The sequence below is a fragment of the Mastacembelus armatus genome, chromosome 12, assembly GCF_900324485.2.
Source record: "Mastacembelus armatus chromosome 12, fMasArm1.2, whole genome shotgun sequence".
Taxonomy (NCBI): Eukaryota; Metazoa; Chordata; class Actinopteri; order Synbranchiformes; family Mastacembelidae; genus Mastacembelus; species Mastacembelus armatus.
In genome coordinates this window covers 8,676,650-8,920,442 of record NC_046644.1, presented here as the reverse complement: position 1 = coordinate 8,920,442, position 243,793 = coordinate 8,676,650, and the positions used below count along the sequence as shown (strand labels likewise).

The following is a 243,793-nucleotide window of genomic DNA, read 5'->3' as shown; positions in this document are numbered from 1 at the left end:
CTGAAAACACAGATTTGTTATAAAGAATATTCATATCCATGTAGATGCAGCTTTGCTGTACACATGTAATATGTAAGTCTGCCTCTGGTTCACAAATAGTTCACTTCTCTCTCTGCTTACCTCCCTTCATCGCAATTATCCCTCCTCTCATGACCCTATTTACTGTCTAATTAAAGCTGTCGACCCATGAAACATAAATATTTGAAAGGAGTCAGTCAAACACATATTCATGTTTGTTTTTAAAGACACAGCGTAGGCACTCTTGCTTTTCTTTGAGCTCCCTATCTGTATGTGCCCACTCTGCTGCCTCCAAATCCTGCAAATAAAGCGTTAAAACCAATAATGCCGTGACGTGGGATGTGAGCTGCCCACACTCTTACTAAAAACAAAAGTAACGATACATCTGGGAGTGAGTGCAGTCTGTGAGTGTTTTGATTTACTTCTGTAATTTCACTGGAGCTGTGGTGGTTTTACTGTAAACCACTCCTACACTGTCTGCAGATGTGGCACTGAATGTGTAGTAGCAGGAGGGAATATGTGTGTTTGTGTGTGTGTGTGTTCAGCTACATGTCCAAACCAGAGTGGATACTTTCTAAGAAATACAGCTGATGAAATGAACCAACTTTATGTTTCACAGTAACTGATCACACTGTTTGCTGTTTACAGAGTAATTAGCAGTGACGTATATACAGATGTTCTAAGGCAATCGATATTTCTATATCAAGAATTGACTCAGGGATGCTCGGGCATGGCAGAACAATAAACACTTTTAAAAATCTTGACTTTTCTTCGCTCATTGAGAAACATGCACTAAGACAACTGGACACTTTTGCCATCTATTTTTTTATAGATGTGTTAATGACAGAGGCTTGAATCTGTGATTTCTGCTGACGTGCTGATTGTCCGAATACAGCTCTGCAATGTCGTCCTCCCTCAGGTTTCTCTCTCCGCTAAAACATTTTAGAATTAAGTTAGTAATTATTTTTTTAAAAAAGTATGATATTTTACCCTCATTAGGCTGGAAAATGACTGGCTCAACTGAATTGTTTATATTTTGAAAATAAACAATGAATGAAAAAAGCATAATTACCACAAATAATAAATATCCAGTACATCACTGGCAGGCTATATAACTATTCTTAAAATACAATTATAATGAAATTTCATATTTTCCTCATTTGTTTGTCTGAAAAGCAAAAGGCAAAAAGTTACTTAGAGCTGCATCTCCACACGGTTGCGTCTGAACTCGGTTGTTTAGTTTGTAAACAAAGCAATTACCAGATGTTTTTGTTTGTCACAGTATGGTGAAACCAAAGACAACTTTGATAAATAACAACACCTTGTTATTTTAGAGAGTAGAGCAGCTGCTCACATTCCTTTCATTCCTCTACATAATAACATCAATATAACATCTATATCCATCTCAGCGGTCATATGTAAACAGTCAACACCAGATGAGAGGAACGCAAAGGAATCTGAGGACATCCTGGACTTTCTATTCATACAGCAAGGATCAGTGAAAAACAGACTTGTTTTCACCCAGGAGTTGCATTGTTTCTCCATGTGTTGTTGTGCAGCTGATGAATACAGCGCCCGGCTGAACAGCGAGCAGCTGACCATGTTTATGCTTGACTATAGGTGCAGGTGCACAATCGAACCCCAGGGAAGGAAATGGAGGGCAGGGGTTTGAGTGTGACACAAACAGGAAGCCAGCTTTGTGTTTCCTCCTGCTTAGTGGTGCACACCAAAGGTTTATTCCAATCTTTGCCCTTGTACAGTTTTTTTTTTTTTTTAGACTTACATAAAACACAATATGCTTTGCCAGGAGCTTACATAACAGACTCTGTTGAAAGATATTAACTTATTTCATCATTTCAAAACCTTTTCTTTCACCGACTACTTTGTTTTAATCTTCATCCAGACATTTATTTGAACACAGACCAGAAATTAATGGGAGCTCGGGGCAAAATGCCAGGAAATGCCTTTGGGATTTTAAAAAAAAAGTGGTGGCAAAACAAGTCCCTTTCAACGTGTTTTCATTTCCTTTCTTGTCAAATTTAAGCCAGATGGAAAACATTAAGGAAGCAAATGCTGAAACAAAGAAATGGAATAAAACATTAATGGAGTCACAAATCTTTCTAGCAAAAAGCAAAAAGTTTATTTTGTACATTCGCTCTTTGGGCCGACACTGTATATAGGTCTTAGTGTACAGGGAGCAGGGTGTGTTTCCACTGGGTGTGTGTGTCTGAGGGATGTCCTACATGTTGTGGGAACAGGTCCTAGCCCTGGACAGGAAAGACATTAGGAACAAGAGTGCTTGGGGAGGGGGGACAGAGACAAACAGAGGGACAGGGCCTTAGGGGTGGGGGTGGGCTTCAGGAAAAGGAGGAAGCAAAAAGAGAACACCCTAAACTTTTCGTTCCTATGACAAAACCCCTCCCTCTTTGCCTTCCCCGCTCTCTTACTCCTCCTCCCCCAACAAGTGCGAAGTGGCCCTCCTCAACAATAAGTGCACTGCAGCGTGACACGGCAATAAATAGTGCGTCACTAACGAGTCATGGCAAACATTGCATGTCTGTGTTTGCACGTTGTCTACGTACTCTCGCCACTTTATCCTGTGAAGTCTGTTTTAGGACAGACATTCTGTTGTGTGCTTTACTCTAATTTATTTCTCAAACAGTTTGGGTGAGTTTACCAATTGAATCAGGCAGAAAATACATAATCTGGCTGTTATAGGAGCCATTGAAAGATTAAGACTGAACGAAATACGTTTCTCTTCATGGTAGAGTCCCAGCAGCTCTCACTAATTTCCACTCATGCAATCAGGCAGCAGCAGCCAGATACACTGCCCATTGAGAACAAGCAAAGTAAATGAATTGCTTAAGAAATCAGCAAACCAAAGCAATAACAGACCACCAATAATTTACTCAGCATTTGGTCACCCAAACAAAACTAACAACTATACAGGTAAAACGTTGTGATAAAGCTTGGTTTTCCTTTTGTAATGGAGGAAAGTCTTGACACAGTTGTTCTATGCAACACCTGTCTTGCAAAATTTTGAATGAATAATGAATGATCACATCACAGCTTGATACACAGTAAGTTTCACTTCAGTGTGGGAGTTTAGATAATGCAATAACTGATTCATATCCAATGCACTGAACAACTAGGCTGCAGTTCGATCTTCTGACCCCAAGACTCTCAATTGCTGCCTCGTAATTAGTTCAACTTCACAACTGGCTCTTTCACACATCACCCTGCCTGTGTTTGGTTTACAAAGTGAAGTGAGGGGTGGGGGGGGGGGGGGGTTAGTGTTAATGCATCTGTTTTAGGGAACACTGGTTGTTCCACAGGCATCAAATGATTATTTAAAATGTTTGAAAACTAACCAGCTGCAAAGTTTTGACTGCTGTTCACACAGTGTCCCGTGCACATCACTGATCACAATAAGAATCAATCAGAAAGCATCGTAAAGTCCAGCTTAGTGAGTGACATAATGAGCCGTATCTGCTTTGTTTTCCATAGTTTGACCTTGTGTTGTTGTGACTAAGACAGAAGCAGTGACTCAGATGATGTTTTGCTTAGAAGTCTGATGATGTTGAATTATCTGATAAGCTGCAGAGTCAAATGGCCTGGCAGTGAGTCAGGCCAGCAGCTGCCTGCGGACATTGTGTTCAGGGCCTGACCTTTGTCACAATGATGGAGAGGAAAAGCTGAAATGAGAGCAAAACAATCCTACTCTGGAAACGTGTAACAGAAGTGTATGTGTGTAGTGGAAACTAAACGTGCGACTTGTATGGACCTTTTGTGACTGTCCACACGAATGCGTTTGCATTTGTAGTGTGTGCAGTACATGTGCTTGCAAACTTGTTTCAGTGTGTTCAAAGTGTGAAATTGAAATATTTTATTTCAATTAAAGTAGATGTGGTTTCCTGTGTACTTTTATAGAAAAGGTTTTGGAACCACCACTGTTCTGTTTGTGTTTTTAGAGCTGAACCTGCAGGACACTGCAGACCTTGACATCCTGATTTGTGATCCAACTTTCTTACCGCTTTAGAAAAAAACAAAACAGTCAGGTTGCTTCCTTTTATCCCTCATAATCCTTCCTTCTTTGCACTTTCACTTCCCGTCAATCCTCATTGTGAGTGCCAGTCTTTGACTTTTCAAGCTGTTCACGTTTTATATAAGATAAGATAAGATACAACAAGCTAAGATTAGATAAGATACGACAATAGAAGATATGACAAGAGAAGATACAAGATAAGATTAGATAAGATACAACAAGATAAGATAAACCTTCTTAATCCCCAGATTCAAGTATATGTTGGTAATGAGCAGAGAAACATAAATGTAACTGTAAGAGGAGAGTTGGGACTTGATCCAGTGCATTGGATAATAAAGTTGTTCACTTTAAAGTCTACCCATTTATGTCAGAACTATTATTCTGCACCAGTGACCTGAGCACAGCCTCACAAACAGCATGGCTGTGGCCTCTACTAGTCTACGAATAATTTAACTCCATCTTTCCTTTCCTCTTGTTTTGCATTTCAGGACTTCTCTTTTAACAGAAGAACTAATTATAAAGTAGTTATGGCTCAAAGTGACTCATACCTCCATTAACCATCACTTTCCTGTCCATGTGGGCCCACACACACACACATGCATGCGTGCGCATGCGCACACACACGCACACACACACACAAAGGTGTCCCCAGGAAAAAGGTAGCAGCTGGTCCCAGCGTCATGTTGCATGTTTTAAGACAGAAATATCAAATATCTGAAAAGTTTCCCTAAACATTTGAGGCAGTGCCTCTGGAGACAGAAGAAAGTGCACTGACCGTGAATAGTCAGGTTTGTCTTACAACATAAGGTGACTTGTAGTTGCCAGAGATGGAAAGACTACACCTAATGACTGATGACTGATTACATGCTGGCCTCCCTCACACACAAACATATTGTTTTCACTCATCATGGGGACTTTACACTGACTTGCATTCATTACCTAAACATACCGGTTACTTGCTTAACACTAACCTTTACCCTAACCATACATCCCTCTAAGAAAATCTGTGATTTATATTTTGGGGACTTGCTCTTTATCACCATCAAGTCCCCAGAATGTGTAAAAAGATTTATGTCCCCACAACATGAGTAATACCTGCCTACAAACACACAAAAGCGCGCACTCACCCACAAGATTGAACGTCTTAAGCTGCTTTTGGTTGAGATTTGTTAAAAATGTCATGATATTTAAAGTAAATGATACAAATGTTCAAAGCGAAGCAGCCAACTAAATAACTGCTTTCTTATTATTCTTCATTTACTCATTTCCCCATCCTTCTTTCTGATTATCTATGGATGTTGATCCTCTAAGACTTTCTCCGACAGCTTCATTCTATAATTTACCCTGCATTGTTTTTCTCTGTCTGAAATTCCTTCCCTGCAGCTCTTTCTCTCTTATGCAACCAGCTCATAAATAGAAAATGGATGTGTCACTCAATTACTGTATTTATTCTGGAAATGGACTAAAGGCTCAGGCCAAGGTTTAAACCAGAGCCCACACAAGGTTTTGAGCCTTCTTCCATTAACTTCCATTTTTACTTTGGTTTCAAAATACAGTGACTCATTTATCTCAGCTGCACAGGTGGATAATGTGGTGGGCTTTCTGCTCTTTTTATAGTTTATTTAGCAACTTAAGAATCCTTAGATCGCATCAGTTCACATGAAAAGTGTGCACGTCTGAACAAATGTACAAACACATGAAGGATCCAAAGGTGATGAAGGAAGGAAGGAAGGGGTGAGGAAATAAAGGCAGATTGTAATCCCTTAATTTTTCCAAGAGAAAAGAAGTTTCGCCTTCTGTCATCTGTTCTTTACATTCAGCTGCATGATGTTTTTTAGCTGCCGCAGGAGTTAAATCTGTCCCAATCCTGCATATTCCTCCCGGTCTACACTGTTTGCCTTATCCTGAACCAGGTGGTTCCTGTTCTCTGCTTTGTTTCATTGCTGTGGAACCGAAAGCCACCGACACATTTCAGAGTCTATGAACTTTTAAATATTTGTGCACCTGTTTTCCTGTAAGCTGTATTTGGATGCAGCTATTCACTCTAATATATTTCTTTACTATGACATCCAGGCCGGTTTTGTAGTTTTGGCAAGCATTTTGTCAATCCTCCCCCTACAAATAGGTCCCTAATGCAGGAAATATATTACTGATCGTGAAACGTACAAACTGGAACTGAATATACAGTGAGCATTGTTTTGGGCTGTTGGGCTAGTTTAGCTTTAAGGTCTTTTCCAGCCTTAGAGACGAGATGGTAATCCTCTCAGCATGGGATCCAAGCTCATTAAAAACACACCACCACTCTTGTTAAGACAGGACCTGCTACCAGCTTAACCATGACCCATTTTTGGGTGTGACCTCTTCATTGGAGAAACCACACTGCAGAGTCTATTATTCAAAATCCTGGGAACTAACCCTAAACACAGTGCTCCCTCTCGTCTATGTGAGTGAGCCAAGCCAAATTTGAATCAGCAGCTGAATAAAAGCCCTCATGTGTTCTTTCATTTTAATGGACCGAATTCTCTCAACGTGTAGCTTTTTTGTGAGTATGAAGGTCATAAGGTGGTGTGGTTTGGGAGGCATCAGGATACAGACCAGGGAGTGTGTCCTGCACTTTGAACAATCACATCCCAACTTCCACTTTACCTCAATCAGCCAACAGCCATTTCCCTCCTTTAAGCATTCATTCCTTTTTAATTCCACTCTCTCCTCTGGTTTATCTGTTTTGAAAACTCACTTTCTCTTCTCATTATTCCTCTCTGCTTTTGTCTTCTTTGTTCTCTTCTATCCATCCATCGTCTACACTGTTTATTCCTGTCAAGGGTCAAGGAGGATGAAGCCAATTCTTCTATCCTGCTCTGCAAATAAATTTACTTGAATTCCCTCCAATTCATCTTAGTGGATTGTTTACTGGCATAGGAAAGAAAGTAACTAATTACAGACATCCTACATAAATCATTAAATGAACTGTACTTTCACTTTAGAAGCTATTTTTCAATGCAGTCACCATTAATATGAAGATGATGATGGCGCCCCCTGGTGGCAGTACACAAAAAGCTCACCTCTAACAGATTGGAAATGAATGGGCCAAAAGCAGGAAGTAGATTGTTTATATATGTTTCTTAGTAACACAAATTACAACAGAGGTGGATGCAATTTGTAGGTGTTTAGACATAAGCCAAAGATATAGGCTGTTAGAAGAACAGTCAGATGATCAGTTATTACAATTCATCATTCATGAAGCATGTTTGTCCATGACCTAAATGTAAGAAGGCTGTAATTACATTAATTAAACATTAAAGTCCTTCATGAAACATCACTTATGCTATGGGTCATAAAGTGAGGCCCAGAAGTGTCACTGTTTGTTCATATAGTAACCATTATAATATTCAGCCCAGCTCAAGAATCTCTTTAGTGATGGTGATGTAGTGACCTCTGGTGGTGACAAAGACACTTGACTAACAGTGACACACACACCCCCAAAAGCTGAGATATGATCTGACAAGACAATTTAAGTACCAGAAAATGTGTTGTATTACCACTAAAGACAGGTGAGCTGATGTTGCTAAGACAGAAATCGCAGAAACCTGGTTCTCATTGTCATTCAGCAGTGTAGAAATACTTCCACACTCAGTCTCATCTGTATCTTCAGCAGCCTTTCCACACAGAACTTTTGTTCTATCTCAATGTCTGTGTATGTGTTGTGACACCTCCCCCTTGTGTTCACATTCAGTACTGAGCACTACAACAGCCAGAGGACAATCAGAGGGTGGAGCCTGACCTCATAGCTCACAGGCACAGGTACATTTTTTCAAAAGCTGTAATCCAAAGCCAGCAAAGCAAGTAGAGGCTGTGAAAGTTGTCAGTCACGAAAACGGCATGCAGAACTTGTGCTGCACATTGAAAGCGATGGATGGCACATTTAAACAGCCACATGTTGCTCTTAACTAAATGCAAGTTATATTTTAAGGGTCTAACTGATGATGGGGAGTTCTGCGGCTGTTCTGTTTCTCCTCCTGCTGATTTCCAAAGGACATGTTTATGGAGGTAAGGTGCTGCAAGAGAGAGAAATAAATTATGTTTTCCCCTAACTAACCGGTAGAGAAGTCACTATTGATTTGATGTATTAAAGCTAGGTAGTACTGGCAACCCTTAAAAAAGTTTCCTCTGTAGAAGCACTCTACATATTGTTTTTAACATTATATATTATCTTTGAACATTAAACACATGCTGTGGTAACTGTCCTGAAGTAAATTCCATCCTCTTTTTCTATTCCCATGAAGGAAATTGACACAGGATATGTACATGTGTTAGCAATATCTTTGTTTGAACAACCTTTAAGTTAAAATGTGTTGTGACCATTGGCAGCTTATTGTTTAATCCAGTCTAAAATTGTCTGCAGGCAAAATAATATGCTGCTAAATACTGGATTATATCTTAAGTGATACTGGCAGATACTGATTTCATGCAGAGCAGACCTGATGTTACACTGCTGACCAAATACCCTTATAGACTGTTCAGACTTTGGCTTACAAGGTTTCCTCTGGTGGCAATCCTTGTTCCAAACAAGCACAACTTAATATATTCATACCATATATGAATTGCACATTGATCTTCCATACAAAACATTTCAGTGCATAGAGCAAAACCTCTGTAAGTTTATCTCCAAATGTAAAATCTGCTGTTCTAAATGCACACATACACCATGGGTTATTTATTACTCAACTTAGTTCTGAACAGCCACCCCAAACTCTGTATCATCTCTTTAAGTGGACAACTTTTCAGTCAGTAATTCTGATCAACTACGAATAATTTTCATTGAAATATTAACACCTCTTGAGGTGATAAATCTCTGCATGTTCAGGAAAAATATTTTGCCACCAGTAATGTCTCAGACAGTTGCAAGTCTATATACATATCAAGATGTACCTCTGTGACTGCGGAGGGATTACTAATAATCCATTGTTTGCTGTTATCTATACAGAGGGAGATTAGAGATAGATCGACACACATGGGTTGTACTGAGTAGTGGCTTATAGGCTTTATGGAGAGTGGCATGCTGGGCCAGCCTGCTGACCCTATACTTCTCTTCTCTTATAACAGATCATAAGAGTCTCAATAAGAAACTTTAGTCTTTGAGGGCAACCATTATACCAAATCATACCAATTGCTGGAATGACACTAAAACAAACAAATGTAGAAATTGATTATTTGTATATAATAAAAGATCTGTGTATTAACCAAGATTACTTATAGTAATGCTAATTACAAAAAAATGTCAAACATCTACAAGAAAAACAACATTGCAAGTCCTATTGCAGTGTTAAGTGGTTTTGGTCTTCCTGCAGGATGCTAACAGACTTTACTGTGATGTAACAAATTATTGGCTTTTATGTTTGTTTTTTTTTAACTAAGTCATTTTATGTCTTCTCTTACTATTGCCATTTGGCTCTTTTTGGTAGAATGGAAACATTTTCCATGTTTTGTTGCATCTGTTTTTTCATTTAAATGAGTTAAATACTTTGTTGGTTACAGTTCTGGTTTCAGTCAGGCTGCCAGTCCTTACTGCTGTACTGTTTGATTTTAGAGAGCTGTCCAATTTTTAGTGCCGCCAATCTCAAACCACATACATGTTACCCTGACCTCTATTCGCCATGCTACAGTTTCCACAAATGGACTGTCATTTAAAGTGCTCCAACATTCTGCTTTGTAGGTCAAATCAATTTAAATAAATACTGCTTTACTTTTTTTAAATTCACAGATGTGAATGGTGGGTACATTGACCTCATATCTAAGTTTACTGTAATCACATATAGATAAAATTATAAAATACTATAATGAAACTGTTTTGATCAATTGTAAATAACTTGTGCATGGCTCTAAAACATTTCAAATGAATAACTATAAATGTAGTAAATTGGTTCATGCATTTCTATCATGCTAGAGAGGCTGCCTTGTTGCAGGGATGGCAATGCGAGATGGGCCATCGATCAGTGCATCACTGGTCCAGAATGAAATATCTCAACCAATTTTAAATGTTCCAAATAACTTTAGTGCCACTAAAACACTGACAATTCAATATGCTAGTTATTTTTGGGCAGTTCTTGCCTTTATTTGATTGGGCAGTGGAGAAAGACAGGAGATTAGGGGAGAGAGCAAGGGAAGACATGCAGGTAATCTATGATGGCCTGCTTGGGGCCGGCGTCCCCTACGCATATGGACGGGCGCACTACCACTACACCACCCCCCATTATGCTTATTTTAAAATAAGATGACTATGGCAAACATTACACCTGGTGAACATCAGTATGTCATTGTGAGCATGTTAGCATGCTGATATTAGCCCAAACAGACATTCCTAAGTACAGTTTTATGAAGTAGCTAGTATGACTGTAGACCACTTTTAACATTTGCTAGAAAGTCTTTGAGGCTTCCACTGATATCTGGCATGAGGGTACAACCTCATGAATGCCTTCTCATTAATGAAACACCTTTTATGTATACTTAGAACATAGGTTCTCCACTTGAGTTGGTTGCATGTGTTGCTAATAATGTTTTAATTAATAAAGCTGTTTGTGTTTGGAGAGCAGCACAACCAATGTTTGTACAACTAAATGCCCAATTTGCGTCACCCTGTCTAATTAGCAGTGGAACATTTCAGGATGACCCAGTCCAGAATGCATTAGTTGTCATTAATTGACTTCAGACAGCTGGTATAAAGTGCAGAGTAGACACCACATTGACATACTAATGGAACATGCTGGAGGAATGGCTTTGGTCACCAAACGTTTGTTTCAATATTGATACTAAATGTAGTAATACCAATATTTTTTGACTCAGACAAGACTGGGAATGAAAATACATTTAAAAACTAATCATTTTTGCATTGCATTGAAAACAATTGCAGTGTGCCCACACAGTTTCATATCACTTTATACCAAAGCAGGAAATGAAATACTGTTACAAACGAAGTTAACACTACAGAACAACTAACAATGTACAACCTGTACAACAACTGCCTCAAATATTACAAAGTGTTGAATCAATACATATTAAGGTGTACAAATCAACACTTTTACTTAACCGTACTTTACTTAATACTTCATTTAAATCGTAAAGCTATTACTACTCATGTATCTCTTTTAATTTTTGCAGTGTCATTTTACGGTGATGGCTACATCCACCTGCGAACAGTGGAAGCATCCGTTCAGACACTGGTCAACATCCGATTTCGAACCTCTAGTGAGGCAGGGCTGCTGTTTTTGGCAACAGGTCGCAGAGATTTCTTGCTGCTGGAACTCATCTCTGGCTGCCTGCAGGTAGGCTATGGCACATGTTACTATAGGTTTGCAGCAAACGTGTCAAAAGTGACTGCCAGGAATTTATATGTGGACAGAATCGAGATGTGTATTTTATGGAACAGTTTATGAGATGAAATGTATCAACTTACATTTTTACCTTTTGGATTTTAGTTACAGTATGTGGCTAAGGACCAGTCACAGTAAAACATGTCTAGAGGTTCTCACATTGAAATGCCTCATACCTTCAAAACAAGGAAATACTGTAATCCTCCATGGGACATTTTAGCTCACATATATTGGTATTTACTATCCTGAGTAGTGCCAGAGAGAAGACTGAACACACACAGCCTGGTGTCAGATTGCTTGCAGAAGGGAAAAAAAATAAACCCTTTGGCACTGGCTTCATTTCAGAACAAGTTCCTTCATGACCAAGGTTAGGAGAGAAGACCACAATAGTTTAATGAAAACACCAAGTACATGGCAAGGAAACTGTTCATGAAAAAGTTTGGTGGTGTTTATCGTTTTGTGATAAATCTTAAACCTACAGTTAACAACTGTATTTTGTTATACAAATATGAAATGTTTTTCTTTTTCTTTTCTATTTATAAATTAAAATTTGTCTTTGGTAACAGAATTAAAACATATTCAAGGTTCTTGGTTAATATTTCTGATCCTTTCGCCATGTATTTCTATCCTTGCCTCTCAGGTACGTCTGGATTTGGGCTCAGGTGAGCGTTCTCTATGCTCAGAAAAGGGCATTAATCTTAATGACCTGGCATGGCACTCCGTTGAGCTGACCCATAATCACCATAATGTCACCATGACGGTGGACCGAAACTCTCACACCATCCTCCACATGCCAGGACCAGATGTTGAACTTAGTATTGAGGACGGGCTTTTTGTTGGTGGGGCAGCCAGGCTAAACCTTTCTCATATTCTAAACATTTCCCCTGGATTTAGAGGTTGTGTAGATGAAGTTGTGTTCAATGAACATAATTTGTTGTCTAGCTTAAGGCCATATTCTGGATACAAGACTGTCCATGAAGTATCTCTGGGCTGTAGTCCACAGTTTTCTGCAACAGCAGAAGATCCTGTCAGTTTTTTCAGCTCTAAAGCTTTTATCGCACTTCCAACCTGGGAAACAGCACAGGAAGGGATGTTTGAGTGTGAACTGCAACCATCTGCAAGAGAAGACGATGGCATGGTCTTATACAGCTCTCGCAACCAAAGTGGGTTTGTTGCAATAACAATCAGAGAAGGGCACTTGGTGGCAACAGTAGGAAGTGGAGAGGGGAGTAAAATTGAGCTGCGGTCTCTAACACATCTGCAGAGCAAGAACACATGGTGCCCCATCCAGCTGCAGTTGCTGCCTCACAGTGTCCAGCTGAAGGTAGACAAGGAATTAATCAAGGCTAACCTGAGTGCAGAGTTGCAGATTATCCAGCTTAAAGGGCCTCTTTATTTGGGAGGGCTCAATGAGCATGCTTGGGGAGAGGCAAGGCGGACTGGGTTGCTTTTGGCCTCATCTATAGGAGGCGGCTCCTTTAAGGGTTGCCTCAGAGAAATAAGGGTGAACACTCAAAGATCTGGCCTAGCTCAGGCCACTGTCACTAAGGACATAACTTTGGGTTGTAAGACTGGACAGGCTCCAGCATCTGTAACAACCATCAGGCAAACAGATCATTCTGAATTTGATGTTGCTACTACACAACCAATTAGCAACAATAAGAGGAACCCTAACTTTTTGCTGCTGAAAAAGCTGGAGGTAGCAGAGGGAGGCCGGGCACCATTGGAGCCCAAACACATCAAGGTAGGACTGATTGTTCCCTGCTTATGTTTCTTTTTTTTTGTTTTCACTATTAATTACAATAGCATTTGTTTCCAATGCATAAACATCAATAAAATAACTTATGTAGTTGACAGCACTGATGCATAAGTATGTTCTTGTTTGCACTTCTTCCCAGGTGAATTTGAATTTCCAAAAACTGGGCATCCATCCATCCCAGTTGATGTTCTGCATTGAGGAGCAGCCAGTCCATGGGCAGCTCAGATTGGATCTCAGTGCACACCTTGATGAGATGCTGGATGAGGGGCAGGAAAGGACTGTACCAATAGGGGCAGAGGAGAAGGACAGAACTTTCAGTATGCTCGATCTATGGCAAGGCCGGGTGATGTATGTTCACAGTGGGTCAGAGGACCAGAATGACTTCTTCATGTTTTCAGTCTTCGCCAGTAATAAGAAGGATCTTCCAGTGTTTCTTAAGGGAAACCGGCTACACCGGTTTGATATCAGCATCAGTCCTGTTAATGATGCCCCTGTGCTAAGCTTGCCTGAGGGAAACCTTTTCACTCTTCTGGAGAATTCCAAACAACGGGTAGGCAAAGTAGAACACCACGTCGACATATATTTGTCTTTCTGAAAATTAAGTATAAGAAATTCTAAATTTATACCTCCAACAACATTCCCAGCTGACAACAAATATGCTGAGAGTGTCAGACCCTGACAGCAGTCCTGCAGAACTGGTGTTCAGCTCACTTGGAAACCTCAACACTGAGGCTGGACACCTTGAGCATCAGGATTACCCTGGCAAGTAGGTGTTATGGTTTGTGAGGTTGTACAGTAATTCACGAATTTTCTTAGAACAAGTCATTAAGATGGCTTGGTCTGGAAAACAAAAGATGGCTGAAAAAGTTTTGACAGATCAAAGACTCATTGAAGCCAAAATTTATCATTTTTTCTTGTAGCTAAATATACTAATGTTATTCATTTCTTTATATAAGAGTAGTACGATTGGAAAACAACCTTTCCTATTACTGCTCAAGAGATTTGGACATCAAGAGTGACCAATGTGTATTATCACTAATGCGTTTTTCCAAAACTGGAACACAAGGTAGCAAACTGTATGATTACTTTGATGTTCTGTAGTCAACCCTGGCCTCTAGTGTCTTTTTACAGTATTAAATCAACCAGAGTAGGAAAGCGACTGTATAAGTAAACTGGGTTGCATATTTCCTCCAGGGCCATTAACTTGTTCTCCTTGCATGATTTGGATGAGGGTAAAATCAGCTTTGTCCACACTGGGGTCTCCACCTCCAGACTGGCTCTCAGGGTTAGCGATGGCCAAAAGGTAAGCTTCTCCATTTAATCTCATCCCCTCATTCTCTCCGTGTCTCCTCTTTCATCCTCTCCAGTTTCCCGTCCTTTTGTCTCCTTTTATCTTGACCACCAGTGATTACTTGTTCCCTCTCTCTTCCACAGTTGAGCAACACAGTAGTTTTGAGGATTATGGCAGTGCCACTCAAACACAAACTAGCAAATAATACCGGACTGGAGGTGAACCAAGGTGAGGCTTCCGTGATCACCACCAGTCACCTTGCAGTACAACTTAATGTAGCTGATCACGCAGTGGAAATCCGCTATGAAGTCATAGAGTTGCCACAATATGGTGAGCTCCAGCGGTTGCACTCAAGTGGTGAGTGGAAACCAACAACTTCCTTCTCACAGAAACATCTACAAAAAGATCGGATTCGATACCTGAGCACTTACTATGGCCTTCAGACTCAGAACGTCACTGATCAGCTCAAATGTAAAATTACCATTGGCTCCTTTGCAACTGAGGAGGTTGTTTTCCTCATCACGGTACACTGGCTCCACTTCAAGATCACACGCAGCAAGATGGAGCTCAATGGTGTTCAAATGGCTGTCATCACTCCCGAGCACCTCCATGTGATTTCTAAGGGTGCTAAACTCAGTGAAAGTAATCTTTACTTCAGGCTCCTAACATTACCAAAGAAGGGTCGGCTATTCTTCAACAACAAAGCTCTACAAAATAATGCATCGTTCAGTCAGAAGAATATCACAGATGCCTTGGTGAAGTACGAGTTGGTCAATGGGATGCATGATGACACGAGAGACACATTTAGCTTTCAGGTGTTTTCGACACATGCCAGCTCAACAAGCTATGACTTCAGAATTAACATCAAAACTGAGTCATCAGTCATCACCATTGTAAACAAAGGCCTTGCAATTCTGGAAGGAGGGAGTAAAGTCATCACTAAAGACATCCTTTTCACTCACACATCAAGTAACCATGAGGTCCAGTACAGCATTACAGTGAGCCCCAGGCATGGGCAGATAAGAAGGATTAATCTCTCCAACTCAACTTTCATTAATGACAACATTGTAACTTTCAGAAACAGGGATATCATGGAGGAGAGAATAATGTATGTTCATGATGACAGTGAGACCAAGCAGGATTCTTTTACATTTCAAATCATGGTGTATAAACCACCTAAACACAACAAAAAGAAGGATAAAAACATATCCGAGCACACCTTTAATATCTCTGTACAACTCGTCAATGATCGGAGACCTGTCAGGGTTGTTGATAAAGTTTTCCATGTGGCTCGCAATGGCCAGAGGTTGGTGACTTTGAATGACCTTTGTTTCCGGGATGATGACTCAGACTTTGAGGACAGTTGGTTAGTGTACACACGGAGAGGGATTCCCATGGGCGAACTGGTGCTGGCTGATGATCCTAATCACAAGCTGTATGAGTTCACACAGCGGGACCTCGAGCAGGTTAGTACAACTTATGTCAAACCGACAGTTATAATGCAGGTCCCCAGTTTCAGTTTTGAAAAGGTATAAAGAGAGAAGATCCGAAGAAATGGCAAGCATTTTGTTTGAAGCATACTTACACCTTAAACAACAAATACTGTGCCTTTGACATCTAGACTGTGGGAGATTTAAAATCCTTATATAGAGGAAAATTAAGTGAAATACAACAGATGTCGTTGAAGGCGTTTTTTTATGTTTGCATTTACTATATCTCAACTAAAAAGATTTCTACTTTAATTAAAATGTTCTCCACTTATGACATGAATTTGCCATGAGGCATTAAAATCAAATCACAACACAGAAAACAACGATTTTCTACACATACAACATTGTTTAGACATAAAAAGGGATTACATACAGTAATATGTATTGTATTTCACTGTATTTCCTTATTTGATTTGTTTTAAGGCACTTTGAATCTTCTATATCAGATACTTTTAGATGTGTAATATATGTGTAAACTAATACTAGTATTAGTCATTTTTTAAAGCATGCTGCATTCTGATGTGTTTTCCCCACTTATTTGACTAACCTCTTCCTTCTCTCCGCTCAGAAAAAGGTGTTGTTTGTCCACAAAGGAGTGAGTTTCGGTCGTTTTGTGCTTTTTGTATCTGATGGGAAACATTATGTTTCCACACTGCTGGAGGTGATTATGTACTTTACATACTACATACATATTATGTATATGTTTTTATACCTGATGTATTTTATAGTGTTATTCTTTTATTCACATTTTTCTTGAAAACTAAGCATTGCTGTAAATGCCAGCGTTCTGCAAGGGGCTAATTGTCAATCGTTAATATAAAAATAGTACAGACAGCTTGTTACATTACAGTAAATGGCTGCTGCTGTAATTATATTCTTTCTTTGTGTAACAGGTGATGGCCCATGATCCTTACCTTAACGTGGAAAACAACACAGGCCTCGTGGTACAACGAGGTGGGATCACGACACTGACCTCTGCTAACCTCAGTGTCTCCAGCAACCTCGACATCCGAGACCCAGAGGAAGTGAAGTTTGAGGTCTTCATTACACCTAAGCACGGTGTACTCTGCTTTAATGATGGAGATCGTGCCACTGTAACAGAAACAGATGCAATTTCAATATTCAGCCAGCAGGATTTGGTGGCAGGCCGCTTGGTGTATCACCATGATGGCAGTCATGAATTGTCAGATGGGTTCAATGTGACAGCAAGAGCAAAGGAGAAGAGCACAGAGAGTCAACTGGACAAGGGGAGGAGGGCGGTGCATCTGGACATTGGGGTGTCTATTAAAATCTTCTTAGAGAGTCATCAGAGGCCACCTACGGTCATAAGCAACCATCCAGTGGTTGTGGCTGAGGGACAAAATGTTTCCATAGGGAGGGAACACTTAGAGGTAAGTCAACAATTACAAAACTGTAAACTGTAACTCATTACTTAACAGACTGTGAGATATCTAGACTTTCAAAACTTACATTGCAGTCTTTCTCGCTCATAAAATACTCATATCTGTGACTACCCAGTGTTTTAAAGTTAATTTTTTATCTTTGATCATATTGTAGCTAGTTTGTAGATATTTATATATGTATCAGTTCTCAATTTAACAGATATTGCATTATCTTGAAGGTTAATAATGAGAATTGTATTAATAAACTTGGCACATTACCATTATATTTGCAAATATGTACTTATATTTTCATTAGGTGGTCCATGAGGACAGTCAGCCGACAGACATAGTTTTTACTGTCCAAAGTCCTCCCAGCCTGGGCCTTCTTCAGAGGTTCTTTCCCGTCGACAAGCACCGAAACAATAGTGGAGAAAATCAACTCATATATCAATCACAGCCAACTTTAAAGGTATCTGTGGGTTTACCTGAGTATTTTTGCTAAAACAGTTGCTATACATGCTGATGGTGGAAACTGGCTTAATGAGAGCTGAGGTTATTGACTCTAAACTCAAATAGCCCTGTAGGCTCTGGTTTATTTGCTCTGTTTCTCTCCATAGGGCACCAGAGAACAGCAATTAACCTCCTTTACTCAAAAGGACCTTAACCAGGGAGTAATCATTTATCATCAGCAGATTACAGGAAGCACCAACGACTCTGTTCTGTTGGAGGCAACCAATGGGGTCACAAAGGTCGGCCCTATCAGACTGGAGATTGATATTGTTCCTCTCCTGCTCCCTCTACAGGTACAGTATATATATATATAGATGTTAGATGAACCTCAGAAAAAGAAAGAATTACATGAGAAAGGATGAAAGGATTATGTAGAATAGGCATCGACTTTAGTCGAGTTACCAAGACCAACCAACGAATTACATTCTTCCATTTCTTCATGTAGGTATCTAATTTAACGCTCGATGAGGGGTCATCCATGCCCCTGACCTCTGACATCATTAAGGTCACCAGTCACCATTTCTCAGGCATGAACTTCCTGTACCAAGTCACCATTCCACCACGGCACGGACATTTGGAGCACAGTCGAATCCCAGGAATGCCGATCACTGCTTTCACACATACTGAGGTTTGATGGATCACACACACACATCTAAACCACACATGATGATATATGGCACGGTGGAAAACAATCAACCAATTTTCTATATGGCAAACAATTTGTTTCCAGGTGGAACGTGAGTACATATCCTATATCCACGATGGCAGTGACACACAGAGAGACAACTTCACCATTGTGGCCAATCAGACAGAAATCACAAAGCACAGTCTGCCCTGCACTTTTCACATCAACATCACTCCAGTCAATGATGAGACTCCTGTTGTTACAACCAACCAGGGTTTAAAGGTGGGCACTGGTGATATAGTAGGACACATAGGAAGTAGGAATGATAATTATTTTCAAAAACAAATGAATCAGTCTGACTGCATCACCTTTTCTGGGTGAAGACAGACTTTTGTCTTTATTTTAAAAGTCAGAACGTATCAGATTCAGCATAAATATGCCATATATGACATTTACAGTACATTTCTGTTTGTGTACAGATTAAACAAACAAAATATAATGTGTGAATTATTACACCTTAGAGATGGTGGTAAGCTTGTGGGTTACAGTAGCTTGATCTGCACTTCTAACAGTATTCTTGTCCTTTCTTTCCATCTTCCCTCTTGTTTCCTCAGGTGTGGGTGGGTTCAGTGACAGAAATAACCACAGATGATCTTAGTGCAGAGGACTCTGACACGCCACCTGAAGGACTTGAGTTCATTGTCACTCCACCCAGTAATGGCCACCTGGTTCTGAAGAGCGCCCCCTCCAGACACATCCTGAACTTCACCCAGAGTCACATACAAAGTGGACAACTGGTGTTTGTGCACAGTGGTGAGCAAACCAGAAATAGGTCAGATTAGATGAAGGAGCAAGCCGTGTGTTAGAGAAATTAAAATGTTTACCCTCAAGTGACCTAATCCACCTTACTTTAGTATAACTGACACATCTTCTGAATAGGGCCTATTGTGTATTGTGGAAATATAATTTTTGCTCTCAGTGAGAACAGTTTGCACCAACCTTCACTATTTGATAAGGGCCCAGATGTCTTTCTGTGGGAAATCACCTCTCTTTTTGTGTTACCATGAAAACTGATGTGTTGGGCTGCAAGCAGCCAATGACCCTCATGCTGTACCAAGGTGCTGTGTGACTGTTACTCCTTGCAAGTAAAACTTCTATATAATCTTACCGAAGTTCGTCCTCTGAGTCTATTGGTTAAAAAGAATTTACCTAACATCGTGCTTTTTAGCATTTTTGTCACTTTTTTTTATTTTTCTGAATCTCTGGTGTAAAAGATGCATCTAAAGTAAAAAAGAACAGATGAATGAAAAGAATGACTCACTCTTTGCTGGCCATCCTCATGTGTAGGTGCACTATCTGGTGGATTTCACTTCCAGGTGAACGATGGTATCAACTTTTCCCCTCGTCAGATCTTCAGCACAACCGCCCGCTCCCTGGTCCTCTCCCTGCAGAGAAACCATCCTCTTAAGGTCTACCCAGGTACAACAACTCACTCAGCTACAACAGAACACTGCAGGCATGGAAAATGTCTAGAAACAAGGACACTGTGTATTTTTCTGTCACTTCTTTATCTGGAAGTCTTCCAGGGTCATGAGAATATTTAGTGAACAAAGTGTATAGTTTGTTGCTTAACCAAACGGTTAATTATTTATCAACTGAAACCTAAAGTAGAAAGCTTTCCGAATATAGTGCAATTATATAAGAATGGCACTGGGTGGCATTACTAGTCTGAGCGTTAGGTAACTCCATTGTGTTTCCACTATAAACTGATTACAGCACCTTTGTGCCAAGTCAGAGCCAGACTCATTGTGCTGCTTTATGTAAGAATAAAGCAGCTAACAAACTTATCAGTAGTTTTTCTAGTCAAGGTCAATAAGTGAAGGCAATATTTTGATAACCAGGAGCACAACACATATAGGACTTGTGATAAAGATGTGAAAATAAAATGACTACGGACAAGTCATAATTTTGTATAGGACAATCAAATCAAATTTATTAATGCAGTTAAAGTATGTCAGATATGTTATTTGTTTCTTTCTGATGAAGACTCCTGTAGACCAAGATGTCATGTTTTTGTCTAGTTATGGATCATAAGTCACAGGTGGGATCAATGTCCTCAGAAAAAGTAACATTTGGTGGAACACAGACTTATTTATTATGAGTAAAATTTATAGTAGTATTGCCCTTCTGCCATTTGTGCATACCAGTTTAAACTGAGATATGTGGATTATAAAAATCATACTGCTTTCTCCCAAGAGGACTAGCTACATAGTGTGTAGTCCTGAATTCCATGAATAAAGTAACTATCTATCTATCTGTCTGATGCATAACATGCACAATACCATACGATATTGCTAAGGTTTTGCTATTTGTTTTTACAAAAACACACAACTCAAGAAGTCCAAGTCTTACTTAGATGTTAGCTACTTACCTGACCTCTAATTTAAACAATGAACAAAGATTTAGTGGGATTGTACCTTTATAGAGCTTATATGGGGAAAACTGCTAACTAGCTTAGCTTTAACGTGACTTTTCGTTTTGCAATAGTGTGGGTTAATGCTGAATGATTGATTTAAATTGCTAACGAATCAACACAGCAAATACTCACCGAGTGCAACAGCGTTAAACTACGGTGGGTTACAAAGATAAAAGGTCTAATAGCAGCCAAACATACCTGACATTAGCCACAGCTCAGCGGTGACATTGACGGAATGCTAACGCTAACTTTGCTAACGTTAGCTTAATTGTGGTGCGTTACTTGAAGGTCGTAAAAACCTAAACTTTATACCTGAAGAAATGTTCAGTGCTTTAGTAGTCCATGGAAACTATTCATTTTGTGTCAAAAACATATAGAGTGAAGCCTAGACAATGCGAGTCGAAAGTCTCTTTATGCCAGTGCTCTGTGGTTGAAGCATCTCACACAATTGCCCCAAGTTAAAAACAGTTACAGCTCAAAAGAGTTATTTGTTTCTGACTGGCCAGGTCTGGAAAATCATTCCTGGAGGGCGACATACTTCACCATAAACACACTTATTTGGCTATGCACCCATTAATTTCAGTTATGCTGCATTCATGTTTTGCAGTAGTTTGGAGGTATGTAGATATCTACAGATACCAGGGTCCAGTTCTTGTGAGCTTATCCTCTCTCTGACCATGTCTTTGTTCCCCCTCAAGGCTCTGTGACACCCATCTCTGCACAGGAGCTTCAGGTCATATCCAACCTTAATGACATCAGAAGAAACCACTCAGTGGTGTTTGCAGTGACTGTTCATCCTAAGCTTGGCCGTCTGGTCCAACGAATGCCAGACAACTCTACAGGACACATTTCCATGTTTACACAAAGCATGGTATGAGGCACATGCTGCAGTAGGCCTATATCATGTCCATATGCACAGCATCCGTTACAATATGGACATTTAGAATAATATTTACACCATTGGCAAATTGTTTTTGTTTTCTTCTCCAATAAAATGAGTCACCATCTGATTGTTTTTAATCTCACTTTCTCTCAGGTGAATGATGGAGTTATCCTGTATGATCAGAACAAGCCAGAGTCAGTGGGGTGGTCTGCTACAGACTCTTTCGCTTTCACCGTGTCCTGTCCTCCTGCTTCCCTTCCTCCACACACCTTCACTATCCTAATCTCCTACCAGGCCAATGACCATCACTCTCAACACAAGACCAGACTACTGAACAACGCAGGTGCTGTTGACTCAGAATCTCAGTATTCTTACGTGTGAGAACAGCAGTAGCAGAGGAATGTAGGTTTTATAGGAACAAACACGCTGTGTGTTTATGTCATTCAGGTGCTGTGGTGGCAGAGGGAGGCAGGGTGACGATTGACAAGTCCAAACTTGATGCCTCCAATCTCCTGGAGAAGGTTCCACAGCTCCACCGGAAGGACCACCACATCCTTTACCGTGTGATTTCTCTGCCGTGTCACGGGACTCTGTCTATACAAGAGGACGATCTCACCAGGTGCTAGGCCCCTTTCCTGTTGTCTCAACACTATAATCAAAAGGGTCACAGCAAATCTACACACACAAAAAAAGTTACTTAGCCTATGTATCATCTGCTTTTTTAATTATCATTGTTACAAGCAATAATATTTTGTATTTTCATGTATTTAAATTTACTTCTTGGGTCATGTTTTATTTGTTTTGCTGTTTTATGCTTCAAAGACATCCTTGTAGATATGAAGCAAATATTACATATGGCTTATGATTATCTTTCCTCAGAAAGGAAGCGGATTTCTCCCAGAACACACTGAACAAGTTTGGCGTCACATACGTCCATGATGACTCAGAGACAAAGAGTGACAGCTTCACTTTCCAGGCCTGGGTGGCTCCTTTGGATCCCTCCTCTTCCTCCTCATCTTTCGCACCTATTTTTTCCTCTGATTCCTCCTCCTTCTCTCCTCTCTATTCAGCCTCATCTTACTCTTTTTCATCAGACATGGTTTCTCGTCACCTCATGAAAGACGGCCTGGAGGTGATGGAGGAGTTCAACATCACAGTGACACCAGTCAATGACCAGCCACCACTCATCAGAAGCAGAGCCCCGAGTATGAAGGTTGTAGTTGGAGAGAGAGTCATACTTGGACCAGACAGTCTGCAGGTGAGCCAGTGTTTAGGGATCAGGTGAAGGTCTGCTACTCACTAACTCTGACAATTTCTTGTTCTGCGTTCCATTAAATTAGTAACAGCAAAATTTGAAAATTAATATTAATTTTGGGTGAAAGTATTTTTACAATCCTTTAATCTACATGTTCAGGTTGAGGATCATGACACTCCTCCAGAGGAGCTGCACTACCTTGTGATCAGAAAGCCCAACAATGGCTACCTCACACTGGGGGAGAGACCGGAGCCAGTAACATCCTTCACCCAGTATGATGTCAACCATGGCCGACTGCACTTTATACAACAGGTGAAGACCTTGCTCCATATATTGCATTTTATAGCATCTTCTTACTCTGATGACAATGACTGAATGACAGAAATGTTTAACATAACATTTAACATAACATGGATGGGATTTAAAATCTACTTTTTGTTTCCTCCCTGTATTATTGCCCACATACATCAAAGCTAGACACTAGTTTTGACATTGAGGTTGCCATCGATTTCTGTCCATTTCAGTTTGATGTGGAAATGAACTTTCAGGGATTTAAAACCTGCCTGAGATATGTATATATTCTGATATTCATCACCATGTCCTATTTCTGTCAAATTGACTGTAGTTGTGTGCTGTTTCTTTTATCTTTCTTCTCATGCATCAGGGTGAGGCCACAACAGGAGTTTTGTACTTTAATGTAACTGATGGCCATCACCGTCCACTCTACAAACTGTTTAGTTTGGAGGTGATCAAACCCTCTGTATCCATGGTGAACAATACTGGGCTTTCATTGGTTCAAGGCAGGACTGCTGTGGTCCTGACAACCAGCCAGCTGGCAGCTCAAACCAATGGTCGCAGTCAGGCCAACATCACCTACACAGTCACCACACACCCTCACCATGGACGCATCGCTATTAACGACCAGGAGGTTACATGGTTCTGTCATGAGGACCTGCAGTTCGGCCGGGTTGTCTATCACATGACTGATCTCAGCGAATCAGAGGACAGTTTCCAAATCTCAGCGTCTGCTTCCTCACCAAGTGTTGACTTTGGAAATATAACAGCACAAACAGTGAAGGTGACTGTGCAGCCTCTGATCTACCTGAGGGAGCCAGTCAGAGTACCCAGCGGTATTGCTGTGAAACTGGGGAAAGCCATGATCGATGCTTCTGAGCTGGCAAGAATCAGCCGAGCCAACCCGGTGTTTGAGGTTCTGTCTCCGCCAAAACATGGAAAACTAGTCAAGGTAAACCTGTTGTAATCTTTTGATAAGATTTGAGTATTTATGTTGTTTTTATATGGTTTTACTTATGAGGCCTTGCTGTTTGCCAGGCCTGTCCTACATTACTTTCAGTGCCAGGTATTTCAGTACCTGGCAGAAAATCCAGGTTTCACAACTCTCTCTAGTTGATAGTTTCAACTCTGTTGCAGCTCTAACATGACCAAAAACACTGATGGGTGTGGAGGTATCAGAAGTGTGCTTTGTAACCGACCATAACCACGCCCACTAGTGACGCCATAATGTGCTAACACATTAGTTAGTACACTAACTTCAGTTCACTCTCCTCCACTGTGTGTCAATGCGTGTGTGTGCCTGTATGCAGATGACCTATGACCCCAACCAACCATCAGAGGTCCTGAAGTCATTTACATTCAGAGATGTGGTTCAAGGACGAGTTGCCATCAAAGAAACTCTCAGTGACAGCAACAGCCATGATAACAAATCAACCCTCACAACAGCTCAAGGTCACACCCCTGCAAGACCTCTCAATGATTCTTTCATCTTCCTGCTGAAGGCTGGAAATGTCCAACCAGCAAAGGGTGAGCTTCACTTCACCATCTTACCACACCACCAGATGAATCATGGTCCAGGTGGTTCAAATAAAGCAGACGGTGGCAGCCATCAACACACTACAGCTCGTCTGCCTGCACATAATAGGACTACTGCTGGAGGAGGTAGAGGAGAGGTAAGAGTGGGATCCACAACACAGAGTCAGTTTGGTACGAGTTTACACCCTCATATTTTGTCCCAAAAGAACCACAACAGGACACAACACAAGCTGAGGCATCACAACCACTGGGGGAACCACACACGTAGTGGGAGTCATGCAGGAAGATCCGGGACTGGTGCAGAGGGAGCTGGTGGGGGGGACAGCCACACACCACAACTCCACACTCCATTAGTCCCGATTAAACACGATCTGGTGAGCCCTCCTGACATCCACCCAGTTCATGTTGAGGTCCTCCCTCAGCCTGCCTCCGACCCCCTCCTCATTATCCTACCACTGCTGGCCTGTTTGCTCCTCATCGTTATTCTCGTGGTTTTGATTCTGGTCTTTCGCCATCGCAAGGAGAAACAGGCCCGGCTGCAGCTCATCCAGGAGCTCGCTGCACTACCATTACCCCCTGAGGGCAGCCCTTACCTTGGCCGGCCAGAGCGGAGCCTGGCTATGCCCTCTGTGGTGGTCACCCCACTTGGACCTGCAAGCTGTCCTACCTCACCAAGGGTACCCCTAAGTCCCAGAAGAAGAAGTCTGGCCCCTGGGATAACCTTCTGGGGGCCATTTGAAGCTGAAATGACAGATGGGGATGGAAATACTAGAGGTGATAAGAGCCATGAAATAGGTAACGTAACTTGTGGTAATAGACTACCAGCTATCACTACAGGATTTAAGACCCCTGTAGGATCTAGGTCCCCTACTCCAACTCTTAAAAACAACCAGTACTGGGTTTAATGAATTTAATCTGTCAAAAAACTGTGCCTTAGAAGTGCAATTTGCTGCGAAGGTTATAAATGTCCACTCCTGGGATTATCTAAGGCACTTCTGACCCGCTATGGAATCTGAAAAAAAAAACAAAAACAGGACAAAATATTAACAATTGTTGAAGAAATTGTTCTATTTTTTGTATCATGGGCATCATATTGAAGTCACTTTACTGAGCAGACTTGAACACTTCTTTGTTGTAGTAACAATATACGGACAAGACTATTGTGCGAGCTCCCTTTCAAAGTAAGGAATTCATTATTACTGCTTACATAGTTTGTCATGGTCTTTTCATGGTCCTATTTATGCACAAATGGACTGCAGTGGTGTGACATTAGTGTGACTACTAATGGTTCCTTTATGCAAAGATACAAAAAAAATGGTGTGAGTGATTACTCAAAACTGGTTTCAACTCATATAGTTATACTTTCAATACAGTATTATACTTTTTGGAACTCTTGCTGAACAAGCAAGTGAAACAGAGACTAAGGCTTAGTACATTTTCTGTAACCTGTCAGATTTAATGTAGCTGAATACTGGGATAGTTTTAATGTGACACTGTTGTTTGTCACCTTTCACCTACTGTCTTGTATCAGGCTCGGTGTGTCACTTCAGTAAACCTTGTATGTCAGCAGGTAGATGTAGCGTTGGGACATACAGCTTTCAAGTCCATGCATGTAAAATACATTCACTCATCACAGCATTCAATTTCTGCACTTATATGTTTTGTCTCAACACATGTCATGCTACTGTTTCTGATAGTCTATACAGTATTAACATTTCATAGTAAGAAAAAATAATCATCTTAGTCAGTTCTTGATTGGCTTCTTAAATTTTTGTCCCTTTTTGCCCCCTTTTATATTTGCATCTATTTTCCAATGCACTGTGAAAGATGTGTTTTTAATAAAAGAGATTTCTTACAGACTTCTGTGTGTTCATGTGTAAATGCAATACACAGTAAATAGAGCTAAACTAAAATGTTGACAAAGGCAACGGGACTAAAACGTACCTGAACACAATAATAAATCAGTAAAACTTACATATATCTATCATTCTATGTAAAACTAGGCCTCAGCCAGCACAGCCAGGCAGTCTGTTTGCCTACAGGTACATATGTTTTTAGTCAATACTTGAAACATGTCTCCAAATGGGTACTGACCCTTGTATACATCACAATACTTGGAGCATGCTCTACATAAATGACTGTGAGTCAGGTTTTTGTGGTTTAGAGGGTTTTTTTAAGCTTTTGCAGGTCTAGAAAACCTAGAAATAATCAAATCTGGTTTCAATGAAGAATCCATGTGCGTGTGCAATAAATATTTAAAATTATGAAATACCCAGCCTGAACAACCAGCCTGCTCTGAGTTTTAGAACTTAATAGATTTGATGCAGCATTTAGAGAACAGATTAGTAGAAGAGCTTTGTTTTTGCATGAAGTCAAAATAAATTAACTCATCTTTGGAGTTTCCTTTAAGATTAGCTGAATTAAAATAACAACTATTCAATTAAAATAATCACATTAAAGAACCAAATGAACACTGAGAGGACAGACTGAGGCATATCTAAATAATGAAGGGCCTGCAGCTGCAATTTGACCTGCAGTCTGTGAACTCTGGTGTCAGATATCAGGGGACTGGACTGCTGCTGCCTCCGCAGGAAAAACAAGTGATAACACACTTCTCTTTTAGAAAACTTTGCACTGAAAATACACAGAATACATTTTAAACTGTGAGCCACATATTCATCAAAACACTGAAAGAAACAAACAACTTAAGTGAACTATAAGTTATATTTTGAAAAAGCAGTCAACAATACAGATACATAATTGATTTAAACTCTAATTTCACATATCTGCTGCAATGCGTTCCCACTGTGCTACATTAAACGTGTTAAACAATATCACTCCTGTTCAACAAGTGTCTTTCTGTTGAGAACATCAACCAAAGTGATGGTCTGCTCCTATAAGCTGTGTAAAGTAAAATCCTAGAAAAAGAAATGTTAAGTCACACTGGAAATTACAACATTTATCAAAAATATTGAGAGACGGCAACACTGCAACGCATTCAACGTCACTGTCAGAGTTACACAATTGGTGTCATATTTGGTTCATACAGTGGGAAGAAAAGCAGGTGAACCATTTGTAATTATCTACATTTATGTATAAATGCGTCTTAAAATATGGTCAGATCTTCATAGAAATTACAATTATGAACAAACAATCTGTTTTAAGTAATAGCCCACAAACATTGTCAGGTTGGAAAAAGTATGCAAAATTCCTTCTGAATGTTGTGCAAGTCTGCTCTCAAGCTACCAGAAAGACTCTTTTAAAGTTACTGCTGCCAGACGAAGCTCAACCTTATATACAAGAGTTCACTTGTTTTTCCGCCAGCACTGTGAATGTTTAATGGGTTTGTACTATAAACACAGTAAAATTGGTCACTTTTGTATATTATTAGATGAAGCACACTGTGTCATACCAATTGACAACCAGTTAACACAGACAATGGGGCAATACCTAAACATTCACATACTTTTTCTTACCACTGTATTTACCAGATCGCAACTTCAGGTTGTGCGATATGTTCTCATCTTGCAGTCTCCACAGATTCATTTCAGGAACTACTCTAATAGTCACGCTCTTTGCAGAGTAGAGACCTCAATATTGAGAAATGTAGGGTTAGCAACTGTAAGAAAGCCTGAAATCCGTACAGGATTTTGTCCTAGTCTGGCAAAAACTACAATAACTCATTAGGGATTCACAACAACAGTTTACTCGTAGAACAATCGTCCTCAAAACCACCATATGTCAAATTTGAAAATTTCCAACTTTGGTGCCCTCAAGTTGTAGGATAATAATAAAATTACAGCAATTTACATATGATGTTAAAAGCAAAACGTATGCAGATTGTCTAACTTTTACAATAAAAACATACCCTCAGAAGAATATGAAATATGGTACAACACAAAAAAGCCGACACACTGTGGATTTAAATTGTAAGAAGTGTGTTCAACACTTTTGACAGACAACACCTTCATTGTAGTGTAGTGTTTGCTCCCTAAGCCTGACCTCTGAAAGGAAAGTTGTCCACCTTTTAATGAAACAGCTACTAGAGTCAAAAATAATTCAGTTCTTTTCATTATTGTCAGGGACTGCATAAACTACAGAGCTTCAAAATGTATTTAGTGAAGATGTGACAGTGTCTCAGCTGTGCAAAAGATGTTAGAAATCAGAAGTAGGTCAGATTTCACCTATTAAACTGAATCAACAGTGTAGAACATGCTCGCTTTGACTCATTCCACATTCGCAATCACTTGCATACTGCCACGTCCCATTAAAACAATACTGAGCGGGTAATTCAAGTAGAAACAATAACATGTAGACACAACAGATTAACTTCTTTTAAATCAAGTCTTTTTCAGACATTAAAACATCCAGTTTACATTTAGGGAGTTTCATATCTACATGCGTCTGTGTTGGGTTACCGTGTTCCTGAATGCAGGGTTTACATGAAGTGGAGAGATGCAGAGGTCACATGACCATGAAACTTGGACTTGACAGACGGCCCTATTATATCGAGAGCAGCTGTTTTTAAGATCTGTGCAGTCCCACTGAGATGCAACATGTCAGCAATATCCCTGTTACTAGTGCATTCATCAGAGCTGTCCAGGAAGTTCTCGTTCCACAGGCCCGCTGGTCTATATTTTTCTAGAGTGCTATACTTCTTACAGCACTACTATCAGGCCCAAGATCCATCACAATAGAAGGTTCTTTCTTGTAAAGAATGATGAGATGTTCTTCCTGACTGTACGACAAACCCAGCAATCATCCCTGTCTGATTCCCTCTTCATCTTCATCATGGCCCTTTTGGTCCAACTTATCTCTTTTTTGTATCTCTTCCTACTGGTCCTCGTCATATCTCTGAAGCGCATCCTCCAGCTTGGCGGTGATCTTCTGGAAGAAGCCAATCTGCTGACGGAGGTGGTGCTGCATCTGCGAGCGGAAGTCCCGTACACGTGTGCGGTGGAAGTGTTGGATCTCTGCTAGTGTGGCGCAGGAAATGATGTTGCAGCGGTTGTGGAGCTCACCCTCCTGCTTTGGACAGTCTTTCACTTTAGTCAATGCACCTGAAAGAGGACAGGGAGGGAGATGGAGAAGGTTGATTAAGTGTGAAAGGTATACAAAGCCGGTTTACAAGTTATGCCATGAATTTGGAGCGAACTTTAAAAGAAAAGAGGAAATGAAAAGGGCAAAAGGCAGTTTTTTTTTTTTAACCTTCAAACTAAGTAATAAGCTAGTAAACCCTACTGTTAAAAACATGTATGGAGCAATGGTTTTTTTCCTGTAAACTAAATTCTTCAAGCTGACCTCAATCTGATCATGACATTTTTTTTCATACTACAGAAATAAGCTGATTATTCATACTTTTTCCAGATTTCCTTGACGTTACCCAACACTGTGAGCTGTGACTCACACTGTCTAGTTCAGAGTAACTACATTTTCAGAGAGGTAGTACAGTTTGGATACAGACGAAAAACAGATGAAGAGGAACTTCTCTAAAAAGGCACCGTGTGGAGGAAATAACGATCTAGCTGGTAGCCCGGCATGACTCAACCTCCTGACCTCATAACAGTATCTCTTGCAAGATCTGTCTATCTCAAACACCTTGAAAACATGCTCTATACCTTTTCAAATGTACTAACAAACAGAAATCAACCTGAACTTTACTCTCCTCACTGCCAAGGCGATTACGTGGCTGTAATCTGAGCTCTTGTGCTGTTGGCTGGTGGGAAACTTGTACTGAACCCCTCTTACACACACACACGCACACACATACTTGTACTTCCATTTTTGTGAGGACACTCATGGACACAGTACAATGATCCTTACCCTAACCCAAACCATCACAACTAAATGCCAAACTGCAATCCTTACCCTAACCCTTAGGTGAACCTAATTCTGATCGTAACCCTAAAATCAAGTGTTAATGATCAAACAGGAGTCTGATAAAGCAAGGACCGGTTAAAATGTCCTCACTCATAAAATTATGCTCAAGATGGTACTCAGAAAGTCAGAAGTACAAGTACACACGCACCCCTCCCCTCTTCTTCTTCCTTCTTGTCTTCAAGCTCCAGGAGGAAGGAGGAGAAGAGGCATAAGAAAAGAGGAGGAGGGGAAACTAATCCTACTCCATTCTGCATTCCTACAGTCCCAGGGCAACACAGGACAAGAGGCCCAGAAATCTCCACTCATTCAGATCAGATGTAGCTTTTGGACTGAGCAGACAGAGCTATTGCAGTCAGAGATTATTGTACAAGGTCAGTTAGGTCATGAAAACCGTGTTAAGCGTGTTCATGTTAAGTGTTAAACATTGCATTTTTTATGTGCTACACTGTGGCCATGTTTTTGTAATTTGGGTGTTATTGAAGAAACTGTTCTGCACTACATGATATAGACATTTGAGGAATGTAGAGCTGCTAAGGGAGGAGTGAAGGTTGATGTCTTTGAAAATGTAAAATATCTGCAGTTATCTTTGGTATGCTGAGTGCAATCCAGTGATTTATGTGTTTGAGAAAAAAAGGAGAAAAGCTTAAAAAAAAAAAAGTAGGTTTCTCTGAGATTTCTCCCACTGAGGACACCTCACCTAAACAACTGTTAATAAACTGACCAAATTTGGTTGAAGACAGTTATTTCACAATAAAGACAATAGTGCATACTTTGCATTGTTGAGATGTGGTAATGGGTAGTATTCAGACATTCCTATGACAGCAGCGACATTATTACTCAGCCTGTACTTTAATTTCTCTGACAGATTTAATGTGAAATTTTAGGCTAAACAGATAATTGGTTGGAAGCTAAGGTTTTGAGAAATGAAAACAGTGTTGACAGTTAGAACGATGACCACCGAGATCTTTCGAAAGTAGATGTCTGGCCATTATATACTATTCCTATAAATTTAAGTTTGAGGTCTTTTCTGAAGTTTAAGATGTGGTAAAATAATTTCTGTTGTCTGTGATAAGTAAAAATCTGAGTAAATGGTGGTCTCAGTGGCAAAGTTTTTATCACTGCAGTTTTCATAAGTCATTATGATCCATTAGTATAAGCAATTCAAAATATGAAGTAAGGGAAATGTTCATGTTTGTGCCATTTGGGGCACATACAACAATGTGTTATTTGTCACAGCGTGTTATTTAAAGTAGGTGAAGCCCTGTCAGTCACGGAGACCATTGGGATTCAGACTGTGTTTCCATAGTTTGGAGCTGTGATTGTATCTAGAGAACAGATCTCAACGGACTATAGAAACAGTGCCTCTAGGTTTGGCAAACGTCAGGGCTTTGCGTGCCAGGAGCAACTCCCTCCTCCCAACCTGGAGGGAACTAACAAGCTAACTCCTCTGCAAGTCTTTTGTACACGTTTGTTTGAGTGTGTTTTCAAATGAACAAATACAGGATCTCACAGTACCCAGAGTGTTACAATGGACCGGCCATGGGGTTCAGTTTTCAACCCAGAATGACACTACAGTTCAGTAAACGAAAACAGATGTTGCCCTTGTTAGGAAACAGTCAGAATCTCGGTCTTTGTGTACTCTCTGCTTTTATACTGACATAGAGAACTTGTCTGGGAATCTGTGGGGCTAGATGGCTTTTAGAAGCATCATTAATTATTTGTTTTAATGCAAGTTAAAATAAATAAATGTGTGATGTGCTTGTTTCAAATTACATGCATGGAAACTGAGAGCAAGAGGCCATGATTCAAACTCATCACGTCTGACTCTCTCCACCCTGCAGAGGATTGCATGAATTAACAGAACGATGCTTGGTCTTGCATCTGTTTAATTTCTTGCAAGCGTACTTGAGGTTTATTGGATTTTTGTGTCAGTATGTAACTTTTTTTGCTTACTTTTATCGCTGTTGCGGTCTTTCTTTCTTCAGGTTTTAATATGTAAGTGTGTTAAGTTCAGACTCATTAAAAGACAAAGACAAAAGCGTATCTATGACAGTCAATAGGGATCATTTGCCTTGTGCATGTAAACACACTTCACTGGTCACTCTGTCACAAAGTCCTTTACATTTATGCCACATTGAAAATGCAGTGGTTCTGGATTTGGAGCCCTCATGACCACACACACACACACACATTTTCCCACCTTTCTGGACATGGATGATGTCAGGAAAATTGGCCAGGTGTCCTCTGTAAAGGTCCAGCAGATCAGAAATGGGATCAAGGTCATGGCGCGGCTGCTCTGCAAAATGCTCTCCTATTGCCTCGTAGGTCTCTCCAGTGTAGGCAATGGCTTTGTTCAGGCCTCCTGAGTAGGCCTGCTGGTCCATCTCAAATGCCTGCGCCAGGAGTTTGAAGGACTGTCCGACTTTTTGGTACTCTTTCTTGAAACCTGCCATCTGTTTGCGGGCAAACTCATTGATGGTAGTGTTCACCACCACAATGTTCTCATCCATCCTCTTGGTGAAGGTTTTGAAGCCTTCAATCTTGCTCTCGACTTCCTGAAGGTCCAGCGGGACATCAGGTGTGCTAATACAAAAAGTGGAAAAAAGACAAGCATTTTAGATCTTGTCGCTTTATTTTGAATGTCCTTAAAAATTTTACTCACACATTACATCATCTTTATTACACACATATGAGATTAGATTATTGGTTTGCTCTGTTCATCCCAGATACTTCCTAACACAAAAGCCTTCATTTATAGCACACTGAAACAAGGAAAACAGATAACAGTGTCTTGCTAAAGGGAAAATAATGGCACTGTTACTTTGACACTGTTATAAAGTGGGTGGACAAGTGTAATACCTTATACAAAACTATGATGTAATTCACCACAAGCTTGAGTAAAGCTGATTGCTAAACTCCCTAAAGGTAGTTTTAACTAGCAGTTTCAAATTGTACACTGCAAAGTGTACATCTATAATTTTGCAAAGATGTGTTGTAATTTGCTGTTGTGGTGTTCCTTTATTCCCTTCAAAACGCCACGTTTTACTTCTACTTTAGCTAATGATTAACTGCATTTCCCACAATGCATTTTACAATCGCCATCGAACGGGCTAGAACTTGATAGTCAGTGGTTGTATATAAATGCAGAACAAGTGTTTAATAGTGATAATGTGATGAGAATCATCTTTGTTGTAGCAGCAGTTTGTATGACTGGAAAGCTGGAGGAAAATGGAAACTTTGCAAAGACGCCCGTGCTCTGGGACTGCAAGTCCTTTGCATCAAACCTGAATCAATGAAACATTCCTGCAATTGCCCTGAAGCTGCTGGAAACAACAGTAATGTATATCATGCAGCAGTCCTATGCTGACTCTAACACGGGGTATGAACCCCCATTCTCTGCACCACATACCTAATAGTGAGGAAAAAATTGGCCCCGACCAACTCGTCCCTCTCTGCCTTCCTCTTGCCCTGTTTCCATGCCTTCTCATCTGCCCCGCATGTTAGGAAATGCTGGAAAACATCACAGTGTGCCAGCACGGGGTGACTGGTCATATGGTTCATCCACCAGATCAGACCCTTCCTCCGCTTGGAGATGAAATCCTCCTCAAAGCGTCCGGTGGCTTGCTTTTCCGGCAGGTGCGGCACTGAGATGACCGGGAAACGCTCCACGAGCCGAGCGTAGAGCCAGTCGAAGTGTTTATACCTGCACCGACAAAGAAAGAGGAGAACAAGGGGAAGAACAAGAGGAGAGGGTGGGGTATTAGGGGGGGATTTAGGAGATGAGGTAAACAGCAAGGAAATATAGTAAGAGTGAAAAGGAAGATGAGAAAAATCTAAGAACTTTTTTTCACCAGACCAAGTGGAAACTGAAACGTAAGCGAGCTTGTGTTTAAAATGTTGGAATACAATGTGAAACGTGCAGAGGGAATTTAAGAAAGGAAAGGGGAGATTCCGGAGGACTCCAGAGGGCAAAAGGCCAATGTCTGCTATGTTTTTGCCATTTTGTGGGAACAATCGTGGCCACAGGAAGAACCACAGAAACATTTATTTTAAAGTGTACAGAGCCCGAGGCTCTGGTGAAGAAATGAATGAGCCCCTAGAGAAGAAAGAGGAGGAGGAGGAGGAGGAGGAGGAGAGCCTGTACCTGCGGTTGACTTGAACATTGGTGTGTGTCGGGGTGAGGCCATAGGACATGTAGCTCTTCATGCCTTTGAACTTGGTCTGCTTGGTGGGGTCGTCAATGGTGCAGGTGAATGGGTAGGGATCTTCCTGCCACTCAGGCCCATGCTTCCCCATTACCACGCAGATCCTGTCTCCATCCCTCACGCAAGCAGAGGCCTCCCCTAGCAGGAAGGCCTCCCCTCCGGACTTAACAAAAGTGGAGAACCTGTTGAGGTTCCTCCCCACTGTCGCCGAGCTCTTGGCCTGCTGCTGATGCTGCTGTGCGCTCCCACGCCGCCCAGGCAAGGAGGTGGTCACCGGATACAATGGGGGTGCACTGCTAAGACCCTGAGGCACATCGGTCGCAGGAGAGCTGTCATCCCATTCGTCGTCCCAGTCGTCATCACTACCCTGGCTGGTGTGGAAGCTGTCTCCACCACTACCGGCCCCGAGTCCTCTCTGAGAGTGGGTGGGTGGCAGGGCTTTGACTTTAAGTGAGGACAAGCCGTTGTTGGAGCTGGCAGTGATGTGGTCCCTGATTATCTCCACGTAGGAGGCAGGGAAGAGGCCAGCCTCCCCCCTGCTGTTCTCCCCCTCCAGCCAGCCCTCCAGCTCCTCCTCACTGAACAGAGTCACCAGCTCGTTCTCCCTTATGGAGATCTCCCCTGGGTTTTCAGAGTTAAAATCGTACAAGACTCTTGCCTTCAATGCCATAATTTTTTACGTCACTAATATTTCTGTCTTTTCCTGTTTGTGTTGGATTTCCACTGTGGAGTCGCCTCGGGAACTTGCTTTTCTTCCCGGATAAAACCTTTTAAGATCTCTGTGGAACGTGGATGAGATTGAGGTCACGCAGCGGCAGTACAGAAGCAAAAACTCTGGCTTATTTTCTCCAAAACCTTTAGCAAAACCAGGCTGCTTAAAAAAAAAATAAAAAAATCAGAGATCCATGCATAAAAGAATATGAGAAACACAGGCTTGTATCCGACACCCACCTCCTCTCTCTACGCTCCTATCTGCGGGTTCAAATATCATTTGTTTCCATGCCGAACTGGATCCAGGCCGGACAATGTCAAGAAAAACTGTCTTTGTCCCCCAAGACAAGATGCCGATTAAACTTTACATTTGACGAACTTGCTACGGCTGCTTACTCGTCCACATAAGAGCCGGGGAAAGTCCTTTTTTTCCTCGCCTGCTATCCGGGATGCTTGTAACTTAAAGGCAGCAGTAGACTGGCTGACTAACGGAGGGTGGAGCCCGGAGCAAGTTCAGTCAAGTCACTGAACTCATACATGGAAAAAAATGCCACATAAAAGTTCCTTTTAAAGCCACATCGTAGGACTCACATGACACATGTACACGCAACTGACTTGAAAGATGCCTCCAAATCAAGAGAGAAACAGAAACTATTGATTATAAATTTAGCTCATCAATCACCTCAGGGCTACATGGATGGTGCAAGACTCGAGGCTTTCTATGTGCACTCCAAAAATAAGCACACATGTACAAGTTGATTTTGTGATATCACAACTACTTTGAAAGCCAATCAAGGTCTCAAAAGCATCTTTCACACCTGCCTTGTTTAATCCGGATTAACTGAATTCTGTGTCGTTTCCCCCCTTGAAGTGGTTCCTTTGGTCAGACCGGACCCATTAATGGATGCGATCTCAGTCCAGCACCAAATGGACTCTGGGGCGGTTTGTTTGCAATGGGAACAAGATCCAATCTTGATCCGGATCAAGTACAAGGAGTACAGCATGGTACAGGCTCAGTATTCGCCCCGTCGATCACAGGCTGCATGTCTTCTTTCCACAGTGTCCAACTGTATTATATTTGCAAGACATGTTTCTGAAGTGTAATTAACAGAGTACGGATCCTGCTCCTGCGTTTACATTCTTGTTCATCCCAAGTGACCAGGTAATAATCAATCAGCTGAGGAAAGTTCTCACGTGACACTTTATTCACCTGGAATTTTCTCCACGTGAAAATAAACTGGACTAGGGGGAAAACATCAAGTTTACAAACTGCTCCACTAAAAATGAACTGCAGATTTGAGAACAGGACTTGAATTTGCTTTGCCCAAGGCCTGGCAGAAAAGAACCCAGATTTGTTTACACACAATGCACTTTTATTTGTAATATACTATAATATAATATAGTATAACTGTGCGTTTCCCCACTTCGACCACTAGAGGTCAGTGTTACATCACCCAGTGACAGGAGACGACAGTTCCTCCTCCTGTCCAGCTGCTGGCAATGAAGCGACCGAAAGCGAATTTTCACGTTGGATGTCAGGAATTAGATTTCACACGATTGTAATGATTACACAAATGCTGGACCATGATCTAATATTTACGACTTTTTAAAAATCAAACATTATTTGCACCTTTTTAAATAGTTGCTTCCAGACTCTTAGAAAATGAAGACTACATAAACTAACAGGTGAAATATTTAAATTAAAAAAAGGTAAATATGACATATGTTAATTGTATGGGGTCTTTGTTTGACTGATACAGTTTAGGTTTGGCTGTAAACATATGTTTGATTATAGGCAAAATATTTATTTATTCCTTGATAATGTTTCTATTGTACTTTGAAGTAATGACATGCTCACATGCAGGGGTGTGGGTTATACAGTATGTGCATGGATAGTATGTGTGTAAAATCTATAATTTATATGAATTTAATATGACACTGAAGGTCTGTCCATTCTGTTCTGTGTAGGTGTAAGGCTCATCCACACTGGAATTAATACATTATAATGAAAATGTATTTGATGTCAGACTCATGGACGATCCATTTTGAATGATGTGTTTTTATTAACTAATCAGAGTTAATGTCTTCTACACAGTTATTACAAAGTAAATTAAATTGTTAATACTATTGATAAACAGACAAAGTATTGATAACCAACAATTTTCCTATCATGTCCGACCCAGTTCACACCACTAATGACACACTGGCTAAGCTTGTGTGCTGGGCTCACAGCCGCGGGCCCACCGTCACTGTTGCTGTGTGAGGCTGTGGTGCTGGACACACCTACCACTGGCCACTGGCAAAAGCTTAGGAGGTTCAGTGAATACCAGGCAACGAACGGAGGGGGGTTGGATGACGGTCTTCGAATAAGATAAAATTGAGAGGGTGGGTAGAACCATAAAATCAATGGAGCATCTTTTTAATATCCATGGTTAGGCCTTTACTCTGGGCTCTCAGGTTGTAATTTTGTAATTTTTCTTTATTCTTTTGCCTGAGGGAGAGGAGTTCAGCAGCTGGCTGTTTGACTTTGCAGGATGTGAATCGTCGGCCACAGACAAGGACAGCAGCACAATCTCCCGTACAGCAGCCATAGCCGAGCTCAGCCTGGCCACTTCAGACATGTTATATGCACATGGGATGAGAAAGAAGAGACGCTGCCAGCAGGCAATGGATGACACCATTAAAGCCAAGATTAAAACAATGAAGGCAAAAGGAGAACTGCTGCTTATTGTTTCAAAGTGAGAAACACTTTGAAAAAATAAGCAGAAACATGTTCTGTTGACTGACCCTGATGCCTACAATGCACATTTTTGATATTAACATATATATTAAAGAAACTCAAGCACAAGCATCAAAACACCCTGTTGAAGAAACGCATTCTCTGCTTGCACTGTTAGAGACTGTATCATGAGTCTAGGGCTCAGGATATACCAGGAATTAAACAGCCTAATATATTTCTAAACATATCATCTGGCTGCCTTAAATTCTGGCCAAATTTCTTAGATGCTTCAAAACTGTCAAGAGAAAAGGGGGCAGAGGACGGCTGAAGCGCTCTTGTTATCATTTCTTGCCTTTCATATTCACAAATCATATGTCCATCTTTTTGTGTCAGTACTGTCATTTATATTTATTAAATATAAAGGAGGAAAAGACTTGTAAATTCAGCCATGTGTTTAGACCTTGAGCACTGATTTCATATTTGCAAAAATAAAAACTGAATTTGAATATATATCCAACATTTTTATTATGCAAATATCAATACAAATCAATTACAAATGTAAAAACCTTGAAAAAAATAAGGATTTACGGAAAGTGATGTGATTAGTATCATGATCAGCAACAGAGCAGGACATGACCATAGATTTTTATAAGCCCCTGGACAATTTAACAGGATGTTTCATAGCTATGGAATCTGTTTTTTGACTGTTTGGAAAGCTTTCCTAAAACGAGCAGCCAGCAAGTTAGTCTGTGAGATGTACAAATGAGGGATTGACTTTCCCCTGAGATTGTTTACAGAATGACAAAACATGTCCATTAATCACAGGTTTAAAAGAGGAAACTGGGAGACATGTGTCTGATGTGCACATACTGTAAGTTGTTTCAAAGCTTTGTCTCAGGCAGCCTGAAGGGTGACCAGGGTGAAAGGTCATGACTCCGGTTCCAGGCGTGGAAGGACAGGGAGGATGAGGTTCCCAAACGAGGAGTCTTGAGTAATGAAGAAGCCTGAGGAATGCGCGTGTGCATGCTGCAAGAAAAGACATGGATAGGCATGAAAGCTAACTTGTTAAAATATTGATTTTCTGACTGTTACTAACACAGGTGATGGTATTGAGACACTCATACGTGACTCGGGGGTGACTGATTTACAAAAAATTGCATCCTGAAGGCAGCCTCACTATATTTCAATACTAATTTGTTATTTTGTTTGCTGTGTGGAAACAGATATAAAGTTGCACTTGTGTTTCACCTGCAAGGCGGCTTTCTGTTGAGCAGCAATGTGCTGCTGTTCGGCATTGTCCCTGAACTCCTTCGGACTCTGTCTGGACAGCGAGATGCTACAGGATGAGAGGAATCAGAGGGCACAGGGAAAACACAGAAAGGTAAACAACCCAGCTGGAAATTCACTGACTCTTGTCTTTCCATCATAGCAGCCGAATTAACTGTTGGGAACCCAGTGCGACGAAACTAGTCAAACATCCTCTGCTAATGCATGATAAGACTGCTAGTCTTGACTCGTGATTCTGATGAATTCCTGTTACCCTACTTGGTTGTATACTGCCCCTACCTGGCACCAGGAGTGTTCATGGACTGATGCTGCATCAACCGCCTCCTCTCCTTGTCCAGCTCGGCTAGGATCGCCACCCGCGTCTTGTTCGGGAAGGCTGGATGTAAAAATAAGATGCACAAGGGACAGAAAGGCACAGTATTGAGGAAATAATCATTATGTATCTGATATCATCATTGAATTCATCTAATTATAGGCAACATTTTCAGTAGACGCAGATAATTGTGTTAAGCTTATGGACACATCCCAAAGAGTAAACCCAACATTACTATTTTTTTTTTTACAGGAAATATATATTTGTTTATATCCCAAACACTTTAGGAACCAGGTGAGATGAGGAACCTCACAACTCTAAGACAGTTTTGCTTTTTCCTGGGAGTCATAAAGCATCAGCTTTTTAGTTTCTCCAGACGAATGAAGACAAAGAAGTTTGGTAAAGATATCCACTGGCCCAATACAAATAAATTACCTTGTCCTGGAGGATTAGCAGCCATGTCAGTGACGAAGCTAGTGAAGACTTCAAACCACAGAGCGGGTTATTAATGGTTTAAGTGTCGCCTAGCTAACTAATGTCCTGCTAACAGCTAGCGTGAGCAACAATAAAAGTCCTGAAGTATGAATGTGAGTTAAACTTGGACTGGATAAATTACACAACAGTTAGTGCTGTTGAATACCACTGAGACAGCAGCTTAAAGTTTAAAATAAATATAAAACTCTCGATTTTGTGCGCGGAGTCAGTCACATTGTGTCTCCTTCCACCGCCTACCGGTTCTTCAGAGAGGAGCAACACAGAAGAGCTCTCACTCTGCTCCTATTTCCGGAACCAAAAAGTATAGCACAGAGTGAAAACTATACGAACGTGTACTAGCTACAAATCACGTTAAATTCGCATTTTTATATGACATAAATTATACACAATATAAAGCCGTACTGCTCTATTAATATTTTCTTGTAATTTGTTATTTTGTGTTTAAAAAAATAAAAACCTAGCAGTGCTTCCAATATACGATCTTCAGATGGGTGTGCTTGGTTATCACGTGATAATGTTTTCATCCGGGTCCGTGGCGTTTAATGTCCGGAGCTGCGCAGTGCGGGTCAGCTGACACTTGTGGCCAACCAGCGGGTGTAACATCCTCACTGAGGAGACACTGAACGGGGAAAAAAAGTCCCCCCGTCTCCCCTGACGGGATCAGCCGCAGAAAACCGGACAGTCGTTACCCCCCTATACCAGCTCACATCTTCCCGCAGGATGAGTGTCGGAGCTCCGAGAGGCCTGGCCAGCTCGGGGCAGAAGCCCATCGCGGAGATCCTCCACCCGCTGTCCGCCGCCGAGGAGCCTCTCTCCCCGGGGCCAGATGTCACCGTCAACGTCGGAGGGGACAAGGTAGGGACCACTGGGTTGAACCGATACCGTTTGGGCGGATTAAAGACAAGCAAGGCATGAGGGGAGGACGGTTATCCAAACTAAACTCTACTCACTGACCAGTTTCAGGCTGACACCAGTGTGTGTACGCTAAATCCATCAAGTAAGTAGCAAACAGATGAAAGTTTAATGGAGAAAACGGGGTAAACATCACAGAACGTTTTTTTGGCCAATGTTAATTAATCCTGTTTATATTGAAGGATCACTACTGTCTATGACTGGAGGTTAGAGTTGAGCCTGCACCGTTAGAATTGGTCTGTGAATGAAAGGGTGAAAGACAATGACACTGTAGTTACCTAGACTCTCACTTTATCACAATACAGCAAGAAATCAACCAAAACATTAAAAACAACTGAGCAAAGAGAAAATAAAGGGTTATGGAATTATTAATTATATATAATTATATAACACACACACAGGATTACTATGAGTAATGTGTTTGCACAGTTCAAATTTAATTGGTCAATGTATTTTTAGGTGTCACATTACACTGACTTCAGTTTACACACGTCTTGGTTAGAAAACAGATTTCACTTCACTGTCAACATAGGGAGCTGGCATCAGCCCAGATGTGCTGCGATGATGCAGATGGACCCGGCAAACACATCACAAAGCTTTTATTCTCCCTGCTGTTGTCTTACTGAGGAGCAACCAGCTTAGCAACCGCTTGGACATTGCAGTTAATTATTGACAATGGCAGATGCTATAACGCTCCACTGTTCTTACAGTTAAGTTACTTTGCAAGGTATGATCAGGTTATTTACCTAAAGTTCATATACGCTCACCCTAACTAGTATATTATGATGAACTTATACTGTTTAGTTTTAGTCTTATTGGATTACTCTGCTCTATCATAACAAGGTGGCTGTTGTACAGGCTTCATGCAAAAAGTTTAACATGAGAAAGTAGATTTTTAAATATCAAAAGTCAGCAGTTCACGACTGACAATGAATTTTTTTAACAGTCAGTCGCACACTGACACAGTGATATTAGTATTTGTATGTATATGTATGTATTAAAGGCAAATCTGCTTCTACTAACATAAAGTTGTCAGATTGATCCACACTGTATCACACAGTTCGTGGCAGTGTTGTGGTGGCCTGTGATGTCGTGATGCAACGCAATGCAATTATCTGAACTGTGCCTATCAGTGTAGGATTGCACCATAGTGTAAAGAAATACACAAGAACATTTACAACATCAGCAGAGAGGGAGAGAAAGAAAGAGAAAGTGGTGTGCAGACATTGTTTGTGGTCAGTGTGTGTGGTGACAGTGAGACAGTAGAGGCAGAGGTGTAGCACCTTTCTGGGCAATGATCAAAATGGAAAGTTGCAAACGCGCCCTCGTCAGCTGCAGAAAATGTGATTAAGGTTGAACATTAGCTCCCCTGCTTACCCATATGCACCTCTGCCTCTGCCAGAGCAGTTCCGTCCGTATCTGAGGATTTTAGCGACTTGTGAGAAGTGATAGATAAAATCAAATGTGGTCATACAGGTTTTAGCAAGAGATTTACTTAGTAGGTTTATGTTCAAGACAGGTTGTGATGATGCAGCCCTCTCACTTCTGTATCTTGCCTGCCTTACTGCTGCAGTGCTTACATTTACCATTGTGTTGCCTGCTGCCCCTGCAGTTTGTCTAATGAGGCTGTCAGAGATCATGAATGTGCTGTAATGCATTCATTTGTAATAAAATGCTTGTTTATATGCTAACTTTCCATTGTAGAAATGGGTTCTTTGTTGGACCTCACTTGGAAATGAACAACATAATTCCCTCTTTTCTAATAATAACATGTCTAGTCTCAGAAGTTGTCTTGTCCTTTAAGAGAGACTTTTTCCAACTTCCATTCTTCTGCTGCTATTTGTCATTTTCTGAATTTTTTTTTTTAGCACTCTTGCAGTGTTTAGATGGAGCCTGTAGGTGAAATTTGTGGTTTGCTCTCAACTTGTTGTTATAGAAAACAGTGACAAATTTGAAGAACAAGTCGAACAGGAGATATTTTACACCGTTGTACACAGAAGAGAGCGTTAACTTTGAACTGGGTATAAATACTGGTGCATCAAGTTACATGCAAATTCATGATTGTACTTAAACGTGTGTAATAAAGGGAAATAAACTTTGGTTCTTTGTCAAGCTCCAGCTGGTGTAACTAGCAAATTGTTTTCCTATGGTTGGTATTTTATGTACAAAGACATGCAGAAATGCATCCCCATTCCACAAAGGCTTCATACCTCTCCTCTCGTCCATCATTCAATTAGAAAGACGAGAGTAGTGTCAGATGATGCATGGTGTGCAGCAGCCTCAACAAGAGCCCCAGTGACAGCAAGAAATGAGTGCATTACCATCAGCATCAATGTATCAGCTCTTTGTTTGCAGCTTTTCCTCACTGCAGCATCCGAATTCAAGGTCACAGTGGTGTCATACTTGTCCACGCAGGAAGCGGGGTTGACCAATGGCACACCGGTGGAGATGTCGAGTCCCGCCTCCGCGTCCTCGCTGTTCAACAGGCTGCAGTTGGATGATGACCTGGAAGGAGACAATCGGGACCCCTACGCCTTCACAGAAACCCGTGACCTTTTCGTCACAGTCGACGACCCAAAGAAGCACGTCTCCACCATGGAGACCTACATCACCTACAGAGTCTCCACCAAGGTCTGCTATTGGCTGGTGTCGTGGTAACACTATCTACTTGTTTTTTTTTTTTTTTTTTTAGGACAAGAACCTTCTGTCCAATGAGAATTTTAGTTGTTATTTGTCATGTTTTAACCCACGTAGGACGGATACACAAAACTATAATGTTACTGCTAACCATTTTCTAAAGGACACGGTTAATACTCGCACCACTTGGAAACAGGTAATCCATCATAGTGAACATTAATCCTAATATTTTCTTTCTTTCACGGCTGCTCTGTAACTTTTTCCACTGGCAAGAAAGTGCAGAGGCCAATTCCCACACCCACAGTTCCTTGAAAATAGATGAATATGCAATAAAGCAACAGCATAATTTATTTTAAGTGAGGGGCAATTTTATTCTTCGACCACTGTCAATGCATACATCTGAACAACAATCTCGTCAATCATTAAGTCCTGCAAAACAGAAACAACTTTGATCAGGTACTATCTGATAGGTATTTAATGCATCTGCTTAGTTTTCATCTTTGTCAAAGTAACTGTAAGGTCAAGGTGTTAAAATAAATATATTTTTCTCTTTGAAAGTTTGGGGTATTGAGAAAATTGCTTTTTTCCTTAACTGTCCCATAATAAATAGATTTTCCAAAGGGAAGATGTGTTCAGTAACTAATGTTTACCAGATGGATCCTCAGTTTCATCCTTCAGCGCTGCCGCTCTGCCTCACAGAACCTAATCTGTTCTGACTTTCAGCAGAGAATCGTAGCTGTGGCGGCCTTTCCTTTCCATCATGTAATGAAAGAAACAGATTCGGACGTAGATACTGCCAGGACCTGTCAGGTGGCGTCATGACAACAGTTGCTATGTGCGCTATGGTGATTCAGCTCAGAGGCTTTAGACAAATATCACAATGCAATATAACCATAAGTGTTAATTGAGAGGATGTGAGGGGGTGTCTTTTAACACTAGACTGCTAGAGAGAGTGGGTGTGTGTCTGTGTGTTTGTGTGGGTGTGTGCACTGTCAGCTGCATTTCAGGGTTAGCAATCCTATATGAACTGAGATGAATACAGAAAGAGCCTCCAGTGACCCAGAGCAAACACGTTTGGGTCCCTTCTCAGAGTTATGTTAAATTATAGTGGGGCTTTCAGGTTTAACCACTGTATCCTCCCAGCTAAAACAACAAATGTGCATTTGTGTGTTTTTCTTCAGACAACACGGGTAGAGTTTGACCTTCCGGAGTACAGCGTGCGACGGCGCTACCAGGACTTCGACTGGCTGAGGATCAAGCTGGAGGACAGCCAGCCCACCCACCTCATCCCCGTAGGTCAAATGAGTCACGATGCAACCTACTGTCCTGCTTTCTGATGAGAAATGTCTCATTTACCTTCTCTACTCTTCTTCCTCCTCCCTGGTGTCGCTCCATCTCCAGCCACTCCCAGAGAAGTTTGTGATGAAGGGTGTGGTTGATCGGTTTTCAGAGGAGTTCGTGGAGACGAGGATGAAAGCTCTGGACAAGTTCCTGAAGCGAGTCGCAGACCATCCTGTCCTCTCGTTCAACCCGCATCTGAATGCTTTCTTGTCTGCAAAGGTAAGCTAGCACAAAGGTAAGAAAAATGTATGTCAAACATCTTTGCCCCAGGCTGCATATATAGTTTTTGGTTCAACTCATAATAAGCATAACTATTGTCACCCATACTTTGCTATAAACAATCAACTCTGCAGAAAACAAACTAAATTAGCTACATTGGGCCAGAGGGGAAACAAGTCTTACATGTATAAATGTAGGACAAGAATTAAAATGTTATAATACAAATACTAATGTTTGATTAAGACACTGACAAATTTGGTCTCTCTCTTTCTCTCTGAAGGTTATAAACTGCAGAGACTGGCGGTTCATTCATGAACACATGCAATTTTTTATACACAGCACACTGTAATATTGCATGTTTTTATGCAAATCTAAACAATTAATCTCAGCTGTGATGTTCCACTGAACTACCCAACCCCCAAACACAGAGCCTCTGTTTTCCTATTTGTCCATGTCTACCATCAGTCACAAATTTTTTCTCTAAGTAGCTGAGACACAAGACAAGAGTTTATTGATCCCTGCGGGGAATGAGACTGTCGTAGCAGTAAAATAATTAGACTGAGAAAAAGAAAGTGGATCATAAGCAAAAATGAACAGTATAAAAATCTACTAAAGGTAATGAAACAATATAAGCAGCTTTGGGGTTTCCTGCATTCATGCAGATGACAGTTTTAACTCAGCGTTAAAGTTGCATGGACGCTAAAACAGAATGCCAACTCATAAAATGAACAAATGTTTCTTACTTGTTTCTAGTCATCCCTCATACTCCGCCTGGCTCTGGTCTCTACCCTTGATGCTTGTGTAGTGACGACATGTGGTCTGTTGTCACTTTGTGTCTGCAGGACCTCAACAAGCGCCAGGGTCTGGCCCTGTTGTCCAAAGTGGGGGAGTCGGTGAAGCAAGTGACTGGAGGCTACAAGCTGCGGGCGAGGCCAGCTGAATTCTGCGCCATGGGAGATTACCTGGACACTTTTAGCCAGAAACTGGGAACCATAGACCGCATTGCTCAGAGGATCCTCAAAGAGCAGTCCGGTAACACGCACTGTGTGTGAAGATATAAAATAATGTGTGTCTCCTGGTGGTGGTTGAGGACTCTGAGCTTTCAGTGTGAGATTTTTAGTAATGGTTTTCCATATGTTGGAAGGCTTTAATCCGTGTTCCTAATTGTTTTGCCACAGACAGTAAAGGAGGCATGCACAAGAGATTTTACAAATAAAAGTAGGTTAAACTAGGCCATGAAAGCAAGCAACATAATGCCATCATTACACAGATGAATATAAAATAAATAAGCTAATAACACAATTAATTTGGAGATTTGTTAACGTCAGGGTGTCAGAAGCCCTTTCACTGACTGGAAAAGTAATCACATGTTGATTGTGTAATTCTTGCCAAACATATACTTTAACTGCCAGGAAGCAACATTTAGAAACAGCGCTGTGTGCTGCTTGTAACATAGCCTCTACCAGTGCTCCTTATCCTGTTACTGCCACCCTGCTATTTACTGCCAGCTACTTCTGCTTGTTTTTTAGCTTATGTCACTAAATGTTTCGGTCTTTAAATATGTAGCTATTGTTGGCCTGTATGAGGTTATCTGCAGTGTTGACTTTTTAACTGATGTGGTGTCTGCTTGAAAACAACAAGAAAAAATCTCATAGACCTTTGGGGCTTGAGGTTATGTTGCTGATAACAGCCAATCTAACTCATGCATGACAAGCGTTTCCACAAATACCTTGTTATCAACAGTGTGAAATACTTGTCACCGTAGGTTTAGGTTTTAGATGTGCTGCAGTACGTGGCCTGAACATCTGCAGCTTAAAATGAAAGGTTCTTGTTCTGTTTCAGAGGTGGTAGGACTAAAAGTCAGGGGAGGTGTAGATAATGAATGTCTGTGAGTTGAAAGAGACTGTTAAAAAAAAAAAAAAAAAAAGAAAAAGAAAAATGCCATGGATGCTTGAGTCAGCCTCTCTCATGTGTTACTTGTAAATACCAATTTCGCATTAAACATGCTAATCCTTCCCTGGAAAAAGTTCTTATTGAGTATTAGCCACTCAAAATTCTAATATAGTCACAGAGTGCACATAGGTCATTAAGAAAAAGAATAAAAGTAAAGCAAAACTCAGCTTCTCTTTATTTCCTGCTCATGTCTGACCTCCTTTGCCCCCCCCCCACAGAGTACCTTACGGAGCTGCGTGAGTACGGGACAGTCTATTCTAGCTGGGCGGGGTCGGAAGAAGAGCTGCAGCGCCCCCTGGAGGGCGTGGCCGGCTGCGTGTCGACGTGCTGCGGCGCGCTGGAGGACATGAGTGAGAACATGAGCCAGGACTTTCTGCCTGTGCTCAAAGAGTACGTGCTCTACACAGAGTCCATGAAGGTGAGAGCGACGAGGGCACGGTGGGACACGTTTTTGTTTGTTTGAAAGTGACACTGGGAAATTAAAGTCATTCAGAATAGAAAGACTTGACTGTTGGTTCTCTTCATTGTCAGCACATTTCTTACTGTACACACTGAAGGGTTTAAATAGAAAAAAGGGGGGAGAAAAAACATGAACTTCCTCCTCAGTTTGATGGTACAAACCGGCCTGTACACATTCTTTTTAAGTATTTACCACGGATTATTGTTTGTTTATTTACAGCAGGGAACACAGGGGAAAGACGTCCTTTGGAAGGGAAATAAGTTCAGAGTTGAGCCTTTACCCTTTCACACACAAAAACAGAGCCTTGCTTCTTTTAGCTGAGTCACCTTTGACCCTGAACAGAGGAAGCGGCATCTGAGATTCTGCATGTGTCACGTCCCATCCTCACCAAAGTCCTGATTCGGCATCTCTCTTTCTGTTATTTCTCTCTCTGAAATCAGCAATATCACACAATGAAAAATAAATTGCTGTATGTCTTCTGTCCTGTTGTAGAATGTTTTGAGGAAGCGTGACCAGAGCCAGGCGGAGTACGAAGGGCGACTAGAAGCAGCCATATTGCGCAAACAGGAGGACAGAACGCCTGTAAGCATCCTTCTCGTTTCTTTTTAGACTCGGAAGCAATAAAAACGCTGCGTTCACAGTAGTCAGTAGTTTCCCATAGGTCATGGTTATACTATAACCACAAAATCCCCCCTCATCATGTGCCATTTACAAGTATTTCAACCATGCAGTTAATCATTTACCACATCATTCAATTTCAAAGCGCAGCCAATGTGCATAAAATCACCACTGTCTTTATCTCATGTATGTTACAGACAACCAGTAACTTCCAGGCAAACTTGTTATGTGAGAAAGTGTGCTTTGTCATTCTGCCAGTTCAGCTCTCTGAATCAAACCTCCCCTCCACAACCCCTGCAGCACTCCCTAGTGGTTCCTGTCCTATAAACTGTAGACTACAGTGATGTCCCTCTGAAGGCCCCTGTAGCTGTAGTTTTCTGTCTCACTGTAGATACCAATGGAGGTAGAGAAATGCCAGGACAAAGTAGAGTGTTTCAACGCCGACCTGAAGGCAGACTGGGAGCGCTGGCAGAGCAACAAGAGACAAGACTTCAAGCAGCTTCTCACAGGCATGGCTGATAAAAACATCATCTACTATGAAAAGGTACGCTGCTCCTAAATACTGGGGGGAAAAAAAGGCATGCACTCTGCATCTCCTGGAGAAGATTTGGTTGTCATGTGTTCGCTCATCAGAACATTTTTTATAGCTAGAACAGAAACAGAAAGCAATATCTGTATTCACACATAGAAGAGTTTAGAGTCCTCACACCCTCCGATTACAAGATGCTGCTCCTCATGCTTCCCACAATAGCACTAAAAATAGAAAAGTGTCTGTGGAGAAGCTGGTAAATGTCAAGGCTGAGTATCATTTGAAAAATACTGAGATACCAAGAAATACTTCACTGATGTTTCTATGTGAAAATCCATTTAGCAAAAGCCTTATCATTATTATTATTCACATTATGGCTGCAACAAACGACTTTAATAATCGATCAATCGGTCGATTATGTTTTCGATTAATCAGACTTTTACAAAAGAATATAGAGAAAAGTTAGTGGTACTAATGAGGGAAGTGCAAGAGATGGTCTTCACTTAATCTCCCAGATTTATATGACCAGCCCGGGGATTGAACCAATGACCTTCAAGCACCCGAACTGGCTTCTTCAGATTTCTGAACACATGCACAGCAAAACAAACACATGAAAGAGCCACAGAATATCACTGCATCTCCCTCTGACTCTCCATCTTTCCCTCTGACCTCCTGCAGAGCCAGGCAGCGTGGGAGTCTCTCGTAACTCTTCTCCAGGACAAACAGACCGAGGACAAAACGAGCGAGACGAACTGAAACATCGCCTCGTGTCTCTGCCTTCTGTCTGTCTCCCTCTTTGAATCACACACTGATGCCAAGAAAAAGGACCAACGGGGTAGCAGATTGTAACTGCTGGACTTTGCCCTTGTTCTCTTGTGAGGTGATTTGTATGGAGGGGGAGTCGTCTCTCTCTCTAAGACCGGACCGGTGGTAGCGAACGGTGCATTCAAGGACAGCAGGGAAAGCGGAGGGACCTATTATGTACAGACCCTTTTTTTTTTTTTTTTTTTTTTTTCCCGCTGTTCTTAATGACTTTTTCTACTTTATAATTAACAGGCAGTTGTCCGTGCCACTTGTGTTTGTTTAACCGTGTTCTCTACGAGGCGTATTTTCTTTCTGTTCTCATCATTTTCCCATTGAGCCAAATGTGAAGGCTGTTGAAATGTTTTGAAGGCATATACTGACATTTTGCAGTACAAAGTATCTTAAATTTCGCTCAGCAGGTATTAAGAGCATTCAAGATTTGTTGGTTTTTTTCTGTTAGTTAAGTTAAATCTATCACCAAAAAGACCCATGCCCATTATTTTTGCATGTGTCAGATCATAAACTCTTGTATTTGCCATTTCCCAAACTCTCATAAACATTATAGTTTTCCTACTTTCCCTGCAACAATGGTTATAAAAATTAACTTGCATACTTGAAATTCTTGTGGCATTAGAGGTTCATGGCATGGCCTGTGTTCAAGCAGAAGGGGCAGAGAAAAGCAAGAGGTGTAGCAACCGTTGAAATGAGAACTCAGTAAAAGCCTCTGTTAGTTCTACTAAGGGAGAGTTTAGGATATTTTGGCTGATTTTGGTTCACACCGTTAGAGATAGGCAGGAGGGAGAGCTGCGTTTAATAATAAGGACACAGGCTTGTGTGTCTGAGCTCAATGCTGAGCTTTCTTGATGGAGTTTGATTTGGTTGTACATTGGTCTTCTGGTAGAGTACAACAGCACCACATTGTGGGCAAACTGTGAATAGTTTCCAGCTTTTGAAACTTGTGGCTAAACAGCAGGCCTCTTCTTTCAGTTGCTTTTGATAGTATGTTTAGATTTTACTATGGCTGTTCAGAAGATTTAACCAGTGAAGATCAGACAAAGGGAACTGTAGCTGAAAACACCATAGTCGGATGACATTTTTCCTCTAATCTGCCTCAGTCACTGAAGGTTTCTGAAACAAACGCTGCAGTGGGAACATGTGGCATTGACTACCCCACTAACAGAATTTGCGTCTAGTTTGAAAAAAAGGTTTTTCATAAATGCCGGTACGAGGTGCATTTGGCTGGCGGAGTACTGAGATCAGAGCTCTCAGCTGAACAACGGTCTGTTTTGGAATTGGCAAATTTCTTACACGGGTTCACGCTGCTGGCGCACAGGGCAAAAGGCAGCGTTTAGGCTTCTGGTCTGGTATTTCAAAAACAATTATTCTGTGGTTTTAGATCACAGTTTTATTTCTTCTAGTATGAGACACAATGACTCAGTATAGTGGAAATCATTAGCACTTTGGTTCTACTGAAGCCTCTCATAGAGCAGTTTCACAGTGTGACCTCATCTGCCCAGCTGTGACTCATGGGAAATATTTGTAAGAAGGTGCAGTAGCTCTGCAGAATGTATGACCAACAGCTTCTCTGCGTCAAATTTATTGTATTTCCCTTTTTGGGGGCTTATGTTGCTGATGTGGCCTTGATTTGAGGGGAAAATCCATTCTGAGATTTTCAGTTCAATGCCAATGTGTAATCTGGTATTTGGGCTGTCTTGTCTCTTGTGGGCTGGCAGGTATCACAGCAGTAATTATACCAAGTGGAAGACAGTAAATGTACCAGTGGTGCCATTTGGGTCACTGACATTAAAGTAGCTGCATCTTGCTGAGAGTTTACAGTTATTCATGTTCATTACATTCAGCACAAAGTAGCGAAAACCTGACCAATGATGACCAGGGCAGACACAGTCATGTGACATCTTCTAAGAACCACATCGTAGCCCCATAAATGAGGAAATGTTTATGTTTCAGACACAATGTAAGCATCATTTTTGTTTTGCTGTGCATTTTTAAGGCTTCGTGTCGTTTCAGAAATGAAGTGCTGATGTGAGTTTCGAGATTATGTGCTCACACAGGTTTGGTTAAAACTGGAAGAAAAAAGAAAAGAAAAAAAAGCATTTAAACTGTAGTTTTTACGCTGACGTCATTTGACTGTGCCTGCCCTCAGTGTAACCAAATGCAAGTGACAGCGATGCGATGAAGTGACTGCGTGAGAGATGTTTTTATTTGTACTTCTCTTTTAAATCCTCCATTCCCCCTTTAGCTTTAAAACTATCAAGCAGCAGCTGCTTCCTCTTACTACTAGAAATCAGAGAAGTGACACATGAAGAATAACGTATTTGAGTTTGAAAACAGTCTGAAAACAGGGACGATTTGGTTTTGGTCCAGTATCGAGGCCGAACTACTTATGCTCTGATGCTAAAAGCCTAAATTATTGTAATCATACCGAAATACTGAAAAGGAAGAGCACGGGTTGGAGGTGTTCAGAAAGGAAAAGAAAGTTGTTTTTTTTTTTGGAGTTTTTATAGTATTCCAGTAAGATTTCCAGCTTTGTCACATTTATAAACATGCACATTAATAATTAAAAAAAAAAAAAAAAATTAACTTAAACTTAAAAAATGTCTTATCCAACCCTCACAGCCCAAGTTGCTATTATTCATTTAGCATGACATGAATCAAAGTTAAAGGTACCCAATAGAGCTTTTGACCACTAGTAGTGCTGTGGAGCATTTTTTGTTTGTCTCAAATAAATAAATGTGTTTTTGCTAAAGGATAAAAAACAAACAAACATTTGTTTACAGGAAGCCTCCACAGTGCACCTTTAAACCAGATGTGGCACGATGTAAAGCTTAACATGTCACAGCGGTGCACTACACTCAGAAACAGTGAGAGAGAGACAGCAGGCGACGTGTGACTTTTCATATTTTCATTGCAAAAATATGAAAACTGGCTTTTGATTTGAAGAACTATTGATATGTAGCAAAACGATAAAAAGTTTAACAAATGATTTGATAGGAAATAAAAAAAAAAACCAAAAACTTTGATCACTCTCTTTTTAGTTCTATTTTGTTTACCAAATTATTTTGGTACTTGAACACTGTGAGTCTTTGCTATTAGGGGAGTGATTTGAAAAACAAGGCATCAGTGCATCTGTAGACTTTCCAGCTGGATGAATTAACGGTACCTGATGACGTGACCTGAGGATGCACAAGTTTTGAGATCATTCAGATTTAATTGTAATGTTTTTCTTTGCTCCAGTAGCAATAGACTGTATAATCAATATAGCCCAATGTACAGCTGAATTATATATACTACAGCTGAGTTTATTTTTGTATAAAGATACCTTTGAGGTTCGAATGGGTACATTTTAACATTGTAGAAGAGACTGGTGATTTGCACTAGGTATGGAAATCTGACATAACCAAAATATGAGGAATGGAAAATGTTTTTTTTTTTTTTGCTAATTTGAACCCTAACAACAGTTTTCAGATTAAATTTCTTCTCTGTAATCATAACCATTGTAAAAGCCCCAAACATACAATGTGCCTGCTAATTTATTTTTGCACTACATAGACTAGTAGCTCCAATTTCTGGTGGAAAGATCAGCTCCATTTCTTTTTTTTTTTTCATTTGCCAAAAATGACAGTCTATTGTTGAGTTGGTTGGGGGATATTTATATTTCAGTCTGTAACGATCTGTAATGTTAAAGGTATTGGGTGCAAAGCTGGTTCAGGTTAAATCCTCAAACAGGGATGGCCATGATATAGGGGGACAAAAATGTCCCCATCTTTACCTCCTGTCTTCCTCACAGACTCACACATGAAGAGAAACTGATTTGCACAAAAGGACAAACCTGATCAATCAAACTTGTAGGACAGGTTAAATTCAGATGACTTAAGAACACACAAATCTAGTTTCAGGTTTTTATTTTTGTTGTTGTTTTTGTTCCTCCCCAGTGTGTACTGTTTACGTTCAGTCCTTATTGTATATTTGAATATGAATAACATCTTGTAATTACAACCGAGCTTGTATATTGATGTTGTTTTTGATGCAATTTATCTTTACCTCAAATGATTTTTTTGGATATATTGGACCAATAATAATAATTAAAAAAAAAAATAAAAAAAAAATAAAAAAACTAATGCATTTGGTGTTTTTCTGCTCTGGTATGATTTGTCTGTGCTAAAAGTTATTGCAGGTGCATGAAAAAAAAACAGGCAGGTTACACTATGGGGTTAAAAGAACAGACGAGTCTATTGAAATAAAATCTGACTAAATAAAGCACTAATTAAAATGTTTTAAATTTTCTTAGCACATTTATTTGCTGAATTAAGTCCCAGTAAAACATATTGTATGCTAAACAATACCTAAAAACATACTGCAGGACAGTTTATTATTTATTAAACAGCCACTGACAGGAGCCTTTTCACATGTGGGTTTTTAAAGGGCAGTAATAAATTCATGCAGAAAATAAAAATAATAATTCAAGCTGCATTTTCTTCCTTTCAGATCAATACCGCTTTCATGGTATGAAGATTAAAAAAAAATAAATAAATTACTGTATCTAACTAAGTATTATAAAAACTACTACTACTGCTACATCCCATAGTTTTTGAGCCCCCAACCCAGTATTAAGATAACTTCATATAAACTGTATAAAACATTCAACTATAAAAAGGTAACAGCAGAAAGAATATGATACAATGCCTACAACACCAGCATCAAAAGTTATTACATGTGTTTCCTTTAACATGTCGCCTGTATCCTGCCATACTAAGATAAAAGTTTCAACATTAGCAAAGTAACCCTTTCTGCTCCAAAATACCACACGGTGCATCGCTTCTGACTGGACTCTGAATCCTTTCTGTTTCCGAGTCAATCATCGAATGATGCTGCATTAAAACAATTTATGGTAAGTGACGTGTATCTGGTGCTTGGATTCTACAAACTAAATATGTACAAATCTTCTGTGTGTTCTCTATTTTAGGTTGTGCTTATAAGGGACTTTACACGTGTGACGCAAATACTGACAAACCTAGATGATGTTGAAATGACTGGTTACATTGAGGTCATGACTAATCCCTTTAGCACAGTTTGAAGACATTTCACTGGCTGACGACATCCAATGTCCGATGACCTCTGCCTGTATCAAACCTTTAAACACCTTTAAACACCTTAAACCTTCGTGGCAAAACTTTTCACGCAGCGTCCCACGTTATTGCACTTTGTCTGTATTCGAAGGCCTTCGCAGCTTAAATGACAGTAAAACAATTTTTTAAAACATGTCATAAAATTCTTGTTTGTTTGTTCCTCCTGCATCAATAGGGAAGGAACTCCTTTCCTGTGTGTGCATTTATGTTTTAGGAAGTGGAAATGTGAGATTAAAGGCACCGTTCTCCTTTTGCTGATTTCACATCTCAGTTTCCATCTGCTTCAATCCAAGGCTAACTCACTGTTGGTGCTGATGTCGGCACTTCAGTCTCCCTGAATCCTCATGTACCTTCTCCGAGGGGATCTGCAGCCAACAATGCTGAAAGGACAAGAGAGATAAGTATATTGACTGTAACAAGTATTTTATATCTAAATTCTTTTTCTTTTTTTCCTGTTTGTTTCACTTATTGAGGAATGTTATCATTTCTAATTAAACTACTATACTGAACTCATATTCTGGAGCAATACCTGATGGGTATCATTCCAAGTACTGTAAAGATGCTGGAGAGTGTGAAGACAAAGCCTGGGAACCAGTGCAGGGTGGCCTGATAGATCTTAGTAAAGGCGGGGATGTAGGCGAGACCGGCAAACTTCAGAGCCAGCTGCAGAGAGGTGAGAATGGTGCCTGATGGGAAGGAAGGAGAGACAGACACGGTTGAGATGAGAAAAATACAATAAAAGTCGGTGAGGCAGAAAAAAAAAAGAAGAGATATCTGACCAAATATTGATTTGGATTTTTTTTCTCTTTCCTACAGTTTGGATGATTGGCTGATTTCCTTATGTGCATGTGTGCACAGGAAAAGATTCTGTGCTGCTGGTTGGTTTGCAATGCCCTGTCGTCACTTTACAGCAAACACGAACAAAAGTACACAGACAATAAATAACCCTTGTCCTCTAATCATCAGTGAACAGTGTGTGTCTGTGTGTGTGACAGAAACAGGAATCCTGCTACTGAGTGAGTAGAACAGGCTGTTTGTTTCAAGCCTGTTTTGTATAAACCAGCCTGACTGGTGTCACATGTAGGGTTTCCATGGCACTCCTTCATGAGCACTATCTCTATTCCTGTTTCACGACACGAGGCCTGAACACTGAAATATGTTCATGTCATCGCTCTTCAACTACTTCCTCCCACACACACTTTTGTGTCTTGTTTTTTTTTTTTTTTTGTTATTTTCATATATTTATACATCTATATTTTTTATTTGTATTTATTCTCACGTTCTTTTTTTGCACGCAGGGCATGGCTGTGTAAATAGTTTTGATTTCATTTTCCCATGTGTTGTGATACAGTATATACAGTGTCTTTCTCCTCCACAGCACAGTGGAAGAGAATGTGATTGTATTTGTGCTGTTCACTTTGGAAAAATGACATTTATTAAATCCTGGTTACTCACTCACTTGGACATCACATTCAATTTTTTTTTTAAAACTACTTTCTTCCAAGACAGCAACAAAAAGTGGCTCTAAGCCTGTCTAACTCTACGAGACTTATTTCAACTGTTGCTTTAATAATCTGCCACTCCATACTTTAGTGGTTAAACCATCAATAGCGTGTCTTTGAATAAAACTGCTGTTTATTTAATAGCTTTAACAACATTACTGTTTTTATTACTCCTCAGCAATGCTATCACACACCTACACAAATTTGTTTTTATTCTCATGGAGACATAACATTGATGTACACTCATTTCCTGGAGACTGACCCTACCCCTTAACCATAGCCACTAACTGCCCATCCCTAACCCTAACACTTACTTTAAACCAAATCGTCTCTTTACAGTTTGGGGATTTACAGGATGGGGACCTGGCTTGGAAGACGTTTTAGTCCCCACAGTGTAGGAAATACATGCACACGCACACACGGGTTACAGACTCACCATATGAGGATGCTGGAACCTGCTGTGACAGTAGAGATCTGATGGTGGGCATCGGGATCAGACCAAACAAGGTGAGTGCACGAGCTGCAGAGAAATACAAATTCATTTTTCTTTCCTCTCAGTTCAACTTCCTTCACAATGTCCTTTTGGACACCCACCACTGTCATGCAGATACTATGTCTAACTCAACAATGTTGTGGTTATAGAAAGTGAAAAGAAAATTGGTAAGAAAAAGCAAATGCTCTGCTTTGACAGTCCTTCCCCTCTGTTGCTTTCATGCTGACTTAGCTTTAGGCTAAATATATCTATTTATATTTGTTTATATATATATATATATATATATATGTTTCTGTAGCGTTAAGCTGAAAATGAAGCTACAACTAGGAAGAGTCACTGGACTGGTTGGTGTTATGTGAGGAGGAAGGCAGTATAAGTGCTCTTTGCTGTATTTCCTTAAGGAGCAGGTCTCCACTTACAGAGGCAGCCATGTTGTGCTGCCATGTTTCTACAGTAGCCCAGAACGGACAAACTACAGGGAATCATGTTTTGTTGTATCTGCCACATAGGGCTGAATTCAAAATGTTTATGGCTTCGACTCTCTCACAGTTCCTTGTTTTGGTCCCTTTATGATCTTAATGCAATCCTGTCAGGCATGTTATGAGAAACAGGACAAGAATCTGCATAGGCAGTCTTTTAACAATTCACCTTCTTTCTCTTAAAACATAAAACTTGAACACTTGTTTTGTTATATTTGTTTCTACTAGTCACCTGCCTTTTATGAAAGTGAAATGAAGATGAGCCAGACAAACATCTGCTCGACAGAACCCAAACATTGTGGCTCTTTGTTTTTACAGAACAAACCACAAGACCAAACACAGTGAAGAAAGATTTTGACTCTGTGAGAAAATGCTGTCTGTCACCAACAATAATATGACTTTCTGCAGCCACACCACACAAGTCGACGTGATAAAATCTTGTTTTATGCACATGTGAGCGCAGTCATTAAAGTTATCAGTAAAAAAATTGGCTCCAGGTTATTTCATTTGAGGAGATGTGTTTTGATATGAATTAGTTTTGGGATTTGGGTATTTTTGAAGATGAAAACAGGAATAAGCTTATCATACCAATATTTAGCCTGATGATAGAATATAATAGGACCAATACTGAGTAATGATGATAGAGTTTGCATTGGTCGTATTTGTTAAAAATAATAGTAGCGTATGTTGGAAATGTGTGGCCTTTGTCAGGAAATAAGGCAGGAAACTGGAAGAAAACCATCATAAATTTGATCCTGTAATTTTTTATCAGTGTCTATTAGTCATGATCCATGAGATGTTCGGTCTTACCAAGGTAGAACAGGTAGGTTTTTGTGACGAATGACATGAAGTAGATGCCTGAGGCGAACGACAGCATGCCGATCAGGATGAGCGTGACGTCGCTGGCGCAGCGACGAAACACAATGACGCCGATGAAACTGGTGAGGAAAATCATGCAGCCTGCTGCATTCCCATAACCCACCTGGAGGAAGACAGAGAATTCAAAAGAGAAAAGAGAAAAAAAGAGACAGACATGAAAAGACAAAGGGAGGCAGAAAGTGAAACAAAGTAAGGGACGGGATAATGTACATAATGTAAAATGTAACAAGACAAGAGGGTGCAAAAAAAGAAAATAGAAAAAGTGAGACAAAATCAAACCTGACACCCAATACATAAATAGGGCTGTCTATAATAACTGATAATAATAACAATACATCTAAATACACACATGCAAAGACAGAAAAGTCTCACCTGAGTGGCGTTCCAGCTGAGCGGCTCTTTCATCACGAAGGCCCCCAGTATTTCGATGGCTCCCCCCACCGCGAAGTCGTACAGCACGGCAGCGACGAACAGCAGAACCACGTTCACCAGGTTTATCCCAGCAGGACCCTCGGCACCTTGAGCGTCATTGGAGCAGTGAGAAAGGAGGTGGCAGGTGTCTTTTGGCTCTTTGTCCGACACTTGTTTCACCTTTAATCAGAGTGGACACAGGCACGCTTCACTTCGCTGCATGACCAATACACAGCTACAGTTACAGTGAAGATACAAAGATACAAAGCTGAAAGCTGGTTCTGACAATATGAGCCTGCTGGAAAGAGTTTCAGAGGAAGCTGTACTTTCAGCGTAAACCGGTATACCATGGCCACTGACACTTCTGCATTGTGACTGGCTGAGGGGTGTGGATTGACCTATAGTAACTGGACAGTCACTATGATGCAGTGTTTGTTAATTAATATATAATATATTGATCTATCTTACATTAATACAGATTAGTTCATCCAAATAATTCGATAGTTGATTGTATGTTTAATACCAGTCCCAGTTATATAGTTTCAAACACTTATAGTCAGTTTCTCTGTGGTGCAGCCTTGGTTTAAAGGAACACAACACACACATCACACACACAGTTATCTCTCACACACACACTGACCTGCAGCAGGACTACGGAGAATATGAGGCTGAGCAGGTGCAGCAGTGTGCTCACAAAGAGCAGAACGATCCCGTTTCCCACGCTGGCGGTGTACAGCATGAACAGATGACCCGACACCAGGCTGCCCACCACACCTGCTGCTCCGTACAGCAGCTCCACCCTCATCATCACCTGCATAGGACATGGACACACATACAGTAACTTCTTTGACCTTATATTAGGATTTTAAGGAGCCAGATTTGAAATGTTGAAGCTTGTTGCTTTTGTATTTAACCAAAGAAGAGTTGAGTTTTGTGGTGTTTTCTGTTGTTTTTAATGAAGCTTAGGGCAACAATGTTCAAGCATCTGTCTGTACATGCAAGTGTTAGATGTTACTTTGTTTCACTGGGGGGAGAAAATGTGGTTTTAAAGTCAAAGTAGCACTACAGAGTGAAAAAACCAGTCCATTACAAGTCATGTCCTGCAATAAAAATACAGGATGCTATGCATATTTCTATTACAGACCATCCAACAGAGGACTAATGATGACTAAGGATTAAAAACAAATCAGTGTTGTGACAGTGATTTACCAGGTTTAGTGCATGTTGGTGACAAATGGAAATGCACATGATCATTTAAAGTAGACGTCAAATTCAGCCAAACAATGACCAAAGAAGACTAAAACTTTGTTGTTGGAATAATCCTGAAAACGATACCTAACCAAGCGAGCCAGTAACAAACCTTGGACCGGTCGGTCGCCGTGGACCCGAGCGACGCCAGCGTCATCACCCCGGGCCAGTAGGCGCAGAAGCCGCCGGACAGTCCGAAGAGAACCGCTGCTCCGAACATCACCTCCAGCGGGAAACGGAAACTGACCACCAGCAGCAGGAGAGCCCTGGACACCAGGTACCCGATCAGGGGCAACACGATGGGGGCTTTCCTCCAACCGCGGTCGCTCAACCTGGCCAGGATCAGCGCAGGTATGATCGGAACGAGGCTGATGATGAGGTTGTAGGTCATGAAGAAATCCGTCATGGCTTTTTGCTGGCTGTCCTCCCTGGAGAGATCGGGGTAGGTGGCGTTGGCACAGCGGTCCTTAACCACCACCTGCAGCGCGGTGTCGAAGAGCGTGCTGCCCAGCTGCTCCAGCACGATGATGGGCTCGATCTGGCGGAGCAGGGCAAAGGCGGTGTTGCACAGGCGGGGCATGACTCTTCACAGCTTACTCCCAAAAACTGAAACCCAAAGTCAGACTGTATCGGTCTCTGCTGTGGTTCCTTTGGACGGAGTGTTGAAGAACACAGTAGAAGGGGAATAAAAACACTTCTCAGCCACTTCCTCCTCCTCCTCCTCCTCACAACACAAGGCGTGACCTGAAAGTCATGAAGTTTGGAGAGCCACCCTCTGGTCTCCTCCTCTGGCACATTTAATCCTGATCGATTTCATGACTCTATGGCTTATTCATTACATATATTTACTCTTCATTTCAAAGAAACCACCTTCATGTTGTGTTTACTGTGGATTTTAGTGTGGAGCACTTTAACAAATAAAAACATATATTCAGACAGATTTTTGTTAAAACTTACCACCTTATGGGGACCCATTGGTTTCAATAAATATAAGAACTCAATGAAAATTCACTTGAAAAGTGTAAAACTGACTGTGATGTATTGGCACCAGCGTGTATAAGTGAAACTATATATAAATGAACCACTCAGAAATCCCCCACATGTCCAAGTTTTGTTTTTAATGAGAAAAATATTCATAATAGTAGGTGTATAACTGTGAGCCTTATATGTGCTATAAAATAACAGAGCGGAGTATGAGCATACAAGTGGTTAACATATAGGAACATTGGTTATATAGTGTATAAGATTGCTTTATCTCACACACACACACACACACACACACACACACAGACAGCGTGGGCCTCCCACACTGAAAGCTACCAGCATTTAAAATGATAAATAAAATCATCTCTGCACCGTGAATTTAAACAACAAAAAAGCATAATAATAATAAATCACACAATTATAACTCATCTGCTGTGCATGATGCCTGTTACCATTTCAAATAGTGGATTAAATTAGAACTCTAAATGGCTTTGGGGGTTTGACCATTGAAGCAGTAATGTGGGAGAGTGTGCTTGTGTGCAATAAACCATAAAAAAAAATGTGCTGCTGCAGCTACAGTAAACTAGGGGAGAAAAACTTTTGCTTTTGTTGCCGTGAATAAATCTTGCAGCAGACTGGCCACTGTACAACTAACATCCATTACATAGGATCAGTTCCTGTTTCTCATTCAGAAAAAAGGTCTGAGGTTCATGTTTCCTCCCAACTCTTAATATTTCTCACAGGGAAATCATACAACCAAGTATAACAAGTGCTTTTAATACAGTCTGACTGTTCAAATCATGTTCTTGATGTCTGAAAAAACAACAACATGGATTTCGTCTTCCTGTCGCTGTGTTTCTAAGCCCTTGTCCATTAGCTTGTGGCAAAATGAATCTCATATCAGCATCAGCGACAGTGTACCTTAGTTTCACTGGTGGATTTCTTTTCCTTTCTCTCAGGCAGCATCACACACGAGCCAAGTCAGAATATTTGCCAAGAGAAATTCATCCTCATCATGCTGCTGTCGCTGCCCCAATAAATACTGTAAAGAGTCAGTAATGTCAAGGGTTAGTGTGTCCTGAATAAAAAATATTCTGCAAGTTTCTCTCAGTGTATATTTCAGGATTTCGTTCGGTGTGAGCAGGTCAGTGCCTCGCTCAAGGCCACTGTAAAAGGACACACCGGTGATCAAAACTGTGACCTTTGGTTTACAAAAAAAAAATCTCAAAGGCTTCAAATAAAGACTGAAAAGCAGAATCATTTTTGCTTCAGTTCAGTTAAAGTGGTTTAAAAAAACTATCTACAGTCACGTTGACACATTTCTACTTTAAATTCTCTTCCACAGACAGTCCTGTAGGCTCCGGGGACCAGTCTGATAATGTTTGTAATGTTTGTAATTTACTGTTTTATTTTACAGAAGCTGAGCCTTGATTTCCATGGTTTCATTACACTCACACAAGCCTGTATTAGGGTCAATTTTTTCTGCTCATTTAACAAAACAGGAAATCACGTCTTTCTCCAAAATAAAGCTCACAATACTTTCAGTAAACAAAAGGACAGCCCCAATATACAGTATGTTAGTATGTTAGATGAACATTACTGTGTTCATCCTGTTCTTACTGACTTTAATATGCCTTCTTTTTGCTGCAACTGTAGTTGTGTGCTTGTGTTACAGGTCAGGAAAAGAGTGTAAATTCCACGCAATCAATACTTCTTAAATACACCTCAGAGCTTAGACTGACTGTTTCTCTCTAAATAACAACATTCTGTAATAAAACGCTTTGTTCCACCAAACTTTATCCTCAGCTACCAAGACAGAGTACATGGATGGCAGCTGCCCCACTGGAATCTCAACATACATATTCAAATATCAAATACACAGTCCTACCTCAGTATAATACATAAAACAACTGCTTACATCAGAAAGCACAGGGCAACAAAGAGACAGCCAGCAAAGACAGAATAATTATTTTTAGAATAGAACCCTCTTCCCTCTTTGTCTCCTTCTGTTTGCACTTCACAGACATAAAGTCACTGAAGAGTAGTGACTGTAGACAGACTTTCTATCTAATACGGCTTCTTATTTTATGCAAGTGTAAAACTACAAGATGGGAGAGAATAAAATACATCATAACAATCGTGCATTCAACAATTACAGGCAAATTTGCACCTTGATGCTAGTTTTGCAGATTTCCTCGCTAGCATTTAACAATACAAGGATGATGACCTGCAAGTCGGCACTTAACGTTGCATACAGGTGCATGAAAGGAATGCAAAAGCTCCCACTGGCATGTCGAACGTGGGTTATGTCTGTACTGTGGTGTATTGTGGCACTGCAGGATGTGGAAAATATAACATTATGAGTTCCGGAAATGATGCTTCAGGTGCCAGTTGCTTAAAATTTTGTAAAACATCACGACCTTCCTGCAGCATCATGAAATCCAGGTAAAAGTACTTTCATTATTACAGAAAATTTGTCTGTGTGTGTGATTTCTTGCCCAACTTTTAGTCATCTTTTTTTTTTGCTGTCAAACCTTACCCACACATTCTGCAGATGACTGAGATTATTAGCAATCACACAAATCTAAAACCATCCTCAAGAAGGCTCAGGCACCCTGTCAAAACAAAATCTTTAGATCTCAGCTCATACATCAACAATAAAATTGCAGATAAGTGAAAAATCCTATGAATATTTAAGTCATTCAGCGTCTACCTCCTAGTTAAAACCTTCTACCCATCAAAGCTTCTTGGACAGGAAATAAAACCCTTTCAGTGTCTTTCTCCAAATGCCCCTAAACAATTAAAAGTCTTTAACATACTGTTCCATCTTGAAACCTCAGGTCCAAAACCACAACTTGATCCGTCCCCTCAATGAACCCCATTATTCTAGCCAGTGGGTCATGTGATCACCAGAATACTATCAGTAAAATAAATAGTTTCCCTTCTCTGTCCTAGTTGCCTTCTCCTCCTGCTTGCATTTTTCCTTCAGTCTCTCCTTTCCACTCAGTCCTCTTAAATGTCTGTTTTGGAGCTGTTTACTCCTCCTCCTCCTCCTCCTCCTCCTCTTCCTCTTCTTCCTCCTCTTCCTTTCCCTCCTCGTTGGCGTAGATACCAGCTTCCCACTTCAGTGCCATGTTGCTTTTCCTCCTGGTGACACGAGTAGCCTCCAGAACCTGTTGGTTACAAATAACCAATTACAAGCAGTATAACAGTTAGCATTAGCCAGATATTGAATTTTCTGGATGAAACCCATGCTTTTCCCCAAGTCAAGGGATATGACGGCAACACAACCACAAGAACACACAACTTTGACATGGCATGCAGTGTATGTCAAACATTGTGGGAGCATTTGATTAAACTATACTGCATTAAACTTCATATTTTATTACTGCACTCGCAGTATTTGATAGTAAAAATCATAAAGTACTTTTATACTATACTATTTCCATGGCTCTACAGTAGAGCTGTTTCAAATATTATTTTCCAGATCACCGCCCCTCTCACACACTCATGCCAAAGACACAAGCAATCACATGCACATTTAGAAACTAATAAACACATCTTGCCACATGGAAAAAACATCTCTGTGAGCAGGAATCCAGGGTAACCAAGGAGAGGGTGAGGGTGAAATGGATTGTGGGTAGAGGTGTGTTGCCTGCAGTTTTCTCCTACCATACCATATATTGTAACATTCTTGTGCTTCTTAAAACTCTTCTTTAAACTCTTAATGCTAATAATAAACATGAAACATGACTAATCTTTAACTCTATATAGCCATTTTATGGACAAAGGTTTGTTGGTTTGTTATGCAATAATTAAAAAAAAGATGTTGACAGTTCAAACTATTATATTGTTACAGTTATATTATCCAGGGAATAATGATTTGACTTTCATTTTGTACATTTATTGTGCGTGTAAGGTCAGGGGTCACACTAAATCCATGGTCAGGGACATGCAGCACCATCACCAGAGAGCAGAATAATTAAGCAGAGCACAAGCAGACCTGGGAACAGATATAAAACTATAGTTTTCTTTACAGAGCCCAACTAGTCTAAGGTTTCTAACAGAGATAATAGATTCCCATGTATATTATTGCAGCACTTTTTTTCCACTCTTGAGAAAGCTCCACATGACTCATGACTCATCTGTGGAACTTTCTTTTCTCTCTTACATGAACTTAAGAGCGAAATTGGACATGACCTATCGTACGTCTTGATCTCTGAAACCACAGTGCCCAAGAACACAAAGGAATGTCTTCATTTAGAAAGACTTTTAGTTGAGTCTGACCCAGGTCTGTCAGGAAAGGCAGTTAACTGAGTGAACAGGTACCTCGGTGGTTACCTCGTTGGCCAGCAATAAACGGGTGTACTGACCGACCAGCAGGAGAGAAGCAACAGTACACAAAGTCAACATGTGACGTCATCATGGACAAACAGTAGCAACAACAGCAACAACATCAACAACCTTGCTCCAAAATGATCTGTTCACGATACATTCAGTGAAATGTCTTGAAAATATATGAATGCAGGGACATACATATACATGTCCCTTTGTGCAGTAAATGATTTGGAATTGAACAGGTTAAACATTAAACAAGACAGAGAAACTGTTGATTATATAAAAATGCTTCTTTCTCTTTCTCTCATTTCTTTCATTTGTGACATATTAAACTTTTATGACCCTATATTTCAAAACAAGTCAGTCAAATTCAATACTTCTTCTCAAGAGCAACATAATTGTCAATGAGATGAACTCAGGACAGAAATCCCCTAGCTTCTGTGACTTGCTTTCCATCTTAAGTGTGTGAAAGGCCTGGAAATTCCCTTTGGTGTTGTCTAGTATTTGCTCATGCCTTACGTGTCACAAGTTCACTACTAACTTTATCTTTAAATAAGCTGATTCTGGTGTTTTTAGTTATTGGTCCATTATTTAAAGTCCATTATTTATTGTATCATCAACTAGTTAACTGGGGGTCATACTAGGTGCAGGTCACTAAAAGTAAAATCCATACAAATCCATAAAAATGTGATTAGTTTCTGCAGTTGTCTGAAGATGACAGTTTTAAATTTTAAACAGTATTCTTTTTGGCTTTGTAAAGATAAGGAGATTTTGTCCAGGTTTTAATACTTACACTGTTGTCCTCCAATTTCTCCCTCCTCTTCACCTTGTGTGCTTCATAGTCTTCCATAAGAGTCTGCATGAAGTTTTTGGGTCGTGAACCTCCAGAGTCCTCGCTGCCAGCGTCAGACAGGGCTCCTTCTGAGGGGGAGGGTGACACGGGCGGTGCAGGTCGAACTTTCTCGATTGTGCCTGTGCACACAAATACACATCGGGTTACAACCTAACTCTTATGTATAACTGTTCTGTACGTAAGCAACAATAAACTGTTCTCATGGTAGATGGTTTTAACATTAATTTGGATGCAGTGGATTTAGGTTCTATGGCTCTGAGAGTTACAGTATTAACTAACCTGGTGCTGTCCTTGCTGTCAGTGTGAGTCTGCTTGGCAGGCTGTTGCTCTTCATCTTATCGGCTGGAGTAATGGTAGTTTGCCGCAACCCCGTCCTCACAGGACCATGAGTGCTGCTGGGGCGGGCAATAACAGCGGGCTGTGCCTCCCTCTGTTTCTTCAACTCATCCTCCCTCTGCTGAGCTGCACGTATCTCCTCCTCGATCATGGACAAAGTTCGCTGTTTCTTGGAACGCAGACGGAATGGGCCGCTAGCTGCCTCTGGTTCAGGGCCGCGCGTTGCCACTGCGGTGCTTCGTAATTCGGCAGCCTCTGAGTATTTGCTGAAGTAGCTGAACTCTGGTTTCTCTGGGCTCGGAGGTGAAGGAGGACGGTAGACTGGCGCTGGCCTGGTAACTGGAGCTGCTGGAGTAGGGGCAGGAGCTGGAGCCGGAGATGAGGAGGCAAGTGCTCTGGCATAAGAGGACTGGATTTTAATCCTGGGGCCTCTGTCTTTGGGTCTCTGCTGTGGCGAGACAGGCTGAGAAGTAGGCGGAGAAGGTGTCTGCAGCTGTGGTGGTTGTGCTGGACTGGAGGACTGAAGCTGAGCTTGCTGTGATTCTGACAGCTTTTCCTGGGAAACAACTTCTACTTCTGGCTGCCTGTCAGGCTGAGGGGACAGGTTGGATGGAGCAGGACTGGAGGATAGAGGTGACTGGAAGCTGGGAGCTCCACCAGCGGACACAGGGGAGGAGGAAACTGGCACTGGGCTACTTGTAGAAGCTGAGGATGGAGACACAGGGGTGCTGAGCTGGGTAGAACTCAAGTCAGATGGTTGCCAGTCCCCCCCGTCCTGAGCTGCCAGGGCATTTTGGATTGCATTTTGGACAAGCACCCCAGCGTGGTACTCCAGCTCATCTTCTGTTGGACTGTTACTGGTCTGCCCGTTGACAGGTGTGGTGGGCTGGGGGGTGGGGGGTGACACTGGGGTAAGTGGCAGCGGGGTTGGGGGTAGCGAAGCCCCGCTGTCAGAAACATTATCCAAGCTAAACACAGTAGTGTCCTGAGAGCGGACTGATAACTCGTCCAGTCCTGAGTCAGATTCCTCTGGGTGAAAAGGTGAGTGGAAATGACCCTTCCCTTCCTCCTCCTCAGGCAGGATTGTCATTACAGCTCGTGCAGAAGTAAACTCTCCTACTATTCCTTCATTGGACCAGGTCACGTGACTCTCTCCGGGTTCAGCAACAATGTCGCTGCTCTTGGTTAACGATTTCGAGAAGGGTTTGGCGGAATATATCTGAGGAGCCACGTCTTTCTTGGCTCCATTCCCTTGCAGAAACTGCTTTCTGGCAGACGAGAAGTCGATCTGCTCCTCCACAATATCCTCCTTCCTGGTCAGTGCTGGGTCAAAGGTCACCACTGTGGGAGGACCTGACAGCTGAGGCTGCAAACAGATGAGAGGACAGAATACAAAAGAGAAAGTTAGGGAAAAAAAGGGAAAAACATAGGAGTGCTGAGAGAAAGACAGTACTATAACAACATAAATCATCCTCAACTTAAACATAAAAGCTCTATAAATATAATACTGGTACATGACCCTAATAACATCTTTATATCCTGTGTTACCTGTGTGTAAGTATATGTATGAGTCTGTCGCTGCTGTTTTCTCTCCTGGTATTTCCTGAGCGACTGAAGTTGCTCTGCTTCCAGCTGCTCTTCCAAAGGAACCTTGAGTGTTTCAGTGATTGATTGAAACAAAGAACCAGTTAATCAGTTTGTCAGGGAGTCAGTGAAGTTCAGGTTGGAAACAAAGATTGAATAGGGGGGTACCTCCTGTGGGGGGTTCCACCATCTCTGAGCAATCCCGGGGTTTTTCTTCACTGCCTGGTCTCTGATCAGCTCCTGACGCTCACGCTCCAGCTCCTGAACCTGACAGGGCAAACAACACAGGAGCTGGTATTTATATACAGAATCCCTAGTAAAACTGCCATTAGCATTAGCTTCATTGCACTTGTACTTTCTGACTTTAAGTGGCAATCACTCAAATCAATGTATTGATTTGTCAGTGTGTGTTTGAATAGCATATCTGTTGTTATTGGATCCATGATCTAACAGTTTACCTCTTCAGAGGGTCGTCTCCTCGTCACCCTGACCTGCTGCTCCTCTCCAGGGGAGAAGAGTTTTGCTGGCCGCTTCTCCTCCTGAAATGCTCTCAGCTCAAACCTCGGTCGGTTGTCGTCCTCCTGAACATGCCCGTTGGTTCTCAGAGCAGAGTCCTCCTTGTGGAGGAACGTGGTCTGTCTCTGTCCCTCCACAGTGATCGACTGGTGACTGACAGGAGAAGAGGCTGGCACTCGGACAGAAGGAGAAGTTCCATCGATGGTGATTGGTTTGGCATGGTCTGAAGGGGAGGAATTTCCATTGGTGGATGTTTCTGAGGCTGCGTCTAACACCTGGTCCAGGTAGCGGATCTCCTTGAAAGAAATGAGAACATTTCCAAATTATTACAGTACATTCAGTACATTTGCCTCAGTGACATGGCAAAATATTCAGATTTTTCACAGCAGAACATATAGGTAACATAGAGGCAGGCATAAACAGAAAGATGCAGAAAGAAAGAAATTAGTTTTTGGTGTTGATGAATGCCCCATTATAGGAAATAAAACAGATTATTCAGAGAAGCTGAATTAGCCTACTTGCACCACCTCGCTGTCAGGAGTCTCTGTTTTCACATCAACTGCATTATGGGCTTGGTTACTGGGGCTGCTGAGGCAACCATGTTGGTTCTGCTGGCTCTCCAATTCCATAGTTGCAAGTCTGTCAGTGATGACGCTGACTGATTCCTGGAAACTGACGCTCTTCAGGGCTCGCTCTCTTGGTATCGTGTCACTGACATCCTCAACAGCCTGGCATGATTTCTGCAGCAAAACACATTCAAAAGATGTGTAGTTAGAGATACTGAGCAGACTGTCTGATGATCGATTTAACAACATTTGCCTAATCAGAAATTACAATGTTTAAAAACCACTTTCAGTTTTTTCAGACAGCAGACAGTTCCTAACCTCTCTAAGACACCACATACATGTCATACAGACACATGTGACACACATACAGTAAATCTGTCTGCCTGCATTGCACCAGTACAATGTGAAAAGTTCAACCTCTGCAGCAGCAGAAGGGTGTTTTGAGTGGTTCTCTCCACTGAGGGGCGCCAAGTCCCACATTGCTTCAAAACAAAACACAAACAGGATGTTCAACAGTACTGAACATTGCTGTATCTTCACTCTTCTCTCTGTCACTTTTTAGTTTGCAGGAAACTTGGCATTACTGACATTTTTTGACACCCAAACACCCAAGACAATAGGGAGGACAGATGATTTTTCATAGCTTATAGAGAAATTGAAATATAGGAAGTATCTTGAGCTTTTACAATTGCGAGGTAAGAATAACCAAAAACATTATTTCATGCTTTATAGTATGTGGCTGTAAAAACGGTTGTTGAATTTTGTGATCTTGCCTCATCACTGGGCACTTTCCCAACTAATGTGTTTTTATATTACAGGCCAGTGGTTGTTATGACAGGAAGTAATATGTTTCATTAACTTCCAAAACATAAAATTCCCCACTGACAGAGCATGTTGCAACTAACTGTATAACTGCCAGACAGAAGAAACAAGGTTTCAAAATGTAATACGTCTTTCTAAATAGCTTCAAATGAACCTGTGAGTGTGTACTGAAAACATTACAACCACCTACTGTGATGTTACATCAATCATGTTTTCTTTTGTACTTAGACATATTTTTTTAATAGCCTACATTTAGAGGTCTCATTTTATTAAAAATGTTGTTTTCTAAAGTAATAAACATAATTGTTTACCCTTTACTGGATTTATGCAGGAAAGAAATTCACAAGTTGGGCTGAGTATCGTGACAAACATACTAGCACACAGGGATCAAACCTGTGACCTTTTTTGTTTGTGAACCATCCATCCGACACATTCCAGACCCACCATTACATCCCTGTCTTTACTGACCTTTCTTTCTGTTTGAACAACTAACAAATACCCTATTGGCTTCCTGTATAACAGCCGTGCACCTTTTACTCCTCTTCTCTGTGTTTACTTCCAGGAGGAGTTATTAACATGTGAGTTTGTGTGTGGGAATTTAATGAGGATCACTTCAGTGAACTGGTTCACTGTTCAGTTAAAACACACACAGCCATAAGGAGGATGTCTTTGCTTTTTAGCCCCCTTCCTCTCCTTGTCTACCTCCATCTATCCTCTCTCCTTTTCAAGTTATTAGTCCTTATCATGTCTTCTGCTGAATCCCCTTTCTTCCTCTCTTCTTCTCTGGGACTGTTTAAGTGAAGGAGTGATGGTCATTCCAATCACATGGTGGATTATAACACTGCTTCTCCTCAAAAAGCCTTTTCTTGTCTCCCTAATACTCAAGCAACACTTCACGTCTTCTTCAGTTCACATGCCTCCTCCCTTCTAGCCTCTTTTTTCTACCATGAAAAATAAGAAAGATATTCTCTGAGGGCATTTTGGTGACCCATCTGGAATCAGACCAGTCAAAGGGAAATTCCCCACTTTATACTGTCACATGAAATAAAATGTGATACATATACACTAGAATAAAGACATTCTCCTAGAACAGGACTTCAGCCTTCCAGTGTAAAATGAGTTAATGCCCTTATACAAGTGTTTTTATTTGGTAAATAAAAATTAAATAAGAAAATTAACTGTTGAAACTGTGTGTCCATAAAATGAAAAATCTTCCACAATTTTTCACAGTCCAAGGCGACACCAGATCAAAGGACGTTTTTACAATTCATCGTAAAAAATGTAGGAATGGACATACCAACTTCCATGGCAATGCATCCAACAGCTGCTGAGATTTTGCACCAAAGTGATGGCCCAGTGACGACTACAGCTATCCTTAAAGCTATTAGCACTACTAGCAAATGGTGAAATAACAACAGCCCAATTTTATTACCAATTTCAGTGGTCATTGAGTTATGTTGTTAGCCACAAGATACTTTTAATTTCTGAATTATTTCTTTAACAACACTATGACTGAGATAAAATATTACAGAAATATCTAAACTGCTGTAGTATTTCCACCATTTTTTCATGTTTTCTTCTCACACTCCCTCACTCTGCCCATCAACAAGTCAAATGATTTTTCACCTGGTTCATGATATTAGCGACGATGTGAGGAATGGTTCTCACTTCTGTTTATACTCGTACAGACAAGATCTTCTGTCTTGTTGTATTTGACCTATTGTCTATACTATATGTGTGTGAATGTGTAGGAATGTATGTGTGTGGGTACGAGTGTGTCCAGCAGGCAGGACAGTACAGAAGGGGAGGATATCCCGTTACCGCCTCAGGAAAACAGTACAGGAATGTCTCAAAAACTATTCTGCTACACATAGACAAAAATTAATGTGTAGTTGTGCAGAGGCGCATGCATGTACAAGTGTGTTTTTTCAAGTGTGTGCATCTGTAAAGTAGGTGTGTATTCATGTGTGTGTTTCTGACATTCCATGCATAGCTGTCGTCAACACTTGGACTTGCGATGAGGGACACTGAACAATCCGCCTGGCCAGCTAAAGAAGCAAACTGTGTATGTGTGCATGTTTGTTGGTATTTGGGCAGTTGTGTGCATGTGCAGAAAAAAAATCATGTAACTGTATGAAAATGCTCGAATTCTGCATGATGTGCCTGAAACATATAAATATTTTAGTATCCTTACCAAAAAAGTTAAAAAAAAAAAAGGACTCAGTCAGATCAGAGTAAATATTGAATATATTCGTTCAGGTCTGTGTAGAGTTGGATTTTTGGAGTAAAGTTAAGATTATAGTGACAATGAAATAATTTTATAGTCAATGTACAGGTTAAAAGTTTAGAGTAGGGTTGGGATTAGATTTCTTAAAATAATCCTTTATGAAATGTAGTAGTTTAAGTTTTCTGTTTCAGAACCATAACTGCAGGAGAAAATCGACTTTCCACATTTATCCAGTGGTTATGTATGCACCGTAACTGGAAGTGTTATTAAAAAGGGTGGGAATCAGCATAGAAAATCATAAGTCCATCTAGGCTACAGTCTTCTGTTCTGCTGTCTCATTCTCTGCCTGTCGCCATTTCAACCACATCTGGAAATGCTTACGCTCTTACTGTGATGCACAAAAATCACACACACACATAAACAATCACACTCAGCTGCATGCCTGAGACACATAGGGTGGGGGTATGTAAGCAACAACACATTTACCAAAATGATAAAACATCCAAAGCCTTCCCTGGCTGGAAGTTAACACACTCTGCTTACATCTCTGTGTTGTGGTTTCTCTCTATATCACAGACAAACACATTTTTCATGTCCTCAATATGACGTCATTGTCTTCTGTTAGAGTACACACTGGAGCCAGGACACACAGCAAAAGTAAAAACGAAAGCCTGATAATGTATAGCCACATGCAAACACACACAGACACACACATTAAGTTCCTGTGCAGTCAATGTTCCCGGCTCCGTTTCCTCACTAAATATGATACTCTACAGTAACTGGAGCCTGCTGCTGGTTTGGCCCAGTGTTCTCATATACTGGACTGTGAGACCAGACCAAATAGTGCTAATCCACTACTTATTCATGATTTCAGCTAGCCCTCTCTTGAGACAGGCTGATGATACTGAATAACAGCAATGGTACATCGCTGGCAAACTGGCTACATTAACAGTGCAGTGAGTAAGCAGCTGGCAGTGTCAACAGGAAGACAGGTGGGCTAATGGAGGGAGCTAACAGCTGCAATAAACATAATGTCAGAACAGAAGAATAATTTATGTCTAAGTCTGCAGAGGCTGAAGTGAGCAGTTTCTGTGGTCACAACATTATGTGATAATGTTTAGCACAACATCAGAATCACATAAACATAATCTATATAATAATTTAAGAATGCCATAAACTAACAAAGCCGAGTAGGGTTAGTACTTACCTGCTACTCTAACAAGCACCTTGTGTCTCAACAGGTGATCAGTCTATTTGAGTGATCCAATGTGTGTTTTTCAAAAGCCTGATTCTTTCAGTTCTGCTATATAATAAGTTCTAGCACCCATGTATGTGTTATTTTTACATACTTCATAAGCTTTCCTAGCTTTCCGCTCACTTCAGTCCAGCCTTGGTCCGTCCTGATAGTAGGAGTGCCGAACTTTTCCCTGGCCAAGCCCTTTCCTCCTCTTCTTCTCCTCCTTTTCCTCCCCTCCCATCTCTTTCCTCTCCTCCACAAAGCCTCTCCTTTCTCAGTAACATTCCTGACGGCTGCTCTGTAAGCTGTGAGGTCATGGGCGAAGTGTGTGAATGTGTATGTGTCACGCACAAAGACCCCTTCTGTGCAGGCTCTTAAACACACACAAACTGAAAACATCCACCCTGTGGCTCCTTTCCTGTGTAAGGCAGAGCCCTCTCTTTCCCCACACCGTACATATGTCGCTCGCCCATTTCCCTTTAACCGAGAGCTCCTGAGGAGATAGCGGCAGGCAGAGGCAATGACGAGGACATGATGACTGAAGAAAAGGGAGGAGGTGACAAGGGAGTATTGGAATTTTCTTCTGTCATCAGTATGTGGACTGTTGACTCGATCTCATATGAAGGTTAGAATGATATACTAGTCGCATTCACTGCCTAATAAAATGGGAGGAAATGACACCTACTGCCTGATCCTGCCTTATTGCAGAGTAACGCATTTTATTATTAGTGTTTTTAGAGTAGACAAATTGGTCTCAAGACTGTTTCAGAAACTTGTCAGTATTGACAAAAGTAACATTTACTGAAAGAAACAAGATCTGTCAATTTTTGGACTGAAAGTATTAAATAAAATGCTCAATGTCTTAGGGTCACTCGAAGGCTACCTGAGTGTGTCTGTGTGGTGTGAGTGTGTATGTACTGGGTCACAGGATCAGACAGGTGGAAACCAGAGCTGACTTGAGTCATGGTTCACTTTCTCTGCTCACAAACACTACAACAAGGTGCAATGGAACTGGAAACACTTTCCTTGAATTTACAAGAGCAATTAGCAATATTGTGTTCGCGGCTGCTAAATGATGGAGGATGGCGCTACGATCAAGGTGTTGATTTCAGACTGCATTTCAGCAGGTAATATTAGAAAGATACATTTTTAAAGCCAAATATGCAAACAATGAAGGAGTTCTACATTTGACACATATTACATCTTGTCTGAGCACGTTTCCATTTGCTCTAGTTAGTGATCTTCCACATCTCTGCTGTGAACGTGACCTTGTTTCGACTGCAAGAAATTGTTATACACATTAATAATAAATGTCTTCTTTTCATTGTCTGGTAACTTCAAGGGATAATGCCCATGTCACCGTGTATCCAACTGAAAACTAACTGAAATCATCGTAGCACTTTGAGATGAAGGGTGATTCAAGTTCAGAAAGCTTTTTCTAAGTATGAATAAGTATGAATAAGTATCTGCTGTGCATTATGTCACACTGTGACAAACAGTAGCTGTCCCTCGTCATCTAACTGTGAATTCACAGCGATGCCAATAAAACACACCACAGAAACTAAATTTGAGCTTTGCCACTGAAAGCAAATGTTTTTACTCCTGTCCCTTTCAATTGTCCCTGATGGAAATGACAAACCACAAGTTCTTAGTGAGTTCCCAGGCTTGAAATATCTGAGCCATAAGACTGTAGAAAATCGGTCACAGAAAATTAGGACAGTAACCTAATTATTGCACATGCACTGGGGAGTTTAATTCCTGGATGGGTTGTAACAGAGACCTGTTATGGTCATTTCGTCTGTGCTGGTGATTTATAAAGGGAACAGGTAATGACCATAGAGTCCGGACAAACTGAGAATACTGGACACATACAGTATGTGCAGGGTTTGTTCATGTTAGCGTGTGAATACACGGAACTGGGACAACACTATCGAGTCAATAAAGACTAGTGCCCCGAGTGATCTTATGTACCGGAAGTTGATCATGATTGATCAGACACACGGAGAATGACACACTTATACACTGCAGCATTCCAGAAGAACACGAATCCCCATAAACACACATAAATAGGACACACATTCCCTATTTTACTAATTAGGTCCAAGGAAGCTTCAGGGCCTGTTTCTTCATCTGCATGTGTGAGTTTATGTCACTAGTCAAACACAACCAAATTTAGAATCACCACACGGGAGAATCATTGGGTTTTTTGTGTTCACAACTTGAACTTTTTTACCTGAACCAGGGACGGATAGTTATTTAATCTTCAATAATTTCCACTAGAATTTTGCATCTAACACTGAATGTCAGAAATGTTACAAAACACTCAAACTTTGCCAAATGACAACAGTGTGATAAATTTGAACACAAGAAGTGCAGCCTTTTTAGAAAATGAAACAAAATGACACTGCAATGTAAAGGAAGCCACTCACTGGATAAAAGCCTATCACAGCTCACAGGTCATCTAAACAGGAAACCAGGAACCTATCCACGGAAATGGCCGCTGAGTACAGGACATACACACTCAAAGCTAGAGGCCACCTGCTAGAAAACACACACAAACAAAAACCGCTAACAGCATGATGTGAAGGCCACAGGGGTCAGCATGAGGCAAAATATATGGGCTGAATTTATGCATTTCAAAGCCAAGTCATACAGAATCACTAAAACAATGTTCATCCTTGTTTCAGAAGGCCTAGTAAAATAAGGCTAAGATGTACCAACTGTGCATCTCCATCCTGCTCCATACAGACACGCAAGCACAGGGACATACTGCAACACTACAAAAGAATAATAATGAAGGCGATTTTCACCTACCCATTGCCAGAGAGCCTGAAACAACAACCAGACTGAAATCATACTAAATATCTTTTAGGTTTGAGCTTTACAGAGAAACACACTGCATGTCTGGACTCATGGCAAGTTATTTGTGTCCCTTTCGAAAGATCTCATGACACCACTCACACACAACCCAGACCCCCTAAAGACCCCTCCATGGAACAGCAACAAAGAACCCAACAGGCGCTTTGGTGAGGCTCTCTAGGCTGAATACTAATGCTAAAATCCCCTCTCTCTCTCTCTCTCTCACACACACACACACACACACACGCAAATGCACGTCTTCAGCAGAAAGACCTGCAGTCAGAGAGTGTGACCAGTTGTGTACACAAGCTCTCCAAGCACAAGAAAGAGAGCCAAATTAACACTCCCAGCACAAGTACAGGACTAACTGGGACAAAACACTGTCTAGTAGTAACACTGAACAGCCACACATTATTACTCTGGACTGAGTAAAAAGAACAACTGTTTTTTTCCCCTAGGCCTAGAGCTGTGTGCACAAGAATATTTCATACTGTGAAAGTAAAACAAACTGTACTTTCCTGGGCTGGTTGACTGGTGAAATGGTGCACTATGGTTGTATTGTGACAGTTAATGTAAAGTGCTTCAAAAGTTAAGACATCTATGCAAAATAGAGGTCATCCTGATCGCCTTGAACAGCTTTATTTAGCAATAATTACAGTCTGTTGCAAATTATACTGCTTGACACATTATTGACTGGAAATAATTTTATTAAAAGTTACTGACCTCTGCCAGAAGGAACCAAGAAGACAGTATAAAGCCATAAGATGTAATTGCCTCATTTGATTAGTGTCCAGGCAACTAAATGGACCAGACATCTTAAATCAGAAGTAATGTGGATATTATAGAAGCCTGCTTTCATTTGCTGTTATATGCAAATCTATGTGTAGGTATATTAGTAAGACTATAATCAGTCAAAACTATTCAATTTCAATGTTCTCACTTTATATAATATAACCTGTGATTTTCCACTTATAGCCACTTACAAAATGCCATGACCACTTGGCCAAACTGGAAATATGGAGGCACAATTCCTTTTTTTTTTTTTTTTTTTTTTTGGAAAACTGTTCCCTTTCCTTCCTTTCCTTAGCCTCCCCTGGTTATGTAACAGTGCAGATCTCTCCTGTAGTTAGTCTAGCACACACTATGACTTTGTTTCCTATCACACTACACACAACAAACCCGACAATTCAGTAACAACAACCATTTTAATACACTACCCAATGGCTACACTGTGTAATGACTCATCAATTGTTAAACTTTATAAACTTTTACTCCCAAACAAATGTGTTACTAACATAGGTAACCACTGAACAAAAAAGTATGAGCATCAGACAGACATTACCATAGAAATACGAGTTAAAATAACTTAAAAAATACGTTGAGGTCAGGCATAAAGTGGGACCCATGGATGGCTGAGTCTGAGGATTTTGAGGATGTGCTGGTGTGTGTGTGCATGTGAGTTGAGTGTGACCCAGTGAGTGTGTGTGAGAGTGAAAAAAAAGCCACAGAGCATATAATTCTAATCCTTTCTCAGCATGAATCAGCCCATTTTGGTATTTTTGTCCCAGACCACACAGTGAGAAAATAGCATAGGCTGTAAACGTTTCTCTGGATTTTATCTAAAGGGAAAGGAGACCATTTGTTTTAAAATTAGATCAGGTTGTATGATACATTCAAAGAGTGTTTTTTTTTCTGCAGTGTCACAAAGCAATTGCTGAATCAGTTGTTGGTTTCTTTTTGTTTTCTATAAACAAAAATCGCAGGCCCATGTTGCCACTTTAAGTTTATAGGTAGCAAACAATTAGGTAAAGTACTCATTTAAAAGTTAGTACGCCCTTAAATACACTGTTTGTGTTAGAGGTAAATACAGAAGATAGGTGACTTAGTACACTACACTGTGACACAAAGAAACATCAAAGACAGCTAGTATTTAAAATCAAACTATGTGTATGCAGGCTGACAACACTGCTAATACGGTGAGCTTATCAGGAGTGGTGTCTGACCTTACTATCCATCACCACTGTTTCTGTTGCACTGTTTCTAGAAATAGCATCCCATCTGCACATCTTGATTCTGCATGGCAAAAGCTGACCCAGCCACAGCAAAATTAAAAAAAAAAAGCTATTTAAGACCTATAGCTTTAGCTTATTCGCAACCATCAGCCATAGCATATTACCACGGTCATCCTAAGAGTGAATCCAGTGTTAGCTTACAGTATTAACTATATCTGCTCTGCCTCACACTGAGAGGAGCAGTGTGGTAATCACCTGTCTATTTCCGGAAAACAGCTCATTAGCCTGCAGTATTTAGACAGAGGAGGGAGGCTTCACACAGGAAGAAAACAGCATGTGGCAGCGCATCATGTCTAAGCCTGACAATTACACTATTTACCATTTATTTACTTTTTTCCATCCTGTGCTATTTTCACTGGTTTCAAAGAAATACCATTGATTCTGTGCAGATTATAAAACGCTGATTCAGAAAACAAATAAACATAAGGTTTGTCCTCACATGCTTCACCTTAAACTCAGAGTCTTGAATTAATCCAAAATCAGTCCTAACCGTTTGCTGACTTTAAAAGACAACAAACCCCAAAACTTCAAACTTCTGTTACAGAGTCGGTCGCATTCAGTAAACTCCATGAATTATTTCAGGATAAGGTGTTGTAATCACAATCTATTTTGGTGTCACCTCTTTCACATCCTCTCATTTATCCACTTCTGACTTGTTACTGATGCTACTGGACAACCATCCAGCAACAGGCAAGTACATCTCTGAACTTATTTCAATCATCTGAGAGAGAAACTGTGAACATGCTAGCAGCAGTTAGTTCCTAGGGGGAGATTTGCAGTTGAAAAAAGTGAGAGTTGCACCCTAGAGGTCTGTACACTGCTGCCTGTAAATCTGTGAGGCCCATCCTGAAGGACATATACGACATATAGACGCTTTAGAGATTTTTCTTGTGGCATTGGGCACTTAAAGTGTCCTAGACTCGTTGATAGCTAAGATTCTTTTCCCATAGGTACAGATACAAACCAGATGGCTGGACCTCAAATATACATCATTTTTAAAACAGACCCTGAAGTAGAAGTAACATCACCTCCTAAAAATGCATCAATTTTGAGGGTCCCACAGCTCAGCCGGTCTCTCACAAAGAACGATAACACCCACTCAGCTGACAGCACCCCCAAGCCCCCCTCACACATTCTGCAACAGCTAAAGCCCAAATGGTGTGCTGACATTCCAGTCTAAAGCTGGAATGTGATAAAGAGACTTCTGCAGCTTTTCACCATCAACACACAGCAGTGAGACGAAACCCTGACATTGGAGGTTAACCTTCCTGCTGACTTCCTGGAATTACACCTAAAGTCTCTGGTGTAGTTTTTAATCTTGTTTATTGTGACCTCTTATGTGGAAAAAAATGAAGGTTATTTAGCTTTCTTTGCTGCTCTAAGAGAATTATAAGCCCATTTACATCATTTTAGTAAGAAATGTTCTGTTCAAATACAGCTTTCTTAATTATGTCCCATTCCACGGCATTTTCTTTGGTTATATGTTTGTTGTAAACAGTATTTGTGCAGGCAGGGGATTTATGCTTTGCTTTGTGTTAAATGAATGACTTTTGTTGCATAGTACAACAATAGTCAGTGGATGTAGTGGACAATAGTAGATGGTGGAGGTTGTGTAATGGTGGCCATCACATGGCTGGGTTGTATTGCTGGATTTCCTGCATCTCTCCAGATCTCTTCCTTTCTGGAATACAAGTGCCAAAACAGAACAAAATACTTTGAAGATGGAATGTGACAAAAAATGACTCTTTGACCTCGTAAAGTGTTTCATTCAAACATTTTTCTTTCATTCCTTCATTCCATTTCTTTCATTCCTTCACATTATTATGAAATAGGCTTATTCTGACCTTAACTATACCAAACCTTTTTTTTGCTGTATTATCAAAGAATAGGTTAGGAGAAACAAATCAGAAACCATCAGACACAGATCCAACTATGTGTCTTTTTGTTGCCATCACGTGGTAAACAAAAATAACCACTAGTGTCATTCACACCCTAAATATATACTTAAAATTCCAGCTACTTCAGACATACACAAACATGAAGAATCTTTGTTTAGATGCTGGGAAAATTATTTTCAAATCTCAGTCTAATAGCTGGCCTGAGGGGCACTCACATGACTTCTAGCGACAAACACTCAAGCCACATTTCTTTCCTATTCATGTCATTCACTCATTGTCAGCTGATACCAAACATATTACATTTGTGACCTGAGGGGCGACAGCATGCTGTATATACTGTATATACTCTATAATTCCTCAATATAAACAATAATGCACACACAAGCGCGCACACACATACACACACAAACCCCCCCAAATAAATAGTTAATTACTTTATTAATTACTTTATGAATTACTATTAATCAATATAATTTAAATAATCTCAAATTTAATAACGGCTGTAACAACTGAATTTCCCCTTGGGGATTAATAAAGTACTTCTTCTTCTTCTTCTTCTATATCACCCACAATGTGGTACAACTCAAAGATATCACAGTGTGTGTGTATCAATGACATTTGTGTCCATCTGAAAACCACTGAGTTGATGTTAGGGACTTCACCCAATAACACAAGGCGGAGTATCACCCTCTTCCTGGAACACAGCCAGTAGAGGCCCATCAACAGATCAGCCATTGAAAGGCCATCAGCCAGTTAATGTCAACAACATTTGGAGCTGTGTGAGGCTAAACAGACTTCCTACTAGGATCCTCCACCTCCCTCTCTCCCTCACATTTTCCTCACTCCAACTACCCCCAAAATGCACACACACACTGAGACACACACCTGCAATGCCCTTTATCTCTCCTTCTACCCATTGTCTCTAGTCATCATGTGGGACTCTCTTATCCCATCTGTCCTTTTGTACCATATTCCCATTTCCTTCTCATGTGTACTCGTGGCTCCACAAGATGCTGCTGTTATGTAACCTGTGATTTTGTGTGTGTGTGTGTATGTGTGTGTATATCTTCTGGGAAGAGGGTGAGGTTTGGAGGAAGAACACATCATTGATAACTTTGTTGTTCCTGTCAGTGCTGTCACACAGTCTATGGGGCTGAGAGAAAGGAGTGAAAATATACTTCCACTACACATACGCATGCACACACACTTCCAGCCTGTACAAACACACAGAAACCTTGAGTTACACTAACAGGCACTGACTGCCTCAATGAGAAATTTAGTATGTGGCATAGACCTTGTGTTATTGACCATCAATTTCATTTGGCATGCTGCTGTATTTTTTCTGTCCCTGGGCCTAGCAGAAGTATTAACAAGCGCTGTGTCTGAATTGGCAGTTTACTGCTTCACTTCGTTATTTCCAGAATCTGCAGCCAGATTCAAATGGTGACCAAATAAAACAGACAGCACAGCTGTTGAGCTTTTCTAAATGCAGAGTGGGGATTAAAACTGACTCAAACATCCACCATGGCCTTGTTAACTCTTCCATTTCAAATCTTACTGATCAAATCTAACCAGCATTTCATTTTATTGCTTTAAGTGAAGTAAGCTCTTCTGCAATTTACCCATGATCTGAAGCTATGGGTTTTTCATACTGTTTAATGTTCTTTGCTTCCTCTTGCCAGAGATATATTAACCTCTGAAGCCTCCATCAGAACATTGGACTGATAAGCTGCACTCAGGCATAATGTCAGTAACTCAACAGAGAAGTAAAATCAATCAGCATAATTAAAAGTGATTGGAAAACAGGGTCAAGGTAAATAGTTTTTTCCGCTTCAAGTTATTCTGACAGCAGCTTTTGTTAAATGCAATAGTAATGGGATATTTAAGTGTAACATTTCTGCATTATGAATGTGCAGCTAGGTACTCTGTCTAAACTAAAAGATCCTCTGATGTGTTTTATCCATGCCCCGAAGACAAAAATACCCAGCAGCCAATCAGCATGGCAAAGTCCATCCCTTACTGACATGAACATGAACATTGTCAAAGTCTGCTATCAAGTGCAAGTTGCTTGGCAACAGCTACAGAAAAAGAAAAATTCAGCATAAGCAAATCTGGAGCAAATAAAAGAAGTCTGGCTTCAGGTGGTTTGCTCTGAACACGTGCCAGCTCTCTCTTTGGTTTGATCAGCTGCTACTCTGTAGCAGCACTTCTGTGATTGACTCCACTTTCCATCTTTTTAAAATATTAGGATTTTTAAATGCAACCCATAAGTTTTTTGGCAGGAGAGAGGCTGAATTTGATAATATGCTGATGTTTTATCAAAGGTTTTTACAACAGCAGTAGTATTTATGTCAGAAATCCCATTGAACAGCATTTGTGGGGAGGAATATGACAAGCGACAGCTACAAGAAGACTGTCTCTGTGGTGGTAACCAGGTTAAGGTCATTGCTGTATGTAGGTTAAAGTGATGCAGAGGAGGAAGAGCAGCAGAATGAGACAGAGACTACTGCAGCACAGTCTGGTCCACTGACCTGCTCTGGATGCTCCTCTCAGGACAGGAGGGTGCTGTATCCTGTGTCCTCCCCTCTTTAAAGCCAATCAGTGTAATTACAGACTCTTGTCTCTAATCACCAGCACACAGGCAAACACATTCATAGCTGACAACTCTGTTAGCATGCAAATAAAGCCCACACACCCTCCACCTATACTCTTCACTTTCACTCAATATCGCTCCCAATGACTTCTCGATAACTTCGGTTAAAATACATGTCCGTAATGTTTGGTTTTAATTCAGTCTACCTGTTTGGAGAAAGATGCGTAGCAGAGCGCTGATTCTCGGGAGCTCCTTAGGACCGACTAATTAACGGCTAATAACCAGGATTAGCTTTAACGGCGGACACGGTAACCGACCTGCTGACCGCTACTTCTTCTTCTCCTGTCCCCTTTGTCTCCTTCTTCAGCGGTCACCACAAGGAAAACGTGGTCGCAGCTGCCGCACCAGCGGCGGGCGGGACGTTAAATGAAACAAACGGACGAGAGGAGCAACGGGACAGACGCTCGTGCGCTCTCAACAGTAGTAACAACGGTAACGGCAGCTTGTGACTGGGGTGACACCGAGCTCGTTTTTTACGCTCCAGCTCTTTTCCACTCGAGAGTTAGCTAGTTATCTCCTCTTCTTCCTCCTCTTCCTCTCTCCCCCTCTCTCCTCCTCTCTCTCTCTCTTTCTCTCTTTTCGAGGCACGCGCGCTGAATAATGCAGGGCTCGCGAGGTCCCGCGAGTGTTTTCTGTCCCGTTCCAGAGACAATCAGAGAGCGAGCCGCCAGCGCGAGCTCCAGCCAAGCACAATGAGGCCGACCCGCGTGGATCAGGTTACCGCCGTACTGCCCCTCATTCATTTATTCAGCTGCTAAACAATCTGGCTGCAGCCCGGCCCGAGCAGCCCTCCCAGCCGCCCTCCCTCACCCTCTTCCCCGTCCTGCCGCCGCGCTCCCCCTCTGCACCTCCGGCTCCAGTCCCCCATCCTCTCAAATGTGCTCAGGTGGCGTTTTCAGAAAAACAAAAACAAACACAGAACACTCCAGAACAGGCAGTGGTGGTGGTAAGTGGGTAAACCCGCATGTACAAGCAGGAATAACTAAAAATAATCACAATATTTGGACAATGGCCTTTGATGGCTGTTTGATTACAGCTGTAGATTTCAAATTTATATTAAAAAGACTGGATTACAAAATATAATAAACCTAATGAAAAAAAACATGTTAATTTGCACCATAACAGTAGAAAAAGTGTAGGATCCAGTGTTTTGTTGTCCTGACTCATACTAGGAAGTAAAAGTCTCGTAGTAAAAGATATCTCGGCCTCTGTTAGTTCAATTTTGACACCTATACCTTCTATGGATATGTCCAGTGAAGTGTACAACAAATGCTTCCAGTAATCATGACTTTTGAGTTTATTGTTCTATGTGCACAGGGCACCCATGCAAAAGAGAATGAAACCGTTCCCATTGGACCACCCTGGATAAATAAAGCTAGAATATGGCCATCCTTCTTCCATCTGTCTCTAATAGGTCCTACAACTTTTTTGGAAGTGTGATACTAAATTACTTGAGTACACCTTTAAGGGGGAAATATTGTACCCCAGAACCTTTATGTTACTGCTATTTTTACAGATTAAGATTTGCGATTTTTTTTTTTTTTACCAGACTTAAAAACTGTTTCTGTAAGAAAAAACAGATATTTAAACAGTTTATATACTGTATATATTTCTGTTTTTTTAGAACATAAATATACAACAATAAGAAAAATACCACAGTACCACTATATACTGTTGTTGTTCATTCCATTATTTGTGCTTCACATTGTCTACCTTTTCCATTGAGGTAAAAGAAAGTAGTCGGAAGCTGTTTTCTGGGGGACAAAATCAGACCAGCCTGACACACACCTAGTACACACAACATTTCAGTGAGTGGCAGTGCAAAAAATGGATAATGGAAATTGCTGCTTGGAAGCCAGTAAAAGGTGAACAAATAGCCCATTCTGTACAGCAGCATTAGCTGTTTTAGATCTTTCCTGGCAGATAGCACTGGTGTAGCTCCTAGCTCATTTTTGGTCAAGCCATGCTTTCTGTGTGAGGAATATCTTTTAGAAACACTAGTTGTATCTAGTATTGAATTCAAGTAATGTTTGCCTTATATTTACATGTAAACACAGTCACACAGACATACACTCTACTTACCATGGCAGTGTGAGGATTTCTGGTCAGAATGGGAGCTTGATACCCATTCGCTGTTGTCACGGCAACACTTGGTGTTTGGCCAAAGCCTATGATGAAACAAAATTTGAGATAATGTTACCTGTGAGTATAGTACATATATGTTTTTATGCTTGCTTTTGATGTATATGTTAATAGACCACATTTATCATAAGACTATATAAAGTTTATCCAAATATTTTGTTTATTTGGACACACAAAAGAATGTTTTATCTTGTTATCTGGTTTTGGAAGGAAAAGGATGAGATTTCATGTGCAAATCTGACACTGAAAAGCTAATTTTGCAAACATGCCTCTGACCTGTGAATATGATAACATATTTGTTGTGTTTGTCATTGTGGTGGGGTCCAAATCTGTAAAGCTGTCTGCCAGATATCGTCATATTGAAAATTTTCAAGTATTTGCATTCACATGACAATACACTTTTAGTCTCCTCTCAGAGAAGAAAAATATGAATAAAACAGGTTATTACTGCAAATATTTACTGCCTTAACTTGCCTACTATGACCACTGACAATAGCACTTCAATTAATACTGCTACTGCAATTCCTTGTATTACTGCTACTGCTGCCACTGTACTACTACTAGTGCCAATACTCATTACAACAATTGCAAAAAAAGTGTAGCATTAAAAACTGCATACTGCATATTGTGCTATGTTACTTCTAGTGTCAGAATTACTAAAGTATATATTTTTGTAACAGAGTATTTTATCTTGTGCCATTACTATTTCTACAACTGTAAAAAAAAAATCATGTTCCACCATTGGCAGTAGTTAAATAACAGTAATAGCAAGAGTATTAGAAATAGTAGTAGTCGTAGTAGTAGCAGTAGCAGTAGTGGCAGTAATGTTAGAAGTATTAGTAGCAGTACTTGTAGTAGTAGTAATGTATTAATCATATGCCTAGTAAACCTAATTTATTTGCTACAACATCACAAGTCCAACAGGTTATGGTACCTAAAACTACACACTCACCAAATAAAATACACACCGTATGCCACGAGGAAAGGGAAATGTTGCTGTTTGATATAATTTGAATCATAAATATTCATTTATCTCAAAAACATATCTGCTATCTACTACTTGATCTGTGCACTGAATCTGATGTCCTGTTATTGTTTAACTGTAAATTTTGATTATAGAATTAATTCACCAAATCATGGATCAACCCACTGGACTGGACCATGGAGTCATGTTATTATAACACACTGATTCTGATTATTGTACCTTCATTGAATTATGTCACTGAAGATGAAATGCCTTACATGTTACCTAGAGCAGACTGCTTATATTGAAGCCTGTTTTCCACACTTGACTCTTATTATCATTCAGTCATGTGTGTGCACATGATTGAGAGTGGTTAATAATTATCTGTAGACCTGGTTTTTGTTAAAGATGTGAGTCTGTCATTGTCTCAAGATAAATCAATTAATGTTATTATTGCGAAAAACACACTCATCCTGTGTGCTGGGAAAGAAAGACAGAGTGTGGCCTAAATAGTAGTCCTGTTTTCAGAAGCTCGTTTTCATGACGTCTCTTATCACTTTGTATTGTGTCTCCAAAGAAATTTGTGTCATGTTTATGTGGCTACCCACTATAGATCATACAGTACATAAGAACGATAACACCCAGTCGATAGCTCAGTAACTGCTGCCACAACTTTACTGTTTAACATACTGTTCTAGTCATACAGTGCAGTTTATTGTATGTACACTATTTATCATATGTGTCCTGTTTCTGAAGTCTCCTGGAACAAGTCTGTGACCACTTCCAGGTCCATGCAGTGTACTGGGAGAGTTGTGTAAGTGTTTAGTGTCCCAGTGATGTAGGTGTAGGGTTTTTCAATGTCTCATCCAGCCCTTTGTGTCCTCTGTATTCCCTACTGTGAACTTATCAGTGCTGTCAGTAAAGTTAGGTCAGTGAACATCCTATGCTGTTACATGATTTCTTGCAGTACTTGCAAATGATACCAGGGGGGCGCCTCATAGCTTCTGCAAAACTAGGGCATGGGAGTATGTAGACTGATCCAGCAATCTATGAATCCACTGTAACTATTTATCTACCCTTCACCCTACTTTATTTCCTTCAGCACCCACTTCTCCTCCCTCCTATCTTTTTCAATACTTACAGTCCTCATATTGCCATGGTCATACCAGTGTAATCATTTTTGCAGTGTGTAAACTCATTAAGCTTCAACAGACACAGTATGAGTCCCTAGAGGAATGTTGCAGTTATATTGAAGCCATTTTTCATGAGCAATGGCAAGTCATACTTTGCAGTCCCTGCTCATCTGTGTACTACCATCCTGTACAGCAGTTATCATTATTATTATTATTATTATTATTTCCAGTAAAAACAGGATGATGCTATAGTGTAATCTACCTACAGTACTTTAAGAGTTAACTTAATTGCATTTAAGTTTAGGGTTTACATTGAGTGTGTGGAACCAGATGCAGTGCAGTGTTTCTCATTACAATACAATTAAAGATTGCATTAAATTAGGTACATTATAAACAGAATATACTCTATTGTTTGCAACTGTAGCTTTCTTTCGTTGATGACTGGATTTGTTTTTAATGCTGCATTTTTTGGATTTGAATGAGTAAATAAGCCTGTGAGAGCAGAGTGCACTGCTTGCATGGGAAAACCTGCGTTAATTAAAAGATATAGGCTCCTACCAAATGTTTCACTTGCTTAATCCTTCACCCTTACACCCTGACAAACATGCATGAAAAACTTGAGCAAACAAATTTTATGTGTCGTGCATGACTGCCGAAAACACGCACAGAAACATTTAATTGCAAAGTGTGTGATTGTGTGTCTGTGCATGTGTTGTGTTTGTTAGTGGCAGTGGATAGTACAACAGGGGTGCAGTAAGGATAGCTTGTGATCTATTTATCAGCAGCCGATGAAAAAGTGAGTGTTAGAGACAGATGGAAAGAACAACAAGCAAGAGACTGCAGGGGGGGCACTGGAGAAACTCAGCTTTATTGACCAAAGATAGAGAGAGGATACAGACATCAGAGAGAGAGAGAGAGGGGAGAGAAGGAGAGAAAATGTGACAGTGAGTTGTCAGAACCATAGAAATGTGTGTGTGAGAGAGAGGGAAAAAGAATGAAGAGAGTGAACAATAGAAAATGGTTCCTTTTTGTTTTAACAGTCCATACAACCATTAGGGCAGGCAAAGAGAGAAAAAGAGACTCCTACAGAGTCAGAGCAGTACTGCAGGCCTGGCAGTGGGGCTGGTGAACTCAACTCAAGTCTGTTGGTCTTGTACAGCTCCTTGATTTACATCAATCACACACACAAACACACACACAATCCAAACAGGCTAACTAGATTGGTCAGACTCCATTAACTTGAACTCAGCTTTGCTCCATTCTTTTTTAAATGTTTTTTGAGATTGCATTCCCTTTATGTTGGCACATACAGTAAGTGCTTCTCTGTTCTGCTGCACATCGTGTGTTCATCACACATTTGGAAAAATAACGCTACACTTTTCAGAATACACTTATCTGCATAGTCTATCAGTCTTGAAAGCCAAACAAGCATGTGATGAATATGTTGTGGCCAATGTCAACAATTATCCCCAGCCTTTATAAGCCTTAAAGCCCCATTGCTGCCAAATACACTTATTAAGGACCGTCTTTGTGTTTGTTTAGTAAAATCAGTCTAAGAGAACAAACAGTGTGGAAACGTGGATACTGTGAAATGGATAGTTAGATTTTTTTGGACTTTTCATCAATAGAATACTTATTTCACACTCCAGTATGGATGCACATAGTAAATGTCAATCTTTAAATTTCTTAACATGCTTAAACACAACACCAAGGTTCCTGTTTGTTTCTACACTAGTCTACTCAAGTCAAGAGCTTCACTAAACTGAATGTAAGCCAAAGGCTGCCTGTGGTGTGCTGTAGGAAGAAAACTAGTAATATGTGTAAAGTGAACATTATTGGTGGTTATTGGCTTCCATGCAAATCCATTGGTAATTAAGTTTCTGCCTCTGCACAATATTTTGAAGTCCTCAGATGCCTTCAAGACCAACCCCAACTGGGGAATGTAAGTAGCCGCCAAGAGTTCGGAGTAGTTGGTGGGAAGAAAGTTGGGTGGAGTTAATTGTGAGATTACACACAGCAAAGCAATGAAGTTAGAGACTGAAAATAAACAAAGCTCTCATTTGTACAACCATACAGTCATCATATGGCATCATAGAACATTAGAACAATGTCTGGTAACCAGGATGATCAGAAATATCACTAGATCTCTATATAGATGTGGACAAAAACTCACTTAATAGAATATAGTGCATATTTACATTGCTTATCTACACAAGCAACCAGACTCATGCAGGCCTGATAGTGGCCAATCACACAGGCAGCTGAACTGACTGACAGCAGCAGTGGCCAGTCACGCTAACACATATATTTGAAGGTCAACCTTCAGTTCTGCACCACAGGACAGTTTGGAGGGAGGGGTTAATTGAGCTGTACACAAAACCATGTAAGGAAATAACTGATTTACCAGACATTTCAGTCGTGGAAGTCTGCTATTTGATGCCATGGATTACTCTTTCTGTCGTTCTTTCTTTTGATGACGTTTACCACAGTTAGTACAGAATGTAGAGATGATGTTAAAAGGTGTTATGTTCTTTAGTTTGAGGGCCAGGTCCAGTAAAACAGTCAAACACATGACTAAAGAGAATAAAATAGAAAACATACCACACTCAGAAAAAACAGATTTAGCTGAGTCCATGAGTCCATCCTCACTGAATTAGGTTAGTTATATGGTCACTGTCACTAATACCAGTTCAGCAGATTTATATTGGCCATCACCATTCTCTCTATTTAAGGTACTATCAAAGAAAATTGAAGTGAATCAAAATCTTCCAGCATTATACATTATCATTCAACAGAATGAGGATGATGACCGCTTTTAAGAGGTTTTCTGAAAACCAGCCTAGAAAATGACCTACTGTGTTTATGGTATTATAATGACTCCCAGGCCACATTATGTGTAGCACCCTTGTAAACGAGGCCCTGGCTGGTGACTATAGTAAAAGCTGGCAGTGTTGTCAATCTCTTTGAATTATAATTTGATTTGTATAAAGAGTACAGTGAATTTCTGGTGACCATCTGCAGTGATTGAATGAATTGAATGGACAAAAAGATGAACATGAATTGCACATAGGCTAATTTTTGTCTAAAAGCACATCTAAGCACAGATGTCATAGTTGGGATTTAGTAATGTGCTAGTGCTTGCTAATATTCATTATTCAAATCTTTGTGCCCAGGCTGTTAGTTGTAACCCATGTTAGTGTTCATAGCTGGAAATGTGTGTTCCTTCGCTGTCAGAGTGTACTCATTAAGCTGCCGTTAACTTCCTGTGCTCTATGGAGTTTAGCCACATTGGAAAGGTTGGCTGTGTCCATTGTATCGGCTGCTAAAGGGTATTCCACAACTTCTTATTGGCTGCTGAGTTAGGAAATACTAGAATAGGAGGAAATTACCTCAGCAGTGGAATTGCTGGTGTTAATGGAGAAAACACCGAAGAGAGAGAGAGCGAGAGAGAGAGGGAAAGAGAATGAGAAAGATGTGGGAAAGAGAGTCCTGTTACTCCTATTTACAGTGTCAAAAACTTTAGTTTCCCAAAGGAAACAGGCATCCCAAACAATTCAATGGCCTTTTACGTTTTAAAACAAAGAAAACTGGAGTAAAAGTCTAATAAAATTATCTCTATCTCTATTTTTATTTGTTAGGACTATCAGTGTGGAAGAATGAAGAGGCACATAAAGAAACCAAGGCAACAAGTACATTCCTCTCCATCCCAGTCAGGGAAAGTGAGTTGTTTGAGTTCATAGGTGGGTGTGTGGTGTGTATATGTGCATGGTTGGAGACATGAGGAATAAATCTGTAGAACAGAAGGCTGAGGGGAAAGGATCTGGAAAGAGTAGAGAGAAGAAAAAAAAAACTGACTGTGTTTGTCTGTTTAAATGTTTTATAAACTGGCTTATTCAAGGTGATCATCTGGTTGATTGTCCTTATTGCCAGGCATACTGTTTGGTTAGACAGCATGGCAATGTGACTGATTGTCCACAAAGTCTTATTGACCACTGAGGAGTTTTATAGAACCTGGTTTAAGCCTCTTGTCAACGAACACCAATTTTCTTCATGTTTCAATCTGATTTCACCATAAAGATAACAGCATGTCAACAGCTTAAGTCCTGCATATTGATGTGGATTTGAATTCATGAAATATACTGTGCTCTTAGAGAACAGAGGTGGGAGGGCAAAGCCTCCATGTTGACAGAGGATAACAAAAGAGCAGAGATGTAGAAGTGATAATGTAGCTGAGTAAAAAGTCAAGAGATGAGCGTGTGTGCGTGCATGGTGTATCAGCTGATCAGAGTCCAGAGGAGAAAAAGGAGGAAGGCAGGGCATCTGTTAGTAACCATCCAGAGACAGAGGAGAACAGAGGGGTGTTGTGGGTAATAATAAAAGGGTGGCACAGGGAGAAGATTCAGTCACATGAGGATGCAGCACTCGCACCGTTTCCTCTTGTCTGTACCTGTGGCAGGGGTGAGGCCAGGTGGGGGGGGTGTGTTGGCATCAGGATTCGCGGGGGGTGAGGAGGTGCTGTCAGGCTCACGGCCGTCAGATGACAGTTCTGTACTGGCGGCCTCAGACGTGGCCGGCCTCCCTGACACGAGGTCAGCTGCTGTACCATCAATGACAGACAGGTCAGTGACTGTCTTCTCCCTCAGAGATTTCTCGTCATCTTCATCAATCAGAACCACCTCTGCTTTCACTGCACCATCAAAGCCTAGCAGCCTCCTGCTCTCACTCATGTCCTCAACGTCCTGGTAGCCAAGGAAAACCATGGTGACTGGGTGCTCTGCACTGGCTTGGGGTGGGGAGCTGAGCTCATTGCCTGAGTGGGCTGAGGAACCAGGCTGGGTTGTGATGGGAGCGGAGGGGGGCATCATGCCTAGCCTAGTCTCCCTTTGGAGGGTGACCTGGGCTGGTGGACTAGAAGGGATGGATGGTGGGGCGCAGGAGGGTGGGGACAGGTCATCAACATCTGCTGGGGAAACATAGGCCTCTGGGGCAGCTGGGCTTACTGTCACCTGACCCTTCCCACCATCCCCTCCTCGTACAACAGGCCGGGCAGCGCTCTGGATCAGCTGGTCAACCTGTGCGGAGCTCCAGCCATTCTCCACAGTGGTGGTGGACACGCCCCCAGCGGAAGTGATTTGGTAGACCACTTTTCTCCCATCGTCATAGACTTTGACACCACGCGACGTCGCATCCAATGGGTTCACACGGTTGGCTGAGAGGACGCGCTGCTCGCCAGTCTGTGGGTCATGTTCTACGTTGATCTCCATGGCAAACATTGCTGTTAAAAAGGGAGGGTAGGGAGGGGTGGAGGAATAAATGGGAGGAGAGACAAGGAGGAGGGAAGGGTTGATGCATCAGGGATTGGGGTTTGAAGGAAAAGTGAAGGGGTGGGGAGGGTCCAGTGGAGGAGGTGGGGTATGATGGAGAACAAGGTGAAGGGAGTGCAGCATGAGGACAGGGACACAGTGTTCTCTGAAAAACTGATATCTGCAGTGTGAGCTTATTCTTTCTTTTCTTAACTGCTATTTGCATAACAAAACCTTGCCTTGACCTTATTCTTTAGAAAGCAGATGCAGGTGTGCAAGCTAAAAAATATCTAATTAAACTAACATAAAATACAAACACATGTTGAAGTTACATAAATTCCAAATAATCAGGATCTTGTCTGTGAAAGTTATGGCATGAAGTTGCTAGTCCAATGGCCTAACTTAATCATACTACCCCAGGTATTTCCCAGTGCAGTCAGCATCTCTACATACAAAAACTGTAATGTATTATATAGTATTACATCAAAACTTTTTTTTTAATATCCTGGAAGACATTGCAAAAATAGAAGTCAAAATAGTACAAATATCTAGAGTAAAACCATTACTATTCCTAAACACACTAACACCAAAACTAAAGTTAATAATTAGAATTAGTTGTGTACCCATATTACTACAATGAAATTAATGCTAAAATACTAATCCTGCTACTGTTACCAATAAGATTACAATTAAACTGAAGGTAATAGTAATACTTATTTATGTTAATTACATTATTGACACAAATTCTAGTAAATCTACTTGTTTTTCTAATAAACGTAATTCTATGTACAACATATGTTTATAATCCATGTGCTTTGTCACATGTGGATGAGCAAATGAATTTGTGAAAATGTGTATGTGTGTCTGTGCACTCTCCATGTGCGCGTGAGTTTGCCCTGGTTATAATCTGACTTGGCTGTGGCCCAAAACTTTCCTGTCCTTCATCCCTCCCTCTCTCCCTCCCTCTCCCTTCTCTCCCCTCCCTCACCCTGCTGTCTTACCAGGTCTTGGTATGGCGTGCTCTCCAGAGGCAGGTGGGTCAGTCCGAGGCTGCGAGGCCAGGAAAGGCTGGTCGGGATCGGGGTCGGTGCAGTCCGAGAGGGGGGTGGACATGCAGCCAGTGGCATCTAGAGAGCAGGAGCACAGGAGGGGAAATGGTACATGGTCAGAGTCTTACACACACACACACACACACACACACACACACACACACACTCTAACATCAGCCACATGCCAACACATACACACACACTCTGGGTATACACACATACACACACCTAAGTGATGTACCACACCCTGAACCTAAAACACACACACATACAGCCCAACCCACCAACAGAGAAAATAACCACACCCCTGAGTGACCCTGCCCACTCCTATTCCACATATGCACACGCATGCACGCACACGCACACGCACACACACACACACACACACGCACACACGCACACATCCACTAACACTGACTTTTTCTGTGTCCGCAGCAACTCTAGTACCCATGAGGTTCTGTGCTTATGCAGCAGAAGCATGTGTGTGTGTATTTGTCACGGTTTGTGTATATGTGTGTGTGTGTGTGTGTGTGTGTGTGTGTGTGTGTGTGTGTGTGTTTGCGTGATGCCAGGAACAAAGCTTAGGGGATTACTGGGCTTGATGGTGAATAGGGTATGATAAAGGCAGCAGCTGCAGGCTGCAGAGTCATGGTCTTGTGAGTGTGTGAGCTTCAATAGTCTCGCTGAGCTGGGTTCTGTGCATATGCGTTAGTGCATTTTGGTGTATGTGTGTGTTTGTGTGCAGGTGCCTGTGTTTATTTGATTCCGTGATCACGGGTATGGGTGAGTGTGTATATTTGGGGGCCAGGCAGGAGTGGGCTCTGGCCTGCATCTCTCCTGCCTCAGCGAGATCTTTGTCCACACACATGCACATACACAGAGAGGCAGAGAGAGACACCACTCCTAAGAACAATACCTCAGAGGAAAACGGCATCCCAAAGAATGTGTTTCTGTAATTAATGTGCTTGAACTAATGTGTTTGTGTGTGTGTGCGTGTGTGTGTGTGTGTGTGTGTGTGTGTGTGTGTGTGTGTGTGTGTGTGTGTGTGTGTGTGTGCGTGTGTGTGTGTAGTCTGTGCCATTGCTCATACCTCCATCCTGGATCATCAGGCTCTGAAAGAGAACAAAGGGAAAATCCGTAAGAGCCACTGAGCCATAGTGGACTGTTTTTAGGGGGTTTGTAAATATGATAATAGCTTAATATAAAAACTATTATTTCTAAACAGACTATAATAGAATATATGTTAAAATGATGAGATTTCAGAGCTTTATTCTTGGTAAGCACCACCATCCTGTTCCTTGTTTACCACTATAATACATTTTTTAGTGGCTAACCCTAATTTTAACAAATCATACTTTAAAAGTAGTAAGATTTAGGACCCTGTTTCTCCTTTTAAAAAAAACTGTGTTTGATAAGTAAAAATTTCTAGTATTTCCTTAGTGATGCCTTCTTTAATAGTTTGCATCTTTGGCAATAAGACTCCATACTGCATGTTTAATCAATGTATTACAATTCTATTAAAGATTAACAGCTCTTAGAGGTTACAAGGTTTTCAGATGCTATTAATTTATCACATTTATAAAAAGCAGACTTGTATTTGTAGATGTCTATATAAGGGTTCATGTTGTTTTTACTTTTTGCTAACATGGTTACTACACAATAGTAATGTCAGTATTAGCTTATTTGCTTAAAAAGCAGCAATTTGTATCTCTAAGGTTCTAAGCAGTTTATGTTCTTATACCTTCTGCAGATCTTCTATCGAGCGCTCGGTCTCTTTCAGACGTTCCCGTAGAACTTGTTCTTTGGCAGAGATCTTAGACTCTTCATTCTCAAGTGCACCAATTTCAGACTCCAGCCTGTAGACACACACACACAACAGGAGAACATCTTCTGTCAGGGCATGGGAAAACTGGGAAACAGGTCAACTATACTAATCAAGTCATAACCCCAAAAAAAAAAGACAGAAAAAAGAAAGGATATTGTGAGGAGGGCAGGGACAGTGACAGCAACATGAGGCCTGGAGCAATATGCAAAATGTCAAATGTTAAAATGCTTGGTTTTGGACATAAAACACCCTTAACACTTAAAATGACTAATAACAGATTTACTGATCTGCAGTTTAATCTAAAACTAAATGGTTAAGTTTAGGAAAAGATTACATACTGTATGTAGTTAAAAAAAGTTTGTTGACTGGAACAATGATCCTAATGTCAAGGTCATATGCTTGATATATTGAACCATTTTCTAATGCTTCTTCTTAAAGAACATTTTGTTAATAATGATAATGATAATGCTGTTTCTGCCATTTCCTGCATGAGCACTTAAAGAACCAATTCTGCCATTCTCCAATTCTTAGGACAGTCTCAGGACATCAGTGCTATTGCCTAAATTGCACCAAAAATAGGCCCATGCAAGCACAAACATGGACACTCACATGAACATTTAAGGGATGGATGTAATAACAATACTAGGAAGCGGTCAGGGAGGAGGGCCAGGGTTGCTTCCTCACAGACTGCCACTACACACAACACTTCAGAATAAACTCCTTTGGGACATAAGGAATTTGTGCATATGTGTGTGTAAAAGAGATATTAAGCTTCATAACTATTACATAAACAGTCGGTCTACCCACATTGATCCAGAATCAACAGAGTGCACTCATCATATCAGTGACTGTGATGAAGTACCGGGACATGCTGTTCTGTTCTAAACGTACTGTTTAAAATTTGTGGGGTATTTTTGTGAAGCACTTTAGAGAATCTTGGTGGAGTGTGATGATTGTGCATAATATTATGGTCTGGTTCAAGACTATGTTGTGGTAATGAAATACCTGCTTTCAAAGTATTGATAATAGTAAATGCGACCAGAAAAATGATCAAAATATATTAATGCAGTAAACAGCAGAACATTCCACATTGATGTGGAAGTTGTGTTGGTTTGGAGCTGCTGGGTTATTCTGCAGCAAGAAGAAAAGCTCTTGTTTGCTGCATCTGTCACTGTCATCTGTCTCTGCTGAATTTAATCACACAGCACTTACATGTGAAATCTTGCTTTTATATCTGAAACCTAAACAAAGCATTAGACTGGATTCTTATCATCAAATTGACCTTATGTAACTGTGGCCTTAAGCCATTGTCTGAATCAAAATTATCACCACAGCTCAGGGTCATTCAGTGATATTTGAAAACGGACGGTTCAAGGGTCTATGCATTTAAAAAGTTGATTGTCTTTGGTGCAACAAATATAGCAACGTTCACAGCAGTTACTGTAAAACCACTGTCCATTGTGAAGACAGCCAGCATCTTGTCAGAGTGTACTGTTCATTTTAATGCAGCACAACAAGCTCATGGTGGCCTGGAATTGAATAGCAACTCAGCTGCTTAATGATTGCTTATACTCACAGTATGCTGTAGGCAGAATTAAACACTTACTATTAAACTTAGCCTTATAATTAACGTTTTTACTTTTAGGAATCTTGTTGTGAAGGTTTATAAGACTCATATTTAACTTTTAAGCTTTTTTCTCCAAGTTTATCCATCCATCCATCCATCTTCTATACCCGCTTTTCCTGTTCAGGGTCACGGGGATCCGCTGGAGCCTATCCCAGCTCTCTCTCGGGTGGAAGGCAGGGGTACACCCTAGACAGGTCACCAGTCTGTCGCAGGGCCACATATAGACACACAAAGACAGACAACCTCACACACTCACACTCACTCCTACGGGCAATTTTAGAGTCACCAATCAACCTGACTGACTTTTTGGACTGTGGGAGGAAACCGGAGTACCCGGAGTAAACCCACGCAAGCACAGGGAGAACATGCAAACTCCACACAGAAAGGCCGGGATGCGAACCCACGACCTTCTTGCTGTGAGGTAACAGTGCTAACCACTCAGCCACCATGCTGCCCTCTCCAAGTTTATATCTAAGTGTATTCTGTTGTCAGTCAATAACAACTGTAGTCAGACAGTGGTTATTTATGAATACAGTACAGGTTGACTATACAGCCCATATTTAACTCTAGCCTCACTTGTATGAGAAACAATGATCAATAACCTTGAACTAAGATACAAGGACTACACCACAATGTGTAATCAGTTTATGTAAGGAGACTGCTTCAAATGAGTACTAATTTAGACAAGGACTTTATTACAGTGATGGTTTAAATTTTTGTCAAGGAAATATGTGATGTTATACACTCAGTCCTTTTATTGGACAGAATGAAAGGGAAACCAGCCATACACTGGATATATTAATACGGTGATAGGGAAATCGAAAGGTAGCTGAATAAATATACGATAATGAAACAAATGCAAATGAAAAATATCCATGGAAGCAAACATGAGGGATAAGAGAGGAGAGACTGGGAACCTTTAGCTACTCTTCCCTGATCCTCCCAATCTCATTTCCTTATTTCCTTTCTGTCGGGAAATGGATTTTATGTCTCCATCCTGTGAGCTGCATGAGGTCTTGCCAAAATGGACGAAATGCAAGATTTACAGCAGGAGGAGGATGCAGGTTTTTCATCTTGCAACATTACTACTACTTCAAATGCTGTTTTAAAAAGGAGCATCCAACAAGACAAATCTTAAAAATATTCTCAGATGTGACCTGTCATCATGATCGTATCTATTGGACATAAATTGCTTATGACATTCAAATAAATTGTCTATAGTAAATTAATTTACTGTCCAAATCTAAATCCTTGTCTGAGTATAACCTGTCACCACTAATGAAAAATCATTGTACTGCTAATGAGTGTATACACTAAGAAATACAGAGGAGAAGACATTAGGTAGAAAATGCAAGTAACAAATGGTTGGAAAGAAGGAATCATTGTGTAACAGTAAACAATTTAACATTCACGTAGTTTAACTTAGTTTTAGGCAGGTTTCACAGAGGCAGCACTTCTGACAGGACGATTTGACAGGATTAGATCAAGTGTGTTTTTGATTGTGTCAATGTGGATATGATCCTGTTCATGGTTGTGTCTGGCACCCTCTAGTGATCAGACCTCAAACATGACCAAACCCAGATGATACTACCACTACTACTACAGTAGCAAGAAAAGAAAGTTTATAGTTCAGTACCTAAATACTGTAGTATATACATATATATATATATATATATATATATATTTCTCAAAAAGCTTACATTTCTCAGTGGCTGGTTATCCTTATTGCAGAATATGGATATATGGATATATGGCTTTTGCGTGCATGTGTATGTGCGCATGCATGTTAGATGGGGTCATGACCTTTCCCTTCCACTTGCCTTCATCCTCTCTTTATAGTTCTTTCTGGCAGCGTTACTATCTCTGCGGCAGTCCTGAAAAACACCAGTGATGTCACTGTCCTGCCCTGTCAACCAACCGCAGGCCAGTTGCTATGGATACGCCTGGGTGGGCAGAAACTGCCTTCCACATCACACAGAAGGAGGAAGAGCAGACATCTGGTTTTATGTGCGGTGTGTGCATGTGTGTGTTTGTGCCTGTGAGCATATGTGTCTGTGTGCAGAGACATACATCAGAGACACAGAGACAGACACAGGCAATGACAGACTGAGGGTATAAAGGAGGAAGATGGTCTAACCACACTGTAGAGAAGAGTATATGCTGTATTTATACATTTTACTTTGTGGGTGCTGTGTGCGATTGTAGGATTGTAGCTTTCTAGGTACAGTTTTTCTTGTAGGTGTGTTTGACAAAAAATCAAAAAATACTACTTGGAGGATTGGAGGCACTGTGCTTCTTTCTGTTACTGTCCTCAGTGGTGATCTGGTCCCCTGAGCACGAACAGGATTTGAAGAGTGACATTTGGTAAACAATTATAGCAGATAAAGAGCACCTGCTGCTTCCATGACAAAGATCAGGTGAGCAGGTGAAGTGAAGCCTGCTAGAAATTTCACAAATCAAATTCACATCAGTCGGAGAAGATGTAAGCTCTGTGTACATCAACCAGTCCTTTTATTCTCTTATATCTGACCTCATGTTATGCTGAGCTTGTAAGGACTTGTGCCAGTGTTTGTCTTTCACATCCACCCAGGAAATCTGTTATGTACAGTATTTGATGCCTTTAGTTGACACTCTCCTTAAAACTGACTAAAACTGAAAGAGCAAGTGTTTGGAGTGTAAAAGTGTGAAAAAGGACAAAAGTCAGATCACAAACACTACACTGAGACATTTGTGTTTTGTTCCTGCAAACTGCTGTGATGGAGAACAGTTCCATTTTTCTGTATATACAACCTGCTTTGCTTGAAAAGATTTACTTTGACATCCAGACAGATACCAAATGTATTATGCTTTTGGTTTTGGAAGAACGGGAGCAAGTGTGTTATGACCCAAAGTGCACCGTAAGCCAAAGGCTTGATTTACAACTTAAAAGAAAGATGGGGCTGTGCTGGACGTCACTGTATGGACAGTAAATGCCAAATATGAATTACGGTTGCTCTTAAATCCTACCATGGTGTCTTGGTCTGAACTGTGTCATATGCATTCAAAGACCAGTTGTGTGTCAAGATGTTTGATTAGGCGAAATTCTGGTGTTTTCACAGCAGTTGGATTCAACCAAATAATTTCAGAAATGCTAATAAGCTAAAAAAAAAAAGGTCAGGGCAACACTGCAATCTGCATCTATACACAGCTGAACTGGAATGACCTGAACTGAGCTGCATATCATTTTTCTGGTGAGTTGATTATGTGCTTTCATACTGCCACAGTGAGGCAAAAGACAAATATTCTTAGGACATAGTGTAACATGATGCAGGATACTTCAGTGGGCTTGTGCAATAAGTATAGTGCTCTAGCCAGACACTGTGCAGGAATCCACTTGTCTTTTCAGCACAGTTTAGGACTAAGAGGTTTTCTGGCCTGGTAATTGATTGATAGTTAGACAAGATATGATGAAACATTATTGACTGCTTTTGGAGAAATAAGGTCACTGCAGTGGGAGGAAAATGAATCACATATATTCTTGCTTTCTTGCTCAGAGTTAGATAAGAAGACGTGTAAGCATATCTGAGCATGCAAACAGGGGGAAACAGCTGTCTGAGGGTAAGTCTAGGGGTAAAAGTCCATTAATTGCATCCATATTTCCCTCACTTGCATCTTTTGCTTGTGTCTGAGTCCCACTCACTTAAAAAACAAGAAGGAAAAGATGCATCGAGGGAGGAGCTGGAAACATATTTTAAGAGATACCAAATTCAGTTTTTGTTTTAACAGAGCCAGAGAGCTGTTTCCAGTCCTTGTGCTAAGCTAAGCTAAGCTACCTATCTCCTGGCCAAGCTTTACTTAATGCACACACACACAAGTGGTACAATTAATGTGAGTCAACATATATTCAACACATCAAACTATAACTTTAACAGTTCTAAATTATAACTGTAGATCTTAACAGTGGAACGTATATGGGTTACTGCTCCACTACAATGATGGCGGCATCTGCATGGAGCTGACTGTGCAACATGAAACAAGCAATGCTCCAAAAGCAGCACAGTGTGGGTATGGGTCGTGTCAGGTCAGTGCCACATTGTGCCGCTCTATCCCTCTGTCTGTATACTTAGCCTGTAATGACAGGGGCATCTGTAAAACTACCACTGTTGCTGCCACACTCTTTCATTCTGTCTCTCTGTGTCTGTCGTTTCTCCAGGCTCTGCAAAGATAGTGTCTTCTGCACACAATAGCTACTATTTCTTCATCGCTCTGTCACTCTGTGTGTTCCTCAAGATACTTTACAGCAGGGAGAACAACTGCACAAACGGTCTCTATTTCTCCTGTGTCTTTTTTCTTTTACTCTGTGCTCTCCAGGCTCAAAGACCTTAGGTACTTGTATGAAAAAGCTTTCATAAAGATTGCACTGTTGCTCTGTTTCCCCCTCACTCTATGTAATTTTCAGTTTGAGGTCAACAGCAGGCAGCACTTACAACACCACACAAAGACACTGCTGTTGTCCTTATGTCTTTGTCTTTTGTGTTTTATAATGTGTCTTCTATTACATTTGCATAATCATATAGCTAATACGAAAGAACACTTGTTCATTCTTGCTTCGTTTCTTTTTTCTTCATACATTTAAAACAGAATAACACCAGAATTGTTCTCTATTGACAGCTACAGCTGTTTCTCTGCTTTCGTATGATCCAGTTTATGTGTTTTCCAGAGCCTGAAATTACAAGCATCCATAAAAGAGCCACTGCTTTGTCTTCGTCACTTGTTGTCATTAAAGTGTCCACTAGTGTATGTGTTATTAGTGTAACAGCTATAAAAGTGGCACAAACACAATGTCTGGGCTTATGTGTTTTTAGTTACACGAACATTGGTGTCTATCTCATAGCTGTTTATAGGTCAGTGTATATTTCATGGAAAACCAGGTTTATATATGATAATAGTTTTATACACTCTCCCTCTGGCACAAGAACACACAGTTAATGTAGTGTCCACATTCGTCCCGGCTATTCACCTCTGTCCCTATCTAGTATTGGAAAGAATCCAGTTGCCCAGGTTACAGGATATTCTGGGATTGTATCCCACAGAGTGTAAATATAGATGCCACACCCTCTGCCTGAAATGCACACACGCAGGCGTGAGCTATCAGTGTCCTGTCCTGTCCAAATCAGCTAAACGGAAATATCTCCCACGTTCACAGCATTACATCACACTAAAATGACAAACTTTTTCATAATGATGATTTTTTTTCCTTTCTCAAGGTGAATATTTTGAGGTAATTTAATAAAATAACTTCATTACTGGGCTTCAAGTGGAGGGTTTGTGTGAGTGAAGGCACTCCTTAGGCTCCCACACATGTGTTGTGACTTTATTTTACGCACTGGTGAAGACTGTTTTCTAAAAACCTTGAAATTTTAATCTTAGACAGATGGGCTCCTCTTACAGCAAGTTGCAAAAAACATCTGATACACTGACTTATAATACTATTATACCAAAAACACTACATCTACTTATATATAAACATAAAAAAGGGATATCTGATTCCTTGCTAAATTCTTGGTCCATGAAGACCCTTAGATAATTCAGGAGAGGATCTACAAAATAGAATGAGCAAGTGTGCTTGGTTTTCAAGAAATAATGATATACACACACTTAAAGTTAACATTGGCCTTAACTCAAAAACGCTACTACTTGAGCTCATACTCAAAATAAAGAAATCATGCCACAAGCCCTTTGTGGCACGACTAACTAGGTAGAAAATATTTATTTAGGGCATTATGCAGGACATATTTAAGCCTGGAATGGTTTAAATGGAAACATCTGAGAGGTTTAGAGGGAAAAATGCTTCTTTGGTGGAACTGTAAACAACTCGTAAACATCTGAATTGTGGCAATGGATCTCACCTGCTGTTTTGAAAGGAGTCACGATCCAAAAAAGTTTGGAGCCACTGGTTTTTATCATTAACAATGCATTGCATTTCATAAGGCTATCCAGAACTTTTGCATGCACAGTACATAGTAAAGACTTTAAAGTCTACACTGTAAAAAAAAAAAAAAAAAAAAAAAAATAAGAGTTGTCTTTGTGGTTTCAATAGCATCATAATTAATTAAACTAGACATTCTTCTCTTTGAATCAGACAACAAGCCTATTCTATAGCAGCTGAATGATGTGATTCAGATGAAGTGGCTCCACAATCACAACGGTACTTTGGTCTACAATGGTCTCTCTTTGACCATTCACTGCTGTTCTGTTTATACCAGACTGAATGTTATCCTGGCTTTCCTGACGACGTATGATGTTGATATTTTGTCAGCGCTGGGCTGATAAGCTGCACCGGCCACTGGCTAACAGTGTGCCTTTCATGCAGAGATTTGATAGATGAGGAGGTGGAGTGTGAGTCTGACTCACAGATGCCAAATTGACCCAGAGGTTCTCCACGAGAACATGCTCTGCTTAATTTCATGAAAAATGAGAGTAATCAAGTAATAAATGAGCACTGTATGTTGGCGGATTTGTTTTAACTGTACCCTCACTGCTTGAAACAGACATATTTCATCTTCCACTACACTACTGAGGTTTTGTTTTTTTTTTCAGTTTACTTTTTCTTTATCCAGTAGTTATATGCAATTGGATTTTCCTCTGCTCTTTCCAATAGCTTCGACTGCTTCAGGCTGTAACACAGTGGGAAAAATTCTTTTCACCCTGTCACTTTTAATTTCCAAGTAATTTTAAGAACTTTCCAGGTCATTTTTGTCCATGCTACTGGGGATGCGTGAGGCAAAGTCAGCATCTTCCAGGCCCTACCAAACATATTCATTGTTGGTAACTTCATACATGCTACAAACAGAAATACTGTTGGTTTAGGACTGTAAGATGAGTGTATAGAAAAATATGCTAGCCTAGTCTGCCAAAGCATATGCAATTTGCACTTTTGCTTTGGTTCCCAAAACACATACAGTGATATACACAGTTCATTAATTAATTTTGTGGAGTAAAAACGTCAATATAGCACTATTATTTTTTATTTTCTACTTAAAGAGCAAGAAGACAAATCTGCTCTACTGTAGAAGTTAAACAAATGTGGTTGTTCTGTCTCAGAGAAGACAAGATGTACCCAAGGTCTATTCCCACACCCAATCAGTGGAAAACACTCGTGGCTGACTGTAGCAAAGCACCATGATGCCAAGCGCTGCCTGGCACTTTATTCATAGCTCCAATGATCTCACCATTACCCCAACTTCATCTGGGAATTAGTGACTATCTTATGCAATGCTTAATGGGAAGGTAGGTCAGGAAGCTCCTCCCAGAGACACAAAAGCAGGAAACACACACAGAATCACATCACTTTCTTTTTTTTTCCTCTCTTTTCAACCGTTTCAAAATCTGACTCTCTTCCTTTTGCAATTACACCTTCCTTTCAACACGCCTCTCCTCTATCTTATAACTTTCTGGTTCTACTTTATGAGTTTTCCTGTTCCTCCCATATCTTTATATTTCCACTCTATCTATGCTTCTCCTTATTCCTTCCTTGTTAGCACTTGCCATATTAACACACACACACTGACACACACACACGCACACCTACACACGCACACCAACACACACACACAATATAGTGCCTGATGTTTGAATATAGATTCTGCTCTAGAGTTACAGAACTGCTACATTCCCGAGGACACCTCCAGTTACAGTGTGTGTGCGTATGTGTGTGTTCACTGTTACCATTATATAGTTGAGTCTTACAAAATTAGAGTTTGATTCCTGGAGTCTGCTTTCATGCCTCAAATATTGTTGATGTAATTGAAGTGTACCACTGTTTGATATACTGATACACTTTAGTTACCTAATAAATATTCACTTTGCAACTAAAAACATCCCAGTTGTTGATTTGTATCTGTACATCTGATGCTCTGATGTTTGCAGTGGAACTAAAAGCTGGTTGGTGTCACATTATCTAGTATTTCTATTTGGGACCATGTGGTGTTTAAAGACATTTCACTTCAGTCAAAACTGAAGAATATACATGAAGAAAGGCAGATGTGTAGTAAAAACAGGTGCAACATGGCACTCTACTACTCTCATCTGTTCACTGTCACTGTGTGATCACACTGATGTATGCAGTAATGTCAAAGCAGCAGGTCCAAATAAGCTTGAAGACTAAACAAAGTCTAAGATGCATTAGTGTAGGAAGAGTACCTCTGTATCATGTCCTCCAGCTTCTTCCCTTGTTCTTCATCCTGTTCCAACTGTTTCCGCCGTGCCTCTTCTTCCTCCACACCCATTCCCTGGAGAAGCCATCGGTCACGCATGGCTTTGGACTGAGGAGGAAAAACACAGTTAATAGAGTTAAAGTAAATGTATAAGAATAGTTCAATATTTCAGAAATATGATTATTTGTTTTCCTGTTGAGATTTAGATGCAGCAATTGATGACAGCTCTTCTGTCTGTGTGGCAGATATGTAGGTTGACTCAGCAGCCAGTTGGCTTAGCTTTGCAAAAAACTGAGATCAGTAGGAAACAGCCGGCCTGGCTCTGTCGAACTATAAAAAATCTGCCTACCAGCATCTCTAAAACACATTATATATTGTTTAACATAAGCCATTTTATTGGAGGCGATGTGCTGAACTGCTTCTTTGCTGGCACATCACTCTCTGTAAAACAGCAAATCATCATTTACATGCTTGTGTTTTGTTGCTGGTAGGCAGATTTCGCTGCCTTTGGACATAGCCCAGCTACCCCAACCTGCATATTTACCACCTCAGGCTGCTGATGTAACTCTTGCAGAGTAGAGAGTAAATAGTAATTTGCAAAACGTCAAACTATTCCTTTTAAGATTCTGGCTGACATATCGAAGGCCCACCTCTTCAGCCTGTCAGTGATTTGAAACAGCTGATTGTGTGTTTAAATGTTGCTAGTATTTAGATATGTCAGAGTCTCATTTTAGTGTGTAGCATGCCATGCAATGAGCTGTCTTGCTAGTCAGCAAGCGAATAGTTAATCTGCCATTTCTGAGTTCATCAGATTGTTTGGGCTGTCCAGTCACACTATAACACTGTCCAAAGAGTTCCTCTTCATAACCTGGCTAAGATACAGTATTTGTAGAGATTATTAACAGCCAGTGGACCTGCCAAACACAGTTACAACAAATAAATGTTTTGGCCCACACATGCATCCATTTTTACATAACACAGCTAAACTCTAAACTTAGCTGTTACTCACAGGAAAATACTATTTGCTAATGGTGACTCCAATCATGCTAGAATCTCCTGTAATTTGTTCTCATGATATAAAAAATGATTTTAAGTGGTTGTTTTTCTGGTATTGTACAATCTCTTATGCAAAGTGAAAGAAACTTGAACTCCTCCTCTCTTAAATTTCAATGATTCTGCTTTGTGCTTTTACACTTTTGTCTTTTTATTACATTGTATTTTAACATTTTTTAACATGGCCGATAAGATATAGTATAACATTCATGTTAACCAGACATACAGATTTTAGAACCATTTATTTGCATTACGGTGCATTATATTCAAAGGCAACAAATATAAAAGTAACAATCATCTCATCAGGGAGGGGTTACTGGTGTTCTTTAATATTTAAATGATGAATGCCAGACCTGTGTGTTTATGTAATTAATGTGTCAGTGCACAAAGAGTGGAGCTCTGTTTTGTTACCACTGAGAGTTGAGCTGGAACACTTAGCTTCACCTTTGGCTGTTTGTTGTCAAACTGTTGCTTGGCTCGAGGTTGTAGATCTTACAATTAACAATATGAATACCAACGCACACACACACACACGCACACACACGGGCACACGCAAGTATACACAACGAGCTCTGCTGAAATTATTCCAAAGCATTTTACCACCTGCTGTCAGAATGTGGCAGCTGGGCTATTTGTTTGTTTGTGTGTGCATATGTGGCTGCTGCTCACACAGTTAGCCAAGTGAATCTCACATATATATAAGTGTATCATATATTTCAAAACAGGAAGTCTAGCTGCATAGGGATTACCATCTATTGCTCCACAAGCCTGGCACCAGCAAGTTTGCCTTTTAAGTAAGTTCAAGACCTTTTGCTGTTTTGCTGTTTTAACCACTGTTACTGCAAGTTTAAATTAAGAGTCATATATCAGAAGCCAGATCAAGATCATAACAATAATCTGTTTATGACAAACCACTATGTAGCCAGAGGAGAGTATTGACCCCTGACCTGCTTGTGGAATTTTGTCAGTAAAATGTTACTGTAAAAACAACATTATAACAGGTTAGTACAGTTTTCTGGGCCATAGTTGTCAACAAATCAGTGATGAATAAAGTTGTAAAGTAACTGACCAGTTCAGGCCAGTTCAGGCTGAGAACCAGCCTGCTCTCTGCTCTCTCTCATGCTGTTTAAAAGGCTTTCCATTTCCTGTTGCATTCTGACACACAACCACTGTGAGTTGTGCTCTTAAAAGGAAGACGTGAGACTGTTCAGTAGGTCTTTGCTACTCATCAGAAACAAGAAACAACCATCGTATCAACTCACCAAAATACAGAACTGCTAATAAGAAAATCAATCATATATTGATGAGACCAAGGTTCAGCAGGGAGGTTGGGGTGAGGTTAAATTTGCTCTGAAATGATCATGTTTAGTCTGTTTATGTGCTCTTAGTCTCAAAACAGCACCTCCCTTCTAAAAATGCTTGAATCATGCAGCACAGAGGTCCTTATCAAATCTTTGGTCTCCAATCTCCATTTCCTCTCCCAGGCCGCTACGTCTCTGGAGGTCAAAATACAAAGCCTGCTTCATGCTGCCTGGCTGTGTGGCACTCAGAGGTAATGGCCATTAAATGGGACTGTGTGATCAGACGCCGATTACATCTGCAGTTCAAGCCTGCTGGTATTGTATACAAGTACACTGTACAGTAGTACACAGACTCTGGGGATCAGCAGGGGCTTAAATCCTCTGCTCAAACAATGCCCTTGAGTTAGGCTGCATTTGGACTTTTTCATTTTTGTCTGAGGAACATGACAAACAAAACAGAATTGGCAGTATATGTATCAATAGCATTAATTTAAAAGTCATTAATAGCTGTACTGAACTGAGCATGATGCCAAACACATACTATGAACATGGCTTTAATCAAGGTTTTTCTTTTGTTGATATTTCCATCAACTGCATGTTAAATGCTGGAAAACACTGGCATGTGGGCATCAAACTTGTTTACTAAAAGCTGAATCCATGCCAAATGTATTGAAGGGCTCTGATGAGAGAATACAATTTTGGTTTATTTTGAAAAAACCAAACAAAACCACCATAGATATTGTTTGTATCATGGAAATTCACAGATATTCCCTTACCCACCATGCATCTGTACAATATTTAGAGCTGCAGGATTTTCCAATTCCTTTTGGATGTTAAGCAATTATAAGGCAGCAGTGAAAAAAAGTGTAGTTCTTGCAAGTGAGTTCAGGAATTATACCACAACTGACTAAGTAGTAAAACCCCATTACATATGGAAATAGATAACTTCAATAGACATTCACCCCCTTTTTTAAATGTATGCATATATTTTAAAAACATGAGGTGAAACGTATCTAAGCGTAAAGAGATTTTTCAATTGGTTGAAAGTTTCACAAACACCACATGAATCCTGTTTAGAGTGTGAACCTGTTTATGCAGCACTTATTTGAACGACAAAACACAATCTTGGCACAGCAGCCAGGCAGTAATCATTAGGGGTTATGTTTATGTGTTTGGATTAGTGTGTTTTTCTGGAAAGAAACAAAGACTTAGGTTTGTCCAAGGGAAAGTCACTCTAACAGGCCTGCACACCAGGAGGATTTGGATGTTTCAGTGTAATTAACTCTTAAGCATCAGCCAGAAACTGACTAACACATTCATCTGTGCACAAAAGTAATTAAACACACACGTAAGAGACTCGTGAGTTACCCATGAGGACACACACCCTGGGTGGCTGGTTACAATCAGTGTCAAGTTTAAACTAAACTAAATTTTTTAACTTGGATATCGTACTTGTTTCACCCACAGAAACTTCTCAACACAAGTGTCCTATGGCGATAACCCTCCCTACACACACACACACACACACACACACACACACACACACATACACATACACACACACACACAAACACACAAACACACAACAAATGCACAACCTTGAGATGTTGTAGCTGTAGCACCAGTTCATCGAGTTGGCTTCTTTTGTCTTCGATCTCGGTTTGTCGTTTCCTCTTCTCCTGAGAGACAGAAAATACAAGATGAAAAATAATTAGCTACTCAGAAAAGGTTATTTGAAATCTGAACTTTCATTGCTGTGGTTTGCTTTATGTTAATGCTCATCATCTCCAAGACATGATCATTTGGGGTAATTCAGGTTTTCATTCCTTTAAATTAAAGACTTAATGCCTTATTGTACATTACTGTATACATGTATTGTAGTGACCTCTTCAGTCTAATGTTTGGGTGACGTTGCCAAACTGCATCTTTCACTACAAGTTTTTGCCACTCATTACATTCAACAATACAGCAGCTAATCAGGTAAGTTAGACAGGCACAAACAGTCTACAGCACTAACCAAATATACTGTGTATATATAGTGTATACAGATTCATAAAGAGAAAAGCACAGCTGCTCTCCTTAATGTTACAGCAGATCATGTACAGTACCATTCAACTTAGAAAAATGATCTCTGGGCGTATGCAGGAAGGAAGTAAAGACTTAGAGGGGTTAGAGGTTAGGGCTTATTCATGGGTCTGGGGCTACGGGCTATCTAAAACGAGGAGGGATTAGGCCTTGAAGTCTCTAAATGGCCCTGATGTTGAACTTGAGTTAGGGAGAACAATTCTTGATTTCATATTGAGATGAATGAGGTTGACGTTTGAAGGTTGGGGTGGGTGGACGGCAAGTGGGAGGTTTGAAACTGAAAAAAAAAGAGAAAGAATACTAAATAGACTGAGGCAATGAGGATTCATTGTCTTTAAATTTACTGTGATGAAAATGCATGGGAATATAAACAAAGCAGATCCAAGTATAACTCAGCTTGGGGCTGAAGGGCATGACATACTGTAGATGTGTACATGGCCTTATCTCTCTTTCTCCCTCTGTGGGGACAGAGTGAGGATTTCTGGGACATTTCCTGTTGCGTAAAAATAACCGTCAGGGAAAACCCCAAAAATGTGAATAAACTTTAGATCACTTCTTAAAGACTCTTAAAAACTCAGCGAAGTTTGACAGAACAGAATAAAGATGAGACCTGAATGAAGAGTAGCAAAACAGAAAAGAATGAAGCCAAATCTCAGTAAAAATCTAAATCTTTTGGTTTACACTGGCGGAGGTGTACAGAATCAGTGTTTGCAATGCAGATTTTGTTTCAGTACACATTTATTTGTGGTAAATCGACAAACCCTGAGTGAAATGCACTACACTCGGTAGCTCTTCACCATTTCCTCCACATGTGTATTTCCTTTTTCTCCAAGACAAAACTATTCTCACAAGAAATGTCTCTAAACCACGGTGTTCAAGAAACAGATTCAGTTTTTGGAGCACAGTACATAAGCTGCCCAGTGGCTGTGAAAACATCTGCACTAAACCTAAGGCCATCTCTCTCTCTCTCTCTTTCTTTGTGCAACACAGACACACACACACACACACACACACACACACACAAACACATCACTGCAGACTACACAGCAGCTGTTCCCATGGCTTGTGAAGCACAGTCAAAGAGCCCAAACAGAGGCATGGTCACCAGATGTCAGGGGGTGTTAAGGACATGTGGTAATGAGGATGGGCAAAACATACACACACACACACACATACAAATACAGTCCTATTCCAGAGAAACACACAAAGGCAAATACACTCAAGGGCACAAATACGCACACATAGTTAACCAGACACTAATGTATTCTCAAAATAAAACAGTACTCAGTCAAGTTGTGTGTATTCTGTGTCAAAAATACTTGACTAAATAGGAATGCATATATGGACAGACACATGGAGACATAAGCTTGACATAACAGACTATTTAGTGTCCACCACATTCCACAAATATAAACTCAATAAACTCAATCCCGTCCACAGCAATTCTCTGCTTATGGCACAGGGTTGTATATAATATTGGTTTATACCAGCTGCTGCTAAACTGTCCTAAAAGCCCTTCGAGAGTGACAATAGCCCTGCAGCAAATACCAGACTCATTTCAGGAGGTAGTACTGTAGGATGAGGGTGGGAGCAATAATCTTCCAAACTACTGTATGTCTGCTAACAATCTAACAGAAGATATGGCACTGCTGTCTCATAAAGTACTACAGCTTCTTTTGTCCTATCATCTCCAAAGTTTTATTTTGGAATTCCCTACAGAACTGTTCTCAATCCAATCATATTTTAAGTGTAGCCAAGTTTAAAAAGTTCCTTCCTAATTGAAATTGAATAAAATAATACATTTTGTATTTATATACTGTATATTGAATGAATAGAAACACTACTTAATGTTGGCTTTCCATTCTACGTGTCTTAAAGTTGACTATTCAGCTCCTTGGGCTCATAGAGTTCCAATAAGAGTTTTGGGAGTCTAACTGTAACTTCTCAATTAAAAAAAGACATTCGTTAGCTGTATGCAGAACAGAAACTGACGAGATGCTAAATCTGATTAATTAGCTTTGTATAGCTGAATTGATAAAATAAAGAACCTGAACCCTGCTCTGTTCACTGTATTTTCCCTCCTAGTGATCCCATCCTCCTCCTCAAGAAAATATGCTGACATTCTTGGTGACACACTCACGACTTCCTACACTCACTGACTATTTGGCCCCACTTGGCTTGCTGCTAAGCTCTTATACAGAAGGAGTCTTTTTTCTCACTCCTGTTGACACCAAAAGAGGAAGAAGTTGTGCACAGTTTCTGAAACGGTTAAGACCCAGGGGAGACTTTTACTTTTCTAGCTTCACAAAGCAACCAAGCATTACACAGAATGGCCAGACTTTAGTAACCTCTCATCTTACAGGGTTAAATATCATGGCAGGGAAGAAGTCAGAATTGTGTCAAAGCTGTGTCTAAATACAGCTCCTATAAAGTTTAGTTAAACACACTGAACTTTTACTTTTCTTCTGTGGTGTTCATACCAGAAAAGAATGACTTTAACATTTCAGTGTCCAACACCCATTGTAACACACCCACAGAACATGAGCTTACACAGGCAGGGTTATAATGCAACAAAGCAGAGATGTGATTTCTAGTTCTGCTGATGCTGAGATTGTGAACAGAGGAGGGCTTCAGATTATCCTGGTCACATTCTGCGCACGCTAACACACCCAGCGGAGACATCTCACAGACGAAGATCATCTTCCATTCAGTGGGCAGCCATACCTGAATGCTTAGAGAACAGACAGAAATGGACGTCTGGTTCAAATGTCATGGGTTTGATTCTGCTGTGGTACAAAGACTCTTGGATGACAGTGTAAACTATGAGCCAACACCCTAAGTTTTGGATTAGAAGTCAGATAACAAGGTATTTTAAGATATTGCTTTTGGCTTAGGGACTTCTTGGGGTCTTTTCTAGACAGGTTAACAAAATCACAGAAAATACCTGCACACTGATCCTCTTTGTCCTATCAAATCATCATTTATTGCATTTATTGATGTTTTCCTCATACAGTGTTATTTTGATCATCCATAGTTGATCCTGTGGTGAACAGAGATACATGATGCTAACCTGATGACTCCTTAGCCAGTGGCAATGTCAGTAAATGAAAACTTAGCACAACATTGCTGAAATGCCTTGGATGCCATTGTCATGCGACAGCAGCAGATGGTGACTATACTCATCAGGCCCATCTTGAGGAGAGACACAAGCACTGTATGCACATCGCTACATTTGCATGAAGAGACATGGTAAACAAAATATGATACATAAATAAAAAAAAAAACAAAGTTTTAGCTCTTCCTGGGTATTGCACTGCTATCAGCAAACCAGAGTGTATCCACCATTAGGCAAGTAGCACTGTAACACAATGAGAGTAACACTGTGTTGCATTCATAGTTGTAGCTGCTAAAATCATCTTTGCTGCATGTCAGACTCTCTGTCCACTGCAGAATTTTTTTCCCCTGTCACTCTAAATTGTTTATTATTCAATTAAGCTCAAATGTCATTACAACAATTTTAAAACCAGCAGTGCCCTCTAGAGCTGTGGTCAAATCAGTCTTGCGTGAAGTCTCTTTGAACCTCAAATCAACTTACATACAAAAGCATGGATGCGCAGACACACACACACACACACACACACACACAAACACACACACACACACACACACACACACAAACATACCAGAATGTCCAGTAGGTCCAAGACAGCTGCTGCTAATTTTGGACGGCATGTAATCCCTGGCATGCCCCAGACTCCGTACTACCTAACAGACCACATACCCCCTGTCCCACTCAAAATGACTTTGCCCCAAGCACGCTCCCCACCCCCACTGACTGCTGAAGCTCATAAACCAAGCCTCCCCAGGCCACCTATGTTCTCCTGCCTCTCTAAGACCCAGGCTGCCAAATATTCAGAACCTAAGGCACTAATTCAGTACATCTATTGAGCAATTTTATGCAGGCAGCCAGACTTTAACATACATTGCATTGTCTTCAGAAATGTATCATAAACCAATGCTTGTTCCTCTGTGCAGACATCTGTTATATAGATGAGAAGGATTTGATTTACCTGCTTATTTGGGCTCAAACGTTTTGCTCAGACACATCTCAGACACAACACATGATTTCCATTACAGAGATGTGCCTGATTTAGTCAGACATGTCTGATCTCAAGCAAATAAATCACACAGGAAAGAATAATTTCCCATACAGACATTTTTAAGATATTCTTGTGGCTCTGCAGCACAAAGTCTATAACAGTCTGAAACAGTTTATTGAATTGCCGTTACTTAGTGCAGCTGAGCTGAAATGCTGCAAATATAATCTGCACTTAAACATGAGTCACATACCAGTAATTTGGATGTGATAGACTAAACACGCTGAAAAAAAACACTTAAAAGAAAATTGGGGTCACATGGTAAGGTTATTATAACATGAGCATATTTTGACAACCTCAATTAGTACTCTCCAAATAGTATTCAAGGGTACACTGCTGCTAATATGACACAATTTAAATAATAAAATGCATATTCCCCCCACTGTATATACTCTTCCTAATTCCCTTGTATGTTACAGTCACAAATCTTAGTGTCTAGCTATGGGATCCCTCTCACTCTCCCCGTGCCCCACTCACTCCCCTCTGTTAGGATTTAACTAAGTGGATCCAGGATACGCTTCCAGAACTTACACAAATTACTCCACAGTGCTCGTCCAAATGGATGAATCTGTGGTTGAATCCAGGAAATGAAATAATTCATAACTGCTTGTAGGATTCTTAATCAGTTTCTTAAAGCAGCAAGAGGGACAACAGGCATAGAGATTTAGATCTTGAGCTGAAGATGATCTGAAATACCTTTCTAACAAACACACACCATTATTTTACTCCTCAGCCTCCACTTCCTAATTCGCCTTAGATGGCAGCCTTGTGTGTGTCTGTGTGTTTGTGTGTACTGGGGGCAGCTAAGAGTCCAAAGGGCTGAGGTCATCTGTGTAAACATATCACAGACACTACAGAAAAGTCAGTGAATGAGTACATGTATTTTGCCACTTGTGGTTCGCATGCTTTGAAAAATGAAGCTCTCACTATTTGCTGGTTTATCTAAAAACCACAGTGTGGCTTTGCTGAACACACATGCATCTACAAAAACACACAGACACAAATGCACATGCACATACATGTGCACACACATACATGTAATCAGGGAGAACCCTGGCCAGGCTGTGCTTTATCCAACTGCAATAATTACATGTTAATAATATGCCAATTACAGGTTTGGATTTAACAACATGACATCACAACTGAACCCTGCTTTAACCAATTACTTACCATGGAAACTTGCACTACTAGCAGCCGGCAGGCCGTAATCACTATTGGACTATGGGAATCAGTGCCTGTTAGTAAATGTGGAGAGCAAATAAGCCAATTTGGCTCCTAGATTAAATACTAGCAAATGTTCCACTCATCATTGCACTGAATGATTAACACTCAGAGTAGTCTTACTATGTAGAAAACAAACTAATCAGTAAGACCTTTTAGTTTGGATTGCACAGACTGTTGTAACCAAAAATAAAAAAAAAAAAAATCTTCTACCATCAACTTAGATCAAATTTAGTTCAGTCTAAGATAGTTTTTGAACCTTGATGATGATCACATTTTATTTTTTGGCTTTATTGCACATAGTCATGACTAAATCTTTAAACCAGTCATATCTAGTCAAAATCTGTAATTTCTCACTTCGCTCCAGTGGCTCCAGGTTTCTCGTCCTTATAATGACGGCTGTCAGTTACGGGTTTAGACGATTAAGATAAAGAAATGACCGGTCTAACGCTTGGCTCCCATTTTACAGGAAGCTTTCAATTTGGCTGGAGATCTGCTAAAGTATTGATGATGTCGGACACAGATAGTGATGACAAAAAAATCTTAGTGCATCAATTATTGATGAAATCATTAGCATGTCTGCTGCAGACTGGAGTTAATGTGTGAAGAAGTGTGTGTGTGTGTGTGTGTGTGTGTGTGTACTGTGCACCTCCTTAAAGGGATTCACTAAGACAGAAACATTTTACCTATCTCCATCTTTGAAGGCAAAACATAATTTAAAGGATTTTTGCTTTGCTATTTTTGGTATCGCAGCAAGTGCCACCATATTTGAGAAATGCTTGCACTTGACAGACAGTCAGAAAAGAATTTTATAAAATGCTTCCCTTTTCCAACAAGATGCTCTGGGAAACGTTGTCCAGCCTCTGTATTTACATTGGACCTGTCCTGCTTAGCTGACTCCGTGGCTTACAAAGTGCTTAGCTGCCTCAGAGAGTTGTTAATACTATTAATGTAATACTAACCCTCCTCTACTTAAGTGTCTGGTAGTGCTTGAAAGCTATTAGTGGTGTTATTGTCTGACATAGAGTATACACATTCAGCTGAGACAAGACAGATGGAGGAGGCAAAACAGGCTCAGATGATTTGCTTATGTATTGATTACCTGACTTTACTTTGTGTCAAATCTCTCCATAGTTTCATTAGAACCTCTAATAGTGCTCCAGGATAGCTCTTTGCACTGTTTAGGCAAAGTTAAAGACCTGCTGCCACCAGAATATTTTTGCAGATATCACTGATTGAAGCCTTAGTTTCTTTAGAATTAAAGCCAAAAGTAATTTGTCACGACAGTGACAGTGTCAGTCATGACAACATGATCAACGATTTTGTAGCGTTTTGCCAAATAAACACGCAGGAATGATGCGAGGAACAAAATTTCTTGCTCCTATCAAACTGTGAGAACTTTCCGCTCTCTTTTCTTGACTTAAGTGCTTGTCTGGTTTAGGTACGTGCAGCCTGGTATTGCTGCCATGTTTCAACGTGGCCAAAATAGTTTCTCCATCTGCTGCTGCAGTTCCCCCCCCTTGTGTGCATATGAATGTGTGTATGTGTGTGTGTGTGTGTTCCTGGCTCTGTGCATCTTGAGTGTGTGTGGTATGCTGTGGTTCCTCGCTGGTGCCAAATTTAGTCCTAGGCAGTGAACCCCCTGTCTAACTGCTGCTCCAAAGCCCAATCAGCAACGAGCCAAACACTTCCACAGATGTCTCCCTGATCAGGAAACATAACGACTAGTATCGAAAAATATACTAGCCCACCTCGCAGTTGAGGTCCTTCTACTTAGGAGAGCAGATACACCTAACAATGGTAGACAACCAAAAAAAAAAAAGTGACATGAACAGCAAGAGAAACACGGCAGCAGTGGAAAGCAGAAGCCCAGTGAGGGAGTGAAACACATTAAGGTTTCTGTTTGCTTTAACTTATGTAGCCTTGGTTAGCATCTAGTCTCCCACCACAGGAAATGTGATGACCTGGTAAACATGCGATGCAGAAAAACACGCTGCACAGTGGATGTCAGCTATAATGGTAAAGGTTTTAGGTTCACGCTATTGACTTAAGAAGTATAAAGAAACACCACATTAAAGCACTGCGTTTTCATATTTAAGTCCCAGGGCTCATTGTGACATGTAGCACCTCTACTGTGTGTTTGTGTGTGTGTGTGTGTTTGTGCAGAAATGTTGCCCAAATTCATTTGTTAAAGTTTAAAACACTTAAACTTTTGTTCACAGCCATAAGATAAAAATGGATGCAGATGCTTTTTGCCGCCCTCTGTGTTTGAAATGATGTGAATGGAACATAAATGAATAGTGTGACTGGGCACAGACAGCAAGACCAAATGAGAGGGAGCGGGAAATAACGACAGCGTTGGAGAGACTGGTGGAGTTGCAGGAACTCTGAGGTGACAGACAGTTAGGAGAGATATTGTACTGTGAATGACACGAAGAGATGAAGTCAAGGTGAGACAGGGTGGCCATGAAAGCCCTCATGATTTAACGCAGTTACAGACAAACAGACAGCAAAACAAACAGAAAGAAGGTCAAAGAAACAGAAAGAGATGAACAGCTCAAAAGCAGTTACAGTTAGAACACACTGACTTACCGCTAAGGCCTGCAGCCTCTCTTTGTGGAGCTGAGCCTCCTCACACGACATCCTGAGGGGGAAGCAGGGGAGAGGGGGGTGAAAGGAGAACGAGAGGTGAGATCTGGGAAGACAGAGAGCTGGAGTCCCTCAGCTAGAGGCACAGGGGGGAGGGAAGTAGAGGAGAGAGGGAAGAGAAGAAGAGAAGGAGAAGGAGAATCCAGACAAGGTTCTTCCTCAGCAGTAATCCAACCAGAGTGGGCAGGCAGTGGGAGAAGGAGCTCGCACTCGGAGGAAGTAAATATCTCTCAGTCACTGGCCATGTGCCTCACACTCAGCCAGCTGCTTGCATTTTTCTCTAACTCTCTCACTCTGTCACCCACTTTTTCTTTTGCCCTCCCTGTCTCTCCTCCCATTTGTCCCCTCCCTCCCTCTCTTTTTTAGGCATGAGCTGTGTGTGATTAAACAGCTGGGAGGAGCAGCTGAGAGAGAGAGAGAGAAGAGAACAGGGAGGAAGAGAGGAGCGATGGCATGGAGGTGGTGGGGGCACAAGGTGAGAGGGAGAGAGAACATGGAATGAGGGAGAGAAAGAGGAAGAACAAAATAAAATCTCAGAAGTGAGGAAACGGGAAGCAGAGGAGTAATTTGTCATATCTGAAAGCTGATATGACAGTCATAAATGGAACATCTACAGAGTGAAGATCAATCAGTCAATTTAATTATCCATGGCCCACAACTACAAAACTGGTTATCACGATCACACAATTGAAACACAAAAACAAACAATAGTGCATTTTTGCAAATAGTGCACCTGTCAGCTGTTCCTGTAACTTTACACTGTGAATTAACATACAGTGCCTGCTTTTGTCACTGTAGGGGTCATTCAGTATATTTCACATTTAAAAGACAATCGTTCACAAAGCATGTTACTAGCATTTGGAGATAGTGTGATCTTTCTTTTTACAAAAATCTATGAGACCACATGCAGAAATGTTGCCCACACACAAACAATCCCACTAGCTGACTCTTGAAGTTCTATTTCTGGTTCCAAGCCTTTTCAAAGTGACATCAATAGAAGCTAAGAGGAACATGAAGGGGAAAAAAAAAGGAGATGATTGTGTCACTTCATGAACTGATGTATGCAGATGAACATTTTTGGAAATAAAAAACTGCAAAAGCATCTCCTAAAATGACACGCCACACCTTCATACACACACTCCCACATACACAAAAGCAGAGTTTGTGTAAATGGGTCATTGTTACCTGTGCCCTATTTTTTTTTCTTGCTATTTTAACTCTCTCGGTTCACCTGTGCTTCATCCAATCTTCTCTCTCTCTCCACACCTTTAACTTCACATTGTTACTTTCCTCTTCTCTTTTTTCCTCACTTTTTGTCCTACATCCCTTTCTTCTGCATTCCTTCTCCTCTTGCCCCTTCTGTTGTTTGCTGCATCTCACACCTGTCTCTCCCATCTATTGATGTTCTTTCTCTTCCTCCTCTCCCTTGATCCCTTATTGTGCGCTTCTTACTCATTTTTCCCCATCCCTCTTTCCACAAGAAGCAGACATCCTTATAAGGAGAAACAGCAGCAGCGGCCCTGGTTGACTCTTTAGGGAATACAGAAGCATGTAACACACACGCGCGCGCGCGCGCACACACACACACACACACACACACACACACACACACACACACACACGCACGCACGCACGCACGCACGCACGCACGCACACACACACACACACACACACACACACACACACACACATGCCACTGCATTACTCAAAGAGAAAAAAGCTATAAATAACTGTGACTGGACATTATCTGATAAAGTTACTGGGCAGCTGCTTGAATACATAATTAAAAAGTTGTATTCCATATTTATGCAGGAACTGTTCTCCAGGATCTTTAAGTTTAGAGCCTTTAGGGAGCTGCTAAAAGTTGCGTCAACCGTATCTGGCAACCTGCATGTGTTAATGTGCTGTTTGCAGGCTAACGCACACAGACAAGTCTGTAGCAGATTCATGGATTCAGAAGTGCTGACATTTTAATTTGCTGCATTTGTCTTTTCTGCATTGCAATGGCAGTAAAAATGTCTTTCTTTTCCATTTAGCTTTATAAAAAAGAAAAGTTATAAAACTGAGATGAAATTGAGACGCTGAGATGAAAATAAAAAAAAAAAATAAATTTTACATCAGTGCCAGTGTTGCTTTGTGTCTGCTGGATGTGTAAATAGGAATAGTTTGCTCACCATATCAACTTTATAAAATGATAATTTGTCGCATTCTGCCGCCTTGAAATGGCCAAAATAAACAGTTCATGCTGGGTTATGTCTGATTGCTTGGAATTTCTTCATTTAACATCTGTATGTGTAATTGTTACTGTTACTATGAGCACACAGTAGCAGGCCTGGCTAACTGTATGTTAGGTGCAGTACCAGTACATATTTTATTTTACACAACTGAGACTTTCCATTCTGTTGGATAAAACCTACAGTGCAGTATAATATAAACACAGGCTACTGCAGTTCTACTTATGGTATAAACTGTACTGTTTTGCTCTCTTGCTCTCATTAAAACATATTGCTACATCTTTAATGTGGGCGCATTGAGGTTACAGACCATAACCTGTTTTGAAGCTTAGTAAAATATAGTTTATGAAACCAGTTTCAGCTCTGCAGCTGTCTGTCTTTACAGCCAGCCGAAGGCTTACAGTAAATCTGGCCTTTCTTCAAGTCTTGGTTTGAGCTGGATTTACACCAATCACATCATTATATTGGCTGCTCACACTGTCACTTCAAAAATCATTCTTCTTTACTTCACTTTATTATATATATATTTTAATTGTCTCCCCCCCCTCATTCTCACCTCCAGCCCCTCTCTACCCATTAATACTGGCGTCAGCTGCGTTGGTTGGTTGTCGTTGGAGACAACAGCATCATTGTTCTTCTGCATCGCCACGACGACGCAATGACCTCACTGCACAGCCAGCCCAGCCCCGCCTCCCCCACATCCCAGCCCAGAGGTAATGGCCTCCAGATGTGGAACCAGAGGCAGGAAAACACACGCACACACACACACACAAACACACAGAGTAATATAACAACATGCAGAGAGTAAGTAGTAGGCAGAGAGAATGAGCAAATATGGACAAAGAAAGTAAGTCAGGAAAACTGCGCATGTGTGTCTTTTGCCTGCCTTTCCTGAGCTTAGTTCTCCCACATTTCATTTTACTGCAAATACCTGAAACACATAGATAAATCTGTTGGACACTGGCCTCTCCTGCAGACACAGAAAGAGCCAGAGATAGTAGAAGGGAAACAGAAAAAGCAACCCAGACAGAAACACTTCTGACTGTGGGACTGCCAGACCCTGATCTGATCTTGTTTCTGTGTCTGTCGACCACACAGTTTTACCTAAATACTTCTAAGTGGAAGTAATTGGCTTTCAGCAGCTAATCAGATATCGGCTCGGCCCTGCCTATCATGCTGAATGTTGGTTGGTTAACTGAAGAGAAAATAGAGTGAGATTCTTTAATAGAGTGCACTGATTAAGTATCTACTTCAGATCAATGCATTTGAAGGTTTTGAGACATTTTATCTTTGTTTATTAGTTCTTTTTAGATTTCTCTCTCTGAGTTCATATTTATTATTATACCACTCAGTTTTTCATTTGTACAAAATTGCACCCAAAAAATAAACTTAAACTTGACCTTGCACCAGTTTTCATAAATATGCATGAAAAAGCTTAGATTTAGTGTTATTATTATTATTAACTAACAATGTTTTATTATTGATCAATTTGTTGAATAGTTTTAAACTAACTTATTCATTATTTAGTCAACAATGACCCCAAACATAATCACTGCAAAATATTAGTTTAGCTCCTGCTAGTTTACAGTTTTGCAAGGCTGGATAAACTTCATTCATCCCATCACTATTAGCATTGCTTCCTTTCAAGACTTTCCTGAGTGTGTAATAAATACAGAGAATGGGCCATCTGCCACTGTGGTGTCTGCACTCTACATGACCACAAACACTACCTTGTCTTTCTGCTGAATCAGTGAACCATGGCACAGAGGAATACAGATAAAGCAAAGATTTGATGTTATAGACTGTCTGAATCAAGCTGTTACATGTTCTCAATTATAATATTAACTACTGATGCTTCAGCTAAGCATGTCTGCTTCACTTGCACCTGCTCTCTCTGCTTCATGGGTGCGGCTCTGGCAGAGGACACAAAAATCACTCCTGCATGTCACTCACTCTGCATGTCAATATCTGATTAAGACTCTGAGCTTGAAGGTAAGCTGCAGTACAAACACGCTGGTTACCAGTCAATCCATATCCATAGACTTTTAATTCACACTAGAACCAAAAGACACACAAGCGTCATCATAGGACTAACATACGTACTCAACACAAGGATATAAGCAAACTGCAGAAACTGTTACACACTGTGTAATAGGTATGCATGCTCCAAATCTGCAAGAAGATGTTCAGGCTGCAGAAGCATCCAACACAGAAAGGTATTAAATTTAGCTGATTGAAATCAAGATGTGTTACTTGTCCTTCAGAACCTGAACACACAATAGCAACCCACAGCACTCTCTTTTGCATTAGTAGTACCGATGAAAAATTCACCATGAACACCTCAGCGCTGTTTATTGTGCAGAAATTAATTCTGAGTTAATTCAGCACAAAGGTAGCCAACTCTGGTCCTTTGGGCCAATGTCCTGCTTGTTTTACAACTATCCCTGCCCTACCTACTGCTGATTACCTGAATCAGGTGGGTTCAGCCAATCAGAAACTAGAAGGGCATGGGACAGATGGAAAACCAGCATGACAGACTTACTTTCATACTGTTAATGTTAAATGTTACGCTTTTATCTCAGTGAGACTCAGAATTAACAAGGGATTCAGCTTTTGATTATTTCCAAAGTTTTAGGCTTCATAACACTCAACATATTTCTAGAAGTAAGCACTTGAATTAACATTAGTGTCTTTGTCTTGCTCTTCATTGCAATTTTACCTGAGACACATTTACTAAATTCATCACTTTAGTCTCCAATCTTGATACTTTCTCTCCTATTAACGTTTGACGCTGTTTGAAAAACAATTAAATAAGCATAAACCTCACCTTCGTCTGCTCTGCCTTCATTAAGTGTTTCAGTCATGTAGTTTAAAGCCTCCACCTCTTGAAACCAGTAAATTCTTGGACCACAGTAAAACATTTTTCAGTCATTAGAGAAGGTGCTGTCTTATAAGGAGGTTGTGCAACTTTCCTGAATGAATGCTGCTATTCCCTGTTCATTTCTGCTGTAAATAAATAGATAAACCAGTTTCCAATCCTCTGTGTAACATGAGGCAGCACAGTTAAACTGGGCTCAATGGAAACTTTTAGAAACCTTTTGGACTGACTACCACTCACAGCAACACCATAGGTGTTCAGGGGAAAGTTTGTTAGCTTAGCAAGGTTAAGGCTACCCATAATGCAATTTTCCCTTAAAGCAGCCATCTCATTCTGGAAGACCAGATCTTTGCATGTCTCTAAATAAACATGTTTCAGATATTCAAATAACATTTTCAGAAAATAAGGAAGTTTTAGGTTTAGGCCAGTATGACCACAACATTTACCACAAAATAAGTCATAGGAATACAAAATAAATAATAACAATAATTTTTTGGTTATTGTTTATCAGTTGCTGCCTTTTAAATATGTAAATTGTTTTCCTGGAGATCCATCTGAAGGTTGAGTCTGCTATATCCTTTGGGGAAAAAAACATCAAAGACTTGTCATCTGATAAGCAAAATTTTGTCAATCTGAAAAGCTCCCAAAGTTACAAAATTGGTTGATTTTCCTGATGAAAATGCACACACACAAATGCACACACACATTTACACACAAATCAGACACAGCCAGAAGGGGTCTGCAGTATGGCAGAATGTGCTAACACATAGAGGCTGGACCAAAGCCTGCAGCTTTCACACTGACTATGCTGAAACATGCCACATTACATGCATACACCCACACACCTTCACACACAGTATATGTATCATGCTGTTAAATCCTAAAAGAGGATAGGAAAATAAAAGAGTGCACGACAGAGAGAGACAGTCATAGAAACATAAAATAGAACAAGAGAGGGCAGACATGAAGGGTTTATGTGCAGTGGGGCGGAGGGATGTACAGAGGGAGTGTGAGGCTGAGTTAAGAAAAGACACAGAGAGAGGAGACGAGAGGGAGGAGTGTACATGGTGTACCGCGTGTCTCCTCTCCAGTCATGACTGAGCAGCAGCCTCACCATGACGGAGCTGCGGTTCCCATGGCAACCCAGCCTGTCAGATGGAGAGGGGAGAGGTGGAGGGATGCAGGCAGGGATAGGAGAGGTGGAGGGAAAGATAGACAGAGATATGAAGATAAAGAACATCTACTTACAGTGCTGTTGCTGTGCCGTTCCTCTGCAAAGGTGTGTCTGCCATGGCTGCAGCACCAGCCGGTCCCCTCTGCTCTCCTTCACTTCTCCTCCTCGTCCTCCTCTCCTCCTCCTGTCCGCTGGTGTCCTTTTGACAGAGTTGTGTCCTCCTCTTGTCTTTCTGTCTCCCTTCCTCCTCCCTCCCCTCCTCCTCCTCCTCCTCCTCCTTCTCCTCTTTCTTTCCTCCTGCTTTTGCGGTGTGTGTTTATCACGGCAGGATGTGTCGGAGCAGCTGCTGCCGCCGCTCCTGCATCGCCCTGCTCTGCAAGCAGGAGGGGATGGGTGTAAGTGTGTGTGTGTGTGTGTGTGTGTGTGTGTGTGTGTGAGAGAGAGAGAGACAGAGAGAGAGACAGAGAGAGAAAGAGTGGTCACTTGTGCATATGTATGTATAAATGTGCAGGCTTGCAGCCAGTGAGGAAGACAAAAATCAGAAATATATATAAAGAATGCCAGTGAAGAGAATCAGGACAAAAGATACAGGCGAGTGATGAAAGAGCAAAAAGATGGTGTGATAGGTGGGAGGAGAGAGCAGGACAGAGAGTAGAGGATGTCAAAGAGACAGCAGAGAGGAAGAGAGCCTTAGGGGAGTTACACTATAATGAAAGGAGCGGCCAACCTTCCTCATTCAGGCTGCTTCCCAGAGAACAACCTTTCCCCTTTGAGACAAAGGATGGATTAATTTAAAGAGGCAGATACAAAACTCACAGACCCCTTCACTGTTAATGACACAAAATGATACCTTCCAGATGTCGTAGAGAGAAGGCCTCCAGTGTCCAGTTGCTGTAATACATGTGCTCTTGTAATTACTGTTTAGTCTTTGGGGACTTGCTTCAGATATGCATTCAAACAAGAAGCATAGTAGTCTTTTTACTGGATCTATAACCTGCTGGTTGAGTTACTTAGCAGCAGTGACTGGAGGGCCAATGGGAAAACAAGCTCTTTTCTCCCATCCATCTTCCCATTCGTCCCTTCCATGCACATTCTTCTAGGTGTTTATATTTTCTGCATTTTTCTTGTCTTCATTCCCTTTCTCTTAGTTTATTTCATTCTTTCCTTCCACTTCTGTCTCTTTTATCACTTTGTTTTTCTTTGTGTAACTCAATTTGCTTCTGTTATTTCTTGATTTAAGCTTCTTCATGCCGTTCATTAAAGTTTGATCTGGCTGAATTTCTCAGTGTTTCTTGTTTTGTACCAGCAGCAGGCAACAGGTCAGTCCTAGGCTCAAAGGACGAAGTGAAGGTCACATCCGTTAAAGTGCCAAGATGTTCCACATTCCTGGCCAACACACATTTGGATGTTTGCACTTCTCGAGACTGTTTCTTCTCAACTTATCTTCCCCCCTCCCTGCTCACTCCTTCTCTCTCTCTTATTCCTTTCCCCAGAGTTTGTGCTTAGCCCAGGGTTATCATATTGTGTGGTATGCCAGATATTCCAAGACTGCTCTTCAGGTTTAGGTAGTGACCTTAAATGGGCATCACACATGCAGTTGTGTGTCAGTGAGCCTTAATTCCCATCATCATCCCAAATTAGTGGGCTAAAATGAATTTAGGCTGTGGTGTAGAGGATCATAAAAACTGATGATTTAAAACAAATCTACATATTTCAATTAAATTATGTTTTGACTTACCAGGCCTTGAGTCATTAAGTCACATTGAGTTATTGGACCACATGCTCAGCATATTGCGTAAGGACATGTGTATGTGTCTGCTGTGTCCTTGTTAACATGAGGAGTATACTGCCCTCCTGAGGATTTATGAAGCCATTTGAAAACTTTAAGTGGGGTCCAGTGATTGTGTCAAAGTAGATACGAGCCAGAAAGCAGCGGGTCTATTGAATGTGTAATGGCCACTGATACTTAATTTAATGGACATATTAAGTGCAACAAATAATAACCAACACATTTTACTACAACTTGACTGTTATTCTATACCCAGAATTTCTTTGCTCCCGCCGCAGTGTCATCAGTACAAAAGCAAGGAGGGAATGATTTACAATTGTGCTGGAAATTCAGGCTGTTCTACAAAGCAGGTCATACGTTATCAGTGCACGCGCTGTCTGCAGTACCAGATGCTGCATAAAAAATAGGTAATAGCGGCTGTGTATGTAGTTGTGCTGTCAGAGAACATCCTGTAGTGGGCACTGCTAGTCAGAGGCAAAGAAATGATGCTCACAACGTTACAGTTGACTCAACATATTTCCACTCTAAAAAACACATTTGTACTTTACATAAATATGCCTATTGATTGATTAATTGATTGACTGTATGTCTGAACACTGTGGTATTTTATTACATATTTTACAAATATAATACAAATACAAATTTTGAAAGAGTTAGTGATGTTTTCAAATTGTTTTTGAAACATATTTGAATAGTGTACCATGTAATAAAAAGGAATAAATTATGTATGTGGGTGTACATTTTCAGGAGATGTTTGATTCTACAATACTGTAGCAAATACTGTCACCAGATTGAGTACATGTATAAACACATGGTCATGCGATACGGAATATGCAATATGTTTATAAGGCTCCAGGTGTGTCATAAGCATGTAGCTAAGCTATGATTAGTCATAGTACATATGATATATATATATATATATATGTGTGTGTGTGTGTGTGTGTGTGTGTGTGTTCTATTTATATACAGTGGGTACGGAAAGTATTCAGACCCCTTTAAATTTTTCACTCTTTGTGTCATTGCAGCCATTTGCCAAAATCAAAAAAGTTCATTTTATTTCTCATTAATGTACACTCAGCACCCCATCTTGACAGAAAAAACCAGAAATGTAGAAATTTTTGCAAATTTATTAAAAAACAAAAACTGAAATATCACATGGTCATAAGTATTCAGACCCTTTGCAGTGACTCTCATATTTAACTCACATGCTGTCCATTTCTTCTGATCCTCCTTGAGATGGTTCTGCTCCTTCATTGGAGTCCAGCTGTGTTTAATTAAACTGATTGGACTTGATTAGGAAAGGCACACACCTGTCTATATAAGACCTTACAGCTCACAATGCATGTCAGAGCAAATGAGAATCATGAGGTCGAAGGAACTGCCCAAGGAGCTCAGAGACAGAATTGTGGCAAGGCACAGATCTGGCCAAGGTTGCAAAAGAATTTCTGCAGCACTCAAGGTTCCTAAGAGCACAGTGGCCTCCATAATCCTCAAATGGAAAAAGTTTGGGATGACCAGAACTCTTCCTAGACCTGGCCGTCCAGCCAAACTGAGCAATTGTGGGAGAAGAGCCTTGGTGAGAGAGGTAAAGAAGAACCCAAAGATCACTGTGGCTGAGCTCCAGAGATGCAGTAGGGAGATGGGAGAAAGTTCCACAAAGTCAACTATCACTGCAGCCCTCCACCAGTCGGGGCTTTATGGCAGAGTGGCCCGACGGAAGCCTCTCCTCAGTGCAAGACACATGAAAGCCCGCATAGAGTTTGCCAAAAAACACATGAAGGACTCCCATACTATGAGAAATAAGATTCTCTGGTCTGATGAGACCAAGATTGAACTTTTTGGCGTTAATTCTAAGCGGTATGTGTGGGGAAAACCAGGCACTGCTCATCACCTGCCCAATACAATCCCTACAGTGAAACATGGTGGTGGGAGCATCATGTTGTGGGCGTGTTTTTCAGCTGCAGGGACAGGACGACTGGTTGCAATTGAAGGAAAGATGAATGCGGCCAAGTACAGAGATATCCTGGAAGAAAACCTCTTCCAGAGTGCTCAGGACCTCAGACTGGGCCGAAGGTTCACCTTTCAACAGGACAATGACCCTAAGCACACAGCTAAAATAACAAAGGAGTGGCTTCGGAACAACTCTGTGACCGTTCTCGACTGGCCCAGCCAGAGCCCTGACCTAAACCCAATTGAGCATCTCTGGAGAGACCTGAAAATGGCTGTCCACCAACGTTCACCATCCAACCTGACAGAACTGGAGAGGATCTGCAAGGAAGAATGGCAGAGGATCCCCAAATCCAGGTGTGAAAAGCTTGTTGCATCATTCCCAAGACGACTCATGGCTGTACTAGCTCAAAAGGGTGCTTCTACTCAATACTGAGCACAGGGTCTGAATACTTATGACCATGTGATATTTCAGTTTTTCTTTTTTAATAAATTTGCAAAAATTTCTACATTTCTGTTTTTTTCTGTCAAGATGGGGTGCTGAGTGTACATTAATGAGAAATAAAATGACCTTTTTTGATTTTGGCAAATGGCTGCAATGACACAAAGAGTGAAAAATTTAAAGGGGTCTGAATACTTTCCGTACCCACTGTATATAGGCAGCACTTATTCCCCAACATGGCAGATGTAGCAGAGGTAAGTAAGGCTAACGAGACATAGCAGTCCCCCGACTTCAGATAAGTTTGGGTTTAAGGTTTAATTTTTACATGGGTGCATGCAGTTAAGAATATCACACGAGACAAGACAGTCAGAGTGGTGGTCATGGGATGCTTGGGTGACCTATGGACTTTTACAATCAGTATCACAGGGGTAATTAAGTCATTAGTCCATATAGTGTGTGTGTGTACTTGTGATGTAGATTGTGAGGACCAGCTTGAGTTTTATACCATAGGCATGAGGACATTATGCAAAAGTGAGGTCATTTTGGCAACTTGCTGACAAATGAAGGTATGGAATTGCTCTGGTTCAAGGAGCTCACAAAGATATAATTACAACAAAACACAGACACACACAGACACACTCACAAACTTGTTCTCCTTTTACGTATCTTGTAGTGTCCCGATAGTGTCTCTTCCACAGCATTATTTTATTACACACACCTTCCACATGTGCCCAGGAGAATTGCTTGCCATTAATTGTGGTATTGATGTTGTAGTTGCGGCGGGGTCGCATGTTTCAACTAAACAATCACATCATTCATTTGATAAACACTACAATAACACTGACACAGAGAAACCCTACAACTGTGTGTTTTCTCTCACCTTTTTATGTGTTACTGTATGCTTGCTTTGTTTTCATGCGAATAATGTGTGTGTGTGTGTGTGTGTGTGTGTGTGTGTGTGTGTGTGTGTGTGTGTGCAGGCATGCAGGAGTGTGCTACTCTCCATTTTAATGGCAATTCCAACAGAGCCTTTCCCATCTCCTCAATCGCTATGGCAACCGAGCGGGTAAGCGGCCACGTTTGTCTCAGGAGGCTTGGCCTTCTTTCACATGTCACAGCTGCACACACAGTCACTCGCACATGCACACACACCAGAGCACGTATACACACCCAAACAGACCGGCAGAATTCACAATTAGAAATACATTCAATGCCTAAAACAAACATTTACTGCGCACACACACAGACACACACACACACATACTGTATGCTGTCACAGCACCACCCCTCCACCCTCCTCCAAACCAGAGACTGGGATTTCCCAGTTAAAAAATAAAAGGGCTTTCCCAGCTGTCCCTCTATTTAGGGGAAGATCTATAATATTGCTCCCTCGAACATATACACACACCATCACCACTAAACTGAGCTATTAGCGCTTTCAATGTGTGTGTGTGTGTCTGCTAAAGACCCAAGAGTGAACTGCAATGAAAAACGAACCCGCCTTTTCTGTGATGTTTTATTCACATCATTTGTAGATAGAAAAATGTAAACGCAGCTGGACACTGAGGACTGATATTACCTTGCAATTTAAATCATCCCACCTCAAGCAGACCAGCCCAGTTTGCAACTGAAAGCATAATCACTGAATTATCGAGGGTGTTTTACATGACGTTTAAACCTCTTGAAACTTTTAAACAATTATTTAAACTAAACACTGCAAATATACATTAAGAAAATTGATCAGGACTTTACTGAGTTTGTCTTTTTACACACAAACAAGCATGTAGTATTTATTTAAACTGCAATGATTTGCAAATGTCATAAACCCATATTTTATTCACAATAGAACATAGAAAACATGTCAAACGTTTAAACTGAGAATATATACCTTTTCAAGAAAAAGAATAAGGTCATTTTGAAATTGATGGCAGCAGCCAATCTGAACCAGCTGAAACCTCCCACTGAGAAACTCCTGTACCCTCACTTTTGCCAAAGGAGGTGCTGATATCTAGCGCACATTAACATAATCTGGTGCTGAAGGATGATTTGTGTTGTAATATGTTGAAAATGTTATGTTACACCCAACTCATATTCTAGCACTGGCAGTTACTTCAGTTTTGACATTTATAATGTCAGCAATATCACCTCAATGTGTGTATGATTTACAGGAAATTATTTACTGCTACAATCAGACATTATGTTCATCAGCTTGCTGTGTTTGTGATGACAAAGTCGCTTTGATGAGACAACACTGACCTTTACAGAGTAAATTAGCATCGAGCCTAATGAATATAAGCTGAAGAGACGTTGTATAGAATAATATTGCATATTACATTGTTTCGTGACACATGACTCTTGCAGCATGGAATATGTTTTTGGACAGACTGATGGCTGTTGGATTTGCATAACATTTATACTTGTGCTGTGTTCACTGACCTGTGAGATTCTGTGAGGGGAGGAGAGGTGGCGAAACATTAAAGGAGAGGAAAGGAAGAAAAGCTTGTATATGATTAAAGAGGAAGGAGAGGAGGAAACAAAAGATTGTATGTTGTATTATTTATCTCCTGCAGATGTAGGTCTAAATTATTTATCCTCATGGGCAGTGCATTTCTGGTCTGGCCAGCAATAAATTACATACTTTTTTGTGGGGCTCACGTCACTTGTGGAAACTTATAATAATGAATTTAATTTTAAAAAACTGCAAAGTGTAGAGTATTTGAGTATTTGAATATATTCACATTTTTATATTTCTTTTTTGGACACTTCAGTGCCCTGAGCAAACTCCATAACTAATGTGTTTGCTTCTTTGTGTCCCCAGTGTGTGTGTGTGTGTGTGTGTGTGTGTGTGTGTGTGTGCATGTGTGTTGAGTCATAGTGCTTCCGCGAGTTTCTAATGGAGATGAATGCCGCCTCCTCCACCTCACAACACTGATTTAATCACACAAATAGGCAGTGCACCTCTGTGTGTCTCTGCCCTGCATGTGTGTGTGTGCATATATATGTGTGTGTGTGTGTAATCCTTTGTCATTGTTTAGGTCAGACCACATGGTACAGAGTTTCTAAGAGAACACCCTAAGGCCTGTGTGAGAAATTGCACTACAGTCTGTAGCTGTGTGTGTAGTTATGTGTGTCAGAATGTGTGTGTTTATTTCTATACTTATTAGTACAATGTCTTTACAAAATTGGGAAACTTGAAAGAAATATATGTTTTGAGGACATCCTGCTGCTCTGCGTAGTTTTAGGGTTTATGGATAAAATTTGAATTATGATTCATTTGCCTGAGGTTACTGTAGGTTAAGCATATTCTGGGAGTTTATTGAGAAGAGAAGGTTACTGCAGACTTAGGATTTGGGTTTAAATGAAGATATAAGCAGGGAGGCGAAGATTAAATGCCAGCCTGAAGGTCCAAACAGTTTAGGGAATGAATTTAGCCTGAGAAAGTCCTCAAAAAGTTTTTGTTTATCAATTGCTGTCTTTATATGTGACTTACATAACCAGTGTTATCATGGCAACTATTCATCGTCATCCACTGGTGACATTATAACCCCGTCCATGCTTCCCAGGCTTCTAAGACAACATCTGCTCCCATTCAGTTCACACTGTTCAACTCAAGAGGTGACATCCGATCGTCTTCACTACTCAGAGGAAGTGGGTTCATGTGTGCTGCAGGAAAAAACAGGGACTTGTGGGTGATACTGGGTATTATTTTACTGTTACTTTGCTTTATCACCCAAGTGATTTGCCTGAGAATGGCACAAAACCAAAAAATAAGCAAGAAAATTTAGATTTTCATGATTTCTGTAATTAAAACACTACTGCCTGATCTCTGCAAAGACTGTGTGGAAATTGAACTGGCATTTTGAAATCACTATCTTATAATTTGCAGCTCAACTCTCCTTTTAAAAAATATGAAAACTGGGCCACTTTATTCCGTCATGCTGTTCACTGTATGAGATACCTGAAACTGAATGAGCTCCCCTTTCTATTTCTTTTCAGTGTAATTTAATTTTTTTTTTATCTGTAACTAAATGTACTGGGATTCCTATTGATGTGCTATTTTGTTTTGTTTGGATTGAACAGCAGACGTCCTGTCCCCTGGTGAGCACAGAGCACCTCAAGGACCGCAATAAAGGAAGCTATAATCTAGATTGCAAGTTCTTCCAAATTTCAAACTCCAGATTTAATAGCAGCCTCGCTTCATACTCCCATGCTGTAGGATATTTTTGAAAAGTTGGATATACAGTAACATGCAACTGAAGCAAAACTTTTAGCTTGTGTGTCTTTTGTGGAAAGAAAAGACCAACACTCTGAAGGTCTTCATATGTGTAGGGATTTCTCTGGGGAACTCCCCCTACTCTGTCATCAAATGGATTTACACAGAGACGTGGAAAGGAAAAATGAGGGAGATAATGGGGAGAGGGAGAGAAATGGAGAGACACTTAAGGAGCTGCAGAAGTAGAAAGGACCAGACAAACTGACAGAGGATTTTCTACTGGCTGTTTTTATGATCAAACAGTTGAACGCTGAATGAAACAGGACAGAAAAAAACACCACAAAATTGGTGTGATGATTTATGGTTGATGTAGATGAAAAGCTCTTTGCAAGACGCTAGGCTTTTGTCTCGCCTTGCTAATCCCAACTGCACCCCCTCTCTTTTCCTTAAGCCCACATCTTCCCTTGAACGTCCTCAGCCTCTGCTTTCCCATCATGCTTCTCACTCTCTGCACATATCTCCCTGCATTGCTTCCCCTTCATACGCACTTCAACTGCCCTATAATCCCACCCTTCCCTCCCCCTTGACCCCTTCGCTCTGATTTTCTATTTTCTGATTCCCACTCATTTAAACATCTCCTTCTGCCCTGTCTCACTCCCCTCTCTGCATATCAATCCTGCCCTCTGCACCCCCCCCCCCCCCCCCCCCACACCTCCCTGTGATCCTGTTAAAGCTTCATGTCAGCATTAGTGTCTGTTCACACAGCAGTATGCCACATATTAAGCCAGACAGCCGTTGTATGGGGCTGGGAGTTGGAGGCTGGCAGAGTCTAGGTCAGCATTAACATCTGTCCAGCACGAGTAGGAGGAGGGTGGGGCCTCTTCAACAAGATAGCATTTTGCATAATCTAAATATTGAACCATTAAATTAAAATCATTCATTAAATGTATTTTATATTAACTTTTATTTTAGCCAAAGGTCTGAAACTAAGAGCATACACCACTTGGCCACAAGAATCTGGACTTTGGCTTCCCCACACTAGCCCCATAGTTGGAAATATCAGCAGTAAGATGTAAGGTACAATAGGAATAGTCTGAAATTTTGGGAAATATACATATTTGCGAGAACACTCCTGTAAAACTGTTGTATTTACAGTAATTCACACAGATTAAACAAAGGAGATGCTGTAGTATGTAAGACATTGCATTATTCCTCCCTCTTCTCCTAAATTATTCATGTGCCAGATTCTCATCTGTCCTCTCTCCATCCCATGTTTGTCCTCTCATTTTTCCATGATTGTTTTCACATTGTCTTCCTCACTCCCTTTTTATCATCATATTATTTGCATCTTTCTTTCTCCAGTTCTCTCATCTTTCCTCTTGTGATATCTCTACAGTGCATTGCTCTTTTCCATGTGCAGCGACTGGTTTATTCTTTTTGACCTCTCGTTTCTCCCCCCTCTCTCCCCTCTCCTTTGCATCTTTCTTTTTTCTCTACTCATCTCTCCTTTGAATGTGCTTTTCTCTTCAAGGAGCTGAGCGTTCCCACCCTGGCATCAGTTTGTTGGTTGCCACGACAACCTCCCGAGCCAAGTTATTTATAGCAGCATGACTCCTACAACAAAATGCAGTCAGTGTGTGGATGCATGTTTGTTGTTGTTATTTTTGAATGTATTTGTACCTCTGTGTGAACTTTCAGAGAAGCTGTTATTGCATTACCATGTCATTCAGAAAAAGGTAGCTGGTACATGGTATGATTTAGGAATAACGGTGCATTAAAGCTGCTACAGTCAATATTTTTACATTAAAAATGGACCAAATTACTTAATGTATGCGAGAACAGTTACTGGGCATTTTGGCTTCAGACAAAGTTTGCAACTGGCAAGTACAAGAGCAAAGTGCTAAAGAGCCAGATATTTCCCTCAGGAGTTAGTGGAGAGCAAAGAAGAGCTAAAAGAAGAGTGAATATTTACAGTACATTAACCCTGTGGACTTGTGATGAGACTTGTGTTTGTATAATTAAGCGACTGCTAACCCATTTACTACAACAACTTGTATCTATTACAAGATGATATTATGTTACTGTTTTTGTGCGGCTTGTTTCTGTTGTTCTTTAACAGCCAAAAATCTTTTAATGGAGGGTTATGATAGTTTGGCTGAGATTGCACTGAATGTTTTGCTTAGATTGCAGAGATGATTTTGACCTGGGTATTTATTTCAATGTAAAAACTTGGCAACTTGGCACAATTACATATATGCAATACATTCATGAAAATAATTCTGAATGATGCCTGATGCCCATTTTATTGCATCCATTCAGTAGATGTTAGTTAACTTCATGGGAAGAGAGAGACATTTATCTGACAAATCTGACTATTGAATTTTGACCTTTTAAGAACCTTCACATCTACATACAGATCATACTTATGCATATAAATTTGCCAAACTGTCTAGAGTCTCTGTGATGAACTGGTGACCTGTCCAGGGTGTACCCCTGCCTTTCACCCAAAGAGAGCTGGGATAGGCTCCAGCAGATCCCCGTGACCGTAAATGGGGCTAAGCAGGTCTAGATAATGGATGGATGGATGAATTCAGGCACATCTTCTGTGGAATTATTGCTCCTTGTTTCATTCATGCAAGCTTCTTTGCCTACATATATAGACTGGATGTTTAAACATGGATGCTTGTGCAATAAAGACCTTGCGATGTCTTGAAAATACCTGCATGCAGCGTCTCTCTTTCCTTCAGTCATATATTGTAGGTGCACATGGTTCGCACTTTATGCTCGGGCTCCCCCTCATTATAACATCATGGTCTACAAACCATCTCAGAATGTGATCAGAGTAAATTCAGCCAGTTTGCACTAGCCACAAAGCATTTGAATGTGCACTACATGCTGTGTGTACATGCCAGTATCAATGGGCTGGAGGCTGACAATAGATGGTGGGGCGCCCCCTGAACAGATCACCAGTCTATGAGTCTGAGGGGTTTTATAGAGTATTTCCTTAAAATCAAGCCACTTGGTATGCAGTATAGTTTTCTTTGTCAAGTAAATAGCCCATATAGTTTAATAAAAGGGAAACCACTGTAATGGGATACTCTGTTGCCTAAATGTACGTTACTTCTGTTAGTAATGAAAGAGAAGATCTTTGGATCGCACTGGAAACATACACTTGTGCATTTAAAACCTCTCCATTGTCTGGTCTTTAAGCTGTGTGTATATCTGTGTGTTTGTGTGCATGTGTGTGTGTGAATGGCCTTTGTGAAGTCCCTTCAGCAACACTGATCACAGCCAAGGCCGGTGTTTCACGGCCAGCCTGTTAACGTTACCATGGAAACGGGCACAGTGCTTAGGAGCAGCCGAGAAACCAAACACCCTCCGATCAATAAGCTTCTTGAAGAATGGGGCCGTAGACACACACACACACACACACACACACACACACACACGCACACACACACACACACACACACACACACACACACACAGCAGTCTCAGTGCTCCATCAATAAGTAGATAGTTGCACAAATTCAGCCACTTATTTAGACTTATTTAGAGTACAGTAAGGAGAAAGAGTGAGGAGTCTTTTGAAACCTACTGAGGCACTTAACTGAGTGCTGCCATGACAGTTAGGCAAACTGCTGAAAACAGATCTGGAGCATGACTATCATCTCACAAAATGTAGTGAAATGAGGACAGACTCAGGAATGTAGACTACACAGTGTGGCATTGACAACACTACTTTCTTCTGCAATAAGAAGGATCATGAGGAAATTGTAAGAAAATGATGCACCATTCACCAAATTTTGGGCTAAACTGAATGCAACGTGGTAAGAAACACACAGAGTGTTCATTGTATACAGCTTGAAACATGCTATGCGGTTCAGAGTCAGCAGCCTTGGTGTGCATATAATTACACCTCTTTCTTAGTAATTATTTCTGCTGACCTGCCTGTCCTACATTTAGCTCTAATATTTCACTCTTTTTCTGTAGGGTCCTTTCTTGGTTGTGAAACCAGTGCATCATTATGGCACTGTAGGTTTGGTTATTACTAAAACACAAACTTGTTATCTTGTTGCCCTTCACCATGCTTCAACAATCCCTAATGTCATAATGGTGAAACACTACACTTTGTTGTTGAAGGGATAGTAATAATACTGGGCATATATTATATGAGATAACAAGCTACACACTCTGCAATGTAGTGAAAGCTGATATTCCTCTTCTGTATGAGTGTGTGTGTGTGTGTGTACTGTCCTCCCAAGATAATGCACACACCAGATAATAAAAGGACTCCTGCAAATATTGTTTAGTTTAGACAGCTTTTATTTTGCATATGTGATGGGACCAGTAAAGAAAACATTTAAAGGAAAGATGAAAATATTAATATTGAGACTGTAAATCTAATTAATCTTTATTTTGCAGGGACAGATAATTATATTTGTGTTTTTTTGTTTAAATTAACATTGTGTGATCATCAAGTAATAATTCCACATGACTTTATCAGTGCAGGAAATAACAGCTGTAGACTTGAAGTGTGTTTTGCAGCTAAAAAAAAAAAAAAAAAAATCCAACCTGTCTTAGTCTTCTGCTGCTCCACCGTTTCTGCTTCAAGGTCTGATAAGTCAGGATGCACTGAAATGGGTTTCAGCATTCCACCACTACACTGAGCTGCCTGTGTATTTATGAGAGCTCGACTGTTTGTTTGAATAACTCTCATCTGACCTCTCTCATGTCAACAAGCCTTTCCAACCTTCCCAGGAGTGCAGCTGACTGGATGAGTTTTTGCCTTGTCTGTTTGCACACAAGGAACTTTGGTGTGGAAAAGCTGGAGGCGCTGGAACATCTGGCTCAAAAGAGAAAAAAAAAATCCTTAATTCACCTCATCTTAAAATCTTTTATAGGCTTCAAATAAGCACTGTTGTCTGGCAGAAGAACCAACCACATATCACACTCGTATTCTATAAATCATCCTACATGAGCAACACATTTATTTCAATGTGTAACCAGTTTCTACTGAGAGTGCCATTAAAATATTAGTAAACACAAATAACTTGATGAATCTCTTTCCCATGGCAGACATTCCAGTGGGAGAACCTTGGGAACCACAGCTTTCCAAAATACTTTTCCCCCAATGAGGCTGAGATATTAATAAACTGATTTTGGCTTTGTGCTCAAAAGATGTTTCAGTAATGCTCCTCCTGTTGAAGCCACAGCACAGACATGGAAAACACCACAGCATAAATGTTCATCACTGTATTGCTCACTAGCCTTGGACCTTCATTTTTACAATGTTCACTCCCAATAACTGAAGCACGGTTCAGCCTCTTTATGTACTGTAAATGTTTGACATCCCTTGCACAATTTAAGAAACGGCTTTGGTTTTGGTTATAAATTCAACAAGTCAAAAGGATGAAATATGTGTATTTATCTTTATTAACATCTATTTGAAATAACAGTCCATCTCAAACCTTAACCTCAGTGCTTCTGTTGCCTAACACAGCTGAGCCTCAGGACCTAAACCATGTTCTCGAGTGTCAAAGCTCTGCACTCTGTATGCAAACCATCCATCACCTCTGTATTACGCACAAATATGTACTTTCTGCACTAGAAACAAATGTATCCAGAGAACATAAGCAGGGCAATGATTAGGTTTCCCTACAGTTTAGGAATATATAGATGTAATTTCAAGACAATGTTGACAGAGCTAATTCCTGAGTGGCTTTGAGCAGACTGTACTTTACATCAGCTCTGATTACATAATTAACACTTAAAAATGAGGCAGATGGAAAGTGTGAACTGTAAACTTGAAGATTTACATATTGAGCCTGTTTTTCTCTGTTCCTCATTAATTTGTGGAGATTTTGGATTGGGTTTAATTATCTTTAGGTCTGGTTGGATCCATTTGGTGCAATAAAAAAAAAATTGTGTTAATTTTTCACAGTTTTTTTTAAGAAGGGGTTAAAAAATAGTAGACTTTCTAAGACCTCTAATGGAGGCCAGTCCAGTCCTTCATATTCACACACCTAGCACTGACGAGTAAATCCACAGTCTACCGCTGTCAGCACATATCCCCTGAACCATAACACATAAAATGCCTTTCTAAAGATTACCTTGGCAGTTATTTAGCTAAGTCTTTGCCTCTCCTGACTATCCCAAGCCAGTTTTCCCCTCAGATAATCTGGGAATTTATACCCAGAAACTCTCTGGTCCCAAGTTTGATTGTCTTCCTTGAGGCTACCATTGGCCCCATTTGCATCCCAGTACAACACCCCAAATTTAGCACAAAACTCAGACCACAGCAGCACTATTGTTAATTATAACTGGTGCTGACTGCACATTTTACAATTTCACAGTAAGATCAGTTTTTCTGCTTAGTTTGGTTAACGTGACTGTTGGCCACAGATGAAAGATGAGGGGAGGAGTGAATGAACTGGGCCGAAAAAGCAGAGGATTGGAAGAGGGGGAGCCTGAGCGCGGAGTGTAATGTAGCGTGCTCTCTGAATCCAGATCACTGAACACACCAGTTTTTCTTCAGTAATTTCTTGCAGCAGAGATGGGCAGCCTGGTTTCACTTCAACGTGTCTGTCCCAGTTTTAGCAGCGGTGCACTCGCTGTGTTAATGTTACAACTAGCCAGGTCAGAGAGGTGGAACTATAGCTTTGGACTTTCCTCTGAGACAAGATATATTATGCAATGAACAGAGCAACAAGAGGGTGAATTAAAGGGGGCAGAAGAGAGAGATCGCAGTAGGTTAATTTCACAGGGAGTAGACCTTAAGACGTGGAGTGGGCCTGCACTGCCAGCATGTAAATGGTCAAACTTAATCTTACTCTGTTTTTGCTGTGAGCATTGTCATTTGAAGTAATAGCTGAAGAACTCACTTTATATAATAGCTGATTATTGCATTGTATTTGTGTTTTTTGGCTTTATTCATTCTTAGTGCCCTTCGGTCATATCCATCCAATTTCTACACCAGATGGCATCAGAAATGTTCAAATCCAACATATTGTGGTGTTAGAAGATAAAAACAGACTGAGGAGGAGGAGACTAACATTGCATCTATCATGTTACAAATTGGTTTATGAACTTAAGAGTTTTAGGCCTGGAGTTTGACAGATTGTGAGGCCAAATCTCAGTTACTGGTACAAATCCTCCAGTTTGCTGCATTTTTAAAAAACATGTTTTTACTTATTAGCTTTTTATTTTTGCTTAATTAGTTTCTTGGTAATTTCATGATTGTATCTGTGGAGTTGGTATTTGTGTCTCTTGATACTGTAAAACACATTCATGTTTTATGGATTTGGATGAATTTGTTTTTCTATGAAGGTCAAACTGCACAATATTAGGATAAAAAAAAAAATTTCTGCAAATAAATAATCACGTTTAAATACAGTAGCACAACATCTCGGCTAATTTACTCTGTGAACAATGAACCTATAAAGAGATTCACCATCAATAACCACAACAGCCACATCTCAGCAAACCGCTCACCCTGTCTAACAAGCCTCTGTGGACTAAAGTTAAAATAAGAAAAAAAAAAGATGTTTTCCTATAAGACCTGGAGGTCTTTAAGAAATAATGACTGGAAATATGGGGGCTGCTCTTAACACAAGGTCCCCACACACAATTAAGTACGCTCCACCGGACCCGAGTACGCGTCTTGTCTCCGCCCCCCGACAAGGCACAGCATCCATCCTCATGCGCTCACACGCTGCGTGATCCCCATCACAAACCGAGAGCGGCGGCTTTGCTGAGCCGATGGAGTAGTAGTACTACTAGTAGTGGGAGTGCTCACGGGTTCTTTTCGCCCTTTTCAACATGTTCTTTCTTTAATGGATTCTCCTTTTCTCTGGATTATTGTTTCAACCCATCGCGGTAAGTGTGTGTGACGGCCGCAGATGCTGTTGGGCAGAAATAAGAGGAAACGGGATTGTGTAGCTATTGTCTGTTGCTGAGGGAAGTTCGGAGCTTAATGAAGTCAAAACGCAGCGCTCTCGTTTCATCCAATGTTTCCAAGCGCGTAATGAAAACGGGTTTGCGGTTGGATCCGATTTAATCGCGGTTTCTGCGAGAACGTGTGGACAATAATGTTTGGATGACTGTAAAGAATCGATATCGGTATTTAGACAGACACCTGTCTCCACCAGCAACAGTCATCGGGCCTCCAGCGCTTATTTACGCGCTTACAAATGGGAATTTTGACCGTACGATCCCGCCACCGTGTTGTGCGTCTTGCACTGAAACCAGAAAACGAAGATTTGGACGAACGGGTCCCTCCGTTGCCGAGCAAATGTGGCAAATGTGTCCTCAGTCCAGGAAAAAAAAAAAAAATTTGGCCCATCTCCCCGCCCCCCAACATCACAGGCTGGCTATTCCTCCTCAACCAGCCCCCTAGGCATGCTCGGCGCACATACCGCCTTTCACATCACTGAGGGACTGAAATCCCAATGCTTATTGATGCCTTGATGAGCGGTATAGGGCAACCTTGACGTTAATTCAGTGAGGCGTGTGTCATCCTCTCCGGATTGCTTCTCTATCATCATATCCACAATGAACGGCACTGTGCATATGTGCTGCCTTGGCCTTGGCTTATAGATATAAAGTACTGAACATTAGAGATAGAAACCGCCTCCTGTATCAGAGAACAGTAACAGTGAGAATAAGTGAGATGCCTGAGGACCATGTGGGGCTTCTTTGTGATTAATGTCTGTCATGATCCTTCATAACCTCACCATGCAGCAGCTTTCTGGTAACACAGTATAGGATTATAGTTTGCTTCTGTTTGTACATAAGGCTGCGAACGGGGACCAGATGTTAGAAGTTTAAAAATCTGGAATGAATAACAATAAAATGCATCAAATTATTTGTTGATATGGAGTTGAGAAGCTTTGCAGATGAGCAGAGGTGGTTTCTGAGCCCTCAGTGTAGCAGAAGTCAGGGTGGTTCTCATCTATATTTCCTTTTCCAATTGCCTTTACTCATATTCTTCCTAACTGCCTTTGTGCATGTTGCCATTTGTATGAAACCCTCCTTGTGACCATTGGTTAAGTCCTGAGAACAGGATTGCATCACCTGCCCAGAAAGACACATACTTCCACCATCTATTTGTAGTTGGGACCTGTGAATTTGTTCGTTTTGCTGTGTGTGTTCATAATGTGACAGGTGTATTCGTGCTTTTCCCTGTGGTACAGCAGAGAAATGTTGTTACTCAGCAGACAGATGGCAGGTGGCTAGGCATCAGGTGAGCCTTTCCTTTGCTGTCAGCAGGGCCCACTGAATGCAAGACATCTCTTGGCACCTACCCACTGTCCTGTTCTGGATGAAGTGTGTATTTATACAATATAGAATGTGTGTTTATGTGAGTCTGGATGTCTGATTTGCAGCATACCGGTGCCAGCTTGCTCACATACGGACACATGACTGTGACTGCATGTGTCACAGGTTCGACTGTATACCAAAAGGCTTTTTTTTCCCAGGGTGCTTGTGTGTCTTGGCCTTTCCCTGAAAAGTAATTTCACTTTGGACCAATCAAATCACAATGACATCATTATGCCTGGCAGTGATATGCTGTAGGGATGGCCAGCTGTGACATCATCAACAGCGTTTGTTATTTTCCTCGTTAACGTCAACACCACTTATTTAACGAAAAATAAATGTAGTAACCATTATTCATTTTCACCACATTCTCTATCAATGATTTCAAGCCTGATTTGAATTTAGCTTTTTTGTGTTAGACAGAAAATTGACAGAATTCTTTGTTTTCTTCACATTTTTAATTATTCATTGTTTTTTTTTTTTTGTCACTTTTAAACACAGTACACTTTGTTTACACAACTAGTCTAATGTTGGTTTTTATCACATGATAGATTCCACTTTTCATTATCATTTTAGTTAATAATTCTACTAAGACTGGGAATAAAATCCTTTTTAAAGTAGTTTTTGTTTTCATAGTTGACTACAAACAATGTTCCGTCTGCAAAGTTTAGTCTCTGGGACACACTGCAGTTCTGCAAGCCCAGATTTAAGAATAAAGCACTAAAGCGCATGTCTTACCATCCCAAATCTCCAAGTGAAGGACGACAGGGCTGTCAGCAGTAGAGTAGAGCACTTCATGAGATTTGTTAAAATGAAATTTAGCTCTAGTGCTTCCTTGGGGAAACTGGATATTCAAACTGTATTTTTTCTTTCTGGCTACGTAGAATACAGTTTTTCACTTACTGTATTTTTTATTTTAGCCCTTTGTATTCCCAAAACACATAGCTGTTTTAGTGTATTTCACACATGAGAAAATAATATTAGCAACAAGGTGCTGCTTTGAAATGTGGTACAAATTGCACTAATTACCAGGGACACCAGCCATTGAGTTACGTTGTTAAAATAACACCAGACGGGCATATTGTAGTGGGGCTGCAGAAAGGAGTGACCTCTGAACTCATGTCTGAAACCCAACGCCTCTTCTCCTCCTACATTAGAGACTGGCTATTGATCATAAGCACACACATACACACACCACAGACTGCCACACAGACACACAAACCCTTTCCACGGTCCATTAATAGCAGGTATTTGATTACCACTGCATGTGGGGGGTGCAGTGATTGGTGCAGTGGGGGTGTCCTGATTGGGCTATAAGTCACTGGGACGTCTCAGGGTGAATGAATGAATGTAAAGATGCTGCAAAGCCTGCCTCTGTAGACTGAGTGCTCGTCCTTTTATTCTTAATAACACTGATGCTGTAAATACAGATGATACGGTGTTGGAGGACAACCAAAGGAAGAAGTGCTTCATGAATAGTTTTGCTTGGGTTACCAGGAGAGTGGCAACCACTGTGGTTAAAAATCTATATTTATAGGATGCTACAAGGATTCATTTAAGGGGAAAGTGATATGTTGCTGGCTCAAATGGGTGTTTTTATAGTATGCCAGAAAGTGTTGTGAGCTCCTGAGCCCAGGATTGTGTATATAATTAGTCTGAACGTTAATAGGAGCTAATGGAGACATACTTCCAAGTTGCAGCCAAATATCCTTGCTGGCTATACGCCCCAGTTGTATTTTATTAGGGATGGCTCATTTTCTAATTTTGGGTGTAAATTGAAAACAAATCAGTTCTGAATTGAAAATAAAACCACTACATTATTGTACACAGTAATATGATATATGAACGGGATTGGAGAGAAGGAGAGAGTAGTGGAAGCTGCAGTGATTTGACTTAACTAAGCAGTGCATTGATACTGAATGTGGATTCTCCTCAACCTCCTCTTACGTTAATTTATGGCACAAAAATGGTTTGTTTGCTTATATATCACTTTTTAGTTGAATACAATAAGATTGTGATCGTCTACTTCATTGATTTGAGGTTAAACAAACTAAAAGTGAGAAATAGTTTTGCAAACAGCATATTCGACTTTTAATCAAGAGGATCGTCACGTGATGGTTCCAATGGTTACTGGACTGAAAACTGCTGAACACTTAGATCAAGAGCTTCTTTGATCTAAAAATAGACCGAAGTTTAAAGATGATACAAGGCTGCAAGAGGAAAAATGGCATAGTCTGGAATCATCATTCAACAAACAACAATCTGAAGCCTTTGCAGTGATTTATTTATGATATTTGCTGGAATACAAAACAACAACCACCTGGGCTGTTTTAATTCACTGCCTGTGAAACAGAACTGTTGTTTTAGAATAAGATTCATATATAAAAGTTTAAATACTAAATAATAATGAATAATATTGTTAGTATTTATTGACTTGAGAATCTTAGTGATAATGAAGTGTATTTGCTGTGTTAGCCGACTGAGATTTGACAAAAGTGATCTAGACTGTGGGGATGTGCCAAAATGAACTTCGGAGACAAAGACCACTTTGGAAAAAAGTATGAGAAAAAAGAAATGGAAAAAAATAGATGGTGAAACTCAGGTTGGCAGATGAGGCAAACTTGATAGTTGAAAATACAGAGATGTGTTTGAAGACTTTTGAAGAATGTATGCATTGCTGGGTTGCAGAATCTGAAGAAATACCATTAATATCTCCTCAGCTCTTCTCTGCTCTTTCTTTACATCTGGATTCTCTTTTTCTCGTACAAAGTCCTTCTCTGGAGGATTTCTTTTAAAATTTCTTATAGAGAGCTTTTTTATGCTGTTCTAAAAGGCTATTTCTGATCTTCCTTTACACTCAGTGTTGGATGTTTTTCATCACTTCTTATTTGTCTCTGTGTTTGACATTCTTCCATTATGTTTTTGCCAGACCTTGTGAAGATTTTCCAGCTAAGCTTTATGTCAGAAAGAGAGAAAAAGTGATTCCCATAGTGAGTGCTCAGAATCCAGTGTTGATGCTAATTCACATGGTATTTTAAGGTGGTACAGAGCTTAGTTTAGGTGTAGAGACAGAATTAAATGTCAGTCTTCATTGTTGTTCAGTGTTGTTTTCATTATTATCTGAAAAAACAACCAAGACTTCATATGTATTAAAGATGAACGGCAAGTTTTCATCATGTTTATTTTCAACAGGAAGAGTCTGTAGAGAGCTTTGAAACCTCCAGTTCACCACTAAGCTCCTAAAACTGTTGGACATTTTTTTTCTAAGCATCAAAATTGATGCAGCAGAGCCGAGATATATTTTTTTATTCCATGCATTTGTAAAAACTTGGCAGCTACATTACCTACAATGTGACTCAACCATCAGCAGTTCAGCCAGAGATTCAGATGTGTTACACTGAGAGCAGAAAACATTGCGTGTTGGTTTCCAGCAGAGGTGAAGAGTGGGCTAGAGAACTTTCTGAAATTTGATTGGATTCCAATAAACTCCTGTATGATGGTTGTGGGTGTGGTTGGTACAGACTAGAGCTGTGCCAAATATCACATTTTATGTTGCATTGCAATAAGATTAAGGTCGATCTCGACGGTAAGAGTTGGCCATTTTTTATTCAATATGAACAGGTCTTCCAGCCAATTAAAGAGCAATTTAAAAAAGATGAACAGAGCAGAAAATGTTGATGACAACTTGATGCAAACAACAGACACAGCCCAGGATGAGAGCAGTGTTGAGAGCAACGGTCTGAGGACCTCAGAAGTGTGGATGTATTTTGGATATTTAAAGTCCAACAAGAACCAGGGTAGGATGCACTGCAAAGCATACATGTATATTTGACAGGTATATACAAATGTTTCACTTAAAACAGCTAATACCACTAACCTTTTTACCACCTAAATCAGTGCCAACCTCTAGAGCCCATAAAATGCAAGACTATACAGTCCCAGACCCAAGCAAGTGTTGGTGGTCCCTTAAAACCAGTGACACTGGGTGACACTGCACAATAACAAACCTAGTTCATTTATTTGGAAATAACCAAAGAATTTAGTTTCTCTTCTACTGTAAACCATGAAAACTTTAATATTTTAGTTGTAGATTCAACATTTACAAATTAAGATTTTGAAATACAGTTGTATAATGTACTATGTTTGCCTTGTTCAATTTTGAAAAGAAAATATATATTTAAATCAAAAGTAACATTTTATCTTTACATGTCAGCTAGGAGTAAAAAGGAACCTTTAACCTTGACTAACATAAAATAAAATAAAATAGTGTTTTTATTTATATTGTGCTATATTGATATGAAAAAATGATCGTGATAAGAATTTTTCCCATATTACGCAGCCCTGGTACAGTCTATAGAAGGGAGTTTTCTTAACTCTTTAGCAGATTATGAAACGCCAAAATTGGTTGAGCAGTGTCATTTCCTGAACAAATTCAGAATTATAAATTCAGATGTTACTCAGAATGCAGATTAACTATCTTCCTACATGTGAAAAGCATCACTTAATGTGATATCTTCGTGCAACTTGTAGTGGGATTTCTTTTCTAAACCCACTAGCAACAAGGACATGTTCCCTCACCCGAACAATGGCAGTGAATTACATTAGGTGGAATGTGTGACCAGTTGAGGGCCTTGAAACTTGATTTGTGGGTGAATCTGTTTGTCAGTGCAGTGAGGTAATGAGACAATATGAGGACATTCAGTTCAAAGTGTAAGAAATAGTATTGATCATAAAATACCATATAGTGTACCTTTGAACACTGAATATAATTTATTATTCTCCACATATGCAAATGGTTGGTGTGAGGAACCGGCGTTCCCAGTAAATAAGAAACCATTTGTACAGACAAGCGGGATCTCCCATAAGAAGTAGAGGTAAAGTTCTTGTCCTCCAAAGGAACCGCCTTCTTAAACATTTCAGTTCTGTTTTGCTTGATCTTTTTTCTTCTTCTGCATTCACTGTTCTTATGTCTGCTCTGTCTCTTTCTATATCTCACTCTCCCATCCCTTTTGCCTTATCTGCTCTGAGTCAGCGTCTTGTCTGAGTTTAGCTCTGAAGGGAAATAGGACAGGAAAAGATGACAATATCATTTTTTTTTTTTTTTGCACACACACAGTTGTATGTGTACAGGTTTTGCAACCAATACTTTGTGATCAAACCTGTTATTATTGTTCTGTGAAGTGTAAAAATAGATTGATTTCCCTCAAATCACCCGCAAGAAAGCCTCAAGGGAAGTATGCAAAGTGACTATTTATAGCAACAAAGATGCTGTGTTTTGCAAAGATGTTAGCCATGAGACAGCTGTGTGTCTGAGAGACAGATAAGAAATTCAGCAGGAGATGTACACCTGCATGGCCATGAACCTTTCTGCATGGTGTCTGTGGAAAAGCATTTATATAAGAGTTGTATAATGAATGTGGAAAAATAGCCAATTGATGACAGCAGGATGATGACTCAGATGGTTTTTTCTGCAGTCAGATAAATAAGGGTAGGTTTGGACACAGTCTGCCATGCTGAGTTGGCATGTTTTCCAACAAACATGTTTCTCTGTTTGGATGCAAGAAAGCTGAAAATAGCCACTGTGGCTTCACTTAATGTGCTACAAAAAAGGCAGTCGTCATAATCACAGGAATGCAGCTCAGATGATCTAACAATTATGTTAAATATTATTCTATACAGTGGTATGTGAGGGGTGTAAGGCTCAGTTGGCCCCAGGCATCATCAAAAGCTGAGTAAAGTAAAAAAAAATAACACAGAAAATCTTTGTTGGAAAAGTGAAGATGACATTAAAGCTGTATCTATAAAGACTTCCTTACTTGTCTGTTTGGTTTCTTCTAGGGCTAAGAGACTATAATCACTTTTGTTTCACCCTCACAGCTCTACAGCTCTTCCAGCATTGTTGTGATGCACAGCATCAGCTGTTTTTAGTGAAAAGCTAAGAAAAACAGAGACAAGCTAAGCAAACAGGAAGTCTTTAAATTTAGACGACGACTATACAGGTTGTTTGTTCCTGCACTTTTATGCGATCCGTAGGGAGCATTTCTTGAATTAGAGCCCCTACAGCGACAGGAGATACACCACAGATAAACAGTTTAAAATCACTGCTGAACAAAAACAGACTGTTATGAACTGTATTATGATGTGATGGTGCTGTGGTAAATGCTAAGGCTGTGCAGACTTTCGTCGGTGTAACCTAGTTACATTAGATTTAGTGAAAGACAGCTGTTAGGTAAGGTTCAAATAAATATACTTAAGGAAACACTTTCATGTGTAATCTTTGGGTCATATTCTTATTATACATTATATATTTTGTTCAGAATAAAATGAGTCAGTAGTCAGGTAGTCAGAACATGAAGGCCAGTCAATGGCATCAGTGTCTTCGTCATCCAGGAACTGCCTGCACACTGTGGCTACATGAGGCTGGGCATTGTCCTGCACCAGGAGGAACCAGTGACAGTCAATGTGAGGGGCTTCATCCTGGTACCTCACAGCAGTCGGGGTGTGTTGGCTATTACATTGAGTCTGTGTGGCGCTCCAAAGATATACCTCAATGATGTCGGGCCCTGCTCTTCTGGTGTACATGTTAATCTCCTGGTATCTCCTCTGTGCTCTTAAAATTGTGCTGGAATAAACAGCAAACCTTGTTGTGATTGTACATATGGATGTGCCATCTTGGAATAACTGGACTGTGCAACCTGATTGGGCTGTAGATATTACCTTATGCTACCAGCAGTGACAAGGACACTAGCAAAACACAAAACCTGGTCAAGAACAAGTGAAGAAGGAGAATGAGAGACCATTTGTCTATGGTCAAGCAAAACCATTCCCTTTTTTGAGGGGTTGTCTTGTTTTTGCTGTCGTTTTCATTTGCACCAAAGCAGGTGAAATTTATTTGTATCACTTCTGCTTCGTAAATGGACCGATTGAAGTCCTTAAAGTTTACCTGAATTGGTAAATATACTGTGATGATTAAGTGTTCCTTTAGTTTTTTTGAGCAGTTTACTTTCTTAAGGTTAGTAGACCTTTGTAATTTTCTTACAATAATAAAGATGATTAACGTTATAGAGTGATTGGGGTTGAATGAAAAATGAAAAATGTTGACTGTTCCCATTGTATCTCTGTAGTTTTTTGCTCCAATCACAAATACTACAGTCAGAAGATGATGTTGAGACTTAAATTTTGTTGCTGCAAACAACAGCTCAAAGATAATTTGGCCCGGCAGCTTGTGAATGATGTGCTAATAAGCAACTGATTAATTAGTTTAGTTATGATGATATCATCAATTAGGTTTGTGTTCACAACTTGTTTTGCTCCTGAAATTTTAATGATTTTTCATCATAACGTAATGAATACATTTGTGATTAGCTTCTTTAAGTGTTTAGAATAGTTAATATTCAAATAGTAACATTTTTCTGCAATTTGAACCATTATGTTTTGAAGCAGGCAATGCTGCTGTCAAGTTTTGGCATTCGTAAAAGTAGGAGAGAAAGGCACAGGGCTGCAACCAACATGTTAGCAGTGATAACAGGAGGTTATATGTCATTTTTCCATGTCCAGCTTTTGACTCCCAGCCCTATCACCAGCTCTCTGACAGTCATCACAGTCAGACAGAGCAGTTCAGCTCGAGACCGCAAGATGGTTAATCAGATAATATTTCTGGGCTCAGTATTTCACCTCTTGCCATCTCTGAGAGGAGAGCAGTGGCGTCTAGACAAAGTAATCACAGGCTGGCTGAGTGGACAGGAGATACTGATGAATTCTGACAAGGCCTCTAGGCTGCCCGTTTGATGAGCTCACCGTTGGGAAGACGACCTGATCACCTTTCAAGTGACTGTAATTAACAGGTCCATGCAACCAGGAGAAAAATTCTCCTTGGTTGCGATCTTTGGAATATCTTTTGAAACTGTGATGTCCTGAGGCTAAAGGAAAGGACTAGGTCTTTTTGTTCAACGCTGTGACTCCTCAGTGTCGTGGGGCTGTTCTGGTGATTTTGGTGTAAAAGGCTCTGACATTGAGTGTAACCAACTTTAATTGTCGGATTTTGAATCATCTGTCACAGAGTCCCAAGTCAAATCATCAAGCTCACAGTCCAGATGTCAGATTGTCATTTTTTCCCCCCGTTCCCTCTCCACCAGTACCCACAGAACAGGACAGAAACAAAAGATCAATAAAATCCAAATCTTTCCCAAAGGTTAACCAGTGCATTTTGTGTAATATCATGAGTGGGGAAAAATCATTTTGCGGTGCTCACATACCAGCAGTTTGTTCAATCACAACTTAAAAGAGATACTTTACTTGAGTCAGACATCACCTTTGTTATGTTTTAGCTTTTGCAACATAAAAATGCAGTTAGTAAAATTGATGTCTGCTTTTGAATATTTTTGTATTTATAGATACCAAATACTATGATACTTTCTACTCCAAGCCTTTCTGTGAGGAGTACAAATGTTTTCCCTGTGTCCTTGTAGGTTTTCTTCAGTCACTCGGAAACACAAATCAAATTTACCACAGAGAATAAAAATTTAAATTATGACTGTTTCTATGTGACTGGCTTGATGTAATCATGGTTTAGTGGAGCGCACTGTAGAAGTGAATAATTGAATTTTCATTCATTCATTTTTTTTTAAGGTTCAGAAGTAAACAAATGTGATTAGCAGCTTATTTAATTTTTGCGGCTTTTATCCACTTCACAAGCATGACTGCTCGAGCTCACCTCTGTAGGTCAGGCTTCCATAATCTGAAGTCACTGGTGCCTGATTACACTGCTAATGTGCACTGAGATGAATAGCATGGATATCTAGTGGTAGTATTTTTATGGATATACTGAAAGCAGTTACATTTCTATGGCATGTAAGACTTTTCAGGTGGGTAATTGCACTTTTATTGAACTGGGAGATCGTCCATCAAATGTAAAACCTCAGCTGAACCTTGCCTTGACAGCTATCCTCCCTGAAGTGTCCTCAGACAGGAGAGGGAGTCTCTACCTGCTCTAACACTGAACTGAAAATTTGCACTGATCCTCCTATAAGAGGAGAGAAAGATAAACTACAGTGGTTTTATTTGGAGATAAAATCGGCATGAATAAGTGTAAGTTTGGCTGTTTGTCACCTGCGCTCACACATGCTGGTGGGAAAAGGTGTTAGTCTCACATAGCTGGTATCTGTGCTAATTTGTGTTTTATATACAGACATCAACAGACTGTTTTGCTGGATGTCGAGAGAAGCACCGTGAGACTGACGGTCAGACTGTTGCTGTCTAATGTTGGCTTGATCAGCCTGAACTGGGTGTTAAATGAGATGGGACAGGCACTTGGGGACTGATCAGACCTGCCAGCATCACTGTCTGCCTGCATCTAATGACTCAGTGAGATTGAAGTGTTTGGTTTCAAATTGGGATGAGACTTGGGATCAGTGGAGCTCCATGTGACGTGTTCAGTAAGCAGACGCTTCTACACTTAAGATGCAGCAACTACATGTAACTGTGCTTTGTTGCTGATGCCGCTGTCACCCCATACTGTAATAATGGTAGCAGAGCTTTAAAATCTCTTGAAACATAACTTTATTGTATGTCTGACTGGTATTACTAAACAAATACAGTGATATACCTACATGTTTTTAAAATGTTATTGTGGACATTATAGTTCTGAATAGTTTTTCCTTGTTTACACTGGTGCCACCCCTGAGCTCTGTGAGATTCTGACCCTGCTGTGTTTGTTTTGAAGGTTTTGTTCTGGGTTTTTTTGAGTTTTTGTGCAGATAGACTCCTCATAAAAAACAGGTTTTAGTTTTTGAAATGCTGTTTTGTACCATGTAGTATAAAATGTAAAAATAGGTGATAATCTTGTAAACATTTGAGCTAAATTACATTGCCTTTATAATCAACTGACTCAATCATCTCTTCCCTTTGGTTAAAACGGCTAAAAAAAAAAAAAAAGAAAGGGCAGGGGAAAAAACATCAGCAAATCAAATAATAAAAAAAATAGAACTGCAGAATTCAGCACACTTAATTTCTTCCTTTTTCTCCAGCAGTTTTGTAATAAACCTCCTCTTCCTCTCGCTGCCTTTCATTGTTCAAAAAGAGAGAGCTCAAATTGGGAACAATGTTCTTTTTTAACTCCACTTATTTATTGGGATTTGGGTGCCGTTACCACCCCATACTACATTTATGACCATTATGTATCAGCAGGGAGCTACGGCTTTTTTGATTAATATCAATAAATCAACAATTGCTATAGCAGACCCTGACATTTCTGGCTTTCTATTTCAAAAACCCACCAAATCTACAATCACTGAAACCACAAGACACCTCCTCTTTGTATTGTCAGTTAAAAAAAAAAAAAATCAAAACAATATTGTCAGTGACTGAAATCATTTCAGCCCTGTCTGGGGCCAGTAACACAGCAGTTTAAATTTTCCTCTTTTTGCCTCATGACAACATTATTTCTGTTTGATTCCCACTTATACTAATGAGCTTACTTTTCTCCATGGGGAAATGACATGTTGTTTGTGACAATTAGAAGCCGTAATGACTTGTGAAAAAATAAGATGATTGAAGGTGAAGGCAAGCAGGGTGCCGAAGATTGGGTCTATAAATGTGGCTGTCTCTGCTGGATGCTTCCATCCGGAGGGAATGGTTTGTGTAAATGTGATGAATACGGTTTGATTGTGAATTTAGCTTTGCTCTCATGTTGACGAACCTGATATGAGAGAATATTGTCCATTCAGGGCAAATTTAGTCTTGGAACAGAGCAAAAATCGGACTAAAGCTTACCACATGTTTTAAGACATCACAGATTCTGTACTTTCAAAAATGACATTAGGTAGGTGGTAGAGGTTTAATCTGAGATCTATCATTTTAGCACTGTTTTTTGGAGCTGTCCTGAGGAGTGTGTAGTGTGAGCAATCAATTGATTATTCAAGTGACAGAAAATTAATTCAAAACACTTCTCATAATAAAATTAACTAATTTATGAAGCAAAAACACTAGACTTTTAGGATTTATTAGTTTATATTATTGCAAACTATTGTCTTATTTTTCAAACAAGCAATTTATAAACACAACCTTGTGCTCTGGGATGTCGGCCATTTTTCACAATTCTTTCATAATTCATAGGGTAACCGATTAATGGGTCAATTAAAAAATAACTGATGGTTATTTGTAGCCATAAGAGGGACACAAATGGAGGTTTTGTGGGCACGGCTGATTTGGAGGAGACTCAAGGACACCTGGGACATGAGAGGGGGATTACGTCTCCTAGCTGAGTTCTTGGGTTCACCCAGAAGGAATTAGCGAGGGGGAAAGGTCATTGGAGCTGTTCTGCTTGTCCTTTTCTCCCACTGGGATGCAGGATAAACAGCTCAGTTCTATATAGATGGCAAATAGATGATTTCCAAGTGGTTTTGACAATTATGATACTTGTTCTGTTTATAATTTGTTGTAGACAAATGGACAGACATTAGAAAGTTCAAATAATTGTCCTTAGTTCTTTGAAATGCAATGATATAATTGCACACTCTAATTCAGGGTGATCTGTCAGTACCAGAAGTGGTTTTCATTGTGGAAATGGCAGTGATGTATTTCTGTCTTTATCAGATAGTGAGCACTGACACTTGATGTTCCTGTCCTTGTAGAGTGAGCTGCCGTGAATCCCGAGAGGAGAGGTCTCCCGACAGGAGACAAGATGGCGTCCAACAACACCCTGCGCAGCTACTCCATCATCCCATGTTTCATCTTTGTAGAGGTGAGAGAGAAGTGTGTGTGTGTTTGTATGTATTAAATGTGTGTGTGCATGTATATAAATAAATTTTACTTATGTATTTAACTGTTAATCTACTTTATTCTGTACAAACTGGAAAATTCAAGCATATTTGCATTTTAATTTTGGTTTGGGAATGCATGATGAGTTTGAGTGTGTGTGTGTGTTGAGTGACAATTTAACCATAAGCAAATGACCTCTTCTAGTAAATTATACTCAGCTAACCAGAGCGTAAAGTGTTGGAATGAGTGGAGAGCTGAGTGAGTGAGTGTGTATGTGTGTGTAAGAGCTATGCTGCTCTTCCATATTTAATTACCATGTCAGCTGAAAGCCCTTAATCAGAGAGATGTCTCAGGACGCCTCGCATTACTCTCGTCTGTCTCTCTTTCACACTCTCCCACTCAAACACACACACACACACACACACACACACACACGCTTCTCTGAGGAAATATCCTGTACAGTCACAGATTACTTCATTTTCATTCTCTTTCTGCCTTCATCTAATGCCTTCTTCTTCTCTGACCTTTGTCTCTTAATCACATTTTCTGACCACCTTCCAACATAAGCCTTGTACTGTGAAGGAATGTAAATTGCGTGCTATGTTGGAGGGAGGAATGGATGTATCGTCCAAGCTGTGTCCTTATTGATTATTCAGATCAATAACTTGATGTTGAGCAAAAAGATACAGCAGAAAGAAATTCACTTACTACTCAGATGTTTGATTTACTGTAGATTCTTTAAAATGTAATATTGCAGTTAAGGTCTGTGATACGTAGAGTAACTACATCAGAACAAGTGGGTGAGCATATGAAATCAGTTCAATAATACGGAATAAGGTAAAGCTGTTCTCAGAATGACCAAGACCCACCTAACCTTCCCGTATATCAACTTTGCACAGGAATAGTACTTTAAATGAGCTAATATACTCAATGATATATGTTGCATGGCCTTTTCCCATTTGTATTAGTCCGTGTAGGTCAGATATACAGTATATGCTTCTTCTTCTTTTCCTTTCGGCTGCTCCCTTCAGGGGTCGCCACAGCGAATCATCTGCCTCCATTTAACCCTATCCTCTGTATCCTCCTCACCCACACCAACTATCCTCATGTCCTCCTTCACTACGTCCAAGAACCTCCTCTTTGGTCTTCCTCTAGGCCTCCTTCCTGGCAGCTCTAACCTCAGCATCCTTTTACCAATGTATTCGCTGTCCCTCCTCTGAACATGTCCAAACCATCTCAATCTGGCTTCCCTGGCCTTTTCTCCAAAACATCTAACATGAGCTGTCCCTCTGATGTCCTCATTCCTGATCCTATCCATCCTCATCACTCCCAGAGAGAACCTCAACATCTTCAGCTCTGCTACCTCCAGCTCTGCCTCCTGTCTTTTTCTCAGTGCCACTGTCTCTAAACCAGACAACATTGCTGGTCTCACCACTGTCTTGTCCACCTTTCCTTTCATTCTTGCTGACACTCTTTTGTCACACATCACACCTGACGCTTTCCTCCACCCGTTCCAACCTGCTTGCACACGTCTCTTCACTTCTTTCCCACACTCTCCGTTGCTCTGGACTGTTGACCCTAGGTACTTAAAATCCTCCACCTTCTTCACCTCTACTCCCTGTAACCTCACCGTTCTACTTGAGTCCCTCTCATTTACACACATGTACTCTGTTTTACTGCGGCTAACCTTCATTCCTCTCCTTTCCAGAGCAAACCTCCACCTCTCTAGATTTTCCTCCACCTGCTCCCTGCTCTCACTACAGATGACAATGTCATCTGCAAACATCATGGTCCAGGGAGATTCCTGTCTAACCTCATCTGTCAGCCTGTCCATCACCACAGCAAACAAGAAGGGGCTCAAAGCCGATCCTTGGTGCCGTCCCACCTCCACCTTGAACTCCTCTGTCACCCCTACAGCACACCTCACCACTGTCTTACAGCTCTCATACATGTCCTGCACCACTCGAACATACTTCTCTGCCACTCCAGACTTCCTCATACAAAACCACAGCTCCTCTCTCGGCACCCTGTCATACGCTTTTTCCCAATCTACAAAGACACAGTGCAGCTCCTTCTGGCCTTCTCTGTACTTCTCCATCAGCATTCTCAAAGCAAATATTGCATCTGTGGTGTCTTTCTTGGCATGAAACCATACTGCTGCTCACAAATGCTCACTTCTGACCTCAGCCTAGCCTCCACTACTCTTTCCCATAACTTCATTGTGTGACTCATCAGCTTTATTCCTCTGTAGTTTCCACAACTCTGCACATCTCCCTTGTTCTTAAAGATGGGCACCAGTACACTTCTCCTCCATTCCTCAGGCATCCTCTCATTCTCCAAGATCTTGTTAAGTAGCCCAGTCAAAAACTCTACTGCCACCTCTCCTAAACACTTCCATACCTCCACAGGTATGTCATCAGGACCAAATGCCTTTCCACTCTTCATCCTCTTCAACACCTTCCTCACTTCATCCTTACTGATCTTTGCTACTTCCTGCTCCACAACAGTCACCTCTTCTACTCTGTGCTCTCTAACATTTTCCTCATTCATCAACTCTTCAAAATATTCCTTCCATCTTTCCATCACACTTGTGGCACCTGTCAACACATTTCCATCCCTGTCCTTGATCACCCTAACCTGCTGCACATCCTTCCCATCTCTGTCTCTCTGCCTCACCAACCTGTACAAATCCACCTCTCCCTCCTTAGAGTCCAACCTATCATACAAACCCTCATACGTCCTTTGTTTGGCCTTTGCCACCTCTACCTTCACTTTACGCTGCATCTCCCTTTCTGTTCTCTTCTGTCCTCTGTGTCCCACTTAACACACTCCTGAACTTCCTCATTCCACCACCAAGTTTCCTTATCTGCTTTCCACCTTTCTTCTCTCCATCATATCAGCCAACTCTCTAGTTTTCCCTGACAAAGTCCCTACATTCAATGTCCCTACTCTAAGTCCTACAGTCCTGCCCTTCCTCTTCTCTCTTTGCCTACAAACACGTCTTCCTCCTCTCTTTCTTCGACCAACAGTAGTCCAATTTCCACTGGCACCCTGTAAGTCAACAGCACCAGTGGTGGTCGTTTTTAACCCAGACCGTGACTGATCCGGTATGGAAGTCATATTTGTGATTCGCATGTTTGATTTGGCTTAAATTTTACGTCAGATGCCCTTCCTGACACAACCCTCTGCATTTACCTGGACTTGGGACCGGCACATGAAGACACTGGAATGTGCCCCCCTGTGGTTGCATTAGATATACTATAAATGCTATAAATGTAAAAATGTTTAAATCCATATTAAAAATCCCATTTGCGTCAATTAAGATGTATACACACACACATTTCTAGCAACATCTTCCCTGTAAAGTGTTATTCTGAATTGTGACATATGATTAATTACCAAGTCCTCCAGCTTCTGCAGAATGTCCTTCTGCTGGATAGTCTGTCATCACTGTGTAGCAATTTGCTCATTTACAGCTTTCAAGCATTTTGCCTGAAACTCAGCATTAAATGCTCAGTTAGACATTGATAATCTGCAGTTGCAATTGCAACACAGCAATTTGTTTCATGGCGATGTGTAACTAGAGAGGGGGGTTAATCAGTAACTATTAATTATGTTGGTAGCAGCATTCACATATCGACATGCAGGTTGTAAACTCTGAACTCTGTGTTGATGCAGCAGTGCTGTGAGATTGGTCCTCAGTAATGATGCTGTCATGTTCTGGAAAAAAAAAGGCTATCCTCTGAAATGAAGGTTGGTTTGAAACGTAGACCTTGCACCAGAAATGTTTCTCATTTGGAATTTGTATATTCATATATTTATAACAGCGTGGCATGAACTGTCAGTCTAAACATACAGTTTGTCAAGTGTCTTTGTGAGAAGTTTCAGTTCTAAAATCTGTTTCATACAACAGTTTTTCCCATCAGATGCAGACATCACTGCTACCATAGGGGATGTTTGCATCTTCAACTAAAGTGAAGCAAATTAACAAGCAGCTGTCATTGGTTATTGATGCTCCACCAGTTTTTGGCTGGTAACTAACTTCTCATTAGTACTGAGAAAATTAAAATCATTAAAATTCCTGGTCATGGCTGTCACATATTTTATTACACTTAAGAGTATCATTCACAATTTTAGGTGATTTTGAAAATTGTTCCATCTTTCAAAACGATGTGCTTTGTATCCTTGCTCCTCTCAATTACCACTGACAAGTGTATTTAAATGGTGCACCACCATCTTACTCAAGTTCAGTTTGGTTCTCAGAAAGCATATTATACAGCCTGTGAGGATTGTTGTACAGTGTGATGTCTTCTGCGTCTCTGTAACAGCCTGAAAAGTAAAAAGAAAATGACATTAGGGTTATCTCAGCATGAGATTAGACAAGATTTTTTTTTCTTTTGGGAAAAAGTCTGTGTTAGAAAGAGAAGCGTTTACCAGGCTGTCAGGGTCTGCCAGCTCTGTGAAAGTGCAAGATTAAATTGCTGGAGTGCACTTTTCAAATATTCGAACGTACCATATATCCCACTATGAACACAGATACTATTGTATTGATGATATTAATAGAAGTGATACTGAGTACACTGAGCTGTTTTCCATTGTGCTTTACATCAGACAAAACTCTTCAAATGTGTCATATAACAACTTCAATTGCACATTTAGCTGTTTCTTCAAAATGGCATGTACATGTAGCAACTTTTTTAAATCATAAGATCTGGCTATATCATCACATTACGATAGCAGTAAAGACTGAGAAGACTGATTATTTAATAATAAATGAAATAACTCAACAGATGAGATAATGTATAATACATTTTACATCACACTATCCAGAAAGTGTATCTTAGAGCATGGGCACAGTGCTCCCATGAGCCTTTGTAATGCCCCACGGAGTCGTGAGCTTTCTTTAATTTCCATTACTGTACTTTCACTCACTCTCCCTCTACTTCACAGACAGTTCTCAGAGGCATGCTATCCATCTCTCTGTATCGCTGTGCCTGTCCCTGTTTTTGCTTTCTCCCTCTTTGATGTCTCTGCCACATCCTCATTTCCCTTTCTCCCCACATCGTTTAATATTTCTCATGGTGTCACCGGAGCCCTTCCTCCCATTGCACTTTATCCTCCTCAGCATCACTTCATCTCTGCATTCCTTTACTTGTTTGCTCCTTCCTCTGGTTTTTCTTTCTCTTACTCACCCCCTTCTGTTACGAACAGAGAAAGACAGAGGGACAGCTCTGTCACATGACCTAACCAAAGCATCTTGATTGGAGCAGCTGGGCCATGTAATTCAGTGCCTGAGGTGGTGTGACAGGCAGGCTGTTTATTTGAGGTGATTTGTTTGCATAATCAAGTAACTTGTTGCTTTTCTTTCAGTTGTTACTTAACCTCGAGAGCATCATTTGCTGTTAACATTTGTCATCACTGTGGGTGTGGCTGTGAAATGCAGAACAGGACTGTGAGATGAAAGGGACTAAAAATAAAATTATGATGAGAGGAGTGGGATGAAGCGCAACAGGAAGATGGAACACATGGGAGAAGAAAAATAGGGGAGGAAGAAGGAGAAAGTATGAAAGCGAGGGGAAGGAACCGAAAGGTTGCAAACAGGGTGAGAAACAATTAGAGATGTAGAGGTGAGCAGAGATGAACAAAGAGAGAGCAGACTTATCCTGTATCTTATGTAATACACAGTGTCCCAGTCTTTCATTATTCTAACTTGGAGGTTCTAGACTTCTCAGGTTTTATATATAATAAAAAGTGGCTGCATTTATGTCACATGCTCTAGATTGCATGAAACAGAACTGATCTACTGTGAAATTTATCTTGCTCAATTCACTCCATCAGTGTGCTGTAATAATGTTCTACACTGTCATTATTTCAAAAGAAAAAAAAAAAAATCCCATCCCTACAGGGACCCTTCCTCTTTGATGTTTTTGATGTCGCTCCCTTGGCTGAACTGATGTAATATGATTTTTGTACTTGGGGGATTCTAAAGTGGGGCTATAATCTGGGGAAACGCATGTTCAACTTATTTTGGGGACAGCACACAGCCTAATTAAACCTGCTGGTCTTGTTTACACAGATCAGACAGGAAACAGGTACATGCGTGTCTGTGGCTCAGAAATGAAACATTCCTCTATTGAAACCATCTATGGCCTGAATCAGAAAATACAGTGTTGAAGCTGTTGGTATGTTATATGTGTACTAATACGCTAAATGTAGCTTACATCTATAGCTATGAATACAGTATGGGGTTTGGTACATAACACTACTGATTGTATTTCAGGTAACATAACAAAAAAGAATTAACAAGCCACCAAACAGATGTATGACATAACTCAAGTTGCTGAAGTTGCATAAGTTGGGATGCTTTAAAAATAAAGCTGGTCATGCTAGACTCAGGTATTTTGTGTAACCTAGTTTTACATAGGCTGCCACCAAATAAAGTCGTAATGTTAGTTTATTTGTACCATTCGTAGCCACAAACATTACTAACAACCAAATGCAGTCCCCCATGCCAGACAGTCACTTCTGGACAGTAGACACCAGTGTTGGTAGATACATAAGTGGGGGAATAAAGCAGGTCATGTAACGTCTCAGAGTCTGTTAAGATGTTAAGCTGTTGTTTTGCTTCTTGCCATCATTTTATTGTTGGATCAATGCTTTTTCTTATATTGCTCCACCATTTGTAATTTTGACCCTCTGCTGATCCTATACTTCTCTTTTTACACAAGATACTGTACAATAATATACTTACAAGCCTGGATTCAGAGATGAACCAGCTTATTTTTGCTATGATTTTTTTAAATTCAGATATTTAACACAGTGGTTTCTTCTCACTGTTTTATGTCTTGCCTTAAGGCCTATCCTCACATATAAGCTGACTATTATAATGTCCTAGTTTTTTGAATGCATGTTAGAAAAAAATAGAAATGTGTACCTGGCCTGTGTGTGACTTAAACACAACAGAAGTTTAATATCACACCCTAAAACCAGGCAAGCCAGTATAAGATCCTCATTTCTGTCAGTACACTAACACAACATGACAGTGGAGTGAAAATCCAGGACTTGACTTTGGATTTATGTAACACCCTTCTGGTGGTTTTTTTTTTATAGTTTGAGGAAGGAGATGGGTGGCAGGACTGGCAGTAAAAAGATTTTGGGAATGAAGGAGGGTTGGAGTGGGATGGATAAAAATGTAATTAGGTTTGGATTTATATTACAATGAAACTGCAGAGAGTAATACAAATATAGAGCAAAGATATATTCCATCAAATGGTTTAAATCCATCAAAAAGCTAACATATCTATTAAAGCTGTCAGTCTTATGATCTGAATAATTGAATTTATACCTGACCATTCACATTTTCTGGGATTTTCTCTAATGCTGCATTATGTTTTTTTTAGTAGCAGAAGTAGAGAAGATCAGTCAGTAATGTGAATTATACAACGATATCTATAGTTTGTACTAAGATCACGTAAGGCAGGCAGCCACAAAACACTGTGGTGGTGATTGTGTTATTTCTTCTTTCACTATTTAGGTGGTCTAGTTTTATACAAACATTCAGATATTATTTTGGTCATTTAAGAGCAGCACAATTTGAAGTTGTTACCTAAAGGTTGGAACAGTATTCATCCTACACACTTAGCAGCACAGGGCAACATCTGCACCGGTGCCGCTTTTTACATTGGACACAGTGGCTTGAGCCAAAAAATGTCCATTACAGAAGTTTTGAGGTTGAGAAAGAGAATTAAAAGGTTTTGCTTTGCTGGACACCTGTTAATATAAAGGTCATAGTAGGAAATTTATGCCCGCTCTTCTGATGCAATATAGTTATGGCAGCGAGAAATGTAGCTTGTTAAAAGTTAACAGAGGTAGATTGCTGTACCAAAATGTCCTGTCAGACTCCTGGGTAAAAGAGGTGAATTGTACACTCCAAGGGAGAAGGATAATGGCATAAAGCAATAACTCTGTATCACCTTTTTACGACAGCAAGTTTCGTCAGTCTGCCCTTCACACAACTGATGCGGTGTGACACAGGCTGGGGAGTAAACATAATAAAGCCACAAGTTATGCCTTACAGAGAAAGGGACACTTGTCCAGGTGTAAAACTGTCACAGAAAAAAGCAGCTCATGAGGAATTCACAGAAACCGATGAGCAGCCTGGGGATTTGACTGCATCACTATTTTCTTTTCAGCAGAGCTTGCACACTGCAACATGTTTATTAAAAAAAAATCACAAGCAGACTACAGGACAGACAAAAGATGTTAAGATGATATCGATATCTTAAATTGCTTCTCTGGTGTGGCATGTTTTGGTCCTTTGGTACAGCCTGATGAATCTCTTCATGTCTAATGGCTCATATATCATTTATGGTGTGGAGAAGTAGAATGAGGTGATCTGAGTACAATATATAAGATTTATAAAAAAACAAGGAGGAGTAATGTAGGGAATAACTGATCCAGAAGTTGCTCAATTGTATCTGAAGTATCTCAGTGTTTAGTACCAGCAGCCATAACGTTTAGGCTACTGCTGATGAATGAACAGAACCTATAGTTGTGATTGAGCTCGGGGCAAGCTATGGTCTTTTATTTTTTTAAAATTGCAAATAAGGTAAAGGTCAAAGTTAATGAAGTCACAGTAATAATAAAAATAAAGTTCAACAGCTGTACCCTGGCAAATGCCCCTCTAGATAATCTGTCCAACTCATTTCCAGGTATTTCCTGGTAAACCTGACATCCTTATGTGATCCCACAAGGTATTACATGGCTTTTCTGCAGGCGAAGGAATTTGCATATTTTCAGAGGAGACCTATGAATAATTTTGTAGCTGATTACTCCACTGGAACTTGTTTGTGTAGCATGAAAACATGAATTTATCCCATATCTGTCTCTAAGTGCAACGTGGATCCTGTGTGAGGACAAGCTGCTTTAAGATAGAGGAGCAAGAGGATTTCTTTTTATATGAGTGGCTTTTTTTTTGCTTGTTGTTGTTGTGCTGTGAGTGTAACCGTGATGTATTATAGTTCCTCATACCAGTAGCCTAATGCAGGTGAACTGTATAAAAAAAAAAAAGCAGCAGGGCATCTTTATAACGGAAGAAAGTAAAAAAATATTGCTAACTAGCTTGGTGGTATTCAAAGAGCTGGCATAGAAACTGATGAAGCTCGGACACATAAATACACACACACACACACACACACACACCTGGACGTCTCCATATGGCTGTCTGTCACAGCACTAGACCTGCCAACGTTTCTCTCCTGCTCACTGTAAACATTGCTTTTCTTTTTCTTCTTCACTCTCTGAGCACCACTGGCCATGTTGTCCAGTCCGGTTCACACACCATCCATATTTTATAGTAGATAACATTAGTTAGGGTCAAATAATTTCATTGGAGAGAATTTGGTGTTGATCGTAAAATACAACTAGTATGTTTTGCTTTTGCTTTAGTGTCTGACTCAGAAAAGCCACGAGCTGTTTATTGTATTCTACTGCAAAATGAATGTACTGGGGTAACCATATACGGGGAGCTGTGTGCTGTAGCCTGTAGAAACATAAAAGCTGCTATACAGTACTAGCTGATGCCCCAGCTTGAGGCTTGAAAAACAAGGCTGTCATATTTTTGTTTTCTTCAGCAAAAACAGAAAAACAAGTGCTGTTGAACTAAAAGCACACTGGCTCAAATGTACACAGTGCACTCATGATTGACAGCTCATCTAACCGACACTTCTTTTTGACATAGAGTACTAAATCCCTAAACCTAGAGGATCTCTTACATCCATCCATCCATTTTCTACACCCACTTATTCCTTAACCAGGGTCACAGGGATCAGCTGGAGCCTATCCTACCTCTTTGGGTGGAAGGCAGGGGTACACCCTGGACAGGTCACCAGTCCATCACAGGATTTCTTACATAAAAGTAGCATTTGAACTGTCACTGAGATAAATTATACTTTTTACTTTATAGTATCTGATTTTCTTCATCCAGGATCATATGGTGTAGTCTATGCTGATTTTGAAAATTAAAGTTCTGTTCTCCATACGCTGGGGTCTCTCTGGTTGGATTTTGGGTGTTTGCCCTGTGTCTGTGGGGGGTGTTTCAGGTACTCCATCCTCCTCCCTCAGTTTAAACACATGCAGTTTGGGAGTAGGTGAATTGGTAACCCTAAATTGCCTGTAGGTGTGAATGTGAGAGCGCTGATCTGTCCAGGGTGTACTCTACCTCTCACCCAACGTTAGCTGGGATCGGTTTGACTTGTCAGTAAATATTGAATTGTTTCCCAAAAGTTAGATTTGATTCATTTGATGAACTGGCAGCTAAATAAAAAAGAAAGTCAGAAGAAGAAAGAAACAACTGAGCAAACGAAATCTGACATGTAGCTGTTGAAGAGTCATCTCAGTGACGTAAACAATGCAACATTAACACATACTTGTCATACTTGTCATTGCTACTGCAGGAATGTGAAATGCTACACTACCTCAGTCCTCTACACAGAATGAGTCAGTATCTGTTTCCAAATTTATATGCACTGAAATTCATATGGATGTCAGATTTTTTTATTTTTTAGGACCCAGTTGCAATTCTGAACAGATTTGTGGATGTGCTAAAATATAGTTCACAACTCAGTGCATCTTGCAAGGTTTCCTGGCTGCAGTTGTAGCTGTCTCAACAAATGTGGAAATGTGTGGTCAAGCCTGTTTCTTTGTTGTGATTAATGATAGTCATCTAGTGTAATGCTTAGTGGTGCTTTATGTGGAATTGTGGCTCGCATATAATCAATGAAATGTTAAAGGTGTAAAAACCCTGTAAACGACAAACGCAGCCCTCACCCACTGATGCAAACAACAGAATTAGAAAAGGATGGATGGCAAGAAAAACAATTTTCCTTTTAGAAATAGTGTCGTATACTCTCTAGTTGACTTTTTCCAATGACAAGAAATGTTTAAAAACATTTAGGACTCAAATTACAGTTATGTCAATATGTATTTTTTCTGAAATGCTAAATAAAAATGCAGCTCTTTCATAGAGCAGAGACCATGTGTGGTATGAATATAACTGATGAGATTTGTGTAGTCTTCCTCTTTAAGCAGCACCCATCTTTCTGTAGGGGCATAGTGACACCTGCTGCTGAAGAGAATTATTACAGATGATTTGCTTGATCATGTTACAAGAATCACACTCAGTGTTAATCAACATGTTTCCTTGGGACATGTTAACCAGTCATACCTAGTTGTAATAGTCTCATATTTTAATGATTCCTATGGGATCACTAATGCATCTGGTCTCTGATTTTACCCTTCCTTTACATTACTGCTGTTAACATCAGTTGGCAGTACTTTTGCCTCACTAAGATATCCTAATTTTTCCAGTTATGGTGATGTTACAGGGCCTTTCTTTTTTAGTCCCTAACATAAAAATTTCAAAATATCTCATTATTTTCCTTTGATATAAAGCCCCAGCAGAGAGCCACAGTGATCTAGATTGGCGGTGACGCTGGCACTTCAGTGGCTGAGTGACACAAACACAGTTGATTTTTCTGAATTAAAAGCCCTGCCATGTGACGTCTTACATTTTCTATTCCAGCTTTGCTTCATCATCGGTGACTAAAGATGCTATATATGAAAAACAAAATTGCCTGCAGTTACTTCTTGAAAGAGAGAGAAAGGAGGCCAGAGACAAAAAGATGAGGGGGTGAGGGAGGAGAGGAGGTGGTAAGTGATGGTGGTGGGTGGGGTGCTTATACACAAGTTATCATGACACAGATAGAAAGCGAGAGAGGAAGAGAAGAGAAGTGTTTTTAGAGGATTTATGTGGCTGTTACATATTAAGACCTGCTAGACACGTCAGAGCTGAGAGAGGAGATGAGCGATGTTCAGGGACCCATCACAAAGCACTGGATGTACAACTAACAACTCTGTCTTCTTCTTCTTTTTCTTCTTCTTCTCCTCCTCATCTCACCTTCTTCAACTTCCTCAACTCGCTTGCTCCATCTCGCTTCAACATGTTTTTCTTCCAGCTCGTCATCATGTCCGGCACAGTGTTGTTAGCCTATTACATGGAGTGCACGGACCTGTTCAGCGTGCACGTGCAGGGTTTCTTCTGTAATGACGCTGAGCTGATGAAGCCGTATCCCGGCACAGAGGAGTCCAGCTTCGTCCCCCCCCTCATCCTGTACTGCGTGGTGGCCGCAGCCCCCACCGCCATAGTGAGTAAAACTTATTTAATGTGTTTCACAGTAGTTATAAAACTGGCAACTTCTCAAACTGTTTTTCTGGAGTGCAAATAGCAATAATCAGGTGTGGCATGAATGTGTTTATTCAGGCTCTCTATCTATCCCTGCTTTTCTCTGAACCAGCAATCATTTGTTCACTGCTTATAGTTTGAAACATATTCTTTCTCGCTTTTTGGTTTTATTATCAAGCACAAATCTAGCTCTGAAATATTATCTGAATATTATCAAGTATTACTTTGCCATACCTCATTTACAGTTAATACATTCTGGTCAGTGCCAAATACATTGTATAAGTCTTTAACCTACTGCAGTTGTCTCTCTGACAAAATATGGAAGAAAATGTCATGTCAAACTGTCTGACTGAAAACCATCTTCATATATTTTTATGGATCAGCACTCACAGATTGAACCTGTATTGTGAACTTTATGCAGTGGCTCTTTGACTGGTTATCAAATGTCCTGGCCTACTGCACTACAGAGCACTGACCTGAATGCGCCAGTGAAGTGTAAAGTCATGAAGTCATGCTGTGACTGTGTATGCGGGCGGCATGTGAGGATATTTGATGAAGTCGACTACTAGACAGGCCCTTGACACAATTGAGTGTATCCTTCATTAATGTTATTAATTACACCTTCATGATTTGTCCAAGTTATTAATTGTAAAGCTGAGGGATACCTGCAGATGCTGTAAATATAGGACAATGGCTGCAGTATATAGAGTATGTATTTCTGATTAAAACATCTCATGCAGAAATAGCAACATGTTGCCACCAGGTGTCAGTTTTGCTCCATGCTTCTTGACTCTACCTCAGGCACCAGGCCATGTTTCTGAGCCCCTGGGTGAGTTACTCCTCCTCCTAAGAGTATTATAAATCACTTTTTCATTTTAAACAGTTCCCAGTATGCAATAGGTTGTTTCAGTTGACTTGTGTTAACAAATACTTTGTGCCAAACAGGCCTTGGTCATTTTTAGTAGGGCATCACAGCAGTTCATGTTGTGCAGACGGTCTTCTCAGCTCTGACTTTGAGTGTCAGCTGGGCAGCCAGGTGATAAAATATCGTGGTATGAAAATGTTCAGCTTTACATACACTGACCAAAATTATAAACGCAACACTTTTGTTTTTGCCCCCATTTTTCATGAGCTGAACTCAAAGATCTAAGACCTTTCTATGTACACAAAAGGCCTATTTCTCTCAAATATTGTTCACAAATCTGTCTACATCTGTGTTAGTGTTAGTGAGCATTTCTCCTTTGCCAAGATAATCCATCCACCTGGCAGGTGTGGCATATCAAGATGCTGATTAGACAGCATGATTATTGCACAGGTGTACCTTAGGCTGGCCACAATAAAAGGCCACTCTAAAATGTGCAGTTTTATCACAGAGCACAATGCCACAGATGTTGTAAGTTTTGAGGGAGCGTGCAATTGGCATGCTGACTGCAGGAATGTCCACCAGAGCTGTTGCCTGTGAATTGAATGTCCATTTCTCTACCCTAAGCCGTCTCCAAGGGGGTTTCAGAGAATTTGGCAGTACATCCAAACGGCCTCAGAACCGCAGACCACGTGTAACCACACCAGCCCAGGACCTCCACATCCAGCATCTTCACCTCCAAGATCGTCTGAGACGTCTGAAATGTTTCATTTCCTGCCAATATCCAGCAACTTCGCACAGCCATTGAAGAGGAGTGGACCAACATTCCACAGGCCACAATCAACAACCTGATCAACTCTATGCAAAGGAGATGTGTTGCACTGCATGAGACAAATGGTGGTCACACCAGATACTGACTGGTTTTCAGACCCCCCGAAACTCCCAATACAGTAAAACTGCACATTTTAGAGTGGCCTTTTATTGTGGCCAGCCTAAGGCACACCTGTGCAATAATCATACTGTCTAATCAGCATCTTGATATGTCACACCTGTGAGGTGGATGGATTATCTCGGCAAAGGAGAAGTGCTCACTAACACAGATGTAGACAGATTTGTGAACAATATTTGAGAGAAATAGACCTTTGTATGTGTACATAGAAAGGTCTTAGATCTTTGAGTTCAGCTCATGAAAAATGGGGGCAAAAACAAAACTGTTGCGTTTATAATTTTGGTCAGTGTAGTAAGGCGGACTTACACTAAGGGTAACTGACTATCACTGAGTGGGCAGATCTATTATTGTCAGATATATAGCCATGCTACAGTACTTTAACAACATGCAATAATTCACAGCTGGAGCTGGTGAAGGTAGACTGTGGTTATTTTACTCCCACTTGCTTGTGCTTTCACAACTACTATAGTTCATCAAAATTTAAAGACTGCCGAGTTAGCAACTTAATATAATCTAAGAGCCAACCTGAACCAACTCTATCCACTCCAATCAGCAGTCTTAATGCTTTTATGTAATCCTAATTTGTTTGAATGTACTGATACATCAGCACACTGCAACTAAACAAACACATGCAACTCGTCCAAACAGAGAAAACATCTTTGCCAGTTTGACAACACTGTGTGCAGCCTGACAAAATGTGCTATAGATGTAGAGACAACTAAATACAGAAATGCTTTAAGTTGCACAGAAAATAGGTGGATCATAGTTACGGGCAGGCTAAAAGCTGATGAACATGACTGGGCACCTGGGCGTGAGTTGATCCCCTGGAATTAGAGCTCTGCACTAGTCTGTACACCGTCTCTGCAATAATATCTCAGTAGAAGAATCATGAAAAAACAGACATAAACATAAATCTAACTTTTCTGTTTTCCAGAAGCACTTAATCAGGGATGTGACTGTGATTTTTTTGTTCTTGGTCTCACACCGCCTCTTTATTTCTTATAAGACATGTATGTGTGTACACAATTTGATTTCTATGTGCAGTTTTACATAAAACTTCAATTCACTTTTATTTGTGTAGTGCCAAATCGCAATAAAAAAACAATCTCAGGGCACTTTACATACAAATCCCTCATAAATCCTAATAATAATGATGCTTTCTTTCTTTATCCTGCTTGCGTCTGATCACACACCTCTCAGAGTGTGCTGTGTCAGCTTTTCAGGTTTTATTTAATGCTGCTGGTCATGTCCCATAGTTTCATCTCTCCTTGGTATAAGTATGGGTTTTATATCTCACTCTCTATCAATCTATATGCTATCCCAAACTTTTTAATTGTGCCCTTTTAGAGTGCTGTGTCAGGTGCTTACTGAAGTTGTGCTTCAGCCTGTATGTATTGCTCCATCTCCACATGCGTCATAAACCAGAGGTGGTCAGTCAAAATTAATGATGACAGGGCTGGGATGTTGGCCAATTAGCAGAGAGGCAGTAATTTATGTAGCGTTCCACATGGCCGGAACAATGGGAGGCTGTGGGGGTTAGATGGGTCGAACACATGCAGTTCGACCATGGACAGTCTTCCTCTCAGAGTATAGACAGTGAAAGTATGAGGCTGTTCTTGTCAGTGTGGGTCTAACACAAACAGGTAGCTGGTTAATGTTAGGAACAATGCAGTAACTACCCTGAAAGACTGTCAAAAGTTTCTGGAGATAAACTTGTTCAAAAAGCTTCGCGAAGTTAGAAAATACTATATTGAAGCAAATGGCAACTCCAATGCATTTTTTAAAAAACAAAGTCCTCCATGGCTCATTCTACTCCTCATGTGTGTCTTGGTACCAGTACTGATAATGATTGTGTCATTAAGAAACAATTAAAAGAGCTTTTATTCTTTTTTTCGATCACTTTGGGGTAGCATAACAATCTGTATACAAGCAAACAGCTTCATATTTACACATCCAGTAAACACAAAGTAGCCTTAGCATCGATATCAGTTCATATATCTGACTACCATCAGTGATTGTAGGTCCAGTAATCAAACATTAACCTCAATGTTTTCGGCCCCACTGACTGATGGAGGGGGTGCATGGTGGATCTACCAGAGCTTTAGCTGGAGTAATGAGAGTCAAGCGAAGATGTTGGCTGCAAAAGCAAAACATTGAGCTGAAAGACACTAAAATGGTTCCTGTGTTAATCACTATAAGCAACATGTTTCACAGTCCATTAAAAATGTATTTGTGGGTGTTCTTGGCTTGATAGACAGGTGGTGGTTGTCTTAATCCAGATCCAAGCAACAAGATGTCTCTTAAGAAACTTTGACAAGATTTGTAGCAGACCTGTTCTAATAGTGAATGGAAAGTAATTTATAATGTACAAAAGGTGTGGGGGGAAAAAGGAAAGAAATAAATTCTATCTAGAAACCAATTTTGTGCTCTGGTTATTGAGTTGTTTTAGTCCTTTGGAGGGCTGCTTTATCAGGCTAAGATGTTTGTAAGTAATATTTCTTAATTAACTACTTAACTTTAAGTACTACAATTAGTTTTTTGTTAAGATTTGAAAATATTATCACATGAACAGCTTGTAAGAATCAAGACATGTTTCTGTGCCTCATGCTGCACACAGGATAATAGATTTCTGAAAAAACAAAAAAAAACTCTACTATTGGCAGTCAGCATGGGGCAACGAACAGCACCATGAATCATTTATAGTTTCCACAGGGGACAGCAGTCACATTTAATGTGTGACTAGAAAAAGGTTGAACTGGATAAAAAATGGTTCTTCTAAATACTGTGGGCAGTGATTCTCATTTTAATGTCATGGGTACAGTATTTTATGGACTTTCAAGGGTATTGCAGACATAAGCTTCTATAAATCTGTTACGCTGGCGGATGGGTCGGTGTAATTTACACAGTACATGAAGTGTTTTTTTTTTTTTTATTTCTTTCAGGGAAATATTCCCAAAGAATTAGACACTCCATGGATGATTTGCATGTTCTTTTTTTTTTGTGTCTGATGTTTAACCTTTTCATTTTGCCAAGTTTTTGTCTCCACTTCCTGTTATGACAAAGTTGGAGATATTTGCCGTCAACAGACAGAGCATCTGTATAAAAGAAAGAGAGGGTTACATGACATGAAATAAAATGGTAATTAACCTTTTCACTGCTGAAGCAGACTAAAGTGAAACAAATTCTATAAGGCAATTGCTATTTTCATGAAAATGTTAAAATCAGCATTAAGCAGCATGAGTTGCAACTTTTGAAGGGCCTATATTAAATTGTATTAGTTGATTTTACACTTACACTTGTCCTCCTTTTTGGCCTTTGTCTTTTGGTTTGTGTCACACTAGTGTATGTGATGTAACAGTCAATTTGAGGATGATGGCCTGTTTTGGTTAGGCTGCACTTGAAGACAGATGTTTCTAGGTCATTAAACACACAAGATAAATTCTCTGATGCATGTGATGATACTTTCATTCAGTATTTGCATGATTTATGTCATCATCAGTGGAAAGAAATACTTCAAGTATTAATTCAGTTTGCTAGTTGTTGATAAATCCTGACGGGAGCTCTAAAACATTCATACTAATTTTATGTGATTGCTGTCAGTCCTTATTTCTTCTTCCTTTTATAGGTTTCCCAGCATCACAACATTAATCGCTCTTACTACTCATAGTCACAAAGAAAGAAATAGATTAGAGTTGCATACACACCAACATGTTGATGGTAAAAATGCATTCACAAGGGATTGAGGAAAACCGTTTTGTTACTTGTCCTGGGGCTCAAAACAAACTCTTAGGAGCACAGATACGCACACAAAAGGCCCAAAACCACATGTGTGCACGCATATGCATCATATGAACACACTCACTCGTATTTTTGTAGAAGCCTGCCTCACCCAAGGCATTTGGCAGTGAGTTTCATTTTTTCTGTCCAGCAGCAGTGTTTTTCCATTAGACCTGATGTAATGTCCGCACTATAATAGACCAGAAGAAAGGCTGCATTAAGACATTGGTTTATGTACACAGGCCAGACAGGGGTGAACTGTTCCTCTCCTCTATAATGGTGTGCCTAACGTGATGTTTTTCTTCTTCTTTGTCTGCGTGTGTTTCTTTTCCACTGTATCTATCTGAATCTTTTCCTTTTCTCCCATTTGCTATTGCATGTGTGTGTAGATTTTTATTGGAGAGGTGTCGATGTACGTGATGAAATCTACAAGGGAAGCTCTCCTGGCCCAGGAGAAAACTATTGTGACAGGAGACTGTTGTTACCTGAACCCCCTTATCCGCCGCATAATACGCTTCATAGGTAAGAAAGTTGCCATGCCAAAATGCCTTCATGTTGATGATCAGGTAGCAACTGCTAACTCAGAATCATACTCCCTCAGGAGTAAACCCACTCGTACACACATCAAAAGGATGGATTTTTTTTTTTTTCTGACGTATTATGTTCACCTGGTTTATCAAATGCATTTGCAGTGGACCGAAAGACCAAAAAATATATGGCTCATTTCACTGATTTGAATAATTTTATTTAGTTCAGTACAAAGTCTAATACTGACTGACTGAATAGCAGCAATTCAAATGCAAATGAGTGTCACCATCACATTAAGGTGCTACTTTTGTCTGCATGAAGTTCACTTTTTCATAATGCTCTTATTTCATTTAGTACAAAACTACCTAAGCATTGTTTGTACGGCTAATAGCTCAGTAAACCACATCGCGGTCGTTTCAGTGGCTCCTACAGTTTTTCAGTAAGGTTTTAGCCAGGAGGCAACACTTCAATATCTCATGTATCTCACGCTGAATGTGGCTGCAGTCAGTCACCTGTGAGGGGAGCTCCAATGCAACAAGCTACGGATTCAAAAAAGTCCCCCAGATGATTCACAGCTAGAGGATTTGGTATTAAAGATTAGTTTGTTCATGTTCTAAATATCTCTATCATAAAGTGAAAAGGGCTTGCCAGAAACTAATTTATCTCACAAAGGACAAAACGATGGTGACCTGTGAATGACGTGACATATAATTGGATCGGCCATTTTTCTGTTGTCAGAGATTGGTCGATGCAGAACAGTGAAGGATGAAATGAGAGCGACTGAGACGATGGGCCCATGATGTGGATGGCAGGCGAACACTTGAAATAAATAGTATGAACTAAGTATACTTTGAATCACAGCCGTATGACAGGTGTGGAACTGTTTGCTTAGAAGATGCTACTTGTGAACAGTAAAATCAAAGTGTTTTAGTAAGTGTGAGTAGCTCTAACCCACATGCCCATTCTTGTTTGATTGATTGGACTCCTGACTTAGCTTTTGTTGAGGTCATTGACCGAGTGGTTCACATCTTCTTTCCAACCGACACTGTGAATATAACAGTACAATGACGTGTGCTGCTGTTATCAAGTTGATTGTCTAAGTTACAGCTTTTAACAAGCACAAAGATCTGACCATATTTTAAGTCACATTTATATACCAGTGCAAGTTAAAGCTGCGCAGAGTCACGAGAAGCAAACATTGTAGAGAAATCGGCAACATGCTTTGAATCAATGGTATAAATGTGGGCGAAAATGATGCAAAAGCTGCTTTTAGTCACATTTTCAAATGTTTTGAATATCAGTTCATTTTTATACTTTAATAGTATCTATCACACTCTCATTTTTATAATAAGGCTGCAATAAGACTGACAGACGCTTCACTATCTGTTTCAGTAAAGAAGGCTGCCTGCTGGACTTTGTAATGCCATAATCAGAACTCTATTGTTCATTTTTAAATAACACCCCTTCATTTTACAAAACACTAATCAGAAATTCATTAGACAAATATTATTAGACGTTTGTAGGATCATTTAGGCGTTTCGTTTCCTGCTTTTTTGCTCCCTCCCAGCCCCTGTCCTCTCACCTTAATTCCCCCGTCTCTGTTTTCCTCCGTGTCCTTCACACAATCGTGTCCCTGTGCCGCTCACAGGCACCCAAACTCTTCACCCCCACCCTGGATGAGAATACAAAGCAGAGTAATTTCATGGCTAAGCAGGCTAGATAATCAGCAGTCATATTTCACAGCAAAAGAAATGCAGACTCAGACACTCACTGGTCAGGGTTGGTGGGCTGAAAGTGCAATCATTCATATTAGATACTGTTATTGTCTGTTTATGTTTCTGTCTCTGCCACTCTCCTTTCCTACTAATTTAACTTCAGGTGAGCCTGACATTTCTCTTCTGCTTTGTTCTCATCCATGCTGCAAAACAGACAAACCTTATTTCATCCTAATTTGAGATTCAGGTAGGGGTTAAATGATGAAAGACATGCAGGTGCGGCTGTAACGCGGTGGGTGACTAATTCAGCTTCATATAACATTTTAAACACCAGAAATAAGTCACAGAATCAATATAGTTTACATTCAAGTCCAGTCCTGTTGTCTGACATTTGAAGAAATACTAAACATAATAGTTTTTTCCACAATAGAAACTCTTCAAAGAGTAAATGTTAACATTAGATAATTTGGGGTCTACCTTTGTCTAATGACAGTTGGGAGCTTATGTGCCAGCACTAGGAGCCAGATAGTCACAACCCATTTTAACCTCAGATTAAAATAAAAAAAGATTGCATCATAATAAAAGGGTAAAACATGTGTGTAGGTTTTTGTGTTTGCCTGTGTGTCTTTGTCACTGTTTTTTTTTTTTTTTGTTTGTTTTTTGTTTTTTCGAGCTTTCAGGCTATACATTCTGATATTGCTGTATCTGTGTCTCCGTGTGCCCCAGGTGTGTTCGCCTTTGGTCTGTTTGCCACAGATATCTTTGTCAACGCAGGCCAGGTGGTGACAGGAGGTCTATCCCCCTACTTTTTGTCTGTGTGCAAGCCCAACTACACCGGTACAGAGTGCCGTTTTAATCACCAGTTTATCGTCAACGGCAACATCTGCACAGGGAACCCTGTCATCGTGGAGAACGCCCGCCGGTCATTCCCATCTAAGGATGCTTCACTGAGTGTTTACTCTGCTGTTTATCTCACGGTGAGAAGAATATTGCCCATAATAAAGTTTAATATAGGCTTTTTCCTTTACATATGTTAACAAGATGTAGGCTATAGATTTTTTTTTTACTTTCTTGTGGAATTTTAACATTCTTTTTGATGGTGTTTTAAGTCATTAAACGTGAGTCCAACAGTCTTATAAATGTACACTGCTAAATAGGTATATCTAAATATTGTCTCTAAAACAATAAAAAAAAACTATACCGTATCTACACAAATGTTTAGATCTGTTTTAAAATTTCCTCTGTAAAAGAAATCATACATTTAAAGCAGTGGTCTCAATAATTGCTGCAATACAGAAATAAAATATACTGATATAGCCACTGCTGTATTTTAGCATTGTATTTAATTTCCAGTCCTATCGTAGCACTGTCTGAAGTTACTGAACCAAAATATGTTTTTCACTTCTTATAGATTCATTTTTCCTTGTTTAAATCAATGACCCCTAAAACATTGTGGACAAAATAAATGTGAACATTCTTCACTAGATTTTCAGATAGATTTTCTCCAAAGCAACCTAAGCCCAGTTAATTAAAAATCAATGTCAAAATGTTGGTCGTGCAGGAGTTACTCATCTGGGACTCAGCGTAATTAGTTTACATCTTGGTGGAAACAAAGTCTAGAATGTTAAGAAAAAAAATTCCCAAACAATCGGAGATGAATAAGTCTTTTTAGACTGGAATGATTAAAATTATACACTACATCTGAAAATGAAAACAGCTCTGAATATGAAGGAATATTTGCTGTAAAGAGGGGCAACATAGAACCTTTGGTTCTTTGATGAAGGATTTGGCAAGGAGAAACTTTGCTCTTTGCTGAAATTATCTTGAGAATTTTTTCCTACCAGTGCAGGGTAGGTTCAGGCATTTTTAGAAAATAGGCTGTGGGCATGAAGAATGGCTTTTTGAAGAGCTGCTATTTGACATCGAAGTGATGGCAGGACTCAGATGCTGAAAAGTTAAAGAGGGAAGAGAAGTGTAGATTTTATCAGCGGAAACAGTAAAGAACACAAAGACAGATTGTTCATGAAAATGATTTAGTACATACAGTTTCTCAGTTGGAAGCCAGTATTTACATACTGAATGTGTTTACTGCAAAATAAGAGGCATTCTTTATTAGATTCTTTTTTTTCACAGGTAAAAAAATATCTTGGAGAGTTATTTCACTTATATGATGTAAGTTTTTGACATCCTTCCTTAACAGTTTTGCCATGGAGGCTTTGTGCTTTCGTGAGGTGCTAAAGTATTTGACATGGTTTCTGTGGGAACAACTCCAGTTGCTCTGGATAAGACTTACTTTTTCTCCCCCAGAAGAGGGAGAGGGCCTCTTGTTAATCCCTTGGGATGCAGAGGAAAAAAAATGTCTTCACATCTTTGGCTTCATTTAATCTGCCTACTCTCCTTCTTTCCAGATGTACATCACCAGCACCATCAAGACCAAGTCCAGCCGCCTGGCAAAACCTGTGCTCTGTCTGGGCACTCTCTGTTCTGCTTTCCTGACGGGCCTCAACCGAGTCTCTGAGTATCGAAACCACTGTTCAGACGTAGTGGCTGGATTCATACTGGGATCGGCCGTTGCTCTGTTTCTGGTGAGAACGACGGAGGAGGGGAATGTTTGTAGAGAGGATTGGAGGAGAAGAGAACTTGATGATGATTATTCTGTGGGGAGTCAGGTCATGACTTAGTTTCAAATTATAATAATAGTTTTGAGTTTCCTGTTGGAACTGATCCAAACCAGTAATTAAATGAAATAATTTGCAATGCGGGCTTTACTAAAGCCTGTAACATGGGTTTGATGCTTTTTTTCCAAGTCAGCCTTGATGGAAAATTTATGTCCTAAAATTCTTCTACAAAGCAGTTTTTTATCATTTATATTGTTTTGACCAATAATAAATGTTGATTGGAGAGAGGCAACATAATGTATGTGAAGTGTCAGGTACAATGAGCTCCTACACGCTAATTTAATACAGGAGCTAAAACAAGTAGTTCATGAAGCGGTGATGGGGGAGAGGATGTGATATTGGATGAAGCAGGGTTTCTACTGCTCCTGGAAGAGGTTCAGATGCAAGTGATTTTGGAGAGATGGATGGAGCTGTGGGAAAGAGGAGATTAGAGGAAAGGAGAGGAAATCCTGTAGTGACTCTTGGATTTCACTGAAGTCAGCATTTTTCTCTGGACAACATGGTGAGCAAGAGAGAGAAGAAACTAGTGGGAAACTAGTTGTTTTTGGTGGTTTGTTTAATCCAGAAATGACAGAGGAAACCAGTGATCGGAATAATTCTAGTTCTATAACTGTAAGGGACCTTGTTATCAGGCTTATTTAAGCAGCAGTCATAACAAGGGATAAATTGTGCAGACTGGACTTTCCAGGCATCCAAGTCTTTAATGCAATAACAACATCAGTCTCCTGTGATGTGCTGTGAAACAGTCCAGCTTCCACTGCAGTGGCTTTATCAACGTAGAAATGTTTAAATGTGTGATTTCAGCCAAAACCTTCAAATCAATTTTCTGTTGAACCTGGAAGCCTGTTTAGGATGGAAGGAAGAAAAAAAAAAACAACTTATTTAACAGACTTAGAGGCTTCAGTACTTGTAATTGCTGCTGGGACCTGAGTGTCAAAGCAGGACGAAATGTAGAGGAACGACATGGCATGCATGGAAGAAATGAAGAAAAGATGAGATTTTTACAACTTGCTGACCCACAAGTTACAGTTTGACCAATGTGTCTACAATGACATTTTACAGTAGAGCATTGGATTGACAGTTGACAGATTGACCATTAAAACTGGCTGTTTCACATTTTTAAAGCAGCTGGAAACCAGCTGTTTATTGGAAAGATACAATTCAGTGGTATTGGCAACATTTGGAAATACAGTATCACAATATACTAAACTGATTGCCCAGTAAAACAAATATGACCAAGTTGCCACCCTCAGTGTTTTAGCACATTGTCAACCCACATAATTGTTGAGATATTCAGGGTGAATCAAGTTAGTGGACTTGACCATGTATGACTTTAACATTCTGTGAGCATGTCATACTAAATATTTGTTTTGTTACATGTGCAGGTATGTGGCATATATAGAGATATTTTTACATTGCGCTGTTTCCCTTTTATCTTGGAGAAATTGAATTGGATAAGCTCACTATGCATCTCTATACTTCAAATTTATTGTATGCCTAGTGTAGCGTTTTGTTGGGTTTTTTTTTTCAGGTATAGAAGTACCACAGGATGAGTCTTTAGACCCTATTTGATGTTTAGAAAGGGCAATAAACAGTGACAACAATGAGATTTACAGACAGCTCTACAGGCTTTATCTATAATGTGGAGGGTTTTAGATACTGAGTGAGGGTGAGCATTAACAGGGTAAATTAGGTCCATGGAAGATGTTAATGCGATGGAAGATTTTGGTTATAATAAATGTTTACAGGTCACCTTTGTGATTAGAGCAGTCATTCCTGCTCTTTACCATTGTGTTGTGTACTTTGAGGAAGGAAACTAAAAACCAGTGGTCTGCGTTGTCGCCTACATGAAGCAGCTTGTCCTTGGAACGTGTGGAGAATGAGCAGCCCTTTTAGTGATTGACCTGGAAAAACTGACACGTGCTGAGTCAGTGAACTCCAGGGACAAATGAACACAAGAAAGTCATTATCACTACAGCAGTTTTGAACCTGGTCATTTGCTATTTATTATCAGCAAACCATTAACTAAGGAGGCCTTTCCTCAACCCTGCGCATGGTCCTAATGGTCCTGATGAGGTTTATGAAGGTCCTGTCATTCGAGAACTGAGGCAGTTTGATGGACTGCTATCAAGGGAAATAAATTGGTAGAAAGAGAGTATAAGGCAGGTGGAACTTAAATCCCAGTGCTACCCAGATTCACAGACAGGAGATCTGAATGGATTCATCAAATACCAACTGTTGTTGGTATTACAAGAAGAAGGTCTTACAGTCCTCTGGCAGTGAATTGAAGGATCAGTGTTACACACTTGGCCAGGGAGCTCAATTCTAGCAAAAGAGACAGAGGTGTCTGATCTTAGACAAAGAGCAGGCACATGGGGACACCTGCCAGATGTGAGAGACGTTCCCTGAAAGGTAAAATGGGTTATAATCAATGGAGGCTTTCAGGTTCCATAGAATTGCATATACAGTAAAAGGCATGCCTGATACACAGTGGGTTCAGAAAGTATTCAGATGCTTTTACTTTATGCACACTGCATATTATTTTTTTCCATCAGTCCTCAGTAACCCACAATGACAAAGTGAAAACATGTTTCTAGAAATATTTGCAAATACATTAAAAATCAAATTTAAATCTCTGACTTTAAAACCATTTCCTTAGATTCTGGCACCGAAACTGTGATTCATTAATTTTCCTGGTCTGGGAGCATCAAAAAACCACAGTCCATGAGCCGCCACAAACCCACAAACAAGGAAACCTTGAGCATTTGGCAGCAGTGAATCAGCTCACTTCGTTTTCTCCTTTGCCACTGCCTGAGGGCATGGTTGGCCTTAGGGGGTGAAGATTCTCCCTCAGGCTGCCTTCTTTGATTAACTGCTCCATGGAGGAGATCAGAAATGCTGCAACCTTGATTCTGTCTCTACCCTTAACTGAACCTGACTGCTGGACAAAAAACAGAATTTACAAGTAACTGTAATTTACTAAATTTTTAACAGATATAAATGAAGATACAAGGTGTCAGTTCAATGTTGCTGCTGGGCATAGTGCCATGACACAAAGGTGAATGGAGTATCTCCACTGACTGCTATTTAATGACGGCTAACTTGTGCATGCAAGGTTTGATTGAGTCTTTACACCGATATAAACTTTATATTATAGCAATAACTGTTCTGAAGCAGAAAATATGGCCGTATCCTGCCAAAACAACTCATAGCTGCCTTTAATTCTCTCTAATTGGAGTTTAATCTCTTTGTGGACTTTTGCAGTTTGTTTTAGGTTTTTAGCTTCCTTTGGAACTGATCTACTGAACTGCATATAAATAAGATGCATATGGAGAATAAAGCTACTTTGTTTGGTGATAGGAAGTTTAAATTTGCCTTCAGGTACCACACACATTCATGTGCTTCCTCTTATTGCCTGGATAGCCAATGGCAACTGTAAATATTATTTGGTGTAGGGACAAGGCACATATTTTAGCCATTCTAGTGGAGGCTGCTGTGTCAGTTAGTCCAAAACTTTAGTCCAGACTAAAATATATTGGCAGTAAATGTTTTACAGACTTTTTATTGTTCCTGGACAATGTATGTGGTGATAACTTTCTATTTGTGCCACGAAGAATCTAACATTTGTTGTTTTGAATAAAATATCCCAGTAACTGTTGGATGGGTTCATGTTCACTAGGATAAATTACAATCACTTTGGTGATCACTTAATGATTGATCTAATGTCATTACCAGGTCAAACATTGCCCAATACATTTTAACCTCATAACTGCACAATTGACACATTCACAGGGCCGTATGTTACATGCTAATACATTGTATTACATAGAAAACCTTATATCTACTAAACATGTTACATGTTAGTATTTTCATTTCAAGCTTCCTGGGAATGAATCCTAAGTGCTTCAGTTCCGTGTCAGCCTGTGTGATAAACTCAGAATATGTATTTTTTAGGTCTACAGCTTTACACAGACTTTAATGTCGGACTGTCTTTATGCTTCACAGGGTATATGTGTTGTGAACAACTTTAAAGGCGTCCACAGTGTGACATCCAAACAGAAGACTGAAGACTACCGCGGTCTGCCTCTAATGACTTTCCCCCGTGTAGAGAGTCCTCTGGAGACCCTCAGCGCACAGGTAGCTAAAAACCTGGAATCTCAACATCGTTAATCTCCATAATGCACATTATCTTTCCCCATTAATTGGCAGCGCTCCCTGAAGGCCTTCAGCTTAAAACAAAACCACCCCTTCAGATACTCTGATTTTTAGTCTATTGGAATTTGGTTTGTACTGTAACTTGCTGTTGCTGGAATTTGTTGTAATTTATTTTTTCATGTCTTATTTGAGTTGCTAATTTCTAACATTTCTCAGAATTCCTATAGAGAAATTGTGAGCTTTTATTCATTTAAGGAGAGTATTTGTGTTCTTGCCAGTTCATGTGTTCTTTCTTTCTTTCTTTCTTTCTTTGTCTGTTTCTTTCTTTTTGCACAAAGCAATAACACGTTAAAAATATTTTATAGGCATGACATTTGCACTACAGCCCTGTCCTTCTTCCCCAACGCACAGAAACACACAGAGAACCTTACACAGCCCACTCCTGACACTGGTTGACATTGATTTCCTCTACCTTTTCATTTCCAAACCTTTTCCCTCTCCTGCCTCCTTCCATTTTCTTTGTATCCTTCATCTCTCTCCACCCTTATACCTCTTCCTCCTTTCCTCCCCATGCATCCATTTTCAGAACCACTCGGCATCGATGACGGAGGTCACATGACTAAGGGGGCAGCACCGGGTCACGTTTGCGTCTCCACAGCACTTCCAGACACAATGACGAGGACGCATGCCACGTGGCTCCGAATGCTTTACAAAAAAAAAAAAATTAAAACCCCCACTCCTGATCTATCTGTTTTAATCACCTGGGGGAAAAAACACGCCATGTTTGTAATGGTTCTCATCTAGCTGGGCCATGCTCAGTTCAACCTGCCAAGGCACACAGATCATATCAGTGGCAGAAATACAGTATCACAAGCAAACTTAAGCACAGATTGTTTTATCGCATTATTTGAAACCATTTGAAACATGGGGCATTTTTTTTCCTCCAAGGTGTGCTGTTTGTAGTTAGAGGATGGTGTTTTGTACATTTTGTATGAGCGGGTGCTGTAGCCTACCCTGACAGTGTTAAACCTGTGCACTCCCTGTCAGCTGACTCACTCTGTTAAACATCACATCCTGTCAGGTGAAACGCCTCGTCCATCACATCTATCTCCCTCAGTCTGAAAAATCTGCTATGGAAAAAATATTGATGTTGTTGTTCTGTGATGTTTGTCATCTGTACAGAAAAATACAGAATCCTTCTTTTTATTATCTCTTTCTGTACATTAATTGACCATATGAGGTCCTATTTTGTAAAGATTTTTGTTAATCTGTATGACTATTATGATCCATTTGGACCTGCTTGCCTGCTGTAAATCTGGATATGTTTTGGTATCAGTTTAGGTGTTTTGGAGAACAACTCCCTCTCCCCTTTGGAGGAAATGACAAGAAGAGTCAGTGACGTCCTTCGAGTCAGAAAATGGGGCTGGGCAACTGTAGTGCCACATTATCAGCCACAATGTATGAAAGTTTGATTGGCTGAAATTCTCGCTATGAGTATGTTTCACCCCAATTTCCTGATTCACTGTGATATTAATAGGAACGTCTCTAAAAAGGTCCAGTGGGGCTAGGTGGTACCAAATACCTTACCTGAAGATTTCACTGGTGTGGCTTCACAGTTAAATTTAAACTGAAATCCCTGAAATGGAAGATATCTTTCTAAAATATACAGGGAAAAAAAAGAGACAGAAATGCTCTTTGGATGGAAAATGATCGACTTACTTAAATCCCAGCTAGCCCTTATAATGGAAACCATGCTAATGACTCCTGCTTCACTTTTCCTCCTTGAAGCACCCCTCCCCAACCCACCGTCGATTGTGATGCAATGTTGTGAATCCATTTTTTATTGGAAGATATGCCGAGCATGAAGAGAGATGTTTAATAGATATGCATTTCAAATATATTCATTATCATTGTGATTACAATTGTCTTTTACTTTTAAGAGCAAAAAAACATTTCATTTAAAATGCTGCATATATATATATATTTTTTTTTTTCTTGCTTTGTCCACAAATTAAATAGTCAGTAGCAACAATGGGTTCTCTTCTGTTTTTCATTTAGAGTTACTTTTAACCAAAAGTGGGAACTTTTGATCTATTATTGTAAATAAATGTGGCCCGTAACAAGTGGCATGTTAAGAATCTTACAAATAATAGTGTCATTCTTCTCCTATTTGAAGTTCAAATATGAAAGAGGAGGAAGCTGAGACAGACAGCAGTCACTCTATCTTGTCAGAAGTCATCATTGTGTTTGTTTGAAAACCCTCAGATTTCTGCTTCTACCTTTGGAAAATTTTGCCCTGAGTTCAGCCTCTAACTTCAAGCCCACTCTTTAAAGCCTAAAGACATGGCCACAGCTGTTTGTTCACCTTGAAAAAATATGCAACACAAAAGTGGACTGATAATCTGGACATTTAGTTAAAGTTCAGAATGAACCTACTGAACTGTGGTAGGGGCTAATAAACACATAATTCTGTTTCCCTGCCTCTCAACCCCCCCCCCAAAAAAGCAATGATTTTAACACTATAGACTACATTTTTGTATCTGCATACTTGCCTCTTCATCTACTAGGTCAGGTGGTAAGTAGGAAAAGTAAAAAATCGAACTTTAACTAGTTCACTCACTATATAGCTAGTCAGTATTTGCAGTATTAGTACAGGGCACAGTGGATAGGGATCCTGGAAGGAGGTGTTTTGTAGGAAGCTCAAATCAGTGAAAAAAACCCTTCTAGCTTTAAGTGTAAACTTCAATTCAAGCATAGTACATACTAGACATAATGCATGATGTCTTCAGAAGAGATCTTGACAGAACAATTTCACAAATTAGATTGCAAGTTTGAAATTATTTCTGTGAGGGAAAAAAACAACAAACAAGCAAAAGAATAGAAAAATACAACTATAATTTATTTTCTGAACTCCTGCCAAATGCTGCTGTTTACAAGTTGGGGGGGGGGAGGCTTATTGTTGTCTCTGACTTGACTCAAGTCAGGAAAAAAACTTGATGCACTAGTAAACCTATGTTTTGACAGGCCCCCAAAATGTCTATGTGAATATGACTTTATTCTTGTCTCTTGTGCCAAGTGTCACATTTTGTGAGGCAGCCCCTTTCCTCCTCACGCCACACCCCTGTCCAAATGTACATGATATCCCGACAAGTGATTAGAATAAGCACAGATGTGCTAAAAGTAGGCCCTTTTTTGTTGATTCATCCTGTTACAACCGCATCAACTTCAGTGATGTCTATGTCACTGCTCAGCAACACACACACACACACACACACACACACAGACACAAAGAAAGCTGACAGCTCAGCCTGTGCACTTTTGCTCTGTCAGGTATTCATTTGAGCTGTGACAGCCTTCGCTTACCCTGCAGACACACTGGCTAAATAGATACTGGCTGTGTGTGTGTGTGTGTGTGTGTGTGGGAGTATTTGACCATGCCATGTGTTTATAAAATGTCATCCCTCTTCTGAGAATGTTTTCTTGCAATATGTGTGAAGAATAGTGTAACAATGAAGTTGGGCAGCAAAGCTCTGAGTAGGTTGGTTATGGCAATACAGTAGCTGCAGGGTGTTTTTAGGCCGTAATGGAATCGGTTTAGATGTGAGAAAATGAGTAACTGCAGGTGAATGTCAATGGCCATACACTCATCTTTGTCTTCTCTTACAAGAGCTTGTTTTCCATCAGTGACAGAAAATCCCTTAAATATGTGAAAATAAATTTACATGGTGGTCTGCTGAAACCATTAAGCTTCTGGTCTGACTAACTCATTTTGTCTTTAAAAATATAAAACATTAAGGTTTTTAGAGAAACCAAGAGGAGTTGCTACACACTGACAGTTTAAAGATTATGGAGCCATAACAATTATAAAACCATGCTTAAGGATTCTTAATGTGTCACACTCGGCTCTGTAATTTGTACAAGAAATTGAGAACAGACGTGTCTAAAGAAGAAAGGTTTCAATTAACTTAAGTGCAAATTCTTTTAATTCTTTAATAAAGGAACACATCCAAACTCAAACAGACAGAAACCAGGTCTCATCACAGACGGACTGTTTCAGTGTGTGGAGAAGGTTCACCATAATTAAATAACATGTCAGAGTTTGACTTGTGATCCAGAATATGTTCATCTAAACATTTTCATACATTTCCTTTATTTCCCGTGATTTATGTAATAACAGCACCAACATGATAACAAGAGGCTGGGCAAAAGAAAGACTTTGTTTTGGCTGAAGACTGTTGAATTGAATACCATTTTCCATGCACTATACCTTATTACTTGTTCATATCCTGTGTTGTTTATAACCCTGAAGCCAAAATGAAAAACATCTAGAGCACAAGTCAAACTCTGACAAGTTATATGATGACCTGTAGTGTAGGTGCAACTTTAAGAAACTAGAAGTGCATCCGTGAAGTGCAGGACAACATTATACAGTGATCCATAAATAAGGTTTTGGATTGTCTTATAATCCACCACATGATACCAACCAGATGTTGTTGATGGGTACAGAGGTATCCTGCCAAACCCTAAATCTCTTCTTGTTTTTTTATTTTGTAACAGCCCTCCCCTAACCCTCAAAAGACTTACAAAAAACCCCAAACACTCAAATTAAACGCACTGTCAAACATCAGGTTGTCAATAGTAAAATAACCCAATGACCAGGAGTTGTGATTCTTTCCTTTCCCTTCCAAAGATACAAGGTTTCAGCAAGACATGAGGACATAAAAGACTTAACCAGTTGGGTTCAACCTCAGGTCATTTTACACTCTTAATGAGTCTCATCATAAGACTCAGGTGAATTGGCCCATTAAGCTTAAATACCATGGAGTAGTCATATCTACTGCATGATCAAATTTATCATCATGGTACTGTAAGTGAGTTCATACCCTTGAACAGACAAGGCTTACAGGGAAGGGATGAGAGGGAGTAGCAAGGAGCAGAAAAAAATAGAAATTCAAAATGAAAAATTTAAAGGGTTTAGAAAAAGAAGGGGAAGAAATTGGCAGAAAGGAAGGTAAGAGAAAGGGTTTGCACAGCTCTTCAATGACAGCAACTAGGTAGTGAGAACTCATCAGGTTCAGGATCCCTGGTTCACCTATGTCCATTGCCTCGCTTATGCTCAAATCTCACATTCCAGAAGTCAGTAAATGTCCCACTGGATTTACAGAACAGGATCTGATCGCTGGAGAACATCTCAGTCCAGTGTTCAGGGGAATTCCTGAGCCTGAAAGGGGATCTTTTTTTCCAGAAAGCTGTGAAGATTCCTACTCCAGACCTCAGGTGAGGATCCTTTTCCAGAACCTGGAGTAGGTCTTGGAAACCCATGTCACATGTCTAACCAGGCCTCTTTGGGCAAAACAGAGGAGGAAAGCTTCAGAAGTCTGGAAGTGTGTTTGTGTGTTGGTTAGTCTGCTGGTGGGACTGGGTATACTGAGAAAACTGGTTAGACTGGAGTGTAGTGGGCTGACTGGGTGCAGTCTGGTTTGCTTGCTGGTTTTCTGATTGGTACTGTTCTAGCTCTCTCTTCCTCCTCATGGCTGACTGCAGCTGCTGCTTGATTACAAGGATTTGACTCTCCAGTTCTGATAGCTCCTGAACCAGTGGATTCCGGCCTGCACCTAGGCCAGGGCCGCAGTCAGCAACACCCAAACCCCGGCACTGTGTTATGCCTTGTCCAGAGCCCCCTTGCCCTTGCCCCAGCCCTTGGCCCAGTGCCCGCCCTAACAGGTCAGACCGACCATTGGATGTGGTCACTATGGGCCGGTGTTTCTCCAACAGGGGAAGAGAATGAGGATGGGGTAGGGGAGAAGGGGGTGGTGGAGGAGGAAGATCCTGGGAGGATGGGCATTCCAGGTCATTCTGCATCTCTTGAGGAAGAACCCTACGCCTGTTGCAATGGGACGAGTCTGCAGGATTCCAGGACGCTGACTGATTGTTTCCTTCATTGCACCTAGAGAAAAGACATGATACAGAAACAAATGGAAGGTGGGAATTCTGTTTTTTTTTTCAGCATGGGAGAGTTTCGTGTCCGACTGTATTTTTACAGGCTGAATACCACATGAAAAAATGTGGTATGTGGAGTGCCTGGGATGGTTTATCACCTTCATTACTTTATCATTATTATGAATCATTATTACCATCTTCTATCAGCTCTGTGCTGTGACTGTATCAGTATATAGCAGGACATATAAAGTATAAATCTATGTATGTTGTGTTTTGTCCTTGGATCCTTTTATTTATTTATTGGAATGGTATGATCTCTTTAGCCATGCTGCCTTATTGAATAAATAATGATGTCTGGTCTTAATTTCATGTTAAGAGATGCATTAGAAAAAAAAAAAAATTGACCGTCTAGTTAATAAAAGTACCTCCTAAAACGCTGTGAAGCTGATGCCACAGGTTGAGCAACTACTCACAATAAATTAGTCTATCAGTGCCTGGATTCATTTATATCAGCTGTGTCATTGTTATATAGTGCAAATAAGCCAAGAATTTTTACTCAAGTTCATGTTATTTTAATGAATAGGCCCCTGAGACAAAAAAAAAAAAACAAACTTAACTGCTAAGGCCTACTTGTAGAAATCAAATTCATGTCCAATTAGTTTTCTTATGGTGTCAGCACTGATCCCACCAGCGTCTCCCACCCAACCCGGAGGCCTACCTTCATCTTTAAGCTAATGAGCAGTAGCAGCAGTAGTGTCGATAGAAGGTGAGGTGTGTCAGCTCAACACAATATCACAGGTGCCATGTCCCATCCAGGCTTCAACACTTATCACTTGACAGTTTGTGCTGCTCCAGGTAGTAATGGAGGAGCCTTGTGATCCACAACCAGCAACCATTTGACAGTGTTTCTCTTGCCTTCTTTTCAACTCATTAACCCTGTATAATCAAGTTTCATGTTGTGCAGAAACCCCTGAACCACACAAGAATAATATAATCTAAAAGCTATTTCAAGAGAGCTTTAAAGCTGCAGAAACAGCCATTCATGGTTCTCCTTGGTGACATATTCGATTGCATTCACCATGCAAATACTGTACATGAAGTACACCCTTGCCCATCTGCAAGATTTAGTCATATCCAAAGAAACAAAAAAGTAAAAGCTGAATTTATATATATATATTCCTATATATGTGCTGTACTCCCTGTCAACTCTAATTTTCTGCAGTAATTTATAGGTTAGAAATGAACATTTGGTTTCTCAATCAGAAACTTTTCCCACATCTATTGGACCATATCTGCAAGCTGAAAAATAACCATTATTTCATGGTTCACAGGAGTAGAGTGATTCTCAACATGTGAATTGCAATTTACCTGAAGATCTCTCTGAAAGAGGTAGTTCTGCAGAAAATAAAAAAGTGACAAGAAGAATCTAATGAGATTCTCCTGACATCAAAGGAGGCCTTAAACTGAAGGATGGCATGTCAGAATATAAGAACATAAAACAAGTTCTCTTAAAATCATATATATGCACCTTTTGACAACAAGGCACCTGTGCTTATATCATGGCTCGGATTGAATAGAGAGGATTCTGCAGTGTGGTTAACATCAGATCTCTTAAGACTTATGTCATAGGATTAACCACCCCTATCATAACAGCTTTCTAAGTATTAGTACAAGAACTGACCCTATAGAATATTTATCCAATTAGCTCAGGTATGTGCTGGGTTGTTCTTACAATGTGTAGACTGCAAACAGTTACTGTATGAGCTTTTGTTCTATCAGCACAAAACGTGGAACTGTCAGAGTTTTAAATGACCACTGTTGATAATTCAGCTTTTGTTTTTTTTAGTTATTCATTTAGAAAGCACTTTGTGCCAGCTCTGAAAAGTGTGAGGCAAATAAATGTGATTCTTATTATTAGTACTTTAAATTATGTAGTCCTTCCAGACAGACTAAAAAAAAACAAACTCTGTTCCTTTATTGTTTTCCACCCTGGCTCTAATTTAATTTCCTTAGCATTAAGGATTCCAAGTGTTTCACCCACATGAAAGAAAAGCTCTTTGAATTTTCATGATATCATCTGGCATGATAAGTTTGATACTGCTCATATATATACACTGGAAGTATTTGTGATTTTTCTTTGCCTAATAGAGATTTCAACAGTGCAGTGTGGGGGAAAATGGGGAAATGTTCACTATGTGGTGTTTAGCAGATGGAAATTATGCTGATATACAAATACTGGCATGCATGGCATTTTTCTGTACCTTCAACATATGCATGTATCCCTAAATATCAGTCATTCTACACTTAAGCAACATTGTTTTGTGAAGGATTATGTGCAAAAGATAGAACTAGACATATAGGTTTTTTAAGTGCAAGAGCTGAAAGGTCATTATTATGTTCTCACTGGCATCAGAGTTTTACATTCTGTATATGAAGAGACCTGGAGATTATACACACAACTCTAGGTGAGTCTGTTTTTTCATCACAAACAGAGATAAGTCATTTTGTATTCAAAGCTGCTGAAGGGGTACCTTTTTTACAGAGAGGCAATCCTTCCTCCACCATACAGATTCCTTCACATCATTTCTAGAGACAGGCTATCTGGTCCCTCCTATCTTCGCTTTGAAGGGACACTATATTTCACCTATTAAGATGTGCTCATTTACATTTTCATACATATTGATTTCCATCCACACTTATTAGACTCATATACCAAATACAGACACCAACACTATTACTATTAGAACGTTCCATAATTACGGATACTTTCATATCTCATGTTAACCACTGCAGCTGATAAAAAGAGGACATGACACTGTTGATCAACATTTCACCTGCAGTAGTTCTCTAAGCTTCCTCCTTAGAATGGAATTGCAGTATTTCACTGTTGACCGGTATTTCCCAGCCCATCTGTCGGTACAGATGTCACTATGAACTGTCAACAAGACACAGGCACGGCTTGTACCACAGTGAATAGGAAGACTGTCATGGAAAAAGGAGACCACATCAGAAAACTGTCCTTGATGTTGGCCAGCTCCGTTTTGCAGTTCTCTACAGATAAAAAATACCTCTGTGTAGAGGGTGAGAACATTAATGTCAAATTTGATTTTCATGTATTGTTATGTAGTAGCTATAGTAGCTCTTATTTGTAGTTTTTACGCTTCTTTAAGATTGAAATGAGTGTGTGCTACACAGGAATCTACCATCAAGACTCAAAAGGAAAAGCACATGCCCTGCTCAGCTGCTCTGGCTGCACAGATCATCTTGTGTGGAAATGTGCGTGCAGTCAGAAGTGAGGGATCAAAACCGAAAGAAAAAACTGTGTCATAAACTGCACAGAGCTACTGAAGCATACCAGATTACAGACCAGCATTAAAAAGGGGTTTAAAATATCCCATGAAACAAATGTTAACAAGAAAACTGAGTATAAATTAGCAAAAAGAAACCCTGCTCTAAAAACATTTTAACAAGTGCACCAATAAAATAAATGCCAGTATAAAAGATAGATACAATATAAGTAAGTAGAGGAAGCAGTGGTCTGATCCATACATCTAACCTCTCCATTAAAACGGGTAAGGCAGATAAATTGTAATTGATATTATTGATCTACCAGAAGTGACAGATAATCATGTTCTTGGGTGGATGTCAGGTGAAGGGCTCTTGTAGAGCTACATGTCTGTAAGACTGTGTTTGATGCTAAATCACATGATCTGTGATAATGTTTCAGGGGTATTACAGACACTTCTCTTATCTTTTTTTTTTCATCCTGAATGGAAACATATAATGGTTCCACCATAAACAGTCCTTTTAAGCCAGTTAATTTTTACCCATAATGCCTTCTTTTTAATATACCGATGAAAAATAATTATATATACAGCACTGATGTACTGTAGTGGAACATTGATATGCAACATATGCAACCAACCTCAGGATGGAATCATTTGCAAAACATACATTTCTGAGGTTTTTAGACACTAACAATATGCCAGTATTCATTTCTGCCTCCAACACAGTTTGCAGGCATGATGTTTGATTGAATGAATATAAACACAATTATGCAGGAGTAGGTAATCTATCCTCATTACCACAGCCATCTCTCACATGGCTGTGGCTCCATAATTATTATGTGTATTTAATCCCCACTTTGAATCCTCTACCTGAGTGTCCCTTCAGTGTGCTGTGTTAAGAAGGGATAGATGTGAAATAGAGTGCAAGTGATTTTTTTTCATACAGACTACGATAAAATGAAACTATTTTTCTCAGCCGAAGGTTGAGGGTTGTTTTGATCTATCTTTAAAAGCTTAAGAAAAAAGCAGGCCCTGTATCAGATACCTGTACCTGGACGCATATTTGACAGCAAAGAGACGTTCCAATATCACATTAACTGTGACAAACCGTGGCGTCAAGATGACTGTGAAGGTTTATGTAACTAATCTGGACAAAGTGCACCCATGCAACGTTTAAAAGGACACTGAAAGCTTTTATGATTTACTAAATCTCCCTCTTTCCCCCACTGTGGCAAACAATACTCTGTGACGCCAGCAAGAGATTATTTTCTCAATATCCTTGACTGATAATTAGCTTCCAACAGACTGACCATGCTATTTAGTCTCTGATTAAAAAGGGGTCCCTTAACTGCCACTTGGGTGTTAATTGATGTCACTTATTCTAAGCCCTATAATATTGCCAATGGGCTGTTTAAGTTTGCAAAATTGGCTTCCTGCTCGAAATGTACATTTTTTTTTTTTGGATAAATGAAGACTGAAACTTATGGGATCATATGTGGTTAATGATTATACTTTACAATTCAGCATGTCACGTGTTTCCAAATGTGTTACAATAATGGGTCCATCACAGCTGGTAACATCCAATCAGATTCAGGCGTTCTATGGAGGCAAAACAGTGACAGTTGAACTTTGGCATTGAAAAATAACACTTGGCACTGAAAACACAATCGGAAATGAGAAATAAAACACTGGCACTGAATCATTTGTGCTAAAAAGGAACATTTGTGTCCTTAATATTCAAATTATATGCAGAACATGTAGGAATCACATCCTTTAGCTCCACCCCTCAGACCCCTCAGCTCAGTGGCATTGAAAAACGCAAGACTGAAAATCCAAAGGCTTCATTGAAAAAAAAAACCTCATATCAACAATACAAACAAAAGATAGTAATCATTTTCAGTGTTAATACTTTTTTCAATGCCAGTGTTTTTCTTCTCAGCACAAATGCTTCAATGCCAATGATTTATTTTTCAGTCCTGATTATGTTAAGAGTTATTTTTTACAGCCAAAGTTCACCTGTCACTGTTGTGGCGCCGCAGTGTCCCACCTGAGGCCTGATTGACGCGTTCAAACGCACGCAGCTTGTTCCCACAGCTGACCTAGCAGCGTCTGTGCTTCTCATTTTGGGTGACTGAGGGAGTAAATAATCACAACGCGCCGCGGCCCGTTTTCTCGTCTTCTCTTCTGTTGTGGTTTACCGGCTGTCAGTCGCTCTTTTCAGGATCCATTTCAACTGCGCTTTCTGCCAGAGGCCCATTCTCCAGACTTCACCTCGCTAAGGTAAGGAGGCCTGTCTATTGCTGGTGAGGTGGCATGTTTGGGCTCACTTTGTGTTTTCTTGGCATTGCCAGTGAAGCTGCGGCTGCATTGTCGGCTTAGTTGTTTCCCCTTCAGACTTACTTTGGGGCAGATGTGAACTATTGGCATTTATGGCTTCTGCATGCTTGTATGTGATGAACCTCTGGCTGCTAAATTGGCTGTTGTGCTGCTGAATCATTTCTGTATTCATTTGCAATGTACGTGACGGTCGTGTATTCCTGTGTGTATCAGTTGTGATAATGCATGTTAAGCAGCAAACAATATTTTTGTTTTTGGGAGGGGGGGAGGGGGGGGGGGGGATTAGCTTTCTCAGCAGAATCCACTTTGCTGCCTGGAATCAGTGAGAGATTTCTCAAACATCGGCGCCTGATGGTGAAAATAAATTGCATTTGGTACGGAGTGTAGTGGTTTTGCTGTGTCAATATTCATTTACTGCTACACTTTGGCAGGCCTCTTTGATGTTGACCTTCCAAAACAGGAGTCCCAAGTCAAAACATCAAACTAAATAAAATAATTAGAAAAAAAACCCAAACTCACTTCATTGTATGAATATGTTACAGCACTTATGTATTGAATTCATTCAAGTGAACTGAGCCCCGACCTTCAGTGACAGGGACCATACCTCTTCTCAGGCTTGGTAACAGTTGGTAGTTTATCCTCAGTGAAGACTGAGTTCAGGGCTCGGTGTAATCTCTGAAAAACAAGAAACACGTTGTCTCATGCATAGAAGAAATAATTCATTTTTTCCACTGATCACTCTGCTCTTTAGGGAAAATCTGTTCATATTCATATTTGCAAGAAAGAAATAAAAAACATCACTAAGTGCATATGGACTTCAGGAGTAAGTAGGTACACTTTGCTGCTAATAGTCTGTTACAATTTGGATATTTCTTTGCAGTGCACTACTTTGTATGTTGTTGTGCTATGATTCTGAAAAGTAGTTGGTATGCTTCTGCAGTGCAGCTGTGGGCCTACTCACAACTGAAGGCATGCTTCACTGTGGCATGATGTGTTTGTGTGTGAGCTCAGTACCTGGCTAGTGTGCAACCAGTATTTGAAGCGTGGCTCCTTGACCCTTGGGATCACCAGCTTGTACACGATGTGTTCTGCTATTGTGGTCAGTAGCGATAAAGCCACGCCCACACAGAGCATCACAAACAGACCGGAGAAGTGCTTTATGCCCATCTGCAGCGTCTGGAGACAAGCAGTTTGAGTGACAAGAGTGTGACAGGGAAAGAAAACGGGTATGAAAAGGAAGGAGGTCCGAAGCGTAAAAGATAAGGGATGTGTGCATATTTATTGCCTCTAATGGAAGAATATGGTTATTTAGAATATTAAAATGTAATTGTGAATGTACAATAATAAAAAGCCCCCAAGGGAGTGGTGAACAGTGGTGAAATCCCCTCATAAGACAAAACAAAAGTACCCTAGCTTGAACCCTTTATGTTACAACATTCCTGGTCATATTACTGTATGAAAACCACACCATGCAATGCATATGCATCTCTTTAAACCAAGTAGAGCAGTTCAAGTTAAGTGGATCCACTATGGCCATGAAACTGAAATTAATACCAATTTACAAAATACCGTAGCTGCATGGATGGGGACCTTATCTTATTGAAACAGATGTTTTCAGTAGTACAGTAGGTGTGGCAGTAGTTTTTAGTTAGTATACATGCAAAGTTGTTTCTTCAGCGCTTTTATGATAACACTAAAATATTTTTATTGTTATTTTTTGCCATTATTACCCATGAAATATGTGTACCCATTGATTTATTCACCATAGCAAGTTTGGCCGTCCATTAGTTTTCAAAATTCCATTAACAGCAGCTTGCATAGACAAAACCCTAGGTTGCAAAAAGTGATGCATGGCCTGTATCTTTTTTTTTTTTTTTTTTTTTAAAACTTCATAACTTGACTTTACAAAACCACAATCAGTGCAGCTGTAATTACTTCCAATTTAAGCAAATGAGGTGACTTGAAACTTGTAAAAAAGTGATGGTAGTCCCCAGAATGAGTAATTAGCTTTATAAAATTACTAAACTACTCTTGAAACCACAATGCATGGGCAATGCAGTGTTGTCTTTGAGAAAGGAATGAAAGACTGTTTCAGAAACATTTAAAATCTGGTTTCATTCAAGGTCTTTTTCTTTTCAAACCTGGCTCCTGAGGAAACCTCTTTGGATCGTCTCGCTCTGGTGTAGCGCACTTCTCGCTGAGGTGATATTGTTTTTTTTTTTTTCCCCTCACATTTTAATTGGCACTTATTCTAAATTTGCCTATATTGAAAAAGTTCTCAGAATTGTATTATGAATCTGTAAAGTGTAGTAATCTCCAAATGTGATCACATTTACTTTCGTAATTGTGCACATGTAGTGGATACTGCAGCTGCACGTTCTCATATGAAATGTTTTTACTTTTACTAGTGTGGAACAGCTTGTGACATTGCAGCAGCTGCAATGATTGCATTATAAAGTCATGTTGTAGAAGAAAACATGATGGATTAAACTCGTCATAGCAGTACTGTGACTGGGTGAGCTGACTGTAATGAAATTTTGGGGGCAGATGATTCTTGGGACGGCAGGTAATACTGTATGTCACAACTGACTTCTGGGGAATACATTTTAAACTGTATTGGGAGAGGAGCATTAAATTACATTGGTGTTATTCTTTAACAAGAAGACAAGCTTACTGAATGTGTGTGTGTGACAGTAATCTAAAATAATACTTCATTGCATAAAAAAACAGTATAAGTTATCATTCTGTTCTAGTATTCCTCATTTCTGTGCATTGGATCAGCACATTTTTGCACATATTTTAGTCTTTTTTCACTTCCAGCCATTCAGAGCAACTGTTTTTTTTTACAGTGATTCACAACTCTGCTTCCCTACTTGTGGTTTACCCTCTTTGGTTCACTACACACTTACTGATTAATTGCAAAAATCCTTAAATAACTTTAATAAAGCACATAACACTCATACTTTATTTGGTCATAACTTATTTCTAGGTAATGTTAGGTTTGTCCCTCTTAATGATAGCTAATTGAATAGCATGCCTTTTATTGCTATTTATTTTATTACTTGAAATGTTATCAAATTCTTTTATGGGAGGGCGGGGCAGGGGGGGGGCAGAGTGTTGGCCAAATGACACAGAGTTTGGCTGCCTCTCTGAAGCCAATCCATCAAATTTGTCATCTTTTCAGGATCCCAGGTTTTGTTGCTGGTGGTGCAGCAGTCATTCATCGGAATAAAAGATTGCTTTAAAAAAACAGCTGAGCAGGACTAAACTCCGGCAGCCTCATCAGTATTTCATATACTGCTTATATCACCTGAATGTCCCGCTGATGTCTTCTAGTGTTCATTGTGACAACCCGATGTAACTGTGCCAAAATACATTTCTGGGGAGTTTCCATGTGATGATGAAGCTGTATCTCCAATGCAAGCTAATCTATATTATGCGAACTATAAGTGTGCACATGATCTCCACACTGTGGTTTCTGCATGGCTCCTGACTAATGCATTTGCATTTAAAATTAAATGAGATGCAGACAAAGCAGATTTCTCTGCTGTCACTATAGGTAGGCAGAGGCATCGGGCTGCTAAGTGAAATGTACCTGGAGCAATTCAGATGTCTGCAGCTGTAGACGGTGTCTCTATCTCATCTTTCTTTTACCTGGTGGAAAGTAGTTCACTTCAATGACACAATCTGTGGTATCGTAATGTACGACTTGTGAGACTCAAAAGATAGTAATTTACATTTGTCTCTGGTACGGGGTGATGCTGTCATTCACAGGCGCACACCATGAGTGTGTCTTAATTAGATATCATTATGAACAACCGACAGAGGTTATATTGCCTGTCACACACTAGCTGAGAAAATATATAATAAAAGGAGGAAAGTACAAATATGGGAGAATGGAGATGTGGCAGAAGAGGGGCAGGATGTGACTTTTTAATTCATACTTGATAATCGGGAGTGTGCACTGTCTGTTTTGGGCTGCATGTGGGAGCCACTTTTGGGCACTCCAGTGTCACAGCTAGGTGGAAGGACGACCAGGCTGCTAAGAGAGCTAAGCGCTCTGGAATAACAGACCAGAATGACCACTGGGTGCAGACTGCTTAAGAATGAAGTTATGGGGACACAGTTTGGTTAGCAGCTGAAGGGTCAGGGGCCAGGCTCTGAGTTAGAATGGAGCAATTATTGTAAATGGAGGGTGTGGAAGGAGTGCCGGGAAAGCATTTTGAGATTAGAGCCAGAAAATTTGTGAAATGAGGAGCCAAGTCATTGGTAAAGACACTTTTGAAAGGCTTTGTTTAAAATCACCTAAGTGATAGGAATGTTACCTCTGTGCAGTTATAATATTTTTAGGTATAGCCAGAAGGAAAGTTTATTTTACTGTGTCCTTTTCCTATGATACTTTATACCAATATTTATTTCTATATTGACACAATTATCTATTTCTAATGTCCTCAATTCACTTTGTACCACTGTACTACAAGGTGCATCACATAATGGGAGGGGTGGGGAGGGGAGGGGAGCTGCAGAACAAGCGTTAAACACTGCAGTGATGTGTTACTGCCTCTAGCAAAGACAGAGCAACATTGGCATTTATTTAGATTTGTGCTTCTGGCCATGCGGTACAGAAGCTGTTGTTCGTTCTCTTTTTGGTTTCATTTTGTTACTATTGACAACCGTTTTCATATGACCGATTAGTCATTTAATCCATTAAATAAAAATGTTGATTAGTACAGCTTTAAATTTTGTTACTTTGATTAGCTTGGCAGGAAAAAAATTGCCATATTGACTAAAGCACAGTTTTATAATTGAACTGTATCCATGTCTGGTGATTTTAAAAAAAAAAAAAAAAAAAAGACATTGCGCAATCAGCTTATCATCTATTAAAATGTCACCATCAATAAAAACAATGCATTTGCTGCTGCTCTATGGAGCAGGTGGTGCTGTTCTTACCTCTGTCACAGCAAAGCTGCGCTTCCCGCAGGGCACAACCTTGTACCATTTGTCATGCAGCATGTCCATGAAGCCGTCTGACTTGTACTGACTAACAAGCTCTGAAATGTTGGAGGTGAGTGGAGAGTTCTGAGGGAGGCCAATGCCGTAGCCTGCCGGTGAATGGACACACACAAGCATGCACACACGTTTGTTTTGAATTCCTCATGGGGACTTTGCATTGACTGACATTGATTTGCTGGAGGCTTACCCTAACCATTACGTGCCTTACCCAACTTTAATCTAATCTTAAACTTACCCTAACCTTAAATCAAGTCATCACTCTAAAATTCTGTGATTTTTACATGGTGACCGGTAAAGCCAAGACCCCACAGTGTGTGTGTGTAAACAGGTTTTGGTCCTCACAGTGAGAGTGATCCCAGGTGTGTGCATACAGTCAATTCAGACAGTTATTCCTCTGTCACAACAGCAGTCATTTTCACTTCACAGCCATGGACTCCCATTATATTCTTCTTTTTTGTTTTTATAGCAGTGCACAAAAATGAGGAAAATTGCTGCTGAGCAGAAAGAAAGGAATTTTGGCAATTTTGCCGAAAGCAGGTCCTCGACAATGTGAGTATATTACTAAATTTCTCAGTATGTCAGTGTGACAAATTCAGCAATGGCCAATTACAGAAGTACCTTTCTGCAGCAGGAAGTACACTGATTTGTATTGTGTCCTGAAGGCTTAAGGGTGCATTAAGTAATTAAAAACACTGGAATCTGGGACTATGGTGGCTTGTAATGGAAGCAAACACCATGGGAACATTTTCACAGTGGGAGGAAGAGGTTCGCTAAATGGACCAGCGATTAATAGTGGACAGTGGAGAATGTAAGCTTTTGAAAGCCAGACGATTAATTGATGTGGAAAGTTGAGTGATTGATAACATCTGTCCTAAAAACGCCTATGGTCATTTGGTCTGCAGGCTGAAAGATGTCTTCAGTCAAGCGATCATTAAAAACCAAAACATATTTGGATACTGTTGTGATGACAGAAATCCTTTATATTGCTGTACTCAGTAATGACTAAACTCATCAAAAATGATCCCAAGCAGCCACCACTCTAACAGATTACTTAACAAACCCACTAAGATTGAAAAGCCCCAGATGTATATTAAGCAGATGCATAGAGTAAAAATTGGCCCAGGACCCATCTGGAGGCACCATCGCATATGGTTGTGTCTCTGTACAAGAATAATGAAACATGCAGAAAACAACACTATAGAACATTACCCTGCTAAATTGCCAAGAAATGGACTAGTTTCCTGATTTGTGATAAGCCCCCGTGTTACCTTCTATTGCGAATGGTTTTCCGACGGTTAGTGTTTTGCAGTCCGCGTCTATGGAGACCTCATAGTCCAGCAGCGCTTTGTCCATGATGAATGCATCCAGTTTCTGAGGGTCAGCCCTGTAAACACACATTACACTGTAAGTGGAGCGCAAGTGTGGGTGTATGCCAGAAGACGCACTGTTTTGCTTCATGCACTGTGGATAACAAACAAACTGTTGCTCCAGAAAATCTGCTGTCTGTGCAGCCGTTTGAAGCTGCTAGGCCAAGTTCTCGGAGAGAATGTGAGGCATGAGTAGACTGTGAGAAATCAGCTTTACCACTCACTGTACAATACACCATTCATCTAACACTGCATGCTGTACTCAATTAGACATTTCAGTGCCTACAATTTTATCAAGGTTTCTCCAGTCAAAACAGAGGCACACATTGTAGTCGCTTCATAATGCATGATACTTCATCTTGTGTGATGTTCAGACAGTTATAATGCTGGTTCAGAGCGTTGACTTGGATGACAAATTGTGTTTAATGAAAATCTGATCAGTGGCATTTGAGATGTTATTGATGGATGATGTAAGTCACACTCCCAAATTTATCGCAGCACAAACTAAAACATAAATCTACTGGGAATCAACCCCTGCACCATGATTTACAAACATCCCTTTGAAATTCACATGAAAAATTGACCTCCAGCACCTTCCTAAGACATAAACCTTACTTTGTCATGTCACTCCTGGTCTGTGACCTGCAGTCTTATTTATGTTCTCCTGACCTTATGGAGTGAGTAGAAGGAATAATAAGAATTTTGTAGTTCTTGGATGCAAACTTCTTATTCTTATTCAACTATAGTTGAGTAAAGTTAGATTGAAACACACATGGAGATTCACATTCTGCTTCACCAAATTAAAAATACCACAGAGATAAACCTACTTAACACAGCAGTAAGAAGTGAAAAATGATACTTAAGTCAATAAAACATGACACACATGTTAAAATAAATGGCTTGTCAGTATAACTGAGGGCTCACCTCACAAAGCTCAGAACAGATTGCCACAATTAAAGGGATGCAAATATTTCAACAATTTTTTTTTTTTTTTTTTTTTTTTCCTCTACCTTTTGCCTTACCGAAAATATATTTCTTATTTCCAGTACTTCCTCTGGGCACATGAAGTGCTTTTGTGTCAGTATGCATTGTACTCAGTACTCATTTCTGAGTCTGTTGTAGAGAGGTGAGATAATAAGTCACAACACTCTCAGAGAAGCTTTTACATGTCAACTCCAAAATGTCTTTACTGACAACTAAAGCTTACTAGGATGCAAATGCTACAAAGCCTTCTTTCAAGGTATATTCTTTTTTTCCCCACTTACTTACAAAGAAAGTGTTTCCTGTGCAATCTTCTACCTACACACTGGGTCTTCATTATTACAAGTGGAATTAGATTACAGCTTATGTCCTTGTTCTGCCCACTGTAGTTTGATATTTGCCATGTATTTTATGATGAGCACACTACCATGACGTCTACCAGTGAACTAAATAACATGCTTGAAATGTGATGCCACTTCTTCTACATCACTTTCCTGCAGCAGAAGGTATTTTGCATCCCCCACAGCATGAAGAGGAAATGCCACTGGTGACGGGTCACTAGCGAGTTTAATCTCCACATGGTGTTGTCCCTGCCAGTGAAGTGTAGATGCACAATATAACATGATTTACATACACACAATGTACTCTGTGATTATGTAACTGATAACTAACGCCTGGTCCCTTAGGGGAATAAACCCTGAGGACAGAGCATTCAAAGTTGCATCATGGTGCAAACTTGTATCCCGTCTTGTTCCAGAGTTGTCATTTACTAAACATGACATTCTTCTTTGAACCCTCATAATCAGCATTTTCCAAGCTTAGTAAAAAAAAACAGGTTTATCCATTCATATTGGGTCCTAGTCGGCATAGACCTGCTTTTCTGCTGCCTTTCCCCCCCCTATATTTAGCTTTGCTCCACGGGGATGCCATTTGAATGTCGAAGCAGCTTAGGATGACAGCAATGGCAGGGTAAGGAGGAGGGTGAGATCTGAATGCGTGCGGGCAGGCTTGCAGTGGGGAAGTGACAGCAGCAGAGATGCAATATTTCTTCCCCCAGACTTTGTCCTTTTTTTTGGACATGCGAATCACATTCCTTTGCGTGTGTGTGTGTGTGTGTGTGTGTTCGGATGTGTGTGTGACACCAGAAAGAAGCTGATTTTCAAGGAAATGACAACAGCAAGAGACAGGTGATTCACAGTCTGATTATAAGACAGATGTCTGTTGGACCTGATTCAGTGAAGAAGGTGCATGTTTTCTTGGGATTGTGTACCTGAATGCCTGTGTGTGTGTGTGTGTCCTATGTGGTCTGTATGTATAACGCTGTCTTACTTGAGATGGTGAATGCCATCTGGTGTTGCTGGGACGTTGTATCGTCTCATGTACTCGTGCATCTCGGGGAAACTCTTCTTGACGTAGTCCTCTGCGCTGCTTTCTCTTACTGTGGCGAATCGGAATCCCTGAGAGGGATGGTGCAGCTGCAGGTGTGAAAAAATAAACTGGTGTTACTCTTTAAAAGCTTTAAAATGTTCCACTGCAATATGTTTCTATTTTTATTGCATTTTAAATGATCACAAGTAGGAGAATTTTCTTGATTATCTTTTTCTTTTAACAAACTGACTGAATTCCTGTATTCAAATAGTTGCTGATTTGGAGAAGAAAATTCATTATCTTAGCTTAACTGCTCTTACAAATGTGGCTAAACTAAAGAAGATATTTGCAGGCATATACTGTAATCTACCCTCTTCTGAAGTTATGAAGAGATATCCCGACTTTCTGGTCTGCAGTTTTATCAAGTGCGTCAGTCTTTTTTAAAGACAAATACAACAGCCCATTTGTCACCATGAACTTGAAACTGAATCACCATGTTTGCAATGGTGCAGCAGAAATACTGATGAATTAACTCTTAGTCCATTTCAAAACCACATTTTACATGAAAATATTCTAAGCTGAAAAGAAGTGATGACCAATAGAAAAAAATATGGAACAAATATTATGTTTTGATTGAATATAAGTCACTGAAAACCTGTTTATCTCTGGTATTAAATATTTATGACTGAGCAAGAAAATGATACTCTCTACTAATCCTATTTATTATAACGTTCAAATTTTTTAATCTATTATACAAGGAGACTCAGACAGTGACTCAGCAGCCCACCAATTATCATAAGATTATAATTCATCTGTTGCTAAGACCTGATTGGTGGAAGGGAGTAGCTGACATCATCTGTCACTTCAAATCAGTGCAAATAGGAGTATAAAGTATTTTATCTGTGGAGGAAAAGGAGTGTGTTAGGACCATGTCATTCATAGTAAGACATTGTCAGGCTCTTCAAACTTTTATACCTTTGGGTCATGTATCCCTGACAGTTGTTCATAGGTTTTCTCCCCCACCATGACGGCAGCCAGGTTAGCAGTGTAGGTGGACAGACAGAACAGGCAGAAAATGGCCCAGAGATTCATCAGCAGACGACCAGTCCAGCACTTTGGCGGCTTGATGGCGACGGTTCTCCCAAAAAGAATAGCGTAGCACACGTTGAGCGCTGAGGAAAAGGAGAACACCCGGTCGCGGTTGCGTCCACGCGGAGTCATGCCGAAGGGGCTGTGCCACTCATACAGGGTGAGGAAAATGGCGGTCACATGGAGGGACACAAAGATGCCGAGCCACATAGACCAGTGGAGTGGCCACATAAAGGCCCCGATGGGTGCGGCCGTGTCGCGAGTACGAACCTGGATAAGGTAGAACACAGGGTTTTGTTATGTTGGACTTCTAGATTTGTTGTTGAGTTTTACAAAAAAATCCTGGATAATAGAAGAGACATCCAGTGTAAACAGAGCAGGGCATCTCCTTCTCCAGTGGTGTTTTAAGAGGAGAAGAGAGTTACCACCGTCATCATGCCTGTCAGCTGCAGACTAATGCTACCAGACTAGCTGTAGTAATTGCAGTAATAGGGTCACACCGCAAAGCTGTACACTGACCAGTCTATCCCTGTATGGGGAAATGCATTAGAATTCAATAATGTAGGACTTGCAGTAATAGAACTGTGCAATATTGGTACTGACCACCCGCATTTCAAGTGGAAATAGTTGCAGTGAGGTCAATGACAAAGCAGAGAAGGATGGGCCAAAGAGCAGCAGGGGAGAGAAATAAGCTGTGAAGGGGAAAAAAATAAATCTCCTTATAATGAGAAAAAGTGTAGCAGCACTGACCAGAATACCCAGGCTGGTGGAGAAGAAGGGTGAGGTGAAGTCAATGACTTGGCTTCTGGCTGAATTAATACTAAAAGAAGTCACTGCCAGGTGGGCAGCGCCGCTGAGCAGATCACCAACCAATCCCGTCCAGCGACCGTTCTTGAAACCTCCATACTTCCCGTCACCAACAATATAGAGGTCAAAAGTAAAGCCCATGTCCTCTGCTAGCTTCTCCAGCAAGTCGATACAGTAACCATAACAACACTTCTTCAGCTCAGTGGGAACAGATCCGTTGTGTCCTGCAAGGTTCTGAAAAAGTTCTTCCAAAACCGAGGATTCATTGGTGAGTGGGTCGAGGCACAGCTGGCCTGCAGGACACAACCCGTCCCCATCCACCTCACGGGTAAATACAAACGGGTGCTCCACCAGTGTCACCACCCTCATGTGCAGCCGTGTGGATCGGCGCCAGTCACCTCCTCCCCCAGAACCCGGATGGCTCTGCCAGGCCCCCCGATCCATCAGAACTCTCCCCCTGCGCCAGCGTCCCAGGCGGGTCCAGGTTGGCTGGCCCAGGGGGTCCAGCTGGAGGGACCAGATGTAGTGATGGGCCTCAGAGATGACATTCTGGCTGTGGCTGTCTCTGGATATAAAACCACTCTGGCCCTCAAATGATGTGTTGGATAGGAATCTGAGGGGAATGAAAGGAAAGAGAGGAAAGAAATGACAGGGAGGTATGGTGGGGTGGAGAGTGGTGGGGGAGACAGAGGGTAACAGAAGAATTAGAAAAGGAAGGGTATTTAATCTTGGATTCACACATTGTATTTCTGGAAGAAACAAAAAAAAAAAACGTGTCCTACAGTTTAACACGGAAAAAAATTGTTCCCTTGCAGACTTTGTGACGAGTTTGTCAGACAGTATGTGTGACTGAAATCTCTAAGGGCCCAGTCTGTAAGTCTGGAGGGTGGGAATATTGACTTAGCAGACTTGGTTTGACTTTTCGGGTACCATGGACAGAGTATAGTCAAGTCTGTTTATCTCTGTTGCTCACTAGTGGGCAAATGTATTCAGTGCCAAACATGGTAGTGTATTAATCCTCTCTCTCTCTTTCTCACACACATACATACATATGAAGAAAATGCATCAATGTTCCACCTCCACTGTTCTGTTGGTAGCTGGACAAACATGTCTGTTTCTAGTAAATGGGCAATGAGTAGCAATCTCCCTTGCCAAACCAAAGCTTTGTTGATTCTGTTCTGTCTGTCTGTGGCACTTTAACAGAATCACACTATATATCACTTTTCTCCATGTCACCATGGGTCATTTTAGACATTTAAAATGATCAGTGCTGCATTTTTCCCTTAAGGCCATCTCATCAGAAATCAACGCGGATCACTTATAGTTAACCACCCCAGCGACATGATGGCTTACGAACATTGCAACCGTATAACCCTCCCACTGTGTACTTAAGATAAAGTTATGTTTCAATAAATTGCTGTATTATTTTGCCTTTACACCATGTAGTGTTTTTCTGTGTGTGACACGCAGAGCGAGAGTGCATGAAGCACAATTCAACCCATACAATGATATTTGATGCACATCAGCTAAAGCCATTTTCTGCTGACTTGCTTTTTTGTTCATTTGACAGAGAGAATATCACCTTTTCAAGAAACCTTAGATTTTTTTTTTTTTGGTAGCTGGGATTTAATGACATAACACCAGCATCAGAGAATTGTGGCGACCTCAGTGAATGTCCAGATTGTGTAGGTGTGTGTGTGTGTGTGTGTGTGTGTGCGTGTGCGTGTGCGTGTGTATATGTATGTGTGTGACAGGATAAGACAGACCACAGTCCAGTGATCACGGCAACTCACTCACTGAGCCATGCTACGGGCTGTCTGAGAGTGTCAGATACCAGAGCAGATGCACACACACACACCCACACACAGAAAAACACATACACTCGCCCACTAAGTGCATATGTTTGGATTTACAAAAGAATGCAGGCATCCATTCTGTGCACACTTCTTGGATACACCTTCAGCTGGTAATAGTATTAATAGTATAATGATGAGACCTTTTTCTGAAATGTCTCTTTTCATGTCACCGTGCTCCCTGAAAAAGTCCCTCTTTCCACCACCTTGTCGATTTTCTTTTATCTTTAACAGGTTTTGAGCCAGTCTGACGGCTCAACTAGTCTGTCTGAAGGTCAATATCTGGTAGATGTTAAGCTACCTGGGGAGTGTGTCCTTCTTCTCATTGTGCACAACAGAAGTGACATGCTCCTGCACACTCCCGGCAGGGTAGAGGATGTTGCGTGTTAACAGAAAAATGTCACATTTTCGTAAAAGGTCACATAACAGCAGCTAATAATTTTTGTTTCGTCGAGACACCAGTCACATTTTAGTGAGTTTTTAATAAGTGAGATCTGAAGTTGCAGGCAGTTTCAGACAAATACTAACAGGCTATGTCAGCAGAGTGGAGTTGTATAACAAGACCAGAGTTTCACGGTTTTGCCTGCAGCAGGAAGTTGGTTTTTAGAAAGTCAGATGCTGTCTTTCACTCAAAGGTCGCTAGCAACGCTCTTCTTTCCCACCGGCACAACAAACACAACATGCTGCAACAAACATGCTCGAACTTTAAGTGTACGTGCTGGTATTTAGCATGTAAGAAATGTGTAAAGCATGATTTTCTCTCATGCATAAACAGGGAGAGTGCAGGGAGCAGCAGGTAGAAAGTGCTCCTACTCACATAATCAGAATTCAAGGATACTCTTTACATGTGGGGATGCTCCTGATTGGCTGCAGTCCTTAATGAACCATCAAATTTTTCTAATCAGACTATTTTGCAGGAGTTGGGCTGACACACCCACAGGACTACTCCATCTATGATGCCCAAGGATGTTTTTGAACTCCAGTACATGTAGAAATTAGGACATTGGTTTGCATTAACCTTCACAATCTAGAAGAGCAGCAGTAGAGCTGGTTGCTGTTTCCTGTTGTGTAATTATTTATTTGCAGTGGTGGAATGTAACTATGTACACTTTTTCAATAAGAAAGTTGAAATAATTTACTTCAGTTTTTCCTTCTAGTTCATACTTTTTCATTACTACAATTAATTTCCTTTTTCCTCCACTACCCCATTCTGACACTCGTGATTGCCAGTACTTTATTAAGATCCTAATGTAAAATTGTTAGTAAATGTGATACATTATTATGGACTGAACAATGCAATGGTAAAATTGCTAAAATAAGATTCACTGACTTCAACTAAACAGTATTTGACTTTCTTCAACATAATAATAATAATAATAACTCAGGCCACAATTTTCTGCATTGATTACTCTAACAATACTAATAGGTATGTGCACCTCCACTACACATCCGAATGTGTTTTGAAATTATTGAATATTATTTTGTGTGCTTGTTCGCCTCTATTATTACTATTCATATTATAGCAGTTATAATGAAAGCATTCCATATGGTAATTCTTGGAATAACTATAGTATGGGTTTTCTTGTGTGCACAAGCAAAACAGCAAACATGAAACCACCATCTTGATGGCATTTTTAGCTGAGGAGTGACATGTGGGTGAATCACATTTATTACACAGTAACACAGGTCAACATCATGTCGACCTCATGTTCTTGCCTCGTGCGTCACCTGAAAAAGGTTTTGAATACAGGGTGTACGCACAAAACTGTGTTTATGTTCACATCACTGGCCGTAAAGGATAGTGAGCAGAAAAAAAAATCAAAATTAAGAGGATGAGAATGCATTTAAAGTTCATTTTGTAGTGGACTTCCAAAATATAGCTACATCAGCATCATTGCATGCTTTAATGTAAGTATTAAAGCATCTTCTTAACACCAAAAGATACAGAAATAAGCAAATGCCACTGCTTTTTTTTTTTGGCAACACAATAACATATGCCAAGAGCATTCCTCCTTGTTAAACCAATCCCTCCCTGAAGCAAGGCAAGTGTTTTACTTACATTGGTTCAGGGAGTAGAAGCCTCAGAGGGAACATTTATTATATAGAAGTTCATATCTTCATAGCTCAGCTGACTGGTGCACTCAGGAGAGTGTACTTGGCTTTGGTGAGCATACATCAATTTAAAATGATTTTTTTTTTTTTTATCGAGGAGGATTGTCTCTAGTGAGGAAGTAAATGTGATAACCAGCTAAAATTTGTCTTGGCTATGTCTTATCTGTTAACCTTTGCCTGCTGTGTATTTCTATGAATGAAATATATTATTTATGTGAAAATCTTTTTTTTTTTTCTTCTTCGTTTTCTTCTTATTCTTCCGCTGCCTTTGTTTTACCCCAGCTTTTTCTACCTACGCCTGCTTCTCAGCAAACTTTAGCAGTCTGTCTCACTTATACTCACCGTTATACACATTAACACGTAATGGTGCCAGCATTACAAGATTACAGTGTAAAATATATCTAGCATTAATATATTTTGAAAGCTTTTGAAGATACTGATTTGTGAAAATAAGTGTCAGCAGAGTAGACGTGATTGGATGTAGGAAAGTTTCTGTCAAGCTTGTTATGTTGAAGTAGCATTATGTTTACCGATCATTACAAGTGCAATATAAAGACCAGCAAACTTGAATGTAACCTCTTTATTGATTGTAGTAGCTTAAGACCATGTGCTCCAGTAAAAGCACAGTCTAGTTAGTTTTCTTTGTCATAGTTAGAAAGCTAGGAGTAGCATTACACTGCAGTGTCACAACAGTGCTGTTTATTTCTATGATTTCTACACTGATCATCAGGTGGAAGGGATGCTGATATGGGACAGCACACAGTCTTTTAGCACAATAGACACATATTTAAGGGCATTCTTACGATGCCATTACCTGGTTCTTGTTTTGAAATTAGTTTTTTTAGCCAAAAACTATTGAAGACTTATGTTTAAACTATTAAACATAAGTCTGGTCAGCTAGTGTTGAGGAAATCAACTTTTCAGCAACAAATTTAGTGGCTAACAGCTAGAGATGAGAATCCTACCTGTGTTGACCGCTGTCTAAAGGTAAGGACCCCCTGTTGGTGATATTTTCTATTAGAACTTATCAGACCATTACAGAGTATAATAATCTTTTGTGAAAATTTTGGCGAACTAGTAGCTCTAGAGGATAAAACACATGGCCGGTAATTGAGTTTATCTGCATAAGTCCGTGGGTATTCACACATGCATTACTTTTTCAAATTCCTTGGCCAAAATAGATTCCGCCAATTCTTATTTCCAATTCTTATAATGATTATTACAAAAGAACCGACTGTAATCATAACTCCTAAGAGTCTTTGCATACAGTACGAGTTCTTGTACAAGTCTTCCATTGCTCTGTACAGTTTAGGATCCTTCAGTTTCCCCAGGCTATTTCCTCAGTATAATTCTAAGTGATATAAATGAAAGCGTTTTCTCACAGGACCAATTGAATGAAGGGCCAAAAAGTGCAGCTCTGAGAGTGCTTAGCAGGAGGAAACTCAGTGGGAAAGAAAAGATCCTAGGATGTGACCATTAAGATGAAGTGTGTACCCAAGGTACAGCCTGACCCCTTCTGATCCTTGTGGGATCAAAGTCTAAGAAAGCAAATGAAGAGAGAGATGAGAATGAAAGTAATAATGAATAAATCAAGCAGGATAACCAAGAGTAACTAACTCTGTTTAAAATAAGGAACACTTGATCATGCGAGCTCTCATGTGACCTTTCATTATTAAATTTTTTTAATTCTTTTTTTTTTTTTAACTTCACATCATATATGTCCATAAATACTCTAAATATTGAGAATCTCAAGACATTAAAAAATGTTCCTCATAGTGAGAGGGTAGATCCCATTTTTACATTTACATACAGTAACATTTTAAATAAGAAATAGAAACTTCCATATAATCAGGCTGCTTTGACCCACCAGCCAATCAGTGAACCGCAGCTGGCTGATTAGTTCTCCATCCCTGGAGCAATTTCAATTGAGACATGAATAAGTACAGACACACACTAGATACATACAAATTGCAAATTGCTTACTGTAAGTCATTACCAAATGTATCAATTATAAAGTTCACAGTTTGTTGGCACAAAAAAGTGGAATGCATTTAGAATTATTTCAAATGAGGTTGCCAACATTTTTGCGAAAGTAGGGGAAGGAAAAAATGAAAAATATAGTGTTGATCAATTTCTGCAGGGAGCTCTGAAATACAGTTTTTTTTTTTTCACTGATAGGATTTATTCAGAAAAAACGGCACTGCTGTAAGTTGGACAAATGAAGCAACTGTGCAATATGTTATTCTGGAGGGATTGTTTCCTTGTAGGGAAGTGTCCTTTGTAATTTAGTCAGGATTTTTTTTTTTAAAATAGCAACATGGCCCAAGTACCTTCATTAATGAGACTCAGTCACTGTGCTTTAGATCACTGTTTTTGTATTTAAATTCCTGAAAAACCCCTACATCTATTGCATGTTAACCTTGTCTGGGGAACTTCCCTCATCAAAACATCTGGGTAAATATCTGGACAAATATTGGGGTGTTCATGGTTTTGTGCTTGTCACCCGTCTCTGCAGTTGTGATGTGGATGTGCTAATTAGCTAGGCCTATCTATCCGTACTGCAATCTATAATCTTGACATAATATCAACACTACGATATCAATAATATAATATCAATAATGCATTTAAGATTTCAATCTGTTAATGTTTTAAAGCCATTTAAATAGTTTTCAGCAACTGCTAATAGCTACAATGTCTGGATTTGTCACATTGCAAACATGAATCCTCTCTTGTTTGGTCGCATGGGAGCTGGTTAACATCAAGCTGGTGTTTTTCTCAGTGCCTCACCTGTCACAAACCTCTACACTGCTACAGCTGTTCAATGACAAACGCCTCCATATGTCACCAGCTTTTTCTCTCTGTGACTGGTTGATTACTTGGCCAGCAACTGTGCTGCAACCACAAGTCCATAATAATAACGCAACAGATCCCCCGGAGGGTTTCGGTGTCCAGCTTGAGAACTGCTACAGCCTCTTTGCTGCTTATCTGTCACATGGTTTCTGGCTTCAACACTATTGTGGTGACAACAGTTTCCCCCAAGGTTGAGCACCTGATGCCACAACTCAAACAAAACCAAAGGTGGTCCCCTCACAGCAACAGAGGTGTCTAAAATAACTAAAAATGTCCAACACTCTCTCACAGAAATTAATTTTATATAATAAGGAGTTGTTTTCTCAATTATTTTGTAATGGTGATGTACTGGTGGGCTGGATTATGTTGTTTGTTTTATATTTCTAATGGATTAATGAAAGAGTCAACACCAGTGAAGGATATGGATGATAGGTGTAAAAATGGTTAAGATCAGGGTTTGCGTCCAGATTCCTATCTGTGCTTTGGTTTGTGTAATAGCACTACTTTGCTCAGGGACACATGATTAAATATAAATGAACACTTCCACATCGATATTGTATTTAAAATTGAATATGTTGGCAGAAAACATTATATGTTATATGTAACATTTTACTGATGTTTTGTATCAGTGAATTTGAAACCTGTCAGATACGGGAATTTACCCCATAGTCTCATTATTTTTGTAGTAGTAGTAGTAGTAGTAGTAACCCCTGGTCTTAGATTCCCGAGATCTGACGGGATCAGGCACTCACAGGCCGGTGTGGCTGCAACCCCATAACCTAATTATGTTAACAGAAAACATAATCTGTTCACTATTATGTTTCCTTCAAAACATATCTGTTTTTGCATATCACCTTAATGTCAAAACAGGGTTAAAATAACAGCAAGTGTAATGGCCAAAAAGAAATGTCAGGGTTCACCAGATTATAAACTTGATGGGTTATAATATTAGCACTTTTTATGGAAACTATTTTAAAAAGATGGCATATTTCACTCTGAAAATTTAAAATAAGCCTTTGATGATGCGTTCAAGTGGTATTAAAATTGCTTCCTGTTTTTCATCTTTCCATTTGCTTAACTAATAATGTGAGACTGGTTTCATTTAATTTCATGCACAATAGCTTTTTAAAAGCCTTTTGAGGAAAGGTTGATTACTGCTGAAGAGGTTAAAGGTGGTTATGTAATGTCATCATTAGTGTTTAAGAAGCGTTAATTCTGTGTCTGTTCTGTGTGTATGCCATTGTCTTCATTCAGCTTAAGCTTGGTAAGGCTGTGCTAACAAGGCCTGCAAGAGGGCATTTCTGTATCCAAAAATAAAACAGGGAGCACAATACAACGCACATAGACACTGAGACCCAGGTTAGTTGATTTATGACTTTCTAATTGTAGTGTCTAATTAGTTCAGTGATTTCCTTTTTTGCAGTTGCGCTGTGCCACAACAGCAATTTGCTGGTAAGTGGAGAATTCAAAGTCTTGTGTGTATTTAGGCTAGATAGAGCACTAATCTCCAAATCTGTGCTGTGCCAAATGTTTTGAGGCGTGCACACTAAAGGAGTTCTGAATGGACCTGCAAGGCACAGGCCCAGGGCCCGTACTTCTGTTCTGAAGTGACTGCATTTTTTTCTTAGAAAGGTAATGAAAGGACTACAACTGCATCTATCTCATCCACGTCCCCGGGTCCTCAGCTGAACTCTGACCTAATGAATATAGCGTTATTATAGAATAATATCCATTTTTAATGTACCTAAGTCTTTCTCTTGGGTCTAAATGTTCAGCTGCCCTGAAGCCAAAAAAGTAGAAATTGCTTTTAAAATATATATTTTTAGTGTGACTCATAAACCTTCGTGTGCATGTAACAGCCTCTTCCTCTGCAGACCTTGAGGATATTCAACTCCAACCTTTCACCTTACCCTGTTCAGAAAGTTCCCTCTACCTCAGGGTGTCTGCAGCCCCTGCCATTCCATTACATTATCATGACTGCATGAATCATTCAGTCATAGTATCAGCACTCTGTCAGTACTGCTTGTTGACAAATGGTATGTACTTAGTAGAGAACAATGAACAGGGAACACAAGCACAAAGGGACGGATAATCGTGGAAGAGTGTATTCTGTTTGTATGTCAGAATGGAAACCATGAGACAACAAACATATTCTTTAGCTTCTTGGGTATCACAAGAAACGTTGTGATATAGATGGGAAATGATAGAGGTGACTGTGTTTCTGACCTTGCCTCCGCAATCGGATTAAAGAACATTTCAATAAGGAAACCAGTAAAATTGTTAGACTGCACATACAATGAAGGGTCCTGATTCAGTCTTTAACCCGGAGAGACATACAGAAATAGGGAAAAGAACAATACTTCAACATCTATTAATCCATGTAACATGAATGTTATCAGACAGTCTAAACACTCTCATGGCTTTAGATAAATTGAATCGCCAGAAACGGGGAGGAACATTTTTGGGAGATAACAGCTTTCAGCTTTTTTATCTCTGCAGGTCACATACAAACATATATTCTTTTCTTTTCCACACAGCTGGTTATAGTATATGATATATTAGTCTGCTTTTTTATTTTCCAGAACATTTCCAGCTTCCTGAAGTTTAAAGCATCTTGGATTAGACCCAACATCCACCAACTAAATGTTTTCAGATAAATCTCCTGAAAAACACTGACAAACTCATCAACAGCTTGAAATGAACTAAAGAAATTAGAACCCGACTGATAAATCGCCGTGCTGATATAATCGGCTGATATGAGCTATTTGCAAAGTCATTATAAGCATTTATAACTGCCAATACATGACCATTAAAAAGGAAATGGAGGGATAGAAAGATGAATTCTTCAATGTCACACTTCAGTGTCATTCGTGTACTGTGCAATACTTTTCTACATCAATAAAACAAGTTTAATTTCCAACTGCATTATGGCATGTCTTGGTGAAAACTACACGACACAAACGTTAGCTGAAATGTTTGTTTATGCTACTGTAGGTGTCTCTGGAAAAAGAAAGATTATCAGCCTATATATTCTCATATAGATTTGTCGAATCATCAAATTTTGGAATTGGGATCATCTTAAAAATCCTGTATCAGTCGGACTCTAAAAGAAATGTAAACACAATCAGAAATACCCTTCATGTCACCACATTCAAATAATTATCTTCCTGGTATTATCATTCTGCTGATTCGGGCGCTTTGAGGAGACTCTTTGTCATAAATATCAAACTCTAATTGAAATGCAGTGGTGGGGATCAGACACTCCTCATCACTCATATCTCAGAACTGTGAAGTAGAGTGGCCCAGCTGCAGATTACAGCGCTGCTGCTAAATGCAATTCATCATGTCATTTTACCACTCTGCTGCAGTTATTGTGTATAATGTATGTTCTGATGCACTGAGGACTTGTGCATGCACGCACATACACAGATGGGTATGAATGATGTGTTTCAGTGTTACATTGCAGCTGGACTGTGATCAAACACCTGTAAGATCTGAGAGAAGTAGATTCTTCCATGACAGATGGATTACACAGGGGACAATGACACCACATGACAATAGTACAGGGAAAATTGGGTGAGTGCTGTTGGGTGAAGATTAACTGGGTTCAACTCCCAACAAGTGTTTGTTTTTTTTTGTTGTTTTTTTTTAAAATTAGCATGATTTAGTTAGGTTGGGCTTAAATGTGCAAAACCAGTTAATTACAGCTGTTTAAACCTCTACTTTAAACTAAGTTAAAGACTAACTCATCGTTGTTCTTTTCTAAAATGTTTTATGTTGTATATGGTTTGTTGTGTGTAGTTATCACATATCCACGTCATTCCCTACCTTGCTAAATATGCCCCAGCGCTTCCGTTGCTCTGTTGTACATCCATACAGTTAGTAGTCCCTGGTATGAGTGCCAAGGCAGGATTCTCCTGTGCGGCACTCCCCACTGCTCGTGCCACCAACTCCAATGAATCGTGTACATAGTGATCCAGAGAAGGAGACCCCATAATTCCATGGGCCACTAGTCCCAAGGGCAAACCCTCTGTTCTCAGCTCAGCCACATTCTGACTGTCCCCCAAGACCCAGTGAAACTCTGGGAGCATCATCCGAGTGGCAACTGTCCACAAACGGCGCACTTCCCGGATATTGCACCCAAATGTCACCACCGCAGTTGTAGATGAAGGTTCTCTCAGGGCCTCCAGTTGCTGCACGAGAGCTTGCTGCTGGTCTGATTTAGAGGAGGAAGTAGCTGAAGAAGCAGGAGATAAGGCAGCTGGGGAGAAAAAGGGTAAAGACGCCTCTGCTCCCGTTGTGAGACCTGGTGCCACTTGTGGGGATGATAATGAAGAAGAGGTCGAGGTGGTAGTTGTCAGGTTGACAAGAGTGCCCAGGTGGAAGCGGGTATTGTTTTTGATGAGAAGGAGGAAGTCGGTAATATCCCATTCCTGGCACAGGAGAACACTGATGTCCCACCAGCCATTCCTCATCAGCAGCGAGTAGACAAGGTGGGACGGTGGGGCCTCCACAGTTCGCATTGCCATTTGGAAATGAAGAGGATTCTGCAAGGATATTGTAAAAGGGGGAAAAAGGGTGTCATGGGAGATGAATGGGCCAGCAAGTGTGAAAGGTTTACACAAGGGGAGAGAAAAAAAGGTGGAAGGTTGAAAGTGAGAGACAGAGATAAAGCGGAAATTGAGATTATTTTGGAAAAGGGAGGTAAAAGAAGCATTTAAAAAGAAAAGAAGGGAAGAGTGAAAAAGATTTAAGAGATGAAAGCGATATGAGCAAAAAGGTTGGGAATGGAATAAGAGAAGATAGGACAGATGTGACAGTTAATGTAAATAAGCAGGGATAAATGGAGGGAATGACATATAAGGGTGATGGAGAGGACACAGGGGTGGGGAGGGTCAGGTGGATTTCATAGGGGGCAGAGAGATAGGAACAAAACATTGAAGAATGAGTTTGGAATTGAGGGCAAATTGCAAGTAATAGAAAGGAAGAAATGAGACCAGGAAGAAGGTGAAAGGTAAAATGAGGATAATGGGAAGATGGTAGAGGATGAAGCCAGGTGCAGTATTAAGGAAGAGGGGAAAAGTTTCGAAGGGAATAAGAATAGGAAGATGGGGCACCAGGAAGGAGAAGCAGATGTAGCAGAGCAAAGGAAAGAAGGAATGAAAGAATGAAAGAACGACAGGTTATAAATCCAACACTAGAATTACTTTCCATCTTAGAATTCAATTTGTTCCTTGAGAACAAACACAGTCTGCTGAATATAATGGGTTTCAGCCCCCACTAACCTACTCCCATGAATATCATTATTCACATCATAAGAAATACTCTACATCTATTTTATATGTACTCTCTTTGTATTTTCGGTATTCCTGAAACCTAAGGAAACAAAACTGAGGCTCCATTTTAAAAGGATTGATCACATATTCATGTGTGGCACTTACTGCGTGATTTCCTCTTGGACCTTGAATGATACAAACGTGGACTAAGCCTGCTAGACATGGTCTAACAAATGAAAAACCTGGTTAATATGTTTTGTATTTCTGAGACTCTTGGTCACTAGGCTTTGTTTGGAAAAATCCAAAATGCATTTGTCAAATATAATTTACATTGTCATCCATTATACTTTGAGGCGCATACAGGTCGTATCCCTATACGTGTTAGTAGTTTGCTGCGACTTCACCCTGCCCATCCAGCACAAGGCAGATAATTAATATTTTTATATTGCTGCTCCAATTTAGCATTGCAAGTAACAAATCTGCTCTGTTCTAGACAGACTCTGCAGTGCGCCTACAGGATTATAGTCGACCAGAATATCACAGCAGATATGTTTCAGCGTTGACACAGTCATCCCTGGGAAATTTCAGATAAAATGAAATAGGCCAGATAAGGCTGCGTGAGCTGCCAGTCCTGCATCATTGTATACCTTGGCATAGTGTACTGCACATACCAGTCACCCAGGCCGCAATCAATCAGTCATGCACTCACACATGCTCTCTCTCTCACACACACACAATTACACACAGCAACTCTGTTTAATTGACTTTACAACTTTTATACAAGCTTTGCACTAAAGGTCCATTAGATTCATCTAATTGTTAATTTCACGTATCCCATTAATCACTATACCCAACAGGCATGCAAATAAGACAATCATTATTCATCTTCTCATTGCATATCATGAGAAGATGTCAATTATTGCTGCAAACATAAGCACCAACGAGAGCAATACATGTTTCATTTCAGATTTAGATCCTGTGTCAGGCAAGGAAATACTAATATTGTCAACAGGGCATTCAGCTCTCTCCTCTTCTAAAAGTTTTCAAGGATTTATGCTTAGCTGTAGCACTTCCCCTGTGATCATCATAAATCTGTAACCCCGTCTTTGTTCTTCATGTAAATAAACAGGAAGAAATCTGCAAGAAACTGCGGCTCTTACATAACCACCGAGATCTGCTGCTTTTCATGCAGCAGGAAATCCCAGCTCTGTTGTCACTGGGCTCTCTTTTATCATGCTTCTCATTTCAAAAAAGCCAAAAAACATGAGTTTTATGTAAAGAAATTGCTACCTTTGCTCTGTGATGAAGCTGCAGCAACTGGCCCGAGTCAGTTTATAAATCATGTGAACTAGTAACGACCAGTTATTGATCTTTTCTTGATCAGTATTCATTGTGAAGAAAGTGTGGGTTTCGGCCATGTTTTTCTAAGTAAATGTTTTGAACATAGGTAATGTTTGTCCCATTCTTGTAATGATTTACAGAGAACTGTTGATTGTGCAAAAATATCCCGCAGTTGTTGCAAAATTTTGAAGTCCTGAGGTGTCTCCCTCTTGTATGTCACCACTAATGTCATTAGTGAAGGGACAAAAAGAGGCACCATAAACTCCACCCCCCCAGTCAGCAAATCCATATAATTCATCTGTTTTCCCTGGACAGAAGCTGAGGACAAAATTGCTCCAATATGCATAATCAGTGATCTAATCTACAAAGTAATTTACCAGCATTTAATGAAATGGCTTTTTCCAGGATTATGTGTGTATTATTTTTTCTTCACAGTACAAATATTTCTGAATGGAACTATTAGTACTATTTATTGTTCATGCCCCAGGAACCCTTAATCATTGTAAGGTGTGAGTGAGAAATATACTTCACCATTCCTATATATCTGGCACATTGTATCGCACCAACATCCCTGACAGGTTGGTCAAGATGCTCATGACAAAGGATGTCATGTTAAGTTCCCAGGTAGGAATACTGTTCTGTATCTGTCCATGCGTTCTGCACGTCCTGTCGTGGCGTATGTCAGTAATAAGATTATTACATTTTAATGCATGATCATTGTTCATGTTCATCAGTCCTGCTGTTGGAAGGATTGATCCTCATTATTTTCGGTTGTCACTGATTTGTAGCTTAAGCATTAAGGTCCTGATTGTGATAGATTACACTGACATTCTGCTTAGTGGCATTCAATATGACCCAGTTGAACAGCAGTGTTTCTAACTGTGATGACATTGTTCCAAAGCCAATGAGGTCTTTACACTTTGACTCTTTTATATACATGCTGTAAAACAAATAGCTTCCTTCTGGCCTGCTGTAAACATATTCAGGATGGAACAGTACATCTTTTTTTTTATGTAGTTTTTAATTACACCTATTCCCAGTCCACCTACTCCCTTTTACTCTGAGATTACTTGATCTTTTGGTCCATAAACTTCTAATTCTCATGCAGCTTTATTATGTTTTCACACATAACAAACTGTGGAATATATTGTCATATGTCGCTTGCTGATTTGTTATATTATAGAAATCCAACTTTGTTGAATCTTGAGCATAAACTTTTGCAAGATAAAATCTTAGACATAGGCATTTCAGTGTTGGGTGAACCACTGCTGGTTCATCACCAAAGAGTAATTGTTTGTTATTGCTGCCTTAATTGAATTTTGTATATGATTTGGAAAAAATGAATAAAAAAAATTATAATTACACCAAATACTAAATAGGGAATGTGTGGCTATGAGAGTGTTCATCTTGGAAGCTAATTGTAATTTAATTTTAGGTTTAATCCCTTAATAAAAATGTGTGTAGGTTTTCTTTTATATTTAGTCATTCTGTCATATAATTACTATCAAAAAAGTTAATTAAAAGTTAATTTTAGCCAACTTTTGTCTTTCCAAGTTTTCCTTTATAAATGCTTTAAGGCTACAGCTGTCAACATTACAGGTGTAGTTCTTTAGTGAACCTCTAGGGGAACATTTAGATAGTTGATGCCGAACTGGAAAAAAATTAATTCCTTTTGATAGCGACACCAAAAATATCCCAGTTAGTGCCATGAAACATTTCTAAACACTTTGTTGCTTAACACAATAACTTCTGCAGTCACACAGCTGATTAATAGCATTTAGAACATGTTACTGATAATGTCTAGAAGATACTAAGCATTTTAATTTAACAGATACTTAGCTTTATTTAGTATCAACAGTCACTTTATGTTATCGTAGAGAATGATTAACTGACTTAATGTAATAAATCAAATTTAACACATGGGTAACATTATCTGTAGGACAAAATGAGCCAGAGGTCAAACAAGGTCACCAAACGAAAACTAATCCGATCATCTCAAGAAATTTGAAAAGTTTTCACATTCTAAAAACTTAGTGTTGGAGAAATTGCTGCCAGCCTGCTGTTGGGATTTGCTAGTGAAACTAGATTGAGTCAGAGGGGAGTTAAGCCATTTCTCCACAAGTCACTGAAACTGCACAATATATTTGTGTGTCTGTCTATATCCTAGTCATTTTTTTTCTGACTGCTCACCCTTCCTTCCATCCGTCAAACCAACAAATCATCTATCAAGCCACACACTGATTCATCCATCCAATTAATCAGTCTGTCAGTAGATTTTGTGCTTGACACCTATTTATTATTAGTTATTTCATTTTTAAGAACCAGCTTGGACTTTAAACACCTGCTGACTGCTTACATTTAAATGCTTCCTTGTGCACAGAGCAGGAAATTGGATATCACCCCAAAACACACACATATATAAACATACACACACACACTACTATAGCTGAGTAGGTGGCAAGTGCCCCAGAACACTTACATTTAACTAATGGTTCAGATCTCTATCCCTCTCCCACCCTCTGTCTCTGTTTCGTGTGTGTGTGTTGAAAAAGAAAAAAAGACAGTGATGCCTGCCTCAGTTATCTGTAAGTCAAAAACACACGAACTATAGTCTGCACTCACTGATCTACAGTAAATGCCCTGTTTCTACCTAATTAAAGAGATTTACAGCATATAGTTGCACTAAATCATTTGGTATATGTGTCTGTATGTGGGTGTGCCTACCTATACTTAACTGACTTAAGAAATTACAGTACATATACACTTAAATATACATTCAATAGGTGTCTTCTGGTTGTTGATGAACCATCCCGGTGATGGATTGCTTACTGTTTTCCTCATTTATTTTCTCTGTCTCTTAAATTCCAGCTGCAGACTCTACTAATAATCTTCAGTTATTGTATATGGAACAGGTTTTTAAGATCATGAAGTTGACTGGGCTCACCTGACTCATAGTCGAGGCAGATTTGCACATGGAAGATGATCTTTCATTAACCATAAATAGTTGCAGCTGCCTAACCTTTATGTTCAATCCATAAAGGAGATAGATCAGAGAATGTCATTTTGAACATTATATGGTTGTTTTGGAAGCCACTGAAAACCTATTTTAACCTTTAGGTGCTCGATGTGCAAAATGTTTATTTTGTGTGGATGAGGAACAGCTGGCTAAGCAACACTTGTTAAAACCAGACCATGGCAAGACAGTAAAGTATACAGCAATGAACTTCCTATAATGTTTCCTGACAAGTGGTTACAGAACAATGCACACACTGTCTACACAAAGCTATGTGGATATGAACATTTCTTTGTTGAAAGGGAAATGAGTCAGAAATCAGCACAACATGGAAGCACAACTTGAGATTTTTAAGAAAGTGTTTGTGTGAAAATTAATTTAAATTGTTGACTGTTGAATTTTCAACTTAGTATTTAGGTCTAGTCTATATATTTATATGATCTAGCCATACACATAAGAATTTATAGTCTGGCTCTGTCTCTGTGGTGCTGAACCTCTGCCTTATGTATGCACAATGGGGTGCTGAATTCCAACAAAGCATTTGTTTGTGCATATATACCTCAGGGCACATACTGCTAGCTGCATAGAGCCTTCAATCAAATTGTTCCTTGTGCTGTGTCTATAAAAGATGAGAAAATGCACACTTGTCCACTGCATCGACACAGACAGTAGATTTCAGCACCATGGACAGAGCCTGTGCTTTTGCCTCAATTTGAAGCCACTGCAGCTTTTCTCTGACTTCACATGTTGATGCTTTGTGGGAAATCAACAACATCAACTTGTGACACAAAGTGTCATGAGTTTTGCCCATTTAGCCAAAATCAATACTGAACAAAGGTAAAGCAAAGAAAACCAATTCTTCTTCCTTCTGAAAGGAATCCAATCAGAGGAGGATAAGAGGAAAAATACAACAGGATGAAGAAATAGCTCTGCCTTCAGAGTCCAGCCTGTGTTTCAAATGTGTGCCACCGATGGCACTTGGTGAATCAGACCTTACACATTCACTTAACTCTTCTCTACATTCTCTTATCTCTTATCTGATATAAAGCTGTTTATGTAAAATTAATTGGCTTGTGTCCACGTGTTCACTTTTCACAAGTAATTCATGTTTTTCTGTACTTTAACATCTGTTGCACCTGTAGCTACAGTCGAGGCCCACTGCTTCTGTATGCTGGAGTGCAGTAATCAACAGAATAACTCAGAATAACTTTTTTTTACCTCACTTTGGCGCGTGAACTCTCTCTGCACAACGCTGACAACAGGCACCTGAAGCGCCAGCGAGACGAACTCCAGCTTGACGAACTCGTCCCAGTTCCGTGGAAAGGCGATCATGCTGGAAACCCCCTGTACGACCACGGTGTGACACACGCTCTCCATGAAGGACAGCGGGTCTTCGCCCTCGGGGCTGCCCGCGGAGGAGAAGGAAAACGCGGGCAGCTCGCCGAGACCGGACCCCACGGCCATTACAATCTCCAGAGATAAATTGTAGGGTAGCAATCCGGCCCGGTTCAGAGCCTCTGCAGCGAGTAGAATTGAATCTCTGGGTACGAACACGCGGTTCTCCCTCGAGGTGTTCTCCTCCCGCTGTCGTGTCTGGCTCTTACTCCTGCTGGCTCCTCGCTGGCTATTAACGGTGCCTCTAGTCCTGAGGTTTGCGTATCCAGGCGCGTTGGCACTTGTTTTAACCTGCTTTTCCATGTCCAACCTCGGCTCTCCGCTCCCAGTCAAGCCTCCTTCGGTGTCCCAGTCCTCAGAACCGCTGCCAGCAGTGGTGGAAAGCAAGCGGGGCTGAACGTGCAGAACCCCGACCCGAACCGTGTGGCCGATCCGTTTCAGAACCTGGCACGGCTGCGGGTGCGAGTGAGCGCACGGCGGCAGAATGACAAGAGCGCACAGTAAACATAAACATAATTGTAGCGATACCCCGGTGCCTGCTCGAGCTGCTGGGTCATTCATCATCATCATCACTGCTGCCTTCATCATCACCTCTCCACCGCTGCACCGGATGCCGCGTCCACCCACACACCGGCCGAACACCGGGGCCGCTCCGTTGGTCCCTCTCCTGGCGCCCTGCGTTTGGCCCTGGTGCGCCGCTCAGACCAGCTGCAGCACCCGCTCCAGTTTTAGCTCGTGGCAAAGTTGCGCGTTTCTCCACGTACACAGACAACAGGCTGTTGAGGCGCGAGATTAGGCAGGAGCCGCGCACAAGCAAAAAATTATCCCTAAAAGTGCTGTTTTTCATCTCAAAAGATTTTCATCATTCAAACCTTTTCATGACTGAACAGGCCATGGTAAAATGTCCACATATTCCAGTGGCAGGAAAAAAAACTGAAGCAGAGTGTAGGCAAGTCCAGAGGAGGAAATATCGGGAATAAAGATTAATGCGCATCAAACACATTCCAAAACAGTGAAATCCAGCACTGGAGACATCTGACGGCTTGGAAGGGCAGTTATCCCATTATTATCCAAAGCGCACTGCTTCATCCCGGTACTCGAGTTGGGAAAAAAAAAAAAAACATGTTTACCCCCCTCCTTGTTAAACACGAGAGTTGAAGCTATCCAGAGCGCGCGCGCCTCTGTACTGACACTTGTACCGGCGAGACCTCCGGCACCAGAGCGCGGTCTTCTGCGCACGTTCCAGTGAAATTTAACCCTCACTTTCCCTCCTCCCCATCCTCTTCCAAACTGTCAGAGAGGTTATGAACACAGAACACACAAGCACACGAACCAAATAAACACACGCACTCTTAGACAAACACACATTAGAAGAGACAAACGAATTAACCATGAAGTCAAACAGTCCTGTGAATTAACACGTGCCTGCTAGAAAAGGTACAGGACAAGGGCAAAATTACAAAGTAGATTCTCAAGCCATTTGTCACTTCTCACACAAGCCTGGTGCAGACTGATAAGATCAAGTGATATTCAGAAGAGCTTTAGCATCAGGCCCATGTGTGGAGCAATATATCTTATGTTGTTCACATTACAGTGTATTAGCCCTATAGCTAACTTGAATGTACTGCTGCTATTTTATGGAAGATTAATATTACCTCTCAATGTGTAGTAAAATTTGACTTTCATGGATCAGCAACATCATAATTTATTTATCCATAACAGCAGCGCTGCCTTAAATCAAATACAAGTTGTGTAGCTTTTTAGAGATGTCAGTGAAGTGTTGGTGTAGATTTGTGGTCATTTGCGTTGCTGTTACATTGGATTTCATAGAGGTGCTACATTATTACAGCATATGTGCATATAAACACCTGGAAGTCTGATGGGCCAGTGTGCAATATAAGATTGCATCAAACTAACAAAGGGTTGAATCAACACTTCTGGACAAGACTGCACAGGTGTTCATTAATATTGTGTCCTGGTTATGCTCCTTGGTGTGGCTTTACTCATCATAGTAGGCCTATAATATGACTTCTGCAGGTGACAAGGGTAAATATCTCAAGTTCAAATAAAAAAATAAAATGTCCTGCTGTGTGTGTGTGTGCGTGTGCGTGTGCGTGTGTGTGTGTGTGTGTGCGTGTGCACATTGTTTCAGTCAGTTTAAACAGCCATTTACTCTTACAAAGCTTGTTTAATTCAGTCATATGTAAGGGCACCTGACTAGATCATTAACAGAAGCTGAGGGAGCCAATGTGTAAGTGTGTGCTGCTGCTGTGGTAACCACACAGATCATAGGTCACCACTGACCCAATCAGCAGCCTCAGTTAAAATAGCAACCCAGATTATTGATTGGTTAATGGTCTGATCTGGATAAATAATTGGTTAATGGTCTGGCTTGAAATAAGAGGCACACCTATCAGGATACTGAAGATCAGTGACCCCGATCGATCTCATATGGCAAATGGTGGCACAAGAAGGGAACACGAGAGACAGAAAAGAGAGACTGACAGGAGAGGAGGAAGCAGAGGAAGAGGTGGTGACCACATGTGATAGGAGCAGAAGGAGGAAAGAGAGGCAGAGATCATGGAGAAAGGGATTAGAAGTACAAGAGGTGGGGATGGAGAGGATGATGGGAGGAGAAGGGAGAGAAGAGAAGTAGATATGGAGGTAGATGAAAACGGAATGTGAGGAAACAGGCAGGACAAGAGGCTGCTTCAGTCTGCAAGCTCTAAAGAATGAACAGTATTACAAACAGGAGAGAAAGATATTTCACTCACAAAATGAAACAACAGAAAAAGAAGAAAATTGCATTGAGAGCAAGATTCAAGATGAGATTCAAGAGTGAATCTTTGAAAGATACATAGTTTTTGCTGCACGAAAAAGCAATCCTGTTTTTATTTTTATTTTGAACTGTGGTGGAGTTCAAAATATCAGGCAGTCATATGTTGCACATGGCTTTCAAAAGGCTTCAGAGTCAGATTTTTATTTTTAATTCCAACTCTTGATGAAAGTATGTTAATACAAATATTAAAGATTAACGCTGCCATTTGAATTAAGTTTAGGGCAGGAAATCCTTACTTTTTTATATTTTATTGTTAGCACTGTCAAATTCAAGCCATTTTCCTTGGGCCTCTCTGGTAGAGATTAATTGCAACTGCAACTATATAGCCCATTTAAAACAACCAGGCTGAGCCAAAGTGCTGTACAATAACACAACATAATACAATACAATGAATGGATAATTAAAATAAAATAAAATAAAAGAACAAATATAAAAATGTAAAACTTGACTGTAAAAAGTCATGCTGATTTGAAGGCCAAGGAGTAGAAATATGTTTTTAACTGAGATTTAAAAACAGGTAGACTAGGAGCTAGTCTGACCTGAAGAGGCGGTTTATTCCACAGTCTGGGGGCTGCAGCAGAGAAGGCTCTGTTCCCTCGGCTCTTGAGCCTGTTTTTTGGTGCTAGAAGTAGCAGCTTGTCATTGGACCTCAATGACCGTGAGGGGACATGGACTTGTAAAAGTTCAGAAATATAAGACAGTGCTAAACAATTAAGAGCTTTAAAAACAAATAAAAGTATTTTAAAATCAATTCTACACTGGACTGGAAGTTAGTGAAGAGAGTCCAGGACTAGAGTGATGTGGTCTCATTTATGGGTTCTAGTAGGCAGTCGAGCAGCAGCATTTTGTACTAGCTGTAAGTGGGACAGTGAGACCTGGCTTACTCCAAAATAAAGTGCATTGTTATTGGCAGGGTGTTGAACTTTCCATTTTAGCTCAAAGAAGGAGAACCTCGAATTTGAGATTTTAGTATTCCATCAACAATTCGTGTGCAGCACAGGTCATGAGGGAGAGTTTGGCCATATGCAGATGACAGGCCTCTCTGTATCAAAGACTCATTTTCTTGTTCAACTAAACTTGTATCTTAGTGGACAATATGTCATTATTTGGAAACACAGTATGTGTGGATATTATTAGTTGTTAGTCATAGAATGTTTTTTTTTTCTTTTTTTTTTTCGGGCATTTCTGCCTTTATTGATAGGACAGTGGAGCGAGAGAGAGAGAGAGAGAGAGAGAGAGAGGGAAGACATGCAGGTCGTTTGTGACAGCCGGCGTCCCCTGCGTTCGTGGACGGGCACGCTACCGCTATGCCACCAGTGGCCCCCAGTGATAGAATGTTATCTCTAGAGAAGAGGTCACCATTTTTTCAAGGCTAAAACTTGCACTTTAGTTGGATTTTGCAAAATAACTGAAAGCAGAACTGCAGTGATAATAGTGACCTTTAGCATCATGCACTGCTGATAATTTGTAATAGTCAGTGATGTGAAACAAAGTATGGCAATGGCTGTTTAGAGTTTGATATAATTTGAACACACACACAGACACACACACACTTTACTATTCATTTGTGACAGTGGTGCTATGTTAACAGTCTTGTACCTGGCCTTGACTTTCTGTTTTTCTTTGCATTTTTCTACCCATCAGCTGTCTTCTTGTCTTCCTGCTTATAGGCCCTCCTGATTTCACATGCCTAGCCACCTGCCATGCTGGTACACCTATAAGTCTGCCATTCTCTTTTGTACCTTCCTGCATACCTGTCTGATTGAATGTTCATTCATGTGAGCATGTGTCCACTTTGGTTGTCTGATTTGCAGACCGCTCCCTTCACCTGTGCACTCTCTTGCGTAATTGTCTGCTTGTCTGTCGCTCTGCCTCTCTGCCTGGCTGCTAGCTTGTCTCTCTCTGTCTTCTTCCTGTACAGTGGCGCTGCAGGCTTCTCTGACCCTTTTCACCTGCCAGCCATATTCCTCCATGGTTCAATTCCCCCACCAGCAGCAGGGCTCATAAACATATATAAACTATAGGCACAAAAAACACCATAAGGTTAGAGCACCTATTAGAAAAACACCTGAGTGTAAAACAAATATTTATATATATATATAGTTTAGGTTGGATTTCTTTTAGTTACACAGTTCATAAAAAAGTTACCTGATATCTGTCTGATAGTATTTTTTATCCTTTTTGAGACAGCTGTGAGAATTTCACATTAAGACTGAGAAATACTGGGACACAAAAGGATCATGGTGAGCAGGGTGACTAACGATAACTATTGTTTTGCTTGGGTTTGCATAGAAGCCTTTGTTCAGTCAAGCCAACATGAGCAAAGGCCTGATGTAGTTTCCCTGATCGGTGTACATCCGACCCCTTGTACTTTGGAGTACAAGGGGTCCTTTTAACAATTTTTTTTAAACACATTTTGTATTACACACACACACTTATTTGCTGTTTTCTTTCTGAGTATCAAACAAAGAGATTTTTTTTTTGTTAAAAAATGCATGATTTAACATACATTGAATGATGTATATTCTGTAGAAATCAGACTTGTGTAGATTATGCAACCCCCAAAAAATCTTTTGAAACATTGTGATTGGGCGTTAATACTTCAATCATAACCAATGTTCCCAGAGAAAGAGTAAAAAACAAAGTGATACACTTGCCATTAATCAATCACCAATAGTGTGAGATTTCTTACACACATCAAGTGACTTGTTGGTAATTTCAACATGTTAGAATTCATGTATTGTACAGTGTAATCTAAAACAACCTAAGCAGCAGTTAATCTCTAAGTGAGCAACAACCTGCATTCAAATATTGTGCATACTATCACTCATGACAAAAGAAGTAAAGAAAAAAGAATATTTACATGCTCTCAACTGTGCTTCTGTACGAAGACAGCACTGTAAGAAGGACTAGCTGTTCATTTTTTGAAAATGACAGACTTTATGATCCAGTCTAGGTCACAGAATACAAAAAAGCAATAAAACCACCATCCTAAATGTGCACATTGGAATATATATGCAGTATGATGCAGGAGAGTGCTCTGCAGAAGTGTTTTCAATGGAATGCAAAGGTGATATGGAACAAGACAAAGACTTTCATATAAAATGGCAGAGTGAGATTCTTTCACAAATACCTTTCAATAACCTTGAGAGTTTGGAGTAAGTCTATTGTGGGTCCTTTACTCATATTTATTTGCCATTTAGGCTATAGACTAAATAAGAATACAACATGACAAGATGGGCAGAACTGCAGCAGAGACAAAGAACTCATATATACTCTGAAAGAGTATGAACTTCAAAAGTTCTTTTTATTACTTTTGCTTTCTAATCAACATTTTAGCTAACCTCTTTTTTTTTATCTCACAGACAGGCTGACTCTCTCAGTTTGGACCATTTGGACCATTGCCCCAGATTACGAAACTCTGATTCAGCAGAGGAGAACAAAAACTTTGTTTTCAGGTGGTCACCCAAAGGACAGCATGGTGCCACACAGACCAGGAGTAGGGAGGGCTGAGTCCTGTTGTGCTATCTCTACTGCCTTATTTTATCTCTACCACTAAATTTATTGTTGCATTTACCTTCCATCTTTCATCCCATTTTCCCCATATTTTGGTCTGAGGTTTTCAGAACCTTCCATTTTGTCATATGAGCAAAAACGAACAAAAGCAAAACAAAACAAACAAACAAAAAAAAACAAGTTTTACCTGAAATTGTTTGGAAATACAGAGGAATTTTTTGGTTTAATGTAGTGTCATATTGTAGGAACTGTCATCCAATTGTAATGATATTTTCAAATAGTTGAAGAAAAAGAGACCACAGCTCTGCCCAATTTTTTAAATAATGTTATACTAAACACACACCAAAAAGTAAGCAGATATATGTTCTGGACATTAGCATCACTTCTCAGTGGGCAGATGTGTGATGAAGTTAAAAGACTGCAGGAGGTGGCTTAAAGCTACTAATGGTGCAATGATGTTGGAGTGTCTGAAAGAAAAATGAAGTCGAGGCAGGGCATTTTTTTTTATTTTTTATTTTTTTTAATTTTTTTTTTTTACTCTCACTAATTGTGAGAATGAGAAAAATTTTACCACTACAACTCGAGCGCCTGTCTTAGGTTTGTCTGTGTGTTTGTGCACTACCACACACTTAAAACTATTGAAGAGAGAGGTGTTTATCCATTGAACATGTATCCCTTTTTACTATTTTATAGATTCAATATCAACACAACATGGAAGAATTCCAGTAACAGGTAACAATATACTATACAGTGTTTTATGTCCTTATGCCACATGTAATGGGATAACCGTTTCTTCTTGATTCATGTAAAACATTCAAATTTGTCAGTCTGATCTGAAATACCACATTGTGATGCATAATGTGTTAGGTAAATGCATCTGCTGACATCAGCAGTACTTCAGTTCCGTCAGTACTTCTCACTCATCTCAGCGAGGTGCTTATTATAGGAGCCCGTGTGCATTTTCATTTATCCGGCAGATGACACAGAGACAAGAGAATGCTGATATTGACAAAGACCAGAGGCCATCATTCTAGTGATGCTAATCTCACACTGACGTCAGCTTCATGCTAATCACTAACATGCCACCCTCTCTTACGAAAAGGGCAAAGCTCTTCATATGAATAGAATGCTAATGTTGACACTCTCAAAATGATATGGTTGTGCAACGCGTAGCTAAGAAGTTTTCTAACCTAATCTCACTTTTGCCCAGTGTGTTCGATTCTTAAGAAGAGTGAAACCACTGACAAGAACAATGTTTTGAAAAGGTTATTGCAGTTTTCTGTTTATCTCAATAGAGGAGTAAACAATAGACAGATTCCAGTATCATTTAATTTTAATCATTTTCTTTTGCTCCACATGAAATATAGAGCTGAGGGTCATTTATATAACAAAGAAAAGAGAAAGGGCCTATATACAAATTATTTTGCCAAGTAGGTGGATAGTGAGAGACATGTGGATGGGGCCTACCAGCCATGGTGAACCCCAGAGGTAATGTTGCCTGTGGAAAGTGATGGATTGCTTGTTGTGACACAGGGCTGTATTGGAGAGATGGGATGCATCGCGAAGTGATAGCCTGAGATGCCCAAGCATCCTGAATGTGATTAAGAGGATGGATTTACCTTTATTATAATTAATGTTGATGATGTAATTAATGAATTATGTAATATTAAGTGTGCTCTGCAATTAATGGTTCATATATGGATTTGATTGATGGCATTTTTTAAATCGTTTTGTCCCCCTCATATAGCACTCATGAACGCAGTGCATTCATGCATGGCAAGAGAGAGGTTGTTGCAAATAAACTGTCTGAATGCTGGTGGGACAGGTAGAGAGGATACACTATAAGACAATTCTCAAATCTTTCAGTATAAAAAGTATGCTTGAAAGTCAAAGTTGTCAAATGTGGCAAGTTCTGTACACCATTGGCCTGTCAAGAAGGAGGTGTCAAAATGCAGAGCACATGGCTGAAGAATTTGGACACATTATGGTCCAGGAGGTATATGGGCATTGTGCTGGTTCATGGCTTGGAGATACCCAAGTGTCAATCCCCTCACATTTGCTGCCAAAGGAGGGGATCTGTGAAGGGTAGGACACAGGAGATTTTAAGGAGGTTATAGCGGACATTGGCTGGACTGTTCAGTATTTTTGGAGGAATGCAGGTGGTGAATCTGCCTCTCTGGTGAATCTGCTAGAATTCAAACATGAATTGGTTAAGTAGTGGCTAAGTAGACCTCCTTCAATATTGAAAAACATTGCAGTCTTATGAAATCTATGGTTCTTCTAATAATGAGGTTCTCCCTTAGGAAAACAACATGGAGTTTGCCTAAATTAGTCAGTTAAGACACAGGGAAAAGCTCAGACCTTTGACTAAAACCTGTTAAACAGTAAACAAATAAATCTGCAGAAACAAAATTTAAAAAAAGCCCTTCAGTAATACAGTTTTTCCTCAAAGGCAAAACACAGATAAAATTACACACTTTTTCTCTTTGGTTCAAAAGGGATTTTACTCCCAGATGTTTTGTTTCTTTTTACCAATGAAAAGGAGCATGGTGTGACAGATGTGATGTCACATGCATACTGTAGCTGGCTGTGTTTCTAACACTCCCATATTCTCTACCAATGTGTTCATGTGCACTTCATGTAAAAGGGGTGAACGTGACCAGCACACAATATCTTACTGTTTTCTGTCGATAATGAGACAGTGTTTATCCAGACAGATTGAGATTGACAATAAGTACTATCCCATCAGCTAAAACCAACACAGCTGCCCGAGATTGTGGAGCCATAGGCAGAAATATTTAATTGGTGGGCAAACTCAAACTGAGAAAAACCACATCGCTAGATTTATTGAAAGGCATGAGACATATGCTGCACTGGGGAAAATATTTTTTGCTGTAGTACAATATGTAAAAACAAACCATACTAAAGGCTGAAATGTAATATCAAAACAAAAAAAAACAAAAAAAAAACAAAAAAAGAATTTTTGAAAACTATGCAGCAAATCTCTCATGGATCTAGACCTAACAACAAAACTATATCTGTAAACCCAATTTGTAAACACAATGCGTTGGAGAGAACCTGCACCTCCGCATTTGAATCAAGGGAAACAAAGTCGATTTTCTACCCCAATTTCTCATCATTACATAAAGTCATTTTCACTAAAAATAGATGCAAACCTGAGTGAGCACATTAGCACGCACATAAACACCTGCATGGACAAACACACCTTATTAAACCCATTCCCTAATCAATAGACCTGACTGGTTAGAGCCTTATCCTCCCTTACTCTAACTGTGCTTTTGTGTTTTGTAAGCCTTGAGGCGCCTGTGTGAAAGACTTCAAGCTTGAAATTCAGTCAGTCAGTCAGTAAGTCAGTCAGAAACAGGTTTAACAGAAAATAAATAGATTTTTTTTTTTGTCCCACAGAGGTGTTCTGGAAACAGCCAAATGATGAGGTAAACAACAGGAAACAGCTTTTGGATGATAAGCTGCATGTAAGCTGTGAAAGCTGTCTGGGAGGCAGCTAAATTACTTTATTTTAATGAGGCAAATGTGAGTGTAGCATTCCACATGGATATGATATAGGACAAACCTAACAACAACCCCAAGTTAACCTAAAATGTAGAGTCAGTCACAACAAGAAGCTGTTTTCGCATGCATTTGACTTTAATCCCGTATGGTAGATACCCTGGATACTGCAAGCAAACCAATAATAATGAATGTCCCTATATGTCTATTATTTTGGATGACACCATTTTAGGAAAATATACCAAAACAGATCTTCTTGAAGATTACATGAAAAATATACAAAATACAGCATAACCTCAGTTCTTGTTTAGACTAAATCTAAATAGTGGGTGGTCTGTGGGTGTGAGAGCAATAGCATCTGTGAAAAATTCTTCTCAAATTAAGAACGATGTTTCCAGAAACATTTGGTGAGGTGGTGATCTTTAGAAGTCTGAGTACTGTAAAACTGTACTGCTTAAAAACTGCAATATTCTGTTAAGCGGAACATGACTGACATTTACAGATGCCTGAGCTGCTCAAGTGCCAATCAGTAGGTAAGACAGGGGATGCTTTAGGTAGTCTGATTTGCATTACAATCCTATTACAATTAAATATGCACTGAAATAAATGCTGTTTTGCCAAGAACATAGAGAAGGTACTGAGCAGTGACAACAGGTCAACATGTTTGTTTACAACAGTAGCTAATTACACACAGAAATAAGGCTGTAAAGTTACATTCAAGTACAGACTAGAAAACTTCCCCCAGCAACATTTTGAGTTCAGGGACTCTGTATCCAGTCACAGCCTTTTTCTATCCACAAAGTAACCTGTTCACCTGTTTTCACTCCACATATGCCAGTTATTGTTTGACTCAAGGTTTGAAGCACCAGTAATATGACATGTTACTAAAACCTCTGAGCAGAGCAGTAAGCTGTCCTTGAATGCATCATAGAGATTTTTCAAACAGATCTCAGCCCATTTCAGAAATTGGAAATTATTGAATGTAGTTCATTGAATTGTCTCTTTAGAGTCTGATTTTAACACTATACTGGAATGCAGGATTTGTGGTTTATGGAATAAAACCTATGGTATAGTCATTCAACCCAACTATGAAACACCTGGGAACAAAACAGGCAGCACTATGGATATGAAGTAAACAGTGAAGGGTTCAGACTTCTTCTTATAATGAGGAAGGCAACTTTTGGGCAAAGTGCAAGCAAACTGAAACCTTTAAGAGTGAGGGATAAGAAATTCTAAATACCTGAATTATCAATATATTTTTATCCTAGTAGGGAAAGTTTTGTTGTCAGTGCCTGAAGAGTCATCTGATGGTGTGTAGTGTAGTGTTTCAGTCATCAATTATAAGCAAAAGTGAATAATTACAGTTATTGCCACCAATTAGCAGGACTGTGAATATCAATGCATTATTTTTTTATACACTGTCAAGACGATTATCTGTTCACTCACCTTTATAATCAAAGTCTCGGGAACTAGCAAAAGTAAAACAATTTGAAACTTATGATGAAGAAAAATCAGAAAAACAACATGAAGAAAAACATCATCAAGAAAAAAATGTCTTCCCTATGAAGCTCCAAGCAGTTCATTTATAAAGTCGACTTGGGGTATTTGCTAATTAATGAAATATAAGCTTGGATCGAGTGACACAAAAACAGTATTTTTTTGTTGGACTCTAAATTGCTCTTCAGAGAGGTCTTCGGATTTAATTCCAAAATTTCTCAGTTTCTTAACAAGCTCTCCTGGCCTTCAAATAAAAACTACTTCAACCTAAGACTTTCAAACTCACATGCCTCGTTCTTCCCATACACCACGTATTCACAGTAAAACTTTCTAGACCCTTCGATCCACCAGTTGCTCAGGATGAATTTCCCACCATTGCCACCCGAGCCCTGACCCTTCAACCTCTTACCCCGTTAGTCTAATTATGCCTACTGTATGTCTTCCATATAACATTATTCATTAGCCAGATCTTTGTTGTTGCTCTACTGTCATTGTGTTGTAGTCTGCCTGTTCTTCTAACCCAGCCTTTTTATTGCTGCCACTTTAGACCTGCTGCCTGACTTCTATTTGCCAGACTGACTGCCTTCCATTTCCCCCAAATTGCCCAAACCTGTTATTTAAGCACTGATTCCTATAAATTGCTTTAAATTCCTCTGGCTCTAAATGTGTCCACATGCTGCAGGTTGCAGTTTGTACTTGAACAACAACTAAGGTTTCAGATAACTATAATAACAGTGAATTAAAAAAGGTAATGGTCAAATTTCTCATGTTAGGTGAGCTCAGCTTATATAATTAGAAACGCAATCAAATGAACAAAATGATGTGCAAAACACCTGTCCACAAGCACACCAAGTTTAATAATACAAAATATAGTACGGTTATAAGTCTTCATCCTTAGTGGGAAGCTACCCAGCAATATATAAAGTAATTTAAAATATAAGCATCTAAGATAGTGGAAACCTAATCTAGACACACCCTGGGTATTATGAAATCTCAGGTGATCAATGATGACACGTTAACAATAACAAAAAAAAAATTAACTTGGCCCCATTGCTTTGATTTGCAAGGGTAGAAGGGGAGTTTTGGCCTTGTGAGCAAAAAAAAAAAAAAAAAACCTCTGGGGGGCTGAAGCACAAGGCTATAGTTTAAGAAAGTCTAATAAAGTGCAAATTATCTTAATCTTATCTTTCGCTCTTTTGAGGCACTGGTGTGAGCTTCAGTGATCTACTATAGATTCCTGAGGTAGTGCAACCAAGTCACACAGTGGGTTAGTCAGCCGTGACCTCACCTTCAACTAACTCTAATTCACCAGGTGAAAAGAAACAGACACTTTACAAATGAAATTGCATGTCCAGAGCACAGATAAATCGGACAAGAGGCACTTCAGCTGTCTAATGTCACAGCATAATAATGTTATACTGCACTGGATGTAACTAGTTATGCAAATGGAATCATTAATTAATTAGAAAACACTTCTATTGTATGTCAAGCTGTCCTCACACAGGCTGTATCTTTAAACAGTTAGCAATTAGAGTAGTTCTCACCAAATTGGTTGTCCCTAATTAGTATGGATAGGTATGAAACAAGGTGCTCCAGAATCTAATCAGGCCATCCACAGTGTTAGCTGAATCAGTGGGGTCAGCGTGAAGGCTGTATTGTTGTTTAGGTTCTGTATTGCATATTCATTGAATTATTATGAAGTCAGCAGTTTTAGGATGATGTGACTAATTTAAGGTAGAACACAAGACGATTCTGCCGTTTGTGTGTACGGTAAATGAACTGTGCTGCTGAGTGTGTCAGATTCATGCAGTTTTCTGATATCTCCAGATGGAAATAGTCAGACACACTGCCTGTAAGCAGGTCAGACTGTGGCAGTGTTCCCTGAACAAAACCCTCAGTATCAGCCTGTCTCTCTGTGAAATCAGCTAAATAATCCAATAATATTTTGCACCCTCTTATTTCTAGAAGGCACTGGAGTCAGCATTTAGTTCATTTCTCAAACTTTTCTCTATTTTCTGTTTTGTTGAGGCAGGGGATTACTGGCTCGGCAGGGGGGCCCCCTTCGCTGAGGTATTACACTACAAGCTCGCCTGAAATGATCTGCTGCTCTCTTACTGCTGCGTTTCTTTGAATGCCTGTCCCCCTCTTTCTGAATGTCACTTGAGCTGTCTGTCTGTGACCATTTCTGAAATTTATGTTGCCACTTCTCTTTACTACCTAAAACTAACTGTATAGCCTTCATTCCTCATAAATATCCCCCTCCTTCATCCTCGCACCATTTATACCTCTCTCTTTCCCTCTGCTCTTCTCCTCTGATGTAGTTATGAGAGTGTCCTTTCCTTTTTCTGTTTGCCTCTATTCATAGTGCAGAACAAGTAATGGCAGAGTAGGAAAGGAGATTCATTTTCTGTCTCCACTCTGTCACTATTTCATTGCCCCACTGTGTCCATTTCAGTAATAGAGCCATCAGAAACTTACAGGGGCTTAATGAGGCAGCAATTAACCAACAGTCAGATTAGTGTGTGTGTGTCAGTGTATGTGTGTGTAGATGTGTGTGTGTGTTTGTATCTGTTGTGAAACACTGATTTTAGTTCTGCATATCCGTGTCCACATGTGCATTTGCGTGCCATTTGTATGTGTGTGTGCCATCACGTCAAACTCTTCATGATAGTCTGCTTCCATCATTTCAACGGTTTAAATTATGACAGCAGTTTGGCAGAGTAATCCATTGCACATTTCACATCTTATTTCTCCTAAATGATGTGTCCATTTCAAAGAAAGTCAAGATCAAAATGCAATTTTGCCATATATTTACATCAGAGTGCCCAGTGCACTCAGGCAATATGTGATTTGAGTTTTTAAAATGAGAATCTGTGATAAATTTACACTTGAACATGTTTGCATTTAGCATTACTCAAAGAGGTCAAAATAAAGAACATTTTACAATTGCCATAGGTTGACACTGCCATTCATATCACAGTGCCACTACTGAGCAGTTAATTATGCAATTTAGGTGCTCCAGTAAAATGTACTCTCAAATACTGGTTCTGGTAAATGGAAATATATTACATTAAATTAAAGATAGAAAAAAAGAAAGGAAGGCAGTTTTATTGATAGACAAAACATTATGAAAAACATTCAGAGCTGCAACACCACTTTAATTCTAATTTATCTTTTCTAAACTCAGTCAATCTGATGATGGACTGTGCCCTGTCTGTACTAATGGTAAGGATCATCTACTGACATTTACTTGACATTACTTGCTCCTCTGAATCTCTATATGATAGAACTTTATCCTAGTCTGAGCCAAATATATGAAGTACAACTTCATAATTTATTACCATGTACATTTTCTCTCTTTCCCTACTGTATATTTCTCTCTCCTTTCCAATTTCTTTCAGTCACACTCCCTCTTATATTCATTTGCTTTGAAAGCCTGTTGATCCATAACATAAAAGACAACCCTCAGAGAGCTCAGGCAGTAATGAAAAAATTGTGATAAGCTCCCAGCTCTTTTTCACTCTGTGGAACTGTATTCCGTTCCCCGTTCTGAGCTAAATGAACCTTGGTGGGTCCTTGATGTGGTTTTTAGTTTAGATTTCTAAATTCACAGGCCTTGGAACTAGCCAGTCTATCACCCTTTCTAATTTTCAGCCTGTTGTCACTTTTTGCTCTGTGTGAATATGCTTTCCACAAATACTGCCCTGGATTATTACTATTAGACCCACTCATACACAAGAGCATGTTTATTTATGTACATATGGCCAGGAAAACAATAGTGGCATCAGAAATGGTGCACAGAGAAAGTCCTTAAACAATGAAATGGTGTCATTATTTAGGCTTGGCTTGCTGTTGGCTTTCAGAAGCTGCACTTAGCATCTCATTTTAGGTTCAACCAGATCTCCTGTGAATTACCATCATGTGCATATACTGGCTTAATCCAGGTAAAATTATACTTCTGCCAAAACCTATTTTGCTGATGCAAAGTGGTTTCATAACATAATACTGTGGGAAAAAAAACATTGTTTTGGTTGTAATTTACCACTTTAAGAACAGGGGGTGTACAATGGTGTTACACGTGGACTGTGTACAGGAGATGTTGTGAAGACATGCTTACTGGGTTTATAGCACTGCTGTGGCTAAGTGAGGATGAGTGAGTCCGTTCACTCAATTAACCAGGGAAGATTCGTTAACTGTGCAGTATGAAGGTTTGCAGATGTTCAATCATTGGACAAAGGTTTATTAAACATGATAGCCCACAGAGTCATGCCAAAATGATTTTCTCTAAATGTGCAGACAAGCTTCTGTCATGGGAGTTATACTGATACAGTTTGTTCCTTGCTCTTCAGTTTGTTCCAGTCTGCTACAATGATACAGGATGCCTATCGTATAATACAGTATTCATCCATTTTGGAAAGGAATGTAGAAAGGGTGTTATTACTCTTTTAACTGCTTCTTGGTAAGTACTGCATATTATGTTTCCCTTAAGGCGAACCATGCCCTATTTCATATTTATTGAGATGTTGTATTGAACAGATTTGAAGTTTTGCCACTAGCTCAGAATTTTCTATTGCTTCTTTAACTTTTGTATCCTTTGGAAGAAAGTATATATTAAAATCTCTTTCTTAGGTCTTGCTCTCACTCGCTTTCCTTCCCTCTCCCGCAGGGATAAAACAGTTGGAGACTCACTTTGGTCAAAGGAGATACTGCTGAATCTCTAGCTGCTCTACTTAAGACTTCTATACACAGACAGTTACACAGAAAACCTTGCAAGAGTGCTGTTAGATCTCTGGCAACCAGGACCTTTGACTCAGATGAGCAAAGATAAAAATTAGGGAAAACATAAAAGATGAGGCAAGCATAGACAGAGAGAGAGAGAGAGAGGTAAATAAAGAGACAGAAGTGAAGGTTTTCAGCTTCTCCTCATCTGGATGCCTGTCCAGTCAGCAGCTTTTGGCTGTGGCCTCTTATTCAATGCAAATGGGGTTTTCAGAATACTGTACTGCTACATTATATTTGCTGAGACTGGGGCACCCTGATAACGCTTGACTTCTCTCCTGCTCACTTGCTCTTTATTTCTTTTCATTCCATGATACACATGCTGCTCCGTCAGTTCTTTTTGTTCTTTCTCTTTTTCGCAGTCTGTCTACCATCCATTTCTGTGTTTGTGTGCCAAACTCACCTCCTTTTTTTTTTTTCCTCCTGCTCACCCTCACACTCTCCATTATCCAGCTGCCATCATAAGAAGGGACAGAGCCTCACTGCTTTTCAGTGATTTCATGGTGCCTCTTTAAAAGCATATTGGACAAGTTCAGATCTTCTTTTTCTGCATCTATTTTTAGCACTGAATGGCACATTAAAGTGTTGAACCCTTAACCCTGTCAATATTATGTTCTGATAACTGAGCTACCACTACTCACAACAGAATAGTCAGTATTAAACAAACTGAAGACTTAAAGATGGAAAAGCAAGTGCATATTTTTCAGTATTTATTTAGAATATCACATTTAGGCCAAACGTCATTGAAATATTCATGTTTTATATTTTTTATAATATCATTTTAAACATTGTTATAGCATATTGTGACTTGTAGATGTAGATTTCTTACAACATATTTGAAATGCTTTAACAAATCTTTGGGGTTTTCATATAGATGTTTTAAATATACCTCCCTAGATGGATCTTTTAATAGACAGAGGTGAGGAAAATTACCTTTACAGACACAATCCAAAATGCAACATGCGGTCCATTTAAATTTATAACATCAGTTAAACATTTAGCCTCTGGACAGGACACATGCATACACACAGACTCTCCTGGCACTGTAACTGCCCTTCATCAATTTTTTGGCTTCTGTTTCCCCAGCAGAATGAAGTGATGCAGAGTTGTTAAGAAAATAGTGGTGAATGTGGAGATAGAAACACAGAGACAGACAGAGGGACATCTGTGTGGATTGTGTCTTGTGAGGTCCAGAGGTTCACACATAGTTTCCTGAAAATGTCTTGGAAAATCTTCATGAAGATGGATTCTGGGGGAGGGTTGTGAGATAGGTTTATAGCAGAAGATGTAAGTCTTGAAAAACAGCACACAGTTCAAAGACCAAAGTTTGTTTACCCGTGTGCGTCATAGCATTGGAGATAGTCAGGCAGGTGAGTGTCATTTTATTATCTGTATTTGCTTATTTTTCTTCGAGTGCCAGCTGTAGTGGTTAAGCTGCATTATACATTTGAAGAGATACTTTGACTTTTTGACTTTGTTGCACCAGGCAGCCTACAGGTTCACAGTATAATATACAAGTACACACAATATCCTTTGGCATTTGAACGCTGTAAGGTACAGTGAAATAATGCAGAAATGTAGGAAAACAACATTTTATTAAAGGTTCAATCTGTAATATTTACCACAATCTTTTAGCAGAAATGAAATATAGTATTTATAAATATGTTGTTAGTAATGTGTAATTACTAGAAAATAAAAGCCTAAATCTTAGAATGAGCCTTTTAAATCCTCATAGGAAGCGGGTCTCCTTTCACAGATGCAGCCATGTTGCACTGCAATGTTTCTACAGTAGCCAAGAAAGGAAAACCAAACACTGGCTCTAGAATCCCTTTTCGTTTTAAAGTTGAAGGCCACCATACTTTTCCTCCTGCCTGGAAATTGGTGGGCTGGGCTGGGGTGTGTGTATGGTGTTCAGAAGGTTGCATTCTGTAATCTCACCACTAGATGTTACTAAATCTTTCACATTTTACACATTGCACCTTTAAGTCTATTAACTAAAAATCTTTATAAGTGGAAGCAAAAATATAAACACCAAGTACACAAACTGTACAATCAACAAACCAAACAATTACTCTTTTCTATTCTCAGCTTCTCCTGTAATCCATTAATACTGTGTACCATAATGTGAAATGTACTGTTAACCAATAGAGCACTTTTAACTGTAAAAGGGTATTTTTATACTGTGGCATTATTACCTCAGTACTTCTTTCACCACCACTGCATCTGAGAATGGCACCTTTCATAACCTTTACTGCATGTTTGTTACTGTAACCATACAATCAGGTCCTCTGTCAAAGTGTTACGTTATCACACACCATGATGAGCCTAACCAAATCATGACCGTTTAACAACCTTCAACTTCAAGATTATTTTTGTGACCATGACAGCGAAGGTCTGGTATGCCTGCCTTAGGGGCACTGTTTCAGGAGAAGCTTCTATGGGGTCATATCAAAACACACATTCATATGTAATGAAATATATTGTTGTTAGATTGGTGGACAAGCTTGTCATATCAACAATAAATGATAAATCTTGCTCAAAATAGTTTTGTAAGAGATAATATAAAATGTAGGGGAACACGCAATTCATAACCCAGATGAATTTTCACACTGACATTTGTTTTACTGTACGTTGTCTTGTCTAGTAGAGAATTGTTTATATCTGCTCTACTAATGTTCCCATTAAGCAAACTGTAAATCTGTGTGTAATCAGAAAAATGTCTCTAAAAAAAAGGAAAATAAATTAAACTGAGTGCAGGAGACATGTTTGCCCTTAGTATTATTAAATATATTTTGTTTGTTACACTTTCATATTTAACAGAGACATTTGATTTATTGTTTCCAAGAAATCAGCAGTGACAAACCTGCATCCTCTTCAGCGATTTCACACCTTGGATTATGTGACCAGAATGAGACACTGCTTTTCTGTCAAAATAAAATAAATGATGTCCATTCAAGGGCATACATGACAAATACCAGAATTTTAATTTGTCATTGGTATGTGTAGAAAAGAAAAGGTCTATTCATTTGATGCTCACAGTGAATGACAACCAGGACTGTACAAGCAAACATAATCTAAACCATGGCTCAGAAAGAAAAATGACCCTCAAGCCCAGGGCTTTAATAAAGCCTCTGATTATTTGTAGTTCTATGAGCAGATCTTGGATCTTCTGTTATTAATTATACAGTTTATAAAAGTAAGTTGTGGAAATGATAAACAGACCCACATTCCACCTAATTTCCTTATCACACTTCACTCTGTGGCTCTAATTTCCTTTCTACAGTTTACAACTCTCTATTTGGGCTTACTGGGCCCTGACATCCAGAAACCCAAATAACAGAAACAGGTTAAATTGGTTTAAGACAAATGATTTAATGTGACATTGTATTTTTTCAGAAACCTTTATATTCAGTCCACTTTTGGTCTAATTTAGTTCCTTTCAGGTCTGCTTGGTACAGACAGACACTTTTAGTGGATGTAAACTTTCTCAGGCACCAATTGTCTGACCGGTCAATCTAGATCCATCATGGTTCCCAGGAAATAGAAAAAAGGTTAAATGAGAAAATGTTAAAAGAACACGTTTTTCAGTGAGCTCGTGTAAAAGTCAGGACACACTGTACCTACAGATCCCACTGCCCATTTTTAAGAGTTGTCATGAGTGAGATTAGGTAGTTAGAAAGTTAGTGTGCTGATGGTTATAACAGGAGCTTTTGCAGGGTTGTGCACATTCTCATTGTGTTAACTGTTGCCTAGGGATAAATGCATTTTGTATTTTCTGGTGAGCTGTTTGATGCTGCGTTTTATGTGTATTCTTATGTTGTGCTTCTACTTTTGTGTGCAATTGTTCTGATTATTTCCTAAAACTGCTAAAGCAAGAATAATTTCATTCAAGCTTAAATTGTACATGTTATTTAGATGCAGAATTGTAATTTGGGCCCTTATAAAAGTTTTTACTTTTTTGGCAGTTTCATATGACACTGTATTTCAAATCACACCTCTCATTTACTAAGGGTATATTTGGACATGATTCCTCAAGAATTTGTAAATGAATCATCATATTTGTTTGTGTATCAATCATCTGAAATGTTTGAGCCATGGAGGTGTCTCACGATGTGGCCTGAAGCAGATTTTAAACCTGGCAGTCCTGAGGTCTCTCTCTGTGATACTGGCAGTACTTGATATTCACCCCACGCTGGTGTAGATGCCAGGACAGTGTGTAGTCAGGATGACCTTTACGAACAGGTTTTCTTGTACAATTATGATATAATTTCTTGCTAATTGGTTATGAATGATGTTGAGATAACTCCAGACTGTTTTGCCATCAGCTCCCTGTCGCCAAACTCCTAAATGTTTTTGTCAGTTTCATAAATTAGAACTCATTGATGCCAAAAGGGAATTTTATTCTACAGAAAATCTTGGACCTAATGCAGATCTCAGGCACAGTCGTGACATGTTACCCATGGAGGGATGTCCTGCTGTATAAATCCAGGCAATAAAGTCTGCATGCTGAAAGCTGCCACTGCGAAAGGACTTTATAATTCTCCATATCCACCGGTCCTTCACCTGAGGGAACCTATTAAAGAGAACTAGATATTAATGTTTGAAATGGACAACCCATTCTTATTCAAGTCTCTCACTTGGCACATATGCTGAGAAAGCCTTCGTAGGCCATACCTCTATCTTTCTGGGCACATCGCACATGTAATTTGCCTGCTGAACTGGTTGAGAGCATATACATACGCATGCATCTCATGGCTGAGTTAGCTGACTCCCTTTTGGTTCTATTTCCACATTAATGGGATAAAGTAATTTAATCATTGGGCTGTTTTAGATTACTAAAAAAAAATCAGGCAGTTTGCGATGCTCAGAAAAATCTACTACTTTTTCCAGTGATTGTGTATAGGTATGAATAGGGAACTTGCAGAACTCTCCGCTCTGTAAAATAAATTAGTAAACAATTTTAGCATCCATCCATCCATCTTCCATACCCGCTTTTCCTGGCTCAGGGTCACGGGGATCTGCTGGAGCCTATCCCAGCTCTCTCTCGGGTGAAAGGCAGGGGTACACCCTGGACAGGTCACCAGTCTGTCGCAGGGCCACATATAGACACACAAACCTCACACACTCACACTCACTCCTACGGCAATTTTAGAGTCACCAATCAACCTAACATGCATGTTTTTGGACTGTGGGAGGAAACCGGAGTACCCGGAGTAAATGCAACTCCACACAGAAAGGCCGGGATGCGAACCCACGACCTTCTTGTTGTGAGGCAACAGTGCTAACCACTCCTCCACCATGCTGCCCCTCCCCCACAAAGAAAGAAATATACTGAAATCTGTAAAATAGCCATAGCATTGCAGATAATGGGATTGGCAATAATGCTGATGTTACCAAAGAAAATATTTGGATATCATCTGCTACTTTAAATGTGATTAAGTAGGTAGCTTTGGCATTCTTGGCCATATTGTTAAAAGTTAATAAAAGGCTGTACAGTTTGTCACATTGTTGTCAATTGGATTTCCAAAGGTGAAAATAGCTGTAATTTAGCCAGAGTGGAATTAACCAAGAAGCTGATCAAATTTCTAATGGAGCCACTTTATCCAAAACAGTGTTCATTAAAAAACTGCACAATTAACTACAACAACTGAGGTCATTTAAAAAAATGACAAACTTTGCAGCAGAGAAGTGGTTCAGGATGTGAGAGTATAGGATAGAATAGGATTCAGACTAAAAGACTAAAATTTAATTATTTTTTAAACAAAGTAAAAACAAGGTGCTCTACCCCTGTTGTACATTTTAGGCCACATGTTGAGCAAATGAAAAGACTGAATCAAGCAAAGCTGTCAGAGTAATCATCAACATGAATGTTGAAATCCCCATCAATAAGTAGTCTCTAACTTGAGAAGAGTGGATAAACAGTCACTGAGCTAATTTCGAAATGAGCTGTTCAGGCAAAGTGGATGATAAATTCATATGCAATAAACAGGGTTTATATGTCTAACTTTGATCATTTGTACTTAAAAAGATGAGGACGCTGTGCTCACCAGCTGACATACAAAGTGTCTCAGCGAGTCCTCCAACGCAAGCATTTTTATTAGCAGTGCTTTTTATGTAATGAAAACTCAAGTGTAGACATCATAAAGGAGTTCAGAACATCTGAATATCACGATGGCACATGGAATATGCTGCTGGAAATATTGAAGTTTTCTTTTTTTCTTTTTTTTCTTTAGGCTTGAAATTCCTCCAAGTTTAGTACTATTTATTTATCTGCAATATAACACCCAGCTGGATGCCTATCTCACCATCAAAGAAAGTGTGCATTGTAGAAGAGTTGACTGTTATCTGTTTTCATTGATTTCTATATGTCAAACTTGGGTAAAACTTGATCTGTTGTGGTCAATGGTAATGACTTTGGGTTCACTTAAGGCAGTCTTAACTGGGAGGACTGCTTTGGTTTGGGAATGTTAGGTAGTTTACTGTAGAGGCTAAAGATGCATTTTATTTGAAAAGAAGGCAGAGAAGTTCCTGCACTCCAACAGGTCAGTAAGAAGAGGTGGGGAGATTTGCCACAGAACATAAGAGGAAAGGATTGACATTTAAAGGTAGACACTGATTTCTCCCCTGATAAGGAGGACGGTCAGAAAGATGGAGTGATTAAAGAGGAAAGAGGAGAAATAGAGGGATGAAAAGCAGATAATAGGAGGATCAAAGAAAGGCACTGACAGGAAAAGGAGAGGGAGATTCCAACTCCTCATGTCTTATGGGATGCTGACAATCAGCTTGAATGTTACCAGTGTAACCAATCTTTTCTTGAGAAATGGAGAAAAAAGGAAACAAATACACAGCTGGGACATGTCAAGTGAATGCCACATCACACAGGGCCTGAGGACAAAGTGACAACATTCAATTCATTTAGGGTCAGTAAAGCAGCTCCAGGCTTTGTCTTGTCTGAACATAACAGTTGTATTGTGTTTTCTTTGGCTGGAGTGTAAATCATTCATTATGTCTGGCAAGAACACTGATAATGTGCAAAACCCCAAATCAATGACAACACATATTTACAACCATCCATCCATTATCTATACACGTTTATTCCTCAGGGACCTGCTGGAGCCTATCCCAG

General features: G+C 40.1%; 8 protein-coding genes across 14 annotated transcripts; 3 read left to right on the top strand and 5 right to left on the bottom strand.

Moving 5' to 3' along the window:
• Window positions 1-8,046: 8,046 nt before the first annotated feature.
• Window positions 8,047-25,948, top strand: LOC113124505 (chondroitin sulfate proteoglycan 4-like). The gene is made up of 22 exons (XM_026297438.1): window positions 8,047-8,110; window positions 11,219-11,382; window positions 12,071-13,174; window positions 13,329-13,739; window positions 13,834-13,955; window positions 14,384-14,492; window positions 14,624-15,946; window positions 16,539-16,631; window positions 16,864-17,361; window positions 17,669-17,821; window positions 17,970-18,155; window positions 18,308-18,490; window positions 18,593-18,769; window positions 19,102-19,300; window positions 19,835-19,966; window positions 21,662-21,834; window positions 22,000-22,189; window positions 22,294-22,465; window positions 22,726-23,104; window positions 23,261-23,413; window positions 23,766-24,347; window positions 24,706-25,948. The coding sequence occupies exons 1-22, from the start codon at window positions 8,047-8,049 to the stop codon at window positions 25,834-25,836; spliced, it is 7,698 nt and encodes a 2,565-aa protein (XP_026153223.1). The 3' UTR covers window positions 25,837-25,948.
• A 1,688-nt stretch (window positions 25,949-27,636) lies between these two features.
• Window positions 27,637-37,463, bottom strand: LOC113124506 (sorting nexin-18-like). 2 transcript variants are annotated; one of them, XM_026297439.2, is made up of 5 exons: window positions 35,968-37,463; window positions 34,956-35,887; window positions 34,221-34,514; window positions 33,012-33,394; window positions 27,637-29,991 (listed from the first exon to the last, which is right to left on the bottom strand). In XM_026297439.2, the coding sequence occupies exons 2-5, from the start codon at window positions 35,684-35,686 to the stop codon at window positions 29,765-29,767; spliced, it is 1,635 nt and encodes a 544-aa protein (XP_026153224.1). In that variant the 5' UTR covers window positions 35,687-35,887; window positions 35,968-37,463; the 3' UTR covers window positions 27,637-29,764. The 2 variants fall into 2 exon arrangements, with proteins under 2 accessions (XP_026153224.1, XP_026153225.1); XM_026297440.2 differs by having other exon boundaries at window positions 34,956-35,795.
• A 1,489-nt stretch (window positions 37,464-38,952) lies between these two features.
• On the bottom strand, window positions 38,953-40,815 carry LOC113124223 (SOSS complex subunit C). The gene is made up of 4 exons (XM_026296755.2): window positions 40,482-40,815; window positions 40,013-40,109; window positions 39,695-39,782; window positions 38,953-39,472 (listed from the first exon to the last, which is right to left on the bottom strand). The coding sequence occupies exons 1-4, from the start codon at window positions 40,504-40,506 to the stop codon at window positions 39,374-39,376; spliced, it is 309 nt and encodes a 102-aa protein (XP_026152540.1). The 5' UTR covers window positions 40,507-40,815; the 3' UTR covers window positions 38,953-39,373.
• A 279-nt stretch (window positions 40,816-41,094) lies between these two features.
• On the top strand, window positions 41,095-51,376 carry snx30 (sorting nexin family member 30). 2 transcript variants are annotated; one of them, XM_026296752.1, is made up of 9 exons: window positions 41,095-41,396; window positions 43,869-44,084; window positions 45,272-45,382; window positions 45,492-45,650; window positions 46,493-46,682; window positions 47,822-48,021; window positions 48,556-48,645; window positions 49,073-49,225; window positions 49,889-51,376. In XM_026296752.1, the coding sequence occupies exons 1-9, from the start codon at window positions 41,262-41,264 to the stop codon at window positions 49,964-49,966; spliced, it is 1,332 nt and encodes a 443-aa protein (XP_026152537.1). In that variant the 5' UTR covers window positions 41,095-41,261; the 3' UTR covers window positions 49,967-51,376. The 2 variants fall into 2 exon arrangements, with proteins under 2 accessions (XP_026152537.1, XP_026152538.1); XM_026296753.1 differs by lacking the exon at window positions 41,095-41,396 and adding an exon at window positions 41,412-41,538.
• Window positions 51,377-53,626: 2,250 nt separating this feature from the next.
• Window positions 53,627-60,886, bottom strand: slc46a2 (solute carrier family 46 member 2). Its single transcript, XM_026296754.1, has 7 exons — window positions 60,286-60,886; window positions 59,566-59,736; window positions 58,887-59,105; window positions 58,446-58,617; window positions 57,100-57,183; window positions 55,691-55,847; window positions 53,627-55,541 (listed from the first exon to the last, which is right to left on the bottom strand). Exons 1-7 carry the CDS (start codon window positions 60,751-60,753, stop codon window positions 55,487-55,489), a joined length of 1,326 nt encoding a protein of 441 aa, XP_026152539.1. The 5' UTR covers window positions 60,754-60,886; the 3' UTR covers window positions 53,627-55,486.
• Window positions 60,887-61,271: 385 nt separating this feature from the next.
• Window positions 61,272-118,114, bottom strand: palm2akap2 (PALM2 and AKAP2 fusion). 4 transcript variants are annotated; one of them, XM_026298421.2, is made up of 16 exons: window positions 117,766-118,114; window positions 109,309-109,389; window positions 105,343-105,464; window positions 95,451-95,565; window positions 94,800-94,821; window positions 93,662-93,787; window positions 91,805-92,632; window positions 85,201-85,286; window positions 69,303-69,524; window positions 68,727-69,080; window positions 68,437-68,535; window positions 68,233-68,334; window positions 66,628-68,050; window positions 66,289-66,467; window positions 65,487-65,525; window positions 61,272-64,330 (listed from the first exon to the last, which is right to left on the bottom strand). In XM_026298421.2, the coding sequence occupies exons 1-16, from the start codon at window positions 117,814-117,816 to the stop codon at window positions 64,193-64,195; spliced, it is 3,987 nt and encodes a 1,328-aa protein (XP_026154206.1). In that variant the 5' UTR covers window positions 117,817-118,114; the 3' UTR covers window positions 61,272-64,192. The 4 variants fall into 4 exon arrangements, with proteins under 4 accessions (XP_026154206.1, XP_026154207.1, XP_026154208.1 ...); XM_026298422.2 differs by having other exon boundaries at window positions 69,312-69,524; XM_026298423.2 differs by having other exon boundaries at window positions 68,727-69,077; window positions 69,312-69,524.
• A 22,081-nt stretch (window positions 118,115-140,195) lies between these two features.
• On the top strand, window positions 140,196-184,078 carry plppr1 (phospholipid phosphatase related 1). 2 transcript variants are annotated; one of them, XM_026298400.1, is made up of 8 exons: window positions 140,196-140,377; window positions 153,448-153,557; window positions 165,589-165,777; window positions 171,793-171,925; window positions 174,373-174,623; window positions 176,055-176,231; window positions 180,330-180,461; window positions 181,066-184,078. In XM_026298400.1, exons 2-8 carry the CDS (start codon window positions 153,498-153,500, stop codon window positions 181,096-181,098), a joined length of 975 nt encoding a protein of 324 aa, XP_026154185.1. In that variant the 5' UTR covers window positions 140,196-140,377; window positions 153,448-153,497; the 3' UTR covers window positions 181,099-184,078. The 2 variants fall into 2 exon arrangements, with proteins under 2 accessions (XP_026154185.1, XP_026154186.1); XM_026298401.1 differs by having other exon boundaries at window positions 180,818-184,078.
• A 1,771-nt stretch (window positions 184,079-185,849) lies between these two features.
• On the bottom strand, window positions 185,850-221,096 carry grin3a (glutamate receptor, ionotropic, N-methyl-D-aspartate 3A). The gene is made up of 10 exons (XM_026297883.1): window positions 220,332-221,096; window positions 213,312-214,030; window positions 202,612-203,281; window positions 201,748-202,131; window positions 200,734-200,879; window positions 198,325-198,440; window positions 196,994-197,145; window positions 193,058-193,219; window positions 192,648-192,718; window positions 185,850-186,426 (listed from the first exon to the last, which is right to left on the bottom strand). Exons 1-10 carry the CDS (start codon window positions 221,094-221,096, stop codon window positions 185,850-185,852), a joined length of 3,762 nt encoding a protein of 1,253 aa, XP_026153668.1.
• Window positions 221,097-243,793: the final 22,697 nt, after the last annotated feature.

Coding starts and splice junctions, on each gene's coding strand:
- LOC113124223 (XM_026296755.2), bottom strand. CDS start 40,506: ATGGCTGCTAATCCTCCAGGACAAG. Junction 40,110..40,481: donor TGCTAATCCTCCAGGACAAG/GTAATTTATTTG, acceptor TTTTACATCCAG/CCTTCCCGAACAAGACGCGG. Junction 39,473..39,694: donor AACAGAAAGCCGCCTTGCAG/GTGAAACACAAG, acceptor CTTTTCTTGCAG/CATGCACACGCGCATTCCTC.
- grin3a (XM_026297883.1), bottom strand. CDS start 221,096: ATGATGAAGGCAGCAGTGATGATGATGATGAATGACCCAGCAGCTCGA. Junction 193,220..196,993: donor GCAGCTTTGCTGTGACAGAG/GTAAGAACAGCA, acceptor GCTTGTCTCCAG/ACGCTGCAGATGGGCATAAA. Junction 186,427..192,647: donor GTTACCAAGCCTGAGAAGAG/GTATGGTCCCTG, acceptor TCTTTTCTCTAG/GTGCAATGAAGGAAACAATC.
- snx30 (XM_026296752.1), top strand. CDS start 41,262: ATGAGTGTCGGAGCTCCGAGAGGCCTGGCCAGCTCGGGGCAGAAGCCC. Junction 44,085..45,271: donor CCTACAGAGTCTCCACCAAG/GTCTGCTATTGG, acceptor GTTTTTCTTCAG/ACAACACGGGTAGAGTTTGA. Junction 45,651..46,492: donor ATGCTTTCTTGTCTGCAAAG/GTAAGCTAGCAC, acceptor TTGTGTCTGCAG/GACCTCAACAAGCGCCAGGG.
- slc46a2 (XM_026296754.1), bottom strand. CDS start 60,753: ATGCCCCGCCTGTGCAACACCGCCTTTGCCCTGCTCCGCCAGATCGAG. Junction 58,618..58,886: donor TCAGCTGGAACGCCACTCAG/GTGAGACTTTTC, acceptor GTCTTCCTCCAG/GTGGGTTATGGGAATGCAGC. Junction 57,184..58,445: donor AACCTACCTGTTCTACCTTG/GTAAGACCGAAC, acceptor ATTTCTCTGCAG/CTCGTGCACTCACCTTGTTT.
- plppr1 (XM_026298400.1), top strand. CDS start 153,498: ATGGCGTCCAACAACACCCTGCGCAGCTACTCCATCATCCCATGTTTC. Junction 153,558..165,588: donor CATGTTTCATCTTTGTAGAG/GTGAGAGAGAAG, acceptor TTTTTCTTCCAG/CTCGTCATCATGTCCGGCAC. Junction 165,778..171,792: donor CCGCAGCCCCCACCGCCATA/GTGAGTAAAACT, acceptor ATGTGTGTGTAG/ATTTTTATTGGAGAGGTGTC.
- palm2akap2 (XM_026298421.2), bottom strand. CDS start 117,816: ATGTCGTGTGAGGAGGCTCAGCTCCACAAAGAGAGGCTGCAGGCCTTA. Junction 95,566..105,342: donor CTGGAGGACATGATACAGAG/GTACTCTTCCTA, acceptor GTGTGTCTACAG/GCTGGAGTCTGAAATTGGTG. Junction 93,788..94,799: donor CCTGATGATCCAGGATGGAG/GTATGAGCAATG, acceptor CCTGCTCTCTAG/ATGCCACTGGCTGCATGTCC.
- LOC113124505 (XM_026297438.1), top strand. CDS start 8,047: ATGGGGAGTTCTGCGGCTGTTCTGTTTCTCCTCCTGCTGATTTCCAAA. Junction 15,947..16,538: donor CACAGCGGGACCTCGAGCAG/GTTAGTACAACT, acceptor CTCTCCGCTCAG/AAAAAGGTGTTGTTTGTCCA. Junction 18,491..18,592: donor CTGCTTTCACACATACTGAG/GTTTGATGGATC, acceptor ATTTGTTTCCAG/GTGGAACGTGAGTACATATC.
- LOC113124506 (XM_026297439.2), bottom strand. CDS start 35,686: ATGGCATTGAAGGCAAGAGTCTTGTACGATTTTAACTCTGAAAACCCA. Junction 34,515..34,955: donor AATGTTCAAGTCAACCGCAG/GTACAGGCTCTC, acceptor TTGTCGGTGCAG/GTATAAACACTTCGACTGGC. Junction 33,395..34,220: donor AATTTTTTCCTCACTATTAG/GTATGTGGTGCA, acceptor TTTTTGTATTAG/CACACCTGATGTCCCGCTGG.